This window comes from Canis lupus, chromosome 1 (genome assembly GCF_003254725.2).
Source record: "Canis lupus dingo isolate Sandy chromosome 1, ASM325472v2, whole genome shotgun sequence".
Classification (NCBI taxonomy): Eukaryota; Metazoa; Chordata; class Mammalia; order Carnivora; family Canidae; genus Canis; species Canis lupus.
In genome coordinates, this window is record NC_064243.1 from 90,780,789 (window position 1) to 91,069,146 (window position 288,358).

Genomic DNA, 288,358 nt, shown 5'->3' on the forward strand with positions numbered 1-288,358 from the left:
TCATTTTGCTGGAACACCAGATCTCGATTGTTCTGGCTGCACCACTTCTAACCCAGTGCTGTTAAAACAACCCTTGCTACTGAGAATTTGTGATCTATCAGTGACTTAAAGCATCACATTTGCTCCCTTAGCAACGCTAACACCATCCTCATACTTTGTGGCGATTCCCATCCTCAAAACTGTGCCTGTTTAAACGTATTGTAGCCAGAGACCCTGTTTGGAACAGAATTCAGGTCCCTCCCTTGTGTTTTAGTAACTTTGCATACCCACTGGGATTGTGTGTGATGTTTTCCAAGTTCTTTCATGTGACTGGTTTGACACCAAATGAGCTTCTAAGACACACTGCTGAATCATCTTCATTGGGAAGTTTTAAGAATAAAATATGTAACTGCCTATGCTAGATGAGATGTCACAGCACTTAGAAGCTGGGGAAAGAAACCCATTCACCCCTTGAGATTTGCTCCTGCAAGGTGATTTTTCTACCTTTGGATAATAATTAATCCTCTAAAACTGTCAAGTTTTTGCTCTTAACAAACAAAACTATCTTGAGGAGAGAAAAAAACACTTTATTAATCAATATTGGGGAAAGTATACATATTTTTTACACTTACATATTTTATATATTTTACATTCACATACTATATGCCTATCTGTTAAATATTTTTTTACATTTATATATATTTTATATTTATATATATTCCTTCCCCCTACCCCAGTTAGGATTACAGCAGAGTATTGAAGGGATGTTTAAGACCCAAAAAGACTAGTGACTTTTGGGGATATTTCCTGATGTGTTTGGCACTTTTAAATTTTTTTTGTTGTTTTTCTTTTTTCATGTAAATCATCCCCTAGTAACTAGCATAGGGTATTTCTGAAATTCATTTACTGCCATTTTGCTGTATTGTCCAACAGATTGTTTCTAGTACCTTCTGATGTGTGGCAGCTGTGTTTTAACAATTCCAAGTGTACCATATGAAAGTAATCAAAGACATTAACACACTAGTGTCTGCAGCTCTGGAGGTATTTCCTGAACGTGGTACTGCTGGGCCAAGCAAAGTTGTACGTAAATTACTTTTTCTTTTTTTCTTTCTTTTTTTTTTTTTTTTTTTGGCATGCTGAAGTGTTCTCTAAATATATGTAGGATCATCACATGTTTGTGTTTGTGAATTCCTGCTTTCATGGACATAGCTCTCTACAAAGGGCAAGGGTACTAAAATCTGCAGTCAAGTGCCAGTTTTACAGAGCATAGAATACATAACACATTAATCTGTGCAAAGTGATCTCTCAGATTCCCAAAGGAGGAAATAGTTAAAGTTTAGTGTTTTCTCTGATATAGTGTACCCTGGGTAGAGTAGTAATCGCTCACGGCGTAACATCCTAATGTAAGCGGTTATTGGGAAATGTTTCACAAACAGTATTTTATTATAGTAAGATTGCAGTGTACTTAAAGTAAACATCCCTGGATCCCCTCCAAAGCCAAAAGAATGGAGTTAGGTTACAGAATCTGCTCATTCAGCAGTTATGTCATGATAAATTAGGAATTTGAAAAAAAAGAGCCCTTTGTTCATCCTAAAAGGTGCGGAGATGTAGAGTAACCTGAAGAAAGTACACTTTGAGAGTACTGTTGGTCAACAAAATGACACATTGTGCAATCTTGAAAGAAGGTATCACAATATGCATGTCGTGTTACATCACAGATGTCAAGTCACGTATGTCATGCAAGCTGGGTACCCAAGGATAAAGCTTCAAAGAGGGAGGGTCCACACGTGGCAGATGCTGTCATAAGTCACATTTCAAGATTGAAGTTTAGCTTTCCACACACCCAATTTTACAACACTTTTATGATCTTCAGCAAAAAAACGTAAACTTTTTCACTAGTTGACTATGGATTCCGCATTTCAGTGGACATACGTGTTACAGACAGAGGTACAGATCTGGATAGAGATTTAGGGAGAATGCCTAGTGTCGCACTTTATTGTACCAGCTTCACTTTCCTCGCTAGAGGAAATACGCTTTCCAAACATGCTTTAAATAAGGGGTTCTAGGACTGTGGTAGAAGCCAAGAGCCTGCGTTTATTTGACATTCCACTTCTCCCCTATGACCACTACTGACAGAGCCTCGGCATGTCTGGCCCTTGTAGAACTTTCACTCTTAATTAAAATAGTGACACCAAACGCTTTTAATGATTCCCCAAATGCTATTATAAGGTACAGGGTAAATGTTAGAGCTGGGGCCCATCTTTGGGGAATAAAACTGTTTGGAAGTAACATTTTCCGTACTGCTTTGTCCATTGCCTTCCTTTGGCCTTCCCACAGGACTTCACTAGGCACCGGGCCACATCTAACCTTAACTCCTTGCTGAAGGAAACTTTTTGCAAACATCAAACACCAGAATAGGACATTTTTCCAATCAGAAAGAAAAATATTAAAATGTTGAACTCTGTCTTTTCAGTTCCTTGCTTTCTTCTGGATTCTATTGTCTTACTTCTTTACCAGGATAAATATGGAGGAACCATGAAAGAAATTGTTCCCTTCCCAACAGCACCTTGAAAAACTTACACGTTATCAATCCCTCGTGGAATTTGTATTTCTGGAGTACTTACTACTGGCAAACAGTGATAACGAAGATTTCTCTTTAATTTCTTTTTCATCCCTGTGCTTATAGTTGTGCATGAATGTAACCTATTAGATCGCCGTGGATCTATTGACAGATAGACAAATAGACGTTGCTTTGGAAAGGAAGAGTTAAGGATTATCCTGCAGTACAGAACTCTTGCTGTCTACCTCTCTCACTTCTCAACCTCAACTTTGCCTGTTTTTCTCAAGCAAAGAAAATGAGAAACAGTTTCTGAAAAACTGCCATTTGGATCAGCTACTTTAATTTACTACACAAATTCTTTTGATGATACTTAGAATGTGCAAGGTACTGTGCTATGCAAGAGAGGTGCTCAAAATGTGAAATCAAGCACCCTTTCCTACCATAGCCTACTACCCAGTGGGAAGCTGGGTATTTTAAGGAAGGGACTTCCAGCTGGCAGAGGAGCAGAGTGAAGGTCCTGTGGAGGCCACATACAAGGGAGATCTTGTATGGCATGCTTGGAAATGAAGAAATTGATTTGGCTGAAGATTAATCTGCATGGAAAAATAAAGAGAGGAGAGGGGCTAAGAATAGGAGTGAGGCTGAGGAGAAAGCCTGTATCCAGATTATAGGACTTGGAACATCAATCTTAAGGTTTGGGTGTCGTGTCCTAAGCAACAGAGGATCACTAGAGGCTTTGCAGTGACAATGACCATTGTGATAAAATATCTTTCATAAGATCTTCAGTATAGAAAACTCGGAAATTATTCAGGAGACCCTTAACAGCATCCCCAGGACCACCTAAATTTTGTGAGAGCACAGAGGTTTTAAAACTAATAAAATCACAACAGAAAAGGCAGGAATTACATTGAAAACCTGTATTTTCCACTTCAAGAAGCTGTGTGCCTAGTCATGGTTCTTCTGAGCACAATCAGTGTAGAATAGGTTTGTCTTGGGACACACCCCCTGTAACACCCTTCCCTCTCTCCCCTGCATCCTCTGTATTCATTTTCCAACCCAGACACACCAAGAAGAAGAAAACTAGCTCTCCACACTCACCTGGCCGTTAGTTAACGTAACTAATGCTTTCATGGTGTTGAGGGGCAGGGTATTATGTAAAATGAATGTCAGAATAAGTGGAGGACTCCTTTGTTGTGATTCATGAGGAGCAGATTTTCATCTTCTTGCCCTTTCCTCCCCCAACCAGTGCAAACTCCCCCTGACTGTTTATCCATGAAATTCCTGGGAACCAAAAATCTTTTAGTGCCATGATTGGACTTAAAATCACAAAGAGCCAAAGAAGGAAAAAAAAAAAAAACCCTTGAACTACATTTGTATTAAGATGTAATGACCAATAGTGTAGAATAGTGTATCCATCAGGTTCTAGCAGGAAATAGATGGCATGCTGAAATTAGGATCATTCCAGGCAAATTTAATAAATTTAATAAAAAGACTATTTACAGAGTTGTAGGGAAGCCATAAGGGTTACTGCAGCACCCTGAGCTAATAAAAGCACAGCTGTTAACATTTCTAGGCCCAAGAGAGGATGGGAGGGAGTGGTTACCAGACCCAAATGAGAGTCCTGCAGAGAGGGGTGTCATGAGAGGAGCTCAGACCTTCAGGCAAGAGACACCACTGGTTCAAGGTGAGTGAGGGAGAGAGCCAAAGAAATAAATATGGTGATCTCACTTTTATCTCTCCCTTCACTCTTTTCTCTGGGGTTCCCCATTGGCTGAACTCAACCAGAACGGGGGGGGGGGGGGGGGGGGGGGCACTGATGAGGTTATTGTAAGTCAGTTTTCCTGTGCAGAGCCAGGGAGAAGTAAGTGCAGAGCAGATTTGGGGAGGGGGGGCGGGGAGTAGTATACCCAGCACTAGAGGGAGGGAGGAAGAGAGAGTAGAAGAAACAAGCTTGGGGGAGGGGTGGGAGATGTTAGTGAAGGAAGGGCTAATACCTACTGTTTCAGAGAATTGACCTTGTTGAACACACACACTCCTTTCAAAACTACAGAAACACAATGTTGGGTCTTCCTTGATCTCAAGCTGAAGGGAGACATTTTCAGGCACTCTTTACTCCACAAGATGATAACCCTTCTCTCAGTGAGGAAAACAAGCTCGTTGAAATCCAGATGCTGGGATCTCTGGGTGGCGCAGCGGTCTGGCGCCTGCCTTTGGCCCAGGGCGCGATCCTGGAGACCCAGGATCGAATCCCACATCGGGCTCCCGGTGCATGGAGCCTGCTTCTCCCTCTGCCTATGTCTCTGCCTCTCTCTCTCTCTCTCTCTCTGTGACTATCATAAATAAATAAATAAATAAATAAATAAATAAATAAATAAAATTAAAAAAAAAAAGAAATCCAGATGCTAATGAGATCTCAAAACATGGAAACAATTCACTGCGAGGTGTGTAGACAGTTTTATTTTATTAGCCAGCTGAGAGTACCCATGAGGAGCCACAGTTAGAGCAAAGCATTGATTCCCTCTTCCTATAGGATTACCTTTCAGGGATACAAAGTCAGCCTTGGGTGGAAACCCAGGTGTTCCTGAAGTGTCTCCAACATTGTTCTTCCCTCTTTTATGCCTTTGTCCTTCCTCCAACCAGGTTTCCCCTTCTCTAAGTCAAAGCTTTGGAAATCTTCATTCCTGGATCTGTCCTGGGAAGGTACTGAGAAACTTCTGTTCTGTACCTCATTACTTTTCACCAGGTGTAAGATTCTTCTGCCTGCAGCATCTATAGGGGAAACTTTTCTCTTGCTAACAATGAACAACTTTGAGACATGATTATGCTGTGGAAACCTCTTTCACCTGCACGCATCTCACCCCAACCTCTTCTTCAAAAGACATAAGAGTAAAAGAAATCTGAAACCTTGTTTTGTCACACTAACTTTAGGGGATTATTTTTTCTGCCTTTAGTTGGACAATGAGCTTCTTTATTGGTTTAACTGGTTTCACAAAACATGTTCATCTTGTATGTAATTAAATTGCCTTTTTGTTTTCAAATTTTTATTTGGTTATGTGTAATTACATAAAACTATGCCAAAATGTGGTGACTTGAAACAATAATGTATTAACTTTCACACACTTACAGGTTGTCTGGGTGCTTGCTTTTTGCTTAGGATTTCTCATGCAGTATCTTGAAGGTTCCATTGGGTTAGCCATCCACCATGGCACTCTCACATGGCTCTTGGCTGAGATGAGCTGAGGTCTTTGAGAGAACACCTCTCTATGTGGCTCTCATTTCTCATAGAATGGCAGTGAGGTTCTGAGAGGGTGAGCCTTCCAAGAGCCCCAGGTAGAGGTTGACGAATTGTTATAACCCAATGTTAGAAGTCCTACCTCAGGGATCCCTGGGTGGCGCAGCGGTTTAGCGCCTGCCTTTGGCCCAGGGCGCTATCCTGGGGACCCGGGATCGAGTCCCACGTCCGGCTCCCGGTGCATGGAGCCTGCTTCTCCCTCTGCCTGTGTCTCTGCCTCTCTCTCTCTCTGTGACTATCATAAAAAAAAAAAAAGTCCTACCTCAAATCTTCCCCCAAGATCACACAGATTCAAGGGGAAAGGGATTAGACTCAACATCCACCAGAGGTGAGGAGTAATTTCCACCTACAAAGAAGTAAGGAATTAATGATGGCCACATTTGGAATCCAACACAAAATTTCATTTCTTCTTTTGTGTTTTCCTAATGAAATCATGATCATTCATTTGTGCTATCATTATTCAACAGTCTGCTTATTATAGTGGACAGAGCACTGAATTCAGAGTGAGAAGACCAAGCCAACAGCCCCCAATGAAGGGCAAAATGTGGCCAAAGCAGCAGCTGGGCTCTGAGGCACCTATGCATCATTAGTAGCTCTTGGACTCTGGGGCATTTCCATGTCTTTTAATCCCACTCCAGGGAGTGCAGAGTTCATAAGAACTAATCTGCAGTTGTTTCTTCTCCATTTTAGCATCTCCTACCCCATGACACATTCAGGGAAGGGAATGAGCAAGCAGATTTACCTCAAAAATTCAGAGTAAATGGAATAGGGTATCATCTGGAGTGTGCCAACACATCAGTTTGTACTAATCCCAAAGCTGTCAGGTACTACTTCTTGGTTAGTCGCTTTCTAATTTTCCTTCTTTTTCTCTTTCTTTCTTTCTTTTTTTTTTTTGAACTGGAAATTCCTATTGGGCTTTAATTGTCTGAATTAAGAGATTGGGGAGAAACTTAATATCAATATCAATTGATATATCAATATATCAACATACTTCCATTATTGGAAGCATATCAGTATACTTCCATTATTTCCATCTTGACTCCATCCTATCTTTAACTCTATCCCTGTACACTTTGGATTTTATTCTTATTTGTTTTGTTTTATTTTTAATTGAAGTATCATTCACATTCGATGTTATATTAGATTCAGGTGTACAGCACAGCAACTTGACCTTTCTATACATTATGCTATGCTCACCACAATAAGTGTCGTCACCATATGTTATTACAATATTATTGACTATATTCTGTTTTTGTTCATTCGTTTTGTTTTCTGTTTTCACATATTAGTGAAATCATATGGTATTTGTCTTTCTCTAATTTTTTTCCTGTAAAATGGGGAGAATAGATATTTCAGAGGTGCTAGGGGACCAAGATAAATAAGATATGTAACAATGTTGTCAACAGTAAACTCTAGGTACAGGTAAAATATTTTCAAGAATGTTGCCTAAATCAGGACAAAATTTCTCAATAAGGGGCCAGTTTGTTAATCTTTTCAGCTTAGGAGACCATATGGTCTCTGTCACAACTGCTCAGCTCAACTGTTGTGGAGTATGAGTGTGAAACCAAACAGACAAAAAATGGTAACAAACAGATGTGGCCAGATTTGGCCATCATGCCTTCGTTGCCAACCTCTGGTCCAATTTATGGTTTTACCCCGGAAAAGAATGGGGAGGAAAGTCCGGATGAGTGAACTTGTAATAATGTCTTTTATTCATGCTTACTATGGTTTAGACACTGAACAAGGTGAATTAGAAATGCACAGAAGCAGGAAAATACTATTTGATACTACCAGTTGACACCAGATTTCCTCCTAGAAAGAGAATAGTAAGAGAAAATATCCTGACAATGGAGAACATAGGACCTTGGGGAGAGGAAAGCTGGTATAGTTGAGAGAGGAAGAGTAATACTCCATTTATTCCAGATAGGAATTGAAATGACAGAGCAAGTCTAAATGATTCTCATTGTAGCCCTACCCCATAAACCTCCATTTATTTCCCTACGAGGGTGGTTTAATTCATGAAATGATTAGTGAGTGATTTATCTGTTTTAAAAACCAGTGAAGAGATTGGGTCCTCATACCTGTTTCATTTAGAGCAGATCCTTGGTCTCCCACCAGGATCTTGGAGTGCAAATGCAAAGAAAAACATAAAAGAGAAAGTCCCAGAAACACCTAGAAATCACAGAGAGCCATAGAAATAGGGTGTAAAGGGAGTTAACCGGATGTCCAGAGGGCGGGGGCCCCAGCTGGAGTCTCTGACAGAAACTTTGAGCATACCATGATGCAAATAACAATGATTATAACACTCTTATAAAACCTGTCAAACACTTCCTATTAAAATGATAATTAAAGTTTTTTGAAGGTCACTAACTGTCCCATTCCATTGAATATGACAATTTTTTGAAAAAGAAAAAACATAAATAACTGGCCAATTCACATGGTTTTTAATGGAGATTTATTCAATTTTGCCTTTCTGAGGTGAAACATTTTTAAAATGAACAATTCTTTTTGTGAAGAGGTTTCTCATATAGGATATTCTCTGCAATCACATTTCCAAATGGCTCATTGCCAGTTCTGGTTTAAAAAAAAATAGAAGTTAGCAATTAACACTGGGCACTTAAAGAAAGAATGTTCACAATAATGAAAGACTCCAGATACCCCTTCCATAGTATAGTGACTCTAAATGTGCATGTTCACTTCTCTGGGAATGAATGGTGCTAAGAATGTCATGATTGGCTCTGTGCTCACATATCCTGGCATATACTTGGCACGTTATATTTGATTCTCGGCTGTAAGATTAAAGTGAGCCACTGCTAATGATGGCTAAAGAAAGCATTTCAGAATGTCTTTATTTTATGGGCAAGCCACTATGATTGAGAAGAAAAACTTCTGACTAAGGAATGAGTGATCTGAATTTGAGTTTGAAATCTGCTACTTCTTAACTCTGTATCCAAAGTTACTACTAGAGATCTAAGCATGACGGTATCATCTGTGAATGGTAATAATACCCTTTGTATATCACCTGATTGTTATGAGAGTTAAGGGAGAAAAGTAGGGAGAAAAACCTTTGCAAATTGATATAGAAATATAAGTTCTTCTAAACTGATGTTTGACATGGTATCATAACTAATTGATATTTTAACTATATTTTCAGATTTCACTTAGGATTCAAGCATGAATCTATTTAGAATATGTGATTAGCAACTTATGGCCAATACATTTGACTCTTGAACAACTTAGGTTTGAACTTTGGGGGTCCTCTGATATACTGATTTTTTTATAAATAAATACAGTTCTGTCCATGTATTTTTCTCTTCTTTATGATTTTCTTACTAACATTCCCTTTTCTCTAACTTACTGTATTATAAAATACAATATATAATACATATAACACACAGAATATGTGTTAACCAACTGTTTATGTTATCAGTAAGGCTTATGGATGACAGCAGGTTATTAGTAGTTTTTGGGGGAGTCAGAAGTTACACGTGGATTTTTGACTAGGGGTGAGGGGCAGAGTCAGTGCCCTGGACCTCCACCTTGTTTGAGTGTCAGCTGTTTATGTTAAACGTAATATTGTCTTTGCCTCCAGTCTCTTCTCCCAACATCACTACTGTCAGCAAACCGATAATGAATAGAATGAAAGTAACTGGCAAGTTGTGGGTTGTGCGGTCAACACTGTTGGTTGCCTCACCAAGAGTTGTCTATTCCTTCTCCCCTTCCCTGTTAGCAGAATCCAGGTTTTATTCATATATCCATATATAAATCCACATTTTTGGCTCCCATTTCAAGGAAAAATATTGAGTTTTCAAAGCCACTCACAGTAACCCCATTCCCTTTGCCAGTGACTGATTATGAGCTGGATGTGAAGCTCAATTAGTTTGTTGGATGCATGATAATGGACACTTATGGAGCACTTACTATATGCCAGGCACTTTTCCCAGTACCTTATGTATATTCATGCTAATCCTTACTCCCACCCCATGAAGTAGGTTGTATGACTATCTAAGTTTTGAAGAAATTCAGAGCTTGGAAAAACTAAAAATACTTGTCCAAGGAAGTGTGTAAGTAGAACTAGAATACAAACCCAGGTAGTATAGTTTATTGTCCACACTCATTGTCACTGTGCAACTCTAAGGTGGAAGTCTCCTGAAGGCTTTTGGAAAGAGTCTTCTCACTCATAAAAAAAAAGGAGTCAAAAAATTTTAAAAAATAAAGAGTCAAGCAGGATACAGTCTATTCCTTCAGCTGGATGTCTGATGATTGCATGTGATGCTCAGAAGAATGGCAGCCATCTTGTGACAATGAGGAGCACTAAGCCAATACACGGAGAATAGCCCAGTGAAAAGAGAAAAATCTTGGGTCTTTGACATTGTGTTGAAACACTGATTTTTTGCAAACTGTGAAACTTGCCCACCTCAGCACTTCCCATTAGATGAAATACTCTATTTTCATCTTTGTATAAACAATTTCAAATTGGAGTCACCTAAGACTTGCAGCTAAACCCATCCCAGCTGAACTAACATGGACATGCTCTTGAGTATAGTATGTCCAACCTAAGAGATTGGCTTCCTTCTGAAGTAGCAATTTACTATCACTAGAAATATGTCCAGGATGCTAAAAGGGGATTAAAATTTTGGGAGAATGGGTTAGACAAAATGACCCAAGGTGCCTTCCATTTCTAGTTGCTGATTTCAGTGAAATTATGTTTTTCTGTATCAAATAGGATTATGAAGATGGAAAGTGTTAAAATACAATTGAATAGTCTTCTGGAGAAAAAAACACAAATATTTGGAAGATAAAGGAAGAAAAGATAAATTAGGAGAAATGCAGGCAGATCCTGTACTTCGGTCAAGGAACTGAAACCAAGAATAACTTGGAGACCCAGGATAAGCCAAATTTAATTTGGAGACTTGATTCCTCAGTTCCACTCTTAAACAATAAATCAACAAAATTCTTAGTGCCCAGAGCATTCTCCCAACCTCCAGACCCTTGTTTACAGCTCTTTCCTGGATGGCTTCTGTATACCCTGGGAAAACAGCAGTCATCTTGGCTCCTCTATCTCTCTCTGCCTCTACCTCCCTTATGTCTCTGGTCAGTTCAAACCCTAAAACATGTCCTTCATTTGTCCCTGATCCATTTCCATTTCCAATTCCTGATCTGTATCTCTCCTCTAGGCTCCCGGGGGCCCACTCACAAATTCCATGCTGACTACCAGTATAGTAAGTCTGAACATGAATAAGATGATACTTTTTTCACTTTTTTACTTTGGATGATTAGTCATTGGTTTAAATGGTGATTGCCTTCAGAATAACACCCATTTTTCTTTGGGTATTGTTACAATTGGCCCCATCCTACCTACTAGCCTCAGCTCCATTCCCTTCATGCACCCTGTGGTTTTCCTGTGTGAAATTGCCTGTTTTTCTATCTCTGTGCTATGGATGCATGCTGGTTCTTTGATTGAATTGTTCCCATCTACCATTGCATGGCCTGGCAAACTCATCATATCTCAAGGCACAGCTCAGATTGTGTCTTTTCCTTTTATCTTGCCCACCACCAGGCAGACTTTTAGCTCCCCATCTGTTTCTATAAACATGCCTCCATTCAAGCATGCATTGGAAAAGCAGGAGCTGCCTGGATAATGCAATGTATCACCACCCCCAGCTCCATAGAAGTACCCAAGGCCTGAGGAGCTAACCACAGCTGAGCCAATGTGTCCCTTTCTGGACATCTTTTGAGACCAGAGAGAACTGGCAATAAATCTCTCTGACATTCAATCAGGGAAGAAAATGATTATGCTACAGAAGAACTGAACTCAGCCTTAACCTAAAACTTCTGTAAAGAGCAAATGTTTAAAGATTTTTAATAAGAGGAAATTGTAACCCAATAGTTTTAACCTAAACCATTTTTTACATGAGTATAAAAATCTCAGCAATCTGAGGGCTAAAATTAAAATACCACCCATATGTTTGTCTTGAAAACTTCATGAGAGGAAGCAAAACTAGCACTCAATACTAGAAAGGTTGAGTCATTAAGGACTAATGGTAATCTGGGATTATTATTTTTAATAATATCAAATTATTAAATTAAACATAAATATCAAATTAGCTTTGATAAAGAAGATGAAATAATGATTCAGCAATATTGATCTGGGTATAAAATCACAAAAGACAAAAGAGAAAACAAAGGTATTCACATAATTAAACATTACGATTAAGCATTTTTTGAAGTTCTGGCCTATGCAGTAAGGTAAGAAAAATAAATGGAATACAAATAAGAAAATTATTATCATGATCTTGAGATGTTATTATTTATGTGAAAAACTCAAAAGACTCATTTGAAAATAATAAAATTAGCTTATTATATGTGAAAAGAATGATCATGTTATGTTTGCAAACTTCAGGAGTTTTTCCTATATATCTGCAATAACTGATTAGAAAATATAATAGGGAAATAAACTGTAGTATTATGATGTGTTGGGGTACAAACTGAAGAATAGATAGTTCTTAACTAAAGAGAATGTTTTCCAAAACAAGAGTTACTAAAAAATCATTAACAAGAGTAACCAAAAAATACACACAATACTTAAGGAAAAAAAAAATCTACCTTAAAAAAGATACTATTCCCAGAAGACCGTAAATTTTTTTGAGGAGCATAATGACTGTAATAAATGGAGAAACATAGCAACAGGAAGCCAACATTAAAGAAACGTCAACGCCTTGTCAAATAGTCCTTAAACTCGATAAATCCAATCAATCTCAATATATTTTTCTTGAAATGCAACTTAATGATAATTTATAGTTCCATGAAATCAAAACAAAACAACAAACGAAAAAGTTTGAGAGATTAATGAGAGGACCTTTGCATTAAGATGTCAAAATGTGTTATGAATCTACAATAAAATAATAAAACACTGATGTCATTTTGCAACCTCAATTTTTTTCTCTCTTTCTTTTACAAATATAATCCTGATCCACTCAAAAGCATCCACTTCTATGAAACTTCCTTGGACCACCCAATCTGGAAGTCTTTCCCCGTAATATGCCCTTCTCTTTGGTCATTGATTCATACTCTTGACTAATAACAAAATTGGTACATGCCTTTTTTTCCCACAGCTTAATTTCCTCTTTTTATCATCTTTGTCTTAATAGCTTCATACCTCCAAGATAAAGACAGTCGTTTTCAGTACCATCATTGGCAGAGGGCAGTGTGAGATATAATAACATCATGATGCCAAGACTTCAGAGTTAGCTCTGAGGACCACCAGTGTCAGCAGTATCTGGGAGCTTAGAAATGCACAATTGCAGGCTTCATCCCAGATATACAAAATCAGAAGCTGCATTTTAACATGATCCTCAGGTGATTTGTATGCACATTAAATTTTGAGAAGCAGTGCCCTAAAGAATTTCATGGAATAAAAATATTTCATAGCACTCCTGAAGCAATCAGACATAGTCGGATATCTTCCTGTGCTGCAAATGAATAGAATTATTCAAATCTTGTTTCTTTGATAGGCAAAAATTTAGTGACACCAAAAGAGCACTAAAGAAATGTGGGTTCAGGGCATGCTGTAGATCGGATGATAAAAGCAGACTGAGGAGGTGTGTACACAGGGGAATGAATGTATAGGCAGTACTTTGTAATGTGGAAATGATTTGGTTACTTCTGTAGTATAGGGCTTGCTAATTACTCCTTCTATTGTTGGTTTCCCTACTAAGACATTCTTTACCATTGCTCTACATTTTAACATGCACTGCCCTAATCTCACCTCCAACTCACTATCTTCTAGCAAAAGCAGTCCTCCCTCATGAGTTCCCCAACCTCCCCACTGTTGCTATCAGCCTAAGCCACACACCCCCAGAGCATCCATTAGGATGGAACTTCCCTAGCAGCCAGAGTGAGGCTGCCTGGTTTACCTGCTCTATCTGCAGGGGACGGAGTAGTAGCACCAAGTACGTAGTAGGCATTCAACAATTGAATAGTCAACAGATGAATCTAAACAAAACAATTTAGACAAACTTTATTATACCACGTCCTGCTAGGGAATAATATTTGGACTGATTAGCAATCAATCCACATCTCCTTAGAATAGTGTTTATTTTACCCTGTAAATTCCTTTATGTCTCTTTTCATTGTATCACTACCGTCACCCCCTCACGGCTGGACTGTCATAATAAAATCTGAAATACTCTCCTTTCTCAGATTCCCTAATCTATAGAACCCTTATTCAATGGATTACACCCAAGCCCTTGACCCTGACACTGAATTTTTAGAGTTCAAACCTCAGCGTCCTTTCTAGCTTTGTTTCTTGACTTCCCAAAGGGAACCTTCCTTTCTAGCCAAGACGATCTATTCACGTTTCTTTACTATGTTTTCTCTCCTAGAATTACTTTCCCCAAAGTAAAAATGTTTTCCTTATCATATTTGCCTGTCGAAAGCTACCTATTCCTCAAGACATGGCTCATCCACCTTCTCAATGAAAGGTGGTAGCCAAGTACTCTAACCTGGCAGGATTCATCACTCATTCATTCCAGGAATATCCAGTGATTTCTTCTCTGAATTCTCCTATTACTTATTATGTATAATGCCCATCACTATACATGGTCTTTGGAACATATATCATTCTGCATATGTGTTGTGCATACGGGTAAACAAAGAGGTCAAGATAGGGTGGCCAGCATCTCTCTACCACATAGTAATGATGTAATATTAGGCAATGTTCTTCCCCACCTGGGGTCTCAGTGTCTTTATGTGTTAAAAAAAAAAAAAAGTACCTACTTTACATGATTGTTATAATTAAAACAAATCACATACTTTTTAAAGCTCTTAGCAGGTGTCTGGAACATAAAGAATACTCAACATGGTATTCCTTCCCTAGAGCACCTCACTTACAGTTGGTGCTATTTTATATTCTTATGTATTTTGGTATGTCAAAATATTTATTTATTCATTGGTGAATTAGTAAAGATTAGTGTTGGCTATATCAATACCAACTTTCCATTGAAAGATCTTAAAGAGCAAAATTTCCTACTCCTTTTGGATCAAAGAGTAGGCATTCTTCTCTAAAAGAAAGGTCTTTAGGGAGTGTGTGGAAGAGATACCAGCAGACAGATAATGTAATTAGAGATTTAGATTATTTATTCTATCTTTGGTAACCTATCTTGTAAGGGAGTCTGGTTTTGTCATTAAAACAATACTGGGAAATGGAATATGTTGTAAAGAAACTTCACTGTTGTAGCCTTGAACAAGGGGCTTAACCTCTCTAAGCCTATCTGCCCATTTAACAGTGAGATTAGACCAGGTGCCCCCTACTGTCCCTTGGATTGCTAGAAAAGTATAGTTACTTTGCTGTGGAATACCGAGACTACATTATCCCCTCCATCTTTCATCTATGTAGCAGCTCTAAGAAATTCCCTTCATCTAAGTAACAAATAATTACAAGATTGATTTCAGATTATAGAACAAGTCTACCAATTGTTAGGATATTAGGTTGTCACTTCATTATTACTAAACCCCCAAATCTTCATACTCACTTTGAAAAAGTATGATGGTCTTATATTATTTAACAGTAAATAATAACAATGCTTAGTCTTACTTATTTCTGGAAAGAGACAGATTATTATATATATGTTGCTGAGCTTCTTCAAAATTAACTGATAGCTACCGGCCAAAGTAAAGATGGCCAATAGGTTCCTTTTTTCTACTTGATTGTATTAAATATGACACATGGTCTTTGAGTCTGAATTAGAATTATGTTTAAGTATGGCAAAGTTCAAGTAGGATACTATCACTTTTTATTCAGTAATACAAAAGAATATCTGCTATTGGGTCTCATGCATGCCCTGACTTGACAGGTGATGTTGTGTTTAAGACTCACACACACATATTCCCAGCAAATCAACATCCATGCTCTGGGTGACATGGGATGGGAGGGCATGTCTACACTTGCCTTTGACATAGATTTGTTGATATGGGAGATCCCAGGTGGCTCAGCGGTTTAGCGCCTGCCTTCGGCCCAGGGCATGATCCTGGAGACCCAGGATCGAGTCCCACATCGGGCTCCCTGCATGGAGCCTGCTTCTCCCTCTGCCTGTGTCTCTGCCTCTCCTTCTCTCTATGTCTCTCATGAATAAATAAATAAAATCTTAAAAAAAGAGAGAGAGATCAGAGTAATACATTGGTATTTATTTCCCATCAGCCTTAATTTAGGGTTCTCTTTAAGAGTCTGTGGAAGGCCAGCTTGAAGCCATACCATGGCTGTCTGTGGCTACCCATTCAGTGGCCCATGGTGTGGGAGCCACAGACAGTCTCCTGCCTGAGTCCCCAGGCTTCAGTAGGGAACTGTTGAAGGAGGAGCATGTGTTACATGGGCTTTCTAAGAGACTGCAGCCCTGAGGTCAGTAGCACTGGATTCAGGAGCTGGGCATCCCATTTACGCAAGAATTTTGGTCGCTATCTTTCCAGCAGAGGCTGGGTCTTCCTTTCCTATTTCATCTGTCTCTCTATACAAGAAAAGTTCAGGTATGACTTTCCATGGAAGCTCATGGGGGATATGCTGTACTTACTGAGGACTTCCTAGGCCAGTTTTCCCCACATCAGACCGCTGGTGGCTCCCTTATGGTTGCACAAAGTGACAGTGTCCATATGACATGGGAACACAGTGGGGCAGCTGTGCTGCAGAGCCAGGGGAGAGGCTGGTGGTCTGTCCTGAGGTTGCTACCTGCCAAGATTGAGGCTTCTGGCACACTGCTCAGAGCTGGGTGGACAGGGCTCCACGTGTTGATCATTCAGCAGCTGGCAGACCTCCTGAGGCAATAAGCAAACCTCAGAACAGCATGCTGGCTGGTGTTCCTGGGGAACAAGGCATGACATCAGTTGGGTTTTCAATGGTAATTAGGGCCCCAAACTGCCATCAGAAGCATCTCCCAAGTGTCCTATCTCTGCATAGGTATGAGGTTGCCACTTATAGGTACACTGTTCCATTTGAAAATCAAGCCTGGTACGACCCAAATGGGTTCTTCAGCAAGGAACTTGAGGATATTCTTGTCCTTGATCTGTAGGATGCAAAGGCTCTGGGTATTGTGAAGGTTTTCCTTTAAGTTCCTTAGGGAATAAAGGACCACACTGTATGAACCCTTCTGGACAGCATGAAAAGGCTTTAATTTTGTTCTGACTAACTTGACTCATATGATACTCCCAAGAGGTCAGAGTGAAATCTGAGCTCTTACTAAGGTAAAGGACAAGCCAATTCAACATGACTTGGACCATGTACCGTCAGCCTCAATGATAGACACTTTTCAGTTATGGAGGCTAGAAGCACACCCACATTCATGAGACCCTTGACTACCAATGTATATCTTAGAACCAACCAGGATCATTTTGAACAGATAAAAACACTGTCTCTGTCCCTAGAGAGTCCTGGATCAGAATGCAGGAAGTGGGGGTGATGTCCTTCTGTGATTTCCCTGTGCAAATTAATAATCAGATCATCATTTTACCTGGGGAAACAGTAACTTAGCCAACCTCTCTCTCCTTTCCTAGCAGGCTCTGGGCAGGGAGGCCAGTGATGAGAGAAGCATGGACAGAGATGGGGGGTGGGTAATTCAGTACCGCCAAAATGTTGGTCCATCCCTGGTCAGCCTTCTCTCCTGCCTCATAACCCCATTTCTTCTGCCAAAATGGGTGTGCTGGATCAGTGTGCGACCCTTCCTTGAGCTGGACGCTGTCATCTGGCCAGATAAACTAACAGGCTAGGAAATCCAGCTGGGGCTGGTTGTACTTTGCCCACGTCTGTTACAGCATATGGTACACTCACTTGAAGTGACTGACAGAGCTATTTAATTTTACAGTTTGTCTGATGCCCCCACCCAAATACCACGCATACTGTCATGTGCCGATGCAAAATGGTATTTGTGAGCAGTGTCAGCTTGGTTACGGTCCTGAGTTTCATGAGACGAGGACTTCAGAACTGAATTTGAGCTTCACAGTCCCCAGGATGGCAGAGCTGAATGGAAATATTGTGAGACCTGTTACTAGGCCCCTTCACATTCTTCGAAGAAAACTGAGACAGAAAGATTGAGTGAGCCCCCCATCCCCAAGGTCTCACCCAACCAGTTAGTACAAGCATTAGAACTCTTGGCCCCTGACTTCCCATCAAGGCTTTCTCCAGCCCAGGCTGTCATCGCATGGCCACTTTCACTTCGTCTTCCAGATCTGGCCCCTAGAACCTTCCCAGAACTGGACCTCTGGCCCTAAAATGGCTTAATGCGCACTTTTGGGAAGGGAGAGCCACAAGGCCTCTAAGTGGTTTTGATCAAGTTTGCCAATATTTACACCGTAGGGTAATCTGCATAAACTTCATAAATAATGTAAAATTCCTCCAAAGTGAGTTAACCGTGAGCTACAGCGGTCTTTTGAAAAATCCATGTTACGCAATCATCCCGACAAAGTTAACAACTCGATGGAGCACTGAAGGTAACCACTGATTGCAGTGACTGCTATTGACCATTTTAAGTGTGACTATTTTTAAAATACTGTATGCCTCATTAAGCTGTGCTCTGAAAATGAGAAATTTGCTTTAACTGCATTGTTTTGAATTGCTGAGAGAAGAATCTATCAACCACAAGGTGCCCTGCTGCTGAACTCAGCCAAAAAGCTGTTAATAACCCCAGCAGATGTTTCAGCTTTTTAGGCCAATAGACTCCCTCTCTCCCTGCCCTCCCCTTTCTAGAATCTGATGCCAAGATGACTGAACTCCAGTTTCTGTGGCTGCTGCCGTGGCCGCCACCACCAGGGCTGGTGGTACTAGTGCTGCTGAGGAATTGATTCTTCAAACCACCAGTGGCTACCAGGCCTCAGCCCTGTAAGGTCAGAACATTATTGCTTTTACCGTCAGAAGCTTAAATCTTCGGGGGGACATGAAGGTAGGGCCACCGAATCGGTGTGTCTCTGTTTCGGTGTCTGCCTTCATTGCCAGTCATTTGCCCCACTTGTCATGATTTCTCCTTGCACTCCAAGTCCACTTCTCAGATTCCCCAGAGGGTTGGGCTTACTGGGTGGCCGTCATTAATACCCTGGTATCCCCACTGGCCGCTGAGAGATGTGGGGTTAACAGCTTCACAGAAGGGTCCTCTGTGTGATGAACAGTTTGGGGTGGCTGTCTTCCTGGCACCACGAGGCTCAGGATGCCCTGACCTTAGCAGGTCTGCAATATTAGAAGTGTGTGTTATAAACACAGCGACAGCTCTGTGAGGTGGGTACGATTGGAGGGCATCCGGGGCCACCGCAGCCGCATGTGGGGATTTGTCAACATCTCTGCACCAAGATAAACCTTGCACCTTAACCTGAAATTAAATCTACGTTCCAAGGCTTTGCAAATGAGAAGAAATAAAACAGAGAGAGAGAGAGCTCCTCTTCCTTCTCCCAGACTCCTGCCCTCCCCTTCCACACTCACTTCTTTTGGAGAGAGCACTCGAAGGCACCCCAGTGGCAGCAGGGTGACCAAGAAAACACAGGTGCACCACATTTCTGGAATATCACGGTTGGCTAGGAACGCATCCCAACTGCACTTCTATCTGTACTATCGTGCAGAGAATTGCCATTGCAAAGGGGGGGAAAATTGAAAAGCAGAATTAAGTTCATAAATACTTCGCTTCCTTATTTTGATGCAACGCAAAGGCTGAATATCCAAGACTCTGTGGACCTCTATTGTCGGCTGCAACATTTGCCAACCATCGTAATTCAACCCCCAAACCTCTGCTCTCCATCACAGTGGCCATAAAATGTAAGTGCCCTTTCCCTGGTGCCACTGTCACCATATTGTTCGCATCCGCTCCACACCGTGTGTTTCTCTCAATCAGGAAGAGCTCAGGAGTGTGGTGCAAGTCCTTTTCTTTCTCTTCTCTTCTCTTCTCTTCTCTTCTCTTCTCTTCTCTTCTCTTCTCTTCTCTTCTCTTCTTCTCTTCTCTTCTCTTCTTTTTCCTTTTTTCTTCTTTAACTGGATAAGGTAACAGAGTCCATTGTGACTTTAGGACCCCGTCCTTCTCAGTACCCACGCAGAGGCACCTTAACGCTACCGGAATTTGAGCATGTGCATTGAAGGGAAAACACCAGCATTGCCCGCACCAGTGTGTCCTCTACTCTCTTGTCAGGCCAAGCACAACACCGTACACTTGGGAGTTCAGTGGCATCTACATCTTCTAGTTCTCAAATTTCAGTAACTTGAATTAGAAATGATCCCAAGCATTCTGAAATGGGGTGTTCCCCTTAGCAAATGGGATGGACATTTCTGCTTAAATTACTATGATTCCAAGAAGCCAGTACCAGATGATGAGTCTTTAGTAAAATAAATAACCAATGTCATAATAATAAAATAGGCTAACAAACCCCCAGAACCTCCCTACCGAATCAGTAGAGACTAGATCCTCATTATTAAAAAATTCCATCTTAAATTACCCATACACATCTCCAGAGGAGTGAAAACACAAGATGAGGGAAAGAGAATTGAAAATAATCATTATTTAGTTGAGATTCCACACCTGCTGGCAGTGAATATTGGTACGAGGCATTAATAAACTATGTGGAGGTGTCTGGGGCCCATGGAAATCCAGACCAGGCACTTCATTAGGTCCTGAACTTTACCTGGAATCTTCTACTGCAGGTGATGGCTTCCAAGCTATTTTGTTCTTGATTATTTCCAGTCCAAGTGAAATGGACAACAAAGAAAAGATACTTCTATACTATTTCCATGATGGATGTTCACGACCAAAATAACTCCACCATCTGATGTATTTCACAGTTTTAAGTTAAAACAGACCTAGTATAATATGCTTGTACATCTGGCTCAGGTGCTTCGTTTGCCATATGTTTGTGAAATAATCCAAGGAGATGTTACAATTGTACCGCTCCCCTTGGGACCTGAATAAAATGTGCCCGCAAAGAGTTACCTAATTATTCATTCCTGCCAACAACATCCTCGCCTAATAATAAGGGGGTGCTTACAATGAGACAATAGTGCTTTCAATCTTGAGAGATGTCAATGCCACTTATTGTTTCAAAAACAGAAAGTCTTTTGCATTTTTTTAAATAAGAAAAAGATCCGTGGCCTTTAAAGCAAATAAAGTACTCTGCAGGTGGTATATTTGGTATTCTGGTGGGGACAAATGCTGTGCTAGTGAGCAAGGCCAGTGCTCCCTGGCACTCAATGGACGAAAGCCCACGTAGCCACTGTGGAAATTACTGACCCCCCGAAGTTGATGGTCCCTAAAAAGTGGCAGCTCTGATAACATTACACGTGACTGGAGAACTTTACAGTTGGCAAATTGCTTTCATATATGTCTACCACATTTAATTCTTATACCCACTTTGTACAGCAGGCAAAAGAGGCACATCTCATTTAGTCTTGCCAGTTGTGCTGATTCTTTATAGCACTGATTAGCCAGAAATGTGAGCATCTTTTTTTTAAATGTAAAAAAAGTGTTTTAGTCTTGACCCATAAGGCCCAGTTGCCACAAGTGGTTCTCACTTTGAGTCATTGGCAATCTGCTTTCTCCTTGTTCCTGAACTTGCATCTTCTCTCTTCTCTCTCTCTTTCTCTCTCTCTCTCCCTCCCTCCCTCCCTGTCTTTCTTGATTCTCTTTTGATTCAAAAGACATAATTTGATTTTGATTTTCTATCAAGGATTTAAAAAAGGAACAGGGATGCCTGGGTGGCTCAGTGGTTTAGTATCTGCCTTCAGCTCAGGGTGTGATCCCCGGGGATCCTGGGATCCAGTCCCCCATCCGGCTCCCTGCAAGGAGCCTGCTTCTCCCTGTGTCTCTGTCTCTGCCTCTCTCTGTCTTTCATGAATAAATAAATAAAATCTTTTAAAAAATAAAAAATTTAAAAAGAAACAGCGAGGAAATTAACTTAATGATTAAAATACAGGCCTGCCACAAAAATGCCGATTTTAATGAGGCTCCAGGCCAGGTCATAGGTCCAGCAGATAAATTTTGCTCTTGGCCTAGCTTTGTCTACCACTAAATCAATCTAAAAGAAATGTAGCAAAGATGAAGATATCAGCCAATAAATCTCTAGACGTGTGTTAATTGTGTATTTATGGAAGTGCCAAATGCCAGGAGAGCTGTGTCTCCATAAGGATTAGGTTGACATGACCCCAAAGAGCTAGATTAGTGTACAGGTTGTTTTTCCCTGGAATTCAAATCTGAGGGTCAAACAGGACCCAGAGGATGAGAGAAGGAGGATAGGACGTTTATCTCGGGTTACCCAATTTGTAAATGGATACCTAGGTCCATTTGCCTCTGTCTCAAAACAACTGGGAGTTACAAAGCATCCCTTGGTTCTGCTTTGCTAGTTAACCTTAATGGTTTTGGATTGCTCAATAGATAATATTTTCTGGACATACCTTCCCCATAAAAGGAAGAGTGAGATATTATAAGGAAGTAATTGAATATTGGCCTCTTGTTAGGGTAAGAGATTCCTCAGGCAAAATTTTTCCACTCATTGCAATTATATACTTTCTGATAATGTATACATTTCTTTCATTTACTTAATGTTTACTGAGTGCCTACTAGTGACCACATGCTATAGATACAAAGTGGAGAAAGCAAGGTCCTACTATGAGGGCATTTAAGCAAGTGAAGACTCAGACTTGAGGACAAGTAAATACAATAAGATTTACAAAATTGGATGATCCACAAAGTTGATTGACACATTAGGATAATACACTTCAATCTGTCCCGGAAAACTTCCCAGAGGAGGGAAAAATATGAATAGGTGTTTCCAGGCAGACAAAAGATTTCAAATTGTATGCTCTGAGTCATGAGATGCTAATGATCGATTGTAAGCATGGCAGTAACGTAATCAAATTTTTACATTTGAACTCTGGCCCAACAATGGAAGGAGGGGTTGGAAATGAAAATTCCTGGGGAGAAAGGGAGTTGATGGACCTAATCAAGTAGAATGGTGGCCCCCTTAGACATAAGAGATAAACAAGAGGAGAATAAATAGTGTACATTGCTTAGAATGTGAGGAAGTGGTCCAAGGCTCCAAGAATGTTGGCTTGGGAAACTGGGGGAAGGGTCTAAGAATAACTAATATAAAGAATACAGGAGGGAGAGCTGTTTTTGCGTGGTAGAGAGAGATGGACACAAAAAACAGAGATGAGCATGCTCGATTCTGGACATACTGGGTTTGCAGTGCCTGTGGGATACCCAGGTGGAACTAATTAGAAAATAGTTGGAGATCCGGGCTCAGAAAAGAGATATAGATGTAAAAACTTGGTAGGGAGAAGATCCCCCAAAAGTGAATAAATTTGGAAAGAAAACACATTTAAGGAGGAGAGGAGAGAAATAAAACCCAGTCAAGGCACAGAAAAGGAGTAAGCAGTGCAGATGTAAAGAGAGAGAGAGAGATGTCGTGAAAAGCAAAGCCAGAACTGCAAGAATAGCAGAAGAGTCAGCAGGACAAGTGGTATAAGATGAGAATCAAAAATGCTTATTCTGTCGAGTCAGGAAGTGAAGCAGGGCAATCTCAGTGTAGTGACATGCCTGGAGCCAGGTTAGACTGGATCAAAGAGCAAATGGGTGATGTAGACTCAGAGTGAGTAGAACTAGCTTACACTTTGTTAAAGAATAGCTGTTCAAGGAGGAAACATGAGGGTGCTAAAAAAAAAAAAAAGTTGGTTATTTAAATAGTTTTTGTTTTTGAAGGAGGGGAATGAACATATTGGAATGTTGAGGGAAATAGCCAATGGAGCATCAAAACTAAGAAAAGGATTATTATTGATAAAACACATTTTCAAAGGAGGCAAAGTAGAATAATGTCCACAGCCCCAGTGGATGGAGTTGCCTTTGACAGGAAAACCATCTTTTGCAAGAGTTAAGGACAGGGAGAGAATGGGTGCAGATGCAGATGGGCTTGCCGGTGAATGGGAAGGAAAATGAAAGCAGCCATTTTGATGGTGACTGGTCCCTAACTTAGAAACAAGGTCATCCCAAAGAGAAAAGATTGAAATCCTTGAAGAGTGGTCAAGGTTTGGAATAGCAGCTCAGGGAAGTGGGAGAAGCACATGCAATAGGACTTCTGAGTAGCACTGAAGGCACAACTGAAATTAGTTTCACTCCAGATTTATGGTCTCCGTTCTCTATGGTTGTGATTTTTCTTTTTCCTCCAGCAGAGCAGTGCTCAAGGAATGTTTACAGCTAAAGAGGCTCCATGGAGGATTGCTTGAAGGACATGAAGTCCATCCATCTCTCTAGATAGTTTACATTATATCTCAAGATCAAGGTAAACCACCCAAACTAAATACTTGAACCATATTGTTTTGGCTCCTATTACTCACTTTTACTGAATTGTGTTTTGGCATTGGGCCTCGGCTTGCACTGAGGGACCCAACAGGAAACAGCCATTGGCCCGTCAGCCTTGCTAGTGTCATGGAGGATGTTGACCAAGTCACTGGCCTCTGAACCATGCATGTTCCACTCATGAGGCCATTTCCCTGAGACCCAAACACCAGGAAACAATTGGTTTTTCGTTAGCTTTACCTGGTGTAAAGCCGGTGGCCTTGAACCCACAATACTTGGGTTCAAATCCAACATCCATTACCTAGTAACTGGCTGACCTTGAGCTTCTCAATTTCTCTAGGACTCAGTTTTCTCTTCTGTAAAATAACAAAAATAATCCTACCTACTTCGTAAGGCTGCAGTAAGAATTAAATGACACAGTCAATGTCAAAGTGTTTCGCCCTGCTGTCTGGCAAATCATAAGCCCACCATACACATTTGCCAGTATTGTTCTTGTTATAAATATTATCATACAACTGCTCTTCTTTGGTTTTTGTGTTTACATACTGCCCTCATCCTCATTGTGGCACACATTTGCATGTATTAATTTATTTCTGGTCGCCAGTTAATATTTTTTTCCTTTTATTCTTTTCCTATGTCTCACTTCTTGGTTACCTGCTCTCTACCTAGCATCATTTCTGAATGAGGCAGATTACAAAAAAGTAAACTAAAAGAGCCTTATACCAATCGATAGGTGTAAAGACATGTCTATTTTTGCTCTTGCTGTAGGAAAAGTTTCAAAGATGGTAAAAAAGACTTGGAACTTTCTTATCACACATTTGTATCAAGAAATGCAAGTTTCCTTGAAGTCTGAGTCACCTGATATTTACTTTTCTTACAATTATTCTTGATTGGCCCCTGCAGAGACTTAGTCCTAACTCAATATTTGCCTACACACTTCTCGTTGTGAATAAACCACATGTTAATTTAATTGCGGAGAGGGATGGATTATTGTAGTTGGAGAAGCAGCTAGAGTTTCATGGTGGGATGAGGACCAGATTCGGTAGTCAGAGGGCCTGGGTTTTGCAGCCAGCTCTGCCACTAGTAGCTCTTTGTCATTGAAGCCCTCTGGCTTCAGTTCTGCTGTTGGCTAAGTAGGATTAACAACAGTGATCTCACAGTGTGGTTTCGAGAAATAAAGAAGGTGCTCAGCAAAAATTAGCTAATCTGCATCTAGTGTGAGAGGTGGCATTCAAGTTGCCATTCAAACTTGCACTTGAAAAATTGGACCAAATAATTGAGGCTTCTTTTCAACATATTTAAAGGTAACTTGAACATACTTATCCAACTTCATTATTTGAAATATATATACTAGCCATTTAAGAGTATTTAGTCAAAAGTCAAAACAGAAAGCCCTAATTCCCTTCTAAGAATATTCAAGAAACTTTGTTTAATATCAGAATATCAACGTGGCCTGTAATGTCATCAGAGAAACATGAAAAATATCCCAGATTGTATTCTTTGCTTTCAACTAAACAAATAATCTGCAAAACCCCCAATATACAAATACATCTGCTTTGCCTCCTGGCAGGTAATAGCTTTTTGGTTTAGTTTGGTTTTTCTTACTGTTATTGCTGCGGGGGGTAGGGGAGTGGGATTTGCTTCATAGACCAATACGTACACGCAGATGAAAGGCAGTTTTTGTTTTGTTTCAAATCAAGGTATGTGGCATGGGATGGTTGATCCTACATGTTGTTGGTATCAAAAGGAGAGCAAAAGATTAGGGACATTTCTTTAAGGAAATCAGAGGACCGACTTCTCTATCCTCTGTCCCCCGTCCAGGCCCAATGAGGAGAACCAGAGGGCGGGTGTTAGTGGGCCACTCCCACTGCCACAGAACATCCCTGAAAAATCAGTGTCGGATGGCACAAAAAGAGCCCAACTACAATGGTTGGTCTTCAAAGGGGCTCATTTATTATATTGCTCAGTGCCCCACAGAGTTGCTCCAAGCTCATAACTGCCACTGATTTCAAAGAAAGCTCTGAACTTGCATACGCTTCACAAGGCACGGCGCAGGATGAGAAATAGGCTGAGTGGCTTGAAGCCATGTTCAGACATTTTTTAATGTTCGTAAATGTCTTTGGCACCATCACTTTCACATAGAAACCCACTTACCTCCTGCCGCAAAGTGTGAAATAAAGCCATTTTCAAGCCTGGGTAGGGGATGGTCTGGAAATTGGGCTAAATCTTAAAACTGCATGAAGACAGAAAATAGGATTCACAAGCTGGGGCTCAGCTCTCACTAAATCACTTTTAAAGTCAGGTCACCCCAACCCCCGGCTCTGCTAGGTACTATCAGTGCCACCTTTAAAGGGTTAAGACAGTAAATGTGGTTGCCATAATAGCTCCCAAACTGAAGGCTTCTAGCTCCAAGGCATCCCCGAATAAGTGGTCTATAGGAAGGAAGCACTGTTTCAATTGGGGTTTGATGGGGACTCAAAATGGCACAGCTCTAGGGAACCTCCAGGTAGGCATTGGCATTTCCTACCACCCTCCTGTCTCCAGGGATGCTGTGGGTCCCCACTTGATCCAGGAGGTTTGTGGGAGTCAGATTGAGATCCATCAAAAGCTTTCTTATTGGCCATCCACAAAAAGATCAGACACCTGCCCCATTTCTGTTTCTGCAGCTCTCCAGCCACTGACACAAGGAGAGTTTCCCTGGGGACTCAGAAGTGATTTCTATACTCCAGGAAGCTTTGGGGTAGGTAATTCTGGAACTCTCTGGACAGCTGTCTGAGTGCCTTTCTTTTAGAAGGATGCAGGAGAAAGAGGCATTCTGTCCCCATCCACTGTTCAAGAAACATTCCCTAAATCTTGGGCAATGTGTTATCCTGGGTAGCATCTTTAGTTGAAAACAGAAAGGGAGAAAAAGAACTAAATAATGAGACATTAAGGGTGCTTTTCAGAAATCCAGAAATGCCCTCCACAAGTCTGAAAGCATACAGCCTCTTCTCTCAAGTTCCTCAAGAAAATACTGCTAAGCATTTATCTACTACGAATCCTCACTCTGTCTTTATCCTGGTAACCAATGCTTGCTGAGCACCTGCTGTGTGCCGATGTCATTGCACTTGCTGGGATTCAGCAGCGGACAAAGCAGACAAAAGGCCCCACCCTTGGTGAGATTGTGTCTTAGTGGTGAAGGCACAAGATAACAAAGTCAGTGGGAAAGCTCTCGAGAATCGGAGACATGGTTAGTGTCGCGGAGAAAAAGAGCAGGAGAGATCCGGGAATGGCAGGGCGAGAAGAGGGTACAATTTGTGACGGAGTGGTGGTGTCAGGCATTGTTTGAGTAAAGAATGTTTAGGGAGCTTTATTTCTAAATGCTTGCCTTTTTTTCCCTGTTAGTTGGAATGTTAGTAGAAAGTAACTCTGAATTACCTGTGACATCTTTTTAAAGCTTAAGAAGTAAAGGCATCTTGCCTAAAACAATGAGAAGGCAAAGCAGCCCTGCTCTCAGGCAGCCCCAGTTTGGCCAGGCCGTGGAGCACAGTCCGTGGAAACAGGCCTACCACCTGGAATCATGTTCTGCACACAGCAAGTGCTCAGCAAATGTGTTCCATGGTCTTAGATCAGCTCTAAAAGTAATGTTTTTTGACAAAGAGAATGTCTCCATGTTTTTCTCCCTCTTTTAGGGGCCTATGGGTAGATATAGCCATGGAGACAGATGAGGCATCACAAGTAGCTTCTGGATGTTTATCAGGCCATGTTTATTCACAGTAGCATCCCGGAATTTACCAATCATCCATACATGTACCTTTGACTAATCTGTCTTCACTTCCTGCCACCCTTAAATATCCAAGGCAAAATCCCAACGGGTTGCCTCCCTTCTTTCTGGAACACCTCCTTATCTCCAAGATAAGACAGCCACCCCTACCCCTAACACACGACGTATTTCTCTATTTTCTCCTTTCTTTCCCCTTTCCTTGATCTTGCCTTTTCTTTTGTCGGCATCCATATCATGCCAGGCATGTTGAACTCCCACAGGCTCCATCCTAACCACAATAAAAAAATTAATTCTTCATATAGGTATTGTTAGAAATACCCAAAGAGCAGTGTAGAACAGAAAGACATGAAAGTCGGTAATATTTTTTGTTGGAGAGCATTTCTCAGTGGAATATATGAATATTGGCACTGTTCATGTCACTCACTTGTACTCTCACTGTCCCCTGCAGTTTACAAGTCCTTTGACATGTATATCTCATACGGTCCTCTAAATTTTGGCTTCTCAAAGTGTGGTCCATGACTAGCAGCATCAGCATCTCCTGGAATTTGCTAGAAATGCAGAATCCCAGGCTCCACCCCAAACCTACTGAACCAGACTACAGCTTGACAAGATCTTCAGGTGCTTGGTAGTTTGAGGAGCTCTACTCCCAATAGTCCTGTGGAGAAATAAAAAATTCGCTTGCCTATCTGACAAGTAAGAAATAAAACTTGGGTTCAGAGCTACGCATTTCACTAATAGGTAACAAGACAAGACTTGGAGTCAAAGACCAATACTCTTTCCACAAAACTATGTCCCCTCTTTGGATGCTCTTGGAAGAAACTATTGCATACCTCTTTTTGGATCTGACATCGCCCAGCCCAGTATTTTATAAGGAGCATCTGTACAGTAATTATAGCCTGATATTGTCCCCTGGTGGTAAGTCGGCAAATGTTAATCTCCACTTGATTATATATTCCTTATGTAGGCTAGTCTTGCTGCCTCTTGTCTAAAAGGTCTAAGGTTAATTACATGAAAGAAATGTCAGATTTAGCAATATCTCCAATTTCCTCCTGGTTCCTTATCAAAGAAGATCATGTTCCCTGGTTAACATAATTTTTGAAGAATCTATTGCAATTTTGTTTTCCTAAAGCGGGTTCTTAAAGGTTTCATCTGATCATTTTGTGGGGGGAAAGGGAACAGCAACTAACACATAGCAAGCACTTACTTGTGTACCGCGCTCCATGCTCTGTGTGCATTACCTCATGGTTCTCAGAGAGACCTGGGGCGTTGGCTCCATTACCCTCTTTTTATAGTTGAGCTGAGAGGCAAAGGTGACACATGTGGCAGTGCTGGGAACCAAGTCTGATTCTCTCCTACCATGCTGGCCTCTTCCGAAAAGAAACTCTTGCCTGAATTAGCATGGAAAGCAACCCAAGGCAGGAGAGGGGATTACCGTCGCCTCCTGCCTTTTGTCACCATTGATGTGACAGGTAATACCCACCATATTTTCTAAAAGAGAAAAATGACTACCCGACTCCTCCTGGTTTTAAGAATGAAGTAACAGGAGTGAAATCAAATGAAAGAGGTATCAACTGGAAGGACACAAGTTAAATATTATGCAGGACCCCCCACCCAAAAAAAATGGATCAAAAAATCAGCAGAGTGGCTGTTGCTGGGCATTATACTTGAGAATAACCACCTCTACACCAGACAAATTGGCTAAAATCCAGACACATGATCAAAACAAGGCCCTCTAAACTGGTTAGCTTTAAATTCTTCATGCTCAGCAGAGAGGCAGAGAAATGTCACCTTACTCTTTGAGAAAGGAGAAGGATGAATAGATTTCTCCCTGAGAAAGGTATCTCGCAGACTCTCTCATATCCGTGTTCTCAAAACTCTAGCTCTGTCAGCTTGTCCCAGCTGAGACACTGGACTGAAATGTCCTCCTATGTGACTCTCTGGGAGTCTGTAGATAGTTTGTGTGGCAGTCGCTCTGCTAGTCTTAAAATTTAAATAGAGTTATAACTACTCAGATTTTAATATATGCTACAACTGTTTTGCTGGCTTGGCATTTAAGGATGCAAACTTTCCAATCTCTTCTAGAAGCATGACACCATAAAAGGGACTACCGTAATTAGGAATAAAGCTGTACAGTCCTCATTAACCAGAAAAGCACTTTCTAAACCCAGGGAGGCTCTACTTTTATTCCAAGAGAAGTCAAGAAAATGGTGCCTCAAGAACCCAGTGAAGATTTTGGGTCAACCTGTCCTTGCTGGAATTGACTGGGGTTGATACGAAATGCCTTTCAAAGGCACAGAACAGCAAGTAGTCTAGCAGAGGAGATGTAAGCAAAGGCTGAAGAATCATGGTAAGCTCAATCTTGCTTCAAGTTGTGTTATTATTTAAGTCCTGATTGTCCAAGTTCATTCAGTTTTAATATGTTGCAATAGAGTCTACCCTTATTAGCCATGAATGTTCTGGTAACCGGTCTACTGCTCTCATGGTTACAACATGTGACCAGAAGAATGCTTTCTGAATTGAGGCTGGGAATGATAAGTCCCCAGTGACTCAAAATAGCTAAAGAGTGTATATAAAACCAGGCACAAGCTAGTCTCTAAGATAATTGCAGGCTTTACTTTAGTTCTTTAATCTCCACATCCATTTCTGTCCTGCCAGAACTGTCTACACAGGGGCCTCACTATGGCATTAGTCACAGTAAGAACCAAACATTTTGTAAGCCGGTGCCTTCTTATACCTGTCTAAGGGGATTTGGTCACTCAAATCACAAATGAACCACGTTAGAAAGGGTTCGACTGTAAGGCAGTCCCACACGTAGGAGGAAGACAACATTCTGAAGGAATTTGATTTATTTGTGTTTTCTGCATCAATACTTGTGATGTGTCTGCTTCCTGGAAAAGCTACATTGATAGATTGCAGATAGCAGGATAGCTAGCTCTTATTCTCTCTTTCAACTGAAGTTCTTATCACCCACATTTTAAAACCTAATTAAGCTATGGTTCATTTATAACAAAAGGACACCGGACAGGATCCGGGCTCCAATCTCTGCTTCGTCACTAACCAGCTCTGTGGCTCTAGGCAAATTAGCTCTCCACCGGGACCCTGTTGCTCTGTCTTATAATCATAACAGCTCTATTTATTAGACACTTTCTCCAAAGCAGGAGTTCCGCCAAGCACTTCTACTAGATTATCTCATTTAAACCTCACATAGCTCCCCATGGGTAGGTTCTGTTATTACCTCCATTTTTCAGATGAGGAAGCTGAGGCATAGAACAGGCCTAGAAGCTAATCAGCTTGTGCAGGGTGACACAATTTGCATGCCAAAGAGCCTGAAATTCATCACGTTTCCTTAGCCTGTGCTCTAAGCCCCTGGGTTGCTTGTTTCTGATCACCCCACTCGCCCAGCCCAAGGAGGTAGGTATTCCTGCTCTAGAAATCCCGAATTGTACTTAGAGATGATATGGTTTAACTTGCATGGCTCATCTAAGCCGCTCTGTGTTGTTTCATTTTTTAAGTCTTAAAATTATTTCGGTTTTTAAAATCTTGTTTCAACTAAGTAAAATATCTGAATGAATCCATGGGAAGACCACCTCCTTGAGGATGATATTTCCTGTCCTTTATAGATTCCTCCCTTTATAAATGGGAATAATAATGCCTGGCCTAAGGGTTGTTTTGAGGCTCAAAGCAAAATGGCTATAGGGTGAAAAGTACTGTATGAATAGAATTTGTCACTAGTATTTTAAAATATCAGCCATGTGCAAGGAAGAGTTTCTTATATGTTATATGGAACACTGTGCCCTCAGAGTTGTGAGATGCCGAAGTGGATGTGTGGATCATTTCTTTGATTGTGGTTTTCAATTAAAAAGAGAATTCTTAAATGCATTCTTATTTACCTTCGCACCATAAATTGATATAGCAGGAAGAACAGTTTAATGGAGATGCTGAAGCAAAAGAAGAGAACTAACATTGGCTGAGGACCTAAATTTGTCCTAGGCGTTACTTCACTGAATTCCCACCATCTGTCTATGAGAAAGATAAGTGAAAACCAAGTACAGAGATGTTAGGTAGCTTCCACAGAATACACAGCTTTTCACTAAGAGCTAGGATTGAAACAGCGACCCGGGTCTTGCCACAACATACTGAGGACGAGTTTTCTCTAAGATTTCTGAGCTTATAAAAGTCTATGTGCATATTGTTCATGTGTCATGGTATTAAAATATCCAACTTAATAGCCAACATTTTCATAATAAATATGATGATCAACCATTAAAGAGTAAAGCTAAGAATCCTGTAAGTGTACATTGGAAGTGTCCTTGAAATCAGCAAGTTCAGCAACCAGTCCATGGCTTTTCCAAATTTTACTTGAACCCTTCCTGCAATGTGGAACTCACTGTCTCCAGTGGCCAATAATTTCATCTTGGACACTTAGAAAGCATTACCATTAGGCACTCCCTCAGGCATTTCAAACTTCAGATGCTTAAAACTTAGTTCATAAAGTAGTTTCATAATTTTGTTTATAGTTAATGGGGGAGTTAGGCTTACCAGAAGAGAGTGAATGCTACAGAAGGGAACATTATCCCATCAATAATTAACCACAGATTACTTTCTAAACAACCATTCACTTTTTCATTACTGAGGCCAAAGGAAAAAGTCAGTAAAAATTGTTACCCTATCTCCTTGGGATTTTCCAAGATTGTCTTGTCAGAGTTTCAGTGCTCTATTTGCCTTAGAAGACAATTGTATCCATCAGGCCTCCCAGCAAGAAGCTGATGGTGCATTCAAATGGAACTTGAGGCAGGTTAATGAAGGGACATTTACAAAAGTATAGGCAGGGTTCAGGGAAATCAGGAGAGAATGGTGAAGCATCCCCAGACTGGCAACAGTGGAGAATTTCATACCTGTGGACCTTACAGGGTAAGGGGAAGGAGATCCCAGAACCCAAGAAAGTCACCGTGGAAGATACCACCCCACCTCTCAACACACACACATGTAGAAGAACTATGGCCTGAGGTGGAGGTTTGTTGATGATCAGAAGTTCAGCAGAACAGGCACCCTGACCACACTATCCCCAGCCCCAGAGTTCCTACCCATGGCTCAGGTTTTACACTGGCACCAGTTGGAAGACAGAAGACAAGGGAGATTACTAATACAGTTTAACAACTCAGCTGCCTTCAGGACACTGAGCAAGACACAGGTAAGCAGAGAATTCTGGTGCCACTATGTTCCATGTGACCCCAAATATTCCCCAAGCCTTGTTTTTCCTTCTTACTCCTCTCTTGACACTGACCTACACCATTTTCTCCCACATCCACCTACTAAATTGGTAATAAGAAGGACAGCTAGTTTGAAAGTAGTGATAGGTCAGGGCACCTGGGTGACTCAGTTGAGTGAGCATCCAATTCTTGATTCCCGATCAGATCATAATCTCAGGACCCTGAATCGAGCCCAGCATCAGGTTCTGTGCTCAGGCGGGGAGTCTGCTTAAGGTTCTCTCTCTCCCCTTCCCTCTGCCATCCCTCTGCTCGCTCACTCTCTCTCACTCTCAAATCTTTCTTTCTTTCTTTCTTTCTTTCTTTCTTTCTTTCTTTCTTTCTTTCTTTCTTTCTTTCTTTTTTTTTTTAAAGAAAGTAGCCTTGGGTCATGGATAGAAATAATAATCCTAGAACTTTACCAGATTTTGCCATTCAAAGAGGTTAGAATTTGTCTCTTAGGTTGCACAAATTAATTCTAAAAGAAGTTGTATGACCCTATTTCCACATTTTTGTGTCATAATCAGAAGACCAAACCTGCAAAGAAATACATAGAAATACACACACACACACACACACACACATTTAGAGGCCGTTTAGTGTTCACACATCAAATAAACTCTTTTCTTTTTCTCTGACTCCTTTCTGAGACTTTGTCTAATTATTCTTTGTTAAAGCCTTTATTAAGCTTTAAATACTGCCAATGTAAGTTCTAAGCTCTGAATTACTAGTCTAATTGCTTTCTCCCTATCCCCAATATGTTCAAAGTCTTGCCTATTGGGAATTATGTCTTAACTAAAGTTTCCTGAGACCAAAGTTTTCTGAATAAGGGGTCTGCTATATGCTTAAAGATAGAGCTGATAAACAGCATTCATTTCAGACAAGCCAGGTCCATTGGGAGGACCATTTGTTGCAGAATCCCTGAGATGGAGTTGATACAATTTGATCAAGTTCAAGGAAATTTTTGCATCCATATTACTTGGATCCTGGTGTGATGGTCTGTTCATAGGCATTTTGAGCCTGGGAGTTTTTTCCAGACTCCGATAAATCACATACTAGTCTACTCCACCATGCTGTGGAACACCAATCACAGGCAATACACTTTGGTGATAAAAATGACAGATTCTTAGGCAGCATGAGCAGAATAAGGGCAACATTTTGTCTTAGAAGGTAGCTGAGACATTAGTAAGCTCACTAGTGAGGGCTTCAGAGTTCCATAATTATTTAAGGTGTGTGTGTATTTCCCCCCCATAATATTAGTAATATGGCAGGGACACCGAGAAATAAGCCTTTTAATTCACATACTCATTCAAGTACTTATTAGGCCCCTACTTTGAGGCAATTATGATAGTAGGAGTGGGTCGTGACAGAGGGAGTAAGATATGATCCCTCTCCTTAAAGAACTTGTAGTTCAGATGAGTTACATTACATCAAAATGGGGGCAAACTCTAAAAGCAAAATATTATCAGAGACTCTGTTTTACTGGAACCTTTTCATTTGTTTCTTGCCACAGCCCTTAAACTGACAAGGATCCATGAGGCCATATCATGACACTCTTGTGACACTCTTGTGTTTGTATACGTGCCATGGGCTCAACAAATCATGACTACTGTGGTTATCAATTGATCGTTATAGCCATCCCTGGCCCCAACCTGATGACACTGTGTGGCCCAGACACTTGCTCTCGTATTAAGCAGTTGCAACAACCTCCTCATTGATTTCCTTGTTTATACTTGAATGTCTTTGCTTTATCCCCCCTAAATCCATTCTCTAGCACCCCTGTAATGATCATGGTAAAACATGCATCTGGTAGTCCTATTTCCCTCCTTTAAGGCTTCACAGTTTCCCACATCCTCCAAGGTAAGGTCCAGATTCACCAGTGAGCACCACTGCAATCTGATCTCTGCAGACTTCTCCAACACTTTCCCATGGCTCGTGCATCTACACCTCCCCATGGACTCTGCCATAGTGACCTAGTCTGGTAAGCCACCCGCAGCTTCTGCTTCATACTTTAACACATCCATGTATTTGTGTAGGGCATAAGACTACCTGGGCCAGTCTTCCCCTTCCCTTCCTAACTCTACCCCTGCTTTATTGGTCTAGCTCCATGTCTGTCCATCTCTACTTCCACCTCACAAGCACCATAATCTATTCCCTGGACAACTGCAGTGGTTTCCTAACTGATTTCCTCTCTCTATCTACTCTTGCCCCCTTCCAGCCCATTCTTGACTGGGGATGGCGGTAACCATCACGCGAGCCCCTTTACTTTCCTAACATGTTTAAGATAAAGAACAATGTCTCTCCTAGGGCCAATGCAGAAGGGCCCTTCCGGGCCCTGCTTTTATCTCCAGCCTCATGCTCCTTATGCAGCTTACTCCAACCACTGCCATCTTCCTTTATGCCTACAAATGCCTTTGAATGTCAGGTTTCATCCTCCTGTAGCTTTTGCACATGCTGGTCCTTCTTAGCTTGTTCTCCTTTCCTATGCATTTCATGGATCTCAGCTCAAGAATTCCTGTCCGAAAAAAAAAAAAACAAAAAAACAAAAACACACCTGTCCAAAGGAAGCCTTCCTTGATTTCTCATCAAGGTTTGATTCTGCACTCTCATGAGGAGTATTCCTTTTCTTCATTGCACCTACTTCAGTCTGCAGGTGGTTGTAATCATTGTCTGGCTCTGGCCCCAAAGCAAGCTTCATGAGATATGGATAACATCTGATTTTGCTCATCATTGAATTCCTAGCCTAGCACAGTACCAGGCACAAAAAGGATACTCAAAAGCATTATAATCAGTCAATCAATCAACCAACCAACCAACCAACCAACAAATCCTTCAGGACTCTTCATTTGGAAAGTGCTACCATCATTACCAGTATAATCCCAGGTGGGATTGACCTTCCAGCAGCCTATGTATGTGTTGGAGCACAGACTTTTATTCTGTATTATTTTACTTGCCAGTCCTGTAAGGACCTCAGAGTCCAGGGAGAGAAGCAGTATCTTAATTAACTCTATACCCACTATGTCTGACATGTAGATGGTGAACAATACATTCATCAGTAAGTTCTTTTTTTTAAAATTATGGTAAAATTTGCATCACAAAAAATTTTAACCATTTTAAAGTACCTAATTCAGTGGCATTTATTGCATCCACAATGTTGTACAAATATCACTACCTAGTTTCAGAACATTTGCATCCCCCCAAAAGGAAGCCCCTTATCTGCTGAGCACTAATTCCCCCAACCTTCCCTCCCCTCATCCAACTCCTGGCAACCATGAATCTAATTTCTGCCTCTTTAGACTTTTCCATAATGAGACATTTTGTATCAAGGGAATATAAATATGTGGCCTTTTGCATTTGGGTCCTTTCACTTCATGTAATATTCTCCATTTGGTAATATGTATCAGTATCTCATTTTTATGGCTGGATAATGCTCCATTGTAGAGATACATCACATTTTGCATATTCATTCATCTGACAGACATTTGGGTTGCTTCCACCTTTTGGCCCTTGTGAATAGTGCTATGGACTTTGGTACACATTTTTGTTTGAATACCTGCTTTCATTCCTTCTGCTCTATACCTAAGAATAGAATTGTTGTGTCACATAACTGTATGGTTAGCTGATTGAACAACTACCAAACCATTTTGTACAGAAGCTGCACCATATTACTTTGCCACCAGCAGTATATGAAGGCTCCAATTACTTCTTTTTTTTTAATTTTTTCTTTTTTTTCCAATTACTTCTCAACATCTTCCCCATAACATGTTATTTTCTAGAGTTGGCATTTTTTGAAGCAATCAGTATTATAGCCATCCTGGTTGGTCTGATGTGGTATCTCATTGTGGCAATGCCACTCCATATCCATTAAGATTATTATGATTTAAAAATTTAAAAACAAAACAAAACAAAAAACAAATCAGAAAGGAACAAGTGCTGGCGGGGATGTGGAGAAATTAGAATCCTTGAACATGGTTATTGGGAATGTAAACTGGTGTTTACAAAGGAAAATCTGTTATGGGAGATAGTATAAAAGTTCTATTCTCAAAAAACTAAAAATACAATAAGCTATAGCATCCAAGCAATTCCACTTCTGAGTATATACCCCGAAGAATTGATGGCAAAGACTAGAACAGGTATTTGCACATCCACATTCATATCAGAATTACTTGCAATAACCAAAAAGTGAAAGCTACCCAAGCACCCTTCAGCAGATGAATGGACAAACAAAATGTGGTAGGTACATACAATGGAATATTACTCAGCCTTGAAAAGGAAGGAAATCCTGTTAAATGCCGTGAGATGGACAAAGCTTTGAGGACATTATGCTAAGGGAAGTAAGTCATTCACAAAAAGACTTCGGTCACCCCCAAAAGGAAGCCCCTTACCTGCTGAGTGGTCATTCCCCTGCCTTCCCTCTCTCTCCCAACTCACCCACCCAATATTGTCTGATTCTACTTATGTGAGTAGTTATATTCATGGAGGCAGAAAGTAGAAGGGTGGTTGCCAGGGGGGCTCCAGGAGAGGGGGAGAAACTGGGCAAAATGTTGAGAAAGGCTTCTATTCTCTCCAAAGAGGCAAAATGTAAGCAGCCACTCATGTGGGATTGTGGTCTGGATGTTTCACTGTCCTCTGTGTTCCTCCAACAGCAAAAGGAGGCTCTTCTTAATCTAAAGACTCCCTAACAGCTGGAGATGACTTTAAGCCTGGCACTCAGAAAAGAAGTACCAAATTCATAGCAATAGGATGGAAGGAACCCCAGAGAAAATGACCAAGAAGGAACTAGACTTTGCTAAAGCACCATAAGAAACCATTTTGTTACTGGGTGTTATACTATATATTTGCAAGTTGAATTTAAATTTTAAAAATTAAAAAAAATCATGAATGGAAAATGCAAATAAAGAGTTCAGAATTTGTGACAAAACAGCTAATCAAGAAAGAGAAGACATTCTAGAGAAAAATGCTGAGGCCTGGGGTTCTGGCTGATGAGCAGAATTGTTGGCTGGTCAACTTCCGGTTTAAAGAGAGAAAACCACCCTGTTTTCTATAGGTAGCAATTAGTTATTGCTTGAGTGTTAAGTTAGTTCTGATGAAACAGCCAGCATATTATGATATTTGTAAGCAGGTAGTTTAGAAATGGAAGTCATAGAAGTACCCACTGAAATCAAAAAGTAGAAAGCTCTCTTGTTCAGAGTTCCATGTTTTGGGATTCTTTTTAATGAAAATTCCTATTTATTTTATGTCAGGAAGAACACCATGGAATAAAATTACTTTGAAAAGAGGCTAGATGAAGTACAATTCATATCTCCCCTGCAAAATGGGCAATAAGTAATTGTATCCGAATAAACTTTCACATCTAGCTGTTTGAGTAAGTACTTAGGCTTTTCTTAAAATGATTATTCAGGAAAAAATTTTCAGTTGGGATTATCCTTACTTTTTATAACCCCTTTTCTTTCCTGGTACGTGGCTTTTAGCCAGTCCTCTGATTCTTAGAATGCTTCTGAAAAAGATGAATTAAGGAAAAGGAAAGGAAATTCAAATAAGTCAATGGGGGCTGCTTGGCAATAGTGAACATAAAACATGTGGTTAGGAAGAGGTTGAAATGAACTAAAATCAAGGCAACTGCTTTTTTTCAATAGTACTTGCTATTTCTATCCTCCATTTCCATAGAGGAAGGGAAACTAAAATGTTATAATAAAAACAGCTAATATTTATCCCACGAAGCATATGATGTGCCAGGGCCAGTTCTAAACGCTTCACACGTATTAACTCACTTAATCTTTCCATCAACCCTGTATGGACAGTACCGTGGAAGAGTCCATTGCTAAATTTTCAGGAATTTTGTGAGCCTGTCAGGAGCTTGAAATCAGTGATTGTGGGAGTATTTATTTATACCATGGGAATCGACATATGTTACAAATCGGGGCTTTTGAAGGGGGAGAGCCATTTGTTAAACGTTTTCTAGAATACCACTGCTGTTGTCCTTCTTTCACAGATGGGGAAACTGGGACACAGAGAAGTTAGGTAAATTTTCCATGATCATGCAACTAGTAGTTAAAATTGGTAGCATTAAATTGGTAGCTGCCTGTATGCCAGGCAGCACGACTTAAGAGCCCAAGCTTTTCACCATCATACCATACAGCTTCTGATATGACTAACTTGCATTGGCTGGATTTAGAAAGCCTAGGACTCTAATTTGGACGCTTCTACTATCCACTATTTAAGCTTTCTGGGTCTCAAGACATTTTTATAATAGAGATGTTACAATCTAAGAATGTTTCACATTGATCTCTGCTATATCACAAATGAAATAGACTGTGTGAAAATGCAAAATAGTCCTTGATTTTCTCCATCCTTCCTTCCTTCCTTCGTTCCTTCCTTCCTTCGTTCCTTCCTTCCTTCCTTCCTTCCTTCCTTCCTTCCTTCCTTCTTTCCTTCCTTCCTTCCTTTCTTCCTTCCTTCCTTCCTTCCTTCCTTCCTTCCTTCTTTTCTTCCTTCCAATTTTGATTATCACTTTGCTATAAAAGTAGAATATATGTAAATCTCTTCAGACTTTTGGCAGCATTTAAGGAGGACTATAGTGAATTTTCTCCCTAATGCTCCCATACTGCTTTCCTCATTATCGTAGAAAACAGAACAGCTGTGCTGACAGTGGGTATCATCATCATCATTAATAAATATTTATTGAGCATGCCCTTTGTGCAGAGCTCTGAGGACATGGAGAGAGGTAGAAGGAATTGTCCTAGAAGCTTGCCCAACAAGTGGCCCAGGTAACATGCAGAAGTTGTGAAAAAGAGGAGAGTAACCGGGGTATGTGAGGAAGCCTTTCTCGGGGAGGAAGTAGCATCTAAGCTAAAGGAAGCATGAGACAGCAAGTGGGCACCATAGGTAGGCAGAATGGTTAGAAGGAAGGCACTGGGTAATTTTCATGTGTAGAATAATAAGTGATGTGATTTGGCCCAAGGAGAAGTTCAGTAATAGGGGATGACCCTGGCAAAGCTAGACTGCTGTTTGAAGAGGGCCTTTGAGCTTGACTCAGGAGCCTGGGCTTCATTTTTTTTTTTTTAAATAGTAAGGAATCACCCATGGTTCTGAGCACACCAAAGATGCATAAAGCTGTGCTACGAATAAGATGAAATTTAGCCAGGTGTGTCGAATGAACTGAAGGAGAGAGTTGCTGGAAACAGAGATAACAGTAAAACAATAATCTATTATGAAAGCTTCTCCAACATGAAAAATCCTTATGGAATAATTAGAATTGTAAGCAAGATACAATTAGAATTGCAGACTTGCGGTTACAACAGTATAAATGCCTACGCAATGGCAAAGACTGGGAAGACCCATAACTGTATTAGCACAGTGATTGGGGCTGAAGAATTATGGGAGATTTTTTTTCCTTTGATCAAATTTTTTATTTTGTGGTCATAGTTTATCATTGTGAAAATGCATGTAAATAATAAAAAAATTTGATAGAAAAAGAGGTGCTCAAAGGAGACATATATTTTAGGAAGTTTTTCCTGTGTCAGCACCATGATAGGTGCACTACATCTATTGTCTTTTCTAAGTCTCCTAATGGTGCTTAGTGTTGGGAGCCATTATAATATGATCCTCATTTTACAGATGGAAAACCAAGACAGAAAATATAAGGTGGCAGAGATCCTTCCATTTGTAAGTGAAGTTAAAAGGTCTCACAAGTCAAGGTCCCTTGACTTCTCCAGAGTCAAACCTCATTTGAAGAGGGAGCTTTTGTGGGAGGGAGGTTATGCACACAAATTCCCCTCCATGGTGGCCAGCCTACTCTCGAGTTGCTGAGCCTTGCCATAATTTGTTATGTGTTTTCACTATTGATATTGAAAGGACTTTGGTGGTATTTCCTCATACTTACTTTCCACATTTTCTCGATACATAAATTGTCTAAATGTACAAATTTTGATACCTATGTCGCTCAGTGTTATCTGAGTGTTCCAAGTAGCTTTCCTAGTTCATTATTAGCACTGTATCCAATGTCATATATGGCAAAGCTTTTAAAGCCTGGTAATGGGACACCTGGGTGGCTCAGTTGGTTAAGCATCTGCCTTTGGCTCAGGTCATGATCCTGGAGGCCCACTTCTCCCTCTGCCCCCTCCCCCATCTCTCTCTTGCTCATGCTCTCTCTCTCTCAAACAAAAACAAAAACTTAAAAAAAAAAAAAAGCCTGGTAATGAATCCATCACTAAAGTGAGAACTTTTTCTTAGAGCTGGGGCAGGGTAGATGTTGTTCAGAAGACAGGAGGAATTGTGATCAGTTAGCAGAACACTGATTACAAGTTTAAATAAAGTTATATACATTGGTGATTGAATCCTGCAAAACAAGGTATTTAGGTTATTAGATACCTAAATGATGTTCTCCTTCAATGTTTATGTTAATAGATAGTGTCTTTGATGCACAGAGCTACTCATAGTTTTGCTCAGTTTTCAAAAAGACGCTGAATACGCAAATCAGCAGAGGCCAGTATTACGCCCTTCATAATGACTAGCGACCAACAAATGCATCATGAATCTATTAAAACCCGGGGCCCTGGAAACATGACTAGCAAATTTCACACTCTAAATTCTTACCAAGGTGGAAAATTTTATAGATTTTGCTGTTAACATAATATGCAACCTGATACTCATGTGAAAATGTAATCATAAATGACAGTTTTCTCATTATTAATTCAAATTAGGATATTGTATCTATTTTACTAGCTTTCCCCAAATCTAAAACTGTTGCATATACAGCTTTAGATGTATTTATCTGTTATTAATTGGCTTAAAATACTGGTTAAATTTTACAGTTAATATCTTACTACAGTCATGTCTGTATGACTACAGTCATCTACTACAGTCATATATACATATACTATATATGTATAATATGCATAGTATACTCATGCATACTAACCCTCATTTGTGTACCACCAGGATCTTCGTAAAAACGACTTACAAGGAATGATTCTATTATAAAAGTTTAACTATTATTGCTATACTTGGAAGTCTCTACAGAAAAAGAAAAAGGAATTGATAAATCTCTATTATATCTAGCTATTTGCTGATTTTGTGGAAAAAATAAGGCCTTGGAACTGACATGTTTCATTGTCATCCATTATCATTTACTTGGTATCCACACACCACCACAAAAGATGGCCTGAGTGTAGGAGCCTGGTGGAAAATTTTATTTTGCTAAGTTTCATATGATATAATCCATAAAGTCTTGATCACCAGACTCACATTTAATAGCCTGAACTGAAAGAATATTTAGGTGAGGGCAAAGATTTGCTGACATGTGTATCCCCTTTTTGGTCCAAGGAGTGGTTTTTAACTCACTGTGAATTCTGAGTCATGGTGGGGTGTGTGCAGCACTGACCAAAAAAAAAAGAATAATTAACTTCAGAGGGCATTGCTGTCGGAGGAGACTCTGTTGTCCTTACTGTGTCCATGCTTCACTCTCCTGCTGGGATTTCTGAAGCAAGTGGGAGCTGACTCTTTGGGGTGCACTTCCCAGGTTCCTGTATCTGCTGCAGTCAGCCCCTGGGAGGCTCTGGTAAGCGACAGGACAGCTGGAGGACAGGAAGGAAGGAGAAGACAGGGTGTTCTTCCCCTCTTCTCCTTCTGCCTCTCGCCACATCTCTAGCAACAGCTGTACCTCCATGGCGGCTTGGAGAACCATCATGGTTTCACATCTCTCTAGGAGACCATGGTTCCAGGGCTCTCGGTTCGGCCTCTTCCCTTGGTTCCCTCAGCTCCAGGATGATGGTGATGTCTTTCTGTTGCTGTTCCCGGTTCCATATTTGACTTCCCAGCGCTTCCCCTCACCTGTGTAACTGATTTCTTGAATTAAATTCCTCTGTCTTCCTGGTTGGACCCTGACTGGCAAAATCCACTATATACCTAAGTATGTGTATATTGGGTCATGATATAGAACACATTTTGTACTGAGAGTAGTTGTTAAAACAGTTTGAAAGCCATGGTCTATGAAAATAAATTCGACAGCATGCGGTGGGCTGTGCTCGGCCTACTTCTTCACTTGGGCATCAATGGCTATTACTCAGCTGAAGATCACGAACTTGGAGACTTTTTTTTTTTCTCTTTTAAAAAGGGAAACAGAGTGGTATTGGAGAAGGTGTGCTGACTGGGAGTGAGGAGACCAAGATTCTGACCTTGGTGAGTGGCCATGGGCAATCCATGCCACCATGTGTTCTAGTAGATTATGCTGCCTTTGTGCATGGAACCAAAGGTTCTCAGGTGGGTATGTCTTTTTTTCGAGGGACTCCTATAAGAAGTTAGAGTGTTACCATTTGAAATAAGACACTGATAGATAGCCTGTGACAGCTCACAGACCAGGAGGACTAGCATTTGTAGGCTGTTTATTTTTTTTAAGATGTTATTTATTTTTTTCATTAGAGATACAGGCAGAGGGAGAAGCAGGCTCTCCCTACCAGGACCCTGATGCAGGACTCAATCCCAGGACCCCGGGATCACAACCTGAGCCAAAGGCAGGTACTCAACTACCGAGCCATCCCGGTGCCCCCGATAGGCTGTTTAAAAGAATAGTCACTTACCTAGATCATTCCATTATACTTGCATTAATGATTTTCCTCAATTGATAAGTATCTATTTATTATGCTAGCATTATAAATAATAGCTCAACATTCTGGTCGTATGTTCTTAGGGAATAAATATTGATATGGGCCATGGGGTCTTCAGAATATCAGGTAACGGTGGTTACTATCATTAAGGTGAGTAAATAAATCACCCCATAAAACTGAGGTGTCACATCAAGACAAATGCCCCCATAGGTACGTATATTTTTTAAATAGGTTGATAAAATATAGATAAAGTTTAAGCTGTCGATCTCCTGAAGTTGCAAACCTATCCTAAGTCCTATTCCACAAACAAAAAATGTTGCATGCTATGATGTTCTTTTACCTTATCAGCAATTCCCTTGCTTTTCTCCATATTTAAGAAAAGTCTGTTACCAAAAGGCCCCAAATTGTCTTCAAAATAGTAGAATTCCAACAGATATCACAATGTTTCTGGAAAGATAAGCAATTGAATATGCACAATTCCAGACCAGATGTGAGCTTTTCCTTTATGCACTCAGTGAAGTCAGGTCCTGTTCAGGGACTTTTATCAGGAGATAGAAGATAAAAGCTTCCTGTCTAATATTAAACCTTGCCCCCATGTAGAATCCAGACGCTTGCAACCCTTTCCTCAAACTTCATATACTTGGGGTTTTTTGTTTTGTTTTGTTTTATATGTTTGTAGGTTTTTATTTATTTTTTTATATTCATCACTTTCTGGCTGGTAACACCATTGGAAACTAAAATAAAGCCATATTGTTGTGGAATGTATTTTATCCCCACCTGTGGAGAGACTGATTTTTTTTTTTTTGATCCCCAAAGCAGATTATTTATCTCAATTTCTTTAAAGAGTCATCTAAGGTAATTTTCATGGTTATTTCTGTTTTTATATGTTCCCGGTTTATTTTCTACTCCTCTCTTGAATTTGCATAGAACGGCTTCAAGCGCAGAAAAATGGCTGGAATAAAACGACAGCAGATTGCGCTTTTGTGTGCTCAACTAGAAGGGAGAATCTGGTGGGTGATGTGTTGGAAGTCCAGCTGGAAAAGGGTCGCAGACAAATAAAATGCAATGAACGGCAACTGAAAAGATAAGTCCAGTGACAGCTGAAGGGGGTCTAACAGTAAAACACTGCCATAAAAATCTAATAAAACAGGGACACCTGGGTGGCTCAGTGGTTGAGCATCTGCCTTTGGCTCAGGTCGTGATCCTGGGGTCCTGGGATCAAGTCCTATGTCGGGCTCCCTACAGGGAGACTGCTTCTCCCTCTGCCTATGTCTCTGCCTCTCTCTCTCTCTCTGTGTGTGTCTCTCATGAATAAATAAGTAAATAAAATCTTTAAGGAAACATCTAATAAAACATCAAGGTAAAAGGATATGGCATAGTCTACCACTGTGGTATTTGGTTGAGGGGCCTTGGAGATGAGCTATAGTCAGTCTCTCACTGGTGCAATAGCATGTTATCATTCAGAGGAACACAGTATAAGTCAAAGGGCAGTCGGGACAATGGCCTCCCAAAGAAATATTAAAATATTTGAACAATTTATAACAATAAAAAAATTTTTGGCTTTGAGTTCATGTTCTGGCTCCTAACACACAACTGCCCCAAGATGTGTCAAAGCCTCAAAGAAACGTTGATGACAACATTCATAGAAATCCTTTCTTGTGTAGTCAACAGTATATAAAGAGTATTATTGAGAAAATCCTTTGGAATGAAATTATCCTCAGAAAGCCTATCTCCGGAGACAGATGAAGCCTTCCTTTGGGCAGTTAGAATGCATTTGAACTATCTAGAGAAATATTGAGTTCTAAATGGTTTTTCTAAGGACAGACCTGATTGGATGCATAAAGTGCACAGGCTTCACTTTATGAAAGTTAAAGGAAAGATTAATTTCTTATCAGAAAAGTATCCTAGATCGTTAATGCTGCTGATACCTCTATATCAGTAATTCTTACCCTCTGTGATGAAGATCCCCTTGAGAATCTGATTGAATGTATGGATTCCCTTTGCAGAAAGTGCACTTTAACGTGATCATGGAATTTCAGACCCAGTTTCAATGGATTGCCAAATGCGCCCAAGCTCATTTATATTCCACCTTCCCTCTGTCCCATAATGGGTTAAGAACCCTGTATTGATGACAAATGATTGAACAGTTTCTACATGAGCAACATAGATCATGCTGACTCTGGAGTTTTACCGAGCTGGGTTAAAAATTCTGACTTCATCATTTAGTTCTCTCCAAGTTATTTGATCACATTCCCCTTGCAGTTAAAAAAGAAAAAAATAATAAAATAAAAAGGATAGTGTATGACTTATGCATATTTATTCGTAATACATGTATTCAGCATTAATATATCAAGTGCACCATAAACATACACAAAATAGAAGTTAGAGTGAGATGAAGATGAGAGAATAAAATATCTTGCTAATCATGATGATATCATACTCTATCAATAGCTAATATCTCACGGCAAAATATATGCTCAGATCAGAATTCATCATTAGTGATAGTGCATATAAATCCAAACTGCAAAGAGTCTTGAATAATTGTGAATGTTTTTGACCTATTTCTCGTCAGATCCAATTAGACTGTCATTGTTTTTGCTTCTCAGTGTGGCTGACAAAAAACTCTTAGAACTTAAAGGGGCAGATTTGATCTTTATTTTCACCTGTGAGTGCATTATTGGATTTATCTCAACCTTTGATTTTTTTCGAAGGAATCTTTTAAGCCATTTGTTTTCCAAATAAGAGAGTTAATTGGTGAAAACCAGAGGAGACACTTTGTGGAAGGTGTAAGCTTCAGGCAGCGTAGACACCCTGAAAGTGAAAGAACCAGAGGGGTGCCACAGTCATCCTGCCATCTGTGGCTCTTCCCTAAGTACTCCTCAGATACAATACTTTGCAGTGACCACTTTACTTGGCACCATGTAAAGGTGCTAGGGTAAATGAATATCATAAACATTTGTACAGCTCTTCTCTTTCGGGTCATTACATATTTTTTTAATCATTAAAGGAGAAAGAAATAGAATTTCTAATGTTCTTCCCAAGTCACAGCGAATTCCCTTACTCATTCCACTTTGGAGACCCCTGTCTTAGGCAAATTATTTACTGCCTCTCAGTTTCTTCATCTGTAAAATGGGGATAATGTCACATAACTAATAGGGTCACGTGGATACATGGCATAAGTAATGGTCTGTGTACAAACAGTGGCATGTGATTTGAAGGAGGAATACAAGGAGATGCTATTATAATGATTATTGCTGATCACACAGTTGCCAAGTGTACACTCATGTTATTCCTAGCCTAATTTAAAAACCAAACAAAACCTCCTCTCAGTGCTCTTTATATGACTGCAAGAGATGAAGCTTCTCACCTCCCACTTTACACCCCCCAAAACAAAACAAAACAAACAAAACAAAAACATATTAGCCTTTTCAGCTTGGAAAACAACAGATTCTGAACACTTAGTAATCTTGTTCATTGACATGAGAATTATGAATTGGGAAGTCTGGTTAAATCCTATCGGATAATTTTAATATATATATCTCATCCTGTCATTCAACAAAGTTGTGGGTTTTTTTTTTTTTTTTTTTTTTTTTTTTTTTTTTTGTTAAACAACATACAATGTACTGTACTAGACATCCGGCTAAGTGCTGAGGTTTCAAAGATGAATTGAACTTGCTCTACCCCCTCCAGGCACTAACCATCTAGTGGAGGATACCAAACAAATAATCGCATCAAAGTGATAAGTGCTGTAATGGAGGTACACACTGGTTGCTATGGGAGCAGAGTAGGATAAGCAGCTTCCTTTGCCTGGGGAGGGCAAGGAGGGCCACTGGAAGGATGCTGCGCCACAGCTGAGTCTTGGAGGACGTGGACTGGGAACGTGCATTTTGGTCAGAGGGAAGTATTTCCAATATGGCCCCCTAGGAACCAGTAGGTAGGCCAGGTCTCTGGAGCTAAGTGATGTGAGGAAGTCAACAAGGCTGGCAGAAATCTGTCCTTGCCTAGCCTTGGAAGACATGCTACTGCTGAAATTCATCATGGAATGGATTGGAAGTAGACAAAGGCTCTCAAGCTAGAAGGTGATACCATCACAAAGAGAACTGGGTGGTATTTTGGAGGAATGACTGGTGAAACAAAATCTCTTGAGACTATTGGGTGGGAAGAAGAGCAAGGAGTGTTTACCTCCATAGTAAATTTACTTACTAATTCTAAACTCTTCGCTAAAGTCAATTGTCGGCTGATTCACTTTGTCCACGTTTGGGTTCCGTTACTGTAGATGAATGTACTCATTCCCCAAGGGTCTGACTTGCTCCCGTTTGAGCCAGGCAACATTTCAGCCAGCAGTACCAGTTTGCCTGGTGGGATCACAAGCTTCCTAACTTTGTGCACGGCATCTTTCTTTATGAGGGTGTTATAACTAGATATCAATTTTCAAACCCAATATCTACTCTAAACAGAACATCAACCAGAGCCGACTTACATAACAAGTGAATGTGGCCAGACAGACATGAAAAAGCGACTTCTATCTCTTGATGCCAAACTAGAAAGAGAAAAGCAAGTTCAGAGAACACATTATGACTCATCAAAGTCCAAAAGGAAAAGCTTCATGTGAATATAGCATCCTGTGCAGCCTCTTGGGGTCCTTTTAGCCTCCAACCATATTGGCTTTTGTGTGGATCTTCTGCGAAACAAAAGAACCCCATCATTTTCCTCCTTAACATCAATTGTTAAATGTTGCTTTACCTCAGAGATGAAGCTTCTGCTATACGTTCTACAATCTCTCTCTCTTTTTTTCCCTGACTGCCTTTTCATTTCTCCTGAGTGTAGGCCTTATTTTTCTAACATTTCTACTTGCTGCAGTGCAAGCTACAAACAAGACGACGAAGGCTGAAAAGACCTGAAGGGAGAAGGTGGTGCTTTCTTAAACCAATACGAAGGGGAAAGGAGATGCAATATCTATATTTAAGCTCTGCTCCAGAGATAGAGATAGATTTTATTTTTCAATTCCCATAGTCGAGCATATAATGCATTGAAACCAATCCCTCCAAGTACTGCATCAAAATTTTATATGGGCCGAAGAATATACACATGTAGCAAGGTGAGTATTTTCTTTTTAACTCTCCCCCCTGACAAAATGCTGCAAGGAATGTCCAGCTTCTTCCTCCAGCGTCTTACCAAGACGATTGTTCTCTCTTTGAAATTTGGCATGGCAGGTAAAGGTGGAATCTTAAAGGGAACACAGGTACTTACACACACACACGGGAATAAAGGTATGGGGTTGGCATGCCAGAGAAACCAACTGGGCCTGAAAAAAAATTAAAACCTAGCTATTAGCTAATGTAATAAGCATTGCCATTAGGTTAAAGCCCTTTTACAGACAACTAGGTTATCTGGCTATATTATTAGTTGCAATTTATGAGGCAGTTAGAAGTTATACTTTCACTACATCGCTAATTTTAAGGTTTCTCACTGTTTATTTCCCGGGGAAAAGTTATACAGGCATATCCTCAGGCAGAAAAACAAGTTCTTACAGTGGACTGTCTCTTCGGGGCATACTATATTGTTTCTCTTAGATGCATTTTCTTTTGTTATCCTGAGGTTCATCCTAGGATAGACAGGAAATTTTAACACCAAAGTCATGGAGCAAGTAACAAAGCCTTTGAAACTACAGGGTGGCTGACATTGGCACTCCCAGAGGCCTGAACTTGGTGCCCTTGCAAACTCTACTTCCCCCCAGCAGCAGCGGGACCAGCCCCGTAAGCAATTTTTTGCCACTTACAGACCATGTGCAGCATTGGGTGCACTTTCCATTGCTTCTTGACGGAAACTTCTCCAGTGCCTAATTTCAAGCATCCGAGAAGTGCATTTCAGACCTGGTTGCTCCAAGACTCAATTTTGCAACTGCAAAATGGTCTTAAAATAGGATTTTACTCTAGGGGGAAAATCCTCCACTAGAGAGTCACGGTGCACTTTGAATGACTAATTGAAGCCATTACATTACAAAATAAAGGATACATCATTCTTTTCATAACACTACCATATAGGAACAGTTTTAATTTTAAGAGTCAAGCACTTACATTAATCTGAGTCTGAAATAATAGGCCCCTGATTTAAAATCTCCTAACATTCTTTCACACTTCATAAAACTAAAAATAAAATTGTCTCAGCAAACACTGACCTATTCCGCCAGCCAAAGAACTGTATTTCAAGGAGAATTGGAACAAGAGGTCTCCAAACTGCCAAGTGCCAGCAGTTTACTGTTTGCAGCCTTAATCGGTCTGCAACGTGAGGTGGGAGAGGACAGACTGTGGGCTGCCCAGGATAAGAGATTTAGTCCCTTTCTTAAATCAAAAGCAGATTCCACGCTTCAGCTGTCCCCTCACCCGCTCGCCCCGCCCCCACGGGGTTGTTTTTCCCTATCTATGTCTTCCTTGTATGCATTTTATTCGAAGATGACAGGTGAGGGAAGCTTCACGTGCCGCATCTGGTCCGCAAAGTAAACAGAGGGGTTAGGGTGGGCTTATTTATTTACAAGGCATTCAGCCTCTCAGCTGTTTTTCCCTCGTTGGCATTTGGAAGCTTGCCGTCCTTTAGAAAAGAGACAGATTTGGCAGGAATGTTCTTTGTGCCCGCCTCCCTTTTTTACGGGGGAGAAAGGGGACAGATTTATAATTACAACCTTGGGTGGGGGGGGAGGTAACGGGGAGGGGGGTGGCGTAGAAAAAGTTTCAGCCGGCACGACAATGCCTGCTTTTTTTTTTTTTTTTTTTCTCTTCTTCTTCTTTTTCTTTCACGGTCCACACTGTGCAGTGCACTAACAGCTCCGGTGCCACTCGGAGCCCTCCCCCGGTCCCCTCCCCTCTTCCCTCTGCAGGCGCGCTCCGGCAGGCGGAGGCACAGTTAAATTCCAGCACCTTCTCCACCTACCCCCAAACTACTACGCGCTATTACTACGGCCGCCCTCCCCACCCCCCACCGCGCGTCGGGGTGGCGGGGCGGGGGTGGGGGGCGCCCGGCGACGTCCCTTCCAAAGCTCCCCCCTCCCGCCCCGAGGTCGACCGCCGGGAGAGGGATGTCGGACGCCCAAGTCCTGCGGGGCTCGCGGCGAGCTCTGCGTCCTGCGCAGTTTCTCCGCTCCAGGCACCAGCACGGCCCGGGAGCCGGCGCCGCGCAGACACACACACACACACACACACACACACACACACACACGGATCCACGCATACAGTAGAGCCGTCTCGGTGCACATTCTTGCACACCGCCCCCTCCTCCGCCCCCCCCGCCCCGAGCTCCCGGAGTCGCTGAGCGGGCCGAGTGACAGGCGCGTCCCGCCAACCCGCGCCCGGGCGGGCAGGGAGGAGCGGCGCGCGGGGCCAACTGCGGCGCGTCTTCCGGCGCCCGTGGAGGCGGCGAGGGTGGGACGCGGGGCGGAGCCCGACTTTAGGAAGAGGAGGGGATGGCTGTCATCAATGAAGTCATATTCATAATCTAGTCCTCTCTCCCTCTGTTTCTGTACTCTGGGTGACTCAGAGAGGGAAGAGATTCAGCCAGCATACTCCTCGCGAGCAAGGTAAATATAACTTACAACTCCTTTCTCCTCTCCCCCCCCCCCCCCCCCCGCCCATCCCTCCCTCCCTCCGGCCTCCGGGGCTGCAGCCGCCGCGCAAACCCCTCCGGCACCGCGCCGCCTTCGCCGGGGAGTCTTCATTATTATCCTAATTATTATTTATTGTGCATGCACGGAGACCAAAACAAACAGGCGGGCCAACCGCCGCCACCGCCACCACCACCACCACAACAAAAAAGCCCGCCTCCTCCCCGCGGGCCTCAGGTGGAATGCTCTAACGACAGCTCCCGGGCGGCCGTGGAAGAAACGGGAAAGTTTCAACCGAACCTTGCTGTTCTAATAATAACAGTAATAATTACTACTTCGGGGAGGCGAGGGGCGGGTGGGGGGGATCCCCACACAGCACAGCCTTGACCCCAGGTAGGCAGTCAGCGATGCGCTCGCTGCCAACTCAAGGTTGCAACACACACACACACACACACACACACACACACACACACTCCGCAAGGTTGCAATCCCCCCCCCCCCCCATCCCCTCGAGGCTGGGGGAGGGCGCCGGCTGGAGGACCCGGGAGGAGGATGGAAAGGCGACAGTTCACCCCGAGCCGTCCTCCCCGGAAGAGTTGGAAGGGGCGCGGGAGAGGAGGGCGAGGAGCCCGGGCTGGCGGCGGGGCGCCAACGATCGCGGCTGCCACCCGCCTCCCGGGGACTTGTTTAAAGGGCTCCGGTTGCCGAGACGCGAGCCGATCGCGGCGGGAGGAGCCGAGGCTGGCGCGCCCGGGAGGCGGCAGCCACCGCCGCGGGGCCGGTGCGTGCAGGATCGGAGGTGTCACCTCCACTTTGCGCGTTCCCTCGGGCGGGGAGGAGGACGCTGACCGGTAGGCAGGCCCTTTTTAGGCAGAGGGGTTCCCGGGGCGCTGCGCCCGGGGCTCTGCGGACGTGCCCGCCTCTGGTACCTGGTACCTGGCGGCCGCGCGGGCTCGGCTGTTGAAGTTCGGGGTGTCCGGCCCGGGCCGCGCCGCCGGCGGGGAGGGAGGAGGCCCCAGGGAAGGAGGTCGGAGGTGCCCGCCGGGCTCGGTTGCGCTGCCCTCCCCCTTCCCCGGGTTTGTTTTCGTTGGCTCGGCGTCTTTCCCCCCAGCCTGAGCCGCGGGAACCTCGGGCGTGGGTCGCCCGCGATCGTCGGGGTGCTAGGGGCTCGCCGGGGCCCGGGAGAGCCACGGCGGCCGCGGGCCGGGAGGCCATGATCCGGATAATCCTCTCTGCCTGACTGTCACAAACAGGACCCGCGCGCACCCGGCCAGCAGTGGTGGCGTTCGCCGGAGAAGGGGAAGGGCTGCGAGGGGGTGGGGGGTGGGGGGTGGGGGGAGGAGGAGGGCGGGGGTGGGGAGGGCGGGAGGCGGGGAGACCGGGTGGGAGCCTCCTCCCCACGATGACACGCACCCCTTCCTTCTCGCTCCCTGCTTTCGAGTTTGCTTTATTCCCATCCCAACCTGATTTACCCCTTCCTCTGCTCTCCCCCTCCATCCGGCCGTCTTCCCTCCTCCCGTTTGCGTTGCAAAACAGGGCCATGCCATCTGCAAAGGTGTCGCGATGCACTTCCCCAAATAACCGGTCCGGCGTGCCCGTCCCCAGGCGCCCTCCGGCTGCGGGCGCACCCCGAGCCCGGTGCTCCGGGTGCCCCGCACCAGGCCTCGCAGCCTGGGCGCAGTTGCAGCGCGCGGGGCGGGGCGCAGCAGTGCGGGCTCCCGGGGACACCCGTGCCCTGGCCCCGGCGCCCGGCCGGTTTCCGGTACACGCGGGGAAATCGCCTCCTGCCAGCGTCTTCGCGCGCGCCCCTGCCTCCGCCGCCTGGATTGCATTATTATTTTTATCCGGGTTGCAGCTTTGCGGCGGATCCTGGTGAGCGCAGGGCAGGCCGGCCTGCTGGGGGTGGGGGCTGGGGTGGGGAGGGAGGGAAGTTGGACGTGGATCAGGCAGGAAAAAAAAAAAAAAAAAAAAAAGTTTGGCAGGGCGGCTAAGTAGGGAGGGGGTGGGAGGGGGCGGCGAGCTCCCGCGGCTCGCGCCTCCGCGCCCTCGGGGCCGGCCGAGTGTGTCTGCGCGTGAGTGTGCGTGTGTGCTGCGCGCGGGGCCGGGCCGGTGCCCCCGTCGCGGGTAGGGGCGCGGGCGGCCGCGGGGAGCCCGGGGAGCGCCAGGCGAGGTTCGGCGGCGGGGGCGGGCGGGGGTGGCGTGCGCGTGTGCCTGCGAGTGTGAGTGTGAGTGTGCGCGCGCGAGCGGCAGAGAATCAGGAAGTCACAGCGGCGAAGCGCACACAGACATGTTTGATCGCCGTGACATGACGCGCGCGAGGGAGGAAGCGGCGGCGGCGGCGGCGGCGGCGGCGGCGGCGGCGGGGGCCGGGCCGCGGGCTCGGGCGCGGGCCTAGGGCTCGGGCCGGGAGCCCCCTCGGGCCGTGCGGCGGCCGCCGCAGGCTCGGCGAGCCCCGCGCCTCTTTTTGTTCCGCGTCCCCCAGGTAAGGAGCCTGCGCCGGCGCCGCCCGCCGAGCGCGGAGCTTGCCAGCGCTCTCCCTGCCGGCCCCCGCCGGGCTCCCGGCTCGCCTTTCCTGCAAAGTCAGGCCGGCGGGGGCAGCGGGCTCCTCGCCCTGCGATCGATCGCGTGGAAACTTTGCAGCGGGCAGCCCCGCGACGGGGAAGCAGGAGGCCTCGCCCGCCGCCGCCGCCGCCGCCGCCGCCCGTAGCTCTGGCTCCTCCGGGTCCGGGGAGCGGAGCGGAGCGGAGCGGCTGCGCCCTGGGGCTGTTGCACATCCAAACTTCGGGCCTAACTCTCGCACGGTTTACCCCAGCAATAAAATGCATATATTCCGAGTCGTCCTTTTGGGATTGCCAGGCGTTTGGGGGGAAAAAAAAAATTTTTTTTTTTTTTTTTAAAGAAGGAGACGGGCTTGGGGAGTCGAGCAAAGTGGGGGTGTTGTGCAGAATCCGTTCCTTCTCTAATGCCTGCGCCGGGTGTTATGTAATTTTAGTGGCACATGGGTGCAAAGCCCACACTGGGCTTCTCCCCTCCTTTGTTTATATAACTTTTGGGAGAGTTTTGCAAGGTTTCGCCTTTTTTCCTTCCTCCCCAGTCCGATGGACGTGGGTGCTTTTGAAACAACAAAGCGACCGGGGTTACTGGCTTATGGAGAGGTGTCATCATCGTCTCCTGGTCATTGGGCAGACTGGATTCCTAAGGACGTGTAATGGTAGAGCATGAGGGAGGCATGAAGGATACACGTTTGTCTGCTGCATGGAGTGGTTATTTTTAACGTCTGTGCGTCATGAAGAGCAGAGTTAAATTTTAAACTTCCATTTCAGAGGACTTTTTTTTTTTTAATTTATTTACACCTGGTTGTGCCATGCCTGTAGGAGCAGAATGCTAGTATGAACCGAAAGATTGTTTGTGCTGCAGGGTGTGGAGTGGAAGAGAATTTCTGTCTTAACCAAATTAAGACTCCAGAAGGCCTTGAGAGCTGTGCTAAGATAAAAGGCATGCCCAGTGGTGTGTGTGTGTGTGTGTGTGTGTGTGTATACACTTAGATATGCACATTCAAATATTTCCGTAATATTTTCCATCAGTTTCTTGGAGGGCCACTGCCCCAGGCTTGTTTGCCAACACCAGACTTGGTAGGCTTCCAGCCCACTTTGAGCACACTGGTTAAGTGTTAAGAGGTGTGGCAGGTTTGAATCCAAGTTGGTGCATTGTTATGCAAATCCAGACACACTTTCTCTTTTAGGGATCTAATTGCGCTTTTATTCTCCTGGACTTTTTTTTTTTTCTTTCTTTCTTTCTTTCTTTTTTTTTTTTTTTTCTTTTTTTTAAAGCTCCCTGACGACTCAAATGTTTGCTACTGAAAGAAGGGATTTGCAGATACCTGTTAGGTACCAAAGATATTTATTGCAGTGGACTAAGGAAAAAAATCCAAGCCTGGAGACCCAGGTCCATTAACCTGGTTGGAGGCCTTAAGAAGAGGCGCCTTGTAGGTAAAGAGCATTGTAAAAATAAATTAGGAGTTTGGGGTATCAGAAGCCTTGAAGGATGGTCAGAGGTGAGGGAGCGCTACCTTCCATGCAGCCTCTCTCTTATGAGTGACAGCAGTGACATCCTAGCTCCGGGACTGAGGACTGGCTGCACTGTGGCGTCTTAAGAAAATATTCACCACAAGAGTATGTTCAAAGCAGCTTTAGATCTTTTCTTTTGTTCCGTTTTAAAGTGGTTTTTGAGCATTTCACGTCAACTTTCTTGAAAAGTGCTTTGACCAACACCTGAGGCTTGGAATTGACAAAAAAAAAAAAAAAAAAAAAAAAAAATGCCCCTGCTTGTATTTTATCGCCAATGCTTGAATTCTGTTTAAGATATTTCTGACAGTATAGCTAGCTGGAAAGTAACACTTTGGCATATAATTTTTTTGAACTTTTTGACTTTGATTAAGAAGACATTTACAGACTGATATAAAAGCATATTCTGTTCTCTCTAGGAGACCATTGTGATACCCCTGATATTACCATAATATTTTGACATTTCATTTTAAAGGCTTATTATGTATTGGAGCAAGACCATAAAAGAGAAAACTTTCATAAATTTTAAAAGTGGTGGTGTCCTTCAGTATTTTCATGGCTTTTTTCTCCCCCCCCCCCCTTTAGAAGTCTTGCTTTGTAAACAAGGCCTTTGTTTGTCAAACTCCCCTAGGTCAGCAGCTTTTTGATACTCTAGAGAAATAATAAATCACGATTTGTGACATCTTGACATGCTGCCATGAGGACAACTGAATTATCACAAATATAATGCTAGGCAGTGTTTGCCAGCACTAGCGTATTGAGGGAGTGTTGATAGGACCTGATTTCAACCAGCACAAGTTTTGATTCCCATTATTTGTGGTCAAGATGATTTTAAGGGGAGCCATGGACAATTTGTTGCTTAACATGAGTGGACTTGGAGAACTCCCTATAAATGAGTCACTTTTCTCCCCAGCAGTATTTCTGGTGAACAGATGAGAAAATTTCCCTAATGTGAAAGCCATATTTGGGAGCTACTTTTCTGATTTTTTTCTCTTGTCACTTTTTTATGTGAAAGAATTATCTTCTGAATCACTCCTTGTCCCTAAATGTGTTCTGGTGGATTGTTTTCGACCAACAGAGGATGCTGAATTCTCTGTCATCTTTGGAAGACTTTGCATTATGGAACTTTAATCTTTAGCCAGTTGAAAAAGTCCTGGGTCATTCCGTAAGTGGTTGGGAGCAGAAGATATGGAAGGTGGTGAAGCTATTTAGTAGAGTGTTTAGGAAGGCCTGAGACGTTTCTTTTTTGTACATAGAAAGTCATGACTTTCTCTTTCTTTGCCAGAGAATACAGAAGTCTAAAACTTAGTTCTGCCAGAATCGTTGTGGAAGACAGCATGTTTATTTTGAGGTTATTTACCAGCAAGTTAAATGGGATCTTGCAACGTCGGTTTGGAAAACTTTTATGACCTTATTACGGTTTATTATCCCTTCTTTTTCTCTCATGTTAATATGGTACTTTTCATTGACAGTATTGAGGGTACATTAAAGATTTTAAGTAATACAGGCATTAAAGATACACTCAAAGATGCTAGAATAATTATACCTTAGCAAAATATAGAATGGAGCTGATGAAATTCAGGAGCCAGATAGCTGGGTCTTTTCGGATGTTGGGTATAAGCACCGTTTAGTCTTAATTATGAGTGAATAACTCATTAATTCACTCTTTTGGAGTGATGGTTTAGATATGGACTACGGAATTTGTTTTTGAGATTTTATTTATTTCTTTGAAACAGAGAGGACGAGCAGGGGGAGGGGCGGAGGGAGACAGAGAAACAGACTTTGTGTTGAGCACTGAACAGGACATAAGGCTCGATTCCAGGATCCTGAGATCATGACCTGAGCTGAAGGTGGACACTTCACCGACTGAGCCACCCAGGCGCCCAGTCGACAGAATTTTTGACATAAATGGTGCCCTTCTGGACTTCCAGATTTATAACATTATTATATAACTATAACTATGAATTGTGATGGTTTCTTCATTATGTAAGACTTGCAGAACATTCAGACAGTTGTAATGAGGCTTTATGCCTGTATCATGTAAAACCTTTAAAAATCGCAGTATTCCGTCGTATTTTTGGGTGCGTAAGCATCAACTTAAGCGTCGCTTTTTACACCAGGACATTATCTATCTATGGCTCTGCGAGCACTAATGTTCTTGAAACTGTTTAGAAACATCGAATTTAAATGTGGGGTGACCCTTTTGTGAATTGTCCAGTAGAACCTATAGAAGGCTGAAATAAGTTTGAAAAAGCCACTAAATATAAATATAATTCTAACTCCGCCCTCCTCCCCTTCTTTCGAAACCAAATTCAGTATTTGGAAATTTAAATCACTTAATAATAGAAAACAAATCTCTGACCACATATATTGTTTTATAGGTTGACAGTGGTCCAAGGGAAATTGTCTTATCAGTTTTTGTTTGTGTTTTCCTTGTTTAGGGTGATTATGTATTTCTTCACCTACTTGATTTGTGTGTTCCAGTTGTCACCATCCCACTGGGAGATGAGTCATTGATGTGGAAATTGCATGTATAGGAGGAAAGCCCTCTCCCACCTTCCCCCAGTGCTTTTGAAGTGGGCGTATGTTTACCTTTGCAGTATCTGCACCTCTTCTGTACTTTACTGCTGTGCTGTATTCATGTGTGTGCTAAAATTCTGTAACTCTAAAAAATAAACAATCTACAGGGCACCTGAGTAACTCATTAGGTTAAATGTCTGCCTTTGGCTCAGGTCATGATCCCAGGGTCCTGGAATCGAATCCCATATTGGACTCCCTGCTCAGCTGGGAGTCTGCTTCTTCTCCTTCTGCTCCTCCCCCTATCTCTGCTAGTGCTTTCTCTCTCTCTCTCTCTTTCTCTCTCTCTCTCAAATAAATAAATAAAATCTAAAAAAAATAAGATAAATAAACAATCTACAATTGAGAATTTGTGTTTTAAAGAACGTACCTAAGCATCTGTGGTAAACTGCACAGGCCTTGTAATGCAGGAAGAGGTCAGGGTGAGCTGTCACGGGCCCATGGGGTGGCCTTGCAGCCAGAGGAGGGCAGGGGTGTGAGTGTTGGGGTGCAGATCATCAGAAGAAATTCCAGAGATCACAGAGACTGATCGGAAAAATCCACGAGAAGGCACTTGACCTGACTATTCAGGGAGGTTCCAGTTGGGGAGAATTGGTGGAAGATGACATTGGAGATGATAGAAAGACTTGATGTCCAGGCTAATGCATGAATATTTTATCTAGTGTGTATTGGAGGCTTGTGTCAGAAGTTTTGATCAAGGGAATCCATGAGCAAAAACATTCTAGATTAATCCGTGGTCTCAAGTCCAGGGTAGGTATTGAAGCTGTTGAAAGGATCCTGGAGATAATGTACATTTTTACACCATAACTCATAAGGTGTCTTCAGAGGTAATATTTTACTTGATTCGTATCAGAATTGCAGTTGTAGCCTGAGACTATTTTGCCTGTTTTGTAGATGAAGATCTCGAAACTTGAAGAACTCCAATGAACTATGGTGGTGGTTTTTTTTAAATGGCACGCTCATCTGTAAATGGCCATGATCCGTTTTAATTGCAGTGAAGGTGAAGGGTTCCTTCTTGAACTTTTGTTGCTACTGTGAAAGTCAGGGCAAGTGGGGGCATGTCAAAACCCGGCTGTCATATACCTGGGGCTCATTTGGCAAGTAAGGGTTGCATTCTGCTGCTGGGTCATTGCATCTCAGCCAGAAGAGTTTTAAAAATATATATTTCAGACTCTTATATGTTTAGTATATAAATACCATTATCTTAGCAGATAGAGAAGAAAGTGGCTATCATCGTTCTTATCAGCATCCCAAATGAGGTTGTTCTGCAAAGGGGCCTAATAGAACCTAGGAGAGATGGTTGTGTGTGTAAACGTACGCAAGACGTTACAGGTCAGGGTGGCATGCCCTGAAACTAGCTTTTGTTGGTTTCGTTGCTGTGGTTTGGTTTTGACCAATTACCTAGCAATTTAGGTTCAACTAAATGTTGGAAAAGGTAGTAATCCATGATAACCTTTATAACTACCAATGGACGTGGGTCCTGCGTTAGAAGGATGCTCCATCGTAGTACTCTTTTGTTGAGGGCCTTCTTCTGATACTTGGGGTTTTCTCGTAACCACCCTCCTCCAGGGACTTTTTCCTTGGTGCAAACCTCGGGTGTCCTCCTGGAGGAGGTCCTGGGATTGTATGATAGGCAGGCTTTTTGTGAGAAAGCAATCCACCGCCCCTGCAGGGTGATGATGTTAAGTGCCAAGTTTCTGTCGAGCATCGCCTGGGGATGGTGGGGGCAAGAATTAGCTGCTGCAGTGTTTGTGTTCCCTCTCATCCCACACAGAGCTGCCCCCCCCCCCCCCACGCCCTGAGCCTTGGCCAGGTCTTCACTCTGGGCAAGGACAGTCCCAGGGCAGGTTATTTAAAGGAAGGGCAGCCACGAACGTTGTAATTTGCTTCCTTGACTGTACAACCGAAGGGCCCACAGAAGCCTGACAAATAGAGCACCGTGTTTTAATCCAGCCCCTGTTTTTGTTTTAAGATTTTATTTACTTATTCATGGGAGACATACAGAGAGAGGCAGAGGGAGAAGCAGGCTCCCTGTAGGGAGCATGCTGCGGGACTTGATCCCAGGACCCCAGGATCACAACCTGAGCCAAACTCAGACACTCAACCACTGAGCCATGCAGGTGCCCAATCCAGCCGCTTTTTAAGATCTAGTTGACTTCGAGTGGGGAAGCTAAAAGTGAACAGTTTAGCACACGAAGGAAAGAAGAATGTATTCCATCAGTAAGGCCACTGAATCAGTGACAGGTCATTTTTGTCATGACACAATGCACCTTATTTATGATGGGGAAAAAGTCACAGGAATTTCCATGTCTGTCAAGCTTTGAAAGAGCACTAGGAGGAAAATGCTTTCCAGGTTTTTCTCGAGTCTTGGGTCCAGGATCATGTAATGTTTCACACTAGGCCCAGCGTGGTTTTTCACGGTGCGGAGTGTTTAAAGTTGTATGTCTCAGATGGAGAGGCAGGAGGACTTTGGTCATGTCTCACCGTCTATCCAGGCAACCTTGGTCTCTAAAAAAGAAACTTCTGGTAGATTTATGTCCTTTATCTCCACTGCCGTTCTTACCCACTGCCCGCTCCCCCGTTAAGAATAGCAGCGCTTCTGTTCTACTTGGAGAGATGTTGCTACTTCTTGTAGGGGAATTATCAATTCCTTTATAGAGAAAGCTACATAGAAAAGCGAGAAGCCCTTCAGGTCAGGAGATGTTCTGAATCAGCAAACAGACATAAAAAGAACTCTTATCTTAACTATCTCCTGAGCCTTGCAGTTCTCCCGAAACAGCCAGAAAGACTTGAAAAAGACTGAGCTATTCTCAGGGCTGTGAGCGGGGCCTAATTTTTATTTCTAATGTTTCACCTTTGACCCGTACCCCAGTCTTTCTGTAAGTCCAGCAGCATGATAAAGATGCGCTGCAAGGCCAGGATCTGGCCATGCTTGGTGAAGACTTATTTAAGAGGTGCTGTCTGGTTGGGGTGGTTGTATCTCCCCGAAACTCTCCGTGACTCGAAAGCAAACGTGTCTGGGAGACATCCAGTTATTTATCTGTCTGTTTGTTTATTTATTGATTTATTTCTATGTATTTTTTTCCCAAGGCCTAGCTGAAATGGCACCTTCTCCAGGAAGCCTTCCCTCATCCTCTCTTCCTTCCTCCACCCAGGCTGCAAGCAGTCTCTCCTGTCCACCCTTAGCTGTGTATGCCTTCTTGTCCTGCAGGAGTTTCCATTTGCTTTCATTTTTGTTTTAAACATTTATCTGCTTATTCATGGGAGACACACAGAGAGAGGCAGAGACACAGCAGAGGGAGAGGCAGGCTCCCCCTGCAAGGATCCCGATGCGGGACTCAATCCCAGGACCCTGGAATCACACCCTGAGCCGAAGGCAGATGCTCAACCACTGAGCCAGCAGGTGCCCCAAAGAGTTTCCAGTTGTTTCCCACCCCACCCCCCATGCTATTTATGGATAAGTCCCCTTTTCCTATCTGACTTGCAGAGCCTTGGGGGAAGCCCTTGGGGCCTCTTTGTACATCCTACACTCCTTGTGCCTGGTGGAAATTCGGGACAGTTGGCAATAGATAAGTAAACGGGGCCTCTGGATATTTGGTTGGACATTACCAACCTTTGCTCATGAGCTGTGTCCACCTCACATTCTCTCCAGGGCTTCTCTGAACTTCACCGATTGGTCTGTCATCACAGCCAAACCCTGTCTGGCACAGTATCCCTCCCATTGCTTCCATCTTGGCTTCTAGGCCATTCTCTCTGCGTCCCTATGCACGGTGGCACTCCAGCCACAGTGGAAACCCTCCACCCTGGTGGATGGCCTTGCCCTGGGCTGGGATGAGAGATCAGAAGTTCCCGCTTACAGACGTGACTTTGGGCCAGCGGCATGGTCCCTTGCTGACTTCCCACCCTCATCTCTCGAAGGAGGATGTGACAAAATGTGTCCTCAACTCAGCGTTGTTCAGATTGCTGTGAAGGCCACGCGAGTGTGTTTAAATATTACCACGAGAGGGCGGGGTGGTCAGTATTCCAGCTGATTGCCGAGGGACAGCAAGGTGTATGTTTGGTCGCGGTTGTCATGGTTGGACTGGCGACCCTTAAAATTCCAGGAAGTTGAACTCCTATTAAATATGCTGATGGGTGTGCTGGGGCTCCGAGCTAAGGAGGGAGGGAAGGAGGTTTGGGCTGAGGGAAGGTGTCTGCGGTGGTTGCAGCTGTGGGAAGCTCCGCTCCGACTTTTATTTTTAAAAACACACACTCCCCGGTTGTAAAGGCAGGGTCAGGACACAGAGAAAGATAGGGTGTCCTGCTGAAAATGTCTTGGCCAAGAACACAGTGACCAGTCCTCGGGGAGCACATGAGCAGGAGGATGGGGACTTGCGGTGCCAGGGCATGGGGAGGCTGGGGTTGCCAGGCTTTACCGGCCCCCCACCCTGGACACCTTTCCTTCATTATTTCAACCACTTAACTGTGGAACAGGCTGTGCTCTTCTACATTGTGACAGTGTATAACTGTCCCCACCTTACCACCCAACATGAAAGAGAAGCAGATTTTGAGCAGATTTTGAGCGTGAGCTTGTGCACAGACACACGGCTCCTACCCTGTCCAGGTGGTCTGGGCCGTCCCTCCGCTGGCCGTCCCCGCTGTGCCCACCGCCTTCGCTGCCTGTCTGTGCCCGTCATCAGTGCATTGAAGGAGGAGGAAAAGGGTTCGATTCCTAGGGACGCCGGCGGCATGGTTGGTGAAGGAGCAGCCGAGTTGGCCAACACTGGACTTTAAACCATAACCCCAAGACCTTGGTCACAACCCGCGCCTCCCCCTGCCTGAGAGCTGTGGGAACGTCTAGCAGCCTGCAGAAATGAGGAGCGGGGAGAAGAGGCCAGGGCAATGACCTCCTCTTTGAGAGTCGCTCCTCTTCAGGATACCGGGGTGCTAGTGCAAGGCAGGAATCCAGGGGCGGCCCAGGTCCTGCCATGGAGGTACCCCGACGTATGCCACCGCTCACCAGGTTGGAGCACGGGGGCAAGAGGCTCCGAGTCCCTAGTGGGCAGGTGCAGGAAGCGTGGAGATACCCTTCTCTGAAGCCCAGAAGGACCACAGAGACTGTCGAGGAAGAGCACTCTGCCCCAGGCCCCAGGGTCGGTGACAGCCCTGGGACACGAGAGGACCAAGTGGAACCCCGCGTCTCGGGACACCCAGTCAGGACAGCCAGAGTGTCCCATTCGAGGTGTACGATCGTCCCGGATTCCTGCCTCAGCTGTTAGCAGGGGGCAAGGCGCCTCAGCTGTTAAAACTTCACTGTTTCTCTGGGCTACTACTTTCTCTCTTTTGTTTTTTTTGTCTTGTTTTTGTTTTTGTTTTTGTTTTTGTTTTAATCTGTGCTGCTTCTCGGACACATGCAGGAGGCCCATGCATTGGGCCGTTCTCTGCTTATTAAGAAGTTTCTTCTACAACACGTTCCTGTGTTCACATTCCACTTAAGTGTCCAGTATTTTTCCACTCTTCTTCTCATCTGTTTTCCTCTTTTAGGAGTTTCCCTTAACAAAAAACGAGGAGCATTTAAAATTTTTTTTTTCTTTTTTTTTCTTATGGGACCGTATACAAGGCATCACAGCACTCGGCCAGATTCCCCGCCGAAAGCGGTCGCAGAGGCACGAGGTAGTGCTGCGGGGTAACGTACACTAAAACATACATAAAATGTGGAACCTGGGACTGCCAGGCGGTGTGTTTGTCTCTTCATTGTTCAAACTGGTGGTAGGTTACCGGAATAGCTATTGAAGCCCATTTCAAGGTAAACCATAACAGGAAGTAAGCAATTTCCTTTTATTCACTAAAAAATAAAGGGGTGTATTAGTTTGCTGATACACATGAAAGAACATTCTAACTCGTAGTACCTCTGGATTGATGTCAGCTTCCTAAATTTAAGATGCTGACTGAAGGAGCCTGTATGTGAGGGGGTGGCACGCCAAAAAAAAAAAAAGAAGTTACTTCCGCCTGCTTTGTTAATCATAAAGAATAAATAATAACATTTGGCTCTCTAGTGAATTCAAGGCTATAATTCACCCTTGAAGCTTCCCTGTTGTTTTAGAAACCACTTCAACTGGGTTCTCTGAGTCCCATCTTGTATCAGCAAAACACGGTGTCACAGTCGCTGCAACGCATAGCCTTTCATTGCTTCCTGTTTTTAGCCCAAATTCATTTATCAGAATGGCCCAAATTCTTGCCGACACTTCTTAGATTTCCTTACGCGAACATAGCTCGGGCACGGATTACTCTCTAATTTTTTATTTATAAGATAACTTGATTCTTAATAGTTTGCCCTTAGCATTCGCGGGCAGTTCATTGAGATCTTTTTCCGAGCACTTGCGACGTGCGGGTCGGAGGTGCGGGGGGCCCCGGGGGAGTGAGGAAGAGCCTGCAACACCCTGTCCTCCTGCCGTCACCCGCGAGGGACTCCGCCGGGGGCACAGCAGCTTGCGGGGAATGGTGCTTCCCCTGGGACCTCATTTCACTGGAAAGGCCCGGCTGTGAGTGGCCGGGAACCCTGTGGTTCATTCCACTCCCGTCACTGGGCAGTGGCTGGGCGAGCAGATCACGGAGGGGGTCTCATCCTGCGTGTCCTGAGGTTGACAGCAGCGAAGTTTCTGTGCGTACAGGCATGTGGCCCCAGATAACAGAAGGTCCTGTGTGACACTTAACTCTCACTAGGGTCACTAGGGCTGTTCAGCGATCGTTGATGGGAATCTGAGAAATAGCTTATTTGTGTAGTTGGGCTCATATCCAAGATGCAGGTGTACCCGCACCCTGAGGTGTTCCCCCCAGGATGGTGGGCCGGGGGGTGGGGGGGGATGCCAAGAAGTCCTGGAGTGTGGATGATGGAATATGGCTTTCCCGAAATCGGGAACTGGGATTTTCTCACCTCGCCTGTGCGGCCCCATCTGGTAGTCGTGGGTGACTTCCCTTGGGAATCCTGGAGCCCGGAGCAGCCTCGGGTGATCCGGGGTCTCGGCTCTCCCACTGGTCTTCAGTTCATCAGCCGGCAGGAGGACCACGGGTGAAACCGTTTCTTCTGGTCGCTTGGGGTCCAGCGGAGATGGTGGGCGACGTGGCCCTGCGCGGGGGGCTGCTGGCTGTGCGGGGCCCAGAGCTCGGACCCGGCCGACACTGCCTTTTGGGCTTGGCCAGTGGCTGTTCTGCGTGGGTATTTGGACCCGTATTTTGTTTGACTCCCACAGTCCCTGCGTTTGTCACGATGGACAAATTCTCTTTAATCCTCAATTTCTGAAATTGTACTTCTTTCCCCTTTTAACCATCTAGAATTCTCTGTAAAGTTTCCAACGCTCATTTACTTATGAAAACGTGTCTTGGTTGGATATTCTTTCAGAGGTTTTATGGTTTAATGGCTTTGGGGGGTTAATGACTTGTAAGGTGCCCAAGCCAGTAAGTAATGGAGAGCATCTGTTGACTCCAGTAATAAATTTCAAACTTGTTTAGAATTCTGCTTATGTGTTAAATTTGAGTTTCTCTAGTGAGTCTTTTGTATCTTAGATGATTTATATCTTTCTGGGGAATCATTTAGAGTGTTTTTTTTTTTTCTTTTAAACAAGTGGTCTTCATAAAGACTGGGGCAGATGGATATATATCACACTCACTCAAACATCTGGACAAGACAGGGCAGTTCTGTTTGATGTTTGTTACAGAAATGGCACCATGAAATACTAACAAGTTTCATTCTGATCTTAACATCATGTTTAAGACATTGCCTTTCTCTTTTCTTCTTTCCAACTCAGCATCACTCTACTGACTGGCAAAGACAGGAGAAGTAGATGTCCACACCCACAGACCCTGGCGCCATGCCCCATCCAGGGCCTTCACCGGGACCGGGACCCTCTCCTGGACCAATTCTTGGACCCAGTCCAGGACCTGGACCATCCCCAGGGTCTGTCCACAGTATGATGGGGCCAAGTCCTGGGCCTCCGAGTGTCTCGCACCCCATGCCAACGATGGGCTCTGCTGACTTCCCACAGGAAGGCATGCATCAAATGCATAAGGTAAGAGTTTCTTTTCTTTTAAAGATTTTATTTATTTATTCATGAGAGATACAGAGAGGGGCAGAGGGAGAAGCAGGCTCCCTGTGGGGAGCCCGATGCGGGACTTGATCCCAGGACCCCAGAATCATGTCCTGAGCCAAAGGCAGATGCTCAACCACTGAGCCACCCAGGCATCCCAAGAGTTTATTTTCTTGTTCACTCTTGTCTTCTGAGTCATGGATGGCTAATATCCCTAATAACTCCCCCCACTTCCCCCCCACCCGTCACACACATACTTTTTTTTTCTACTATTGTTAACAAGAGAATCAAGTGAGGTCTTTGTCTTATCTTGTCTGTTATTAAAAACATACGTTCCAAGGCTCTATTATTGTTACAGATGTTATACAGGAAGATCAGATCTTGGCTTTTTGAAAAATACTAGATAGAATTTGCAGCTCTGACGACAAGATTCTGTGATTTGTGGGCTGCGGGTTGTGGGCCTGGTGAATAAGTGTATTCACGAATAAGTCTTGATTTTTTCCCCCGACTGTATATGTAAAATAACATATCATCCACGGATGGATTGTATTGAAATTTATTCTTATTCCCTAAGAATGTTGATATTTATTTTTCAAAAAAACAGATCCCACAGAGAAAGAAAGAAAACGAGTCATTTTCTAAGGCATAGTTTTAAAAGGCTTTATTGTAATGAAATAGTTTTCCAGGGAATTCCTAAAATGCACTTTGCTATCTCCTCTGTCGAGTGGCTTTATTCTGATTTCGGAAGAGGGCTGGGACTCTGCAGAGCACAGGCCCATTTGTTTGTCTCTGGACTACGGTTATAATTTCTATTTATGAGGCTTGGATTGTGGCTGTAGGAATGATTTTATCAGTGCAACTTGGCGGTAGGCCTTTTGCAGGAGATGCAGAGAAGAGCATGTAGCCTCTTGAGAAAGCCAGCCAGGTCCGGCAACAGTTTGCTCTGAAAGTGAGTAAGTAGCCAGTGAAAATCAGTGAGGCCACACTGCACGGGACCTAAAGGTCATGCCTGACTTCTGGATGGTGGGGCTGCCTCCTGGGATTAAGTAGGCAAGCGGTGGAAGATGACGTCAAAAGAGCATGTCTTTCCTCTAATTGTGTAAGACTGTAGGTCAATTTTTCAGGTATAGCATCAGAGCCCAGAAGGGAAGACCCTTTTTCTTTCTTTCTTTCTTTCTTTTTTTTTTTCCTCAAATTTTGTTTGTTGATGATTTCCCAATCAGGAGAGCAATATATCCTTATTTTGAAGAGTAAAACCATACTGAGATAAAGAAATGGTTAATCCTGGCTTCACCCCAGGTAACAGCTTTGTGCTTGCTTTTTATAAGTTACCACCCATCTGCTTGTTCCGCGAAAGTACTGTGGAAAACCCAGGTACATACATCAAAGAGGTCTGATTTTTTTTTTTTTTATTGTTGTTTTGCTTTGACCTTAACAGAATCCTATCATCACTGTTTAATGACTCTGAAACTTTCTCTTTTTCTTTGATAACATATCCTGGCCAACCCTCTCCTATCCCCAGGTTCACTCTTCGCTTTTTAAGGCTTTTTTTTTCCCCAACACATTTTTTAGCTTGTCAGGTATCTAAAGAAATAAAGCCACTTATTTTCCATATCATATTCTTTAAGAGATGTATTGAACATATAGCCATACTGAAATCATTACACTGTCTTGTGTTCATATTAAATTAATTTGGGAGCTATTATAAGGTCTGATCTGTCACTTGTGGGCCTTCGTCCAAGTGGGTTGAGGAACTTCAGGATGGTTGGAGGCTGTCTCACCTCCTGAAGGAGAGATTGAGCTGACCTTTAGTATTATTCAGGCCTTGGGAAGGTAAAGGTGTGACATGGTATAGGGTCACCCGGAGGATTTTGCACTGGGTCGTTTCTCTGGGTGATTATCTCTGCCGATCCCTTCCGTTTTGTGGCCTAGCGTCTTTGTCACATTTTCTCATATTCTCTCCCCACACCACCCCATTTCTCTTTTTTGTTTCAGTTTCTTTTGTTTTGCCAAGAGTTTGCTTTTTTTTTTTTTTTTTTCCCATCCTGCTTTTCCTTAATCCCAGCCACTCAGATAATTCCCTGCGAGGGGACACGGTTAAGTGCCTGGAGTTCACACCTGCTGACCAGATGCCTTTTCCTAGAGTCTTTACAGGCAGCTCTATGCCTTGTCTTTTTCCTCCTTCTCCCTCTGAGAGTCAGCTTTTTGCTTTTCAACATCACTGGAAATAAATAAACAAGTGGCCTAAATACATCTGCTTGTGTTGCTTTGATTCCCTCCCCATTATTACTATTTAACAGACTCAGAGACACTCTTTATACCAAATTCTTCCCATTTTTCTTCTGAACATCCTCTTTATGGTAAATTTTTCCTCTTTTCAAGTGCATGCTTTTGACTCTGCAGAAATTAACTTTCCTTTCTGTAAAACTGCAAACACTCATACTTTCTTGCTTGAAGTCATTTGGTTTCTATAAACTCCTGGAAATATTTCTTTCAGGCGGTTCTGAAAATTGCTCTTCCAGTTTGGGGAGGAATAGACTTTTTTCTTTCTTTTTTTTTTTTTTTCAAACACATGGTCCACTGCCCAATTCTGGATTGGATTAATGTCAACTCGATGGCTCTTTATCGTGTGCCTGTTATGTACGAGGCCTCATGTCCTGTTTCCAGTCTCTGTGTTTTTAACTCCCCCCCCCCAATTCTGCCTTTAAAACATTTTCAAGTCTTCCTCTCCCTGTGGTACAGATTCATCCATCGTACCTTCTTTCTCCTCTGGCAGTACTCTGCTCCTCCCTGGCTGTTCCTCTTTTCCCAACTGCATGGAAGTTTCTGGTTTCGACTTTTAAACTTTCCATAGAGTTCTTTCCTCTCCAATGGGGGGAAAAAATTACCAAAAACATGGATCATCACCTACATTTCAAAAAGTCTCCCTTTGGTCTTTGAACTAAACTTCAACCTACAACAGGTCTCGGGACTTAATTAAAAGGGTAGTGAAGAATAGCTTACACCTGTCTACCTTGTGAGCCGACTTCATTTTTAGTTGTAAGCTTTTGACATTGTTAAAGAAAAAAATCCAATTGTTTAAAGCCTTAACTTTTGACTAATGGATGGTTTTGCTAATCCTGTTGGTGTCATCTTATTTTTTTTGCACTCACCTATAAAACATGTGCAATATATGATGATGCAGGTAGGATAGTTGTGGAAATATATAACTGTCGTATGAGCAACAGATGATTATGCCACTGTTTTGAAGACTTTAAAGGTGAGCGATCTCAATGGTCCAGAGGGAAGTTTTGTACCTTAAAGAGGCATCTAACTGATGTTCTTTAACTATTTCAGCCCATCGATGGTATGCATGACAAGGGGATTGTAGAAGATATTCATTGTGGATCCATGAAAGGCACCGGTATGCGGCCACCTCACCCAGGGATGGGTCCTCCCCAGAGTCCAATGGATCAACACAGCCAAGGTTTGTGTCCACCATACACCTGATACTGGCTCCGTACCAGAGTCTTTCATCTTCCTTATTGGTTGTTTTACTTGTGACTTCCAAAGAACGTGTCTAAGAAAGATTGAATCCCACAGTCTTCTTTTCCCCTTACCCGGACCAATGCAGCTATGATTTGTGTGGGCAGTTTAATTTTCAAAATACTAGTAAATTCTACATAAGCCACCCTGGGTCCAAGAAATTTGCAAAGGGGCTTTGTGTACTTTGTGCAGATTCTTTATTATGATCTTCTAAGATAAATTAGGTCCCCTCCATTTTGTAGTTGGGGAAGGCAAAGCTTGGAGAATTTACTGTGTTTTTCCTAAGTTAAGGGCCAGAAGAATCCAGGTCTGTCTCCAAATGACAGCATAGATATGAAAGTAAGATGAGCCACCTGTGTCCCTTGAAATGCATGCTCATACACTGTAAGGTGGCTTTTTCTGGCAGTGGAATTAGCTGTCATTGCTGGTGGGTGGTTGTATTAGTCTCTTTGGGCCGCTGTAACAAATTCCTACAACCCAGAGAGCATAAAACAACAGAAATTCATTTTCTCCCAGTTCTGGAGGTTGGAAGCCTGAAATCAAGGTATCAGTAGGGCTGTGCTCTCTCTGAAGGCTTTCGGGAAGAATCTTTTGTTTCCTCTTCCTGGCTTCTGGTGGTTGAGAGCAATCCTTGACATTCCTTGGCTTGTAGACCTCTCATTCCAATCTGTCTTGGTCTCCATGTGATGTTTTCCTGAGTGTCTGTGGCCGTGTCCACATATCCCTCTTCTCATAGAGGCACCAGTCATTGGGTTAGGGTCTCCCCTAATCCAGTATGGTTTCATCTTAACTTGATGACATCTGCAAAGCTCCTATTTCCAAATAAGGCCCCATGCCCAGGTACTGGGGTTTAGAGCTTTGGCATATCTCTGTAGAGGACATAACTCACCCTGCAGTAATGGCCAATCAGTATATGGTATATTTCTCTTCTCCTTGGTGCTTTCTTCCCTCACTGTTGAAGTATCATAGCAAAGATACCTTAGTCTTTGAGTACAGTGTAACCTGTTTTCAGGATCATGAAACGGTGGTTTCAGCATTCAGGGGCATGCATTAATCGGGGACCAGTTAACACTAACATGTTGATCTTCTTATTCAAAGTTTGTGGTTTATGTGTTATTGTATATACTCCCTTGTAGTTTAATATATGCAAAGGTTTTTTTTCCCCTTTATTCATGATCAGCCATCCATCCATCTGAGGAGAGATTTTTGACCTAGGATTTAGAGAAATGTATTCATAATTTAAATATATATATATTTATATATAACTTAATTTATAGGAAAAATTAATACTTTATATATTTCTGTATATGTATTTGTGTGTGTGTGTGTATATATATATATATATATATATGCAAATCATGGAGGCATAGTAATGTATCTTCACTAATAGTCAAGCAGGTTTTGAATATGCCAGCCTCTGATCTGATTTTTTTTTTTTGATCTGATTTTCGATGTCAGACAGATGTAAGGGTTGCAGATGACTCCTCAAACATTGACCACATTGGCAGAGCAGCCTGATTCGTGGGGACCCTTTGCAATATTGGAAGAAATTATTTGACCCATTCAGTGTTAAGAATGGATTTAAGCAACACTCCCAGGTTTCACAATTAAATTCTAAGGAGCCAGGTGTGTTCACAGAACTAATGTAAATTTCATTTTTACTACCTGGGAGGTGTAGATGAGTGACATTCAGTGATTCTCAAAGCCAGGTGCCTGTTCTCACTGCTCCTGGCTCTACAGTACCTCTAGTTGTAGGGCTTGAGGAGAAAAGTTCGACTCAAACACTTTAAATGCATGAGTGTTAGCTGAGTGTTTTTACTTTTATGTATCTTAAAATTTCTCTCATTGCTTGTTCCCTTTTATTCTTCTTGGAGTCCCCAACACTTGGTACAATATCTAGCACATAAGTGGATAGATACCTAGTTAATTGTGTTCAGTTAGGTAGAGAAGTGAACCGATGCATTCACAAGTCAACAATTTTAAATAGATACTAACTTTTATAAAATTTCAGCACATTATAATTACTTAGGGATGTAGGGGGTCCGCATTAAATGGGATCAGTATTAGCATATAATATTTTTCTCCAAACTAGCAAACTGCATTGTAGGCTGGGCAATGAGTTATTTAAAAGCATATTTTGAATAAAGTAGCATTGATATAATACAGTCTTATTCTTTATAATGATCTAAAAAGAAATTTAGACTCTGTAATAGCATGTATCTTTAAAAACCCCATTGTAAAAAACCATTTATAAACACACAGGTATAGAGAGGTGTGGTATTGATTGGAGAGCTGCCAGCTTTAACTACCTAGCAACGTATTAGGTTATTTTGAGGTATTGGTTGAGAAGCAAAACCATTTCCTTCAATAAATACTGAATTGTGTACCTTATGGTCCCAATGATAACACTGTTTATTTTTAGTCTATTGGATAGGAAAAGCCTTGAAAGGCAAGTATATAATATTTAATGTATATGTGTGTGTGTGTGTGTGTGAAAATTCATATAAAATTGGCACTTTTAAGTTCAAGATTATTAAAAGGAGAGACATGACTGCTTCTCTTGAGGCAAGGTGAAACCAGGGAGATAATGGCCCTCGAAGACTAGGCAAGGAAAACTGCCACTTTTGGACTACTTTTGAATGAGTAAGTCAAGCCAGAGTTCAAAAAGACCAGATTCTATATCGACACTGGCATCCTGTAGACAAATGTATATTCGCTCTCAGGCAATTTCTTCACCTTGTTTTCCTAACTAAAGATAATTACTAAAATATGTTATGTTGTTTCATCATTTAGATTCATGTTTTTTCCTGAAGTTTTATGGAATGCTAGTCATGTGGGAGAAAAAAACAAAAGGAACCTCTCTCTTTATCTGAAACACTGTTGCATATTTAATGTCATACTGTGATAGAATGATTCTATTAACATCCCCTAGATTTTCTAGGGAAAAAAGAATTTTCCATCCCTAATTTCTTCTCGTCACGTTGGAGGTAAAATTTTGTTGCATGGATTAATTCCAGAAAATGATTTCTATTCCACTCTCAGCTTCTTCCTTAGCGAATTTGAGATAAACGTAATCATTGTGGCTGATAAAACTGTCTCACCTTCCAAGCTTCATTTGCCCATACTTCATAGTTTAAAAGAGCCACTTAGTAAACAGTTGAGTTTAGACTGGATTGTCTGATGCTTGGGGCCATTGTATTAACCATCCAACAATTTATCTTGGGTAAGCTATAACTGATAACCTTGGAAATAGGAGAGACCAGAAGGCAGGAGACGCGTGACCCATTTCAACACCTTCTACTATGAAAATGCCAGTAGGAGATTTTTGGCAGGAGGTGGGAATGTAAGCCTCATTAAGAAGGAAGAGCGTTAATGACAAAGTTATATGCATGTTGTGGATCCTTTCTAAATATTTTCTGTTACAGGTAACAACATACTGGACTTTAAATTTCTGCCGGTCTTGCAGGCTGCTTTCGGGGTCATTTTCTTGGCCAACATCTATGACTGACTAGAACCCTGATGGCTGAGTGGTTTGCCCCCTGTTACGAAGTAGGGATTTGGGAAATGATTGTTAGTAGATCTTCCAGTTCTGTTCGGGGCAGGTTTCTTCTGAATGGAGCTCTGCTTCTCACCAGCTGATAGCACAGAACCGACCCTTGTCTTAGAGCATCTGAATAAATTTGTTTCCCTTTCCAAATGGCAATTTGAGATCAAAGTAATTATAGCCTTTCTTTTTAAAAAGATTTTATTATTTATTTGAGAGAGAGAGAGAGAGAGCAAGGGAGACCGAGCAGAGGGATGAGCCAGATGAGCGGCAGAGGGAGAAGCAGGCTCCCTGCTGAGTGGGGAGGACTCTGGTATGGTGACGAGAACCGAAGGTAGACACCCATCTGACCGAGCCACCCAGGCACCCCCATTACAGCCTCTTTTCTCTAGTCTTTTGAATGCTGGTGGTGAGTCCCCAGTCAGTGTCGGTCTGATATTCTTGGACCTTCATCCCACAGAGATGCACAGAGCTCTTTCAGCTCAGACCCAACATGGGTTCAAACACACAGCAGATGTCTAATAAACACCTGTGTGATGACCTTTACAATAATTGTGACTCATGTATGTTTGTTAAAGGGCAAAGACCTTGAATCTGATATTTTCTATTGTGTCTTAGGACACCTGTGACTTGATTAATTAGTACTTGGTTTGAACTCAGGGCAACTTTTAGGATTGCAGGAGGCCACTTTGTTCCCTCCTGCACCTTGGCTCTCCCTGAAACAATGCTCAGTCATATATTTTTCTAGGAATTTTTTGGCCAGGATATATAGTTCATCTCCTGAAATGAATTCCTTGAAATACTCCATGTATTTTTCTTTTTTTTTACTATTCTTTCCCAAGGAATGGATTCTTAAATTCCCCACATAGGTCTCTTAAAACCCAAAGATTATTCTTATGTTTTTGTTATATTGTAAATGGTTCTAGAAGATTATTGAGACTTTCAAGTCTCTAGCTTATTTTTATAAAACCAAGCAAATATTAGATCTCAGAAAGAACATAGACACATCGGAGTCAGACGGACTTGGGTTTGAACCTTAAAGCTGCCAAGACCCAATTGTGTGACAATTTTAAAACAATGAGTGACAACACTTAACTTCTGGTGCTGTTGCAAGGATTGAGGAAGTAAGGTGTGCTCTGCTCACATCCCTTTAATGGTCTTCACCGTGTCTGTGCTCCCAACAGCCTGATGTCCACTTGGCCAGACCTCCGTCTTTCTCCAGTGGATGTCAGCCCCTCTTACCTGCACCTGGAAGAGTCCCTGGGGACTGATGATGCCCAGAGTCATAACCAGAGACCTAAGTAGTGACTGGTGATCCTAACAGTGTTAATACCCCAGCTCCCCCCTCCCCTTTCCCACCTCCTGGACCTTCCTACCTTGTTCCCTGGATAATTTGGAGGCAAGTTACTGACCTCATACCCCAGGGGTTCTGCATAGCATTAGTTGGCAGGCACCCACTGGGGCACCTGCTGTCTTTTTCTTGTATCACCTTACTAGACCCCTGCCATCGGGCCCCCACCTTCCAGATAAATCCCCTGCACTCAATCCTTCAATCAGGCTCTGTTTCGAGGGAGAACTCAACTATGCACCTTGGGTAGTGCCTATTACAGTGGAGGCCCTCCATAATTGTTCAAAATAATAAACCAAATAATAATTTGCTGTCCCCATGAGAGACTGCTCATTCCCCCTTGCGATATAGCACACACCTCCAGGTTTCGTTCTGGAGCTCGGAGCTACTTGTAACATATAATCCTGTCACCTGGTGCCTTTGCTCTAGGTGTTCAACAGCCACTAACAGTTTACCTTCTAGGACACATGTGGCCATTGATCATATCGCTTGAAATGTGGCCTGACCTATTTGAGATGTGCTGTAACTGAGTATGAAAGAAAAAAAAAGAAGGTAAAATTGCTCTTTAATAATTTTCATTTTTTGAAATGATAATATTTGGGGTATGTTGATTTCAGTGAAACACACTATTAAAATTGGCTTCGTTTCTTTCACTTCTTAATGTGACTACTAGAAAATTTTCATTATGTGTATTTGGCACGTAGGAACTCGATAATTACACCTAGTTATATAATTATTAAATGATGATATATACTTTACATTTCTAGCAGGCAGCGCCGTCGTAGAAAATCATCAAAATAGCCTGGAGTGCCGGGCTTTCAGGGTCACTGGGGGCAGCGGTGTGATCTCCTTTCCTGTTTTATTCTAGGTTACATGTCGCCACACCCGTCTCCGCTGGGAGCCCCAGAGCACGTCTCCAGCCCTATGTCGGGAGGCGGCCCGACCCCACCCCAGATGCCGCCGAGCCAGCCGGGGCCCCTCATCTCGGGCGATCCGCAGGCGATGAGCCAGCCCAACAGAGGTCCCTCGCCTTTCAGCCCTGTCCAGCTGCATCAGCTGCGAGCGCAGATTCTCGCTTACAAAATGCTGGCCCGGGGCCAGCCCCTCCCCGAAACACTGCAGCTCGCAGTCCAGGGGAAGAGGACGTTGCCCGGCATGCAGCAGCAACAGCCACAGCATCAGCAGCCCCCGCAGCCCCAGCCACAGGCCCAGCAGCCCCAGCAGCAGGCCCTTGTTAACTACAACAGACCATCTGGTAGGTTCATGTGCAACCAAATGAATAATGCGATGGTCCAACTCGGCTAAGAAGGACTGCTAAGGGCGCAGAAGCGCTGGGTTGCTCTACGCCCAGGGCTGACTTAGCCTTTGTTGTACCTCGTTGGCTTCCCTTGTCTTGCTCTGCTTAGTTGGCCGGCATCCCTGGGCTCCTGGGCCGGGGGGGCCTTCCTAGGAAGCAGCTTCCCCCTGCCCCCCTGCCCCACGATTCTGCATTCTCTTTCAAGAGGCTCAGGGTTTGTTGGGGGCCCATCCATGCGCCCCAGGTGGAGAACCCCGCCGCCAGCGCCTTCCACTCGCCCACATGCGCCCCTAGAATCAGCTGTCCCCGAGCCACCTTAGGATTGTTGATTTATTTATTTCCACCCCTTTGTGTGGTGGAAAGCGTTTAGAGGGAGAGTTCCAAGAAGCATTCCTGCAGTAAAATAATTATCAAGTAGGGAATCAGGAACAAAGGGAAATAGAAATCGAGGTCAGAGAGGTCATGAGTGAGGAGCCCCCCCCCCCCCAAGAGCTCATGCTGCCTCTGAGCTTCTGCGGCGACTCCACCTTCCTGGCAGCCGGGAAAGGAGACGGGGTCTGGTACGGCATCCTCGCCATGCAGATGCAAGGGGCTCACTGGTTTCTCTGAGGAACGCAGCGCCTTTTCTAGCATGAGACTAGAAAGCAGATTTTCCAGGGGGGATTGTTTTTGTTTTTAAATTATCAGTATTATTATCATTGTAAGAGATGCTGCATGATAGAGGCATCAATATTTGTAATCGAGTAACAGAATCCACACAGCCCATTTCTCATGTGCACCCTGGCATCAGATCTGAAGCTTATGATATTATGTAACAGGTGGAGATGAGCTGGTCCTTTGTCTGGCCTTCTGGTGGTCTGGCTTGATCCCACCCCTGGAATTCCCAGGTGCCAGGGGGCTCTGTGATGATCTTCCATGAAGGTTGTTTTCTCTGGCAGGGTTTTTGTTAACCACTAGAGAAGCAAAGAGGTGATGGTTCTGTTGTAACAAGAGCACTGAATCCCAGGGAGTTTTGAATTCCGGGGTCTTCCTCGACATTGACAACACTCTCAGCACATACCCCCGCTCCTTGGGGCAGGCCACGACATGCCAATTATGGCCACCAATTAGTTTGGGAAATTGGTACTTTTTTTCGGTTTCGGGACTTTGGCAGTAGGGAGGAGTTCAGGTTATTATTATTATTTTTATTAGAACCTGCCTTCTGAGTTTGTAAATGTTTCTCCACTGGTCAGAGAGGCTCCAAGGGTCAGTCGCCCTACCTGCAAGATTAATGCACCTTGTTAATTCCAGATGTAGCCTTAGGAATGGGTTTTTAAAGAGCAAGAAGGGATCGTGTCAGCCCCGGTCTTTGTGTAGCGACCATGGCGCTTTGGTAGGTGGAGGGTCGTATGGGACTGGGCATCAGGAACCAAAACAGTTATAGAGAAAAACCATGCAGAAGATGGTAGTTTGAACAGTTGATGTGCTGAGAGGGTTTTTATTTTTAAGGTTTTATTTATTTTTTCATGAGAGACACAGAGAGAGAGCAGACACAGAGGCAGAGGGAGAAAACAGGCTCTCTGCGGGAACCCGATGCAGGACTCAATCTCAGGATCCGGGGATCACGCCCTAAGCCAAAGGCAGACACTCAACCAATGAGCCACCCAGGTGCCCCTGCTTAGAGGTATTAAAACAGCGTAACTCCAGCTCTTGGGAAGGCAGCCAGATGAAAGAAAAAAAATACATGCTTGTCTCTGGTTGTATAACCTACACTTATTGAGCACCTCCTGGCGGGCATGCCTCAGTGCGTCATGCTCAGCAATGAGTACATTGCATGTGGGACACATCCTAGAATATGGAGAGTCAGGACCCACATGCTAGCAGTCTGACCCCAGAGCCCATGTCCTTACCGAGAACCTTTTTATATGTTCTTGAGGCACAGTGTCAATGAAATTCGTAATCTTGATACCCTACATCATGTAGTTTCCAGTAGAGGCCGAATGGCAACAACCAGCTAGTTGGTAGTTTGAGAAGGAGAAAGCAAAACCTGTACCTCCCAAGAGCTAGTGGTGTGGGACCCTGCCACATAGGTGTACTTCACTGTATATCAAAGTATGTCCCGGGGTGTCAGCACAGACCTTTGTGAGCATTGATAGTTCCTTTTTAAAAATTTTTTATTTATTTGTTTGAGAGAGAGAGAGCAAGAGAGAGCAAGACAGGCAGAGGCAGAGGGAGAAGCAGGCTCCCTGCTGAGCAGAGCATGATGCAGGACTTGATCCCTGGACCCTGGGATCCTGACCAGAGCTAAAGGCAGATGCTTGACTAACTGAGCCACTCAGGCGCCCCAAACATTGGTGCTTTTCAAAGTAACCTACGCTCTGTAGGAAAAGATCCCAAAGCATCCTTTAAGAAGGCAGGAAGCCGAATGATTCATTTCAGAAACTTTTCACCCAAATTCAATTAAGGAGACCGAATGAACTCGTGAAAACCCAGGGGACGAGGTTTCGGTTGTCTGCACGCTTGTACATAACAGCCACTTCACGTCCCACTAAACACAATCCCCAGTGCGTTTTCTGGACCACTTCCAGAAGACAGGGCTCCATGACGTTGCCCATCTCTGAGGCTCCCCCTTCCCTCACCAGGCCCCTGTCATCAGGAGGAAACCGTTTTGTTCCTCACCACCCATGTCTTCTGTATTTCCAGCAGTCACACTTCCTTAGAAATGAAAATATTTGGGCAGATCGTGTTTTATTCCAGAGTGGAGGCCGTGGATACAGTTGGGAGGAGCTACCTCCTGCCAACAGAGCAACCCATTCCTGCTGCTGGGAAGGAGGTTACACCTGAGAGTGTCACATCATTTGTCCCCAAACCTCAGCCTTCAGAGGGAGATGACAAACTTCACTTAATAAAGACGTTTTTTTGGGGGGCGGGGCGGGGTTAGTGTTTAGGGCAAGTCAAAATAAGGCAAAGAATATTTTATATATTTAGAGTTAATTTTTTAAAAATTATTATTACGTATCTCCATCTCTCCTTAATAAGAAAAAAAAAGTATTATGTATAAATACCTCTACTAAAATTTCAGCAAAAAGTAAGTCTAAGTATGTCCACTTATCTGCAGGTAGCTCCAATTCCATTTTTCTTTTGGTCCCGCTTTGTAGTGTTTATTCATGTGTGAAGAGAATCTCTTTGGCTGGGGTGGTCTGCCTCCAACCTACCCCAGACTTGTAACTCACTCTAAGTGACACCCCGAGAGCATGGTAGGTTACCTGCAGGAGTTGCACACTGAACAAGTCATTCTTCAATCCTTGCCTCCAATGGCTCCATGCAAATCTAACCCATCCTCTTCCTTTTCATTTTGATTCATATTTTTTTCTTTTATAGAGACTAGAGCAAAATGAAAAATAGGAAGTGTAAAAGTTTGGGGTTTTTGGTTTGTGTGTGTGTGTGTGTGTGTGTGTGTGTGTGTATGTGGTAGGGAAGGAGGGAAGGACCTTATGGTAGAAAGTAAAAGTTTTGTTGCTGCCCCCTTTTTTTTTTTTTTTTTTTTTTTTTTTTTTTTAGTGCTTGTCTCTCTCCTGCTCTGCCCCCCTCCCACTCTTTTCAGGTATCTAAAATATCTAGGTATGTTCAGTTTAAATACACTTCATTGCATTTGGTTTTTTTTCAAACCCGTGGAAACCACTGAAATCCTCATGTAAGGCACAGACTATTGAATAAGTATCCTAGTATGCTGTGCTGGGAAGCCAGTGTGAGCTCTGAATGCGCAGAAATGCTGTACACACGAGACTCAGATATTTTAATAAGTTCGTTTCCCTGTTTCTTAAAATCAGGCCTTAGGGATGCATCTGAGAAAGACCCCCTCCCCACCTTAGCTGCACTGGGACGCTCTCAGGGCTGTCAGGGCATACATCTGGCCTGATTTCCAAGGTGAGGACTGAGGGAAAAACAGACATATTTGGAACCTCTGACAATTAAGCCTAAATTGTTTATGCTGGCGGGTGGTGGGGGGCGGTTGGGAGATAAGCTAAGGAATGTAATTTGTCTTGCGTTTGAAGATATCAAGGAGCAATCTTATCATTCAGCAGACCACGAGTGTCTGTAGCAGAGATGACTTCTGTCGATAGAGAGCCAGTCCAGCCAGGCACCTTAAGTCCGTAAGCCACCTGAGGGACAAGCAAAAAACCTGATGAACAGGTAGTTACATTCTGGGCATGTCCGATTGCGGCAAGCTGCACTCGCTTCCCGGCCTCTGTAAATAGAAGTTTTTATGTAATCGGTTGGAAGGAGGAAAAAAATAGACCCAGGCAGTAAATGAACTTGCGGTGTTTAGTTAGGAAAGGAATGTGCTTGGAAGTGGCTCTGATAGCAGATTAGCAGGAAGCACATGGCAAGCTGACTTATCTGAGTATTTGTGCTGAGTTGTCGTGAACTGTAGATGCATTTTGAAGTTTGCTGCAGAAGGGCGTGCTCCCAAAGTTGCCAGCTAATACACTACCAAACTTCCTATAAAAAGCCTTTCTTTTGCCATGGGGTTTTTCTATAAAGCTGTCATTCAACTAGACTTCTCACGTTTGTGGCCTTGCTAGTAGCAAAAATGACAAGAGCGGAGGAGGGAGCGTGTGGTGACATGGTCTCATTGATTCCTCACTCCCACCCTATGAGGTTATGTCATTATCCCCATTCTACAGATGGGGAAACAGAGCCACCTGGGGTTCAGGGACTTGCTCAGGCTCACACAACCAGCAAGTGGTAGAGCCGAGGCGGCACCTTGTCCAGTTCTGGAAAGATACAGGATGCTTTACGTGTGCCTGTTTCGTTTACAACCAGTTGCAATACTTTTTAAATTGGCGATTTGAATATGTAAGTTTGTGTCTGGGTCTCTCTCTCTGTCTCTGCTTCTCAATTTTAAGGGTCAATCAACCGGATAAGAATGTTTTTGTATTTAATGGATTAAAGAAGTCTAGCCATGTGTATGGGTATTAGATCTAGTTTTGAGTCATAGGCTAAAAATGACGAGAAGTGGAACCAGGGGTATCAGACATGCTCTGGATACCTTCCTTTGATGAAATGTGGCTTTAAAAATAGTGACTTGAATATACCTCAAGGAATCATCAGAGGCTTCTGCATAGGTATTTACAGGCCAGAAGGCTAAAGAAGAAAGCTGCTGGAACAGGAGGAATGTGTAACACCAGTGCCCTGTTCTGGCTTTTGTTGATGAATTATTTAAAGTTTGGAAGGAGAAAAACACTTGCAGAACTGAATATAGAGTAATTATTATGATATTCCCGTATCAGTAAGACCTGAATTTTCTTTTTGTTAAAGATGGTGCTGTTTTTAGATTAGAGGGCTTCGGTGTGTTAGGTTTATCATTTAGTATGCTTATACCAAGTCTTTAAATATATTTAATTCTACGAGTTTCTCAAGCTTATTAAGATTAATAGAATCGCAGAGAATCAACCTGTCAGAAATCCCTGTTTCTTCTCTTTTGGCTGGATCACTCCCAAAACAACCCAAATGAAAAATCTACCCTGTTCTAAAGACCTCTGGGGAGAAAATATTCTAAAATATCCCTCGGTAACTCATCCCGACGCTGAGATTTTAATGGTCAGGAATTGGTTTCTTATATACAGATGAAAGAAACTCTAAATATAAGATATTATGAAACGCAATGCATTATGTAAAAGGCTTCTCATTCAGAAAAAAAATCAGCAAGTACTTAGCTGAGAAGAATCTCTTTATTACAATAGTGTATCTACAATGCCTAAAATAGAAAATTTTTAAAAATGAGTTTTTCCCTCAAGAGTTTTCCATCCCCTGATGGACCCAGGGCTACAGATCACCTCAGGATTATGTAGTGGCATGTGTTTTGGAAAGTTTACAGAATTTCACAAGGAAGGTGAAAAAAAAGCACAGCACTAATACCATGCACGCACACACACACACACACTCGTGTACAGTTCCCTCAGCAGTTTGTCCTAATTCTTCACGTTCCTCCTGTCAAAATGTTTTCTTATACTCTCCTTGCATTGTCATTTAAGCCCATTTCTAAACGGTGTTTGCTGGAAATTGAATAAATGTGTCTAATTTTTCATAATGTATGTCTTTGTATGGTTAATTATTAAGGCGCTCAGAAGTATATAGACTATTGTTTTATTACCGTTTAATAGTTTTACCTTTTCTTAGAAAAGATAGAGAAAATGCTCGGGAGAATGCCTATCAGAGGTTTTAACAGCTTATGGAGATTTTTTTTTTTTTCCATTTACTAATTCATCTGGTAGCATCACTAATCTTTTTTTTTTTTTTTTTTGCATCACTAATCTTATTTATAATTTTGAAGTAAGTAAAAATGTAACTCTGAGGAGAGACAGAACACTTTTTATTTTAGGTCCATACCTAGCAATCAATTTAAACTCCTGAAGTTTAATGTGGAAAATTGCATTAAATTAACTTATTAAGTGCATTTTGATAAGCTCGACGATTGCATACCCCTTTATTCTGTTAGCATGAGAAAAACCGCTCTCTTGAATCTTCATATTTGCTAGTTTTTATTAGGCGGAATGAGCGGATTCCCCCTACCCCACCCCAGCCCTTACACTGAATGTTTTTAGAAACATTTTCGAATATGTAGTAAAAAAAAAGAACTTCGGTTCCTGAGATACACTGATTAAGCCCTGAATGTGCCTTCTAGGTCATTAAGGGAAAATACGTGCCCCCTTTCAGTTCACGTGGGAGGACTGGCCATGCTGCTGGCTGTATTTGGAAAGCCCGGGCTAGGACAGGCCCAGGGTCTCCTAAAGCCCTGCTCGGTGCAGTTTGCAAAAATGTGATTTTTTAGGACCAACCAAATTGCATCTGACTGTTCTGAACTCGTGAATGCACCTGCAGTTCTTTAAACAACCAACCAACCAACAACCAACCAAACACCCCCCACCCCACCCCCCCGGAGCTACATTAAATGCTAGCCATCCATTCCTTTAATCGAGATACTACTACTTGGGTCTCTTTTGGACGATCTCACCGGTGTTGATCAGTGAGTGCCGATGCCCTGTGGGGATGGATGCCAGGTTCTGCTTTACTCTCCTCCTCCTCCCCGCGCCCCAGGCCTTCCGCCTGCCTCCCCTCTGCCCTCCCCTCCTCCTCCCTTCTCGGGAGGGGTTTCGTTGTCCCGTGGCGGGGCCGGGTGGCCGCAGGGCAGCGGGGCACCGGCCCGCGCAGCTGCCCATGTCGCTCTTGTCCCGCAGGCCCGGGGCCGGAGCTGAGCGGCCCGAGCACCCCGCAGAAGCTGCCGGTGCCCGCGCCCAGCGGCCGGCCCTCGCCCGCGCCCCCTGCTGCCGCGCAGCCGCCCGCGGCCGCCGTGCCCGGGCCGTCCGTGCCGCAGCCGGCCCCGGGGCAGCCCTCGCCCATCCTGCAGCTGCAGCAGAAGCAGAGCCGCATCAGCCCCATCCAGAAGCCGCAAGGCCTGGACCCGGTGGAGATCCTGCAGGAGCGTGAGTACAGGTAACGCACCTCGGGCCCCGGGGGGTGGGAGCGGCCGCCGAGCCCAGGGGAGGGGGCCAGGGGTCCCCAGTGGGGTGGTCACCCTTCCCTGCAGGACAGGGCACAGGCCCAAACTCCTGCTTCATGCTACCAGACGGATGGACCCTAGCCCCTGAGCTTGTTTGCCCTTGGGGTGGCGGGAGGGGGGCTCTGATGGCCCTGCGTTGGCAGGACCGTGATCCTCATTCACTGAGTCAGGGAACTGTCATCACCCGCTGTGACATGCCAGGCAGTGTGCTAGGCTCCAGGGAGACCACGGTCAGAGGCCAAGCCCACAGGCTTGTGGTTTCAAAAAATTGGCCCTCTCACACTTAGCCTCCACAGTGTGTTGTTGTGGTTTGTCGTTTTATCCTCCAACGATGACTGTGAGCTGGCCAGATGTTGCGGCCACACCTTCAGGTTAATGGCACATCTCCTGATACTAAAGCAGCCTTAGTGGCTCAGGATAATATATTTTTTGTTTTTAATTCATGAATTTGTGAGTCAACCGCTTGGTCCAACCTGAGGGTTAAGCATGATGTAAGTGTCTTCTTACGGGGTCCGTGTTTAAACTCTTACTCCGGAAACTTAATTTTCACCTGATTTGGCACATTCATCTACTCCGGTGGTTGGCAAACCTTTTTCTGTAAAAGGCCAGGTGGTAAACATTTTACCCTTTGCGGGACTATCGCAAAGGTCCCTCAGCTCTGCCCTTATAATGTCAAGAGCATCCACAGACAACAGTGGACCGGCCGTGTCCCAATAAAACTTTATTTACAAAAACAGGCTGCAGACTGGCGAGAGTTAGCAGACCCTTCATGTAAATGATTAATGTTTACCAAAAATAGACTATAAGTATGGACTAAGGTCGTGGTTTCTGGAGCTGGCCACTAATGCATTCTCTGTCACCTGGGTCAAGTTACATCTCCCTCGTTTTTTTGTTTGCTTGTTTTGTTTTTTAAGATTTTACTTATTTATTTACTTTAGAGTGAGCGTGTGTTTGTGGGGAGGGGCAGAGGGAGAGAGAATCCCCAGCAGACTGAGTGTGGAGCCTGATGCAGGGCTCTCACCACCCTGAGATCATGAGCTGAGCTGAAATCAAGAGTTGGACCCTTGACCAACTGAGCCACCCAGGTGCCCCCAAGATACATTTCTTTTCTGTGATTCAGTCTCCTCATATGGTAAAAGAGAGGGTGTGATAGTACCTCTTGCAGGAGGAAGATAAAATAATACGAAGACTTTCAGTACATATCAGCTATTATTATTTCCCAATTATTATTTTATTCAAAAGAATATTAAAGCTTAGAAATTATAGGGAATGTTAGTCAATAACATCTAGGCTCCCTTTATTTGTTTCTTTTTTTAAGATTTTATATATCCATTCATGAGAGACATGGAGAGAGAGGCAGAGGAATGGGTGGAGGGAGAAGCAGGTTCCCTGCAGGGAGCCCGATGCGGGACTCGATCCCAGGACCCTGGGATCATGACCTGAGCCGAAGCCAGACGCTCAACCACTGAGCCACTCGGCCATGTGTAGGCTCGCTTTAAAGATGTTACCTTAATCTTTAATGAAAAACGCATGACTTATTTGTTATTAGCTTAAAGTACTAAGCTGCCAGCTTTGAGAGTGACTCTACAAGAAATCACAGCAACCTGCATTAAAGGTGTGTAGCTTTTTGGATGAAGAGTAGAGCTTTACTCTCATTACTGTTACTGATCCTCAATGAAGAGCTTTTATATATCAGCTTCCTGAATTTTATGTACCCCCTAGAGAGCTAGATAACGCATCAGTCAGTTGGTATTGCAGCGTTGATAGGCAGATCACTGTGTGATACGAAGTCACGTATTCCTACTACTTTCTCATTTGGGGCAGAAGAACTTTATTTATACCAAGTACTTTCTTTATGTTGCTACTGAATTTAAAAAAAAAGTCAAAAGTATTTTTTTAAATATTTATTTATTTGAGAGAGAGAGAGAGAGAGAGAGAGAGAGAGAGAAAGAGAGAAGGAGGGGCTGAGGGAGATGAGAAACAGAGCCGCGTGTGATGCGGGGCCTGATTCATGACCCTGAGACCACGACCTGAGCCAATATCAAGAATCAGCTGCTAAACTGCTGAGCCATCCAGGTGCCCCCAAAAGTACCTTTTAAAAAAGAGAGAAAACACGATAGAAGGGTATCGTTTAGTTACTCTAAAACTCTGACTTCCTAAGAGCTAACATTTTTCCCCTTCCTTGAATGTGCAAAACTGCCAGTACCATTGTTACATCACGCAAACTACATTCGTAATGTAGACACTCTCTATACCTAGAGACTCATCTGGACTTTTTTTCCTTACTCAGCCTGTGCTGTGTGTGTGTGTGTGTGTGTGTGTGTGTATTTTAATGACTCCTACATTTCTTTTATCATTTTCACCAGAATTTTATTTGCAGCCCTTTCATGGCATGAGCCCATTTTAGCACCATCTCTAGAAGTGTTCGTAATGGGTGGCCTCTGAGAGTATACAGCCCTGAGTAGTACTGTTTAGCCTGTTTCAGGGTGTGAAACACTTTGGTCCTCCAATCCCATATCAATAAGAAAATTGTGCATGTGCCAGTATCTTTTAAAATTACAAGCCCTACACCATGTGGTGTAATGGCTATTTTTCATATTATTATCATTGTTTGATGCATGTCTCCTCTTTCTGAAAGCCACATGACTTCCGAAACCATCACTCCAGCAACTCTAGGTCGGGAGAGCTGCTGGGGCATTTGGGCTGAACTTGCCTGTGGCCATCTGGAGAAGGAGCGTGGGTTTCCACTGGCAGCATTGCAGGGCATCTTTTATCTTCCTTAGTTAGAGAGTGATGGCTGGCTACTCTATATGGAAATAAATTGTTGAGCTGCACAGATTGGTTACATTTATCCTTTAGAAAGGGTTAGATGGAGGGGCGCCTGTGTGTGTGGCTCAAGGGTTGAGCATCTGCCTTTGGCTCAGGTCATGGTCCAGGGTCCTGGGATTGAGTCCCCAGGGGGAGCCTGCTTCTCCCTCTGTGTCTCTGCCTCTTTCTGTGTGTCTCTCATGAATAAATAAATAAAATATATATTTAAAAAAGGGTTGGATCGAGTGCCTTAGGCTCTTGACAGCAGAGGAACCCCATCCTTTTGGCCTTGGAGAGAATGGCTTACTAGTCTTTTAGCATGGATAACTCGAAAGATCCAGTGTATCTTCTGACTGAGTATTTGAACAAGGTCTTAAAAAAAAAAAACCCTCTTATAATTTTACAAACTTGGAGAAAAAAATCATCTGTCAGAAACTCTTTTAACAGATGTTCATGTCTTTGACCGTTGTAATATCACTTACCTCATCTATGAAAATTGAAAGGAAGTTGTCAGGATCTCAGATTTCTTTTTAACTTTTAAGCTACTTTGGCTGTTTCTCTTGTTCATCATAAAATCAGAATTTTGACAAATTGACCTTCTTTATCTGGTGAGAGCATAAATAAGTTTCTGCCAGTGAACACTTTGCCTCAGATCTGTACGAGCCCTGCAGTTAAAACATTTTGTTCCCATTTAAATTGGATCCTTTCTTTCTGACCAGCTTTCTCCTAATGACGGAGCTTACTGCATTTTTCTGTAGTAGGTGTTGGAGAGATATTTCCAGTGCTTTTTTTTTTTTTTTTTTGGTCTTTCTGGCACACTTTCCTTGCCCTGTCAGTATACTTAACTTTGATTCTTCCATTACGAGTTAGATATCAGGGCAGAAGGGCTGCAGGTTGTCACATTAGCATATAAACAAATTGCACAAATGTTTGCATGGAAGATGCACTTGGATTACATACATTCCAAGGAATGTATTTGATATGAGCAGCTTTGCATCTTGCCAGCCCCCTTGGGTATCAGTTCTGGACTCAGTATGAACACAACAGTTCACCTTGATTCAGAAGCAAGCATAATCTGTTTTTTTAATAAAGATTTTATTTATTTATTCATGAGAGACACAGAGAGAGAGGCAGAGACATAGGCAGAGGGAGAAGCAGGCTCCATGCAGGGAGCCTGATGTGGGACTCTATCCCAGGGTCCTGGGATCACATCGTGAGCCAAAGGCGGATGCTCAATCGCTGAGCCACCCAGGTGCCCAAGCATAGTCTGTTTAGTTTATTTTTTGTCCTGCCATACTCCCAATTGCAACCCTGACATTCCTTCTTGAAAATTACCAAGGTCCGTTTTATCAGCAGAAGTTACAAAAAGTCAGTCTCTCTCTCTCTCTTTTCTTAAGTGTCACTCAGCTTCTTGAAGGAACAAAATGTACCAGTGTCATTTTCTGTTCAAATAACTCTCCTACAGGAATCATAAACTTCTCCTCTGGACCTGAACAAATATTCTGTTACCTTTAATGGAACTCTTTTTCTTGCCGGAACAGTAACCCCTCTTGATTTACTGTTCAATCTGTATGAAAAACCTGAGTGACCTAATTCTGCTTCAATTTTCTGTGCTCGTGAGGACACTAAATGAGTCTCCTGCAGTTATGCAGTATTACATGTGTTGTTGTTTCAGGAAGTTTAGAATCCTGAATCTCCTTATCAGGCTACCTGCTGAATCCCATTGATGGGGAGATGAAATTGTCTGGAGAGGAGCACTATTTAAAATGAAGATTTCTATTAACAACAACAGCCACCACAAGGAGATAAAATTTTCTGCATTAAAGGAGCCCCTCCCAGACCCTCGCTGCCCACCCACCATGGGCTGCACTGAATGCATATAATTTTACTCTGGAATCTACTTTTCCCATTCTATAGTTTAAATGCTTGCACTTTGCACTTCTTGCCTCCCTTCCGTGAAAGAAAGATTCTTTTGTGCTGGGGAATCTGAGATTCACTGGCAAATTACTAGGCCCTTTGGAGAAGCAGATATTTTGGGGAGAGGTCCCCCCCGCTAGCTCCCCAACTACTCTGAGGCTCCATCTGCCCCCCTGTTCCTGCCTCCCTGACTCTGTCTGCAACCATCCTAAGATTATTTGGTTAGTCCTATTTCCACAGACCTTTAGAAGATTAAGGAAAAGCAGCTATACCTCTATACCTCTAATTTTGCACCTGACCCACTTTATCAAAGAGAGTAAACCAGAATGCCAAGGGATGGTTGGGGTTCTGGGATATTCAAATGAGAAAGGTCTGCTGCAAATCTAGAACCAAGGAAGCAGCATAACCAAATCACCAGCCCTTACTTTCCCCACTGTGATACCTAATTTTCCTGTAGTACAGCCTTCTTTCTACATGGGTAAAGCTGTTCAGTTTAAGGCTTTTTTTTTGTTCCACTTAAATCACATATTTGAAAAAAAAAAAACTACAATAGGTTTTTAACATGCATCGTCTTTGGCTTAGTTTTGGAAATTTTTGGTTATGTCAATATTTTAAAAATTGAATTAGACAAATGAAATGCACCTTTTGTTCCTACAGTTAAAAAAAAAAATCCAAAATAAGAATCCCATGAGTATCAATAATAATAAGAATGTGAAAGAATGTTGGAAAATTCTGAACAATTTGATCAAAAGAGTAAAATAGTGGAAGTTTATTATTTTTATTTTATTTATTTTATTTTAATTTTAATTTATTTCTTTACTTCAAAAATGATGGAAGTTTATTAGTGTTGTTTGAACTCACAAATGTTTAGTCTGTTGCAAAGTTAAGCCATTTAAAGGTGTGATTGCTTGTGTTGGTACCTATAACTGAAATAACAGCGTGATAACAATGACAGCACTACTAATAGCACATTATGATGATAAATCATTCAGTAAATCAGAATTAATAACATGTGTGTACCAAATAAAATAGGAATCTGTCATAATATTACTTCTAGTGAAGTCAGTGAAAAAAATGATGTTTCCCTTACTATCATTTTTGAAGTTTTGAAAAAAAAATGACATTTCTTTCTCTACCAAAGCAAACAGCTCTAAGTTATTTTGTTTTTGTTTTTGTTTTTTAAAGCTCTCATTTTGATATTTGGGCTAAATGAAGTATTAAGATACTTTGTGACATCTAGGTCAGACAAGATTTCACTTTTTCATGTTAACACACAGCATGCTAAAGGATGATAAAACCATAAAACAGATCTGTATTTATGTGTTTATTTTAGTTTTTTAAGATTTTATTTTTTAAGTAATATCTACACCCAACGTGGGGCTTGAACTCCTAACCCTGAGATCAAGAGTTGCATGCTCCACCAACGGAGCCAGCCAGGAGCCTTGCATGTTAGGGAGTTTTAAAAACACCTTAAATAATCAGCTTTTATAGTTGAGGCCTAGGAAAGCTACAGTTAGAAAGTGTATATTAATTGTGTGTGGTGACTGCAGGTGCCAGGCAAATAAGGGCTCTTGTCTGGGTTCCCTTCTTTAGTAGCTCTGTGAAATCTGCCAGCTTCTTACTGTCTCCAAACCTGAATTTTGTCATTAGTAAGATGGGACCATTATAGCACTAACCTTGTAGGGAAGCATGTGTGCATGTGTGTGTGCATTCATGGATGTGTGCTGGTGTGTGTGTGTGTGTGTGTTTGTATGTTTGTGTGTGTGTGTGAGACAGAGAGAGAAGGAGGAAGGGAAAAAGAATTAAAGAAAATTGTTCATTAGATACATGTTAGTATAGTTAATGCTAACTTACTTTAACTTACTACCTTCTACTATTCTTCATGAAGTCTCTTCCAAGACACTTCTGCCCCAAATTTGGAGGGAGGTGATCCTGGAAATAGATTTAAATGGTGTGTAATTATTTGTAAGACTAGGATGCAGGCGAACCCTGAAGCCAGTTTATACAGGCAAACAGTAAAAGTATCCCAACTGAATGAAGAAAGGGCGATGTCTTGTCTTTTCTGCTCCGCCTATATTATAACGAAGAAGGGCCTGCAGCTCTATTTTAGAGGATGTCCTAGGTGAAAATCCCCAGCAATCCTTTTCTAGAAATTCATAGTTTTTAAACACTGCTGCTTTATCATCTACTGCTACCCCAAGCCTGATTTTTAAAAATGCCTAATTTGCCTTTTCTTTACTCAGACAGGCACTGCTCACAGAGGAAGTGGTTGTGGTTGGCAGGGCTCTCTCTGAATGTTTTGGGGTTGGCTGATTTCTGTGGCCTCAGCACCTAAAACTGCTCTTGTTCACTCAGCTTTAACCGCTGTTGTCACCAGCATCTTGGCAAGAAGGGCAAATGGCCCGGTTGCCTAGGACAGAACTAGAACTTGGGAAGAAAACTCTTGTTGTCTCAGCAATGCACGCTGGCTGGCTGGGCATTTGGGAGCAAATCACACTGTTCTGTCTCTCCGTTTTCTCCCTGTTCAAAGCGAGCTCTGGCCCCTGATTTCCCTCTGGGATGTATCACGAGCCCTTCTTTTCTGGGTGCTAGAGAGAGGTTAATGAAGAAGGCCAGAGTGTTGGGTAACATACAGCACCTGTCTGCATTCATGCAAAGGTAGCTCTTCTCTGTTTAAAATCAGAAAATCTAGTAGGGCGTCGGAAATTGGCCAACAAGCAACATCTGGAATGTGTCTTGCCCGGAACTTAGACCTGAGGGTTATTGTTTATCATTAAGGTTAAATTGTAATGTACATTTCCACCTCACCCTTCCCTCATTTCATTTGTCTCCTCAAGGCTTCAGGCTCGCATAGCTCATAGGATACAAGAACTGGAAAACCTGCCTGGCTCTTTGCCACCAGATTTACGAACTAAAGCAACTGTGGAACTGAAAGCACTTCGGTTACTCAATTTCCAACGTCAGGTAATACCTTTTCCCCAGCGAATCTAAGATGTAGGAAATAAATGTAAGTCTGTTCAATATTGTTATAAAGATATAAACTTAGTAAAATAGTGTATCTTTTAGACCAGCAGCATAGAGCTATGAGTAACGAAGATGAATTGCTTATTATTCTTTTTTTTTTCTTCTGTGTATCAGAGACATTTTTTTTCTCCTCTATTACGGTTTCCAAAGTCAGAGTAATGGCATTTTGTTTCCGTGGATGCAACCTCGAGAACAAATGGGATAGCTTTGCCTTTATGACTCCAAAGAAAATTCAAGAAGGTGGGAGAGTAGGAACTTGTAAACACAGATGCAAAATTCTAGCCATGTCTTTGAAAATAATTTGAACAAATATGATTTGTTAGGCACCCTACTGAATTAATAGCTAATTACTTATAAAAATACATAAAACTGTTTGACCCCATCAGACCCCCATGTGTTGGCTGGTCAGTAGACTGTTATCTATTGTTCTTGCTCTGGTTCTTCGTAGTCACTGATGAGTGAAGGCTGGCATGATGATCTATTTTTATCATTGCTAAGTCAGTGGGACACTAGCGAAATGACGTAGAGCTAATTTTTATATTGGTGAGTTTTGTTTTGTGGAGCCCAAAAGGTGCAGGTCTGCTGGCCTGCACACTGCCTCATTTAGCCAAAGAGGAAGAGGAACGTGTGCTCGTCAAGCAGGTGGGTTTTACTTGGTGAGAGTCTCAGGGCATGCAAAACGAATTATTAATGAATGAAAGTAGTTTGGAAGTATTGAATTGCATGACACGGTCTATTGCAGGATGTGACTAAAATCACAAGGCCACCCCAGGGCTACCATCCTATGAACTTGGGAGCACATTTGCCCTATTAATTATAATGTCACAAGAGGGCATCCATGGTGGCAGGGGGCTAGTTGGCCGTAGCTTTGTGGGGAGTAGGTTTCAGCTGAAATTGGAAAAGAAAGAAAATAAAAGACTCTGAGTTCCATTTACTTCCTTTCTTATAGGTGACGTCATGCAATGCCTTGGTGAAATGCTTGATAAAGTAGTGTGAAGTGATTAATAATATAGTATATTTTCACAAATAAGATTATATTCGGATTCACTTCACTATGCTGGACTCACTGGTCTCTGCTTTTTTGCTTGACATTGTAGAGAAATCCATTATCTATGAAGTTTCCCAGTGAATTAACTGTAATTAATGCTGATTTGAAATTCAACTGAATTATTATTTTAATGTATATTCCCAACCCTGCCCCCCGCTACCACCACATAACGTACAACATGAGTAAGATACCGCATTGTTGATAATCTAAAAGAAGTCCATGATGTAGTGTGAAATTTAAATGTCTTGAAGAATATCATCACTGGGAGTGGGTGGAAGCCAAAGCCAGTATTTCCCATCTTTTATATGAGAATTAACATTGAATTAATATTGTTTGAATACCTGCTGTTACTGTACGTGAACAGGAAGTGATCTTTCCACTCTTTTTTGCAGAGCCTCATTAAAGCTAATCTTTAGACACAAAGAGAATGTTAGTATGGCACTTAAAATGAAGTGAAATATTTCAAAAGCTCATTAACTAATTAATATCATTAGAATAATTAAACAGAATAAATTAATTTATTTAAAAACCAATACAGCATCTGCTTTTTTTTTTTTATAGTGCTGTAGTGCAGGATACATTGGTGTGTTTTATCCCCCTTTATCTGAATTGCGTAGAAAGGAAACTTATACCATTTTTGAAAATACCACGTAAATTTGGCGTGATTCAGGCCCCCAGTGTACCAAAAGTCTAGCTGTGGTTGGAACCTCGTGGAGCCCCTGCAGTCGGCCCCGCTAACTGGGAGCTGGAGCAGGGCAGGGCCCAGGAGCCAGGCCTCTGTGTCCGCAGCCTCTCCAACTGCTCCCTTCCCTTGACAGCTGAGACAGGAGGTGGTGGCCTGCATGCGACGGGACACAACCCTGGAGACGGCCCTCAACTCCAAAGCCTACAAGCGGAGCAAGCGCCAGACCCTGCGGGAGGCCCGCATGACAGAGAAGCTGGAGAAGCAGCAAAAGATCGAGCAGGAGAGGAAGCGCCGCCAGAAGCACCAGGTACGGAGGCGTGGATGGTGGGGCACCCCCCCCCCCGCTCCATGTGGGCAGAGGTGCCCCCCACCCTGACCAAGAGCTCCGATTGAGCCAGAAGGACTGAAGGACATCCCATGGTGGGCAGTGGGCACATCCCAGAGCAGAAAGGTCCCCTGGAGCTCCCACGGTCCAGCCGCCCCATGTAAGGTGCAGGGAGGCCCTGCCGGGCTGCTGGAGGACCCTGCTTTCTGCATTCCAGGCAGGTGTCTCCCTCCTCATCCCCCTGGCTGGTGCCCCGCTGGATGGGCAAGGGTGGGCTGCCTGGGGCAAAATCCCGAGGAGCGGGCACTTGGAAGAGGCAAGAGGAGAGCAAAACCAGTAGTTCTTATAGCAAATATAAATACAGTCTCCTGGGCTTTTCAAGGGCCCACTTGGAGGTTTCATAGGGACAGATATTTTAAAACATCCTTTTCTAGGGGTTTGGAAATAGTTTGATGTAGGATTTGATTTTTGCATTGCAGTCCTACAAATTTTGTTTGTTTTCCTGGGCTTAATTTAGTGCCCCGGCTTCAGTTTTATTTTGAAAAATGTCAGGTTTTCGTTGGTTCGCATTTCCTCGCCTTTATTTAAAAAGTCAGTCCAAACTCTGTGCAGTGATTTTAGCTGCCCCTCCCGCACCTGATTTCAAATTTCGGGGCTAAGGCATTTAAGTCAGAGCAGAAGAGGCATTACTTTTATAACCTGGCTCTCACTAGAAATATCTGCTTCCCTCGGGTTGATTCAAGGGTGATTTGCTTTAAATTTGTCCTCACCATTTTGCGGGCTTCTGTTAATCCTTGGTTTTGCTTTTTTTCATGAGGCCATATCCATGGTCCTAGACGCTTCTCTTCCACAAGCTGGCGCCTCTTCCCACCAGCCCCAGAGCCCACAGCTCAGCTACCAGGAGACATAGCAGGGCACCTGCCTCACAGAAGATTCTAGTCTTCCACTGTTGTGAAGTGCTCACTGAGCGTTTTCCTGGGCTGCACTGAAATCTCAGATGACATTGGGAAATAGACTTTAAGCGTCCTTTTCCTTCTCCCTTTGGGTCCTGTAGGAATACCTGAACAGCATTTTGCAACATGCAAAGGATTTCAAGGAGTACCATCGGTCTGTGGCTGGGAAGATCCAGAAGCTGTCCAAAGCGGTGGCAACTTGGCACGCCAACACTGAGAGAGAGCAGAAAAAAGAGACGGAGCGAATCGAGAAGGAGAGAATGCGCAGACTGATGGTAAGGGGCTTGCCTGCGGGGACCCAGGCCCATGGGGTCCTTGCATACACCCGTATTGTGGGTGTTAAATACACCATAGCAAGAGTGGGTAAAAGCAGCTTATCAGATACATGAACACACCCCTTTGAACTAAATGTGAATAGAGTGAAAGCACCTTCTCCTTCCTCGACAACGCATGCCGCAAATCCATGGCCACAGCTGATGAGTGTATAATATCTCTGTATCCTGGGTAGCCTTGCCATGCAGGGGATAGCTTCTCACATCAAGGCAGGTACAGTTTGTAGGAGGCTTACCAAACAAATCTAGAAGGATGGATATGGTCGTTCTTTTTAAAATATTGCCTCTTTGAGACTAATGACACAGGTTGTTTTGAGTGAGTGTGTCATGAAGTTGTGTGTCTTAGACTCAAAGAAGGTCTGTTTTTTGAAGCCTCTGGTGCTTATCTTTTTTTTTTTTTTTTTAGTGGTAGAAAATTCTTCCTAACAGAGTAAAAAGTGATTTTTAAGTTAATTTTGAAATGTTACTTTTTCGGTTATGGCTGTTTTATTGTCAAAGGCTATTCGTGGATCATTACATTTGTGCTGTTATTTTCTTAATGGACGGTTAAATACAGAAGGGATTGGTTTACATCGTTGGCCTGGGTATCCAGCTTTATTGACCATTCATTTTTGGAACTGGACCCCAGAGCACACCGTGGATTTCAGAAAAGTGTGTGTGATCTATAATGAGGGGATACTGCACATTCTATCGGACATAATGCCGGAGTATGGGATGGAGATGAAATCGTTAGCTTTGGCCCCTAATTACATCCCTGGAAAATTTCAAGTGACTCTGTCTTCCTTGATGGGATTATGGTTGGCATTTTGTGTTCATTATCTTTTTTGGATTCTGGAGAGTAAACACTGTGTTTTAAAAGTCTCTGCGTCCAGGTGCTACTAAATCTCACCACCCACCCCCATGTCCCCCTCCTTTTTTTTTGGTGGAGTGGGGGAAAGGAGAGGACTGTCCGCTAGATTTCTAACTAGCTAGGGAGGCCATTTCATAGTGATCTGAGCAGCAAGCAGTCAAATTTGTCTGATTCAACTGGAGTGAAACTATATTAGAACTTCAGTAACAGATTGGCTTGACACTAATGATTAGGCATTTGCAAATCATTAATTTTTGCAATTAAATGATGGAATATACAGATAACAGAGAAACTGAAGTTTTTTTATCACTCTTTCTTCAAGTGAGATCAACCATAACCAAATGCAATTAGAGTTATAATAGCATTTGAGGTTCAGGCTCATGCACGGGGCAGACAGCAGCCAGACTGGGTGATGAAACTGCTGTCACTCGGGCATATGCCGAAGTGACACCCCAGGACTGAAGATCCTCAGCATTTCTGCAGTGCACTTGTCTCTTGAGGATTTTGTGACATGTCCCTTTTATCCTGCTTCACACAAGGAAAATATTTTGAGATGTCCTTTTATTGGGATGTGTAAAACAGATTTCTCTTGAAATGGCTCAGAGTACGTCAGTTTTTATTGCATTTAACCTCATAATGTTGCTTAATGGGAGGTAGAGGTGGAAATTACTGGATCTGTTTTATTGCTTAGCAGCATCAGACTCCAGGTGCTAAATGCCTTGTCTGCAGTCACCTAGGCCCTCTGTGCTGTGCTGGTCTGTGACAAAAATCCCCCCGAATTTGACATTTTCCATCAACTGCAATGTTTGTAATGCTTCTATGTATCAGAAGTTGCACTTATTACAGTCAAAGTCCATTTGAGTCTTTGCCTTTAGAAATGATTATTGAAGTGCGCCTGGATGGCTCAGTGGGTTGAGTGTCTGCCTCCAAAGGTCATGATCCTGGAGTCCTGGGATTGAGCCCCACATCGGGCTCCCTGCTCAGTGAAGATTCTGCTTCTGCCTCTCCTCCCCCCTCCTGCTCTCTTGCTCTGTCTCAAATAAATAAAATCTTTTTTAAAAAGTGCTTACTGAAATGTTACTGAATGAAACAACATTATATCTGGAATTTGCTGCAGGATAGTCCAGTTTGGGATTAGGAAGAGAAGTTGTGGGAAAGGTAGCCATGAGATGGGAGTCATCATGAATTAGTTGCAGTAGCCTCGTGTTGGTTATATGAGAGACTATACTCTTCTCCCTGCTATGGGTTGTTCTTAAAAATTTGCATGCCACAAAGTCGAGGATACACTTTGGATGGTGAATTGTCAAATTTTAACAATTTTTTGGTGCAAAGAAATCTAGGAGAACAAAGAGCTGACTCAAAGTGCTTGCCCATACCAGGAAAATAAGTGTGGTCTTGTGTCCTGGGACTCAGGCATCATGCCCCCGGGCACATCCACATCCCCGATGGTGCATGGTAATTCGTGCAGCCTGGATCATTTGGTTTGCTGCATTCACCACCAGTCAAAGTTCAGACCGTGATGGAGAGTGATGAGTGGAAAGTGGAGTTACCAGCCGATCTTCACTGTGCTCCAATCATGTCCTTTCCTTACTAGGCTGAAGATGAAGAGGGCTACAGGAAACTGATCGATCAAAAGAAAGACAGGCGTTTGGCTTACCTTCTGCAGCAGACTGACGAGTATGTGGCCAACCTGACCAACCTGGTTTGGGAGCACAAGCAAGCCCAAGCAGCCAAAGAGAAGAAGAAGAGGAGGAGGAGGAAGAAGGTGAGCGCCCTGGTGGCAGCGGCCAAGTCAGTGGGGGGTGGGTTGCATGTGATCAGGGGCCAGTTGAAGGTTTTTTAGTACACGCTCCTCACTGCCCTGGTGGAAGGTTCAGACAACTGAGTTGCAAAAACTGCTTGTGCACCTGGGCACGGCGTGAGGGAGGTGACCAGGCACACCAGGCAGGATGTTGGAGGTGGGCGTGCAATGGGTGCCAAGTACCGAACTGCAACAGTTCAGTCTGTATTCTTATTTCACACCGTGTTTCAAAATTAAGTGTACATGGTCAATAGAAGGAGGAAAAATGTGGGCCTACAGAAGTGTTTGCTTAAGTAGAGTATCGCCTCATTAGCATGCAAAGGAAAAGGTGATATTTAGATGCTGTGCTCTCTGGCCATCATGTGGCCATGCAAGGGTGAACTGCCTGTGTAGACAGACCTGTGAAGGCGGAGCCTCTTTGAAGCTCGAGTGGTCTAGAGGTTTTGTTCTTGGTTCGTATTGGGTCTTCCTGGCAGAGCCTGACTGGCCCCGGGCAGCACATGCCCGCAGGAAACAGGAAGTCTTCGTCAAGGTGGTGGGGATGGAAGATGGGTGGCATTTAATCGTGTATTCTCTGCACTGAATAACTGAACAAAATGTTTTTTGCAAAAAATAATTAATTTCATGGCTCCTGAATTCTCATACCTGCTTCGTAATTAAGGAGGAGGAATAAATGATGGAGAAGGCGCCTTCCTTGCACCTGACTCCTCTGGTATAAGATAGGTTCCCGCATGGTGAAGCTGAGCAAGGGATGATGACTCAGGGCTTGGATTTAGATGTTTCGTCGGTGAGAAATACCTCATTTTCTTGTCAAGGTAGCATGACAGACTGCAGAATTCCAGCTCCCCATTTCTGACTTTTAAGAGGACGTGTTCAGAGTCAGGGAAGAGCACACGGGGAAACAGAATTCTGTAACATTCCGTGAGGTGACCCCAAGAAGTGACGGTTTTTGCTTTTCCTAATCAGAAGGGGGATTTTGCAGAGGTAACCCCAAAAACGTCACTGTTGGTGTTTTTTTTGTACTGAAGTTCACTTTCTACATTTTTTTTGTGTGCGTATTAAAAGCTAATGGCCCAGATTTGTGCTTCTGGCTTATAATTAATAGATTCCTGTCATGATACTAGATTGTTCTATCATTGTAGGCAAAGAAAAGATAGATATATAATATATATAATTGAGTGATCGTGATCATGCCTGTATTTTTGTGTTCATCTGTACAAAGCCGGAACCTGCCATAATATTTTTCCTGGTGCTGCCAACGGCATGTGATCTCTAGGTTGGCTCTCTCCTTCCAAACTCTTGCCTTCACGTGTGCTGGTAGCACGTATTCTTTCTCTTTTTTCTGTTTGCCCGACAAATAGGAACTGATCACTTTCTGTGAGCTAAGCAGCTTGCTGAATGCTGGGGGAGAGAGAAGGAGATGTTGGGGGAAAAGCATACTTACCCTGTCTCTCAATTCCATCAGAGAGCGAGAGACAGACCGACGTTGGTCAGATACGCACCTAAATATATAATCATAAACTCTGTGAAGGAAAGACGGGGAGCCAAATTGGGGAGGGGGCCTGATTTCCTACCAAATGAATGATTCAGACCAAAGCCGCCCCTATCTGCCCCGTGGGAACCTCTGGGTGGCTCCTGCAGGACATCCCACGTGATCGAAGGTGCAGAATCGTCACTTTCTCATCAGCCCTCTGCCCCTTCTTTCCGGGGACCATCTCACTGGGACATGTGGGGTTATAAAGAAAGGACACAAAAGAAACCAGGCCCCCTTCCCAGGCCTTCCTGAAAACCGTCTCTTTCACAGGGCACCGAGACTTGGTTTCAGAGCGAGTTACCTAATTCCAGATGCACCTTTATTCATGTGCAAAGGAAACGGATGCTTTCAAAAGCTGATTATTTGGCAGTCTGGATTATCTGTGGCTCTTCCCTCCATTAGAGTGAATGATTGAGAGTGGCTGCTTCCAGCTTCTCTGCTGGGGAGGAAGGCTGTGTCCAGAAGCCTCAAGATTCTGTGCTGACCCTTTCAGCTCTCCCCATGGAACTGAATATTAAGCTGTGCCTATTAGCAGTCCGGTTTCGTTTTTTGTTTGTGTTTTTTTTTAATTAAGTAAGGCATCAAGAAGCCTTTGTTTTTCTTGACCCAGTGAACTAACAGCATCGTGCTATAGCAACAGGGCAGCTAGGATCCGGGGGGGCTCTGTCTACGCTGTTAGAGACGAGTGTGGTTGAGCTTGTGATTGAATTGGAAAAGGATTAATTTTTTTTTCTTTTTTAAATATTGCCCCGGTGTAACAGAGAAGGCCTCTTTCTTTCTGCCAGAATGTATTGTGTTTCCTTGTTGTTGGTAACCAGGAGAGTGGGTTTCCTTTAACCTACCATGACCGTGTTTGTGCCTCTGTTCTCACCATTAGAGCCACTGCTATGAAGTATACATTTATAAATCATTCCAGAACTTCTCATTCTCAGCTTGGCCTTCCACTCATGCCCTTGAAGTGAAAGAAAAGGAAGCGAGCTATACGTATCTACCTAGGTGTTAGAGGAGGAATAATTTGTAAAGTATTGAAATATCTAATTATGTGAAACCGGTCTTTGCAGTGTGATGGGATTAACATACTCCGATGCGCACTCAGCATGACCTTGAGGTCTCTATCCCCTGCCATGATTGTTCTCTAACATCTGCTGGGTGACTACAGGATAAAAAGAGGGCATGAGGCGACATAAAGCCACCAGGGTGTGTACAAATAGGATTGAACATGCTAACGTAGAAAATTGGGCCATTGCCCAATAAGTCATGCTAGTCTGCCAACTTGTAAGCTAATAACTGCGTAAGAAAACATATCATACTAATCTGCTTTTATTCCCTTATAGAATATTTCCTTAAAAGATCTATTACCTAGTGCTTTAGTCACTGGATCCCTAAGAAGGTGATGGGGTTACATGGAAAAGTGTATCTAAAGCATGTAGCCTTTGGCTCAGTGTTTGAGCATCTGCCTTCGGCCTAGGACGTGATCCCAGGGTCCTGGGATTGAGTCCCACATCGGGCTCCCCGCATGGAGCCTGCTTCTCCCTCTGCCTGTGTCTCTACCTCTCTGTGTGTCTCTCATGAATAAGTAAATAAGAGCTTTTTTTTTAAAAAAAAAAAAGCATGTAGAAGGTGCCCTGGCACACAGGAAGTGCTCAGTAAATAGTAGTTATTTTATCAAACCACTCTGTGGTATAAATGTAGGAGAGCAATTGTTGAAATGTGGTTATAAGGGTTTTTTTTTTTCTTTTGAAAATAAGGTATTTTCTCCCATGTTGTATGTTCTCTGTGATATCGAGAGAATAAATGGCTATCCCCCCAACCCCACCCCCAGTTAGGATCAGTTAAGTATTGGGTGGAATGTCATTCAGGACAGTGACAAGTTCTTTGACCACTGAGACATGCAGTTGGAAAAAAGGATTTATAATTTTTGGTAGACTCTGCTTACACCTACCTCCCTTGCTAGTTCCCACAAAGAACATTTCATAATTGTGGGGCTTCTAATTTGCATTGGGTTCTGGTAGTAATAAGGTAGTCCTTGCAGGGCTCTAGGGTGACTTTCCTTAAGCTCTAGTGAGGAGCCCAGGCCAGCCACCCTCACCCCCTCCCCCACGCCCCAACCTCCCACATCCAGCCAACTAAGAAGTGTAGTCCCTTCACAGGTCCCTCCTCCTGAGTTGTTGACTTCAGGCCGAAAATAAGTGTTTCATTCCCTCTTCCAGATCTTTCAATGCAGGGTATACCAACAGAACTACACCCTTGTTACGAATGTGTGACATTTCTTGGAAACTCACGACACTAACAGGAACCATCGAGGATCCGAGGATCCGTGGAGGACTGCTGTGCCAAGTATCTTTTGCATCGTGGTGTTTGCTCTTCCTTCTGAAAGTTCTTTCATTCTCTTTCTCAGCAAACACTGTTAAAAGCAAATCTCTGGACTGTGACGTTTTGGAGGGGAAATCTTTCTGGCACAGCATACTGTACTGGTCAGTATAGTAGTAGGATGTGTGGGGGTTTTTTATCATTTTTGGATACCAACAAGTCAGAAAAACCTCCTGGTACAATTTTTGGTGAAAAAAAGCATGAGATACAAAGTAGAAATGTGGTAGAGACATTTCTTTTAAATTCAGGTTACTCTCCAATTCTTCTCTTTTCTCTCTCCTATTTTCCCCCCAAGATGAGGATTTTCCCCTATAAGGAGAATTTCACAGGTGAAAGAAAGGTTCTTTGTTTGCTTTTTTTTTTTCCAAAAGATTTATTTATTTATTTTAGAGAGAGAGAGAGCAAGAGAGCGAGTACACAAGTAGAGGTAGGGAAAGAGAGAGAGGGAGAGAATCCGAAACAGACTGCATGCTGAGAGCAGAGCCTGATGCAAGATTTGATCTCATGACCCTGAGATCATGACCTGAGCCAAAACCAAGAGTCAGACACTCAACAGACTGAGCCACCCAGGCATCCCTGGAAGGAAGGCTCCAAGGTAATTCTGGGCATTTTGAGTGTAGGGACTGTGGTAAAGGTAGGTGAACACAATGCCACCGAGATAAGATTCATTTGATTAGTTCAGCATCAAAATGGGTGAAAACAGAAGTTTGGATCAAAGTCCTGCTTAACTGGATCGACCAGTTACTTGAGTCAAAAATGTTGGAATTGGCTTTCTCTGCAGGGTGCGACCATAGTCATGTGCAACTGCCTGTTAATTTGATATTCTTGGGTATTTTTTACTGCCTGATCACCAGTCCTCATACTCAAAGGTCCACTTAAGTGACAGACAGTAAAAAGAACCTGGGTGGTTTCTGGAAGTTGGATCTCCACTGAAACAGAAGGAGCCATTAAGAAGCCAGCACTTTAGAATGTTGTTTCAGCATAGAGTCAGCCCTGCTGGGGGAAAAATGGATTCACTTTATAATATGAATGGTAAAATCGTAAAATATTTGGTATGACACTGTTTCTTTACAGACTGAGGCTGTTTGTGTCCTGTGTTCTGGTCATCTGAGTGGCGCTGCACTGGGGTTCATTCCCCTGGGTTCGGCTGACCCGGGGTTTGCTCGTCTAGGGTTCGTCTGCCTTCTCTCCCCTATCAGGCTGATTGTCTTAGCTTCTGCCGGGAAGATAGGTAGCTGTGCCCACGGCTTGGTGAACGTTCCTGAGTGAGATTTCTAAATTGCCCTTGGCCTTGGAAGTTGGGAAGTCACGTTGTTTGCAGTTATGAGTAATGTGTTCCTTCTCCCCTTCCATCAGCAGGCAAATTTTCCTCCTCCCTCCCTCCCTCCCTCCCTCCCTCCTTCCCTCCCTCCCTCCCTCCCTCCTTCCCTCCAGCAGCATAATTAGTTGCCAACTTTTTGCAGGTAGGAAGAAGCCAGGACAGGGTCCCTTTAGTTCCTGATTCATGGATGAACTGCAGTGGGTTGTTTTGTTTTGTTTTGTTTTGTCTTTTCTGGGGAGGAGTGGGCAGCGAGGATAAAGCAGGAGTGTGATGGGAGATCCAGAGAGGGTCACCACACTGCAAGAATCCAAGGCATGATGGGAGAACGTGTCGTCTCTTGCCACAGAGTAGACTGCCACCTGGCTTCCACCTCTTGTAGTAACAGCAAGTTTGGGTGTAAGTTCAGGGCTCCTGAGAGACCTGTCCCAGAGTGTCAGCTGGCTCAGTGAGGAATTGTGTGTGTGTTTCTTAACTATTTTATGGCTTGCAGATACATTGGCTTCTAATTACAATCCTGATGGCTCATTGTGTGTGTGCTAAGTGAAAAGCATTGTTCTTGATGCTTTCTTTATTTCCTTCATTCACCAAATATTTACTTATGTGCTGGGACTCATGTAGGTGCTGGGGTGGGGAGATGGGGGACACCAATGACAAAACAGAAATCCCTGACTCCTGCCAGTGCTAGAGCCAGCCTCACAGACAGAAAGGAATAGGCCTCGGACTACCATTGAATCTTTTACGTTGTGGAGATTGCTGCTAGCTGTATATATGTCATGGAACCTTGGATGGTGCACACAGAACTGGATCGTGATCCTCCCTTGTAGGGAGCGACAGTTCCTGTCCCTTTTTTTTACAAAAGGAGGAACCAAGATACAGAGATTTGCTCAAGATGACACTGCTGAGGTCTCTCGTACTTAGCCACAGAGCTGGGGGTCAAATACTGGTGGTCTAATTCTAGAACCAAGTTTCTCAAATCTCATGTTACATTGCCTCTCGAATTTGATACTGAATGGAATTTTTGAAATGAGTTTAGAGGATTTTTAAGTAAAGGAAGGGCCTGATTGTGGGGCAGTTTTTAGATGCCACTCTAGCGAGTCAGTAGCATAGTCATAGACGAGTATCCCTTAGAATGGTTTCGAATCTATTATTTATGGTCCTTCAAGCTTTTAAACGTACTATTCATTGAGACAGTGATCCAGTTCCACTAGCTAGATATTGGAAATTGGCTTATTCATTGTCTCATTTGCTTCTCTTTGTTGGCCAAATTTGTAGCTTATTTCTGATGTGTATGGAAAGAATGGCGGGATTAATTGACTTTCTCCCATTAATTAAAACAGTCGCCTGAGAATTCCAAAAGTGGAACTGTTAGGGGCTGCTGGTTTCTTTTCTGAGCTTTTCTGCCATTGTTCTCTGTATCCATAGCCTAGACCTAGGGCCTGGGGCTTTTCAATGCTGATCATTCCTTTTGAGCTTGTAAACGTTTTCACTTTGGGGTGGCACAAATAGAAAATTAAATTTGAGGGGGAAAACATAACCAAAGGGAGCATTTTATTTCCTACTCTTTGCTAGAAACACTACATTTTTTTCATGCCTTGTGCTTTGGCAAAATATATATATACATGTATTTCTTGTAAGAAAAATTTGAAAGAACTTCAAAAATTTCAAACATTTGTGGGAACTGCTCTTCCTTCAGCATAGACCAAAGGGTGGACTTTGAACATTTTCTATAAAAGCTGTTTTGTCAAGAGACAATTGAGTTATTTCCATGGAAAGCAAAAATGTATTATATAATCGATGCCTTAAGTAAACAAAGTAGAGTTAATATCGATTCTGTATCATTATATATATTTTTAATTAACTAAAGAGCCCAGGGGAGGAAAGCTCATTTTCTTAAATGTCTTGATAAAGGACATGACTAAAGTTGTGTTTTCTTTTTTTTTCTCTCCTCACACAGAGGAATATGTAGTTTTCCAGCAATAACTTTAAAATGAGAATTCTGTAAAGGTGATGGTAAAGATTTCACTTGTCAGGAGGGTTGTTACAAATGTAAGAAATTTGAGAATCTTTTGTGTTTATTGCAGATGAGACTCTCTCGGGTATGTACAAAACGTGACATAATCTTAGCTTTTCATTTAGGCTGTCTTTGAGGCACATAGAGGTTAATGGACTAAGATATTGAAATATTTAGGAAATGGGAGATGATAGAATTTTTCATGAGATCACAGTATCTGCATCAAATCTCCTCATCTTACCCACTGTGGAAATACCATGTCATATGAAAAGCCAATTAGGTAGAATGGAAAACATTCAGAGAACTCACAGAATGTTGTATGATTCTGTATTTTCATGACCTGAGAGCGGTTCCAAGTTTACTGGCGATAGACATTTTTAGAAAACTTGCTAAGGGGAATTAGAAGGTTGTGAGCTGGTGACGTCAGGATTTGTCTTCCTGGTGCCAAACACGAGAAAGACATCTCACGTGCTGACCTCAAGCCTTGATACTCTCACGTCTTCAGCCCTTTGGTCCTGGAAGGCGTGATCCACAAATCATTTGGTGTGTGCCAGCCTTGAAACACAGCTGGCTTTCAGTAGCTCCCTGCAAGTTGCCAGTAAAAAGACACACCTTGTCTCAGACAGAGAAGAGAAATAGAAATAAAAGGCAACAATACTTAAGCTCTGTTAGATGACAGTGGCGGGTAGTGTTCAAGTGCTCTTTGTGCCACTGAGTTGGCCACAAAATTCTTCCTGTAGCCATCTTCTTGATTGACATGTAACATCTGATATTGTTTTGCAGAAGGCTGAAGAGATTGCCGAGGGAGGAGAGTCTGCCCTGGGACCAGATGGAGAGGTGAGAGGTTTTGCACCCATTCCTGCTGTGTTCTGCCTCATGAGTCCCCGCCATGCCCTACAGCACCATTTTCTGTGAATACCAACTTCATTTTTACTCAGCTATTCACTTCTAAGTAAAAATAGTAGTACATTAGCATAGTAGGAAATTAGATGAGTGTAAAAGGGGTATACTGGAAAGTAATCTCCTTCCATCTCAGACTGCCAATCAACCGATATTAAGTTTCTTGTGTATGATTCCGGAATCTTCCGTGCGCATATATGTTTATGAATACATAGAATGTACAAAAATCTTAAGTGATTCTGTAATTGCATTTTCCCCATCAATGATACAGATATGACCCAGTTTCCTTAATCTATTACTAATTTGAAATTATAAAACTCCATAAACACAGTTTACATATTTACATTTTTGTATAGGCTGACGATAGAGCTCCTCTTTGTAGATTCATCAGCACATTCCTAAATGTGATTTCCAAGAATTTTGAACCTTCTCCTGAGTCATGAGAACACAATTACTTACTTATTGGATTTATTTCCTCCAGAAACTCAAAAGTTCTCTGCTCAGGGATTCACATGAGGAAGCATACCCCTCTGAGCAGGGTGGAAAGGCGTTTGTTTCAAACAGCCTTCTCCTCTCACAGATTCTGATAAATCTGCTTGGGGGACTCTTCTAGAATCTGTGCATGTGAGGCATACGGAGAATGTGAACAACCTAGACCCAGTAAAAAAAAGGTCGAAACCACTATTCAGTGCAGAAACTTCTTGAACAGTAAATGTTGCTTAACCACTGTAATCCATCACAAGGAAAGAAAGGATCAGGAGAAGTGTCTAATGTGTACAGCAGTCTCAGTGGGCCGTTCTGGGGGAAGAATACTATATATTGGAGCACTCAGGAACAACACTAATTCGTAAAAGCCCCCAGCCTTACCTAAGCGTGCCTCTCATCGGTCTGTAATTAACAGGCACACGGGAGAGATTTAACTTGTTAGTGTCACAGCGCTTCTACCTCTTATTATCTTTTGGGAAAATTAGCCACCGATCTTGGTGTGACATGCACCTTTTTTTTTTTTCTTTTTCTTTTCTTCTTCTTTTTTTTAATCTTAACACATGTGCATTCTGTTTGCTGAAGTTGGCAAAGTGGACATCTTGCTCAGTTTGTTTTGAAATAATGTTCTTACACCCTGCCATGCTGGTTCAGTGCTTTTGCCAAAGTTCTAATTCCAGCTACAGTGATTCCCGATTTTCTCTGAGGCATGACATAAGCAATAAAACAGACTGTGTTATAATAGTTCAAGATAATGGAATATGACTTTTCCAAGGGAGGTGATAGCTACTGGTAGATTTCCTTCTTTATCGCGTGGGTGTATAGACGCCCTTTCACCTGAACGACGAAGGCCTCCCGCATGCAGAGTAATGGTGTTTGCATCTGTTGCTTTAGCACGCATCAAAGAAAAAAGAAAAGACAGTCTGGAGTAGGCCTTTTCTTTTTTTAAAGCCTTTTTGGGCGGATAATCACTAATATATTGTTGTCGTTGTTGTTTTATTCTGACAGTGTTGTGTTGAAGGAGAAGGGAGAAAGAACTTTCTTTTTTTCTTGGTCGCTTCCTATTATAAAATACGGAAGATAAGCTACAGTAGTATCCTGTGTTTCTTATCATGTTTATTTAAGTCCAATTAATAATTACTTTTAAGGAGATAGATAACTTGGATTGCTCACAAATCAAGCATTTCCAAGCCAGCGTCTTGCTTGGGGGTCTGTCCTACAGGTGTAGGCACCCTATAATCAGTAGCGTTCATTTGCATAGGATTACTCCATTTTTTTAGGCCTTTTAAAACAATCCGTTCTCTGAAGTAGGTTAAACACAGCCTCTGCAGTTGCATTTATTCTCTTAATTTTCTGAGCGAGCTATTTTTCATGGAGCATCTAATAATGAACTTCAGCTCAGTCTCAGTCCATCCGCCTGGTTTCAGATGAGCAGAGCTTCTGGCTTTATCACGCGCCCAGGTACCAGTGGCCGAGCTAGATAGCAGGCCCTGTGGTTCCACAGAAGCTCATACTGGCCGCTCACGAGGTGTCACAAATTACATTACCTTTTTCTTTTCCCATTTTCTCAGAAACCACGACTTTGCAATAGGTGTTGGGGAGTGGTGTGTATTATTTGGGGCTTGACAAATGAAACTCTGCTAGATTTAAGTCAGGAGGGAGAATATTAATAGGATCCTGGGTAATCCATTGAATCTCCAGGGAGCCTGGAGAGCATGCTTTGAGGCCCCAGCCAGTGTTCTGCTGTGCTGCTGGTCAGCGAGGCCGTGGCTGACCCTGGGAATTAGCAGGAGCTTGGCACACCCCAGCCGTGTGCTCTGTCCTCCCTCCAGCACGCCTGTTGCTCCCGGCTTCCCTGACCTTCTAGCTCCTAGTTCAGAGCCTTGGTAAGTGTGTCCAGTTGATGGAACTGAGGTCTCGGTGCTGGCACCCTCGCTGCAAGGGAGGCTGGGGCTTTCAGTTCCTTTAGTAGGAGGCTGTGGCCTCCCACCTCCTTCCAGGACTCATTAGGTGATGAACTTTCCAATCATGGAAAAAGGTTTCAGATGCTGGGCAGCCAAAAGCCTGAGAAACAGAATCGAGAGGCTGTCTTTAACACTAAGCAGTGATATGTGTTTTGTTATTTTTTTTCCTCCTTTCTAGCCCATAGATGAAAGCAGTCAGATGAGTGACCTGCCTGTCAAAGTGACTCACACGGAAACTGGCAAGGTCCTGTTTGGACCAGAAGCACCCAAAGCAAGTCAGTTGGATGCCTGGTTGGAAATGAACCCTGGGTATGGCATTAATGCAGAAATATTGATGTCTTTTGGCTTCTTCGATTTTTTGTGGTCCCCGTAAAATCTTGGCACTGAAACAGCATGACCTTCATGGAAATAGTTGAAAGTTATTACCTACATTGATCATTTGTACCTAGAATATGCTAGTTGGGTCATGTGTGTGTATATTGTCTTATAATTTCAAAAATTAAGTCCCTTCTCCTTCCCACTTCTTTTCCCTAAGTTACGAAGTTGCACCTCGATCCGACAGTGAGGAGAGCGATTCTGATTACGAGGAGGAGGTATGTAGGCATCTGCATGTGGAGTGTATGTGGGAAGCACCTGTGTCTGGCTATCACTGGTCCTCCAGGGTTGGCCTTTGGGGGACATCTGGAGCTCAGCATGGATCACAGCTGTGACAGTGGGTGCCCAGCGAGGCAGTGACCCCACCTGGGGCTCCTGGCCAGTGGTGGAACTTGACAAATTCTACAGTTAGGTGAAACCAAGAAAACAGAAGCTGGCATTATACTGGAAGTGGTGGAAAGGTCTTCTGGGGAGAACTGGAGATAGGTTCCTTTGGGAAGGTGATACCCTGCCTTACCTGGTTCATGCTGACGCTGATCCCCCAAAAAGTTTCTGGGGTCCTTTAGTCCTAGGAATCTATTCAGAATTATAAGTCTGGAAGCTTAGATGAAAGGGCAACCCACACTTGGTTTGATGAGGTTATCAATCCTCTCAGTTTCTCTTTAAATGTGATTCTTGTTTAAATTCCTTGGATACACCCGTTCCCCAAAGAGAAGCACATCTCTCGGTGTCTTAGAAGGGAAAGGGAACAGTCCCTAAATGTATCTAGAACCTAAAATGGTAATCTTGGCTGCCTTTAACAGAACTTAAGAAATAGCAGTGAAGGTTTTTTTTAGGATCAACTACGAAATGTGTAATAATTACAAACAGAGGGATTAAAAGAAGATTTTATCTCCTTTATAAGAGCATTGTTAGTGGGTACTCATTAATTCTGTTTACCAGTGTAGAGGGATCTTGGTTCAAAGAGAGTAGCCCTGCCACTCATATAGCTCACCAGAATTTTAGACAATTTTGCTTTTCTTCTATTCCTTTTTTTTTTTTCTAAGTTAATCTACCATAAACACTGGTTTAACTTTTACAAAGAAAAGGAATAATAAAAGTTATGTTCAAAAAGAAAGCATACCAGTAAAAGGCAACTGCTTCAGGTTGCATGCTATTTATTTCTTACAGGCCATGTTTGCCCTGAGGTATTTGAAGCTGACAAAAATCAATGTTTAAAATGTTTCTTATTTACATGAATGAATGGGTCCGTTGGAAGATTCTTGTCATTGAGTCCAAGAGGCCAGGAGGGACAGAGGGGCTGCTGAACCCACCGATGCCAGCCCAGGATTGACAATAGGAGACAGCTCGAGGTGGCTGGGAATAGAAGGAACTCTGACCTGGGAGTCTACAAACCCAAGTCCCTATCTCGAGTCTACCACTCTTGGCGAGTCATGTCCCTGCTCAGAGCTGCTTCATTCCTCAGGGCTGTACTGATTCCTCACCTAACACCCCGCTCCCCACCAGGCATCTCAGTGATCTGTTGTCATAGGTTTGATTGTTAGCATTAATATCATGTCACATCATAGTTTCTCATTCAAGAGTTATGGGGAAGCATAATTCTCTTGAAATCTACTTTTAAAGAAACTCTGCTGGATTATCTGGAAGGATTTAGCTTTCAACACCAGTTGGTTGTGGACATAATGGCTGTAGCGAAGCTTTTAAACAGATCAGCAGAATGTAGTATGCAGTGAGAGGAGGAGGTAATGAATCCTTTGCCAAGTTATCGACAGTTTTAATCTAAATATTCAGAGATATGTGATGTGAAGTTGTCACAAAGCAGTGGGTTTTTTAAGCTCCAGCCCCTCTACCTTGAATGCACGGGAGACATCCCAGTCCCACTGCCATTATCAGAGAGCATTTTTATGAGAAGGGCAGTAGTTAGCCTCTAAAGTCTGGCATTGGAGAGAAGGCTGTAGAATGTTTCTGGGTGAGAGCAGATATGGTCTGCAGGACTACTTTGATAACCAAACTGATAAATATCCATCTGCCATGACGTTTACATAATTATTCTTGGGAGCAAGGGTCCTAACAGATCCTCAGAGGGTTTCTTCTCTTCTCTTGTTAAGTGATTTAAATAGAAATGGAATGGCATATCACCTGAGTTAGATAGGTGTTAAATTTATTTCCTCCCTCAATCATATGTACTCTATGAAGTTGAATACCATTCATCCTCTTTTCAGAAGATGCCAGTCATAGAGATTCCCTTGTTGAAATGGAATCCTTCCCGTGTCTTTTATTCCCTCCCTAGGACGAGGAAGAAGAGTCCAGTCGGCAGGACACAGAAGAGAAAATTCTTCTGGATCCAAACAGTGAAGAGGTTTCTGAGAAGGATGCCAAGCAGATCATTGAGTGTGTATTGCTCAGTTTTCTTTCTCCTTGTGAAAATGTGTGTCATGAGTATCTGGAAGGATTATCTGAGCACCCATGAGAAATGCCCTTCCCCCCAGATCCGCTTTGCCAGCCAGCACCCACCCCACCATGTGATCTCCACAGTACCCCAGAACCCCTCAGCACCCCATCCTCCTCCCAGATCCGAGTGCCAGCTCCATTCTTCACCCCGGCCATCTTCCATGTCAGCTCTTTGCTCATGTAGCTCTAATATGACAACTTGGGGGAAATGATTGCAAAAGAGAACATTTTATTTTTATTTTTTAAATTGTTTTATTTATTTTGTTTAAAGATTTTCTATTTATTTATTCATGAGAGACACAGAGAAAGAGAGGCAGAGACATAGGCAGAGGGTGAAGCAGGCTCCATGCAGGGAGCCCAATGTGGGACTCAATCCCGGAACCCCAGGATCACCCCCTGAGCCAAAGGCAAAAGCTCAACTGCTGAGCCACCCAGGTGTCCCAAGATAACATTTTAAAGTGACGAGATTTAAAAAAAGATAAAAAGCAGAAATAGGCATTGTAATATTTTCTTCTTTTATTTTGGGGCTGCAGGCCCAACACAAGGAAATTTGGTTTTCTTGGTCCTCCTTCACTGAAGGCTTAGAACCTTCCAGTGGCTTCTTCCTGCCTGTGCAGTAGAACACCAGCTCCTTAGAAAGGCTTAGGAAGGGGAAGCTGGCCTGCTCTTTCCCATCTTTCTGGTCATCTTTCTCCTTCCCTCATGTGTCAGGCAAGTTTTGGACAGTGTTCTGTGGATAGGATTTGTCTTTGCATCTGGGGACCCTAGGACAGCCTCACTGGCAGCGAGTTCATCTGCAGGGATGCGGCTCATGCTAATATTGGTCATTTGAGGTCAGGCGGGCCTGTATGCAGGTCCTGACTCTGCCACCTTTTACGTGGCCCAGGCAAATTAATTGACCCCTGTGAGCCTGAAGTTCTCCCACATGCATACAATGGGGTGATGCTCATGTCTACCTTGCTCCCGTCTTGTGAGGGCTACCGATAACGTGTTTTAACTGGAAGACATGAAGGAGGTAATAAATAAACCATACTTACCGCAGCTGTGTGAGGCTCGCCATTCATGCACCATGTGATCTATGGATGATTCTCCACTTTCTCTGTCTCAGGACAGCTAAGCAGGACGTGGACGATGAGTACAGCATGCAGTACAGTGCCAGAGGCTCTCAATCCTACTACACGGTGGCCCATGCCATCTCTGAGCGGGTGGAGAAGCAGTCTGCCCTCCTCATTAACGGGACCCTGAAGCATTATCAGGTAATTGTTGGGGTTTGTGCCTTGTTGGCAGGTCATGGCCCCTTACCTAACTTGATGTGTGTCTTGCACATGTGTAAGTGTGTCTTGCACATGTGTAAGTGGATTGCTTAAGGAGGTTGATGATGGTGAGGCATTTAGGGTCACATTGCTTATAATATGATGATTCTCTCTGTCGCACCTATAATTCTTGCTTTGGAACACTTCTATTTTACCATCGTACCAGGGCAATACCCATTTTCTCTTTCATGAATTTAGGATGAGTTGTGTTTTAAGAAATATGGGCTTAACATTTGGAATGGTTTTTGGGGGGGATCTCTTTGCAATGGAAAACCCAGCCGCACTCTGAGTATAGGGAACATCTGTGCCTCGTCTTGAGGTGAATGAAGTATTTCTCTAAAAACCTCGGTGCTGGCTCTAGTTTAATTCCATGGATTTTCAGCTTCTAGGACCCACTGTCTACATTTATGCTTTTTTTTTTTTTAAGACACAGTGAAACAGTGAGCTTTGATGAAAAGTGTCCTGTAAACAGAATAGACATTTCACTTGATTTGTTGGAATAAGGTCAGCTCCTATCTTCTACCTCCCACCACTTTGGTGTTTCCCAAAGTATGTTCCTGGGAACGTCTGCTTCATGATATACCTTAAAAAGAAAAAGAAAGATAGTTCTGTGGTCAAATAAATATGAGAAATAGTATCACCTGGAGGTAGAATTGCCATATAATTTACTATTGCAAATTCGGATGCTTATGAGAGTAAATAGGGGCCCTTCATATTCATACGAGGCATAGCCAGGACTGTCCTGAGCCAACCAGACCTATGTGGGCACCTTGGCAGTGACCCCTCCTGGTAATCCCTGGTGTGCATGAGCACATTCACCACTCTGCAAAAATAAACGTGTAATCGATGATTGTATAGCAGCATCCTGCAGTGAAATAACTTTTGTTCATATGTCCCCTATTAACCACCTGTAAAATTAGTGTCTTTCGGAATATACTTTAGGAAGTATATGCTTAAAGTTCTCCAAATTTTTGGAACCCGGCTCCCCTAAACTCTTAACACTTGGCACTGAGCTCACTGCCACTGTGTGGGGGTGCAGGGTCCAGTGACTATTGCCACAGCCCCATCTCGATTAATGTTAATGTGCCAGCAGTTTGTACCCGCTGCTGCTCTTGCATCATCAGTGAACATGTCAACATGATGTGAACGGCACATAATGCCATTAGTGATATTACAGGACTGCTTTTGACCTCGGGGATGTCCTGAAAATGGATATCCCTGGAGCCCACCATGCCGGCTGTAGTAAGGTCACGTTTTCTCCAACGACCATGTTGCTTTCATGGGGTGTTGTTTTCATTGTACTTGGCCTACCTGACATAGATGCTAACTCCTAATCAGTTCTAATAAACTGTTGTGGGTCTGTGCAGGCAAGATGCATTCTTTGGATTATTCATAGATTGCTTTTCATGCCAATTTAATTTTTCCTGCAATCCAACACCTTCCTCATCACTTGTCCTCAGTCTTTCCAAACCCAATTACCCCCATTTCCATCTGTGCGTTTCATGCTTCTGTCCCTCTGCTGGGCTGCTGTAGACTTTCCGAGCATGCCTCCGTGTCTGTCCCCTGCCGTGCTTTTGCTACACGGTCTCCCTTCTTCCTGGACTCTGACCTCCCGCCTCTGACGGATGAGATCCTTTCCATTTCTCACAAACCCATTCAGACTATGGCTCAGTGCCCCACCTGAATCACTCTGCTCAGGAGTAAGCTTTCTGTCCCTTTGCTCCTGGAAAAGTTTTTGTATCATTAATGGTTACATAACCCTGACATAGAGGGGGTCTTCCTGCTGCCTCCTGGGCAAGTTGCACAAGTTTGGTTCGCTACCCAAACCCTCCATCCAATTCTAGGGTCTACGGACATCCAAGTCACCTCCCACAATTTTTGTGAATTTCTAGTCTCCTCTGCTGCCAGTTTATGCTTCTGTTTTATCTGGGTTTAACACAGATGCAAAATTCAGCCCCTTGCCAGTTTTCATTAAAAAAAAAAAAAAATCCTACTACCACTGTCCAAATGTTTCTGGGATTTAGTTGACTTTCCCTAAAGGTTTGGTGGTCTCAGGGTCCTGTCGCAGGCATGCGGCCCATCCTGCCTGCCCCTGTGATTTCCAATCACTTCCCCTGTACCCTTCTCTGTCTTTGCCCAGTCCCTCAGAGCTCTTCCTGGTTCTCTCATGTCTTAGTGTGCTGTCGTTCTTCAAAATCCTGTAGGGTGCTTTAGAGTCTTGCATGGTACAAGGTACCCCACGTGGCTTATGAAAGTATTTCTGCAGACTGTTACAGCACTCTCCCTAAGAAAACCTCTGCTCAGTGGGATTGTATAATGTGTGCCAGAACAATTTTAAATAATATTACATGTATTTATACGTATGCCACGTACTTTCAGCCACTTCCTGGTACATGTTTGTATGTGAACGCCATTTGTCTCCTCTTTGACTGCAAGCTTCTGAATGGAGCCATGCATCTTAAATAGCCAGGCATCCATCCATCTACTGTACCTGCTTGCATGGTCCTTTGCCCAGAACAATCATTTAATAAATATTGAAAATAATTGAATTACTCACTTTGTTCTTACAGAAAACAAATTAAAATGAACATTTCCCTAAGTATAACTTAATTAGCAAGCTAAATTGACTTGAGCAGATATGCGTATTTATATATTTGCATATTTACATATACTCAACTTTATGTAATACATAATATATAATATGTATACATAACTATATATAATATGTAAATATGTATATTGTAAAAATAAAGAAGTATATTGAATTGTTCCTTCCATTTAAACCCAACGTCTGTGCTATGGTGGTGGTATTGGCGTTGATGGTTGGGAGACGGAAGTGGAACAGATTTGTATCTTCACCCAACCTTTCTTGTATTTACGTCCAAAGTGGCATCTCTGGTGCAGGGCTTTTGTACTTTAAAAATGTGTTGGACATGTTTCCAGGCAGTCAGCTTCCAGTGGGCTGCCCTTGGGGAGCCCCCTGACTGCCGAGTTTCCCTGTGATGCCCGGGAACTCTCTCTCCATCAGGAAGTGTACTCCTCTGGGCCCAGCGCACCCCTGGCTCCCTGGTCACTCGGCTTCCTCACTGAAGGGATCCCACCCTCTGGGGGAGGTGCTTCATTGCCAAGAAGGCTGTTTCTAATGATCTCTGATCTGTGTGCCAAACCTGCCTTCTGGTTTGTTTGTCTCTAATCCTCACATTGGCTTTTTGTTCTTGGAGTGGTTGGAATGGATTTTAGTTTGGGTTTTCTTCATTTATAATAACTCTGGAATGTCATATACTGTGAAATGCTAAGTAGGGATGAGCAGCAAAGCTGCTTAAAATCCCACCAGTATGCTACAGCCCGTCATTTCTAAATCTGATTAACACTTAGCACCTGCCAAGCAGCAGGGATGATTACAGGCTCATATTTTAAATTCTTTCTGTGTTGGTGCTTCCCCCACTTTCCTACTGTGGGAAATCCGACGTATAGCACCGAGGAGTTAAGAAGTCACAGCCTCACTTGAGTTGTATTAGTATTAATTACCTGTGCAGATCTTGGATAATTGAAGCAATTACTCTTCATTTCAGCTCCAGGGCCTGGAATGGATGGTTTCCCTGTATAATAACAATTTGAACGGGATCTTAGCCGATGAAATGGGGCTAGGGAAGACCATACAGACCATTGCACTCATCACTTATCTGATGGAGCACAAAAGACTCAATGGCCCCTATCTCATCATTGTTCCCCTTTCGTAAGTAAAGTCATTTATTCTGTACTTACCGTTCTGTAGGTTGTAGATTGCCCTATCAGTAGCTTGTCCTTGTTTTTCATTTAAGGCAGAATTTTAGCACATAGTAAGATCACCAAGAGCGTCTAATCTGGACTAAGGTTGTCACTTCCCACCCCCGGTCTCTTTTAAACATGGGATAGAGTGATTTGTATCAGCCCTTAGCACCACACCGTAGTCTACACAGCCTGCATGCTGCACAGCTGGCTCTTATTTGTCATCACCCCTTAAGCGGTTCACGGAGCAGAAAGGTTTCGATATCTATATTTTTTAAAGATTTCCTTTGCCTTGTCCTGTTTCCAAAAGGCTACCTTATTCAAAAAGGATGTCTTCTCAAAATCTACCCTTACTGTACAATTTTTTAAAGATATTTATTTACTTTTTTAAAAGATTTTATTTATTTATTCATGAAAGACACACACACAGAGAGAGAGAGAGAGAGAGAGAGAGAGAGAGAGAGAGAGAGAGGCAGACACACAGGCAAAGAGAGAAGCAGGCTCCATGCAGGGAGCCCGACATGGGACTCGATCCTGGGTCCCCAGGATCACACCCTGGTCTGAAGGCAGTGCTAAACCACTGAGCCACCCGGGCTGCCCAACTGTACAAACTTTTAAAGCAGAATCTAGATCACAGTCATAACTGTGAGTTTTGAATTAAACTGCCTTCAGTACGACCAGCTCAATGCCAGCGATTTTACTGCTCGAGGAGAACAGGTCTTGCTGGTCTCCATTCAATGCCCAGAGCCAGGGCGCTCCCTCCAAGGTCTTTCCCAGACTCTCCTCAGAGGAGGACTACCTGTTCAGAACCGCCCTCCTCCGATGGTAGTGTCTCTGGCTGTGGCTGTTAGGTTGCACTTCTGTTCACTGAGATCTTTGTAGATCTCGGTGCCAATACAGAGTTGGTCCTTGCAAAACAAAAACAAACAAACAAACAAAAAAACCAGGATTCTGGCTTAGCATTTGCAGATTCTGTCTACATGAGGTGAGGAGTGTCTGCAGGCTTCTGAATCTATAGTATGCAAATCCATAGTATTTAGATGTCCTTCGAATTGTATCTCCGATTCAAGTATATATTTTGCTCTTTGTGTTTTGTGTGTTCTGACTCCTATATTATGGTGATGCTTTCAGGGATTAAAAAAAAAAAAAGGCATTCTGTATTTCTTCCCCTGCTTCTTCTTGACAGATTCATTTAATATTTTCATGTGCTTCTGTCATTTCTTTTTCCTGACTCAACTTTTCTGAGGACTTACGTGGTTGTTCTTAACGAATCACCAAATCACTCGGGCAATTGCTGTTTTCAATATTGAAATTAAGGGTTTCCACCCCCATGTTTATTCATTTTTTAATTTTCTTTTTTCTTTTTTTCCTTTTTTTTTTTTAAGATTTTATTTATTTATTCATGAGAGACACAGAGAGACAGAGAGAGAGGCAGAGACACAGGCAGAGGGAGAAGCAGGCTCCATGCAGAGAGCCCGACATGGGACTCGATTCCGGGTCTCCAGGATCAGGCCCTCGGCTGAAGGCGGCGCTAAACCGCTGAGCCACCCAGGCTGCCCAATTTTATTTTTTTCTTATGAGATTTCTTATGAACTCACAAACACAACTTGTCATGCTTTGGGGGCAGCTTATTCCCCACTTATCTCTTATTTCCACACCTTTCAAAGAAGTATGTAGTTGAAATACTTAATATTCTCTTGCCCCTTTCCAGGTGAGGCCTGAGCATAAATAAGAACATCTTTTTAACCACTGATTTTTATGCCAATGTCTTTTTCTCTGTATGTTTTCTTTTTTGTTCTATAGGACTCTATCTAACTGGACATATGAATTTGACAAATGGGCTCCTTCTGTGGTGAAGATTTCTTACAAGGTTTGGAATGCTTTATTTATATATAAATGTGGAAAAGCAAAAAATAGACCCAATTTTTTTTCTTCCTCCCATATGCACATCTGTGAACTGTATTTGGTTGTAAAGTTTTGTCATGTACATCATGTACCAAACACTGTGAGTTAATCATCCCAAGAAGATTACTGTAATAAACCATAATTACTTTCAGATAGTGAAATGCAGAAGAAAATTGTTAATTATCATATTGCGAGGTTTCTGATGAGAGTAATACAAATGACAAATATCGCACATCCCTCGCGCCGCGCCATGCCCGCTGTTCCTGCAAAGTTCGGCAATTACCCGGGCACCCGGGCTGCCTGCTGCACGCTCCCGTAGAAACGGAGCCTTTCAGCCGAGCAGCGGGTTCTCTGCTACCTCGAGGTTGCTGTAATTTCCTTCTCCGGCTGTCCCCTCACCCTCAGTTTTCAGTGGGAAAGCCTGCCTGTAAAGGGCCTGAAAAGCATCCAGATGTGTGCGATTTTGCCAAGCACTTTGTCGTGGATAATGGATCTGTGTATGATAATGCGTAGATGTGCAATCCTCAGTCGTGTGTCTGGGCTCCATTAAGCCATGAATAGTGAAGCAAAATGTACACATTACTTCCTTTGGGTAATGTATATGCCTACATATATATATATATACACTTTTTTGCATTCAGGGCACCCCTGCAATGCGTCGCTCCCTTGTACCCCAGCTGCGGAGTGGGAAATTCAACGTCCTCTTGACTACTTATGAGTACATTATCAAAGACAAGCACATTCTTGCAAAGGTAGGTTTAAAAAAAAAATCTTTTACCTCTAATTATGGGACCATTGCACTGGAGTATAAAGTATTCCCCAAATTATACTCACTGGTATAATTTGATCATTAGATGGCCTCTCTCTCTCTCTCTCTCTATTTTCTATCTCTTGCAGAGTCAGATATATATATATATTTTTTTGGTTTTTCTTTGTGTGTGTGTGTGTGTGTGGTTTTTTTGTTTTTGTTTTTATTATTTTTTTTTTGCATATGTCATTGATTCTGGTTCTCTAACCTAGCCTCTCACAGTTACTGAGTTTATGTCTCTTAAAAAAATTCACCTGGGCTCCTTCTGCAGCTCTTTTTCTCTCCAACGGCCCTGAACGTGCTTGTGGAAGAAATAATTGTTTTTGTAGCCCTGGGTTATTGTCAGCAGCATGACTTCATTCCTCTTGTGCCTTTGTCTCTCCAACGATGAGTAGGCACCTCTCCATATGGTCTTCTCCATGTGAACATTTGTCCAGGCTGCAGCTTTGGTGCTATTCCTGTCTTAGGTTTTTTCCCTGGTAAAATAATGGGCCATTGTTTGGATTACTCCAGGCTGTTTCTGTGACTATTCACTTGAAGCTGAGAAAAAGTTGTTTTCTACCTGCAACATACATGTCTCCTAATTTGTACGTTCTTAAGTTGTCCTTTGGCCAGCAAATAGAAAATTTTTTTTTTCATGTTTATCACCTTGCCCCCTAATGCATTCATTCAGAATACCTTCTTTGGTGGGGCTAGACACGGATACTTCATTTTTCTTCCTCCAGTAATTTCTTTTGCCCCGTGGTGTTCTGGAAGTGCCATAATCTGAAACGAAGTGATGGCCAGAACTGAACAGAATAGCTGTTTCGGGGATCTGTTCTCTCTCTGCATTAAACCTTTGCTCAGGGAACTGAGAGTTCCCTTCATGGCATCACAGGAGATAACATATAGGAAGTGTGCTCCCAGGAGAGGTTTAATAATTGAGATGGCACTGGCAACAATGCTGTGTTCCTGCTCCTCATACTCAGAGATGAATCTGGCAGTGTTGAAAATGACATGTTTTTCGATATTACTACGGGAATGTGTTTGTACATTCGAGATCCTTTAAAAAAATCCTATCACATCTTCTGCATATGTATTTCAGAATTCATCGGAGATGCCTGGTAGTGAGATGAATTGCTTTTATGTGTTGCTAGAGAAATGAATCTATAGAAAGGGGTAGTGATATTTTGTCCAAGCGGAAGACCCAATTGGCAAAAGAGTAAATTAGCAGAATCGAAGTCCTCTCTGATTCCTTCTTTATTAGATCGTAAGCTGAATTAGGAAAGTAGATGTAGACTGTTTGCTTAAATACATTTTTATCTGCTGGCCCCTTCTATGCTATTGGTAAGCTTGGGATAATTGTCCATACAACTTCATGCTTATGAACACTTTTCTTAGAAATGGTGGAGGAAGAGTAAAACAAAACAAAACCCAACAACAAAGCTATGGTAGTTTCTTTTGCCCAAACATCTCAGCCCAACTGAAGATTTTATATTTCTTTTCCCCCGATTTCACTGTCACTTGTAGTGAGAAAGGCAGGGACCATCTAGAATACTCTGCTAGTCTCTCTCTCTTTCTCTCTGGGAGCTTTGGAGCAGGATCCGGGGACATCTGAGCACCAGATGCTTTTCTTGGCCATTGCCACTGTTTTGTAGGGAATGAATAGGCTTAGTGGGACATTCCTCATTGTTCTCACTTAAAGAATCTGAGACCAGTGACCTTGAAGAGGGCTGAAGGGTGAGTTATGAGAGAGGAAGGGGCCTGCATGTAGACTTAGGAGGGAAGATTATGTCATATGGCCATTCTTTATTTTTCAAGTGGTAGTCATGCTAGGAAATGAGATTGTGTTTAATTCCAAAGTTCTGGCAAAAACAGAGGAATGATATTTTAGCGTGGTCTTCACTGCCAGTGAGTATATGCTTTCATTTTAGACATCTTAAAACAGTGATCCTAGACCTGGCAGGTAAGGACCTGGCAGGTAAGGCATATGTCTGAACTGAGAGACTCCAGGTTGCCAGGCCTTATTTTTTTTTAAGAGAAGCTGAATGTTCAGATTGTTATGTGAAGTATTCCAACTTTTAAATGTTAGCAACTCATTCAAATTAAGAAGAAAAAAAAGAACACTGAGCTGAGCCAAGCCCTAACCGTATAACAATAGAAGCAAAGGCATGAAGCCAGAGCATCTCAGCTATGAGTACCGACTGTCGCCATCTTGGAAGATCAGTCATTAACTTCTGCTTCAAGTGGAGAAGCAGAAAATCTGCTCTTCTATTCTTGCTATGAGCAGAGGCAGCACGAGCTCTACATCCGGTAGAGCCATCATGGTATGCCATCAATAGAAGGAGTATTGGTTGCGGAGACACGGGAGCTAGTTAGTCCTGGCCCAACTATTTCATTCTGGATCCAAGTTCCCTTCTTTGGGAAGGGCAATTTGGAATCACATGGTCCCTAAGCAACATCATTACTTTGACATCCCATTATCACATGGTATATCACATGATCTATCAGGTATGGGAAACAGACTGTTGAGATTTTTTTTGTTATCCCAAGAAGAATCACACCATATTATGTACCAAGTATGACTACTTTGGTTTTCCATGCTACCACTTGCCTGTTGGAAGTGGTTTTATTTTCCCTCACTCACTGTGTGTTGGTCCTTCCTCTTGTGTTACAGATTCGGTGGAAATACATGATAGTGGACGAAGGCCACCGAATGAAGAATCACCACTGCAAGCTGACTCAGGTCTTGAACACTCACTATGTGGCCCCCAGAAGGATCCTCCTGACTGGGACCCCACTGCAGAACAAGCTCCCAGAACTCTGGGCCCTCCTTAACTTCCTCCTCCCTACCATTTTTAAGAGCTGCAGCACATTTGAACAGTGGTTTAATGCCCCGTTTGCCATGACTGGAGAAAGGGTACTGGTCTAACTTTTGTATTTTCCACTGTATGACAATGAAATGAATGTAAAGAACCCAAAGCTGAGAATGTTAGAGCTGCAGAAAACCCACAGGGTGATTGACAACTAAACACTCATCGTTGGGTGCATGTGTTCACTTTCCAGGGTTATTTTCTGTCCTAAGAAAATGGATCTAGTGATGAGTCTAGGATCCTTAGTCTTTTGCCGACGTGTTAATCAGGCCACTAGAGAACCGTCCTGAATGATGGGATGCTTATCTAAATGGGCCACAGGGAGGATGAATAGAAAGATATTTGCTAAATCAATTTAACTAGAGCAACCGAACCAACTGAACACAAACCTTGAAGCAAATATTTCCTTGTAGTAAACTTGGGCTTCTCTTTATAAATGGTTTCCCTGTGAAGAGTTCGTGTGTGAAACTGCACTAGCTCACACTAACTTTCAGTACTCATTTTTTTCCGGTTTTAGTGTGAACCTCAGTTCTGTGTCCACAGCAATACTCCTCACATCCCGGAGTACCCGTTGCCATGCTTCTTATTCTCATTCCTCTGATCATCTATCTCCTCTTGGAGCTCATTTATGAAAGGAAGACACAGGCCATTTTGCAAGAAAAGAAATGGGCACCTGTCCTTTTGATTAGTGGTTTCTCAACTGTGGGAACGAAAAGCCACTTAGAAAGCCTTCGGGACATTTATGTTGGAATGTTCAGCACTTTAATTCTCAAGTGCATTGTAAGGACCTCTGCCTTTTGTCAGTAATTCATTGGCTGGCCCATTTGTAGAAAGTAACGTCAATCAAGTCTGCCCCCTAGAGGCTCATAGGGAAAGGTGGCATAAGAGGTTCTAGAGAAGGTTCTGTGTGAGGAGGACTGAACAAGATGGGGCAGAGGGAAGAAGAGTGAGGAAGAGCGGTATGCACCACCAGCATACACTCGGTCTACTCTCTTCTTTTTATGTCCTTGTTGCTTTGGTGTGTTTCTGCATCGAGATGATCTAAGTTAGGAGCCTAACTTAATGCTCCAACATTGAGTAAGAGCACATGAACTTATGGCCTCTTTATTTGGGTTCTGTTTCAGTCTTCAGTAAGGCCTTGTTGCAGTCATATCCAAGACATTCTCAGCTGGGGGACACCTGGGTGACTCAGTGGTTGAGCATCAGCCTTCGGCTCAGGGCATGATCCTGGGGTCCCAGGATCAAGTCCTGTAGCGGGCTCCCTGCAGGGAGCCTGCTTCTCCCTCTGCTTGTGTCTCTGCCTCTCTCTGTGTGTCTCTCATGAATAGATAAATAAAATCTTAAAAAAAAAAAAAGAATTCTCAGCTGGGAGACTGGTGGCTCTGGTCCATTTTCCATGGAACTCCACATTATGACAAAGACCCCCATTAAGAGGCCATTTTATTACCAGCTGGCATGTGGGAAGAGGATTCTGGGGTGTGCATACCAGGTAGAGAGAGACCTGGCCTTAATGTACATAAAATTTCAATCACATATCTCAACAAAATAATAAACATAACCCTAAAGCTTTATTTCATGAAACAGCATTAAAAAAAAAAAAACCAATAGCAACATGTCCAACTCATCTGAGGTTCTCTTGTAGGTGGACTTAAATGAAGAAGAAACCATATTGATCATCAGGCGTCTACATAAGGTGTTGAGACCATTTTTACTGAGGAGGCTGAAGAAAGAAGTTGAGTCCCAGCTGCCAGAAAAAGTATGTTGCAAATTCAAAAGCTGTGTGGTTTTTTTCCCCCTGCCGATCTCCCAAGTACGTGTGTCTGAAATTGTGTTTCTGAAACAGCAGGCTTGAATTTTAGTCACAGGTACCTTGGAAATAGCATAAAGGACTTTTTTTCTTCCTTAGAAGCTAGAGGTCTGGGGTACCTGGGTTGCTCAGCAGTTGAGCGTCTGCCTTCGGCTCAGGTTGTGATCCTGGGGTCCTGGGATCGAGTCCCACTTCGGGCTCTCTGTAGGGAACCTGCTTCTCTCTCTGCCTATGTCTCTGCCTCTCTCTCTGTGTGTATCTCATGAATGAATGAATGAATGAATGAATGAATAAATAAATAAACAAATAAATAATCTTTAAAAAAAAGAAGAAGAAGAAGGAGCTAGAGGTCTTAGTGGAGAGAGAGAGAGAAGTGACATTTCAGTATTTTCAGCCTGGTTTCCCAAAACTTTAGGGCCAGATTTTATAAAATTACCAAATTCATCGAGCATCCCGACATTTTATCTTTAACTGACATCAACTCAATGTTATATTAGTTTGACATTATATTTTAACTTTAGATTTTCTTTTTTTCAGTGATAATCTTGTTAAGTTTACTCTGGCAGGCGCCACAGAATTGATCTGCTAGTGAGTCAAGCAGGGTTATGGGTTTGGGGCTTGCATCATCCTCAAAAGGCCTCATAAACATTGAGCAGTTTTCCTAGAAATGTATTTAATGCATGTGAGATGCTTATGATGTCACTCTTCTGATAGTTAAGTGAAAAACAGAGTTCCTGCAAATGGCAGGCACATCATCTAATTATTCTTGGTCATGGTTTTTTTCCTGCACCATTTAAATCAAGTCCCTGTGAATATTTTAAGCAGGTATTTTTTTCATATCACATTTTGCACACTGACTTCTCAGTGCTTTAGAATGTCTTTTGACCCCTTTACTCTACATTTTTTAGTTTGGTTTGGGTATTAGTTTAATGTTTCTGATCATATTTTTGGAACCATACACTTCTGAGTTCTCAATTTTATCCTCATAGAGATAGGTTGTTTGGCTTCGCCTACTATTTGTTGCATGAGAGATATTTGGATCTGAGTTTTCTCTGTAGAGAAGTCAATTCTGAAAAGTGTATTTCTGCATTGTTGTGTTTTTCTGTGTAATGACTGGGGGTGGGGTGGTGGGTTGGTACAGATTGGTTCCTCCTATTCATTTCCTAAGTGGGAGTTGACAAGATAGGGTACAAAGTTGATCACTTTATTGAGAATTCTGTTCCCAATTCCCCTCTTCATTAACAGTCAGGGGAAAATAATTAAAAATAAGCACAGTTCTTATACCATGCTTACCCCAGCAGAAGCCTAAATATTTAAGTTTTTTATTTTGCCACTGAATGCATCTTGGGGGTTGAATGCTGTTGATATTTTTTTGACTTCCTATGGTCTTGGCATGTTTGGGTAACTCTCTTACTGTTCACCATAGACCTAGTTACTGAATAAACTGGGGAATGGGTCCAGGGGTCATGTGGCCTCCTTGAACTATATTCCTGGCAAGGGGTCCTGCAAGGTATAGAGATGGATGTCAACTATTTTGTGTCCTAGAGTTCTTTTGTTTCTTTAGCAGAGATATAGAATAAAAGGTGGTTAACTAAAGGTCTTCATTTATTCATTCTACAAAACTTCATCTTATTTACTTAATTTCTAAGACTGGCTAATATAGATTTTTAAAAGCATATCACAACTTGGGAGTTTGCCCTGTTTTAAGAAAATCCATTCTATAAAACTCCAAACCTGCCCATCATAAAGGTTATGGGGTGATCGGTTATATCACAAAGGAATTCTTTGCTTTACTAAAATATTTATTTCACCGTTCCTTCCACAAGACAGCTTCATGGGTTTTGATAAACTTTAAAAAAAAATTAGGGTTAGATTTTAGAGAGCGTGTCTCCTGAATAAAGTACACTTATATTCTTTAAGACCCAAAGTATTATTTGGGGTATGTTAACTGCCCCATATGTGGTATATCATCTACGGATAAGCCACCTTTTATAGAGACAGCTCAGTGGAGTGGAAATCATGGCTCTGCCTGTCGGAGCGGACACAGGTCCCTATCCCATGCCCTGTCTCTTACTAACTGTGTGACATTGGTCAGTAACACAGTGGGCCTCTGTGTTCTCATCAATAACTGGCAAAGAAATAATACCTGCCTCACAGAATAGTTGAGCGGATTAAATGGCTGTAAGACCCATGAGTCTAACCCTGGCATGCGGTAGGCTCTCAACTCCTGACCATTGCCCCTGCCATACTCCTTACTCTCAACTCCTATTGCTCTGTCCAGTATGTAGAACTAGAATAGTTCATTGCTGTTGGCCTCAAGTTCCTTCTCACCCTCCACTCCTCCTCGCACATCCTGTGGTCCTCCCTTGCCTCTGCTCATCAACCTTTCTAGGGGGGTCAGGGGAACCAATCACTTAGTGCACGTACGTAGCTGTGGATGTGGCCTGTCCTGTGCTCCATCTCCACTTTCTCTATCTTGTTAGGTTTTTTGTTTTTTATCCTGAGGAAAATTGGCCATTGAAGCATCATCTCAAGGGGTAAGGAGCTTCCCTCTGCCACCATCTGCTTACAGCCACAAACAGCGTGTCTGTCTTTCTCAGCCTCCCTAAAGACCCTGGGAAGGAATCCTGGCTGATGGCAGGAAAAAGGCTAGCTCTTCCATAGCAGTCATTCTCCAATGCTCTCCTGAAAAGCAACCAGTCAGGGAAGTGGTTTTTAATTTTCTTTCTAAATTTCTGTATAATAAAATTCAGTCTTTCGGGTATGCAGTTCTGTGGGCTTTGACAAATGTTAACCATACCCACAGTTAAGGGGAAGAACATTTCTCCCTCCCAGCAGCCCCCAGACGCCCCTGGTGCTGCTTGGTTTTAGTCAGATCCTGTCCATAACCTGAGCCTCATGCGACCCCTAATCTGTTTTCCATCCCTAGAGCCCTGCCTTTTCCAAACGTCACATGGCTGGAATCAGACATCATGTCTCCTCAGACCTTTTGCATCTGGGTTTTCTTCACTTAGCCCAACATGTTTGAGCTCCATCCAAGTGGTTGCCCATATCAATGTCTGTCTCATTTTTATTGTTGAGTTAGTATTCTCATCTATGGATGCGCCATAGTGAATCTGTCCACTCAGTTGGGATGGTGGGGTTGTCTCTGATTTTTGACAATCATGGATGCCTCTGCTGTATGCATGGTGTTATATGGGTTCCTGCATGAACATAAGTTTTTATTTCACTGGAGTGAAGACCCATGGGTGGGGTCGCCGGGTCCTATGCTAAGGGCATGCATAGCTCTATAGGAAACTTCCAGAACCATCGTGCAGTTGCACCAGCAATGTCTGAGCCTTGCATTGCTTCCACGTTCTCGTCAGTTCTCATCGGGTACCGTCAGTGTTCTTGACCTTTTTAGCCATTTCAACAGGTGTGCACTGGTATCTTTTTTTTTTTATAGGTATATAGTAAGTGCCTTTATTTTTTTTTAATTTATTTTTTATTGGTGTTCAATTTACTAACATACAGAATAACCCCCAGTGCCCGTCACCCATTCACTCCCACCCCCCTCCCTTCTCCCCTTCCACCAACCCTAGTTCGTTTCCCAGAGTTAGCAGTCTTTACGTTCTGTCTCCCTTTCTGATATTTCCCACACATTTCTTCTCCCTTCCCTTATATTCCCTTTCACTATTATTTATATTCCCCAAATGAATGAGAACATACACTGTTTGTCCTTCTCCGATTGACTTACTTCACTCAGCATAATACCCTCCAGTTCCATCCACGTTGAAGCAAATGGTGGGTATTTGTCATTTCTAATAGCTGAGTAATATTCCATTGTATACATAGACCACATCTTCTTTATCCATTCATCTTTCGTTGGACTGGTATCTTGTAATAAATTTGCATTTCTCTAACATCCACTGATGTTGGGCCTCTTTTCATTGCTCATTTGGCATCCATATCTCTTCTTTGATGAAGTGATTGGTTCCCCTGACTCCCCTGGTACTCAAATCTTTTGCCCATTTGTTTGTTTTTAAAGATTTTATTTATTTATTCATGAGACACAGAGAGAGAGAGGCAGAGACATAGGCTGAGGGAGAAACAGGCTCCCTGCGGGGAGCCTGATGTGGGACTTGATCGCAGGACCCCGGGATCAAGCCCTCAGCCGAAGGCAGACACTCAACCACTGAGCCACCCAGGCGTCCCTATTTGTTTGTTTTTTAATTGGGTCATTTCTTTTCTTATTGCTGAGTTTTAAGACAGAAAAACTCTTAAAATACAAAATATATTTTGTATGTCCTAAACAGTAGTTCTGTCTTGTACAGGTAGACTGAGCTCAGATATAACTGAAGCAGGCATAGAAGGGCCAAAAGCTTGATAAGTACAGCTCTGTTTCATAGAAAGATTAGTTTTTAATGGATAAGCATTTAATAAAAATTAGTTTTAATCAATGAGTATTTAATATAGTAATGAGTCCAGTGACGTACCTAATGAGCAAGGGACTGTACCGTCCCCCCAGTGCTCCCAGCACCACCAGCAAGCTGTAGCATAAAATCCATTCCTTACCCTCAGGAAGGAATGGCAGCTCATACAAGAGGCCATATGTAAAACCTCACATAAACTGAATAAAAATTGATTTTGCGATTTAGCTCCCGTTTGGGGTTGTTTGTGCTGACTGTCCCCTTTGTTAATTCCTGTATAATCAAGAGCCAACTGTACTTGCAAACACCTGTATATGTATTGATGTCTAAACATGCTAAAATATGTATACAATGTCTGAGGTTAACTAAAGGCTGACCTACCTAAAATTGATCCTGACTGTGATTTAATCTGTGTAAAAGAACAAATAAGCTTCGCTCAGATGGGCAGCTTGCATATTTATATTCATCATATAAACATCTGGAAGGCTTGATGTAATCAATCATTACTTTGTTCCTCTCTCAACATCATAGATTCCAGAACCTGGGCCTTTGAAACATATGGTCTTATTGTTTGGAAATCTCAGTTCAGAAGGTGGTAACCTATCACACACAGTTGTCTGGGTTCATTGTTGTTCCAATAATACATCCTTTTGGAAGGGAACTTGTAAGTGAAGTACAGTACTCAGGCAGAAACTATGAATGAAGCCTGGATACTTCTACAGGGGTATGTGGGGGAGACTCCAGACCCCTACAGTCACCTGATGTGGCTCCTTATAGGGACCTGTTGATCACTTACTAACATAAGAATCCTTGGGAGGTAATCATCCTGTATGTGAGGTCAGCACCTCAGTTTTACATCTCTCTAGAGCAAAAATAGCCCCAGTGGCCCTCGCCAGCCTCACTCGTGGAGGGGACTCCTCCCTGTTAACAAGGCCCAGGTTGCATTTCCTGCAGTGCCAGCTTAGTTCGAGGAACTTCTGCATCCCTGCCGTCATCCGATGCCATCACATCTCTGGGGGTGCACTCAGGCCCAACAGAGTTTAGGGGGCATGATTATCATAGAAATTTCTCTACTTGGTCCCTGCCATTCCGTCTGTATGTCTACTTTATAATTCTTCCAGTGTAGGAGCCACACTGGAAACAAGTGTGGTGTGACAGGTCAGCAGACGTGGTGTGGAGACAAGGTCTGTCACCTTGAGCAAGGGCATGACGATGAAAGGCAGCCTCGTGTACCCCATCCGGATGAACAATGCAGGCATTCACGTACTTCAGGGCAGGGTGTGCTTATAACACACCTGTGGGGGAGGGGCCGTGTTTGGGCAGGAGCATCTACTAGGATTCCATTGGGATGTGGAAAAAGATTTTAGAACTTCCCTGTAGGTTAACTTTTAAAAATAAAAAATGAAGCTTTGTTGGCATTTAACCTACAGACTCACCCTGGTACCCATGTGGTGCGGGGGTCAGAAAGTTGCTCATGTGTCTGGGCTGGGTTGGAGAGGTCATCCCAGGGGGAGCATGATGGGGAGCACCATACCTCAGGGGCATCTGACATTCCACCCACCCTCCCCCCACCCCACCTCCTGCTCTTCCTGCCCACTGTGAGGCAGTATGGGATTCCCTGTACCCAGACCAGAGGATGGAGGATCTGATTTTAACTCAAACCAATACTTCTGGCCCCAGCATGCACAAAGGGGTTAAAATGATTCTGCAAAGGATTGCAGGTTGAACAGAAGAAGAAGCACATAAGCCTAGGTAAACTGAGCAAAAGGAGGTCCTGTCTCTTCTCCGGTTCCTCATGTGGGTTTCATCAGCTTCATCATAGGGTAACTGGGCAGGAATTGGCTGAAAAAAAAATTAGGTGTCATCACGTTGGCCCCTGGAAATAAATCGGTTGCTTTTCACATTGATGACCATACCCTAAAATTCACATGTGTCTTTAGACATTGACATTAGTGCATACATATAATTCATAAACAAAGGCATGGGCATATATTGGGAAGATGTGCTCTCGCATGTCTGATGAGGGGATGCCAGCAAAAAAGCTTCATAACCACTTCCTTGAGGGAAATGAAAGGAGAAATTGACTTCAGCCGAGAACTGTGGTGATGGAGGAGGACGTTTTAAGCCCTTAAGGTTGAGTAGGAGGTCACCCCCCAGCCCAGCCCCAGGCCTGGAGAGAAGAATAAAGTCAAACAAAGCTTGGAGTCATCGGAGAAGGCTCAGGGAGCAACTTTCAAACACTGTTGTGAAGCTTACTATGGTGGTGATTTCCATCCTGTGTATCAGACCCACATCTGGGTCCTCTGAGGGTGCAGGGAGGAGGGTTAGGGAGGCTTCCCCATCGTGGGGCAGCTGTTGGGTCCTCCGGATGGGCTCGCCTGTCTGCTGACTTGAGCACTGAGGGCGTGTTTGGCCAGCAGGACTCATCTCTTCTGGCAGAGAAGCCCTGGTGGTAGTGAACGTGGGAAAGCCGTTCATAACCAACGGGCTCCTTGGTTATTCATCCTTAGCAGAGAGCTTAGAAGAGTGCACTCAGTTTCCAGTCCTAACTGCATCATTGAAAACCCCCATCATTTTGAGCCAGCTTCTTAACTTTTCTGATGCTCAGGTCCTGTATAAAATGCAGATGCAACATGTAACCCTCTCCCAGAGCTCTTGAGGGGTCAGATGAGAGAAGGCACGTACAGCTTTCCGAAAGAGCTCAGTGATATTAGTCCTTGGTGCCATTATTTTTTAAATATTTTAAAAAAAATTTTAGAGAGTGGGGCAGGGACAGAATCTGCAGTAGACTCCGTGTTGAGCACAGAGCCTAACGCAGGCCTTGGTCTCAGGACCCTGAGATCATGACCCGAGCTGAAGTCAAGAGTCAGGTCTTCAGCTGAGCCACCCAGGCCCCCCCCCTCCCCAGGTGCCGTTTTTACGCTCCTGCTTGTCACAGTGTGAAGTTGCCTAACGCTTATCTTCACCATGATTGAATTTCACTGAGGGTGAACAGCTCTTGGGAAATGTCAAAGTGCGTTAAAAATAGGACACGATCAGGAATCCAAAACAGAAAGGCTGTAGTAAGTATGTTATTCTTATTTATCAAACGTGGGGATTTGTTTTTCCCCCCTGGCCAAGAAGGTCATTAAAAAAAAAAAAAAGAGAGAGAAAAGAAAAAACAAGCAAACAAACAAACAAAACAAGTATATGGAAGGTCACCTGCTTCCCTTAACTTTTCTGTAAAGGAGCCAGCCTTTCTCCAGTCTTACTTGGTGCATCCAAACAAGTGGCAAAAGGCTATTAATTGCAGTTTCATGTGGCCTGACAGGTTCCTTCTGAAGCAACAATTGAATGAATATTCAACTTCCCTTCATCTGTGACCTCCTCGCCCTGGCCCTCGGAGCTGAAAATAACCTGATCATTTTTAATCAGTTTGTTAAACATTAGGCAGCTTGCTGATTTACTTTTAATCACATTCTGCAGATTTCTAGGCATTTATCTGGCGTTTATTATGAAAATTGCACATTTGTATTCTGGGGATTTTTTTTAATAAAGAAAATAATACTAGGAAATAATGAAGGCAGATTTTTATGCATTAAGAACATGCTAGAAGTATTGCAGGTGTGTGCTAAGCCAAGGGCACGTGAATTCCCTTTAACTGTTTTAAATAGGATTTTTCACAGACATCCGACTGGAGGCACATGAGGCTTTGCCTTCTTTAGATGGTCATAAAGTTGTGTCCAGAGGCACCTGGGTGGCTCTGTCGGCTAAGCGTCTGCCTTCAGCTCAGGTCAAGATCTCGGTTGAGATCCTGGGATGAAGCCCCAAGTCAGGCTCCCTGCTCAGTGGGGAGTCTGCTTCTTCCTCTCCATCTACCCCTCCCTGCCTCCTGGGTTCATTGTGCTCTCTCTCTCTCTCTCTCTCTCTCAAATAAGTAAATAAAATCCTTTCAGATTAGTACTGGGAATCTCTACATATGACCATTTAGAAAAATGTCTTATGGAGAAAATCTTGAGATACTGGTTAGTCACTAATTTTCTGTTCATACGAAAGGGGGGTAGAGCTGGGAAATGGTAAGAAATACTAGGAAATACTCTATATTGGGCTTCTTCGAACAATTCATAAGCTTCTCTCTCTTTCTCTCTCTCAAATATGGAGCAAGTCAGGAAATTTCAGAAAACATGCCCCTAGCCTCAATCACACACAACCTTTGGCAGGTCCCTGCATCGTCCTGGTACCATTAGCAGTGATGACCGTGGTCTCCACCACTGCTCCCATCTCACCCTCCACCCCATGAATCCAAGGAGGATTCCAAGGAGGGGAAACGGAGGCAACCGTTTCTGGAGAATTCCAGGAGTGCCACCTGCTTCTGCATCTCCACAGTCTTCTGAGGACGGGCCCCTTCTCTGTCCTGCTCCTACCTGTCCTCCTCACTGTTCTGTCTCCCCCAGGTGGAATACGTGATCAAGTGTGACATGTCAGCGCTGCAGAAGATCCTCTATCGCCACATGCAAGCCAAAGGGATCCTCCTCACGGATGGCTCTGAGAAAGATAAGAAGGTCCGTTTCAGGAGATGATGCAACTCAGCGTGTTGTCTGTCTTCTCCTGGCCGCGACGCCAGATACCCCCCAGGAAGCAGTCCTGCTAACGCTGGCCTGTTCAAGCAAATTTCTGGGCCTTTCCTATAGCTGCCGTAGCTGCCAAAGGAAATCTCGCAACCTCTTTGTTGCAAACTACATTGGGGCAGGAAGAATGGAGCATGTTCGCATCACCAAAATAGCTTTTAGCTCTGCTCATGTCAGTTCTGCAGGGAATGTATTCCACCCAAATGTGGGGTGGCACCTTAGAAGGTTTTAAAATCCTGTGTCACTCCCTGGGCATCTGTTCCATGCTTCTGTCTTCCCAGAATCCTGGGGAACAGACAGTCGTGTCACAAAGCCATCAACTCGGTATGATTCCCTCTGGTAGGATAAGTCAGTCGAGAAAGATGCTGTATCTGTAACTCAGAAACTGCTATAGAACAGGAGCTCCGGACCCCGATAGGTGTAGGTTACAGGAAGACCTATGGCCCTCTCTGTGAAAGTCTACTTTTTAAAAACAAGGGGTATTTGGTCAATTAACAATTTGTTCTGTGTTTGCTCTCTCCACTCGTTCCCAGGGGAAGGGAGGTGCTAAGACACTCATGAACACTATCATGCAGTTGAGAAAAATCTGCAACCACCCATACATGTTTCAGCACATTGAGGTAAGTCTGCTTCGATTCTAATCCTGATTGCATTATTCCTACTAATACTACTTTTAAAAGAAAAAGAAAAAAAAAAGGAAGGAAAGAGGGTTGAAATATGTGTGGACGTTGAAATGACATGTTCTGATAGCTCGGCGAGCAGAATTAACAAACGTGAGTTTTCTGGTTATGGATTTTCATTGGCACCAAGCACTTGAGCATCTGGAATTTTATAACCAAGGGTTTGAAGCGGTGAGAAAATACTGCAAGCTCGTGCTCATTATGTGGGTTTGGGTAAGTGCTGTGAATTGCCTTGTTATGGTAGGAGCTATGAAATTGAAGGTAATGATGAATACATCCGGCTTCCTCCGGAGGATGCTGTGAAAAATATTAAAGTATCGTATTTGTACCCGCTCAAGAGGAAGATGCTCTCGAAATATTTTCTTTGTAAAAGACACTGACTTCGGTACTGTTATTACTTAGATCTGCATTTTTCCTTTGCTGGCTTCTATCCTGACAGTGTAAATCCTGGCTTTTATCCTGACACTCTGGTCTCACAAAGCTAGTTTTAGGGGTGTCTCACCAAGCTAGTTTTAGGGGCGAGGACATTTTCTGCCCTGTTCACCACGTGCAAGTTTCCAAAATTGACAGAATTTCACCCTCATGGGAGCAATTGACCAGAGCAGGAAGGAAAAGGAGTGTCACCGCTGATGCATGTGGTCGTGGCACAGCCTACTTCCCATGGCACATGGGGCTCCAGGAAACCGGGCACTGCGGGCCCCCAGTGCCCACACTGGTTCATTAAAAAGAAAATAGAAGGTTCTGGAAGTCAGAATTTAAATGATTACAGTGTGAAAATCAAGCTCAAATACTCTTGACTTTGAGTATTTCTTGGCTTTTGATGATTCTTCCCCCCCCCCCTCTTATTTTTGGCAATCACACTTGTCAGATACAAGTATTTATTGCACACCCTCTACCTGTTCTGGAGACCTCTCCCAGCCTGACACTGCTGCTGCCTGCACAGCCAGAGGGCAGAGTGTCTATAGGCTAACAAGCTCCAGATCCAAGGAAAGTGACAACAGCCACCATACTAGCCACAGAAGTCAAGTCCTACCCACAAGTCACAGATATTTAAGACACAGAGTGAAGGAGAATCCAGCGTGCAGCAATGAGGCCGTGTCCCGGGCCACTCTGTAACCCTGACCTGGTGAAAATCTCTCCTCATGTCCAAGCTTCAGGGCCCTGGACTTGTCATCACGTGGTGCTAGATTATGGGATTGGCAGCGGCTAAACTTTAAAAATAATAATAATGATAATGATAATAATAATAATAAGTGAGAAAGCATCTTGGAAACCGCTAACATATATTAAACAGATGGAAGGTATCCATGAATTAGTGGTGGATCCTTATTGGTTTGTGACCGGTGTGGTGGCGGGGGGGGGGGGGGGGGGGGGCAAAAAAATGTCAAGTGATGAAAAAAGACCAGGGTCTTGTCAGGTGAACCCATCACCCTTCCCCTTTCCCGAAAACAATTTTGAGATATTTATTCTCATTCATAGAAGGGTACAGGACTTAGAAGTTATGAAAATTAAGTGTCAGTCTTACTTCATTTTGGCTGTCATGCAAAAATTAGCCTTTGAAACATGCTAGATGGTGTCAGGAAGGGGGCTTCTGTCTGGAGAACCTGGGGAGGGGAGAATCATAAAAGGAGCTGCGTTTTAAGTAACTTGCCTTCCATTCCCTGCATATTTACATTTTAAATAGGCGTCAATAGAAAGACAGACTCTGATTTGCAAAAAAAATTTTAACATTAAAACTTTCAGAAGCGTTATCACCAGGAAGGAGACCCTCAGCCACTGGCACGCGGAGCCACAGCTATGGCTCAGAGTTGGCGTGTGTGCATTTTGCCTGTGTCTTCGTACCCTTTGGCACACCACGTTCAGTCATAGGAAGTCACCCCAGAAGCCCCTGTCTCTCTGCTGGGCTCATGGTTTCCCCCAAGGACTTCCAAACCAGGCAAAATGAAGACATTTTTAAAACTATGCTAATCTCTCAATTTATCACTGTGCACTGGCATGTGCCATCTCTTTGGTTTTCACAGCCCTGCTTAGGTGATAGGGATGGATCCCAAAAGATCTAGCGAGGAGTGGCTGCTGGTGGAGAGAGAAGGCATGGCTCTTGGGGTCAGAGTGGGCTTGAGGCTGTTGTCCATCACCTTTGATTTTGCCAGCGGGGCAGCGTTGTGAGGGGCCAGAACCCACCGTGGGTGATGAGTGTATGTGAGAGGAGAGTCGTAGGCAGAGATGTGCCCCCCTGGGAGGCAAAGCTTTGCCAGTGGGGGAAGAAAGGAAGCAGGGGAGGGAGTCAGCGGGCGGCTGATGTGAAGGTGTGATCCGCTCTCCTTCTCCACAGATGGTCCCCCGTTCCATCCAGCAAGCCTGGAAACACCACACAGAGGACCGGAATTTATTTCTTGTACAGGATCAGTGCGGGGAGGGGATGATGGGATCAAGTAGTTTAAGTTCAATTTGAAATCCTAGAAATTCTCGCTTTAAATTTAAAATTCTGTATTTTTTAAAAATGGAAGGCCAGGCACCAAAGGGAGGGGTCGGTGTCCACTGAGGGCCTTCTTTGTAACAGGAAAAAAGCACAGTATGGAGGGATTTCAGGTTTTCTCTAAACACAGATTTAGAACATGGTGCACGATCACTGCTACCTTTACTGTTGAATTTTTTTTGCAGTATGTTTTCAGTGCACATCTGAATCCTGATCAGCTTGCATTAGGCTCTTCCTCGAGTCTAGACTCTATAAACTCCTTGGGGTTAGATCCTTGAGTTGTTTCTGGATCCCCTGTACCTACATGGCTCACCCCTGGCTCAGTAGATGCTTAGTCACTGTTTGATGAGAATTTCAGTACAAGATTCTGGAGACAAAACTCCTGGGACACATTCGTGGCAGAACAAAAAGTGTGAATTCAAAAAAAAATAAAAAAAAAAAATAAAAAAAAATAAAAAAAGCAAAAAAAAAAAAAAACAAAAAGTGTGAATTCAATGACATTGAGTTTCTGGTTGATCAGCTAACGAATATTTTTTTTTACTTATTATTTTGTTTAACTATATTCTAGAAATACACGGAATGACGTCACTCAGAGTAATTATTAAGTTAATAATTTACATATCCGGGTGGGTTTTTTTTTTTAATCATTTTTTTTTTCTCCTCTCCATTTTAAAGGAATCTTTTGCTGAACACCTGGGCTATTCAAATGGAGTCATCAATGGGTAAATCTTAAAATTTATCTTTCTTCCAAAAAGTAGTTTGTTGGTCATACTTAAGCTTTTCCCTCCATAGTGTTTCCTATCACACACGTACCTACCGCCAGGCTCCTGTGCCCTCCCCTCACCTCAGCAGAGCATATAGGGGTTGTGAACCAAAATGATACCTGTTTTCTCTTTTATGTTACTGGCATAAATTACCGCATGCCCTGAGCAGGTGGCTATTCAAAGGACGTAGATCTCATTTAATGAACTTAAGAGTATCCTAGTGTCCTAAAAATGTCATGGAAACTTCAGAGAGTTGTTACTTATCACCAATAGCATAGCTTGGGCCAAAAGAGAATTTATCGTATTAAATTTCAAGTTGATACTTAACACTGACGTGCGTGAGAGGAAATATCTCATCTGCCAAAATTATGTGTGACTTTACAGTAATTCATCAAAGTACGGTCCATCTAAGAAACTTTTTTTTTAATTAGTGCGCATTAAAAGAGTGTCATGCCTTGCAACAACAACAGAAAAGAAACTTGCATCAACAGAAGGTCTCTCTGTTTCGCACCAGGGAAAATTGATTATTAGGATGTAGGGGCCATTCTTGGATCCCAAAGGCAGACAGATGGTGTCACTGGGCTAAAGCAATAGAAACTGGGACCTGTCTAGATAGAACCAGTGCCACTAGGCCCTCCTAGTCCTGCTTGCTTCCCTGTGCTCTGGGTCCCGTGGTCACTCCTGGTGCCATCACATGGCTGGGGTTGCAAGCTGAAACCACGGCTACAGGAGACATTTGGAGGACAGAGGTTGGAGCGGGGGACTGGTGGTGGGAAGACACACACTTGAAAATGTGTCTGTTAGGGACAATGCGCACTGTGTCACAAAATCAGCTACCAGATGACACATTTCAGTGTCGTAGACCTGATGGGTTTCCCCAGCCATATCATCCATACAATTAAGTTTTAATGATTTAACATGCCCCAGTTTGCAAAAGAGAGAAGTTGTTTATTATGTAAGGGAAAAGGCCTTGCTTTGGCTCACGGACCCTCTGGCAGCAGCACTCACCACCATCCCTTTTTGATCTGAACTTCTGTGTCAGCCAGGCCTCTTGTCCCCTGCCCAGCCGGTTCCTATAGTGTACATGGCGATCTTCTGGAAAGATGTGGGAGGTCTCGCCACAGCCCTGTTGCAGATCCGTTGGTGGCTTTCCATGGCACTTAGAGCTAACACACTCATTGTGGCTAAAAGAGCATCTGTCCCCTCCTCCCACCAGCTACCTCCCTGTGCGCCTCTCCAGAATGCCCCTGTCGCTCAGGCTCAGCAGCTCAGACCCACTGGGCTTCTTTACTCCACAGGGCCTTTGCACATACTCGGCCCACTTCCTGGAGTCTCCACCCCTCTCCTGCTCTTCCTTCAAGCCCCCTGTTCTTCAGCCAGCTGCCTTTCTGCTCATTATTTGAGGTTTTGGCTAAACTCTTCTTTCTTCAGCAAGGCCACCTGCATCAAGGTCCTGCAGAGTTTCTTCTAGAAAGGGCCAGATCTTGAATATTTTTGCTTTGGTGGGTCGCAAAGTCTCTGTCCCAACTTTGCCATCGTGTGGTGTGAAAAGCAGCTGTAGACAAAAACGGAAACACGCTAACCTGGCTGCGTTCCATTCCCTCTATTTACAAGAGAAGGCAGCAGGCCAGGGCCTATATTTGCCAAGCCCTGCTCTAATTTAAAGATGTCACATGTGGGCACACGTTGTCCCACAGCCACTTGTTACTTTTCCTCTGCCTGTGCCTAATGCCTCTGGCTTATCACAACTTGCAATTGGCCGCACTGAAGGCGGGGATCCTATTTTTCTCATCGCCATCCACATGCCTGGAATTGTGCCGGGCAGGTAGTAGGTGCTCAATAAATATTTGGACGCATCCTGAGGGCCCCTAACTTAATAATCTTATGGGCTTACCAGGTAGCATGTTAAGGAAACACAACACATTCATGGCTATGTGTGGACGAGAGAGAGAGAGAGGGCGCAGAGGGGGAGAGAGAGAGGGAGAGAGCATGCAGGAGTATTAGGAACACGCAAGGATGTTCTCCCTCCAAAATCTGTCGCCGTCCTTGGCATGTACAACGTACTCCTTGTCGGTTGTGTATAGCAGTATTTCCTTTTTGCCATGGCGTGGCCCCATCGCCCTGGAGGGGATACCCACTCATTCCTTCATCCCACCGTTATTCCGCTGAATGTTCCCGACACACCAGGCAGTGCCTGAAAAGCCAGGCCACCCGGGATCCTTCAAGAAGACTGCAGCAATACCGTCTTCTTGTTTTGCCTTTCTGGGTTCAGGGCTGAGCTGTATCGGGCCTCGGGGAAGTTTGAGCTGCTTGATCGTATTCTGCCAAAACTGAGAGCCACTAATCACCGCGTGCTGCTTTTCTGCCAGATGACGTCCCTCATGACCATCATGGAGGATTACTTTGCTTTTCGGAACTTCCTGTATCTCCGCCTTGACGGTGAGTCCCATCGGGGTCGGGCTTGGGCCCGGGAGCCCCCGCCAGGGAGGGTGCTGGCCATGGGGGTCGGGGTGGCCCGGGTGCGCCCGAGCCCCAGGAGGGGGGAGCTGTTGGAGAGCTAACTAGCGGGTGAGCGCAGCCTCCCCAGATAGCAATTTTTACATCATCTGGCTTAAAAATCAGCCAAAACCACTTGCACAGCTGTTTAGCCCCCCCAGGCAAGCCAGCACAAGTGGACTTGGAGGCAGTTCTAAGAGATTAAACAGTGAAACTGAATTAAAACCTAAAAGCCGCCTCCGCTCCCGATGGCCTGTTACCTGCGCGCCCCCCAGTACTCCCGATACGCGCTCAGCTTTGGGGCCGAGGCCCATTTGAAGGGGATGAGGGCTGTGCCTCCTCTCTTCGCTGACACCCTATTTACTCGTTTAAGATGACTCTGCATTATCATTAAAGCTTCTTTCTTTTTCCAAATAGAACATATCTCCCTGCCACGTTGAGAGATAGGGCCCCACTGTGTCCTGGGTTTTCCCGACTCTGTAAAAGATTTGGCTGATCTGCCTGGCATTTCAACTTTTTAGAAAATTAGTAAATAATGCGAACGGAAGGAAACATGAATTTAGAGGCATTTCTGAAACTCCCGTATGATTTGGATGCCAGCCCTCGTATTTTCAAGGTGAAGGATACCAAATTTCCTCTACGGTGGCAGGGGGTCGTGCTTCCAAAGGGCGGCACGTAGGAGTAGGAGCGTGTTTTCAGCCAGCATGGTTGGAATCTGTGCGCACAGAGTAGGGCAGCGTTGCTGATATCAATTTGTATCTGATGCGATCTTCAAGTTATTGTTAAATTTTTAAAGTTTATGTTCCATTAAAAGGTTTTTGTTTGGGGGCATGTGGCTGGTCCAGTCGGTTAAAGGTCTGACTCTCGATCGCAGCTCAGGTCTGGATCTCAGGGTCATGAGTTCGAGCCTCGTGTTAGGCTCTGCACTGGGCATGGAGCCCTAGCTAAAAAAATAAATAAGTAAAAAAAAAAAAAATAGATAAAAAAATAAAAGGTTTTGTTTTATTTTCAGCCTAACATTTTGTCCCCCTGTTGCCATTAATTCGATAGAAGTGGATATACACCAACCTCAGACCTTCTTTCTGTTGCTCTTATTTTTTAAATGAATTCTCTCTGTGGTCTACCTCTTAGGATATTATTAATTTTTAAATTAATTGTACCTCAGACATGTGAATTTTTAAAACTTTTTTTTAAAGGTTTTATTTATTTGAGAGAGAGCATGAGCAGGGGGTGGAGCAGAGGGAGAAGCAGGCTCCCTGCTGAGCAGGGAGCCCGATGTGGGGCTTGATCCCAGGACCCTGAGACCATGACCTGAGATGAAGGCAGACACTTAACTGATTGAGCCACCCAAGCACCCTAAAAATCTTTTTTACCTCTCCCCTCCAAAGTCACCACAAACAGATGCATGGTTAAGTCAGCGTTCCTTCTGAGTTCCTGACACAGTTCTGTCATCCAGTCTGTCTCTTTTGGCGCATCTCCTGCACTGTGTCTCGTCCTCTGTCCTTTGACCTGATTCTCCTGTCTCTCTCTGGGAGGGACGAGGTCAGCACTCGTTTGAAGGGCAGGCCCACCTTCCCTGCAGCTCAGATGAGGGGCAGCCCTGCCCTGGTGTCCTGCACAACCGCTGGTATTACTTTGTGGCTTTTGGCTTGGCATCTCCCCCTTTTGAGGACTGTGCCCTTGGAATATTCCATTCTGTGAAACTGGCGAGAAGCACTTTCCTTGAAACGAATCTCTCTAATGTTTTCTTACCCACTCGAGAGAGCATCTTTCAAGCTGTTGTTGGTTGCTGACCTTTATTATCCGTTTGTTATTAATAATAATCATCATAAAAGGTAGCGTTTCTGGAATGCCTAACTGCCAGTGGGATACCAGGCGAGGCGCTTCATGCACATTATTAATCTAATATTCTCTGCAAACAAGCTACTTTGATTCCCCTTTCCACGGTACAAATAGGATCCCCGTTTGACAGATGGAAAAACAAAGGTTTAGAGAAATGAGGTAACCTGTGAAACCGGTTCCTAACTTAGATCTCTCTGATTCCAGCTTCGTTCAGAATCAGTTTTAGCAGAGCCAGGGAGATACATCCCATCTCTGAAAACGCAGGCTGCTTTCCTGGCGACAGCATTTTAAGAATGATTTTGAACTTACTCAGAAATTTAAAGCGATGAATTGGAACGAGATATGAGATGAATGGAGCCACTCAGTGTTCCTGCCATCAGAGAGAGCCCTTAACCATTAGGTTGGAGGAGACAATAAGTAAACAAGCTTCGTAATAAAATGTTACAGATGGAGTAGAGAAAACTGCACAGGCTTCTACCCTTGAGAAACAGCAGGCATTTGTTTTGGGGCTGGAGAGGATCGATGGGCAATCAATGTACTCACTTGCAAGTAATCCACCCTCCAACCACCTGCCCCTTCACCCGTTAGTTAAAATGACTTCGGATTTTCATTGCCGAATTTGATGTCTCAGATTTTTGACCTCAGTGGGGGAAAAAAATCACTCAATGACAGCTAAACAGACTTTTTTTTTCTGCAAAGATTATGGTTGCATGAACAGATTTGGCTACTGTCCCGTTAGAGTCTTTGTTTTCTCTGGAAATGATTTTTGAGTGAGAGCAAGTGGTGAAGCTGCATCCCAGAAGACAAAATTTTCCCAAAGCAGCTGAAACTAAGTTAAAATTAGTAATCATGAAAGCCTGGCAGTGTGTTCCTTCTGGCACATTCTGCAACTTGCAACACAATTGGGCTTGCTATTAATTGTGTTCTTGGTTATGTTCTACTTCAAAGTCTAACAGAACATGGGGCTGATGCTTATACTGAGGGTGTGAAATCCTGTGCCACCTGCAAAGAGCATTTACTTGCCTTGTGGATAAACCCTGACACGGTGGTTTGAAGCTCCCTGAGCACATAGCCCAAGGATTGCTGATGATCAGCAAAGATCTTGACTTGGGGAACCTGTGGCTAATGGGAATGGTAATCCAGCAAATTCTGAACCTTGTTAACTAGAAACGACATAGCTTTGCATGAAAGGTAATTTAATCATGGATTTTTCTGGCTTTGAAAATTCATCAAGTTCCCAGCTAGTTATACAGTTCGAATTCACACCAGATATATGGTCAGTCTATTTACTTGAGGTATCTGGTGTAGGGCTTATTGACCAGATAATTTGGGTGTTTCTTTTGTTTTCCAGTGCTTTATTTTGTACTTCGGGGTATTTTATCCTAAGGAGTCATAGCCACCAACTAGTTTAATTTATATCTTAATGCATGTGGTCATTAGCCGATTGATTTTCAGTGGATTTAAAACTGAGTTTACATGCCCAGAGTATATAGATACTGTACCCTGCTGTCAGAAAACAGACATCATTGCCTCTGGAAACTCCTTCTTTCCCTTACTTTAGAAACTTTTGTTTGTTTGTTTGTTTGTTTCTGTGGCTTTCCATTTGGTTCAAGGCAGAGGGTATATATGTGAACAGTGATTCCATGTGAGTAATTATTGCAACTGGAAAGACGATATAGTGAACAGGTTTCATGATAGCGTAGAACTCGTCTTTCATTAGCATCGTGAACAAATAGGTCACCTTGGTCTTGGAAAGCCAACTCTAAAAAGAAAAGAAAAAAAAAAGAGCCTCACATATTTGAAACCTTATTCAGCAGAGCACATTTAGTGCGCCTCCCCCAAGTCTAAACTCTTTACCATTTCTCATTGCAGGATTTGGCCAGGTGGCTAAACTTGAAATCTAATTTAGAAAGCAAAATGATCCCTTAAAGAACATTGCTTCATTTAATGAGGAGAACCCCCAAAACCCCTTGGTCCTAATCTCCGTTGGATATATGGGGCGAATTGGAGATTTTTCCCTCCTTCCTCAGGAGGGTACTGACTATTTTTATTAATATGAAGAATTAATAATACCCCTCATGTTTGGGTATTATTACCCATGTTACCCTCATGGTAACATGATTTGGTAAACTCGTCACTTAAATGTTTTAATCCTCTGAAATAAGCTGCTGGTGTATTTTCATCCTTAAAAAAAGAACACTATGTAGAAATAATATTTGTATAGCAGGCGTTTAGGGGCTATCGTGTGACATGCATATGTGTTTCCCAAAAGCCTAAAGCCTTTTCCAGAACTCTGCGCCAATGCTTCCCAGGTAAATACATTACAGACGCATAGTGTGTGATGGAGTAGCTGATTTGGGAGGCAGGTTGGGGGGACTTCCTGCCCTAAACGTGAGCACTCTGCTCTGGGGTTTGGCGCTGTCTGCTTATTCCCCGTTGTGGAATGTGTCCAGGCACCATGAGGCCAGCCATCGGCAAGTGTGTCACATGCTGCTTTGTTGGGTTTTAGGTCACCACCCTTTTTAACTCAACAGAGCAGAATGCCAACATGAGGAACAGACTAAAGACTTTGCACACATGTATACACACACGCATATGTGTGTGGGGTTATCGTGGCTTCAAGTCTTGCTAACCAGCCTAAGAATAATTCCTTTCACGTTTTATGTTTTTCCCAGCCAGATCATGCTCAGGAGCAATCCAAACGGTAAAACAAGGTGGAAACCGATTTCCCTTCTGTTTCCACCCTCTTGGCATAAAACGAGTGCTCGCTCTAATGCCCGTCGGCAAAATTGCTTTAAACCATGACCATAATCTTTGTAGACATGTGTAGGTGGGTTTTAAAGAGTTATTTGGTGTTTTAAAGCACAGAAATAAATCCCGAAAATGTTTTCATTAAGTTTTAGGGTAACGTGAGAATGTTCTGGAATTTGTAAAGGTGCAAAGGCGCCCAGGCCTAAGGGTTTAAACCCAGCACTTTGAAGCAATGGGTAGTAGGCAGCGTTCTTTCTTGATTTGAGAAAAGTCTCTCTCTCTTTTTTTTTTTTAGACGTTCTGAAAGAAACGCTCAGAGTTTCTTTCAAAAGAAAAAGTACAAAAACCTCAGAGAATTACCTCACCCATGCCACGGAGGAGTCTGTTTCTCCAGGAGGCCGGCCGTTCTCTCTAGCTCCGTGCCATTTGCAGACAGCACTTAATTGGCAGATTTTACTTTCCTCTACCCATAGGCACCACCAAGTCTGAGGACCGTGCTGCTTTGCTGAAGAAATTCAACGAGCCCGGGTCCCAGTATTTCATCTTCCTGCTGAGCACCCGAGCGGGCGGCCTGGGCTTGAACCTCCAGGCAGCTGATACCGTGGTCATCTTTGACAGCGACTGGAATCCTCACCAGGTCTGTCTGTCTCTGGCGTGGGTGGCCAAGCGTCCCTGCCGGACCTGGAGGGACGACTTGTCAGTGTCCTCATTCACATTTGCGGGAAAAAGCAGATTTCCCAAAGAGCGGGCCGTTTCTCTGGGCGGCCCTGCACGCTCTCTGGCGCGTCCCCCACCTCCCTCGGAGCCCAGCTGGTGAGACGTCCCCCAGCTTTCCCTGCGCCTTGGCAAGGCTCCACCCTGGGGCACAGGAACTCAGTCTCGGCTTGGCTTTAACCCCATCTCCCGGGGTTGACCCCAAAGCAAAGGAGGTTTGGTTATAGGATAAATCACAAATGCTCCAGAATAGGGTACGCCTGGGTGGCTCAGTGGTTGAACGTCTGCCTTCAGCTCAGGGTGTGATCCCGGGGTCCTGGGTCCTGGGTCCTGGGACTGCCCCCGCGGGGAGCCTGCTTCTCCGTCTGCCTGTGTCTCTGCCTCTCTCTCTGCGTCTCTCCTGAATAAAGAAAATCTTTAAAGACAAAAAAGCTCCAGAATAAAAAACAACAAACTAAACATTGATTGCACCCTGACTCTGCGCCATCCTCCTGAGGTGCGTTGCTTCATTGCGTTTCCACAACCCTGTGAGGTTGCTAACATCACCAGCTGCCTCCTTCCAGTCACCGACAATGAGTAGTCCCCAGAAGCTGTAAGTAAGAAGTTCCCGCAGGTCGAACAATTAGCATAGCATCGTTTGTCTTTTAGTCTGTGTGTTTTGATTAACACTGCCATCAGAGAATATTCCACGGAGCATCTACTAGTAAGTTCTTGGAGACGGGTAACTTTACAGTTATCATTTTTCTAGGAACACTTTGGTGATTGAGAAAGCCCAGGAGAAGGGGCCCCTCGTGGCACACCTGGGGTTGCCTACATCACTTGGGGAGATCGTGCACCTGCTCCTACGAAATTGGGTGGAATGATGTTCATCGGGATCGGATTCATTTTAGAACACATGTGAATTCAAAATAGCAGAAAAGGAAAACGGCAGGTCTCCCGTGTGACTATGAATCGCACGTCAGTCTAACCCCGGGCAGCTCACTGTGCCTCGGTTTCCTCAACTGCAGGCACGCCGAGTGGTACTCCCTTGGTGGGCCGTGGTGGAGCAGAGGACAAGGCTCAGAGCACGCACTGGGGGCAGGACACGGAGCCCGAGCTGCACAGTTATGAGAGGGCTTTTTAACACCATGCACACCTGCTTCCCATTCCCTGCCACCCAGTTTTGTAGGTGCTTCCCAGACTTCTCTAGACCTTTTCAAAAGCTCCCCAGAGATTCTGGTGGCGTTTCTCTCATAGCCGAGGAGCGCTAATGTCAGGAACCAACCAGTGGTTCCACGCCTTGGGTTTTGCAGTGGAGCTGGACTCCTGCAGGGCTCGCCACTCATTGTATCTGGGCCAGTACATTAAAGAAAGTTTCTCTGGAAACATCTGGCCCTTGGAAAGGGTTTGGGAGCCACCGGCACGGTATATCAGCTCCAAGTCTTTGGGAAATATTTTCTTTTTTCCAAAAGATTTTATTTATTTATTCATGAGAGATATGCACAGAGAATGGCAGAGACACAGGCAGAGGGAGAAGCAGGCTCCATGCAGGGAGCCTGACGTGGGACTCGATCCAGGGACTCCAGGATCATGTGTGGAGCTGAAGGCAGACGCTTACTGCTGAGCCACCCAGGCATCCCTTTGGGAAATATTTTCATATATTTTATATATGTTTAAATCCCACGTTGAGTTCCCAGGCACAGGTGCAATTCTTTTTTTTTTTTTTTTAAGATTTTATTTATTTATTCATCAGAGACACAGAGAGAGGCAGAGACACAGGCAGAGGGAGAAGCAGGCTCTTCCTCACAGGGAGCCCAATGTGGAACTCGATTCCAGGACCCCGGGATCACGCCCTGAGCCTAAGGCAGATGCTCAACCACTGAGCCACCCAGGTGCCCCTCACAGGTGCAATTCTTATTCACGTGAAAGACCAGCAGTTTTCCCTTTGACTGTTGTGAATTCAGCATTCATTCCATATTTCACTAGTGGCTGCCAGGCCACAGGCACTGTGCTCGGCCGGGCATCTAGGGGAGGAGTAGGAGATTCATCTCCTCCTGGGGTGCTCAGTGTGATTTAGATCAGCTTACCTCTGCTGCCTGAATCTTTACTGAGAAAAAAAATAGCTTGTCTATAGGCGAATGGAAGGTTCTCTAGATTTTATCTTCGGAGGTTAGCACATCTGTGGCATCTCTGCTGACCACCTGCTTTGGCACAGTGCAAATTCCAAGTGCCAGAGGCATTCACTGTCTCTGGAAATGCTGATTTACCAGGGAAGGGATGCTGGGACATCCATGCCCCGCAACACCCCCCCCCCTCTCTCTCACACACACACACGCACACACACACACACACACACACACAAACTTACAACCATTAACTAAAGGTAGAACTCCAGAACTAAGTAAATTGCACAAGCATTGAACAACTCGTTCATCTTTCACTGTATTTGAACTAAAATTTAGGCAACAAAACACTCGGGACCTCAGATTTCCCCTGGCCTAATTTACCATAGATTCCTCACACTGGGGCATGTATTTATCCAAATGTTTTTATCTGCCATAGTAGATTTCACTGCCACTTGATTTGGGCAGCAGGGCTGACCAGATACTTCATGCCTGTCACTTAAACATGGCCATTAGTTTGTGCAGAATTTTTTTTTCCTTTTCAAAAGTCAGTGATCTTAGGGTGATAGAGCGAGTATTGATTTTTCCTGTAAAAGGTTAAGAGAACTAACTTTCCCTGAGCAACGACCCTGCTAGATACTACAAGGCAGTTTGCGAACCTAACTTCATACTTAGTCCTTGAAATAATTTCCACATCAGGAAACCAGTCACTATTAAGTTGTCTGTGTCTGTCTGGGCGTGAATCCTGGCTTTGGGCTCTGTCCACCCTGTACCCCTGCATAAATGCTGCATGGTCCCCAAAACAAAAGGTGTGGAGCTCTTTTTACTGTGTTAGCTTCAGCATGCATTGAAAAAAAACAAAGAGTCTGTAATAATTCTTTGTCATGTTGAATCAAAATTAAGGCACATTGACCAAATAGTGGTTCTGTTTGATAGAAGTCGACAGGTTGAAGATAGAGACTTAAAAGTCGGTAATTTTAGGCCTTCACTAGATGTAGAGATAGAACATATACATGTGGAATCAGCAATAAAATCCCTTGGGATTACTGAGGCTCTCATGGCCAAACTGTGGATTGGAAACGTGGGTTGGTACTCTTCTCATTAGCCCGTGGAGCTGGAGTTGTGTTGTTTAGACAGAAGGGCCAACCACAGAGGCCTTGGGAGGCCCTCTCCTCAGGCTACGTTCTTGTCTTCAGATATAATCACACCTAATTAGTGTGACAGAGTGTCAGACCACCAAGATCTCAGAAGTATCGAAGAATTCATCCAGTAGTGACAGCACGTATTTCTTTGTCACCCTATGCCCTCCCTCCCCATTTTGGCGTAGAGGCTCACAGGCTTACATTCCATAGACTTCTTCAGCCTAGAAACGCTCATTTTTGCTATTTTCCAAATAGATGGTTTTACACAGGCAGAAACCACTGTTGCCACCACAAAACAGAACAAAACAGAACACCTAATTGCAGCCAGCTTCCGAGGCTTCAGACTCGTGACTGTGTGTGTAGATGACCCGTGCCCTCTGCCTCCTTGCCTATCATATTGTGCTGCCACCAGATCTTAGTATTTTTGTGATTTATCAGCCTCTTCCAGGGCAGAGGTCAGCAAACTCACACCTGTGGGCAGAATCTGGCCTGCCACCTGCTTTTCTAAGACCTGCCAGCTAAGAATGGTGTTTTTCCCATTTTTAAGTAGAAAAATGTAAAATGGAGAAAAATAGATGATGTTGGTGATCATCCTTTTGGTGAGAACAGTTGCGTGCTGTTTGCCCTCGGCCCAGACAACCTGGAATATTTGACTATTACCAGATACTTGCTCTTGAGCACATTACAGAAACAGCTCGCTGACCCCTGTTTTAGAAGAGAATCCAGAGGTTGACAGCACACGACTTGCCATCTCGGCCGCTGCTTCACCATGCTGGTGAGCATGTGTTGAGAGAGATGATTGAACCAAGATCTTGTGAATGAAGTTTAGGGTTCTGCCCCCCAACTTTGGATTCTACTTATCTGCCTCACTTTCTCCTCTTTGGAAAACCCTCTAATTTGGAGAGGTGCCTGCTACGTTCATGATTCAGCTGTCTGTTATTTAATATTATTCAGACATCGTTCTGAGGAACAATTTTTGCCTCATTAGTCATCTCATCATAAAAGTCCCTGCAGCAAAGATAGGTCTCCTAGGCAGACTTTGGCCTGTTGTCACCTTATGCCACGTGTATGACCAGGAAACTCGTCTGGTCAAGAGGATGGGCTTACAGCTATAGAGCATCAGCTCTGTGCAAAACCAGCTGCTAGGGGTGTGGGATACAGGGAACAGACTTTTGCCCTAAAAATGTAAACAGGTCTAATGGGAGACACATGGAAACCACTACTTAGCATTGGCGCAGAGACCATCACCTGGACCAGAGTGACTGAAAGTGACAGACCAAGAGGTTTTTAGTGTGTAGCATCAAGAACAGATAACTCGGCCTTACAGGTTTACGAAGGTTTTTTTTATTAAAAGATTTCATCAAAACTGTTTTCTTCTTATAAGAGTAAAATATGTATAAAGCAGAAAAAAGATGGTAAACCACTTGAAAGTAAAATGAGGAAAATTCAATAGTGACTGTACTCTCGTTACTTGGGAATGTCGATAACGTTGGCATGGCCTTCCTGCCTTTTCTTGGTATAGGTAAATATGAGCATATAAGATCTTGATGTACATACTTCTGTGTAACTTGTAGTTTTTACTTATCAGAGCTCCGTGTCATTAAATCTATAATTGATTGTACAGTAGTGTACATATAGCATAGGGTACACACATACAAAGACTAATTTTTTTAACCAATGTGTTATTGGTTGAATGTTGATTGAATTCTGCTTCTTAAAAAAATTGTAAATACACCCTTATCTATAAATCTTTGTGCACATCCATGATTATTTCCATACATAAAATTTCGGGAGTTAGGGGCCATACCCAGTCTTCACTCTTGATAAACAGTGCCAGATTTTGGTCCCCCAAAATGTGACAAATTTAGTATTCCACTAGCTAGCAATCCTTTTCATTCCCCAAACTAACGGTTGCATCTTTGGTGGAATTAGATCCCAGGAGATCTGCCACCAGAGCAATCCCTGTACTTACAGTGTGTATGCATAACATTTGTATGTATTAGTTCATAGATACTTAAAAATTCTTCTTTAACACTATACCAGTGTCTGTGGTCTCTTGCAATTTAAGGTTATAGGTAATGTCAAAGTCCTAATTCTGACATCGAATGTATTGGGTTTTTTGTTTGTTTGTTTTGCTTTTTTAGCTAAGGCCTCCTTCTGGTGGCCAAACGAGCCAACCTGAGCCCAGCTTCCGTCAGTTAGGGCTGAACTAACTTGCCCATGTTAAAAATGAAAGCAAAGTCTTTGATGAGCACGGGTGGGTTAAATAACCCTCCTCACTTCCCTCTGGGGCCGGCGACTTGTTTTCTCGGCCAGTGTGCACTGGCCCTCACAGCGTGTTGTCCTCCGTCACAGGATCTGCAAGCACAAGACCGAGCTCACCGCATCGGCCAGCAGAACGAGGTCCGGGTGCTGAGGCTGTGCACGGTGAACAGCGTGGAGGAAAAGATCCTCGCGGCCGCAAAGTACAAGCTGAACGTGGATCAGAAAGTGATCCAGGCGGGCATGTTTGATCAGAAGTCTTCGAGCCACGAGCGGAGGGCATTCCTGCAGGCCATACTGGAGCACGAGGAGGAGAACGAGGTATTCCAGAAAGCCAAGTTCATGAAATCCAACGGTGACCTTTTGTCTCCGAAGGATTAAGAATGACCCCTTTGTTCTTTGAAGAATTTCCCGGGCTGACTTTAATTAAAATGAATAAATTAGCTGCTATCTTCCATCCCAAATGCAGAAAGCCTCTGAAAGTTATCCAAGCCAGTGTCTTAAAAGCATTTGCAAGAGGGAGCGCAGGGCGCAGCCAGTGCAGATGTCAGAGGTGCCCCCCTCCGGCACCTGATTGGATTGTAAATACTGCCTTCTGTAGGGAAGGCACAGAACTGCAGACGGGCCTCCTGGTGGGTTGGGGGTGGGGGACCAAAATCTGGAAGGAGCCAGGAGGAAGGGCCCCTCTTTGCCTCTCTCTCTGCCATCCCCCAGGGCCCTCTGTTGTCTTTTGCCTTTTGATTAAGCGCTTCAGTGTGCTTGCAGGACAAGCCGTCACAGCCATCTTAACTTACTTACTTGTACTCGGAGAGCAGGACTCTCACCTCCAGTTCAAATTTTTCTGTAAAAACTGACCAGAAGCTGAGAAAATGACTGGGGGCAGCGGGGGGGCGGTGAGGGGTACGGAATCTCTCTTTTCTTGGGAAGATTGTCCAAAGAACGCATTGCTTATGTTTCTCAAGGAGGGGTGGGGATGGTCTTCAGGTTGTCACTTGTATTTTTTTTTTAAGATTTTATTTATTTATTCATGAGAGGCACAGAGAGAGGCAGAGACATAGGCAGAGGAAGAAGCAGGCTCCCTGCAAGGAGTCGGATATGGGACTCGATCCCTGGACCCAGGATCAACCGCTGAGCCACCCAGGTGCCTTGTATTTTTTTTTTTTTTTGATTGCCAGTTTTGATAATTCTGCAGTAAATTTTCAACCCAAGTGGATTTGAAAGAGATCAAAGACATCATTCTAATGTAGTCCAGAAAACGGTGCAAAATATCAGTACCAACTCCTATCATAAAATTGTCTTAGAATGGACACATTTGGTTCGATGTCCCTGTATTTGTAAACTAAAGAGTGAACTATTTAAGGCATTAGAGATAGCTTGACTTTGCCTTCAGTGGGATATATGTTTTGAAATCTTCTATAAATTATAAGCCAAATTCTTTTAAAAGCCTCACATACTTTTTTTCGCCCAAAACGAGTCTAAATGTAAAGTAGATCTTGATATTTAAATGAATCCTGAAAGGAATCTTTCTGCAAACTGAAGAGTACTTTTTTATCGTGCATCTTCCTAACTTGTCGGTCTTATATATTTGGTTAGTTATATATTAGATTTCATTAAAATAATGAAAAATAGATGTACACAGACATCCATATATTGACACACATTTAAAAAATATTTATCTTGAGAGCCTGGGTGACTCAGTCAGTTAAGCCTCTGTCTTCAGCTTAGGTTGTGACCCCAGTATACTGGGACCGAGACCGAGTTGGGCTCCCTGCTCAGCAAAGAGTCTGCTTCTCCCTCTGCCCCTCCCCCTGCTCCTGTGCTCTCTCTGTCTCTGTCTCAAATAAATAAAGTCTTTAAAAATAATAAAAATAAATAAATAAAAATTTTGATCAAGAATAGTTCACCACTCTGATTCTTAAAATTGAATAGTTGATACAGTCTTGATTCTTGAAGCTGAGTATTTGGTACAAATTTAGAATCAGGTTTTTGGGTGATTTTTTTTGTTACTGTGTATACACCCAGAAATTTAAAAAATAAAAGAGGGGAGTGCCTGATACATATCATCAGGACGCAGGTGTGGGCAGAGCGGACACTCAGCCCAAGGTCTCCGCTGTGTTTTTGCTTTATGTGTTTTACGTAGGCCTTATGGAAACAGAAGCTGGCCTGGGTTCGATGGGGTGTGTGGTAGCCTGGAGCTTTCCAGCCTTCCTAGATTGTGGGGAGATGCCAGTGTCTCCCCGCCCTGGGGGCCAGCAGGGCTGGACTGGAGCAGAGTCCAGGTCCACTTGCTTCTCACTGCCAGCAGCCTTGCTGGGGCTTCTCGCGCCTTCCAGACTCTCAATATGTCAGACATGGTACGGTTTTCTGGGCGTCCTGTGTGATGTGAAGATGTTTGGGGACATTGATAGACTGCAGTCAAGGGCTCTGGCACAAATATTGAGGCCCCTGTCTGCAGGGCTGACAGGCCATGAAGTAGTGAGGCACAGAGAACCCGGGAAGAGACTGCCCACCTCCCAACCACTCCAGTCTCTGGAAGGTCAGGCCACTGCAGGCAGGCTTCTTGCCAGTTTACAAGAGAATCTTTTCATATCCTCAGCACAGGGAGGTCCAAGGGCCCCGTTGTGTAGGCAATGAGTGGATCCCATGCGGTTCTGGGTATAGATAGAGTGGGCAAAGCAGCCACCTTTTCACCAAAGGATCTGTTAACCAGATTCTTTGTATGGTGAAGTATCAGCCCACTGTCAGCTAGTCTTTGTCAGATGAAATATAGTATCAAGACAAATCGACTGTAATCAGTCTAGAGATGGACTAGAATAGAAAGCTTTTTACAAGTAATTATTAGCTTGAATCATTAGATTTTTGCTTTATGGAAATGCATTCATTTCTAACACAGTCCGAAAGACATTATCTTGGGAAGCGCCAGAGTTATCTCATTTAAGCTGCTCACACACTCCTACTGTTTCTAGAACAAGGTGCCTCGTTTTGAATGTATAATCTGGGAAATTGGATGTTTGAAGTTCTGGGTTTTGCTAATACCCTGAAATTCTCCATTTGATTTTCAACACGCTTAGCCAGCATATGATAAAAATAATTTTGGAAGGTAAGTTCTGTAGCCTCTGCCCAACTTTTAAAATCATGTTTTTCTTCAAGGATGGAAGTCATCACATGTCTAGAGAACTTGAGAACTTGGTTTCTGAGAAATTTGCAGAGAAATTTTTTTTTTAAATTAAGCATAGTTGATGGGAGGTTTGTTAGGGATACATTCAGAGGTGTCCCATCTGCAGCTTTAACCATTAGAATAATAATTCCCACTGAAAGACACTGATTAAACCTATCTTAAAAGCTCTACATTTGACCTATCTATATGATTTTTAAGGTCTTGTGGCATGCCTCATCACAAACTTCCACATATGTGTGGTTTTTGTAAGGCTTTGAAAATAAGCACTTACATGTGGATTTAAACTGATAGAAGGATTTACACTTCCTCCTGTTCATTTCCTTACTTAACTCTTAGGACTTCTCTTCAAAGTGAATGTCACACCCATCTTACAGATGAGGTCATTGAGGCGGGAAGACATTAAGTATCTTTGTTTTAAAAATCATGGAATCAAGATCCACACCCCAAAAAACCAGGATTGTTCAGAGTGTATGTACCACGTTTCTTTTCTAAACAGATTTTTCTCTGGCAAGACTGTCGGAATAGCTTGCAAAATAATGATAGTGACCTTTCTCTTTTCTTTCTGGCTTGAGAAAGGGATCCCTGTGATCTGCAGGACAGATGCACTTTACCCCTTTGTACCTCGCCTCACTTGCCCGAGGCCCCCGCACCCACCCCCCCACCTTGAAGCCTGTTAAGTCATTCTGTTCTTAACCCCAGGAAGAAGATGAAGTGCCAGATGACGAGACTCTGAACCAGATGATTGCCCGGCGAGAAGAAGAATTTGATCTCTTTATGGTAATATCATAGAAACTCACGCACCTTTTTCTGTTAACATGAGATGTCTGGAGCCTGCGTGCCCTGGCGGGATTTTGCTTGCAAAGCCTGTGTCTTTCCGTTGGTCCAGAGGCTGCAAACTGGCTGGATTTAGCCTGCAGACATATTTGGTTTGGCCCACGCAGTGTTTTTTTGAAATTTCAGATTTGTTGCCAACGTAAAAAGAATCCTGATTTCCGGCTTCTCTTGGAAAATGAGAATGGGCAATACCAGGCCCGTGTCCCTATATGGAAGCCACTGGCTGGGGCTCAGTAGCAGCTGTGCCCTCTGGGCAGGCCATGTGGTCCACAGCTTCGCCCCAGATCCTCCCTCTCCCCCCGCCCCTCACCACCCCCATCCCTGCCCAGCTCATCTGGGATTCCAGGCCAGCGTCACTCAGGAAACCTGCCCTGCTCCTCCTGTAGGTTAGTTTACTACCATTCCCTCCCAGTCTCCTTACTGGATCAAAACACATATTATGCTGTCTGTGGGGTGAGTGGATACCAACCAGACAACAGGGTTGGGCCTCTCCTTCATGTTGAGGAGAGCTTACCGAAGGGAACAGGAACTTTCCAGATGCACATCAAGGTGTCGCCTTCACTGAAAGATTGACAGTGGTTGGATTTCCCTGGTCCGGACAGATAGAAAAGAACCTTGACCTTTGAGGATTTAACACCCGTGGTTTCAGCCTTGATGTCGTGTGCTATGTGGTCATGTGTAATCTGCTGAAATCCGCATTTGATTTATGTGTGTGGACTGTCACAAGGTCCGGCTGTGCAGGAGCAAGCCCCTTGGTGAACGAGGGAGGCCCTCAGGAGTGAAATTTTGCTGCATCCTTAAGGCATATGCATAACTATTTATCTCTGCATCCCCGATGCTCAGAACAGTTCCTGGCACATAGTACTTGCTTAACAAATACTGATTGGATGGATGGCGGTACTTGTAAAATTTTAGGCCTTGCAAAGATGTCAGCGTGAGGCAGGACATAGAAAGTTGCGAGGCTCCCTCCGGTGCCATCAGTTATTTTGATTTTGGTGACATTTCATGTGATTGCGGGATGAGTGACTAAATGTGGACTGTAACTGCTCTGCGGCTTGAATGCCTCACACCCCCAAATCAGACACCCGCCCCCTGTTTGAATGCCCTCAGGCATCAGACAAGCAGTTTGCAGGAGTGAAACAAGTGGAGGAGTGGATGGGTGGGTGGCTGTGATGAACTGGAGCTACATTGCCTGAGGGGGATGGAGCCCTAAGCCCCATGTAGCCAGGAATTCTAAATTTCCAAGAGAAGCTGGGAATCTCGGTTTTTCATGTGCAGTTTCTGCATTTCAAAATGTTTGCAGCTAAAATTCAATTTTTTATTATGATCTAATACTGCAGGCCAAACTAAATAGGACTCTGGGCCAGATACGACCCACAGGATTTTTGCATCCTCTGGCTTTTTAGTGCAGACAGTCTGAGAAGGGAGCTCCAGCTGTGTGGTGGCTTACATTATTTTTGTGACTTTGTGATTTTTGTCTAGGGAACAGTGGTTGTGTCCACACATAACAATTCCAGTATAAAAGACACTTAATTCTTTCTCAGGGCTTAGGTAGCCGTGGGAATAATTCCTAACCTGAGATGTGCACTCCCCCCCTTCCTAAGTGAACCCTCCTCAGGGTGGTCCATTTTGGATAGAAATGATGCAACAGGGTCATGTAACAGCATGGCCAATGCAGGGTGTTCCTGGAACCTAAATTTCTTAACTCTTAATTTCTGTTGGTCACCACCTTTATAGATTGATCTCCACTGAGGGACATTAGAGATACACATAGGAAGCAGATATGTTTTCTCTCCTTGAGGAACTTATTACATTGTGGAGTTCTTATTACAATGTAGATTACTGTAGATTCCTGACACAGGGGCAATGGGCCCACAGCTTCGCTGGCTGCTCACTGATTGGCAGTAATTCAGCATGGCCACAGCCTCAGATACTCTTGAGTCCCCGAGAACGAATAAGCTGCCTGTCATTATACAAATTAGATTAGGCCCCGAGATGGAGATTTCCATCAGCAGCCCCAAAGTGGGGAGAAAAAAAAGAGTACTTCTCTTTTTCTGACTTTTGGGCTGGGGATTTGTAGAAATTGAAAGCCTCAGGGGAAAAAAAATTTGAATGTCTGGCTGAGGCTCAGCTTTCTTTTAATTTGGGACTACTTTATCATGCAAAGAACAGGCTTAGAACAAGTGAAACTGGCTAGGGAGCACTTTTTTATAGGCATCTTGATTTCGGGCATGTTCTGCTTGTTTCCTAATGGTTCACTTCCCATTTTTGGATTATACAAATTTGGGGTTTGGTTGTTTTGTTGTTGTTGTTTTGTTGTTGTTGTTGTTTTAAATCTAAGCAGCCTGCTGCCTTTGGCCAATTCACTGTGCATTAGCACCTCCACCAGGGGTCAGGAAATCAAATTTGAATCTTTGCCAACTACTCTGATGAAAAGGTTCAGTGAGACACAAGCAAGCTAGATTGGATTTCATATATTTAACCTTTTTATCCCTTATTATTAAAAAAAGTTCTCTATGAAAAATTTAATATAAGTTTATGATTTATCTTAGATACTGTAGTTAAATAACACACATCAAGCAAGCAATCTCTTTAAAATAAGACCTTTCTTTTGAATATTTTTCTGATTTTCTTCTAAACATGGGACCTCAGAAACCGTTATCATTCACTCTGATCCCCTATAAATTTTACCTAAAAAGATCTTTGACACATCAGGGTATGAATGTGAAACATTCTGATACCGTACAAGCATGAAACTTTAAACTGCTATGTTCCCTACAAAGGCAAGAAGTACTTTTTAAAAATAACTGTCCTTGTTAGCACAACGTTTATTATCAGGTCTTAAGCCAAATATATTCACGTCGTACCTGAATTGTAAATTAGACTTACTTGAATATCAACTTCGGATTTTGTGCTGGTCTTCTGCAAGTAGAAATCTCTGGGAAGAGATGCAACCATCAGAACTTTAAGCTTATTAAGAAGTACATCAACCTTTTCGAAAAGAAAAAAAAAAAGCAAGTGCAATTTGTTTTGTTATATCAGATTTTTTATGTCACTTTGCTTTTTATTTTTGATACCGATTTTTTATTTTTATGTCAGAAAAGATTTCTGTTCCCAACTGTAGACAAATACACGGCTTAAGTCATTTTAGGAGTTCTTGGTATAAATAATGGCGGTGGTCAAACCAAAAACTAAAGTGGCAGTATCTTGTCATCTCAGTGGAATACGTTAACCAAAAAAAATGTTTTTTTTCTTTCTTATTAGCAATCTAAAGTACTGTTAGGAGGTCACTCTGAGAAGCCCCTCTGCAGATTGCATTGTCAGCAAGGCATTCTGTGTGCTACCAGTGCAAGTTTGGTGGATCCCATTTCTGATACCAGAGCATTAGGAGTCAGGATTAAGAACAGCCTCTCCAGCTAACTATAGCACATGACAGAACAGGATGGCCACATTTATCTACCAATGAGGCTCCCCCAAGCTGCAGGCCTGGCCCATCTTGGGAATATAATGATTTCCAAAAATGTTGAAGCCTAGTTTAAGGGACTTTGAACTCGAATATCTATGTTGATCTTAGAGGTCAAGTTTGGATTTGAAGAGAAAGTTCATTTATATTTTGTTGCCGGTTTTAGTTCTTAAGAAACGGTTATGTTGAATCCCTGTTTCATTACGGTAGAACCGAACGAAGAAAGGGGAAAGGTAAATCATTTAATGGTTAATGGTCTATTCGGTTGTAGCAAGCGATATATGTATATATAACATATATGTAACTAACATATGCAGCGATTCAGTGCAGGTTTGATTTGTTTTAGGCCATCAGATTGTTTGATAACGAGTTAGAGCCAAGTGTGTGGCACTTAATTTACTTACAAGTGCACTGGATTTTTAAAAAAATAAAGCAAGAGGTGGGGACGTCAGCATTTTGAAGTCTATGAAAATGTATGAAAGGGAGACACGTCCCTTATAACCTGATGAGTTGCAATGAGATTGCATCTGAGCTTCTTTTCAGGTGCTATACCATTTTTGTAGGGGCCAAACTTTTTTTTTAAAAGAAAGCTGGAGAGTTGAAGGACATTCCTTTCACAGAGCCCACGGTGCACCGAAAATTCAATACACCCATGGCCGAATGACTAATCAAGCCATTAATGGGCCTGCATGTCCAAGTCTGAGGGTGGCCGCTCTACAGTGACAACTTGGGCCCCTGACATTTTTTCCTGGTTGTCTAATTAAAAGCATGAGCCCTATTGAGTAAAAGGAAGTTTTCTTAATGAAGTTTCTCTTTTACATGCTCGAAGAGTACTTTTATGCCAGGGCAGCAGTGAATTCTATCTCCAGGGCTCATATTTTTTGAAATACATCCCCAATTGGACATTTCTCACCACTACTTAAGGGGGAGCATTGCGTGCACACAAACCAAGCACAGGACTCTTTAAAGAGTGTATTTTAAATGCATGCATTTCAAAGATGGGGTATGGGGTGGGGGAAGGGAGGGAAGAGATTTTACCTTACAGAATCTCTGCGGGGACCGCCTGCTTGAGGAATGAGCCAGAACTAGTCAGCCAGGATAGAGAGACTTTATGGGAAAAGCAGAAAGGGACCCTGAAACCATAAGGAGGTGACTCGTGCAAGTTTTGTGTGCTGTGAAATCGATGCTGTGCAGAATCCCCTTTTCCCACTGGTGAAAAACTTTTGTTAATGCCTCCAGCGTATGGACATGGACCGGCGGCGGGAAGACGCCCGGAACCCGAAGCGGAAGCCTCGCTTGATGGAGGAAGATGAGCTGCCCTCCTGGATTATTAAGGATGATGCCGAAGTGGAGCGGCTCACGTGTGAAGAAGAGGAGGAGAAAATATTTGGCAGGGGGTCTCGCCAGCGCCGGGACGTGGACTACAGCGACGCCCTCACGGAGAAGCAGTGGCTGAGGGTAGGTAGTGGCTTTCTTACCTGTCCTGGCCAGGTGGATGCACCTGCCGGCTTGAGCAATCTGGGGCCCAGGGGCAAGCTGCGAGTGAAAGCAGAAGGGGCTCTTGAGCCCAGGGAAGGTCATCTCGCTGTTGCAGTGGACTCTTTCCGTTCCAAGGCAGGGCCTTGAGTTATGACGAAGACTGTCTTGCGAGGGCAGCGTTGGCCGTTGGAAGCAATGAGACCGCTCACGTCTTATGACCAGTTGCCTGGTCTTGCATCACATCATAGTTAGAATCAAAATGTGGAAGGGGGCCTTAGAGATCTTTCTGATTGTTCCCCCTTCAATTTTGTGGTCTTTAATCGGAGTTTTACATTTTCAAGGCAAGCAGAGATAGTTTGGAGACAGAGGTGTTTTCTAGCGGCATTGTTATTTCCTAGACCCAAAGAAATTAGAGCTGGAAGGTGTCTTTGTACTCTTGGTTTGAAGGAGTTGTGGCCCAAGGAAATTAGAGCTGGAAGGTATCTTTGTATTCTCCTGGTTTTACAGACGGAGCAGTTGTGGCCCAGAGAGGTTCAGTGACTACGCCAGGTCACACAGCTGGCTAGAAATAAGAACTTGTGAGAGCTGAAGTATTTGTGTGCTCAATTTTGGCTCTTTGGATCTGTCTGTCGCAGGCCTAGGCTGGGGTCGCTGATGCTTGGAAATGTTATTCTGTAGTTTGGGGGCTCCGCCACCCTTTTTGGAAGATGGTGATTTATCATTTTGCCCTAGGGATGAAATCTCAGAATGTCGCCCAGGGAGCAGAGAAGTATCCCAGTGCTCCCAAGGAGTGACAGGTGTGAACGCCGCCGAGAAGCTTCCCTTTGGAGGTTTCGCCCCACTTGGCCTGACGGGGCGCAGACCTAGTACCGGTGGTTGACGGCACTCTGGGACCCTGGGTAAAGCAGGACCAGAGGATGTGCGCCGGAAACAGCTCGTTCGGGGTGAAAACCAAACAAAACAGAAGCTGTGGTTGTGAGTTGTTCGCTTTATCGAAAGGGGATGCGGCCCCCGAGCTTTGTGAACCACGGCTTCTAGGACCTAGGACAGAAGAGGGTGGGTGGGTGGGTGGAAAGGCACTGGGAAGTATTTCTGAGATTGGTTATCAAAGACGGACAGGTCTTGGCTCCACTTGAAATGTGATTTACTCAGGATGCTATATGATGAGAGAGACATGACCTGAATTTTGAAAAGGCTGGAAAAAGAAAGAGACAAAGAGAGCTTTGCTCATGTTTATGGCCAAACGATGGCATGTGAAATCTGACTTCCGTGTGACCGTCCTACCATTGTATCCAAATATTCCCATGGTCCCAGAGCATGGTTTTATGGATTTCTTTTGTTTCCCTGTTGTAAGGATGTTGCTGCATAATTACGACTCATTCTATAACGTGACGGGTTTTGTGTTTGTCTAATAATCATTTCTGAGCTCAAGAAAATCCCCTTTCCCTTTCTCTTTTATTTAAGCAATAAATTAAGTACCTGGAGTCCTATTACAGGAGAGGATACAACGATCCAGGCCAAAACGTGTAAAGTCAATCTTTATAGGTAGACTCTCCAGATACTACAGGCAAAATAACCTTGTTTATCAGGCAAGAAAGTAGCTGAACCCACCATTTTAAAAATAATTGTTGGGAAATGCCCTTAAGAAAAATAACATGATCTTAGAAAGTTTCCAAGTTAGAATATCTCATGTGTTCCCTTTTTCTTTCAGCATAGGTCACTAATGAATAGCGCAGTGCCTAGCGCATAGTAGGGACCTGAGGAATGTTTGTGAAATACAGTGATAACTTTTAAGAGGAACGTGAAAATTGCCTCATTTACCATAATGTTAGGATAGCATCTCTCTTTCTCATGATCCACCAGACTTCCTTTCACCTCTAGCATACACATCGAAAACTGGAAAACTAGGTACCTGGGTGGCATAGTGGTTAGTGGTTGAGCATCTGCCTTCAGCTCAGGTCGTGATCCTGGGGTCCTGGAATCGAGTCCCACTTTGGGCTCCCTGCAGGAAACCTGCTTCTCTCTCTGTCTACATCTCTGCCTCTCTCTGGTCTCTCATGAATAAATGCATAAAATCATAAAAAAATAAATAAATAAATAAAAATGGAAAACTAGTTTGTTTTTCAAAATGACACCATGAAATTCATGTTCACGCTGTGGTGTATCGCGAAATACGAAGCCACCCAGGAAGGACAAAACTGTTCTCAGTGCAGCTCTGTTGTAACACGTCTTTTTGTGATCCATTCTTTGGAAAATCGTCTGTCCGTATTTGGTAGGAGCCAGTAACTTGTTGTCAACCGGGACCCGCCATCAATGCAGTAGGCCCCACGGCCAAGGCGTTCAAAATAGATACTTCCTGTCATTTGTTTTTTTGTTCACCAGCAGCAATCCTGTTCAATATCAGCCTAGTAAGCTTTTTCTTGGTAATAACATTATATTCAAGGGGTTTTCGCGAGCCTGGATGGGAAAAGATGTTCTCTACTGGCTTATGATTGAATGCGTCGAGTGGACCCAGCCAACACAGCCTTGAAAGGGAATATGGCAAAGATGGTCGTGAAAGAAATGCGGAAACAGGGCTAAAATAATTCTTCTCTCTCCTGGCAATGATGCACAAAGCCTGCTTGGCAGAGGCTTGGGAGTTACAGAGCATCCCAGAGCTGGAAGGCAGCTGAATGGAGCAGCTACCCATCCCCTGCTTGAAACCGCATCCTCCGCAGCCCCAGTGCCAAGAGGCTGGTCACCCCTCAGGGAAACGCTCTGCCTTTTTTGTCTGCATAGGGCCTCCAATCTGGGGTCAGCCCTGACCGTTCCTTCCTCTCCGCTTTGAACCGAATCCTCTTTCCTCATCTGCTGTTCCTCACTGGCCTGGATTCTGCTTCCTGGGGTGAACAGAGCCCTGTTTTTTCTGTCGTTAGCATCACATCCCACTGGATCAAACATGAGGACTCATGTTCAGCCTGGAATGAACTTCCCCACCCTCCTCCTCCTCCTCCTTCTCCTCCTGAACTTCTCTCATCCTCCCAGGCCCAGCTCCATCACCGCCACATCCATGGCACCTTCACAAATAAATAGTAATTGAACTTTTCTCTGTGCTCTCACATGGCCGTGCTCACTCTTTGGTCACAGCTCAAAATCCAGTTTCCTAGCATTCCTGGTAGTTTCCTAGTAGCAGGTAAGGTGGATCTTGTTAGAACTTAGGAATTCCATGTACAAATAGTAAGTGCCCATTGATTGCCACATTGAATTAGCACCAGATTGATGTGCAAGAGGATAGCCTAGGGGAACATTCACGGCTGCCACGGCTGGACTGAAACATGCCCAACTCATGGGCCTCTACGAAAAAATGAGTAGACTTTTACTCCTCCCATAAAAGCCCAAGGTGGATGTTTCTGGTTCGTGGGGGCAGCTACTCTCCATGTCCAGACTCTCAAGAGTCCAGGCTGACAGAGCCTCTGCCAACTTCTTCATCTGCATCCTGGTGAGGCTGGAAGTGGGGGAGGCAGCACAGAGTGGTGGGTGTGGGGTTTGGATGGGCCAGGCCTGCACGGTCCCCTGTCATTTCCGCTCATGTCCCATTGGCTGGAACTCAGTCGTGTGGCCACACTTGGCTGTAAGGGAGACCAGGAAATGTGGTCTGGCCATCAGCCCAGGAAAATAAGATTCTGGTGACTAGCTAGCAGTCTCTGCCTCAGAACACTTAGGTTAAATTTAAGTGAAATGGCCACTTTCCTTGAAAATTTTATTATGGTTTTATCACAAACAGGTTTTATTTTATAATCCTATTATGCTAAAAATTCCCACAGTGACCTTTAGACAATCTGTTTAGTTGGAAGATCTTAAAATTTTTCCGTATTCATAATGTTGTTTTAAATGAGAAGGATCACAATTTCAAACATAGCTCAATTAAAAAAAAAAAAAAAGTTTTTTAAAAGTTCTTCTGAAATCCCTGTTTTCCATTGAGGGAAACTTAGATTTCTTTGGTGTTAGCCAGTCTCAAGTTAACTTATCTTTTGGGGGTTGTCAGGTCAGCACTCGTGTATCCCATGGGCTGTTTCTCTTCCTCTCCTGGGGGCTGCAGTTCCATCTTCCTTCCCAACTGGCATCTGGAAAATGGTAGAAGCTGGTGTTCTGTCATGGCCCTGGGGACTGGTGCCCTGGTTTCCCGCTGTCCTGTGGGTCTCTGCTAGGTTCGGTGCAGGGCTACTGGCCTGTCCTGTCCCTGGAGGTCTCGACGTGCATCTGATCCGGTCCCATCTCATTCCCTGGGAGATTTCTATGATTTGTGCTACTGCAGTCTTGGGTCCCGGCTCCATCTCCAGGTGGCAGCTCTCCTGCGCTCTGAGATCTCGTGAGGACCCCCAGCCCTTCTGGTGCTGCCACAGCACTCCCAGCTCTTTCTGTGCCCTGCTTGAGAATCTGCAGAAAGTCTTGGCTGCTTCCTTCACACCGTGCTAGAACAGGCAAGAGAGCCTAGCCCCATTTCTCAACAACGGCAGAGTCACCACCAGGGGGTTGTCAAGACTGAAGTTCCTAGAATCTGTGGCTGGGTGGGTGAGGGAGCTTTTTAAAACAAGCGAGACAAAAATGTCTTACTTTTTGCATATTGTGTCTGGCTATGTGAACACATCATGAAGGACCCTCCCAGAGCCTTAAGAGGAGCATGTCAGGTGAGAGTCTTGAAATTTGCACTTTATTAGCCTCACAGAAAATCTACTTCTGGGCATTTTTAGGATCTCATTCCTCTTGCTCTGCACCTCCCCACTAACATACCACTTAGGGGCCCTCACAGGCGAGTATTCATTTCAACCCAAACCAGGTTCACTTCTGGCACTAACTACCCAGAGTTGGCACAGACCACACAAGTTAAAGGGGCTCAGGCCCCAGCAAGACGGTGCTTATTTCACCCCCCAGCCACACTCTGGAGGTCCCCTGGCCACCGGCTCTTCTGACTGACTGGCTATAAATTCAGGGGTTCTCATGACTCCCTCAGGTTCAGTTAATTGGCTATGATGATAAATAGAACTCAGAAAAGCACTACTTGTGGTTACAGTTTTATTACTGAAGACACAAGTCAGGAGGACCAACAAATGAAGAGGTGCATAGCACGAGGTCTAAGAAGCAGACAGAGATCCCCCTCCTGTTTGAATCAGGGTGCGTCACCCTCCTGACACTGCAGTATGTGCACCAACGAGGAAGCTCCCTCTACTGAGCTTCAGCATCCAGAGTTTTTATCCAGGGCTCATTACTATGTAGGCACAAATGATTAAAATCACTGGCTGGGGATCCCTGGGTGGCGCAGCGGTTTGGCGCCTGCCTTTGGCCCGGGGCACGATCCTGGAGACCCGGGATCGAGTCCCACGTCGGGCTCCCGGTGCATGGAGCCTGCTTCTCCCTCTGCCTGTGTCTCTGCCTCTCTGTCTCTCTCTGTGTGACTATCATGAATAAATAAATAAAATCTTTAAAAAAAAATAATAAAATAAAATCACTGGCTGGAAAAAGAAAAGAAAGTAAAGTAAAAAGTAAAGTAAAATAAAATAAAGTAAAATAAATAAAATAAAATAAAATAATATAAAATATAAAATAAAATAAACTAATGATGTAAAAAAATAAAATAAAATAAAATAAAATAAAATAAAATAAAATAAAATAAAATAAAATAAAATAAAATAAAATAAAAAAATAATCAGCTGGATGATCAGACTCCTTCCCCAGTCCCCAGCTCCTCCCAGGCCCGCCTGGCTCAACAGCCCAACCACCTACTCAAGTGGTTGGTCCTTCTGGTGACTGCCCCCATCCTGAAGCCCTCTAGGGGCCCTCCTTGGTCACCTCATTAGCATAACAAAGACACCGCTTACCACTCAGGAAATTCCGAGGGCTTTAGAAGCTCCATGCCAGCAACCCAGGACAAAGACCAGACAAATTCTTGATTATACAACAGGTGGCAATATCCTCAGGCCTGACCTCTTACCTCTCTACCTCTTTACTCCCGCTGAGAAAGAAGGCTCTCTGCCCTGCCTTCCTGTCACATACAGATAGCAACTTCCCGTACACATGTGGCCCCGCCATAGGGTGCAGCACGGTGGCATCTAGCGGCTCTTAGGAGTCCTGTGCCTCAGACATAGCTCTAGATTACAAAGAGCCTTTGGAAGTGAGGAAACCCCTCTCCCTCACCAAATCCTGATTGAGACTACTCTCTGATGGTGGGCTCATAAATCTGCCGTTGGGGAGGCACTGGTGGCCTTTGGTTTCTTTCCTTTGCATACCAACTTTATCCTAATCCTTCTGAAGGCAGTGGGTGGCTCCCCTGAACAGGGAATAGCACCTCTAGAAAGTTTAAAAGAGAAATGTGAATGTGGTTTTAAAAATATGATATCCCTTAGCATGTTGTAGCTTTTCCCATGGTGAACCCAAGGTGATAACAGTGCTACACCACGTACTATGGGATGTGCATGCACACGCATGTGTGTTTGCACATACACAATAATTGGTTCATGTTGTTAATTTCTTGAAAAAAATATGTTTGTGTCTTTATATGTGAGAGCAGGCGTTCCATCGGCCTAAATTGGCAGATGTCTGATGAGCCCAGTGGGACAGGTTTTCCGGTTGAACTCCAGCCATGTGTGCACTGCGATGTCTCCAATATTGCATTCTTTATCAGGGCAGGGGCTCTGTAAGATTGGGGTGATTGCAAAGCTAAAAGCTGGGCTGAGGGTGAGTGCTGGAGTACTTAGTTGTTTTTCTATTCTTCCTCTTGCATGGGTCCTTCTGCCAACTTCAGAATCCCTTCCTTTCCTTAAAACATTTAGTGACACCTCAGAATTTATTTAATTGCCGAGTGAGTGATTTGTACCCTACAGCACTGGAAGATAATTGGAATGCAAACTAAATTATGTGCTCCGTGTAATATTTAATTGCTAGCCAGATAGAAGGAATGAACTTTGAAGACGACACTTTTCTTTCATTGTGGATGTGATGTCTCGAAACTATAATTCGGAAAGGTCCTTCTTATTTGCTGGTGTCTCTCCGTGCAGTCCTCATACATGAGAACAAGGATGCTCTTTTTGGTATTCTGTATAAGCTCCTGGTGATGAAGGAACTTACCCCTGTGTTTGCAGTGCCCTGGACAGTTGGGCCCTCAACCAAGTTATGTAAGTGATGGTGATAAGCTCTGCTTCCTCACATCTTTAAATCTAGGGATGGATGCAACTGGTTTTAGAAGGTTTAGGATTTCAAGACGGACCTCAGTGAAGGGAAACATAGGGAATACTCTCATTTTCCTCAACTAGTCTGTCAAGTAAGAGCCCAAGCTCCCCATGAAGACTGTGTCTGAGTGGCGACTTCCTGGTCCTGTCTCCTGACCCCTAAAAAGATTTGGGGGTTAATCTCCTTCTAACAGCTCAAAGTGGAGGAAACAGTAAGAGAGTCTTAAACCGTACAGGAGTAGGGGTAATCAGTAAGTAAAATGCAACACTTCTCAAGGGAATTTACCTAGGTGTCTTAAAAAGCTACATAACCCCAGGATGCAAATACAGAATAAGATCCCCTCGTTGGCTTTCCATCCCAAGCAGCCTGTGCCAAAACCTACATGGGAAAGAGACAGAGAAATTCATGAAGAGGTAGTCACAAAGAGCTGGGAACCAAGAAAGTTTAAAGAAATTGGTATTTCAAACAATACATTTGAAATTCTGTTGAAAACACAATGAGAAATAGCAAAATGTCTTGTCACCCATCCGAAGAGGATTTTTCTCCCTAGAAATCCTTGAAACAGGACAGTGTCTCCTGCGTTGGGGCTGTATTAAATACAATCCAGCCTGAAATCAGAGACAGGGGCTGGAAATTTCTCTCTGTAATCACAGCTAAGAGCATCTGTGATGCTGTGAAATGTCCTTTTCTCCTATAATATCTTATACTGACAAGATTTTCTTGTCTGTTTTTGTTTTTCAGGATTCTTTAGCAAAAGTGTAACGTACAGAATGCCTTTAATATTTTGCTGCTTTTGTTTTGTCACTTTAAGTAATCTTTCTTTGCTTTTTGCTATAAGACATAAAAATTGATTTTTTTTCCCCCTTTTATCAAATAGCATTTTTAAGCTTTTAAAATTGGGTCATTAGATCTACGGGGGCAAAATTTCTAGTAAGCTGCATTTCCGTTTTTATACACAAGGGAGAGCTAAGGACCTAGAAAATAGATTTGGGTTTTGCCAAATTCCTAGTTCTTCAGCACTTCAGGAAGGAGGTACTGAACCTATTAGTGGCAAGAGGTTGAACTGTTTGGGGAAATATTTGACACTAAATGAATTTTGGTAACTTTTCTACAATTTTTATTTTATCTTTAAATCCAATGGATAGATTGTTTTCACAGCGATTGGACCTTAATATGTTGCTTTTTGTCAAAATCCAGCAGGCTAAGTCCAGTAGAAGAAAGAACCCTCTGAGGGCCAACTAAAATAAATATTAAAAGTTGAGAAGCAGGAGAGACTTGTTTTGCTCAATTTTTAAAACTGTGATACATGGAATTTCTGGTTTCGAGTCCTATCCTTTGAAATAGGGATTCAGCACTGAAATGTAACTCAGGCATGGAAAGCAACCATGGGAAATTGGATGGGGCTTACCAATATTTACAAGCCCCAGTAAGTTTGCCTTATCTTTATGTGGAGCCAACTCCTGCAGAGAAATAGATGATTTTAGAAATATGTCTGCTTTTTTGAATCAAGATTTGGTTTCTGTCCCATACTTTTTTTTTTCTTTGATCAATAAAGCCGCATGAAGAACATCTTTCTAAAAGAATTTTTGTTTATCTTTGACAAGTAAAAAGTATATATATTAAAGGTGTACCATGTGACGTTTTGATACTGATATACGTTTTGAAATGATATCATTCATGGGGTAGAAGTGGGGTGGGTACCTGTCAGGAAGTTAGAGGCAGGGCAGGGTGACTTTACCATCACTGTGTCCACGTCCAGGTGGGTGTCAGAACTGTGACTTTGGTGGCTGTGTACCTGAGTAGCTCAGGATAATGGCCAAAAATGTAAGCCTTGGGATGCCTGGGTGGCTCAGTGGTTGAGCATCTGCCTTCAGCTCGGGCTGTGATCCCAGGGTTCTGGGATCAAGTCCCAAATTGGGCTCTGCACGGGGTGCCTGCTTCTCCCTCTGCCTGTGTCTCTGCCTCTCTGTATCTCTCATGAGTAAATAAATAAAATCTTAAAAAATGAAAAAACGTAAGCTTTGCAGTCCGATGAATCCGGGTTCAAATCCCAACTCTGTCTAATTATAATTAGCTTGTGACCCTTGGTGCCTCATGTAACCATTTTCCTACAAAATGGGGGGAATAACAGCATATACTTCATAGACTTCTCTGAGGTTTCAGTGTGTAATATTTAACCTGGTTCATATAAGAAGAATTCCAAGCACAAATTGGCTCTTACAAAAAAAGTATTAAGTTATCTCAGAATAAACCTGGTAAGTAATAGTAAAAGAGGAAAAAAAACTTTCCATTGTGTGTCTTGAATACAGAGTTTGGGGTGACAGGAGAAGGGAAAGAGGGGTGGATAAGGAGGCACCCATCCCCCACTCATGAATGGGAATTAAGGAGGAGATGTTCCCTTGCTCAATATGCTGTGTGAGGGGTCTATAGGCTTATTCGCCTCAATCCCACCAGCCTACACACACTCAGCTATCAGCTCTCTCTGTACGACAGTTTCTACTTAATCCTTCCCTGTAGGAAGAGCATAGGGACCCAGCTGTCAGGAACCACGCCTGTGGGGTCCTGGCCCAGCTGCCAGTGAAGGATGTGATTCTGGGCCTCCTGGGTCGAGTTAGTTGCCTTATCTTTGATTTGCAGGGTCCCTTCCACAACCTCCTAAATCACAGGAAGCTGCTTTGACTTTTACTTTGTACTCTGGTTTTAATAATGATCATCTTCGGCTTTCCCATTAGTGGGCCCATACATGGAGGCTCTTTAAAAAAAAAAAACAAAAACAAAACAGATTCCGTTCCACACCCATTTTATCGAATGCCCACTAGGTTGAGCCACGCTGTGCTCGGACTGGGGAAAGCAGTGTTAATTGTCAAGTTTCTGTTCTTTTCCATCGGAACGGTGCCCGCCTTATTAGTGCAATTAAGAGCCAGATTTGAGAGATGCTATTAGAGATAATAGTGCACACTTAGCCACCTTAAAGAGCTTGTCAAGAGCAGGTCTCCAAGTGTACACAGATGGGAATTAATAGAGATTAAAATAGACTGTGAGAGGCTCTAACTTGTAGGGCTTTAACTGTTCAAGAAATGAGCAGAGTTTAAGCAATGTGGATCCTACTTGATGCTAGAGTTTTAGTGTCCTGCCTCTGGGGACGTTACTTAGGATTTTCCGTCCCCCAGGTTCCAGACAACCACAGGAGGGAAGGGCAGCTTCTTCTCTATGCCCTGCACAGGGGGAAGGCCATAGAGTTCAACTCCTAGCTGTCGCTGGGAGGCCCTTGCCTCTCTGACAGCCACACCTGTGCTCCTGAGGTTTCTACTGAGCCTGCTTGACCCCCAGTGGAAGCAAAATAGAGCACAGCACACCCTCTCCCTTTAGATGCTGGAGCATGTGATGTTTGCAGATTCCTGGCATTCCTCTTTGTTCACAACAGTTCAGGTGGTTACCCAGAGAAGTCAGAGGGTACTTTCCAAGCCAAATACCAACTCCTGTCACCCCCTACCCACTATTTCCACTTGTACTTCCCAACACACATCCACCCCCATCTGCCACATAAAACCCTCTCTGATTGCAAGTTTGATTAAACCCAGACCCTTCAACGTGGTCTATGAGGTGGGGCCATCTGGTCTCCACCAGCCCTTGAACCTCAACTTCTCTGCTTGCTGTCTAGGTGGCTGTCACACATGGGGCTTCTACAGAAGTTCAGAGCCTCTGCACCTCTAGGAAGCCTCTTTCCTAGACCATCACGTGGCTGTCTCCTTGCCCTGGTGGTCTCTTTCCAGAGAGATCCCTCCTGACCACACTAGCTGAAACAGTGAGGCCTGACCAGTATCTGTCACATGACCTGTATCAATTTTCTTCATGGCCCTTGCTATCACGCAAAGGTCAGCTTGTTGCCTCCTTCCACTAGTATTAAACTCCAAGAAAGCCAGAGCCCTAGCCCATCTGGTGCATTGCCGTATGCCAGCATCGGAGCACCTCACGCATGGTAAGCACTCCGTAAATACTTGTGATGAAGTGAGCACACCAGCCAGAGATGGGGGCTCGGGGGAGATTTGGTTGCAGTCTGTGTTCTTTGGGCAGAGTCTGCAAATCCTGTGTTTTTTGGCTAATGTGGGTCAAGGTAGACATTGTCGGCATTCTTTCCCATTAGATTCCAATGATCTGTGTCTTCATGGAAAGATTTCTTACTTAAAGGAATTCTAAAGGCATGCAGTTCTAACATAAGTGCTCTTGAGCTTCTCAAGAATTTGAAGGCGCTGTTCTAATTTCAGGGCACAGGGATGAAGATCACTTAAATATGCACACAAAAGTACAACCACTGCTTCAATGCTTCAGCCTTGCTATTCCTTGGAAGTTACCACAGATTTCACAACCGCCTTCCAGCTCAACCCTTTTCTTTCTTTTTGGGCAAAAACCAGATTGAGACATACAATCTAACTCCAAGTTAAAAGACAAAAAGAAAGCACTAAATTAATTGGGTTTTCACTTTGAGTTTTGAGTAAGAAAGTGCCCAGTAGAGAAGGTCATCTTAGGCACTAGGCCATATGCTTTTTATAGAGCTTCTTTCTTATTTTCTATTAGAGAATGTTAGATAGTCAGAATCATGAAAAAATGTAGATGGGGCCATAAAACTGTGCTCTAGGCAAAGCTTACTCTGCCACTCCTAGTGAAATACAATATTGAAGGTCACTGTACCCATAGTCCTTTGTAGAAAGCATATTCCTAATGCACAATGCTGGGTTATTTTTTTTAAGATTTTATTTATTTATTCATGAGAGACACAGAGAGAGAGAGGCAGAGACATAGGTAGAGGGAGAAGCAGGCGCCATGCAGGGAGCCTGATGTGGGACTCGATCCCAGGACCTCAGGATCACGCCCTGGGCTGAAGGCAGATGCTCAACTGCTGAGCCACACAGGTGTCCCAGGATGCTGTTTTGTAAAATGTCCTTCCCTTGTACCATGTGTATTTTCTAAAGATTTCCTAAAGATTAGTTAAAATGATGGCCTCACACCTTTCTCAAGGTTGCGAGTGGATCTATTCCTGTCTTCCAAATTGCCTCTGATAATTTAGTGGAAAGAAGAGGGTGGGGGCTGAGGCATCAGGAGGATATCAGGGTTCTAGTTCCAGATCTGTCATCATTTTGCTATGTGACATCTTGGATGAGTCACTTCACCTCCCTGGGAGGGAGGAGGGTAAAGAAGAGTACATGGCCCTGTCCTTCCTGCCCTGTCCTTCTTTGACTTTGCTTTTGGTGACCTTGGAGAGAACTATAGATTCACCCTGGTCTGGCTCCAGCTCTGAGACTCAACTCTCAGGGACTGAAAGCCATGGGCAAGAGATTCCCTCCTTGTTCTTAGGAAGGCTTTCTCTTGAAAATGCAGGTTTGACACAGGGTCCTATAGCATGTTGGTGGACTCAGTATGTGGTACAGTGTTTGCGACAATCCAGTTGTTTGCAGCATTTAGAGAGTGGAACTGAGTCTGTGTGCTGACAGGACATGATACATGGGAAGCCTGGAGTCCTGGGATTGAGTCCTACATCGGGCTCCCTGCGTGGGATTCCTTCTGCCTGTGTCTCTGCCTCTCTTTCTCTGTGTCTCATGAATGAATAAATAAAATCTTAAAAAAAAAAATAAAAGAAGGTACCCATGCCTTCATTTTTTGAATCCCCTGCACACTACCAAGCAGTGTGCATAACAGGTGCCAAATGGATCCATTTTGCTCATTGACATGAATATCAAGTCCTCCCATCCAGCCCAAATTATCAAGACCAAATCCATTTGCCTTCATTTTAACTTAAAAGGAAATCAGTACACTAATGCCATGGGGTGTTACTGGAAGCCATAGGCAGATACTGTGGAGTCCAGCAGACCACAGTGTCAACATTGCAGGGGAATCCTGGACATAAATATGCATTCTGCAAGAGAAGTAATAAATCCAGTTTAGGGGTTTTACTTGCCACCATTTTATCTTGTTACATGAATCTTTAAAAAAAAAAAAAGATTTCTTGTTTATTCACAAGAGACACAGAGAGAGAGAGAGACAGGCAGAGACATAGGCAGAGGGAGAAGCAGGCTCCCTGCAGGGAGCCGGATGCGGGACTCGATCCCAGGACCCCGGGATCATGCCCTGAGCCAAGGGCAGACACTCAACAGCTGAGCCACCCAGGTGCCCCTTGTTACATATATGACTCTGATGATTGTTGTATTAGTTGTAGCTTTCTGCATTTTTATAATCAGCACCTGAAAACCCTTGGAGCTCCCTTGGAGCTTTGCTTGTTCTTTTGTGTTTTTTTTTTTTTGTTTTTCTTTTTTTTAATGTAAAGCTGAAAATAGTGTTTTTGGGAGGCGTTTTTCCCGTCTGAAAAAAAAAAAAGTTACAGAAGAGTGAGGAAAAGAAAACAGAATCACCTGTGATCTCCCTGACCTTCACGTACCCAGGTTGGAGAAGTAGCCAAGTAAAACACGGCCAGGGGTTATTTCAGTGCCATTACGTTCAGAATTATTTTTAACCTGTTACAAGGCTGAGCTCTTTTGTAGCCGTTTCAATAAATCCCAGCCCTTGATATCCATCAAGCCCCAGCCTGCTGTTAGTAATATTTGCATGTCCTTCCACTTGATTGAAGAACACCCTACTTTACAGGGAGCCCTGTGCCAAAGGACTGACCTTTTTTTTTTGGAAGGCTGTTAAGGGGTACATGGGGGCATGCCTTCCCACACTGGAATAGTGGGTTTTGGCTTCTCCATAAACACGGCTTTTATGTTACCACTTCAGATTTCACAGGCTGTTCCCCCCTCTTTTCAAAATTGCTTTTACCTCACCGCATCATGTCGTTGGCCCATTTTTACTACCACAAAGTGGGCTCCCATCTCCCCACTCCCCTCCCCAGGACTGATGGGTTTTGTTTACCTTGAGATAATAATTGACGTGAAAATATCATATTCTTTTTAGTTGCCAGATAATCAGAATTAAATTCTTAATCCAAACTCCTTCCCATAGAATTTTCAGGACTTTGGAGTCCCTCCACTTCTGCCTTCTCTGTTCCAGACAGTGCTAGGCTGGGAGCTATAAATATGTATCACGTTTTAATCCCATTACAGACTTGGAACAGATACTACTTCTCCCATTTTACAGATGAGACACTAAGTCTCACAGACAAGGAGCATGGTTTTTGGATTTAGCATGTGGTCCACGGCAGGTAGATTTGTCGGATGAATGCTGAATGTTCAGTTTATTATTAAATGCACAGGGATCCCTGGGTGGCGCAGCGGTTTGGCGCCTGCCTTTGGCCCAGGGCGCGATCCTGGAGACCCGGGATCGAATCCCACGTCGGGCTCCCGGTGCATGGAGCCTGCTTCTCTCTCTGCCTGTGTCTCTGCCCCTCTCTTTTCTCTCTCTGTGACTATCATAAATAAATAAAAATTAAAAAAAATTTTTAAAAAATGCACATCAGGCCAAGTCTGCAGGGACTGGGCAGGGGAGCGGGAGGATGTTATGGCCCCTTTGCCCACTGAGCCCACCTCCTCCTGGCTTATGAATTCCAGCTGTTTGTTGAAAAGGTTACAGGAGCTGAGGGTGGATGAACATCAGGTGAGTCTCTTGACGTTGGGAGGAGTAGCATCTAGAGAAATTCAAGACAGCGCTTTAGATGGAAGGAATACAAGATACACCTCGTGAAGGTGTCTAGCCCTGCCACTCCTCAAGAAGGGGTTTTTGGTGGACCCCCATCTGCTGAACAGTGGGACTCCGCAGGCTTTTGAGGACTCAGGTCAGCTTCTCTCCCCTTCTTATTTGCCTTGCTTGTGGGGAGGCCAGTGCCACTCTCCGTCCTCCTCCTCCCCTTGTTCACAATGCTGTTCCCCTTGTTCACTGCTCTTTTAGCCAGGTGAGGGGTGGTCTTTGTTGTACCTTCCAGGTTAGCGGGATCTTTTTGGCCAACAAGGCTGAATGTCTTATATAGGCCATTTTATTCCCAAAGCTAGAGCAAGACACAGGATTGTATCGTCACCAGTTAAAATAAAGGCAGTTTGGAGGCTCCTGGCTGGCCCGGTCTGAAGAGCACGCCACTTTCAATCTCGGAGTCATGAGTTTGAGCCCCACGTCGGGTGCAGAGAAGACTTAAAATAACTAAGTAAACTTTAAAAATAGAATAAAGGCAGTTTATAGAGGTGGTTTGGAGCAGGGCAAACCAAAACCAAAATCTTTGCCCCATGTATCTGGCTTAAATTCACTGTATAGTTGTGTAGCTTCTCAAGCAGTCTTACAATATGGTTCCTTGATCAGCCCTGCCATTTTGAGAAAGCAGAGGAATAAAGAGTGAAGATTTAATTTTATTGCAACAAGATTTCTGGGTCCCACTGGTGGGTAAGGCATCAGTCTAAATGCCTTTACATTTTGATTAAGGGGACCTTTTTTTTTTTTTTAAATTCCCAAAGAGATTTCAGGCTGATAGGAGATTCAGGCATATTTTAAGAGAAGAACAAAACTCCTACAAAGCAGAATTGAATCAACAGTGAACAAAAGTGCATGTGATATATTGTAAAAAGTAGGAGAAAAGGAGGAAATCATGTAGGATTTTGTGAAGGAAGTGACATTTTAGCCTGTTTCTTAAAAAAGGAGCATGATTTGTGTAGGACAGGGGGATGAGGAAGAGAATTTGAGGTTCTGCACCCCACCGAGGCATGGGAATGAGTGGCTCCTCCCTCTGTGACCTTGTGTATTAGGAGCACGGTGTTTTTATGCAGGTTTTCATTGGGATAGGAGTGGAGGGGAAAGATTAGGGTAGGGCACTCCCTGGAGGCGGTGCCAGGCCTGAGAACCTGGGCTTTATTCCATCGAAAGACCATCAAGTCTGAAGTGGGAGAACAAATGTGCCTTCCTCCTTCTAAGTAGAAAGAAGATAACCGTTCGCTTTGTAAAGGATGAATTAGAGCCCAGGAGAGAGGGCAAGAAAAACCCATAGGGAGGCCATTATATCTGACCCTGCCTGTGAAAGAGGAGAATGAGCAGAGGGGAATGAACTATTTCAGAGGTAAAGCACACAGTGACTGGCAGGCCTGCCAGACTGTAAGGAAGGAAACTCATGATTTTAAAGATTGTTGTTTTTTTTTTTTTTTTTTAAGCCTGGATAATTGGGGGGAAATGATGCTGCCCTTTGATGAGACAGAAAGATCCAGAGAGAAATATTTACTCTGCTGGGGAAAGAGCGATGACTTTGAGCTGGGACATTTAACAGGATATTGGAAATCACAACTGGTAACTCCAAAACAAGTCCAGGCTGGAGAGAGAATGTTTGAAGCCATGTGCGTTGAAGTCACAGTGAAGCCAGGGGCAATTTGGATCTCCAGAGAAGGTTTCGCATCCAGAATAGGGGACCAGATGACTTGCAGGTACCTCTCGCCAGTGGCAGGGCTGCTCAGAAGGCACCCAATACCCTGAGGGTTGAGAGTCTATGTCCAGGTTGCTCAGCAGAAGGAAGCGTGCCAGGGACCCCACTCTAGAAGCAGGGAGGCCAATGCCTTCATGAGATATCATCTTATATTCTGTCCCCTGCCCCCCAGGAGAGTGGTTTTGAAGTTCTTCAGCAGTCCCCCAAGAGCCATTAAGAGACATCTCAGCTGCTGCTGTTCTGGGCATCGGAGGTATTAGTGATGTCTGCTGTGGGCTCAGAGCAGTTGGCCACATTTTACTGCATGTTTAACTATCGGGAGCATAAGAAAAGAGGTGGGAGGGGGGCAAAGAAAAACCTGGGGAATCTGCATGAAGGGGAGAAAAAGGTAGTGAGAAAATATGGGGGAAAAGACTAGCATTATATAGGAAGAAGAGCTTTTAAATAAGGAGCAGCAGAGGATAATAAAATAGGATTTAGACAAGACTAATAGGGGGATTTGGAAGCTCTGTGCAACTTTTGAAAAATCTCAGTATCCTGACCTGTGGTCAGGAGTAAATTTATCAGTTCAGGTGACTCCAGAGATTGAGCAATGAGAAGATGTAGCAGAGATATAACAAGTTCAATGCTAGAGTTTATGATTTTGTCCTTGAAGATGAACAACAGAAATATGTAGAACAGCTACACTTGAATTCACGACTAGTGGCCAGTGAACAGGTGTATTGCCAAGAGCAGTTTTCCCAGGGGACCCTGCCTAAAAGTTCAATTTGTATTCGACTATATTTATACTGCCTAACTTTTCTTGCCCAAGTGCTGCGCTAGAGACTGTAGGGCAGTGGGAAAAAATGAGGCATGGTCTCAGTAAGAAAAAGATCAGGGTGATGTGTTACAGCTGGGGAAGATCTTGAGTGGGGAATGAGTTGATGACTGAAGGATGGCACACCATGCACAGGTACAAGGTTATTGGGAAGGGCGTTCCAGGTGAGAAGGGTGAGAGAAATCATGACGGTTGGGGATAAATATGGCCTGCTATGGCGAGGCACTAGATTTCTGCTCTTGTTCCGGGTGGGATGTTCACAGGCCGGGAAGTATGGCAAGTCGGATTAGGTAAAATCAGATTATGGAGACCTGTGGAGTCCAGGCAGAGAAACTTGGAATTGGCAACCTGAGGATCATTTTGCAATTTGAGTAGGGCAGTAACCTGAGGAAAGGAAGTATTTAAGATCTGGCCAGTAGGACGTAGCTCATGACTACTTAGAAAAATTCAGTATCCAGTTATTCAGATCTTACTGCAGGGGAGAAAAGGCTGGATGGCAAGAAAGAACAAGCAAGGTAGTGTGACTTTCCTTTTGACTCCCCTTCTGAAAAGAAAGACCAGCAGAAGCCTTCTTAACTAAAATAATCATAATCCATAGTGGGTCTGCCAATGAAAATATCAAGCTGAGAAAATGTCACTTAAAGTAGTGGATACCTTTAATGGGAAACAATGGGTATCCATATGCCACATTTTTATGTAAGGCTAAAGTTGCCTCTTCAGGTCGGCTGACTACTCTTTTTTGCATAAGTAACCATATTATATTTCACTTAGGATTTCCAGTTTTGGCATTCTTAGAATTTTTTTTTTTAAGTTCAGCTTTCCTGAGATATGAGTAACAAAGTTAGAAGACCTTTCAAGTATCCACTCTGAAAGGACCCCCCCCACTCCAGTTAATGGACGTCTCCATCACCTGAGAATCCTGATACTAGCAGATAGAGTGCAGACCCTTCCCCACATTATAAGAGTCTAGCCCTTGCCAAATTCAGCAGTGTTTTGTGTTTTAAGCCTTTCCCCTTTATGGAGTCTTTCACTATATTCACTGTTGGTAGAAAATAAGAGCCTTGTTTGTTTGTGTTTTTTTAAGATTTTATTTATTCATGAAAGACAGAGAGGCAGAGACACAGGCAGAGGGAGAAGCAGGCTCCCTGCAGAGAGCCCAATGTGGGACTCGATCCCAGGACCCTAGTATCACGCCCTGAGCTGAAGGCAGACACTTAACTGCTGAGACACCCAGGCGTCCCAAGAGTCCTGTTTCTTTTCACAATTGTATTTCATTTTACATAATCTCCAAGTGAGTTATGTAGTTCCAATAACAAGTGTAACTGGCATCCAGACCTTTGGGAACACAACTGATTGTTGGCATACGTGCTAGGTGGAGAGAGCAGAGGGTCCTCACAGTGGGCAGGGCCTTAAGTGGAGGTGGATTGAAGGAGCCTTCTCACTTCCTTCAGATTTACTGACTGACAGGCATGCATCTTAAATTTTTTCTAGGTGCTCTGTTCCTGGGATGCGTTTAAGGGAGATTTCTCTGCATATGAATATCCTGGCTAGGTAGAGCGGTATCTTTGTATGTTTACACTATGCACATCACTGACCATGTTTCAGGTTATCCAGTGTCCTGGTGTTGCCTCTTCTGCTACCTAGCACTGCCCATACTAATTTTACCCACTAATTCCCAGAAAAATTCTAGTCCTGGCTTAGTGTACCAGGAGGCCATGGGAGGTGTGCAAAGCCAGAGTAGTACTGAGCATGTTTGTTAGTAAAACCTGGTTAGATTTACCATTATCTTGATCCTTTGTGCTTTAGAATTACAGGCTTGTTTTAAGGTTTATTGCATAACAAATTGTGTTACAACACTTAGAGCTTATAGTTAATTAGGGCTCAAAATACTGTTTTGAATTTTTAGCTTTATTGACCTGGCATTAAATAAAGTAGGATAGTCCTACTTGAGAAATGACTTTATGTATATTTAGAAGTGCCACATAGACCTAACTTGAGCAAATCTAAATCTGAATCTATTATACATGTCCAAGTTGGCTTCTCAAATCTAACTGGGGCCAGGTTCTCCTCTGCTGACACTAGTAGTATCTACGCATGCATACGTGTGCATATGTGTGTGTGTGTGTGCATGTATCTGCATCAGTCTAACCAGTTAGGAGTATGTGTCTATATATATGGAGTTGCAGCCTCCCTGGGACCAGCGATGCTCTTGCTCCTTCCATTCAGCTTCAGTTCCCATACCACCAGACATACTCTCTCATGCTTGCAGTCCAAATTCCTAAAAGAAGTGAACTAATTTGGTGTTTGATGCTGAGACCCTCTTGCCAGGCCCTGCACAGGCCTGGAGACAAGCCACCCTGAGAACAGGGCACTGTTCCCAGTTCAACCAGGTGAGACCAGGCCAGGGAGAGGTTGCCCAATACAGAACATGGCAGCCAGGCAGCCAGCACTAAGGGCAGGGCAGTTTCCCTTAGATTATAGGGCAGTATGAAAGACAAACGCTGCCATCACTTACTCAAAGGGATGTTTATGCTCATACAGGGGGTCCTCACTTGGCATCATTCCAGTATACACAAATTGCCATTACTGTGATAGAGTTAAACATCAGTCCCCGATCACAAATTTGTTACTTTATGAATTAGTTTGCTAGGGCTGCAAGAACAAAATAATAAACTGGGTGGCTTCAAGAATAGAAATTGACTTTCTCACAGATCTGCAGAGTCCAAAATCCGGGTCTCCACAGGGTCGGTTTCTTCTGTGGCCTCCTTCATCTTATAGATCCCATCTGCTTCTCCCTATGTTTTCACATGGTCTTCCCTCTGTGTTCCAGTCTCCTCTTCTTATAGGGAGGGATACGAGTTGTGTGGAATTCAGGCTCACCCTCATGACCTCTTTCTACCTTAATTACCCTTTAAATTTAGGCTCTGTCTCCAAATACAGTCACATTCTGAGACACACTGGGGGTTAGGACCTTGCCGTATGACTTTGGGAGGGGACGCACCACAGTATATCATAGTATTATTGTACTTCATTGTATAAAGCACAGACTTTGCTGCTAGTTCTTTAGTCCATACTATGTAAGTAACCCATGTACATCATGTTGCAAGACCATTCCCATCACTTCTTTCAAAGTGTGTTGGTGACTTGTCACTTAGTACCTGTTACTCAGTCAAGGTATAGACAGTGAAGCATGGGATTATTGTGCCTCCTTGTACCCTGGTGATACACCCACACAACGTTCCAGCCAAAGTAGATCATTAAGAGCAGGGATTGGCCAACAGAGGCAAAAGTGCAGCAAAAAACAGAACAGCACAGAAAGTGAAATTGGACAGGACTAGAAGGCTTGAAAATGTGGCACCAACTGTGAAGACAAGAGAGTCTTGCAGGAAACTCCACTGTAAACCATATGGGGGGTGGGGAGCATCTGAGCAACTCAGTTGGTTAAGCATCCAACTCTTGATTTCAGCTCAGGTCATGAGCTGGAGTCTGATGCCACGCTCCACACTGAGTGTACAGCCTGCTTGGGATTCCCTCTCTCTCCCTCTACCTCTCTATCCCTCCCATTTCACCCACTGCTTGCACTCTTTAAAAAAAAGAAAACATGGAAAAAGTCTGATGAATTAAAAAAAAAAAAAAAAAAGCTCAAGTCATCCAGTGTATTTTAGTTTAAATTGAATTGAAGCATTTACTTTGAATTGAGGACTTTTGTGTGTGTGTGTGTGTGTGTGTGTGTGTATATATATATATATATCCCAATCCATTTGGCTAGTGTTCAGGCCGAAGTGTCGAAGTTAACTTTGAAAGAGAATAGTGATTATGAGGAGACAGAAAAAGAGCCTTTTCTGCCAGGAAAGGTTGGTTTCATGTTTCAGAAGCCGAAGTTGGCGTGAACTGAGTGGGTTGGTGGTGCCTCCAGGGCAGACAGGGCTCTGCTGTGAAGTGTGTACCCAGGTTGCAAGGGTGAGTTCAGGCCACCAGTTCCAAGGATCATCCAGTATTGACTGCTGAGGAAACAGGTCTTTTCTGAAAGACCCCTCTGTGGAGAACTTAAGAAAGCTGTAAGGTCGTAGAGTGACCATAAAGGAGGATCTGGATACTCAGCCAGAGGAACTTCGTTGAAGGTGAACTTAGCAAGGTGAATGAGGAAAAGTGTTTAAAGAAACGGATGAAGAGACAAACCAAGCCCTCTGCATCCAAGGGTTCATCTGAAATATTTCACAACATTGAGAGGGCAAAGGGTAAAATGTTGGAAGCTGGGGATCCCTGGGTGGCGCAGCGGTTTGGCGCCTGCCTTTGGCCCAGGGCGCGATCCTGGAGACCAGGGATCGAATCCCACGTCGGGCTTCCGGTGCATGGAGCCTGCTTCTCCCTCTGCCTGTGTCTCTGCCTCTCTCTCTCTCTGTGTGACTATCATAAATCAAAAAAAAAAAAAAAAAAAATGTTGGAAGCTGATCCTTGGCAATTTGCCAAGGCCTGGAACAAAGCTTATTCTATATCCTAGGTTATTTGATGAGAAGAGGAAGGCAAATGCTTTAAAACAAAACAAAACCTCTTAACGCTTGTTTCTAGTGTGTTAAAGTTCATGTACTAAATAGATATTCATGTTACTATGTTTCACATTTTCTTGTGCACATATTATGGACATAAGAGTTTTTAGTTTTTCAACATACATTTGTAAGGGGCATGGAACAATCACAATTTCCTGATTATTAGACTGGCTTTTGGCAGTTTCAACTTGAATGGTCATTTTTTTTAATGGTCCCGTACTTCATGCAAAGCAAGATTGCACATGTGTGTGCACATGTGGATCTTTTTTGCTGAGAGTCAAGATGTTATGTATGGTGTTAAGGCTTTAGATGTATTATTCACCTAAGTTTACACACATAATTAGCCTTTTCCTGGTGGTTCAGTCTTCATTTGTGGTGTAAAGTAGAAAATACTATGGTTCAGGGTGTGGCTTATGCAGCCAAACTTCCAGAGCTGAAATCCTGGCTCTGCTTGCTTACCTTTGTCTGACCTGGAGGAAGATGCTCCGTCTCTCAGACCCTCCAGTTTCTTACCCATAACCTGAGCAGATAACAGTACCTGGCTCATAGTGTTGTTGCAAGGATTAAATGAGCAAATGTGTGTGAAGCACCGTGTGCCTGGCAACCGTGGAAACAATACGTGGTAGGGGCTGGTGGTGGTGGTAGTAAAAGCAGTGGAAGTATTCACGATGCCATGTATCTTCAGATGGATTGAAACTGGGGCTTTTTCCTCCATCAGACAGCCTCAGGCTGCAATGCTTTTAATTTCTTCTTGTGTTGTGTTACTTATGTGTTCTCTGTTAATTTGGCTTTTGCTGGTCTTTTTTTGCCTCTGTCTCAAGCAGAACAAGCGCCCTACTCTGAGCCGCCCTCTTGTTGGGATTTGATGCTTTTCACCCACAGAGGGGCTATAGCTCAGAGAATTTGTCTTGTGGCAGTGTGGAAGCCCTGAAGAGGGCTCGGTTGCTCGTGGATGGCCTGTCACCGGCAAGCCCAGAAGAGAACCATTTCTTTGGCTCAAGGGCCTCCAAATGAAGTTATACTCAGTCACTGTACACATTACTTGTCTGTCTCAAAAACATCATGTTAGTCTCTGTAAGCATTGAAATTTTACCACAATCTGTTACCTTCTCTTGGCATTTCAGTTTTTATTTTAATATACTGAGAACCTGAACTACGAAGTGACCTAGGCCTCCCTGAGAAGGCTCGCGTGGGGGATAAGTGGGTTATGAGTTATAGTAACTGATAAATGGTCTCCGGATTAAAAAAAAAAAAAAAGGCAGAATTGTATTTCTTTTAATTTCCCGTCATTTCTCTATGCCTCCTGCTGGCTCACAAATTCAGCTGGAGCATCGTGCTTGCCTAGCTTCTGAGAACAAAGGTGTTGGTGCATCATGTTGGTAATGTGGTAGGGTCTACAGGACCGAATGTTTCTGGGGCCACCCTCTACTAAATCTAAAAGTCATGCTCTGAACAGAGTACTGGGGCTTCATATTCCCCAAAAGGTACCCTATAGGCTTAGTTGATCCTGTGGCTTAAATAATTTTAATACTTCCTATACTTTTTTCCCCCCTCTTTCCACCCCAAAATTGCTTATACCTGAAATAGGGTTTGCTTTGCCTCATCTGGATTGTGGAAGCTTACCTTTCCCCCTTACTTCCCCTACATTTCCTCAGGGAGCTTGCTGATGCCATTAGCGGGAAAGAGAACACCTTGGTTCATTTTTGCAAAAGTAATCTGAAGTCGTTGAACAAGAAACTGAGAAACTCGCTGTACTGAGAATTTGGTAAAGAGCAGCTGCAGTCACTTACCTTAAAAGCCAGCACTGCCCATTTCAGTGGCCACCACCCAGGTGCCTATCAAATGAGTAAAGAAACCAGAGTCCACTAAATTAACAGGTCATCAGTTAATTACACCACAATGAAAAAGAAAAAAGAAAAACTATGCTGCTAAAAAAAAACTTTTAGATCAACTCCTTTCTTTCCTTGAATATCTTAGGCATTTGTTAAAAAATGTAAAGTTTGTGAATAGATGGACCACTGTTTACAGGTATTTTCTTATATCCTGGGTATTTCCTTTAACAACATTTGAATGGATAAGGATTTTTGGAAAAGGCTTCCCGTCCCTGGCAAGGGGCAAGAGAGAACGTGCTACCTGTCGAAATGCTATAAGGTCTGAGGTCAGAAGGAAAGCTAGCAAGATTTCAGTGGTATCCTGTGCTGTGTGTTGAGGTGGTAGGAACACGTAGGAACCTGCCATTGGGTCTGTTTGTTTTTTAAGTATATACAGTTTGATTCCCCCCCACCCCGCGCCCCACCCCAGCCCCATGACATTTTTTTTTCAATTGTGGTTAAAAAGCACATAATGCAAAAAACTATCTTAACTGTTCTAAGTGTACATTTTAGCAGATGTCTGTGCAGCCATCACTACTATACAGTGCATAACTTGTTCATTATCCCAACCCGAAATTCTACACTTCCTGAACAATAACTCCCCACTCTCCCCTCCACTCCATGCCTGGCAACCTCTGTTCTTCTTTCTCATGTAAGTGAAATCATACAGTATTTGTCCTTTGGTGTCTGGCTGATTCTACCTTGGGAACTGGGTTTTATGCTTATTTCTCTAACAGGTTGCTTTCGGGGATGGTATTGATAAAAATTTTTAAATTGTCCAAAGCCCCGAGTCTGAAATTCTGTATGCAGAAGTGCTAGTCTTTATTAAACCAAGTGACTAAAATGAGGTGGCATTTTAAGAACTCCATATTTGATTGTTGCTGTCATTTAAAAAAAAAAAAATCACTATAGTAAGAAAATTTCCCATACCTGAAATCCTAAAGTTTCTTTAAAAATCCACTTTTTTGTCACTGCTACTGCTGGTAGTCTGGTTATGTTGGGAATCGCTGCATGTCTTACTGGCATCTGGGGGTCTCAGCAGGGCTTGAGGGAGGTTTAGCCTCTCCTAATATTAGAATCAAGTTTAGCAGTGTGTGAGTGGGCTTCAGGAGGCAGTAGTATTGACATGTAATTGTCCTAACCCACATGCTTTAATGCTTAGCCCTCAGTCTGTAGCCCTACCCCCACCCCAGCAGCATTTGGGGTCCTCTTCTGGAATCTAATGCAAGTTACAAAGGGAGAAAGACCCCCAGAGAGAGCAAGAGACCCTGTCAGTGGGCAGAAACATGATATTTAAACATCACAGTTAGGTATTAGAATACTGAATCTCCCCCCTTCCCTATCCAAGAAATTCCCCATGCATTGTCTAGATGTCTTTAGAATTGCTCCTTTTGATTTTTCTTAAGATGGTCTGTTCCGGCGTTGGGGCTGTGCCACTCTGCGCGGTGGGCTTGGAGATCCTGAGTGGAAAAGGCAACCACAGTGAAAACAATGCCCCGGAGTTACGTGTGGCTTTTGTTCGCTTGTCCCTGTTTACCTATTCACAGCCATGGATCCAGTCCGCTGTGCCGTGTGGTACCGTGAAGTCAGGTACACCAGCGCCCCGTTACAGCGAGGGTTAAAAACAAGGATAATACCGACTCCCTGCACTGTCCGTCTTTCCCTAAAAGACACCGCGTGTGTCAGGATGACAGAGAGGGGCACGACCAGACCCACGTGTGGCCGATTCCCGGGTCGGGTCTGCCATGTGCTTTTGCAAGCTGCAAAAGTGTTTGCTCTAAAGCCGCTTTCCCTGCACGGCCGGCTCCTGCGTTTTGTTATCAGAACCTGGTGCTGCTTTCTTAGGAGCGAATTGAAGAAGGAGCCAGGCTGGATCTCATTTTTGTACATCCTGTGTTGTGAAAATGTATTCTTTAAAAAAAAAAAAAAAAGAAAGAAAGAAAGAAACGAAAGAAAGAAAGCGAAAGAAGGGGGGGAAGAAAAGGTTGCCATCCAGTGGAGGAAGGAGTAATTCCCAGCTTCATTCAGGAAAAACGCAGGCTGGAATATGCTTAACTATTTTAACTTGGCTGGGGATTTTTATCACCAGAAGGGTTTTTTTAGTGACATCCGGAGCCAAATGGGTGCCGTGTGCCTTTAAGGAAAGAAGTGCCTCACCAAACTTCCCTGTAGTTGTATCTCACCGTTTGGATAGGGAAGGAAAGTGTTAATTTCTTATTTGTACACTTTTTTTCCCCCGACTTCCTTCCTATTCACTTCATTAAATCTAGAGGCAGTTCAGCATGGGAGCCGTCTGTATGTTGAATTAGGGCTCGCACTCTTGCGCAACACGTCACCAGTCGGAAACTGGGGGTTTGCTTCTGTGATTTATTTCATTATTGTGCTGGTAAAAGGTTTGGAAGGGCATTCTTTTCGGGGTAGTACTTTAGCATTGTGTAGCAAGTTTTTTTTTTTTTTTTTTTTTTGGTGGCCCCCCCCACCTAGCACTGAGTTGAGTCAGTTGAGCCAGTTTAATAAATAATTTTTTAAATAAAAGAACAGTTTTAAATTTCCATGAATAATTTTTACTTCCATGCAGGAGTAAGCTTACTCTACTTCTTTAAGTGCGAAAAGCACTGGGAAATATTTAGTGAATTGATTTCCATTAGAAAAAGACCCTTAGAAATCCCTGAACATAAAGTACTGCATATGGATGTGTTTGGGGTCTTTGGGGAGGAGGGAAGATGTTTTGTAGCTGACTGCATTCCTGCATAAAACCTTAATTTAAGGGGAATAATGGTCAGTACTTTGTGTGTTTCCTTGTGATTTCCAGAACCTAAATTTAATATGAATCTGCACGTATTAGCAATTGTCATAAACATTGTTTCCACTAGTTCTTTTTGCAATTTGTTTTCGCTTCTTAGCTACTCCCAGATTCAGAGATTGATAAATCCAAATATCACGAGCTTGTGCTTTGTTCCGTTTTTGTTTTGTTTTTTTTCAAAATTAAGGGGAGGGGGGTGAGCTTAGAGCTATCCTTTTCACAACTTCCCCCTCTTCATGTATCCCACTGAAAAGAAAAACAATGAAAAATTTTACAGCAGGAAAGTGAAAGGGAAGTGTCACAGTTGTTCGGGATTTTCTTTAAGGAGAAAGAATGACATTGTATTAAAATGTTTGAAATTGAGAACATGCACATTGCTTTTACTGACATGTATTTAATGAAAAAAAATTATTTTATTAAAAAAAAATCCTCTTAGATTGCTCCAAAAACATGCAGTCTATTTTTTTAAGCACTAAAATGAGGTTTAAAATACCAAAGAAAAAAAGCATAAATTGTTTTTAATTTTTTAAAATAAATTTGAATATTAATTTGTTTTTTTTTTATTGGCTTAATTGTTAAAATGAGAGTAAGAATCAGAAACCATCTGAGCTAAAAATCTCTAATTCTGCTGCCTGGAATAATAAGGGGGAAAAATATGATAAGTAGTTGTCAATATTAAAACAGGCTGAAGGAGGAAGGCTTCGGGCCTTGTAGTAGGTAGAATGAAACAGCAGATTTGAGTATCCACAATCCTTTCAGTATTAAATTTTCAGTAAAATAAAATTACTTGTATATGAAAACATAGCCTTTCCCCAGCTCTCTTTTTTTTCCTGATCAGCTGATGAAGAGACTAGCAGCTCGCTGCTTTGCTGGCTTGTTAATTTTATCCCCACTAACTGTGATTTCCGATAGCCGGCCTGCTGATAGTGGTAAGGTAAATATCCTTTTTCGTTGCCGTCTTGAAGATTCAGTAGAACTACATCCCAGGCATGTGTAGGTGTGTAACACATCAAAAGCCGGTGTTCTCCGTATTTCTGTGTGCAACTGGGTGCTTGAGGAGAGCAGTACCATTAACTGTTGACAGCCTTGCATGCTGTATTTATTATTAGCATGTTCAGTCTCCAAGATTTGCGGGACAATTTCCTTTTCTTAATCTTCGCTTAGCTGCAGTGTGTTTAGCTGTATAGTGGGTGTCCTGCTTTTAGGCAAATGAATATTAATGAAATAATGTGGAGCTTTTTTTTTTCCTTTTCTTTTTTCTTTTTTCCTCATAACTCATCAGATCTCGCCTCCTTCATAGTGGTTATCTGAACACTGTAGGATCGTGATGGAAATTGTCTTTTGATTATTAAGGCCTAGCCTCAGACTGTCCCTTAGGATTCTGTCTCTGTGCATGTTGCTTCTATGGGTTTGCACATTGGAGGATGCATAGAAAACATTCTTTTAATCCCACTAGCATTTTTAACATGCCAGGTTGTTTTGTGTTCTGCACCAGGTTTTCTTCATAAAACCTTTCTTTTTCAGGAGGCATTGTACACAAGTGAAAGAAATTATGTCTGAGCTGTAATCACTCTTTATATTGATTGTTATACTCACATGATCATAAATATTAGCCATGTTTGGTGCTGTGGAGAAATGAAGGTAATTGCTTTATGATTAGGGCTCTTTCAGCTACGAGAAAGGATTGATTAGCATTTGCATACTGGAAGCAATATTGAGAGGCAGGAGGAACAAATAACAACATCAGTTATTCTGTGTGAGAAAGCAATCTTGAAATGTAATTTAAAGGTTTTTTTTTTTTAATTTTCTTTTTCATGGTCAAATTTTCTTTTATCTATTTTTTTATTGCAGTTTTTCTTTTATTTTTCTTAAGTTTTGAGATTTATCAGGGTGGGGGGAAGAAAAGTTTAAACTTCTGGGTCTGTCACATGGATCTTTTAGCCATTTACGAACAGGTTTCTTTTATACCTGGTTGTTTTTATAGCTATTTTATTATCTCTCTGCATTAGTGCTGCTGGCTCTGGTTTAAAGCAAGCGTTTGCAGGTAATTGGAAAAAAGTGTTTGTTGTTTGTGAGTGTGTGTGTTCTTTATCAGATGATTTAAGTGCGTTTACCAAGGAATGTGGCTTTGTACTTCCTGTTTCCTTGTTTACTAATTGCTACGTTAGAACAAAAATCTGGATGGAATTCTGATTTATGTTGTGAATCATGAGTAAATTGATGTAAAACCTCAAAAAAGGGTCAGAGCTTATATGATTGTAAGGATGTTTTCTTAGAGGGATTTTTTCTTCACCCATCCCTTGTTTTGTTTTGTTTTACTGTTCTCCCCCCCCCCCCCTTTACAGTAATGAGACAATTAAGGTCTTTTTCTTACATTGAGCTAAAATTTCATTTGGATTCAGTTATCTTTCAGACACTTAAATGTATAGCTCTTTTTGTACTCGTCATTTCTTCTCACGATTAGTGTTTCCGGCTTTCAACATATTTTGTTCACGGATTAGACTTGGTTTTAAGATGCATTGATTCAATATGGCGGTCTTTGCTCTTTCTTCTTACTTGACTGATTACTGTTAACTTCTATTTTTTTTTATTATTTGATTTTTGTTAGTTTAATTTTATTCTTACTACTCAGGTTGGCTTTTTAAAATTTTCTTGGTGATTCTCTTGTCTTGAATTTTCTTCCTTCGTTCCCTGCTACACCAGGCCATTGAAGACGGCAATTTGGAAGAAATGGAAGAGGAAGTACGGCTCAAGAAGCGAAAAAGACGAAGAAATGTGGATAAAGATCCGGCAAAAGAAGATGTGGAAAAAGCCAAGAAGAGGAGAGGCCGCCCTCCAGCTGAGAAACTATCCCCAAATCCCCCCAAACTGACGAAGCAGATGAACGCCATCATCGATACTGTGATAAACTACAAGGACAGGTGAGTGTTTCACTCTTAAACCTTGATCATCTTCCCCAAGAGTACGATTGATAATTCACCACAGAGCAAGATTTAGGAAGGTGTGTACTGGGACGTTAAGGTTCTTTCTACTTTCATGTTTCACAGCTTTTGCCCCAAAGGTGTCAGAAACTTTGTACCATGTTCACAATGGCTGCTCTTGCTATTTGGGATGCTATTTTACCAGCTATTATTTGAGATATTTGGAAATAGTTTAGATTACAAAATTAAAGTCTAAGCTGGAGGAGGATTCTTAAGGATCTCTAAAATACCATCCTTTATGGGGAAGGATTTGGAATGGTAGCGTGAAATTCTACTTTTGGGCTGAGTTGTTAGGGAGAGAAGAATCCTAGCATACTTAAGGTAAATATTTCATGTCAAGACTCTGTTGAAAACCAAACAGATGCTTCGTCAAAAATACCATTCCTTCTTTCCTTCCAACACACTTGAATATCTGAGTGCTTGTTTGAACCATCTCCTTCTTCATAATGATACTACTTAGCATGGCATTTCAGCAGATGTAACTCGTTTTCATGGAACTTTTCAGTGTGATCGTTAAGAAATCTGTGCTGGACACTATTATCCCCAGACCTGTGTCTGTCAGCCCAATACAGTAGATAAACTAGTTAGGCTACATTTTGGGTAGTTGTTTTGGTTTCTGCTTGATAATCATGTGATGCAGTTTTCATAGGAAGATCACCTCTCCTTCCAATTGAAGAATTAGGAAACAAAAGAATTAAACATTGTATTTCTCTTGATGGCAGAGTGGCATTGATCAGTTTTTGGTTACCATTTTTTTTTTTTTTTACATTAACTAGTGTTGCTCTGTACACCTGGGAGTATTTAACATGAATAACTAAGTTGTGATTTTAGTTTCTCATTGTGACTTTAGTGCATGTGTATTACCAGGAAGAAAACCTCGTAATAAAGATGAAGTAGTATAAAAAGGAAGAAACTTCCACCTAGAGGTTTTTTTGTTAGGTCTAAGTTATATTTTCTGTAAGAAGTCTCCAGAAATGGTGAAAAGTGGTAGGAGGAGGTGTGTGTGAAAGAGTCAGAATTTCATGCCCCTCTTTGTGTCCCAGATTTTTTAGGTTCTCTGCTTACTCTTTTTTTGTTGTTCTTTTTTTCTTTCAAGTGTATCCCCTTGCATATTTCAGAAGTGGCAATAAAGAGCAGCCCTATTATATTGGGTTTGGGTAAGCTGCTCATTGACATGGGTATGACAGCCGTCCAGGAAAGAAAATTTGGCCACAGGTCGTTTCTTTGACCAAAGCGAACATGCAGACTTGTTTGTATACTAAGAGTTAGTAACACTGTCAAGTTTCTCTTCGTCCCCAGCCCTACCAATAGATGTGCCACAGGCAGGAACAGTTTCTAGGAAACCAGCTTGAACAGTGATGATGCCTTATTTTATCAGCCTCTTGTGTAAGGAAAAAACGTAGAAAGAATCACTCTTGCATATACCACCAACTCTTTTGCCTTTGTCTCACGGGAGCACAACATCTGTTACTTTGACCAAGTATGCCTTATTCATAAACTGTTGAGTGAGAAGGGCCATAGAAACGCTGAGAAGAGCCAAGAAGAGGTTTAGAACCTAGACCTTCTATTCCAGGTGATGGCTAGCTCCTCCTTTAATGGCATAAAAGAGGTCACCAGCTGCTGGTCCACATACTGCCAACAGATTGATTTGTTTCATGGTTCATGTTGTGTAGGGCCTGGGTAGGAAAAAAGCAAACAGATAAAACTGGAGAGAATTTCTTATAAACCTCAAGTGTTTTCCGTTATGTTTGCAAAACCCAAAAATCATGCTACATTCTACCCAAGTTTCCCTAAGGTCACATTTGGTGGGACTGAAGAAGTGGCTCCCCCTTCTCCATGGGCTCTCCTGATCTGGGGTGTCCCACTCCCCATCACCTGCTCTCATCCTTCCAGTGTGGAGTGCTTGCTGCCATCTGTCATCATGCTTTTCACACCTGGCCTGCCTGACTCCTTTATATTACCTGCAGGCTCCACAGCTTTTTGGGTTTATGACTTCCTAAAACACAAAGCTAGGGGCTGACCACTTTCCTCGAAACCACCACAAAATTTGAGGTTCCATCCCTTACCCCTCAGCTGAGCACAGCTCTGTAGGTGACAGCACAAGCTGTAGTCTGGGTTTAGCTACCCTTGGTTGAGTCTAACTCCAGGGTTTACTACCTATGGGGCACTTGGGCAACTTCCTCAATCTCTGTGAGCCTGTTTTCCTCATCCACAAAATGGGATGATAACCATAACTGCCTCTAGAGGTGTTAGGTGAATTTGGTGAGTTAATATAGACCAAGCTCATGGAGTCATCTCATTATTAATAATCAGCCTTTCAGACTACTTTTAGCTCATCAGGTGGGTAAATGGAGCTCTGAGTGCTTTAAAAGAAGCATCCTTCCTAATAGGATTTCCGTCCTATTTTTTCCCCTGAAAATAGAAAATAGTTTCAGTGGGACTGATTACTGAGCATGTCTTTGGTTGTATTGTAGGGGAAGAATATTTAAATATTTTAGCATGCAGACATTAAGTACTTTTTTCCTCCCCTTTCTCTGGTTTTAATTACTTATTTAACCCTTTCTTGAAAAGTACCCTCCTAAGGCTCATTCTGTGAGCTTCCACATTTGGGTACATTCTGGGGTGTATGTACTCAGTTACTGCTGTGTGTTTCATGGATTTTTTTTTGTGTGTGTTAGTAATCTAGAAAAAGCACTTATTCTGAATATTTCTGTGTTTTATTTCTCTTACCAAACTTGGTGCTCAAGTAGGAGGCACTCAAATTAGTAGGGCCTTAATTGGATACATTGTTATATTTTTGTTGGTTTTAGAAAATACTGCTGGGAAATTCACCTACCCTTCCATGTGTTGAGATTTCTGTACCATTAAAGTCAGCTACTAATATAGCAATTCAACCTACCTGTGCAAGAAATACCACCTGTACTAATCTCCCTCCTATCACCTCAGCCAAATGTTAGGGCTCTGACAGTCATACAGATTAGCAGTGTATTAAATAAGAACTGCCATCTATATTTAACTGATATATAAGAATTAATTAGCTCTCATGAGACAGTTTTTTCAAAGTTCTTGCATGATTCTGGGACAGATGTATCTTTCTTTTTTATAAAGAACTAGGATAATTTAAGCATCTATTTATTGCCTTTGTTTTCAGTGCCAGGCCTTTTTTTTTTTTTTTTTTTTTTTTTAAAGAAGGATACTTTTTCAGATGTGACCCCAAAGAGCCAATAATTTTGTGTGATTCACAAATGTAAGATCCTCTGTATAGATTGCTGTCTAAAGGTAGTACTGGTCAGCTACTCTCTTGTTTCTACCATTTTCTTTCAAGTCAAGGGTTTGTTAGAAGGTTTTGTTTTGACTCAACTATATCATGCATTGTTTTCTGCCTCTATACAAGGCTTTTAAAAATCCTGTTCTAAGATTATGTCATATTTAACCTAAGACTCAATTTCTTTAAAAAGGATTAATCCTAATCTGCATCTGTAACTCTTTAAAAATTGCTCCAGGGATGAGATCAAGAATAAGGTGTTGAGGGATAGGGTCTCAGAGAGAGAACTGTCCCAAATCTAGAGACATGGCTTTGAGTTACTTGGATAAGGGAAAGATTCTAGATTGTTTCAGGGTTGTAGCTGTCTCCGGTTCAACTTCCCACAACCCAGATGCTTCACCCTCATCACCTTTGACAGATCGCTATCCAACCTCTGTGAGGGTGCTCCCAAGAGTTAGTTCACTATGTTAGGGGGCATGCCGTTCATGACACTGAAGCACACCTCTAAACACAGTCCTTTCCTTTATTTTTTTTTATTTTTATTTTTTAGTCCTTTCCTTTATTAAAATGGATTCAGCCTTCTGATTTCTAGCGATTCTACTTGGACCTTCCGAGAGTAAATCTGTCCTCATTCCAAGAAATGTCCTTTGTGAACGTGTCCACCTAAGGACACACTCCTTGAGGCTGAAACACCTCCCTTTGCTCTCTGAGTGATATCTAGATTTGTACCACCTAGTCCTGTTCCTTAGGCACATCCTACCTTCTTAGTGTCCCATTTTAAATATGACGCCCAGAGCTCTGAAGGTATTCTGATGGCTAACTGCAGGGTGGCCAGCTTCCTTGATCTGTACACCAAAATTCTGTTACCGTAACTCAGGAGTGTATTAACATTTTCCAGCAGCTCTGACACAGACTTAACCTTTATGGAACATGGGACTTGTTGAAAAGCTCCCTCAAAACATGCAGAAAGTTCTTTTGTCACTTGAATGCTGCCAAGGTTAGCGTTCAACTGAGGATTTTTCTTTTTTTTTAACCTGTATTTACTGACTTCATTCTTTTCCCTGTGCAGTTCCATTTATCTGATTCATGTCCAATCCTTATAGTCTACTTTTACAACTTAATTTTTAGGGTTTAAAAAAAAATCATGTTTCCTTGTCTAAGTCTTTTGGTCATCAGAAGATTTGTTATAAGCTGTTGCTGAGAACCTTCTAAAGGGCAAAGGACAGGTCTCAATTATGTGCCCCCTGAAAATCACTTCAGGTTGACAAGAAAAGTAACTAGTAATCCTAAAGTCGATTAGCCATCTGCGAACTCACATGACCGTGCCATCATGTCACGCACATTCATCTATACTTTGTCAAGGCTATCAAAAAAGGCTGAAACCAAGAGACACCACATTTGTGGCCTTTCCAATCTATCCACCTGGAAACCCTGCTGAAAGAATGAAATGAGGTTAGCCTGCCATGGTTTTTTCTAGGAGACCCCCTGCTGGTACTTAAATGATGTTATTTATCTTCTCTAAATAGCCCTGTGGCATCTGAATAATTTCTTCTAAATTTTTTACTGAGGGTCTACATCAAGCATAGCAGCCTTGAGTTTCCTTTTTCATTTTGACATGAGGACCCTGGCACTCTTCTCATCTTCTGACTCCATTTCTATTCTTTGTGATTTCTTAAACATTATTAGAAGCAATCCACACACTCCTTCAGGATTTAATTAGTTTGCAACTGAAACTTGGATTCATTTGAAGTGCCTTCATATGCTCTGTTGACTCTCCCATTGGTAGCTTTTGTTCATTTATTGTGCCTTACTTTTCAAATCTGAGCATTGTTCTCATCCCTAAAGAATCTGGAAACAGATGAGGTCATGTCATCTCCTTGCTCCCTGATAACTGCTTGAGGACTGTAGCAGGAACATTCCAGGAGGACTGGCCCTGCTCTCTGCAAACAGTTGGGATTTCAGGTTGAGCGCTGAGGATGGACACAGGGAAGCAGTGGGGGAGGCAGAAGATACCTGTCTGGCTGGTCTGAAACCAGGTGGATGAAACCCTGGCCCCCAATGGGGTTGGGGGGGTGGGGTAGGGCTGGTGACCCCTGGGCTGGGCTCCTTCCTCCCTGACACTCTTGAAGATCTGCTGTCCTCCCTGAACAAAGACTGTTATCTTCTTGCCCCAAATTTTAAGAAGCCTGTCAATATGTCTAAGAATGGTGGAAAGTCTTGGCTTGTTCAGAATTTTAGCTCCTCACATTGTAAGAAATCATTCATTCATCTTGGAAATATTTATGGCCTTCCTCCCTTATTTTCAGCCCTATACTGCAGAACAGGGACAGAGGGTTCAAAAAACAACAACAACAACAAAAACACCTCAAAGTGCTTATCCCACTCATTCACTGTATGGGCATTGGAAGAGATAGTCTTCCTACCAGATGGGGTCTTCCTTCAAACAGGTGGCTGACCAGGGGAATTTGGGGAGGGAAGAGGTCATTTGAGCCCATGATACGAAGGTACAATGACATTTCCCTGTGTTTAGAGTCACTTTTAGAAAACAGAACTATCGCTGTAAAGACATTTACCTTGGGAAAGGAGAGGCAACATTTCTTTCCTTTACCTTTTAGAACCCTTCCAAGGAAGGACTCCATAGACTTCAAACCTTAGGACTAAGTGTACTTGTTTACCTCCTGTACACACCAAAATCACTTGTAGCATTTCCCTCGGTTTCAGGAAGGCCAAGCTGCTGTTTTTGAAGGTCCACATCTCATCAACCCATTCTCCAGAAGGGATGGGCTCCTGTTAAAAATGTTGCCTTGTTCCAAGGTTTTCTCTCAAGTGCTTGACCTGAAGTGTATTGTTTACCGAGTGGAGGCTTTCCCTCATGGATCACCATCCAGAGGTTTCGATCTACAGTGGACTGTTCATACCTCTCCAAAATAGATTTGTAGTAACAGATTTTTAAAGCCAAATCCATGTTATTGTATTCTTTTTCTGGTTTTTGTTTTGGTATTTTGTACCTTTTTTCTTTGCTCAAAGTGATCAGATCACTGACCTGTGTAGGTCTGTCCCCATGCACTCCTTATGGTGATCATTTGATATTATTTGCTGGGATCTCTTTTGTTCTGAGGCTTGCATCCCCCACCCCTCTTCATTAATTTCAGCTCACAGAACCTTGCCCGTCTTCTCTGTATTATTTACATCCTGTTCTATAAAATGTGTAAGATAATATTTTCTGTTGCCAAGTTTCTCTTTCTTCATGACTACATGTTCTGAGACAATGTGATCTGTTTTTGGCCTCTGTAGCCCCATGGCTAACATTATCATCAACCTAGTGTCCCAAAGGCGCAGCAGAAAAAGCATTCCCAGTCCTGTGCCTTATTCCTGATACTCACTCTGATACCAAGTTCCCTCAACACATGCATGAGCATCTGTCCTGGACACCCCAGCTTCTGAGGCCTCACACACTTCTCCAAGTAGGCCATCCTCATGGCAGGCCTTGCCTGGGGCAGCCATGTGCTGCCTGTGCCCCCCACCTCCAGGCTGCTCTTCATCCTGCTTGTCTGGGGTGTGTATCTGAGCCTGCCTCACTGGTAACTTGCATGGCTTCCCATCATCTAGTGGATGATAATCGAACTTCTTAGCACAGTTGGAAAGGTAGTCAGTCATCCATGGTCTGGCCTTGATGACCTTCCCAATTTCCTTTTCTGTCATGTCCCTGCCTGTTCCTCCTTTTATTTCAGACATTCCAGCTCAGTCTCTTTTTTTCCACCTTTTGGCTCCTGGGTTTATGCTTTTCCCCCTCTGCTGTGCCCCCAAGCCCTTCTAAGAGCCAGCAGTGGCTTCCAGAAGGTATTTTGTAAGCGGCCACACCTGTCACACCTGCGTAGGCTGTGTATGCCAGAGGGCGTTGTCCTCCCCTAGAGTTAAGGTCTGGATGGGAGGGAGGTTTCTCCTGCGATTTCTCCTGTTTTATTTGCCACCACACCAAGGGACACCAGTATAGCAGGTTCAGAATGGCTCAGTGGAAGGTGCTTCCCTAGAGGCCTGTGGAAGGGCCAGAGGTGTCAGGTGGTGGTTGTCCTTTCCAGTGGAAGCAATTTACTCGAAAAGCGCAGAGGTCTGGGACGCAGTGCCAGCTACCGGGTGGTGTCATCTGGAGGGCCCTCCTTAGGCTGGCGGCTGTCGCAACGTGCACTCCAGCTACCTGAGGTGAGTAGGAGGAGGAGCCAGCCTCTCCGCAGCAGATGCTGCCTGACTTGCCATTGCTTCTGGAGTCGTGGATGGAACCTGTGCGCAGAGAAAGGGAACTGGATTAACAGGCATTTACATGTTTCAGACAAGGAGAAGTCTCAGAGACGTTAGGAAATCATTTGGGGGGGTGGGGTCCTCCCCCCTTTTCTGTAGAACTGCGTTTTTTCAGAGTGTGGTTCCACACATGACCTCGTGTGGTCTGCCCCCAAGTCCCATGAGGAGGCGGGGCAGGCAGGTGAGCGGTCCGAGGCCTGGAAAAGGGAAATGACTCCCCCCACAACGCCCCACCCCAAGGTCACCCAACATAGAAGGAAGAGCTGGGCTGGGGCTCGAACCCAGGTCTTCTGACTCCGGTGTTCTTTCTACTCTACCGCAGGTGTAACGTGGAGAAGGTGCCCGGTAATTCTCAGTTGGAAATAGAAGGAAACAGGTCAGGATCTGTCTTGCATCCCCTTGTCTCTGAATACAGGTGTCCCTTGGCACAGCGGACAGACCGACTCCGAAGGAGCCGGGAGCACACTTCTCCACGTGCCTCCCGACCCCCCACCCGCACCCGCACCCCCCGCCGCCTTGGGCTGGGAGACGGGGGCGCACGGATACTCGAAAACACCTGTCAGGGCTTTCCAGCGTGTCTGTGCCGTGCGGCGCTTTGGCGGTGCCCGGTCTGTAAACGCCCTTCTCACACAGGCGGCGTCCGGAGCCCCCGGCAGGCCTGCCTCGCTGCCTCGCCCGCGGGAGGGGGCTTCTGTGGCTTCTCCCCGCCCCGCCGTCCCGACCCCCGCTCCCAGCGCAGCTTCGGGCTGACTTCCGCCGCCTCCTAACTTCCGGCCGCCTCGGGGTAGACGCTTCCTGAGCCGCGCCCGTGGCGCGTGGCTGTCCAGGAGGGCGCGAGGAGCCGTGTGCGCATGCGCCCGCGCCCGTTTCTGCCGTCATGGCGGCGGGCCTGCGGAGGGTTTGCGCCCTGGGCGTGGCTTCCGGGGCCCCGCCCCTGCCACGTGGCCTCCCCATCGGCCTCAGCCCGTTGGTTGGCCCTCCGGGTGCTGCTTCCGCTGCGGGTGCGAAACGGAAATGCTCCCCTAGGGGCTTTGTGAGGATGAGGCGATGTTGGTCGAGCGGCCCAGGAGGATGCGCACGATTTCCCGGGGTTAGGAGCCACTAGAACTACATGGAAGGTTTTTGTTTTTATTCTTTATTTTTTTTTTTGTTTGCTTTCAGTCAGCCTGAACTTAAAAAGGGTATGATCCTTGACTGTCCATATTCCACTCTTTTGGGTTGACCCAGTAACATCCTTGACAGCATTTTCTCCCCACACTAGTGTAGGGTGAGCCAGCCTAGGGCCAGGAGGAAGAAGTCTTGAAGCTGCTGCTCTTCTGCGTTCCAGAAGGAATACCCATCCCCAGTTGTGTCAATAGGATGGTTAAAGGTGGGGGAGACCTGCGCCTGCCCCATGTCTGTGTGGGCGTGGGACTGTTGGAGGGCATGGTGGATTTGTTTGACGATTCTTGTTGGTGTTCAGGAAACAGCGTTGGGTCCTGGAACCCAGACACCCTAATAAATGTAGGGTGTACTGTGGGACATCAAGAATTGGGTTCCACTTTTGCCATCACGGAACTCAGTCTGGATTTGCATTTGGGATTGAATCAACAAATAACTGGACTTTATTAGTGGGGCCACTTTAAAATAAGGAAGCAGCTTGGATAACAGCTTCCGCCACCCCAACAGGGAAAGGAGGAGGCTTTATGGTCCAAATGGCATGATGTGGCTCAATGGCCAACCCAGCCAACAAGGACAGACATAAGCTCATTTTACCCCTCTTCCATCAAAACGGTCTTGTGACCATGAAAAATGGAGTGATCACAACTTAAAAGGGAATTGGAAGCCTCCGATGTCATGCCTGGGCTTTTTGGCGGGGATGATACGGCTGTGTGTAGTTGACACCTAGATAGATTCATTTTTACGGAAGGCACATTTAAACTACAATTTCGAGAGCCATAGCAAGGGCCTTGACGTTTCCTCCCTCCGGGCTCTGGAGTCTTTCTCGTCCCTTACTGTCAGGTATGCTGCTTTTTTCCACGCCCATGTGCCGGAGTTTATGATGTGTGTTGTTCAGAACTTGCATTAGGATGAACAGAATTTGAAAGTTCTTTTCATGTGTTGAGAAGCACTGAGCATTTTCTGTATCAGTCTGTGCGAGTATTGAGAAAGGGGGGTAGAGAAATGAATAAAACGGAATGCCTGAAAGCATAGTGGGAAAGAGCTATAAAGGAAGAACACGTACCCAGTTATGAGTACAGTGTGGTGTACGGGGGGCACGGTGCAGGAGAAGTAAAGGCCTCACTCAAGTCTTCTTGTGGGCAGGGTGAGGATTCCCATGTAGACCGCAGGGGTGGTGGACGAGGCAGAAGCACTTGGTGTCGTGTGGCGGGCAGCCATGGTGATAAGGAAAAGCAGGACCCTCTAGAGACCATGTGAATCCGAGAAGGACGGGTCCCTGCAGTGCAAGGAATGGGGGGAAAGCATGGGACAAGGCAGTGGGTATGAGGACGGATGTGACTTCTCAGAGGTGTGACTGATGAGACTCCAGAGCAGACCCGATGTGAGAGAGGAGGATCTACAGATCACCCTTGGGTCCCTGGTAAGTGAATGTGGTGCCACTCACAGGAACTCGGATGAAAGGACAGGTGGCATGTGTGGGTGCCACGTGCACGTGTGCACAGCTACCCCGCCCAGCCTACTCCCTCCCTGGAAGTCCGATTTCTCTCTATGGCTATAAACTGCCCTTGATGTTGTGATTATGTTGCTAGTATTGACTATCCCTTCAGGACTAGCCAAGAAGCTCTTTTAGATGAAATTTATTTTTAGCAGTGTTGTCACCAGACATGGTGTCTTTCTCTAATAGGGGAGAGAGGCTATGATCTGCTATGGATCTCGGTCTCAAGCACTTTTGTGTATAGTAGCCCTAATTAGACTAGAGAGAAACTGTTGTGAAATAGTAGTGTGACCACGTAGACACACTTGTAGAAAATCTTCCTTCCAGGTGAGGAGCCTTTCTTCCTATATTGGATATTTGGCGCTTAGCCTCAGGGCTGACAGTTTATCTTATGTAGCTACAGCCTGGTGAGGTCATAACTTCATGCGTTGTCTGGGATGGTGCTCCCCAGACTGGAGTCCTCAAACTCCAGCCCTATAGCTTCTGCAGTGAGAGACGCTGAGAAATCTGACCAAAAATAACCTGTTGAACCTCGTTCCACCTGGTGTATCCCCAAAACTCCTTGGACGAACAGACCCCTTTTTCCAGGGAAAACAGTTAAAAATCCATGAAGCATGTGTTCCATGGAGCACACTTTGGGAAATGCTGAGGAGTTGCATTTCATCCAGGGAGAGTTTGCTCAGGGAAATGTGGGTTTCGGTACTTTATTTTTCCCTCATAACAAATACTGATACTTTTCATCTGTTCAATCAAATAGGCTATTTTGACTCCTGGCGACTTGACACTTATTTATGATGCTCGGCCAATTATACCCACATAAAGCAAGTGGGCAGCCTGCAAATAAACTTAGCCTGTTCTCTTTCCAAGGCGCAGAAGGCCTCCGGAGGCTTCCAGGGTCAGTCTGGCCCGGAAATCCAGGGTCTCTGCCTCTCAGAGCTGCAGACCAATACCAGCATAAATGACCTCTCTCTGAGGGAGGAGGAGGAGTCCCAGCTGGAATAACAAACCAGATTTTCTTACAGGCTGATAAAACTGTCTTTAAAGCCACTCTACAAGCATTTTAATAAAAAATGGATTGCTCCATAAGATGGCAGTTATTGGACATATATGTTCTTTCATATTTGTGGGGGAAAAAAAATCTGCCTCTTTCCTTAGAATCACATGTCCTATGTCTTCCTTAGGAGTTTGCTGAAACAGCAATTTAAGACAAGGCAGTGCTCTGGTGCCCCCTTAAACCCACCCTTTTAACACAGTGACGCTTGGGACCTGTGGCTCAGATGGGGAAGCGTTTGATTTTGTTTCCCTGTGAACGTTTTGTGCTTTTGAGTTTGGTCACCTTTCAGCTGAAACCTTGGAAGAGTTTTTACTATTACAAAGTAGAGGCACAGGGTTGGATCAAAGGATAAAATACCCAGGGGAAGGGAAGGTGGATCCTTGCCTTTTGAAAGGACAGCATTCTTCGAGTCCTGTCCAGGTCTACAGGAAGACATGACATAAACTGGTGAAATAGTTGACCAAGGTCACAAGTGAACAGGTGGGCAGTAAAGACTCTATACTTTTACCTGCTCCTGGGAAACGTCAAGTGAGAAAAAGGGGAGAAACAACCAGACATCCTGGCTCTTTATTTCTAAAAGAGTCACGTGATAGATGATAGATCTCAAAGTTTCCTCAAAATGATTGTCTAAGCAAGTAAGTAATATTCTTGGAATCCCATGTCCTGGTGAGCACCTTTGATTCAAAGTAATAAGTTCAAGGAGAGAAACCTGAAGAAAGAAATAGGAACTTAATAGTATATTAGATTTTGATGGTTGTGATACATTAAAGATTTTATGGAATTATTCTTTTCTACTATTTATTTGGCCTTATTATGGTAGAATTAAAAGATGCCAGTTGGTGAAATGTGCTATTTATGGTGATATAAATAAAAGTTGATCATATACCCCTTAGATATCATTTCCCCGGAAAAAATTAGATTAGATTTTTGACTTACAGCATGTTTTTAAAGAAGGTAGCCCAGTAAAAGTGTTTGAGACCTACTTTATTTATGGATAATGATATGGTTCCAAATTACATTAGAGTGTAAATTCTCATTCTGTTGAATCCTAGTATGTTGTTGTGAATATTTATTTATGCTCTGGCATATCTCCTTGTGGTCCTTAGTTTATGACTTTTTAAAAACCTACTTGCGGTTGTACTGCATTTACAATTTGATGCTCTGTGTTTGTGTTTTTGTTTATTTTTATTGAAGGTCACAACAAGGATTTTTCCCTTCTTTAAGGTATACTCTTCAGATTCAGAATTTCAGACTCTAGCATTCCTTTGCCCTTTTCCCAATAAATATTCTGGATGGTTTAAATTAGTTATTTTAAATAATGCTGTGATGAACATCGTTCATGTATGTGTCTGTAATATGGACAAACTTATGTTACATATGTGTGTTATTAGCCTAGAATAGATCACCAAAAATAGAACCATGCAGCAGGGTAAACTGTACTTAAGACTCTTGATAAAGCCTTGATGCTTTTTCTTACTGAGCTGAGTGAGCCCTTAATCAACTGCTAACATCTGGGCATTTACCTTACATTAACCCAATGTAATCGTATTTTTGTTGATAACTTGGGCACGTCCTGTTATCTATAGTCCTAACTCAACCCTGGGTGACTTTTAACAGCTACCACTTCACTGTGAAAAGCAAATCTACCCGCATCGCATTCTGTTTTGCCATAACCTCCTGTATCCTTTAGGTTTCCAAGCTTGTTAGGAATTATCAATCAATACTCAGTAAGACTCAGGTGAGAGATCGCAATAGTGAACACAGCACATGTGCTTGTCACACCTGTTTTGTGCCTGGCTCGGGTCTTTGGGGGCTCTCTGGGAAGTGGGTGCCTATTGTGTTTCAGGTGCATTTTTAAGTGGTTTGTATTTAACCCTATAGGAATCTGACACTGAAAAGCAACAGCATACTTTGACCTACTACCCTCCAATATTGAGGGCATTTTTTTTTTTAAGTTTTCTTCCCAAAAGGGTTCCTGTGTTTGATTCCTTTAGGATTATAATAACTTTTTCTTTTGTAAAATCCTTCCAAGTGGGTATTCTAAATCATGACATTTTTTTTTTTTTTAATGGAGGCAGGATAGGTTTTGTTTAGTTAATGTGGTTATTTCCATGTTAGATAAATTCTCTTTTTTCAGAAGTATCTATTATTCATGATTGTCAACGGATTAGCCTGGGCAGATAAAAAGAAAATCATGAAACAAAAACCAAAAAACCTCTCACCCAATACCTTATCTTCTTGGTTTAGGTTTGCAGGGAAGGCACAACAGCTGGCATTTTAGAGGAGTAGGTTCCTTAGCTTGCATTTCAGGCTTCTGCCCTCTTCCAGATTTGTCCTACCTAACATGCAATCAGAAGTAAAGCTGATGTTTATATAATGTTCATCACGTATGCTGTCACTATTTAGAGTCCCAGGAGTACAGATGTGAAAGTAGCGTCATTTGGTTTATTGAAGTAATGGGAAAGAAGTTGGTTCCCAGATGAAGCACAGCAAAGTTCACCTCACTTGTGTGTCTGCGTATCCGTGCGCATAGAGGCCGTACATGCAGGGTTTGCAAACCACCATTCCCATGGTGGCACAGCACGCCACGACACCATGGCCGTGTGTCCCTGTGCCCATTCACCTCTGTGGAGGGGAACCTCGGGGCAGCTTGCCCCCCAGCACCTGTAAACTCCATGAGGTACACACTGTTGTTTTATATTTTAGGTTATACTCCTCCCACCCAGGTTCTTCCTTATCCAGGTCATGGTTGCTCTTCTGTGATAGGTCACTATACGAAATAGAGGTGAAGTCATGGACCATCAGTGCATTCCTTTTTCAGAGGAGGGGAGCGGGTATCGCTTCTGTCATGGAGAGCAGTGTACTTCCAGCCAACAATTTATACTTCAGCCTTAAATTGTATAAAATGACATAATGGAAAATACCTGGGAAGGGGGGTGGTAAGTTAAGCATTTCAACAGAAACAGAACACCTTCGGCAAACCATTATACAATTAGTCCATTGTCCTGGACTTAAAAAAACTTTCCAGCACTGAAAAAAAAAAAAAGGGCATTTAAAAAGGTATATTGAAAAAGCCTTTGCTCAGCTTAAGTTTGAGAGAGAAATGCCAAGAATTCAAAACTCTGGCAGGCTGTTTCACTTCCTTTTTAATTTATTTTTTTAACCTTTAATTTAGGAAAGAAGTTCTTGTAGTGATCTGTCAGCAAGTGGTTCTCCTACCTCGATGCATTCTTTAAGATTTTTTTTAATTTATTTTTTCTTTTAGAGAGTCCATATACAGTGTGGTGTGTGTGGAGGGGAGAGGGAGAAGCAGACTCCCCACTGAGCAGGGAGCTGGACTCTGGAATTGATACCATGACCCTAGGATCCTGACCCTTAACTAACTGAGCCACGTGGGTGCCCCAAACTCACTACATTCTATAGGTCATGTAAAGCTGGATGCCTTCCTGACATTCCTGCCTGAGCTGGCCCTATAGGTCATGTAGAGCTGGATGCCTTCCTGACATTCCTGCCTGAGCTGGCCCTGCCTCTGACAGGGATGGGGAAGGTTTTTAGCTATATGTTCAGATGTTCCCACCCTCTTCGGAAAAGAGAGAAGAAAAAAAACCCACGTATATAAAATAATTAAGTTCTGGGCAGTGAAGTACGAAGGGTTAGTGTGAGAGTAAGAATTTCTTCCCTTTGTTATGGAGGATGGGTTCTTGAAGTATGGTTGGAAGTATGGAGACTGGGAATTAGTAACTAAGTAGGCATTGGCCATGGTCTTCACAGGCACACAGGAAAGAAGCTGTCCTGACCAGAAGAGTCAGGTCATCAGTACAGACAGGGTTTGCAGAGAATGAGCTGAGGAGGGCTTTGAAAGCCAGACTGAGATGTCTGTATGATGATCGAACCAACATCCACAAGAGGTATTTTCCCTGTAGCTTCCAAGTATTCCAGTTGCTCCTGTCCTCTGTCTTTAGGGAGACAGGAGAAAGGAAGTAGGATGGGAATATTGAGTCATATGAGCACTAACTTTTGAAACCATCTGAACCAAATAAATTTGGTATTATTTTCTAAGTGAGAATGTTCGGCTGTCTCCTCGATGAGCACAGGTCAATTCTGGTACGCGTCTCATCACAGGATCTAGAATCCTCACAACCTGACTAAGGGTAGAGACATCAGACCAAGGTTGCTTTGGCCATTTTGCCCCTGTTCGAAAGCACTTTATCACATTCTTGGTGTAAACAGCTGATTTCTTATTTCACCAGTCTTACAGTTGAAATCAAGAGTCTGTCCGTCACAGGTGTACAAAGATGTCCTTGTAACCCATCAATAGAAAAATGACACCATCTGTTGGCAATGTACAAAATGACAGCATGAAGATGTCATTGAGGGTCAGGTGTTCAATCTTGAGTTTACAAAGGGGTCTGACTTTTGATTGTTGAGAAGACAAGGATGGAAATAGGAAAACTGATACCGATAAATTGCCTTTCAGATACTCTTGTTTCAAACAGGTAAAATGTTTGTGTATATAAATCTCAGAATGGTAGGAAAAGAAACAACCCAGAAGTTGTGGCCCCGTGTTGAAGGTGATAGTAAATAAACTGGTTTTTGTCATATACCTTGTGGTATGATTTATGGAGGTACAAACACATTTATCAGCCAGGGGTGGGGGGAGGGCGGGTAGGGGTGGCTGTGGGGTGGGAGACGCTTGTTGGTTCTTCCCACGATAACCTAAAAATCCAATTGCCTGGTAAACTGCTGTGCTCTTAAACCTCTTGTGTGTGCCCCTGATTTTCATATTCATGAAGCTCATATATGTATCTTTAAAAAAAAAATAAAGCAGAGACCCAGCTTAACAGAAAAACTCGCCCATTCCTTTGACAGAGGATTTTCGGTTAATTTATGCAGGCCCCTATGCTCTTCAGCATTTTCCCCACTGGTTGCTAAGCAACCATTTGAGTTACTGCGCATGCCTTTTTTATGATAACTGTCATTATGAATATTTTTTAATTATACAGCTGGGACTATGGATTAAAACAGCATATTGTCACTCATTCTTAGCCACAGCTTCTAGCATCCTTGCACACTCCTGGGCTCACCTTCTAGAATTTACATGGCCGTGATTGATGTTTATTTTTTGGTATGTCTGCCTTCACAAAGGACGTAGAGACGGCATTGTAAGGGAAGCAAGATTTTTGTGAAAAATGACTCCACCATACCTCACAAGCTGCCATTGATCTGGATAGGCCAAGTCTGATGTTAGAATCTTGAACTAAATTGGATCTTTGTTCCTTTGACCGTGCCTGCTTCTAATATTCTAAGTGATGTTAAAAGCTTATAATGCTTTATAGACTGTTTTTCAGAGTTATAAATCACTAAGCATTTGTTGCTATTAGTATTTGCTTTCAAATAAAGCTACCATGGATTTGAGGGAGGGTACCACATTAATCCCAGACACACAGGGCATCCATACTTACTAAATGTGTTCTTTTCTGCCCAAATGGCTCCATATGCACAGGAGTACAGTTAGGCAATCTGAAGGGGTTCCTCTGGCAAATAATAATAAAGGTATGCCTGGGTCACAGTGTGTAAAATATTCTCAAGGAATAAGACAGAAAAGAAGGACACACAAAAGCTTTTCATTTGAGTTTCCAGAGTACATTCTAACATACCATTTCCTAAGTACACAGGGAGTTTGAAGACAAAGGAGCGTGGAAATAAAGCTATTGTATTTTTTTTTTTACCAACTCAATTATTATTCATTTAAAAATGGAATTGTTGGTTGAATAGGACATTTTAAATATTTCTATCAAAAAGCAGAGATGGGTTCACTCGGAAAGGAACTCACAGTGGACTTCCCATATCCGATGTGTGACAGAAGAAGGATCTAATGGCATTTTAATGTGATTTCAGAGTTAGCACAAGGAGCATTAATCTTGAGGACAGTTGTGGGATTTCTCTTGATTTAAAGGGCCCTGTGTCTATAAGCATGGGACACAGTTTGCTTTTTTGACACTTTCTGAAATCTCTTTTTGGTAGCGTATGATCGGATATGTTTTTGTTTGTTTCTCCCACCCTACAGTTCAGGGCGGCAGCTCAGTGAAGTCTTCATTCAGTTACCTTCGAGGAAGGAATTACCAGAATATTATGAATTAATTAGGAAGCCGGTGGATTTCAAAAAAATAAAGGTAGATATTTTGTTTTACAAGCTTTATAAAAAAAGAAGGATAAATTCATTGAAATGATGACAGGACTTGGCAGTGTCATCCTGTCTGACCCCTATGGACACCGCCCTCCCCCCCCACACATGCCATCTAGGGCTTGTCACTAGAATGACTCAGATATCCTTGGGCCTTTATATGTATCTTATTATGTCGAGAGCACATATTGTATGATACTGCGTTTTATTGAAGAAGTTTCAAACTCTTCCCCCCCCACCGCCCCCATCCTTTTGCTGTTCTGGTTTCCCATCCCCTGCTCCTCCTTCCCCCTTACAAGAAGGGACACCCAAGTGTGGTATCTCTGAATGTCACCCCCTGGAGTTGTGCAGACCTGCATCCCCTGCAGGGCGGTTGGCTGTGAAGACAAAGGGAAAAATTAGGCTTTTTTTTTTAACCAAATAATGATTTTTTGCATTTTTTCCCCTCTCCTTTTCTTTCCTCTATTTTATTCAAAATTTGCATTAGGAAAGAATTCGTAATCACAAGTACCGGAGCCTGGGTGACCTGGAGAAAGATGTCATGCTTCTCTGTCACAATGCTCAGACGTTCAACTTGGAGGGATCCCAGGTGTGTCTGGAGTTGTCTGAAAAATGTTTAACCTTATAGGTGCTTCTGTGCTTTTAAGTGATACATTTCGTTTTCTACGGTTTGAATCATTGCTACTCCCTTGGGCAGAATCAAAAATAAGAAATAAAAGCCTACAGTTGCTAGCTAGAATGTAAGTAAATTGTGGCTTTGGCACTTCCAAATTAAGGCCAGCCCCTTTGTACCATAGCTGTGCTAGCTCCTACTGGGTGTTTCCTTCAAGGCTTGGCTTCTAATTGGAGGAATTCCAGGAAATCACTTAGTGTAATGCTTAAAAGGCTAGAAGTACAGTTTTTGCTTTTGTAGAGACTGTGAATTTGATGATACTCACCTTCGTTTCTCTGACCATAACCTTGCATCAGGAAGTGAAACTACTGTAATTTAAAACAAAACAAAACAAAAATATATCTAGAGAAAAACCACTGCCTCTGATTGCTTACAGAAAATGCTTGTCAAGCCAGCTGCAATAAAGAACTGCCCTTGCCTACTACTGTGTAGAAATGAATGACACTCAGTTGATTAGAATAACTAGGGGGAGGATTCTCTCACTTTAATTATACCCTGGTCCCACTCTCCTTTTGTAGGCGCCCCCTTTTTCTTGTCTGTATTTTTGGCCCAATGCTCTTGTATCTTGAAAAAGAAAGGAGAGGTCAGTGTGTCTGCCACCCATTACAGTGTCAAGCCACTGTTAAGTTCTTGGAGTTTCTTTCCAGATCTTGTTTTTCACCTTCATGTCAATTCTAGCCATTAAAATGGAGAGAACACCAGATTCCTTGCATAAGCTTTCTCTAAAAAGACTGTACATTTCCAGACTCATGGTGGTGTGTGACCAAAACACTAGTTCTTGAGAGCATGTCTTCTGTGTTCAAGGCATTATTCAAAGAATGCAAGAATGAACACGAGGACACAGAGGGTATGTAAGAGTCAGCAAGGATGTGTTCTGTGAATGCCCACTTGCAGTCCCTGCATAGGTTTTTGGGATCTTCATATTCTGCTGGGGCAGCATGGTACCATACATCCAGTCCCCTTCAGTGCTGCAGTCTCCCTGCCCACCCACAGCCTGTCTTGCATAAGAAGTAGAGTCACACATGGCCTCTCGATTGGCTTCCTTCTTACTGCCTCCTGGATACTAGTTGCTCTCTCTCTTACCACCTTTTTCTGCCTGTCTACTACCCACCATCACCATGTGGTATTGGGTTCTAGACCGAATTCCATCTCCATAGGCTCCTTTGCAAAAATTGTATCTCTACCCTCATGCTGTAGCCACCTTCTCCACTGCTTCTCAACCTAAACAGTTTGTGGTCCAATCACAAGGGCCCCATGAACACCTGCATCCCTGGATACACATGCTGTTGCAAGAAATAGGACAGAGAGAGCCTGTGTACCCTTAATATGGTCACAAGACCACAACATCTTGCATAATGCAGTCCATGGTCATCACCAGGAAATGGACCTTAGTGCAATGCCAGCGGCATGCCCCTCCTTCTCACTTGGTTTCCTTCCCTAAAATCCCCCCCCCACCTTTCTCAGCCCTGATGGAATCCTCCTCACCTGTGAATATGCAGCTGAATTCTGATTTTTGGCAAATTCTGTCCCAGAAACCCCACCCCAGAGCCCCTCCCCATCCTCTGTTCCCTTGTACTAAGTCCTTTGGTACTTTCTCCAGGGTGCCTCATCACCTTCAAGTGTGTGGCTCCTCTTTACAATGAAGGATTCTGTTCTAGAGCCAGAGCCATTGTTTACTATGGTTTTGTATTTGTTGAAACACCTGAAATGTATCATTGTCACCATTTTTAAGGGTACAGTTCAGTAGTACTAAGTATGTTGTCTTGATTGTGCAACAGATTTCCAGAACTCTTTCATCTGGTAAAGCTGAAACTCTATACCCATGAAACACCTCCCCAGAGACAGCTCCCCCCATCCTTGGGAACCACTATTCTATTTTGTATTTCTATGAATTTGACTACTTTAGTTGCTTCATATACATGACTCAGTCAGTATGTGTGTGTCTGTGTGTGTATACATAGTATATATAAATTCATTTTCCATATATACTGCCTTTTAACCATCCATCCATTGATCAATGGACATGGACACTGGGTCGGCTTTGACTCTTGGCTGTTTTTTTTTTAAGATAATATTTATTTATTCATGAGAGACCCAGAGAGAGAGAGAGAGAGAGAGAGAGAGGCAGAGACACAGGCAGAGGGAGAAGCAGGCTTCAGGCAGGGACCAGATGTGGGACTCGATCCCAGGTCTCCAGGATCACACCCCTGGGCTGAAGGCAGGAGCTAAAACGCTGAGCCACCCGGGTTGCCCCGACTCTTGGCTATTAAGAAAATAATGTGCTGTAAACATGGCTGTGCAGCTCTCCCTTTAAGATCTTGCTCTCAGTTCTTTTGGACATATACCCAGAGGTGGGGTAGCGGAATCAAATGGTACTTCTGTTTTCAGTTTTTTGAGAAACGAGACCACTTTTGAACTTTAGGTCTTAGCAAATGCACAGGGCTGTGCTCAGGTATGTGCATACACTAAAAGTGAAGTATTGATTGGAATAGTAATGGCTGATACCGATTAATAATAAAGAACAGCTTCCATTTGTTAGGGGATTTGCATTTTATTTTTTTAATTTTTTTTAAATTTTTATTTATTTATGATAGTTACAGAGAGAGAGAGAGGCAGAGACACAGGCAGAGGGAGAAGCAGGCTCCATGCACCGGGAGCCCGATGTGGGATTCGATCCCGGGTCTCCAGGATCGCGCCCTGGGCCAAAGGCAGGCGCCAAACCGCTGCACCACCCAGGGATCCCGGGATTTGCATTTTAAAGAAGGTTGCTTTACCACAGTATCTGATAGAACAATTCAAATTTAGTTTTTTAAAATACTCCTTTTGTTGGCAAAATGAGAGGCTATTTTATGGAAGCTCACCATTCCCTAAGTATCTGTGCCCTTACACACACACACACACACACACACACACATTATTTCACCTGCAAATGGACTTTTTCCCCTAAGAATAAGTGTGTCTATATTTGAGTTCAGTGTTTTCCTATTGGGTTTTCTGCTGCCATAAAAGCTATTACTAATGGAAGATAACAGGATTCACGTGTAACAAAGCAGGTGTGTTCCTCGAAGAGAAGAGCACACTGTAGATGAGAATCTAGGGGGCTTCGGTTTGCAGTTTTTAACCAATGCCACTCTGACCCGCTAGATCTATGAAGACTCGATCGTCTTACAGTCTGTGTTTAAGAGTGCTCGGCAGAAAATTGCCAAAGAGGAAGAGAGTGAGGACGAAAGCAACGAAGAGGAGGAGGAGGAAGATGAGGAGGAGTCTGAGTCAGAAGGTAAGTCCAAGCCTGTGCTTCTTCCACTTCTTTGCCCTTTGCTGCCTGCATAGACGGTTCTACTGATGCTAACGAAAAACTAGAGTCCAGCAGATCTGGATTCCACTTCTTCGTCTCCTGTGTCCTCACTGGGCAACCTCAGGCAGTGTGCTTAACCCTGCTCAAGGTTGCTTTCCTTCTCTATAAAACCCAGGTACTAAAAACACCCCCATGCATGCATGGAGCTTAGCATAGGGCCAGCTGCCATGCACTCACTCACTGAATGTTGTCTCTGAAAACTCAGTGTAAAATACAATTTCTACCAACATTGCTGTTCATACCACCTATGTTATGTAACACAGTGGCCTTCTCACCTGGAGGGACTGATGGGCATTGATTCCTGGGCACCACCCCCAGAGTGTCGGTTCTATAACCCGTGTTGGGGCTTGCGAGCATTTCTAACCCATTCCCAGGGAATCCTGAGGCTGCTGGGCCCAGGACCACACTGTGAAAATCCCTGTCTTAGAAAATGATAATGGTCAAAAAGAGTTGGAAACGTGGTCCATCTTATCCATCATGGATCAGACACTGATCCCACCTTTATTTAAAATTTTGGTATTCAGGGCAGCCCTGGTGGCCCAGTGGTTTAGGGCCACCTTCGGACCGGGGTGTGATCCTGGAGACCCGGGATCGAGTCCCACATCAGGCTCCCTGCACAGAGCCTGCTTCTCCCTCTGCCTGTCTCTCTCTCTGTCATGAATAAATAAATAAAATCTTAATAAAATGGAAGAATTACTTAAAAAATAAAAAATAAAAAATTTTGGTATTCATTATGGATTTTTTTTTTTTTTTGCTGCATTAATTTTGAGTTTTTCAAATACTGTGTTAGTGTCTTTACTTTGATTACTGAGTTTTGGTGCCTTCAGAAATTTTTTTAAATTAAGTTTTTAATTTTAATGGCAGAATAGTTCCATACAGTGTTCTGTTAGTTTCAGGAGTACAATAATAGAGTGATTCAGCAACTCTACACTCCTCAGTGCTCTGCAGATGGGTGCTATCCTTAATCCCTATCACAGAAGTCCCCATCCCTCCATCCCCCTCTGGTAACCATCAGTTCTTTATAGTTAAGAGTTTGTTTCTTGGTTTGTCTCCTTTCCTTTGCTCGGTTGGTCTGTGTGTGTGTCTTAAATCCCAAATATGAGTGAAATCATGGTATTTGTCTTTCTCTGACTTATTTCATTTAGCAGAATACTCTAGCTCCATCCATGTCATTGCAAATGGCAAAACATCATTCTTTTTATGGCTGCATAATATTCCCGTGTGTGTGTGTGGACGTGTGCACAACACATCTTTGTCTGTTCAGAAATTTTGCACCCAAGGCAAATAACCTCTTGTGTCTTAGCTTCACCCCAGCTCTGGTTGATAACCCTTATATTGACAAGATCAAGGCTGTCCTCAAAAGTCTCAACTTTTTTTTTTTTTTTTAAGAGATTTTATTCATGAGAGACAGAGGCAGAGGGAGAAGCAGGCTCCATGCAGGGAGCCCAATGTGGGACTCGATCCTGGGTCTCCAGGATCACATCCTGGGCTGAAGGCAGGTGCTAAACCGCTGAGATACCCGGGGATCCCAAGTCTCAACTTTCTTACCGAATTATGTCCTCACCCGTACCTCCTCCCCAAGTAATAAATCCCAATGGTTTAGGGTCTACTATGTCAAACACTATAGGTAGACTTCAAATTTATTAGATTTGTTCCTGAGGACACAGTGCAGACGACTCGGAAAGTATTTTCTTAACAAAGGACAGTAGTGTAATTCCATGATGTGGTATACACGTAACATTTTGAGAATTTGCCTTCCAGTTTTTTTCTCTCCCTATTTTCTTTATAAAAAGCCCAGCACACTGGTTCGCAGCCTAATTTTTCTATATTATGAACATTTTCCTATGGCAGTAAGTGCCTTCATATAGCAATATAAACGTTCATTAATGGAGTCTAACACAATGTATCAATCTCACTCTTAAATAATGTCCTGAAAATGTTTACCCATATATCACTGCAGACATTTTCCAAACATCTGATGTGTGCACACTGCCCCATGGCCTGGAGTTTCTATCTTTGTCAGCAGTGTGCTTGAGTGTCTCACTCCCCACACCCACACCTGTCCTCAGTGTCATTCTTCTCAATGATTCTGCCTTTTATTAATTTAACCTTTCCCAACTTTGTACAGTTATTCCCCAGTTCTGATATCCCAGCATGTGAGGTCTTTGGTCTACATAACAGACCTTAGCTAGAAAGTTCCTGATTTCAGAGCCACATCTCTAATCTGTTTTCAGAGAGCTGCCCTTTTACTCCAAGCAGTTTAGTTTGAGCTCTCTTGAGACGCAGTGTGTTAACTTGCTGTGGTCGCCGTAACAAATCACCACAAACATAGTGGCTTAACACAACATTCATTTATTAGCTCACAGTTCTGTAGGGCACAGTGTGCTGTGGGTGTCTCTGGACCAAAATCAGGGTGCCCGTGTCCTGCACTCCTCGATGGAGGCTGAAGGCGAGAACCCAGGTCCCATGCATCTTTCTCACGCTGTTTCCCTTCGACCCTCTCTTCTTCTACATCCTTTTAAAATTGAGTATATAACAGATATGTTAATTTCAGGTGTACAATCTAAGGATTCAATAGTTGTCTATATTGTAAAACGTTCACCACAGTAAATCTGGTTCAGATCCATCACCACAAATACTTAGAAATGCTTTCTTTTGCTGGGAATGTAAAAGATGTACTTGTTAGCAACTGTCACGTATACAGTATTATTAACTACAGTTAACGTGCTCTACCTTAAACCACTGGACTATTTTATACCTATAAGTTATACCTTTTGACCCCCTTTACTCATCCTCCAATCCCCACCTCTGGTAACTAGCCTCAGGGATTTTTTTTGGTTTTATTCTTAAGAATTCACATTTAAGGGGGATCCCTGGGTGGCGCAGCGGTTTAGCGCCTGCCTTTGGCCCAGGGCCCGATCCTGGAGACCCGGGATCGAGTCCCACGTCAGGCTCCCGGTGCATGGGGCCTGCTTCTCCCTCTGCCTGTGTCTCTGCCTCTCTCTCTCTCTCTCTCTGTGACTATCATAAATAAATTAAAAAAAAAAAAAATTCACATTTAAGCAAGATCATACAGTTATTTATCTTGCTCATTTCACTTAATCTAAGGCCCTCTGGGCCCATCTTGTTGCCACAAATGGCAAGATTTCATCTTCTTTATGGCTGAACAGTATTCCACTACACATGCGCGTGTGCGCGCACACACATTTTTTTTATTTACCCATCAGTGGGCACTTAGTTGTTTCAAATCTTCAGTATAAGTAATGCCACAATAAACATGGGGGTTCATCTTTTTGATTTAGTATTTTCTCTATGTAAACACCCACCCATGTAAATTGCTGGATTATGATTATTTTTAATTTTTGAGGACCCTCTATACGGTCTTCCATGGTGGCTGCACAAATTCACATCCCCATGAACAGTGTACAACGGTCCCCTTTTCTCCATATCCTCACTCAGATAATAATCTTACTTATTACAGTCTTTTTGATACTAGCTATTTTAACAGATGTGAGGGGATACCCCATTGTGGTTGTGAGCTCCCATTTCCCTGATGACGAGACATGATAAGCACCTTTTTATGTACTTGTTGCCCATCTGTGTATATCTTTGGGAAAATGTTCAATTTCTTGGCCCATTTTTGAATCAGGGTGGTTTGCTATTGAGTTACAGAAGATCTTTACAGATTTTGAATATTAACTCTGTAACAGAGAGGATATGCAGCGTTTTTTTTTTTTTTCGCCCATTTGGTAGGTTGCATTTTCATTTTGTGGATGGTTTCCATTGCTGTGCAGAAACTTTTTCGCCTAATAGAGTCACACTTGTTTATTTTTGCTTTTGTTGGCAATGATTTTTCAGATTGGACACCATAAACAAAGTCAAGACCAGTGTCAAGGATCTTACTGCCTGTTTTCTTCCGGGACTTTTATGGTTTCAGGTCTTAGGCTCAAGTCTTTAATCCATGTTGAAATAATTCTTGTTATATAATTTTTGTATGGTGTAAGATAGTGATCCAGTTTCATTTTTTTTCCTGTTTTCCCAGTGCCATTTACTGAAGAGACTGTCCCTTTGCCATTATACATTCTTGGCTCCTTTGTTGTTAACTGAGTGTGCTTTATTTCTGGGCTCTCTGTTCTGTTCCAGTGATGTATGTGTCTGTTTTTAATGCCAGTACTATACAGTTTTGATTGCTATAGCTTTGTAATATAGTTTGAAATCAATGAGTGTGGTACCTCTGGCTTTGTTCTTTCTCAGGATTGCTTTGGCTACACTGGATCTTTTGTGGTTTCATACAGCTTTAAGGGATTGTTCTCTTTCTGTAAAAAAAAAAAAAATCCATTGGAATACTGATAGACTGCATTGAATCTACCAGTTGCTTTGGGTAATATGGACATGTTAACAATGTTTCTTCCAGTTGCTAGCACTAATATTTTTGCCATTTCTCTGTGTATGCTTCAGTTTGTTTCATTAATGTCTGATAGCTTTCAGTTTATAGGTCTTTAACCTCCGTGGTTAAATTTATTCCTAGGTATTTTATTCTTTGTGAGGCATCTGTAAATGGAATACTTTCTTAATTTCTTTCTGATAGCTTGTTAGTAATGTATAGAGATACAAAAGATTTTGGCATTCTGATTTTGTATCCTTCCACTGAATTCTTCAATTAGCTCTAACACATTTAATTTGAAGACTCTAAGAGAATCTTAGAGTTTTTCTATGTGTAATATTATTTGCACATAGTGATTATTTTTTTTCTTCCTTTCCAAATTTTTTTTCTTCTTCTTGCCTAACTGCTCCAGGTAGGACTTCCAATACTGTGTTGAATAAAAGTGGGAAGAGTGAACATCCTTGTTTTTGATCCTGATCTTAGAGGAATTCAGCTTTTCTCCATCAAGTATAGTATTCATTGTAGGCTTGTCATATAGGGCCTTTACTATGTTGATGTATGGTTCCTCTATATGTACTTTGTTGAGAGTTTCTTTCACAAATGGCTGTTGAATTTTTTCATGCTTTTTCTACATCTATTGAGATATCATGATTTTTATCCATTGTTTTGTTAATATGGTGCATCACATTGATTGAGTTATGGATTTGAACCATTCTTGCATCACTGAAATAAATCTCCTTTAAGATTTTATTTTTAACTAATCTTTATAAATCTTTATACCCAACATGGGGCTCAAATTTACACAAGAGTTGTGTGCTCTATCAACTGAGCCAGCCAGGCACCTTAGAATAAATTGCTCTTGATTGTGGTATATGATCCTTTTAGTATTGTTCAATTTGTATTGCTAATATTTTGTTGACAAGTTTTCCACCTGTACTCATCAGGGATAAGGGATACTGGCCTGTAATATTCTTTCCCTGTAGCATCCTTGTGTGGTTTTGGTACCAGCATAATACTGGCCTTGGAAAATGAGTTTGGAAGTATTTCTTCCTCTTCTTTGAGTTTGAGAGAATTGGTATTCATTTTTTTTTTTTCAATGTTTAGTAGAATTCACCAGTGAAGCTGTCTGGTCCCAGACTTCTGTCAATTGGGAAGTGTTTGATTACTAATTTGATCTCTTTACACAGTAATTGATCTGTTTATATTTTCTATCTTTTTACAATTCAGTCTTGGTAGGTTGTATATTCCTAGGAATTTATTTCTTTTAAGCTGTCAGATTTGTTGGCATATGAACAATTGTTCATAGTAGTCACTTAAGATCCTTTGTATTTCAGTAGTAGCAGTTGTAACTTCTCTTTCATTTTTGATTCTGAGACCTTTTTTTCTTGGTGAGCATAGCTAAAAATTCATCAATTTTGCTTGTTTTCAAAGAAACAGCTTTTTAGTTTCATTGATCTTTTCTATTATCTTTTTACTCTCCAGTTAGTTCTGCTCTGATCTAAATTATCTCCTCCTTTCCACTAAGCTTTGGACTTGTTCTATTCTTGTTCTAGTTGCTTGAGATATAAAGGTAGGTTGTTTAAGGTTTTTCTTCTTTCTTAGAAGTGCTTTTGCTGCCTAAGTTTTGGTTTACTGTGTTTTCATTTTCATTTGTCTTAAGGTATTTTATTTCTCCTTTGATTTTTGTTGTTGATCCTTGGTTGTTCAGTAACATTGTTTAATCTCCACGTGTGTGAATTTTCTAGTTTTCTTCTCATAATTGATATCTATTTTCATAGCATTTGATCAGTAAACGGTGCTTTATATTAAAGTCTTCTTAAGATTTGCTTTGTGGCCTTACATATGTATGACTTATCCTGGAGATTAAGAAGAATGTGTATTCTATTGCTTTTGGATGAAATGTCCTGTAGGTGTCTTTGAAATCCCTCTGATCCAACATGTCACTTAGGACCGATGTTTCCTCATTTCTTTTCTGTATGGTTGATCTCTCCATTGATGTAATTGGAGTCCTAAAGTCATGTGCTATTATTGTATTGCTATCTATATCTTTCTTTAGGTCTGTTAATATTTGCTTTATGTTTTTGGGTGTGCCTATGATGGGTGCATAAACATTCACAAATGCTATATCCCCTTGGTGGATTGACCCGTTCATCATTATGTAATGATCTTTTTCTTATTGGAATTGTCTTTAAAGGTTTATTTTGTCTGATATAACTATAGCTTTCCCAGCTGTGCTTTGGCTTTGATTTGCATGGAATATCTTTTTCCATCCCTTGATTTTTGTCTGTGTTTCTTTAGATCTGAATTCTTTTGTAGGCAGCAGAGTGGTGGATCTTTTTTATTGAAGTATCATTGACATACGATATCCTCTTAGTTTCAGGTGTACATCATAGTGACTTGATATTTTTATATATTACAAACCGGTCCCCACAGTAAGTCTAGTTATCCTCTGAATCCATAAAAAGTTATTACCTTATTATTGGCTGTATTCCCTATGCTGTCCATTATATCTCCAAGACTTTATTTATAAATGGAAGTTTGTACCTCTTAATATCCTTCACAACTCCTCCTCAACCTGGTAACCATTTTTTTTCCTGTAAGTGTAGTCTGTTTTATTCATTTTATTTTTTAGATTCTATATGCAAGTGAAATCAACATGGTATTTGTCTTTCTCTGCCTGACTTATTTCACTTAGCATAATAGCCTCTTGATCTATCCAATTTGCAGTAAATGGCAGGATTTCACTTTTTTACGGCTGAGGACTTTTATTGTGTACCCATATGTCACATCTTATTTATCCACGTATCTATTGATGGATACTTAGGTATTCTTCCATATCTTGCCTGTTGCAAATGATACGGAAATGAACATAGGGCTACATCTCTCTTTGAATTCATATTTTCCTTTTTCAGATAAATACCCAGAAGTGGAATTGCTGGATCATGTGGTAATACTATTTTTAATTTTTTAAGGCATCTCCGTTCTCTGTAGTGGCTGCACAAACTTACATTCCCCCCAGCAGTGCATGAGGATTCCTTTTTCTTCCACATCCTCACCAACACTTACACTTCTTTTTGATAATAGCCAATCTGACAGGTGTGAGGCACTATCTCATTGTGGTTTTGATTTATATTCCCCTGACGATGAGTGATGTTGAGCCTCTTTTCATGTGCCTGTTGGCTGGCATCTTTGGGAAAATAACCATTCAAGTCCTCTGCCCATTTTTTAACTGTGTTGTATTCGATACTAAGTTTTGTAAATTCTTTATATATTTTGGATATGAATCCCTCATTGGATGTATGATTTGCAAATATCTTTAACATTCAGTAGGTTGTCTTTTCATTTTGTTGGTGGTGTTTCCTTCACTATACAAAAGCTTTTTAGTTTGATGTAGCCCCTTTGGTTTATTTTAGCTTTTGTTGCCCTTCCCTGAAGAAACTAGCACCAAAAAGAATATTAAAACGGATGTTGAAGAGCTTACTGTGTGTTTTCTTGTAGGAGTTTGATGGTTTCAGGTCTCACATTTAACCTTTTATTGCATTTTGAATTTATTTTGTCTTTGGTATAAGATAGTGGTCCAGTTTCACCTTTTTGCATGTAGCTATCCAGTTTTCCTGTCATCATTTATTGAAGACATTGTCTTTCCCCCATTATATAGTCTTGTCCTTGTCATAGATTGACCATATAAATATGGGTTTATTTCTGAGCTCTCTATCCTATTCTATTGATCTATGTGTCTCTCTTTGTGCCAGTACTATGATGTTTTCATTATTATAGTTTGAAATCAGGGATCTTGATACCTCTGCCTTTGTTCTCAAGACTGCTTTGGCTATATGACATCCTTTGTGGTTCTATACAAATTTTAGGATTTATTTGTTCCAGTTCTATAAAAGGTGCCATTGATACTTTCATGGAGATTGTATTGAATGTTTAGATTACTGTGGATGGTATGGACATTTTAATAATACTAATTTTTCTGACCCATGAGCATGGAATATCATTCATTGTTATCTTCAATTTCTTTCATCTCTTTGGTTAAATTCATCCATAGGTATTTTCTTTTTTTGATGTAATCCTAAGTAGGATTGTTTCCTAAATATCTCTGATAGCTCATTAGCAGTACATGGAAACATAAATGATTTCCGTATGTTGATGTTTGTATTGTAACTACTTTGCCAAATCATTTATTCATTCTAAATAGTGTTTTGGTGGCGTATTGAGGCTTTTCTATATATAGTGTCAACGTCCTCTGTAAATAGTGACACTTTCACTTTTTCCTTTCCAATGTGGATGCATTTTATTTCTTCGTCTTCAGTAACTGCTCTGGTTAGGACTTCCAATACCACGTTGAATAAAAGTAGCAAGAATAGGCATCTTTGGCTTATTCTTGTTCTTAGAGAAAGAGATCTGTTTTTCACCATTTGAATAGGTTATTAGCTGTGGGGTTTTTGTATATGGTCTTCATTATGTTGAGGTATGTTCCCTGTATACCTACTTTGTTAAGAATCTTTATCCTAAATGACTGTTGCATTTTATCAGATGTGTTTTTGGCATCTATTGAGATAGAATTTTTATACTTTGTTTTGTTAATGTAGTATATTATATTCTTTTGTGGATTTGAACCATCCTGCATCCCTGAAATAAATCTCACTTGACTGGTATGTGATCTTTTAATGCATTGTTGGATTCAATTTGCTAATATTGAGAGATATTTGCTAATATTGAGAGATAGTAACAATTTGCTAATATAGAGAATCTTTGCATCTGTGTCCTTCATGTATATTAGCCTGTGTTTTCTTTTCTTGTAGTGTCTTTGCGTGGTATCAGGGTAATGCTGGCCTTAAAGAAGGAATTCTTTCAAATTCATTGTACAAGTTTTGGAATAATTGAGAAGGATAGGTTATAACTGTTGCTAGAAGTCACCTGTAAAGCTTTCTGGTCCTGGACTTAGTAATTTAAAAACCCATGAAACAGATTCAATTTCATTACTTGGATTTGCTCTATTCAGATTTTCTATTTCTTCATAATTGGGGCTTAGAAGATAGTTTCTGGGAATTGATGATTTTTTTTTTCTGTTTTCCAACTCATTGGCATATAACTGTTTATAGCAGTTGCTTATGTGCCTTTGCATTTCTGATTTTATTTAAGCCTTTTTCTCTTAATGAGTCTGGCTAGAGGTTTATCAATTTTTTATATCATTTCAAACAATGTTTAGTTACATTGATGCATTCTATTTTTTTAGTCTCAGTTTCACTTCTTTCCTCTCTGATTTATCTTCTTTGACTAACTTTGGGCTTTCCCTTGTTTCTTGAGGTGTGCTTGTATTGCCATGAACTTCCATCTGAGAACTGCTTGTGTTGCATGCACAGATTTTGAAACCTTGTATTTCTGTTTTCAGTTGTGCAAGAGATTTTTTAAATTTCCTTTTTCATTTCTTTGTTGACTCAGTGGTTGTTGAGAATGTTTAGTAGCCACATCTTTGTGGATCTTTTATCCAGTTTCCTTCTTGTGATTTCTAGTTTCATACTGTTGTAGTTTAAAAAAAAAAAAAAAAGGACTTTCCATGATTTCATTCTTCTTAGATTTATTGAGAACTGTTCTGTGACACAACATGTTATCAGTCCTGGACAATGGTGTCTGCAGCCCTGAAAAGAATATCTTCTCCAGTGTTTGGATGGAATGTTCTCTATACATATGTTAACTTCATGTGATCTCATGTGTCATTTAAGGCCATCAACTGATGTGTAAGCAAAGTAATATACATGAAAGGTGGGGGGCTTTTACTGTCCTTTTCTTCCTTTATAGTCTTTAATATTTGCTTCATGTATTTAGGTGTTCCTATATTCAGTGCATAAATATATATGAATGTTATATCTTCTTGGATTGACCTTTTCATCATCATGCAATGCCTTTCTTTTTTCCTTTTTAAAGACTTCCCTTAGTCTAACTATTGTTGCTCTAGGTTTTCATTGGCATGGAGTTTTGTTTTGCTCCATTCCTTCCCTCTAAGTCTGTGTATCTGTAGGCCTGGAGGAAGTTTCTTACAGGCAGCCAAGAACTGGGTCTTTTTTTTTTTTTTTAATCCATTCAGTCAACCTGTCTTTTGGCCTCTTTAGTTCATTTATATTATTGATAGCTATGTGCTTATTGCCATTTAGTTGTTTTCTGGAATGTTTATGGTTCTTCTCTGAACCTTTCTTTTGCATTTCTTCACATCTGTGGTTTCATGACTCGGTTTAGTGGTATCCTTAGTTCTTTTGATCTTTTGTGTATTTACTGTAGGTCTTCGCTTTGTATTGCCAGGAGACTTTTATAGCAGTGTATTTTAACCTGATAACAACTTAAATTTTAACATATTCTAAAGCTCAACATCTTTACTGTCCCCTCTCTACCTTTTTAGGTTTCTTTTTTTCTTTGAGAGAGAGAGCACCAGTAGAGGGAGAGGCCAAGGGAGAGGGAAAAGCAGGCTCCTCCCTCAGCAGTTAGCCTGTTGTGGGGCTCAGTCCCAGGACCCTGAGATCATGACCCGAGCTGAAGGCAGACACTTAACCGACTGAGGCGCCCCCTCCTTGTTTTACTATGACTTTTGTCTTTTAACCTTCATACTAACTTTACAAGTGATCAGTTCACTACCTTTACTATATATTTACAGTGAGATTTATTTTTTCCATACAATTTGCTACTAATTTGCACCCTTCATTTTTAGCTGAAAAAGTCATCACTCTTCTTATAAGGCTTGTTTGGTGTTGATGAACTTTAGCTGTTGCTTATCTGGAAAACCTCTTTCTCTCTCCAATTCTGAATGATAAACTTGCCAGGTAGAATATTCCTAGTTGGCCTTTTTTTTTTTTTTTTTTCTTTGAGCACTTTTACTGTGCCTGTAGCAGCTGCTACTTTCCGGCATAGAAAGTTTCTGCTGAAAAATCTGCTGCTACTCTTAGGGGATTTTCTTAGTACTTTTCAAGGCACTCCAGGCCCAGTTTCCTTCGGGCTTCTGTGGAACTCCCCTCTGGAGCTTTAAGTTCAGTCCTTGCATTCTCCTCTTCTGCTTTTACTGGGTACTCGTTTGCATTCTCTGCCTCTTTGTGGAAGTTCTCACTGTGTTCCCTGTCCAGTGAGCACTTTTGTGGCCATTATTTTCAACTCCTCATCTGAAACAGTCCCTAAGAAAATGGAGGTAAGGGGTCGGGGGCACCTGGGTGGCTCAGTGGTTGAGCATCTGCCTTTGGCTCAGGTCGTGATCCCAAGATCCTGGGATTGAGTCCCTCATCAGGCTCCCCACAGGGAGCCTGCTTCTCCCTCTCTCTGTGTGTCTCATGAATAAATAAAATCTTTTTTTTAAAAATGGAGGTAAGGGCAGGGGTACACCTAAGTTTTTATCTTCCTCTTTTGTTTTGAACACATTCCTGTGTCTCTTCATTTTCCTTGACTCTGTGTTGGTTTCAATGCATGAGTTAAACCACCATTTTTCTCACTCTTGATAGAGATGTAACTTCCTTAGCCCTATCCCTGTTCTTTGTTAGCAGCCTCTTTTATTTTTAGTGGCAACCATGTTAAGGTTGTGCCAAAGACCAGTCATCCTCTCAAAGGGGAGGATCTCCGTGAGCTTAGATGCCAGACCCTCGGGCAGCAACTTGTCAAGTAGGTGATCATACACAGTGCTGCTGGATCCTCAGCATGAGCCAGCTGGCCACCAGAGCCAGGTGACCTCGAGATGTCCCCTGGCTGGCCATCCTCTAGGCAGCCTTTTGAGGGATACTGGCTTGCCAGAGTGTGGCAGAAGAGGAGCTCAAGGATCATGCCCACCCTGTAAGATCCTGTGCAAGGATTACTGTTTGTCCTTAGATAGATGTGGGTTTCATTAGAAACTTGCCCCACACACCACATCTGTGCCTCTTGCCCCAAAAGACTGCGATAATTGGACTCTTGTCCTTTGGCTGTGCCCTGAGGGGGTCCTAACTGCTAAACCTGGGGTACCAGAGGAGTACACAAGCTCCTGTCCAAGATGTAAACTGGTAAGCCAGAGGGAAAGTGCAAAGAAGTCTCCATCCTGAGAGGGCTCCCCAGCAGACCTTGAAGTGGGCATCAAATTAGGTGCCTGCCCCTTTTAACAAAACCAAGAAGCCTCTTTCACCTAAAGTCTGAGTGGGGCTCAGTCATTGCCTGGGTACTCAGGCAGGAGACCCACCTCTCAGCTCATTAGAGCCTCGAGACATTTTCTTACATGCAAGACCCACTGGTTTTCAAAGTTAGATGTTTTAGGGACTCCTCCTTCAGGTGCAGGTCTTAAAGGTTGGTATACCCAATGTGGGGTTCAAGCCTTTAACGCCTCTGGGAGAGTCTCCAAGTTTGGAGTTCCCTCCTGATTTTGGGTCACCCACCCCAGGGGTGGGGTTTGGGGTGAGTGTGTAGCTTAGCCTCTCCAGCCTTTTTGATGTGTTTTCCTTAGTTACCTACTATATAGGGGTCACTCAGCTCATATGGGGGGCTTTGTTTCCTGTGGATTGGGTATGTTCTTGAGTTCAGAATGTTCCTTCATTGCCATCATGAACCAGTCCTTTCTGAAGGACTCGGGAGCTCACCTGGTTCATCCAGGATGTCTCCGCTTCTCAAGGTCAGCTGCTCTTGCCATGTAATGTCACATTTTGGGATTAGGACTGTTATTCTGCGTGCCACCCTTGATAATTAGTAGTTTCAGTGAGTCCATAAAGGCAATATCCTAAAGGTGGAGGATGCTATTTATAGTGCTCAGCTGCTGGTCCAGGCTTTCAGCCTGGTTCTGCCAGGCAGCCTGTCAAGTGGGTTTCCTGGAGGTTCGTGTCCACCAACACCTGAGCCTGATAGTTTTAGAGTATCCCACACACCAGGATGTACTTAAATTATGTACTTGAAAAGACATTTTCTTAAATTTTCTGTCTTGTGCCCTTTTACACTTCGCAGGGATTTTTCTGCACTACAAATGTCAGGAAGGCCTCCACCTGTATAGATAGAGATTTCACTCTTTCTTTTCACTGAGACATTTTTTTGAGGCCTTTATATCTTTAAGCATTTCTATTACTTGGTCGACCTTTTCATCTCCCATCTTTTCTTCTTTTCCTACACCACGCCAACCACCAGCCCCTACACCTTATAGTCCATTCTGAGCGGACATTTGGGTACAAGGGTTGGAAGCCTTGACTAGGAGAGAACCACTGTGCAGACTCGGGATGGGCAGAGGGCCTATGCTGGCACTACCCTTCAGAACAGCTTAGATCTCAACTGTGTTGTCAATTTTTTGTAAATGTAGTGATGGGTTCCTCCACAAAAGAAGTGTGAAAATCTCTCCTCTCTAAGCTTCCCTCTGGAGCTCTAATTCCCTCCAGGATAGTAGTATCTCTTTCTAGGTGCCTTGAGAGAGTCCCACACCTTCAGTGAGTTCATCAAGTATTCTATAGATACCCATCCCAGAACAGTGCCGTGGAACAGATGTTCCCTGTATGTTGGACTACAACACTTACCTCCGTGGCATTGCGTGTTGAACTCTCCCACGAGTTTTTCTTTATTCCGATCCTTAGAATAGCCCTGTACAGGTGAAGAGTGCTGTCATCCTGAAGGTTAATTTAACAGGACACTTAGAAGTTTCCCATATGGATATATTCACCATACCTCCCCCAAATTCTGCTAGATCTGTCAAGAAAGAGGTTTACAGCCGCTTTGCTTTACACTGGCAAATAAAACAAAAACTGGGAACTTCAGCACCCATCACTGCCTTCCTTTATCCTGCTTAAATCATTTATAGCAAGTTAAGGTAGAACATTTTCAGGCGTTGGAAAGAATGAGGCAGGTATATATCAATGGATAGAAATGTCCCACATTATGTGAGAATAAAGGCGAGGCCTCAAATTTGGGCATGCATAAAGCAAGTGGATATATGGGAACACGCACCTGAATTCTCTATATTGTCTCGCTGTACGATTTATAAACTATAAATTGGTTTTTTTTCTAGAAATAATCACCAGGAAGAATAAGGAGATCCTAGAGATGGGGAAAGAAAGTGTTAATAATCATTTAACTTTCCATTTTGTACTTTTCTGTGCTGTTATTATTCAACTTTGAATTTTCCTTTTAAGTCAACTACTTACACAGTAACATTGGCCTTAAAAAAAAAAAAAAGATTTATACTTAACTTTGTAAGGAAAAAGTACAATTCTGTTGAATAAACACCCACAACCCTCCCCAAGTAGGAAAGACAGCTCTGCTTATCCTGCTGAGGAAGATCCCTGTCTGACCATTAGGAAGCTGCAAAAGGACCCCCCCCCACTGCCTTCCAGGGGATCTCATCCCCTAGTGTTGCCGGTTTTGGGTAACAGTGTAATTCTACTCACCAACACATCTTGGTTAGGAGGATGAAGAGGGTGCTACCAGGACGATGGACAACAGGCATAAGACGAGAACTTTTCGGGTGCTCTGGGACCTTTGGTTTGTCCTCTGCAGCATGATGATCTTCTTACTACAGGGAAGTCGAAGAACTTCCCTGCGATTCCTCACTACTGTTTTGTTTTTGTTCTAGCAAAGTCCGTTAAGGTGAAAATCAAGCTCAATAAGAAAGACGAGAAAGGCCGGGACAAAGGCAAAGGCAAGAAAAGGCCGAATCGGGGAAAAGCCAAGCCTGTAGTGAGCGATTTCGACAGTGATGAGGAGCAGGATGAAAATGTAAGTGGAACTGGCTGTGGCTGAAGCCCAGAAGCCCTCTCCACTCCTTTCCTCTCATGTAACTGCTTTATTATCCAGAAATGGAAATGTAAAGACGTAGGGAGATTTCATTACTGAGGGTTGTGAACTGAGCTTCATGATCTATAACAAAGGATTTTCGGGCTTTTGGTTAGTGCCTGTTTAACTCCTCATGTGAGCTTTCTTATCTTCCTCCCACTTAGGAATACAGTCTTCTCTCTGGCCGGGTATTTTAATATTTGAAAAATTCAGGAGCAGGTATAGAACCAACCCCTGAAAGACTCACCTTGCCCACTGGTGTCATCGTTAATGCTTGCATGAGCCTCCTCAGAGAGCTCTGTCCCTTGCAGCCTAGCTGAGAAACCAGTGCCTAGACTCTGTGGGTCACAGAAGCAAACAGGGTAACTGGGTCTAGTGCACTGGCCCCAGATGCAGGCGACACGTGGCAGCACTGGAGAGACTTTTGCTACTTTGCCTTGGGAAGTGCCTTCATGGTACTCATTTTCCAGGAGACCTCAGGTTCTGTATCACCAACCCCCCTACCTTTCCCCACCCCCCCCCCCACCTCTGGATTTAGTCTGCAGGCTAATTTGGTTTTCCTGCAGGAAATGTACTGCCCTTTGAGTCTGATGAAAAACATGTGAGAATTCTTAAGCCACCCCACCCAGCCTTCACCCTTGGCCCAGACTTTTTCAAATATACTTAACAATGCTGTGTTTTCTTTAAGAGACTTACCCATGAAGTAGGCAGCAAACGCATGGTCCTTTTTATCTCTGGTGGATTTTCTAAGCCCATCGTGCTAAAAATAAGAGTTATTAGCCTTGAAACTTTTCATGCCAAAGAGAAAGAGAGCAAGACAGTGGTACAGATGGCAGGTTGTGCTCTGGAATTCCCCAGCAGGAGCTCCTACCACAGAATGAGGAAACGGGTGAACTCTTTCCAAAATGTCATTTCTTTTCTACTCTGCCTCTGGAGGGTCTACTATATCTTTTTCTTATGTGTGATTTCATTTTTATCATATTTTTATTTTTAGGAACAGTCAGAAGCAAGTGGGACTGATGATGAGTGATCAGTATGGACCTTCCCCGCCCCCTCGGTAGAACTGAACTCCTTCCTCCCCTCTCTCATTTCTACCCAGTGAGTTCACTTGTCCTATGGGCACTGGGTTATTTCTGTATCATCATCATCTATAAACTAGCTTTAGGATAGTGCCAGACAAACATATGATATCATGGTGTAAAAACACACACACACACAGACACACACACAAATATTTGTAACATATTGTGACCAAATGGGCCTCAAAGATTCAAAGATTAAAAACAGACAAAGCTTTTGATGGAATATATGTGGGTGGATAGTATATTTCTATGGGTGGGTCTAATTTGGTAACGGTTTGATTGTGCCTGGTTTTACCACCTGTTCAGATGAGAAGATTTTTTTGTCTTTTTGTAGCACTGATAACCAGGAGAAGCCATTAAAAGCCACTGGTTATTTTATTTTTCATCAGGCAATTTTCAAGGTTTTAATTTGTTTGGTATCTTTTTTTTTTTTTTTTTTACACTGTGGTACATATAAGCAACTTTAATAGGTGATAAATGTACAGTAGTTAGACTTCACCTGCATAGACATTTTTCCATTTTATGCTCTATGATCTGAAAAAATGCTTTTTGAACTGTATAAGATTTATGTCTACTGTAAACATTGCTTAATTTTTTTTTGCTCTTGATTTAAACAAAAAAAAGTTTTGTTGAAAACGCTATTGAATATTGCAATCTATATAGTGTATTGGATGGCTTCTTTTGTCAACCTGATCTCCTATGTTACCAATGTGTATCGTCTCCTTCTCCCTAAAGTGTACTTAATCTTTGCTTTCTTTGCACAATGTCTTTGGTTGCAAGTCATAAGCCTGAGGCAAATAAAATTCCAGTAATTTCCAAGAATGTGGTGTTGGTGCTTTCCTAATAAAGAGATAATTTAGCTCAACAAACACTGCCTCTTGTTTTTTGAGTTCTAAGGGATTGAAACCCTGGTGCCTGAGTCTCCTGCAGAGGGCTGGGCAGTCTCTGGCTACAGAACACTTGTAGGGGGGGGAGCGGGGAAAGGATCAAGAGAGCCAGTCTCTTGGAATGAGGCAGGTTTATCACAAAGAGAAGAGGCTAATCTCAAGCAATAGGAAGCATGTTGCCATGGGCCAAACCACACTAAGTCCCTGCTCAATCTTTTCCAGTGCTTTAAATTGTTTACTAGCCCAATAAGCTATATGGCAATACAGATTTATAGTGTATTATAATATGGATGTAATAAATCTGTATTAGTTTAATTTTTAAATATTTCACAAGTGCTCAAGTGAAAAACAGGTTCCATGTACCCATATACTCTACCAAGATGCAACAATGATTAATATTTTGTCCCACTCTCCATTAAACTATTTTGAAACTAAGTCACAGCCATCATGACACTTCACCCCTCAATACTTGAGCACAAAACTACGATTAAAGCCATCTCCTGCCTCCCCCAATCCTTCTTTCATACTAAAGAAATACTTTCATACTTCTCATACTTTCCTAGTATCTCCTGTGGAATCATAGTCCTGTTTCCCCAACTGTCCCAAAACTGTCATGCACTTACTTGTTTTTAAAAGTTTTCAAAGAACTCATTACTGCAGGGACCAAGATAGAAGCGTTTTCTCTGCTCTCGAGGAGGTTGATGACAACTACCTTCCTTAGAATCGCCCAAGGAGAATGCCACTACTCTTGCTTTCCTAACATGAAGAATCACCAAGGCATCCTACTTGGAATCTTGAAGGAAATCTGACCCACACAAGATGCATCCTCCTGAGAAACTCCTTTGTCCCTCTAAGTGTCCATGCTTGTGTCTGAATTTCCAGTTAGTCTGAGCATCACAGAGTGTGCTGAGTTTCTTTCACTCCTTGTAGAGTTTGCAGAGCACAACAGGATTGGAGACTCCCATAGAAGAGTGAACTGGATTAGAGTTTGTTATTGAATGGTTTGGTTTCAGTTCAAAGAGGAGAGTCTTTTCACTGCCACCCTTTCAGGTTCCTCTACTCCATGTACAAATTGGACTCTCAGCCTTGGAGGCACTGCTATTCTAAAAACCATCCAAACCACTGCCTTTTATGGTTCAGGATTTCTACTCTGGAAGAATGCTCTCTAATTCTTATTCTGCGGTCTGTGGTATGTTGTTCTCCCTGGGTCTACAGTCATGAGAGGAAGCAGAGAAGGTGGTTCACACTGCACTTGTCGGTGGCAGGGAGAGGAGTATGCATAAGCAAGAGGCAGGCCATCCTGCACTTGGATACAACCTATTTTTATCCTGATCAGGACAGCCATTTTGGTTCAGCCCCGAGTAGCCAAGCCCATGAGGTAGGCTGGGTTCTTTCCAACGTCTGTGGTTTACTAGGAATGTAGGAAGGAAGCTAAGAGTATAGGGCAATCTACTGGATCTCTTAATGCGTTTATTTAATTCTAGGAACCCTGTGAAGAAGGCACAGTTCTTGTTCCCTTTAACAAGTAAGAATTATGCAAACAAGAGACTGAATAGCTGTGGCCAGTGCACCAAAGTTGAATTTGGAAGTTAGACTGTTTGGCTCCCAGTCCGGTGTTCCCTGCAGCAAGGGAAGTGTGGCACTGGTTTTGGTCTTGTTGATAAACCCCAGGCATGCATTTGCTCTGCACTTGCTGACATGATGGGGCTTACAAATCAGTCCTGGCTCAGTTCTCTGGATGTCCCTGGCTTAAATGGAACTTTCCCCTGAGACCCAATTTCCTGGGCAGGGCTCCTCTGCTGCCCTGACAAGCCACTCCCCAAGGAACAGACCCTTCCTTGTCTGTTAGACCCCAGCAGCAGTGGGAGATCTAGTGGGTGCAGATAGTCCTACCGCCCTCCAGGTGGCTCTGATCCATGCTCCAGTTGAAAAAAAGCGTTGCTAGCTCCATCACATTCTTTATTACTTCACTCCTGGGGAATGGCAGGAGGCCACATGGAATGTGGTCATGATTTCTGTCATTGGCACAGGTAGATACATCCCACATGCAACTGTTATCATAGTAAAATCAACCTAAACCAGAGTAAATGGAAAGGCTGGATAGTTTCACCCTCCCTCTAGGACACAGCTTTTCTGTCATCTATGTTACCAGGAAGCAACCTTCATTTGTGCTTAATTTAAATCTCATTCAGATTGAAAAGGTGTAATACTTGGGGAAATATATCTGGTCTGCTTAGCAAAAGGACGGAAACATAGTCTCCCCTTATAAATAAAAGTGATCCCGGTGAGAACTTTATATGAACAAACATTACTATATGGATATCCTAGAAGAATAGCCAGTTCTATCCCTCTCCTTAAAATTTACTAAATAGAAGCTACGAAAGCCAGATAAAACACAATTGCTGTCCTTGCTCTTGTCTGCCGTAGCATATGAATCACAGGGTTTCGATTTCTGCTGTACTTAGGGAGAGATGATCAAAGATGATGGGACTCACCGTGAGAGACCATGACGGATAGGTCTGGAACTGCTAAAGGTATGTCCAGGTGAGTGGTATCCATCATTGGTGTGGTTTGGGGTGGGGGACTTAAGGGAAAGTGGAACATGTCCATGTTCTGAATGACTGAGCCTTTTAGGTAAGAAGGCATCTGTAATCTGCGTCACTTTCCATAGAGATTTTCCAAATTGAATAAGGCTAAAACAACTAAGTATGGGGAAACCAGTTTCCTGTTTATAAACACTGGAGTTTAGTGTATACAAGAAAGAGGCCTTTGTGAACCCAAGTACTACTATGAAGCAAGACTCACTGTGGGATTATAAACTTCAAAGAGAACAGATGCACAGTCCCTCCAGCAAATATATGTGTTTTTTTAAATTCTCTTGCAAAAGCCTTAATTAAAGCCCATTATAAAATGGACATGGGTCTACCACAACTAGTGAAATAACACAAAAAGAAATTTGGAATTACCCCCATCACGCAATCAGCTCTAATAGCCTGATGTGGTTACTTCTGTCTCTTCTTGTTCACATGAACACATAGAATCACATACATTGTCAAAGGCCAGCTCCCCAGCTATCACCAACGTCATCTGCTAATAAGATAAGCTGAACATACTGCTTGCTGCAGTAAGGGACGTGCCACCTTGACGGAGCTTTGGTCATTTGAGAGGGAAGGTCAAGGTTGGAATTTATTGAGATTTGATTTAAAGTATGCCCTTCAATGTGGGAATTTGGTTAGCACTGCATAAAGATCATGACAATAATTTAGGATTGAGTGAAGTAGTAAAACAAGGATTTGGGGGACTCTACCTCTAAAGGTAGAGTCAAAAGGTCTTAGAGCAAAAATACCAGTTTTGGTGCTTTATTGAAGTGAATGTGTCTTTCATGCAAGTTCATGTAATGAACAATAGTAATTTGCTTGGGCAAGAGTCTCCTTGAATACTAAAATTGTGCTAATGACATAATGGAATTGTAAAGTCATTTTTATGTAGATAATAAGCTGGGGAGTAGGGGTGATACATGTTCCTGTTTTTCACTAGTTTTTTATAAGTACCTTGCTACTTACTTCTCTGCACCCTGCCTTACTTTCTTCCAAGTCAATAGAGATTAAACTCATTTTTATTTTTTCCTTATTTACAAAAACATCTGCTTTCCTGTTCAGTTTTAAAGGAATATATGCATATTGTAGAAAATGTGGAAAGTAAGCGATGTACAAAGGAAGAAGTCACTGATACCCTATCATCTGGAGAGAAGCATTTGAACTTTTGTGTTTCTTGGCTGGCATTTCAGGAGCAGGGAAGTCCTCTCTCCCATTCACACAAGAAAGAAGCTGAACACACAAAAAATCAACAACTCTTCTTAGATGCACCAGAGAACTGAAATCATAGGGCAAACCACTGCCTCACAAAGTGAGGACACAGGCAGATAGAGTCACCCCTGGGTTCTCTGGAACAGAAGGCCAGAAGCTGCCTAGGAAAACCTCAACTATAATGAATTGCTGGGGCTCAGTGTGGACATGTTCGAGAGTTAAAAACACCAGGGGATCCAGAGTTAGGAGGGGCCCTACACTTACAGGACTTCTGCCTCCAGAAGACTATCAGGTTCTCACTGTGAAGACAGAAGAAAAATCCCCTCAGTCTTTGAGCAGAAAGAAAGGGGAAAGTAGCTATTTTAAAATAAGTCGAAAATATTCTGTTCTTTTTAACAAGGCCTGGCCCTCAACAGAAACTCTTTTACCAGAGCCTAATTAATGTAGAAGAAGGGTAATACCCAACTCTAGCCTTCCCATCTCTCCTAAGGGGGGAAAACAATCTGAGAAGCACTTGTGGCAGTCATAGCCCCAGGGGAACAGGCTCTCTAAAAGACTGGGACCTGGAACGCCATTGGCTCAGGGCATGATCCCAGGGTTCTGGGATCGAGTCCCACATGAGGCTCCCTGCAGGGATCCTGCTTCTCCCTCTGCCTGTGTCTCAGTTTCTGTGTGTCTCTCATGAATAAATAAATAAAATCTTAAAAAATACAAAAAAGCAAAAAAAGATTGGGACCTGACCACAGAGCTGGCAAATAGGGCTCCTCCTCCAGCACCTCACCACACCATTAGGGCTGCTGTAAAGTAACAGGATATAGCACAACTGAAAACACTATGTGTCCAGGTGATATTTTTAAAGTCTCTAGGGAAACCCAAAGCTAGTGGAGGAAACAAAAAACAAGGACACAGAGGGAAGGTTAGCCCCTGACACCTATAGCTACAGGAAAACAGTGAACACAGCCTAACTCCTGGCCAGACAAACTAGAACATCACACTGAGAACATCTCCCTGGCATATGGTTATTTAAAATCTCACACCAATACCTATTTATCTAGTACATTAATTTTGTTTTCACTTAGTACATTATATCCTACTCACAACAACAAATTACAAGGCACACTAAAGGACAAAAAAAAAAAAAAAAAAAAAAAAAAGCATTTTGAAAGACCGCATCAGAAGGAGACTAGATATGGCTAAGATGTTAGAATTATCAGACAGGGATTTTAAAACAACTAATTAATATGGTTAAGGGCGCTATTGGAAACCATGAAAAACATGAAAGACTATGTATTAATACAAGCAGAGAGAAAGAAATTCAAAGAATCAAAAGGAAACACTAGAAATTAAAAACATAACAAAACAATGAAGAATGACTTAGGAAGGCTCATGCATAAACTGGTCACAGCCATGGAAATAATCACTGAACTTGAAGGAGTGTCAATTGCAACTTTCAAAACTGAAATCCAAAGAGGGGGCCAAAAAAAAAAAAGGCGGGGGGGAAGAAGAAAATAGCATCTAAGAACTATGGGACAAAAGACGTACCATATGCATGATGGGACTATCAGAAGGAAAAGAGAAAAAGGAACAGAAGAAATATTTGAAGCTATAATGACAGAATTTCCTAAAACTAGTGACAGACACCAAATGACAGATCCAGGAAGCTTAAAGAAAATGGTGGGAATGCAAACTGGTACAGTCACTCCAGAAAACAGTATGGAGGTTCCTCAGAAAGTTAAAAATAGAGCTACCCTGTGATCCAGCAATTACCCTACTGGATGGTCACCCTAAAGATACAAGTGTAGTGATATGAAGGGGCAACTGCACCCCAGTGTTTATAGAAGCAATGTCCACAATACCCAGACTATGGAAAGAGCCCAGATGTCCATTGACAGATGAATGGATAAAGAAGAATTGGTATATACAAACAATGGAATATTAGCCATCCAAAAGAATGAAATCTTGCCATTTATAACAATGTACATGGAACTAGAGGGTGTTATGCTGAGTGAAGGAAATTAGTCAAAGACAAATACTGTATGATTTTACTCATGTGGAATTTAAGAAACAAAACATAAACATAGGGAAGGAAAAATAAGATGAAAACAGAGAGGGAGACAAATCATAAGAGTCTCCTAACTCTAGGAAACAACTCAGGGTTGCTATAGGGGAGGTGGATGGGGGAATGGGGTACCTGGGTGATGGGCATTAAGGAAGGCACGTGATATAATGAACACTGTGTGTTATATACAATTGATGGATCACTAAATTCTACCCCTGAAATTAATAACACACTATATGTTAACTAAATTGAATTTAAATTTTTTATTTAAAAAAAAAAACACTAAGCAGGTTAAATACAACAGCACTACACTTGAGCATATCATTTTCAAACTGCAGAAAATTAAAGAGACAGGGGAAAAAAAAAACCTTGAAAAAGCCAGCATGTGTGTGGGTAGGAGGGGACACCTTACCTACACAGGAGCAAAAATAGGAATTACTTTGGAATTCCCTCAGAAACCATGCAAGAGAGTGAAAAGAGATATTTTAAATGTTAAAGGAATCACCAACTTATTATTCTGTACCTAGCTAAATTACCCTTCAAAGGGAAGGAAATATATATTGTCAGACACACAAAAATCAAGGGAGGGGACCTGCTTTGCAAGTAATGTTAAAGTTTTTTAGAGAAAAGGAAAACCATATAGATCAGACACTTGGATCTACATTATGAAAGAACCCTGGAAAAAGGAATAAATACTTCATGTTTCTTATTCTCAATTGATGAAATGGATGAGAGTTTGAAATAATAATACTAACAATGTATTCCATGACCATAGTTTATGAATAAATGAATGACGTTATTAAGGGATGGGAGGGGGCAACCAGAAATACTTTGTTATAAAATACTTACACTGCCCATGTAGTAGTCTTACAGTGTTATCTGAAAGGGAACTTGCCTCAGTTGTAATGTATATCGTAAACTGCAAGGGCAACCAAATGAAAAAAAGTTAAAAATATGAATTATATGGTGAGAAGGGTAAATATAGAAACATATAAAATACTCAAATCAAATCAAGAGTAGGTAAAGAAAGACAAAAAACAAAAATAAAACAAAGGCAAAAATAACAGTAACAAATATAATAGCTATTAATCCAAATGTCATTAATCATTTAAAATGTCAATGGTTTAAATAGACCAATTAAAAGACAGATATTGTCACAGTGAGCCACAGAACAAGACTCAATGTCATCTACAAGAAACTCCTTTTAAATGCCAAAACATATATAGACTAAAAGCAAAGAGAGAAAGATACTCCATGCTAACACTAATCAAAAGAAAGATGGAGTAACTATAATATTAGACAAAGCGGAATTCAGAGCAAGGAAAATTATCAGAGATAGAGGTTCATTACATGATAACTTGATAAAAGTGTTCCCCAGAGAGAATCACTTTTTTTGGTTGAGAGAAAGCACATGAGCAGGGTGGAGGGGTGGAAGGTAAGGGGGAGAGAGAATCTTAAGCAAGTTCCAGGCTCAGCATAGATTCAGATGCAGGGCTCAATCTCATGACCCTGAGATCACGACCTGAGCTGAAATCAAGAGTTGGATGCTTAATCGACTGCAATATCCAGGCATCATCCCCAGAGAGAAACACTTAAAATTTTTATTTATTTCCTTTACATGATCATTTACATCATCCAGATCTATTAAGATATAATTTACACTCAATAAAAATTGCCCATTTTAAAAGTAGAGTTTTGGGGCCACCTGGGTGGTTCAGTGGTTGAGCATCTGCCTTTGGCTCAGGTCATGATCCTGGGGTCCTGGGATCAAGTCCTACATCGGGCTCCCTTCAGGAAGCTTGCATTTCCCTCTTGCCTATGTCTCTGCCTCTCTGTGTCTCTCATGAATTAATTAATTTTTAAAATGTAGAGTTTTGCCAATTATATGCAGTAATGTAGACACATCCACAATAAAGATAAATATTTTTATTATCCTAAAAACTTTTCTCATACCTTTTTGTGGTCAATTTCTTCCCCTGACTCTCAGACTCAGGAAACCACTGACCTGCTGCCACTATAGGATTGTCTTTTCTAGAATCTTATATAAATGGAATGTACATTATGTGATCTTTTGTGTTTGATTTCTTTCATTTTCCATAAATATTTTTGAGATTCATTTATGTTAAATATGTTTTATGCCTTTTTATTACTGAGTAGTATTCCATTATATGAGTATCTCATGACATTTTGGGTTGTTTCCAGTTTTTGGCTTAAATAAGGCTGCTGTAAATACTGAAGTACAAATATTTGTATTGGTATATATGGGGTACACGGGGGGCTCTTTGGCTTGGGTCATGATCCCAGGGTCCTGGGATTGAGCCCCATGTCAGGCTTCCTGCTCAGTGGGGAGCCTGCTTCTCCTTCTACCACCTGCGTGTGCCCTCTTTCTCAAATAAATAAATAAAATCTTTAAGAAATCAAAACAAAAATATTTGTATCATTAGGTTTTCATGCCTCTTAAGTAAATACTGAGGAATAAGATTATTACATTCTATGGTAAGGATTTAACTTCATAAGATAATAGCAAATGGCTACCTGTATAAGGGGAAAAAACCTTATAAACTCTTATACCTCATACCATACACAAAAATTAACTCAAAATGAAAACGTGGATAAATTTCAGAGCTAAAAAATTATACTTATAATAGAAAACACAGGAGAAAATCTTCCTGATTTTGGTTTAGACAAAGCTTTCTTAAATGGGACACACAAAAAAAGCATGAACTACAAAAGAAAATGTTGATAAAACAGACTTCTTCAAAATTAAAAAAAAAATTTCTCTTTGACAAACAGTTAAGAAAATGGCAAGGTGAGGCATCTGGGTAGCTCAGTCATTTGAGTATCCAACTCTTGATTTTGGCTCAGGTCATGATCTCAGGGTTGTGAGATCAAGCCCTGCATCAGGCTCTGCACTGACTTAGGAGCCTGGTTGAGATTCTCTCTCTCTTTCTCTCCCTCTGCCCTGCCCCACCCTCTTTATACTCTCATGCTCTAACAAAAACAAACAAACAAACAAAAAAAAAAAAAAACAAGGTAAGCCACAAAGTAGGGGGAAATATTTGCAAACAGGTATCTGAAAAAGAATTTGTTCAAGGCATTACATCTCTTATCATTCACTAAAAAGACAAACTATCCGATAGAAAAGTGGGCAACGTATTTGAACAGACCCTTCACAAGAGAAGATACACGAATGCTCAGTAAGAACATGAAGGAATAAAAAAAGATGCTCAATCTCTCTCATCATTAAAGAAAAGCAAAAAATTAGTAAATAAACTACAATGAAATATCACTGCACATCCACTAGAATGGCTACAGTTAAAAAGATTGACAATGGAAAGTGCCGACACAGCACAGTGGTAGTAGGGTGCAGGGAAGGGACAGAGGGAGAGGGAGAAGCCAATCCAAGCAGGATCTGTGCTGAGCATGGAGTTGAACTCGGGGCTGGATCTCACCATCCTGAGATCATGACTTGAGCTGAAACTAAGAGTGGAGCACTCAATTGAACTGTCCCTCTCAGGTACCCCAATACTCATTCTTCTTAACAGCTGTATGATCTCCTAATGAATGTGTCATAATTTAGATAGCATTTACTCTTCTAACAGATGTTTGAGTTGCTACCAGTTGGAGGAATTTTTTTGGCCATTATAAATAATTCTAGAAAATCATTAAACTCACTCTGACTATAATTTTTCTCTCTCTTTTTAAAAACAAATTAGCAGAATTACATTTAAGTCATTGCTGAAAAGATTTCCCCTCCAATTACACAGGACTTTAATAACAGACAAACAAAAACTAAAGTTGATTGGTTTCTTTCTCAGTCATGTTTATGCTTGAGCAGTTAAACCAAACCTGCCAGGCACTTATTTTCATAATAAGTGAAATACTTATTTCACTTATTACAATACTTCCACCTTCTTTTTTAAAGGCCTTGCAAAATTACTTGCCCCCCCCCCTTTTCTTCCCCCTCCTCAAGCCCTTAAATTTTTAGAGCAGATTCTGAGTTTAAAAGAGATGCTTAGGGCAGCTCAGCGGTTTAGCGCCGCCTTCAGCCCGGGGCATGATCCTGGAGACCCGGGATCGAGTCCCATGTCAGGCTCCCTGCATGGAGCCTGCTTCTCCCTCTGCATGTGTCTCTGCCCGCCCCCCGTGTCTCTCATGAATAAATAATAAACAAACACATAAATAAATAAAATTAATTTAAAAAAATAAAAGAGATGCTTATGCTCCATAATTTAGTTGCACGTAGAAAGGACTGCTTCTCCTTTTTTCTGTTCTTTTCCTTTTTTTTTTTTTTGAAAGGTCCCCAAAAATCAAAGTGCCCATATTCACCCCTGTCATTAAATTTTGTAAAATATTCAGGGCTTTTCTGGATGCTCCAAGGCAAAGTTTGGGAACTATAGGGGCATAAGCTCTAGTTCTTTGACAGACCCCTGTGCTGACAGGAATCTCAACACAAGATCATTCTTCACCCTTGGGCTACTAAAGAAATATTCCCAGCCTGGTAAGCCCTTGGGGAAGCAGGTTCATGAGGGTGGTAACTAGCTATAAATCGCCTCTCTGCAGTGAGACTATGAGTTTAATGTTTGCTGAGGTTTAATAAAAATACCATGGTTTTTCTCTTTTTAAGTAGGTTTGGCAAGTGGAATACTCGGAGTATGATGCAAGGGTAAAATCCACCAAAAAGGGGCAGCCTGATAGTCACAATTCACATTTGAATAATTCCAGAGAATTCATATTTATTCTAGCATATTTTAGGCTGGTTGATTTGGAAAAATGATGTAACTTCATTTAAGAGCCTTTCAATATCAAAATGTGTATGGAACCACAAATGACCCTGAATAGTCAACACAATCCTGATGAAGAACAAAGCTGAAAGCATCACAATAGTAGATTTGAGGTTATACTACAAAGCTATTACACTCACTACAGTATGGGATCTTCACCAAAAAAAGGCACACAGATCAACAGAACAGAACAGAGAGCTCAGAAATAAACCCATGTTTATATGGTCAATTAATCCACTACAAAGGAGGCAAGAGTGTACAATAGGGAAAAGATAGTCTCTTCAATAAATGGTGCTGGGAAAACTGGACAGCTATATGTCAAGAATGAAACTGGACCACTTTCTCACACCGTACACAAAAATAAACTCAAAATCGATTCAAGGCCTAAATATGAGACCTGACACCATAAAACTCCTGGAAGAAAACATAGGCAGAAACCTCTGACATTGGCCTTAGCAACACTTTTCTAGATATGTCTGCTCAGGCAAGGGAAACAAAAGCAAACCTAAATAATTGGTACTACACCAAAATAAAAACCTTTTGCAGTGGCAAAGGAAACCATCAAGAAGACAAAAGGCAACCTACTGAATGAGAGAAGACATTTGCAAATGACATATACAATAAAGGGTTAATATAAAAAATATATGAAGAACTCATACCCCTCAATACTGAAAAACAGATTAAAAAGTGGGCAAAAGACATGAACAGACATTTCTTCAAAGAAGATATACAGATGGCCAACAGACACATGAAAGGATGCTAAACATTATCAGTATCAGGGAAATGCAGATCAAAACCACCACGAGATACCATCTCACACATGTCAGAGTGGCTATAATCAAAAAGACAAGAAATAACAAGTGTTGGAGAGGATGTGGAGAAAAAGGAACCTTTGTGCACTATTGGTGGGAATGTAAACTGGGACAGCCACTGTGAAAAACAGTATGGAGGTTCCTCAAAACATTGACACAAGTCTCATCAATTTAGCAATTCCACTACTGCATATTTACCTAAAGAAATAGAAAACACTTATTCAAAAAGATATATGCACCTTTTGTTTATTGCAGCATTATTTCCAATAGCTGAGATACGGAAGCAACCCAAGTGTCCATCAGTAGAAGATGTTGTGTGTGTATAAAATATAATATATATGCATATATATAATGGAATATTACTCAGCCATATAAAAAATGAGACCTTGCCATCTGCGACAACATAGATGGATCTAGAGAATCCTGTGCTAAGGGAAATAAGTTAGAAAGACAAATACCATATGATTTTACTTATATGTAGACTCTAAAAAATAAAACAAATGAACAAACAAACAAAAGCAGAAACAGACCTATAAAAATATGAATTAAGGGTAGCCAGAGAGGAGGGCAGTACTGGCTTCTAGTTATGAAGACATGAGAACAAAAGGTATAGCATAGAGAACAGAGTCATTGGTATTGTGACAGGAGCATTGTGTGGTGACAAGTGGCAGCTACACTGCGTGAGCACAGCCTCATGGAGAGTTGTCATATCGCTATGTCGTACAGCTTAAACTAATGTACTGTGTATCAACTATACTTCAGTAAAAATACATTTTAAAAGAGCTTTCAGTATTACACTGACTTAAGCATCGGCCCCATATTTAAATACTACTTCTAGGGGTGCCTGGGTGGCTCAGTGGTTAAGTGTCTGCCTTCAGCTCAAGTCATGATCTCCGGATCCTGGGATTGAGCCCTGTGTCTGGCTCCCTGCTCCCACAGAGAGCCTACTTCTCCCTCTGCCTCTGCTCGTGCTCTCTCTCAAATAGATAAATTTATCAAATAGATAAATGATAAATAAAATCTTTTAAAAAATACATACATACCACTTCTAGAAAAGAACCAGCCAAACAATATCAAAAGTCATCATGTAAAGTTTCTTTGTCCTACAGCAGTGTTAGGAAGGGATGATACTGTATTTACAGGGCATGACATACTTGAGGTGTCTAATATGACCTTGTAGAATTTCTATGGACTCACTAGGAACATTTTTGAGAGTCTGAGTCCTCCATAAACAGCCTAAATAGGGACAATTTCCCTAGAGTTGAATACGGTTTCCATTATTTTCAAAGTGTATTTCCCCTTTTCAGCCTGTAACTTTGCTTTGATGACCTTCCCTTATAAAACACAAGAGGGTATCCCCTCCCAGGTCCTATGCTCAGTGCTGGGAAAATATCAGAAGAGTAAACCCTCGTGACTGTTTGCATTTCCCCTTCAACCAGGACCCCTCCCTGGCCAATGATCTTTACTAGAAGACTACCCAGCTGAACAGCTGTGCAGTGGTGCCTCATCACCTACTGGGTGCCAAACTGTGGCCTGCTTTATAGGGCTGAGCAAGAGCAACCTGCATCTCTTCTGTCCCAGGATGGAGAGGAATCATGACTCAGACCTGGCTCTAAGTTGATTCACTGTTCATTCCCAAACCAGCAAGCAAACAGTGCAAAGGATGTACACCAGCTAGATACCAACACGTGAACACACCACTCTTTGGCCTCCTTCAGTGGCTCATGGAGGGGTATCCAAGGTTCTGTGTGCAGGATGAGGAGCACGCTGAGCAGAGCAGCTCCTCTCCCCACCGGTCCTAGAGGATTTTGTATAAACTAGACTATCCCACGTGCTTAACAAGCAAATACCAGTATGTTTTGTCAATGCTAAAACTTCTGTTTTTACATCTGTTAAAGACATCAATATTTTTTTAATCTATGATGTCATAATTTTGTTTGGCAGCAATTTTCCCTTCTTAGAGATAAAATCATGATGCATCTACAATTGATGTTGTCTTAGCAGCAATAAAATATTTCTGTATTTTTTCCTTCCCTTAACACATATCGTATGTAGCAAAGTTATGTACACTCTTCATTTTTTCACTTAATTTATTTTGGAGAGCATTTGTATCAGTGCATAAAGAACTGCCTCATCCTTTCTAACTACTGCATACATATATTCCATTATGTTGTTATTATAACTTACCGAAACAGTTCCATACTGATGGGACGTTCTGGTTGTTTCTAGTCTGTGTTTATTTATTGTTGCCAAAAAGTGATGAATGCTATGAGAACAGTGGGAGCCAGATGCTACGGAGGGAACTTGAAGGTTTTGTAGAGGATGTGAAATTAGATGTGAAGACCCAAGGGAGATAGAAATGAGACAAGTCAAACCGCTCTTGGAATTTTAATCTGGGTAGGCCATGAGCAAGCCACCCACCATCTTCCATTGGTAAGGTGTGCTTAGCATGTGAAAATTTCAAATAATTCATAAGAAATATCTTCCCTTAAGCTACTTTTACTTGGCTTCTCGTACCCCCCACCCAACTTAGTGATCCTGAAAGACTAACATCCATATCACTGTCCTGAAAGGGTCTTGGAAATAGTCATTAGAGTTGACATGGGCCATGGGTTTGAACTGCCTGGGTCCACTTATACATGGATTTTTCTTTTCAATAAATACAGTCCTATAAATGTATTTTCTCTTCCTTATGATTTTCTTAACGTTTTATTTTTTCTAGTTTACCTTACTACCAAGAATACAGTGTATAATACGTGTAACATACAAAATACATGTTCGTTGACTTTAGGTTAACAGTAAGGCTTCTGGTCAACAGTAGGCTATTAGTTAAGTTTTGGGGGAGTCCATAGTTATGAATGGATTTCCGACTGTGCAATGTGTCGGTGCCCCTAACCCCTCACATTGTTCAAGGGTCAACTGCACTCCCTTCTTCAGGCTCACATATGGTACATGAGAATAGATATACAAGAGGAGATATTGAAGGTCCTTAACTATTTGATGATGATAATTTAGGTAAGACTGAGAAATTTGCAATAGGTTCCTGGTGAGAAGGGAAGGCATGAATGCCGAAGATGCAGACCAGGATAAAAAGAACTAACAAAATGGAGAAAGTGAAGTCAAGATGGTCCTGAGCTTAAGAAACTTCATCCATCCTATTTTCCTGTATTTGGTCTTGGGAATATCAGGATTTTTAAACAGTACATTATACCAGCATTTCAGTTCAGAATAGAGGCTAATTCCTTAACTCATCTCCTTTTTCTCCTCTGTAGTTCCCCCTTCGGTTGTAAGAATAATTGCAATATTGCTCCACCATGTGTACTGCTCTAAGCTCTTAGAAAGATATACAGATTAAAAGATAAGGGCATAGGCTCACTTAAAATCTTTGCACTGACTTTGAGGTAGGCACTATTATTCCTATTTCACAAAGGTTCAGAGAGGTGACCTGACCAAGGTCACCCACCTGCTGGGTAGTAGAGCTAGGATCCAATCTTCAGGCAGACCAGCTCCAAAGTCCCCTCTCTTAACTAGTACTCCAACTACAACTGAATCCTGCTTCTCAGTGTCCATTTTCTATACTTAGAGGAAACAGATTATATTATTCATCTTTGGGTGAGCCCTTTCCCTCCACCCAGCTGAGTAATACACAAGAAGTATATTAAATAGAACACACTTAATGTCAATGCCAGTCCAGTGTTCTCACACTGGATTACTCCTTGTGGTCTCTGTGTGTAAAGTCTGGCACCCCTCCACTGCATGAACCACCCTCTGGTCAGTGCTTGTCTAAAATGCCAATCTGATCACACTTCCCATCAGCTCAGATCATTTCTGAGTCTCCTAGGAGCAAAGCATAGGTCTTTAAGCACAGCTTACAAATTCCTATAAGGCTCGTTTCTGCTTACCTGCTTCAGCTTCACTAACCCACACTCCCTGCCCCACAAACTACACCCTAGACTTGCACTGAGCAATGGAAATCCAACATGTAATTTTAAATTTCCCACTAGCCACATTTTAAAACATGAAAAGAAACAGGAAAAGTTAATTTTATTTTTTTTTCAAATTTATTTATGATAGTCACACAGAGAGAGAGAGAGAGAGGCAGAGACATAGGCAGAGGGAGAAGCAGGCTCCATGCACCGGGAGCCCGACGTGGGATTCGATCCCGGGTCTCCAGGATCGCGCCCTGGTCTAAAGGCAGGCGCCAAATCGCTGCGCCACCCAGGGATCCTGAAAAGTTAATTTTAAATGATGTTTTATTTAACCCCCTATATTCCTAAAATGTTATTTCAACATGTAATCAATATACAAAGTTATTTTACTTTTTTTATAAAAAAATTTCTGAAAGCCGGTGTGTATCTTACATGTGGAATATGTCCTAGTGTGGACTGACCACATGTGGTCACTGTATTGAACAGCATGGCTCCAAACCGAAGGTTCTCAAACTTGAACTGTGTCAGAATCACCTGGAGGATTTATTAAATAACAGATCGCTGGCTTTTCCCCTGGGGGTTCTGATTCATTAAGTAAAGGTATTTCTGCATTTTTGCATTTCTGACAAGTTCACACGTGGCACTGATGGTGGTCTTTGGACCATACTTTCTGAAGCACTGTTCTAGATCAGAAATTGTAAGCTGGTGCCCTCAGGATGGAACCAGCAGGTAGACCATTTTATTTGGACTATATAGTGTTTTAAAACTTTTTTGGAGTAATTACTAACGTTTACCAATAGCTAGATTTCACCTAAGAGTTTAGACTCCAAGCTTCTGTTGAAAATTTATAAGTCTAATTTTATAGGGTTATATTTCTGCCTGGCAGTAAGTACCAAGTGCCAAATCACAAGCGCCCTTTCTAAAAAGGTCATGAAGGCCCACTGCACCTTTTACAATATTGAGGCCCCTGCCTTGACTGAGTTGTCATCTTCAAACCTAGATCTTTGGGACTTCTACCAGTACCTAAATACACTGAGCTCTCTCCTGTCTCTGTGACTTCATATATGTGGTTCTCTCTGTCTGGAACATTCTTACCAACACCACCATGTCAAGCTGGCTAACTCCCACTTGCCCTTCAAGGCTTAGCTGAGAGGTCATTTTCTCTACAAAGTCTGCTCTGTCTCTACATGACTGAGTATATTGGTTTCTTCTGTGGCTTCATAGAAGCCTGTGCTTCTCCTATCAGAGCTCTCACACGTAACTGTAACTTCCCACCAGCTTACTTGTCTTGCTCGTCATTGTATGAGCTTCCTGAGGGAATCTTCTTTCTTATTCACCACTTGATCCATACTGCCTGGTCTACTATCAGAATGGCACATGTTTGGTATTCAATAAATATTTATTGACTGTATGAATGGATGAAGACATAAAAAGGCTAGAGCAGGTCTTTAAAATAATATTGCCCAATTTTTTACTTTCCTGTAAGTGGCTACAGTGGTACCTTAGTTTTATTCCTAATGCTAGAGGTGACAACAAAGAAAGCAAATTGTAAATTTAAATTTCTCTTAAAACTACAGTGCAAAAATAAATGCATTTAAACTTAATTATTTAAAATATTCCACCAGCTTGAGCTTTACTCCACCCTACTCAATCTACTGAAAGCCAAAAGTAATGAAATTAAGTACAATACTGTTATACCATCAAGTTAGGGACTCCTGCTCAATTTCCTGCATACTCTGCATGTCATCTGCACTGTATCATAATTTTATTGGTTTATCACAAGCAAAAATCTTTCCTTAAAAGAATCAACGTTATTTTAAGGCTCTTGGAATATGGCACTGTGAGTTTACAGGAGGGAGATGAGAGAGAAGACAGAAAGAGAGAGATTGATATTCCATATCTATACCAGGCAGTGTTTGGGGTATTTAGGAAATCACAAAGACATAAAGGTAGAAATTCTATTCTTTTTTTAAAAATATTTTATTTATTTATTCATGAGAAACACAGAGGGCAGGGGGGCGGGCAGAGGCAGAAGCAGGCTCAATGCGGGGAGCCTGACATGGGACTCGATACCAGGTCTCCAGGATCAGACCCTGGACTGAAGGCGGCGCTAAACCGCTGAGCCACCCAGGCTGCCCAGAAATTCTATTCTTAAGCTGTTCATCATACAGAAGAGAAGTCAAGTCATAGGACTTAGGTAAATGTAACCTAAGATAGGAAGAGGCAAGCATCCTATGACAGGTGAAGAATTCAGACAGAAAAAAGCTCTCCCAGCTTGAGGTGAGATCTGCAAATCCTACATGGTATAGGTAGGATTGATTGGACCTGATCTTGTACTGAGATTGACAAGATCAATGTCTTTCAGCAAATTACGTTTCTTCTCAAGCATATTTAAAAATGCACTGCGATCTCTCAAAATGTATAACATATGAGAAAGTAGGTTAGTTTAAGGGAAGAAAAAAAAGCTTAAGATCCTGGAAAGAAAGATTTTAGACCCAACGTTGCCAGGAGCTAGTTTGTGACCTTCAGAAGTTTCTGAATCTTTCTGGACAGAGTTTTCTCATCTGTAAGCTGCACAGATAATAAATGATCTCTGAAGTCCTTTCTGGCACTAGCATTCACTGACTGTCTATATTATAATTTTTTATGTTGATTAGGTTTTTGTGGTTAAATGCAATTAGTTTTGCTATGTGCTTCACAATAAATTCAGACTTTGCAATTCTTCATTATGCACAGAGGCAGTCATGTCTTATTGCTTAGGAGACAAATGAATTGTCAACTTTATATGAGGAAAATGATTAGAGATTATATGTCTGAAGGGGAAGAGTAACTCTTACATTCAAAAGTAGAATAATAACTTAAGAAGGTCTTGAAAAGACTATTGAAATGTTCTTTCGAGTCAGATAATTAAAGAAGAAAAACTGCATGACTAGGTTCTCAAATGCGATGCAAATAGGCAATGTGTGTCATTACATAAGTGGTATTTCATTAGTCCTGACTGGGTAAAGGGAGAAGAGGAAGGAAGACCATGCTGATACATTTTGTCCAATTGATTAAATCCTTAGAAATAGCATTCAATCTATTTTAAGGAAAGCCTTTGCTAATGAGCATGGCCAGAATTTGCATTCTTCCTTGTTTACTTAATACCTATCCGTTCCTGGTAAGGATTCCTGCTTCAAAGCAATGCTCAACCAAATGAAACTGAATAGCCCAGGAGCAGACAGATGGAGTCAATTGGAAAAGCGTCCACATAATCTTACTCACCAGTGATATTTCACTAACCCTGGCTACATACCACATGGTAATTGGTGACACTTTATGGACAAAGATGGAGCTACTCCCAAATCTATCAAAACGACTCTCCTAGAAGCAAGCTTGTGGATACAAGAAACTTCAAATTGATCTGTTATTTTTAAAAGCCAGTTGCTTTGCTGAAATTTGAGAACACAGCAACAGTTCCCAAACAGTGGGATGCCTAAAGCAGCACTGATATTTCGGTGTCATTCCTTCAGAACTACAATAAAAAATACAGTGTTCTGATCCATGGAATGAAAACCAATCAAAAGCAAGAGGAAGGGATCCCTGGGTGGTGCAGCGGTTTGGCGCCTGCCTTTGGCCCAGGGCGCGATCCTGGAGACCCGGGATCGAATCCCATATCAGGCTCCCGGTGCATGGAGCCTGCTTCTCCCTCTGCCTGTGTCTCTGCCTCTCTCTCTCTCTCTCTCTGTGACTATCATAAATAAATTAAAAAAAAAAAAAAAGGCAAGAGGAATTGTACAGCTCAGGGGAACACCCAGGGGCTTGGCCCCTTGCTCATCCAAGTTCAGGCGCTGGTTTGGCTGCCTCACAACAGGTCTGGAAGTTGAAGCAGCCATGACCAAGAGGGGAGAGTCCTAGCAGCAAACATGGTCTGGGGATCTGGAGAAACAGGATCAGGACACTAAAGGGTGTGAGTCATGTAGAGCTGATGTTAGGTGCATCTGGCTGAAAAGAATGTCAAGAAAGCTGAAGTGAAAAGCTGGCAGAGAGAGAGCCTCACGGAGGTCACCCAAGGTCATAGAACTAGGGAGTGACTGAAGGTGAATTAAAACCCACAGTCCTGCCTTCTTAGTTCACTGGATAAAGATGGGCAGAGATCTTGTTTTACTTGGAAGGGAGAGTAGCATGGCGAGATCTGTAGCCACATGGATCTGGACTCAATCCCAAGGAACCATATGAGAAAATGAGGTCATACACATCAAATGCCTGACACATACTTGATACCCAGTGAGCGTTGGTGTTCCTCTTTGTCATCACCTCCACACCCCAGAATCTAATGATAAACACCACTCGTAACTGCTCTCCATTTTCACCACAAGGTTCAACAATCTCTTTCTTGACAATAGGCAAACATATGGAAAAGACGATCTCTGTTTACTAAACAGCAAAATGTTGGTTTTTAAGCTTTTTACCCACTTCTTTACTTTACTTTACTAACTTCATTGTGGCTTAATATGCACTAAGGTTGGGTCCAAGTGCTGTTCTAGAAATAATCCTCAAAATGAGTCTCCACGGTAGAGAGTATTGTATTTCTATTTTACACACGAGGATAGTGAGCACGGAGCATTAAACAACTCGTCCAAGGTCACACAGGAACTGGCAGAGTGGGGAGTCAAGCAGACTGCGTGGTGCCAGAGCCCTACCCTGTTTTTAATCCCTCTGCAAGGCTGCCTCTCAACCTTGCTCAAGTTATTCTTTATTAAGTGCATGGCATGTAGATCTAAGATATTATTAATCAGGCTAGGATCAACAGAAACACAAAAACATTTAAGCTCATTTGTTATTAACTTTAGAGACAAATTAAAATATGTCCCGGGAAAAGACTATTTCAGGGTTGATTACAAATCCTCAACAATACAATAAGTTAATTGATCTGTCCCTGTCTCCCCCCTTGTCCCCGGAAGCTTGTTTCCACAAATGAAACTCAAAAGAAGACACAATTCAGCAAATTACATGTTAGCCTACGTAGTCTCATTCGTTCACCACAAGTGGTTTAGCTCCTAATGTGACAGAGGATTGTGTAAGGCATGCTAGCACAGGTAGGGAACGAAAACAAATTGGAAATAGGACTTGGCCCAAAATACTCAGCAACCTCGGAAAGTTATTACAGCCAACATGATAAATGAACTAAAATTAAATACCACTAACCCACTATTATTTTTGGTTCAGTTCAGCATAGCAAACATTCACCAAGGAAGAAATTGAAAGGAAAGTTTACTCTGTTTGAGAAAACAACCTTCAAGCAGCCTTAAGCACTTCAGAAATATCATTTAATTATAACAATAGATATTCTGGTTATTAACAGGTATATAATATTAATACTGTAGTTGTTGTATTTTGGGATGACTTGGTGGCCCATCCCTCTTTCTTTAGAGCTTCCCTTTCACCTAACAACCTCCTCCACCCCTCCACCCCGAGATAGAAGGGTGAGCCCAGGATGCTGCCCCTCTAGCTACAGCCATTTGGATCAATGCCATAGGTTCACCATGGCCAAATGAGTTTTTTCTCTTGGGAAGTTTAAGTAAAGACACAGAGACCACATTTAGGTGTTGGAATCGTGACAATAACAAAACCACAAAACTGAGCAAACACAGAATCTAAAGTCAAAGAAAGGAGGAGATGCTCACAGAGGTTCAGGGACAAGTCTCCAGACAAGACTCTGGAGAGACCCAAGAAATCCAAACTTTCAGTACCTATGGAACCCATCTGAGGAGACAAAGACCCCAGACTAATAATTTGAAAAATACCACCTGGTTAAGCATATGAATTGCATTGCCCAAAGAAAGCAAGGAACTATTCTCAGATCATCATATGGTCAGCAGGAACAAAGGCCCTCCAGATGCTGGGGTAGAGGAGAGTTCTCCTATTACTCTGCCCTGATGGGAAAGGCCCTGCCTTCAGTTCACATGGCAGCCCATTTTAAAGGGGCTATTTAGAAAAGATTGCAATGTTTGTCATCAAACTATTACAGAGCTACATTGTGTGGAAAATTTTAGTTTCCTTCTCTACTGACATGAGTGCAGACCTAGTATGGATAGGTTGATTTATCTACGTGGCTCTCCTTGATTACTAGTCCTTGTCTGTTCAATAAGGTCATCTCTTGTAGCCTATCATTGCCTTCGCTGCTGTCTTAGGTTAGGTTCTTCCACCAGTAGATCTGAGACGAAGATCTAAGTGCAAGCAGTTTGGGAGGTGATCCCAGGTAGCATGGGCAGGGACATGGGGAGTGAAAACGAGGAGGAGAAGAGGGTCAAGGCGACGTTTGTTAATGAATTTACTGCTATGGGGCACTAGGGTGCAATCCCACCAGGGACTTCAAAGAGAACTTGGAGAACAAGCTGCCGAGTTGTCCTCCCACAACAATGAGGAGCTAAAATATTTACTAACCAACCCCTGCTGAGCATTGTTTGAGGCTCCTCTGCAAGGATGGTCAACTTCCCAACATGCCCGGCATGGACCTAGCATGCTTCTGCAACAGAGATCACTCTCGGTGGACTAGCAGTAAGATTCTATCAGGAAATGAAGAGGGGTGAGTGCTGATGAATGGTGGGGGAGGGAGGAGAATCAAGAGCACATGTTCTACTCACCCATGTCTCTTATTTAAGCTAGAGGGAGTCCTTCTTTGCAACCAAGCTGTCTCTTACTACAACAGTTTCACCAGAAAAGCCTCTGGTAGCAAACCTTAATTCATGATGTTTCTTAAAAAAAAAAAAAAAAATCTATAATTCAAAAAACCTGTATCTTTCATTAATTCTAACTGGCCTCCCTTCCCACAAGCCCCTCCCCGCCAGCTGAATTAGTGTCATTTTATTGCATTACTAAAAGTTGATTCTACATTGTAAAAATTTCAATAAAAGTTAACAGGAAGGGAGCTGAAATTGGACTTAAATCTAATGGGCCTGACAGTTTCCTTCACTAGCAAAGTCTCCTTTCATTAATTATTTATAGGCTGGTGGCAGTCCTGTGTCATGAATTAGGATTGCTACACAGGCCATCCATCTCCTGTCCTAGGAATTAATGACCACACAAGACCAGACAGAGATGACTAGATGCATGATTCGCAAAGTCTCCCAATGTTTACCATAAAAAATGGCAAGAGGGATCAAAGTCAATGAGAAAATAAGTTCATTTTCCTCTGTGGAAAAATGGAACTGACTCAAAAGGCCAGGACTCAAACATTGGTAATTTATAGTCCTACTTCAGTGGGAATCCTCCCTAACACCACTATGGATTATTAAAGAAGCATGTTAACTCAACTATTGTATCAAAGGATAGATTTTATGAGTTACAATGACATGATTCAAGGACCATAAAGGAGGAGAGCTCGGAATCACAAGGGTGTGGCCCACCGTTTGGAACTGAGGGCTGATGATGTGTTTATTATTTGAACAAATGAAAAACATATGCTAGCCTTCCAGTTCGGGAACTTTCAATCATAGCTAAGATAAACAATGCTAAGGAGTGACTCCTCTATAACATCTTCCAGAAAACAATTATGCTTACAGTATGTCAATTCATGTATCTAGAATCCTCAAGAATCTGAGGATTGAGAAAATGGCTTGGGAGCGCAGTGGGAGCACAGTGAGTAAAAGTGCTACAGAGAAATTTAGGGCCTAGAGCAAACTCTGGCTTGCGTAATCTTGGATATGTGGCTTCTTCTCTCTATTGTACTAAGTGAACTCTATTGTGTGTCATCAATCCAATGCTTCACATTTGGGTTCTAGGTAGGAAGATTTAGGCATCATGTCTTACAGTGATGATCCAGATAGAAGGCTCTAGCACTCAAAAGGTTAGCACTAACTACTAGGCTACGGAGGGAAAGGAGACAGCCTCTGTTTCTTCCTTTGTCTGTGATGGGCAGTGATCAGTACTGAGGCCCTCAGGCCAATGGGGACAGAAGAGTCATCTAGATGGTTCTGTCTTTCTGCAACAAAGGTTCTTGGAGGGAGAGATTTCTACTGGGTTAGGCCTCACTTGCTCTAGTCATCTCGAGGCTACCAGCCACTGCTCCCAAACTGGGATGCTCCAGCCAGGTCAGCACATCGGTCATTTTTTAATAGCTTGATAACCAGAAGTGGGTGAGAAAACACTATTTTCAAACTTTAAGCAGGCTCTTTTTTCTAGAAGCCAAGTCTTGAATTCATCTCAGGGACAGGGACTATCGTGATTTTGGTAGGGAGCAGAGAGAATGGGGAAGATCACATTTTGAGCCTTTCAGTCTTGCAAAACTAAAAATCAGCGTGATGACACTGTTTAAGACCAGGGGTTACTGTTCCCTATGCATCACAATGGAAAATTTTGTTTATGGGCAGAACTAAGCTCTGAAATACACTTCCTTTAAAGAAAATAGACTCTTTTAGAGCAGTTTTGGGATCACAGCAAAATTGAGCAGGGGATACAAAGATTTCCCACCTACTCTCTGCCCCACCTCCACACAGCCTCCGTCATTATCTACTTCAGCAACTAGAGTGCCACATTTGCTATAACTGATGAACCTACACTGGTACATCATCATCACCCTGAGTCCATAGTTACCATAGAGTTCACTCTTGGTGTTGTACATTCTATGCATTTTGACACACGTATGATGACTTATATCCACCATTACAGCATCATACAGAAGAGTTTCACTGCCCTAGAAATCCTCCATGCTTTATCTACTTGTCCCTTCCTCCCCTATATCTCTAGGCAACCATCCATCTTTTTACTCTCCATAGTTTTTCTAGGCAGATTAATCAGTTTAATCAACTGAGCCACCCAGGTACCCCAATAGTACTTTGTTTTTAATTTCAAATTCTATTGTTTATTGATGCTGCATGGAAAAGGGATTGACTTGCATATATTAATTTTATATACTATAACCTTGCTATACCAGCCTACTAAATTTTTTAATCAATTCTTCTGGGTTTTTTATATAAACAATCACGTCCCCTGTGAACAAATACAGTTTTATTTCTTCCTTCTCAGCCTTTTCTTTTCTTTCTTATTGCATTATTTAGGACTTCCCATGTGATGGTGAAAAGGAATGGTGAGACGTGACTCCCTGGGCTTGTTCCTGAACTTAGTGGGAAAGCTCTGAGTTTATCACCATTAAATATGATGCTAGCTGTTGGTTTTGTGTAGATGTTCATTATTAAGTCAAGGAAATTCCCCTCTATTTCTAGTTTGCTGAAAAATTTTATCAAGAATGTGTGTTGGATTCTGTCAAATACTTTTTTCTGTATCAAAATTATCATGTGATTTTTCTTCATTAATCAGTTGATGGATGGATTACATGAATTAACATTTGAATATTGAGGCAGCCTTACACACCCACTTGATTGCAAGGCCTGTTGGATTCAGTTTGCTAATATTTTATTGAGCATTTCTGTATTTATATTCATGAGAGATATTGATCTCTACTTTTCTTGTCATATCTGGTTTTTTTTTTAATTTTTTATTTATTTATGATAGTCACAGAGAGAGAGAGAGAGGCAGAGACACAGGCAGAGGGGGAAGCAGGCTCCATGCACCGGGAGCCCAACGTGGGATTCGATCCCGGGTCTCCAGGATCACGCCCTGGGCCAAAGGCAGGCGCCAAACCGCTGCGCCACCCAGGGATCCCATATCTTTGGTTTTGATAGTAGGATAATGCTGGCTTCAAGAGTACATTAGCAAGTATTTTTCCTCTGTCTTCTGAAAAAGATTGCAGAAATTGGTATAATTACTTCCTGAAATGTTTGGGAGAATTCACCAGTGAATCCATCTGGGCCTGATGCTTTATTTTGGAAGGTTTTTAATTATTAATTCCATTTCTTCAACAGATAAAGGCCCATTCTCATTGTCCAATTGTCTATTTCTTCTTATATGAGTTTCAGCAAATTGTATTCTATAAGGGATTAATCCATTTTGTCTAGGTTGTCACATTTGTGCATAAGTTTTTCATAGTATCTCTTTATTATCCTTTTAATAACCATGGGATCTATAGTGATGCCTCTACTTCCATTTCTAATATTAGTAATTTGTGTCCTTTTGCTTTTCTTAGACTGGCTAGAGGCTAATCAATTTTATTTGTCTTTTCAAAGAACCAGTTTTTGGTTTTATTGATTTTCTCTATTGATTTCTTGTTTTCAAGTTAATTGATTTATTCTCTCATGTATTTGTTTTCTTCTTAGTTTGATTTTCATTTGCTCTGTTTTTTCTACTTAAGGTGGAATTTAGATGATTGATTTCAGATATATTTTTTCTTTTCTAATATGTGCATTCAATGGTATATATTTCCTTCTAGGTATTGTTTTGCCTTATGTTACAAATTTTGATAAGTTGTGTTTTTATTTTCATTTAGCTCAAAATGTTTTTAAATTTCTCTTGAGATTTCTTCTTTGACTCGCGTGTTATTTAGAACTTTGTTGTTTAATCTTCAAGTATCTGGGGATTTTCCAGTTACCTTTGTGCTACTGATTTTTAGTTTCATACCACTATAGTCTTAGTGGAGATGCTGAACGATTTCTGCTATTTTCAATTTGTTAAGATGTATGATCCAGAATGTGATCAATCTTAGTGAATGTTCCATGTGAACTTGAGAAAAATGTATTTTCTGATAATGCTGGATGAAGCAGGTGACGGAGGCCAATTACATCCAGGTCACTGATGGTGCTGTTGAGTTCAACCACATCCTTACTGATTTGCTGCTTGCTAGATCTGTCCATTTTTTATACAGGAGTGTTGAAATCTTCAACTATAATAATGAATTCATATATTTCTCTCTATGGTTCTATCAGCTTTTGCCCCACATAGCTTAATGCTCTGTTGTTAGGTGTATACATATTACGGTTTGTTCTGCCTTGGAGAATTGACCCCTTTATCATTATATAATGCCCTTCTTTGATCCCTGATAACTTTCCTTGCCCTGAAGTCTATTCTAAAATTAATATAGCTACCCCTACTTCAATTAGAATCAGCATGATAGAGCTTTATTCCTCCATTTACTTTTAACCAATGAGTGTATATTTCAAGTGGGTTTCTTAGACAACATATAGTTGGATCTGGATCCTGTCTGGCAATCTGTTTCAATCAGCGTATTTAGACTACTGACCTTTAAATTAATTACTGATATAGTTGGGTTAACATCTTCCATATTTGCTACTGTTTTGTTATTTGTTGTCCTTGTTCTTTGTTTCTACCTTTGTCTTCCACTCTTTTTCTGTCTTCTGTGTGTTTTTTGAAGATTTATTTATGAAAGGGCAAGTGAGCCGAGGGGAGGAACGGAGGGAGAGAGAATCTCAAGCCAACTTGGAGCTGAGTGTGGAGACTGATGCGGGGCTTGATCTCAGGACCCTGAGATCATGACCTAAGCTGAAATCAAGAGCTGGGTGCTTAACCAACTTCACTGACAAGGCACTCCTATCTTTTGTGTTTTTAATTGAGCATTTAAATGTTTCTATTGTCTCTCCTTTCTTAGCAATTTTTTATTATTCTTTACTTTTTAAAATTAGTTGCCTTAGAGTTTACAGTATGTATTTCCAACTAATCCAAGTCCACATTCAAATAATACTATACTGGTTCATGATTGGTGTGAGCACCTTATACTAATAATCCAAATTCCTACTTCCTGTCCCTCATATCATCACTATCATTCATGTCATATAAGCATATGTACATATAAGCTATATAAGCACATATATATTTGCATATTTAAGTGATACATATTACAACACACACGTATGAACAGTTTAATACAGTATTATTTTGAACAGTTACCCATTAAATCAACTCAGACTGAGAAAAATAAAAGTTCTTATTTTACCTTCTTTTACTTATGTAGATCCAAGTTTCTGATCTATATCATTTTCTTTTTCTCTAAAGAACTTCTGTGAACATTTCTTGCAAGGCAATCCTACTCCTTCAATTATCTCTTTGTCTGAGAAAGTTTTAATTTCTCTTCACTTCTGAGGATAATTTCACAGGGTATAGAATTCTAGGTTGGTGGTTTTTTCCTCAATTTTTCAGTTTCACTTCACTGTCTTCAGGGCTACGTGGTTTCTGAGAAGTCAGATGTAATTCTTATCCTTGTTCCTTTATAGGTAAGGTGGCTGCTGTTTTTTCATCTGGCTTTTTTCAAGATATTTTCATTGCCTTTCTTTTTATTTTTGCATTCTGAGTGTAATATATTTAGGTGTTTGTTGTTTTCATTTATCCTGCTTGGTGTTCTCTGAGTTTCCTGTATCAGTGGTTTGGTGTCTGACATTAATTTGGGCAAATTCTTAGTCATTATTCCTTCAAATATTGCCTCTTTTCCTTTCTCCTTTCTGGTATTCCCATTACATGTATGTTACAACTTTTGTAATTGTCCAAAAGTTATTAGATATTCTGTGTGTGTGTGTATGTGTGTGTGTGTGTGTGTGTGTATGTGTGTATTTCAGGCTTTTCTCTCTTCGCTTTTCAGTTTGGGAAATTTCTGTTGAGAAACTGACACTCAATGATTCTTCCTTTGTCCATGTCCAGTCTACTATTGAACTCACTCCTATTGAACTCACTCATTTAATTTAGTGCATTTTTTATTATTAGCACTTTTCCATTTTTTTCTTAGGATTTCCATCTCTCTGCTATATTATCCATTAGAGCCCTCAGCATATTTAAAAAAAATATTTTACTTATTTATTCATGAGAGACACAGAGAAAGGCAGAGACACAGGCAAAGGGAGAAGCAGTCCTGATGTGGGACTTGATCTCAGTATCATGCCCTGAGCTGAAGGCAGACACTCAACCACTGAGTCACCCAGGCATCCCAGCCCTCAGCATACTATTCATAGTTTTAAATTCCTAGTCTGAGAACCTCCTGCTGTATCTGAGCCTGTTTCTGATGTTGTTCTTCCTTCAAACTATATTTTTGCCTTTAGTAGCTTGACAGCCAGACATGATGCACTAGATAAAAGGAACTGCTATAAATAGAGTTTTAGTAATGTGGTAGAGTAAGATGTAGAGTAAGGTATAGATGGAGGTATAGAGGGAGAAAAAGCATTTGATTAAACCTCTTTTACTGAGCCTGTCCCTCTGGACCATGAACTTCATGACAGCATCTCAGTATCCCCCTTCCAACTCTTAGATAGGACAGGATGGCTACAGTGGAACATGGAATTGGGTATTTCCCTTCCCCCAAGTAAGTTAGTCTTTGATAAAACCCCAGCATGTTAGGATCTGGTTAGTTTCTCCTGAGGCTGGCCTTATTACAAACAGAATGCTATGATGTATTTAAAGGATGGCTCCTTTTCCCTTCCCCTGTCAGAAGTGCAAGCAAGGTGGTTTTTCTCTGATCCTCACTGTGAGAGTCTGTTCAAAGTCCTGGAGGTTAAACTCACCAAAGTGTGGAAATCAGCCTGTGACTGGGTCTCCACTGAAGTCTGTGACTCTCAGACTTGTCTACCCTGAGCCTCCAGCAATTTTTCCATTATACTTCAGGTTTCCCTACACCAAGGAATGGTCCTATGCCCCAACTTTTATATGCGGTGATTCTCTGTGCTGGCCTGTCTCTCCAGTTTGGGGTAGCAATCTTCCCTGTAACCACACTTCTCTTCCAGATCTAAGAAGAGTTGTTGATTTTTCAACCTTTCACTTGTTAGGATAGAGTTGTGATTTCCAAGCTCCTTACATGCTGAACTGGAAACCAAAAGTTTCCTTCCTTTACTTTTTATTTCTCTATCTGAAGAGCTCAAAGATTTGGACTCTGGGTAGGAGAGGCATAGTTAAGTCACTCCTACTGGAGGAAGATAAAGATGAGTTGGCCTCTGCAACATAGTAGCTTGTCCGACTCTAAGGAGAGAGAGAGAGAGAGAGAGAGAGAGAGCACTGACAGACAGTCCTGGGGCAAAGACCCCATACTTATCACATCCCACATCTCATTTGAAGATTTCCTTTCCATGTGTGATTCCTCCAGTTATTCCTTAACATTCAGATTTTTCTAAACATTACAGCCTACTGTTTTCTATGCTTTGGAGATGAAAAGTGTTAAGGAGGATTATGACGTAGGCTTGGGGAAAAGGCATTGCATATGGCCAAGTAGCTGAGCATTGCTTGAGTTCAGTAGGGGGTGCAGTTCCCACCCACCACAACGTGGATGGCAGTCCTTGAACTTGCACAATGTGAACCTGCAGCAGCAGTACCAGAAGCAGCCACTGGCTCTGGCAAGAGGCAAATGGACAGGTGTGTGACATTGGGATTCATTATCACAGAGTCCCAGAAATACTTTGGGTAGGGAATTTAGGGGAGAAAACTGGACTTTCAGAGGTCAGGTGAGAAGAGGCATCAGATTCATGCCACATGGGGATTACAGGGGAGGAAGTGTGACCTCAAGGGCTAGAGAAGTTGGGGATATCTAGCTTACACCTGTCTACTCTCTTCAACCACTCCCCCTGCCTCCATTTCTTCTCACCACAGCTACTGTCACACTCCCTGTAGGCTGATGGCCCCAATCTAGGCCAACTCTCTGGGACTCTGAGCTTTCCACGAGATCCTGGAAATATTCTCACCCAGCTTCTCTTTCACATTCTGAGAATCCCATCAGCCACAGGCTGCTTGGCTTCTAATCTGATGTCAGAGTGGAGCTGAGAGTGCCAACATGAAAAGAAATAAACTAAGAGGTGTGGTCTCATTCTGCAGCTTTGTATTCTAATTTAGTGTGGGCTTAGTCTCTCACAAAAGTTCTATTAACCTACATGGGAGAACATTCCAGAATGAAAGCAATGCCAGATTTCCCAAAGGAGGTTTTTTGAGCGAAGTGGAAGCTGACAAATACATTCAAACACTGCCCAGGCTCCAAAGCATCATGTGGAACTGAAACATAGGCCAGGAGCACCAACTAGTTCCAACAACACGTGGTGCATATTTAATGCATGCCAGCTCTGTGCCAGCATTTTTATGAGTTACTAGGAATCATCCTTGATGCTTCATCATTAAGTCCTAGTGATATTACTGTTGAATGCCTTTTGAATTTCTTCACTTGAATTTGCTTTGCCTTCTCATCCATCACCAACACCTCAGTCTACCTACCACACACTAGCCTCTTAGAAGCTCTCCCCCGTCACACCTGCCCACTCTGATCCATCCTCCAGACAGAAGCCAGAAAGATCATTTTGAAATACATACCTCATCATGGCACCTTCTACTCAATACACTTCAGTGGCTGACCAGGGTACTCAAGAGCAACATCAAAATTCTTAACACACAGGTCTAACGGGACACTGCACGATCCGGCCCTACCTATTTCTCTAGCCTCTTCTCATCTATCATCTCTCTTACTTTCAATGCTCCTGTCTAACCCACATTGATCCCTAATTTCCATCAGGTTCCCTCCTGCCCCAGTGCATTTGTACATGCTGCTGCTCCTGTTTATAATCCTAACCCTCTCCTCTTCATACAAAACCTCCCAGTCGTCCTTGAGATCTCAGTTCAAAACTCATCCTCAGAAGGCTTTCCTTGATTCCCCTATCCCCTATGTGCTTGTATATACTGGACATTCATTTCACACTGTGGGAATTAAAAAATTTTTATATTAACATCAAAAGACATGAATGCACCTTGGGAAAACCTTTTATGGAAGTGTAACACAAACAGTAAAGTCATACTTGAAATTCAGCTTCATGATTTTTCATGTGTGTTCAAGGTCAATAAACAGATCATTCCAGCATCCCAGAAGCCTCCCTTTCCAAAGACTACACCTCCTTTCAAGGGTAATGACCACTATTTTGATTTCCATACCATGAGAACATTTTTGTTTTTAAAAATTCCTGTAATTCATCTTAAGCATAAGGTCCCCAAACTCCTTCCCACTGTAAATATGTATTCTCCTTTCCCTTTTTTGATACAAGTACATACACATAAATGTTCGTGTGTAAATGCGTAGTTTTATCACCACAAAATTTTACATTTATTTGTATGACAATTTATTTTCTGTCTCTGCCACTAAACTACAATCTCCACAAGGATTAAGCCAATGGCAATAATGCTCTTCATTTACTCCCTAGCACCTAGTGCAAGCCCGGCACAAAGTGTACTCCATAAATGTCATGAATGACTGACTATACCAGGTGCTGGGGCCACAGGAGTGGACCAAATAGGTTCACTATCCTTATTCTCTTCTGGCTTCCACAGTCATTGATCTGAAGTTTGTCTTAAAGCCTCCCAGAAGTGGTATTTTGAAGCTACAGTGTCCCTCCTTCTGGGCTCTCTATGAGCCCATAGGTACCTTGAAAAGCCCTTCTGGGATGATTGACACCCTTCCCTGGTCAGGGCCTGGTAAAGGGCCTCTCTTGACTTCCCTGTGCTACCCACCAACCTCCACTGGCTACCTCCTCTCCCCCAACTCTAGCTCCTCTATGTAGATACCCCTGGCTGGGATCCTTCTTCTGCCTTCATCCTACAAAGCCCAACACATCACCTAGAATTAGCTACTAAGACAAATGTGACAGAAAGGGCTTCATGCATGGGAGTCAGAAAACATGGGTTCATATGTGGTTTCACTCACATGTGGAATATAAGAAATAGTAAGGAGGACCTATAAGGAAAGGGAAGGAAAACTGAATGGGAAAAAAATCAGGGAAACAAACCATGAGAGACTTGTAACTCTGGGAAACAAACTGAGGGTTGCCAGAGGAGAGGTGGGTGGGGAGATGGGGTGACTAGGTGATGTGCATTAAGAAAGGCATATGATGTGATGAGCACTTGGTGTTACATGAAATTGATGAATTATTGAAAACTACATCTGAAACTAATGGTGTACAATATGTTGGCTAATTGAATTTAAATTTTAAAAAAAGAAAAAATATGGGTTCAAGTTTTGGCTCTTTCATTTTCTGGCTGACTCTGGGCCAATCACTCTACCTGCCTGGGGCTAAGTTTCCACATCTGTAAATGAAGGAGCTGTATGGACAAAAGCCCCTGAGTTTCTTTTAGCTCTAATATTTTACAATTTTTATGATGGAAAGTATCTATGCCTAAGAGAAGACAGCTTAGCTCCCTACAGATGGCCCTAAGTCTCAGCAATGATTTAATTCCCCCAAGGGAGGCTTCATGCTTCTGAAGTCCCCTTGGTTTCTTCATTACATAGGTCATTGTCACCCCAGCCCTTCACTTTGATAAGAAGTACTGCAAATAGCAATAGCAGACGGTAGACAAGGAGTTCTTTAAGAGGGTTGACATGGGTGATCAATAATATCCTTGTGAAAATGCCAGCAAGTTTGGGCTTTTTCTTTTAAAAACCTCTTTCTTTAGAAAATTGTCTTTTGAAACACCGTGACCTGATTTTCAGGGAGGGACTGATTACAATGCTTCGGGTTTCTTTCTTGCCAAGGCAGTGAGTTTTTGACTTCCACTTGATGATTAAAGACTGAGAGAAAAACAAAACAATAAGAGCATTACATCCTTATTTGATTGTATCAGGCTGGGTTGAGATCCATGGGAACTGAACCCACTGTCTGGAGAGTAGGCTGGCCAATCAGCATGCTTTAGTGATCAGCAGACCATGGGGACCCCAGATTTCATACTTGAACTGCTTGATACCCGGCAACCCAAGCACCCCCCTGTGCTGAGTCACTCTGGTCTGTCCGGGCTGCTCCAGTTCTCAGGATGAGGACAGGCTCCCTAGAAGTGGGGTGGCTTGTTCTCAACTCTCTTCACTCCCTGAAACTCTAAGGACTCTCCAGACTTTGGGGGCTGAGAACATGGGTCTCTAGGAGTTCTGTGGATCATTTGGAAATGCATCTTTAAGTCCTTGCCTAATTTCATTCTAACAAAAGCATTTCAATGAAGATATTATTGGCCCCACTGATGAGGAACTATAAAGTCACTTGTCCAATGTCACAGGACTAGGGCAGAGCAGAATCAGGTCAGCTGCCCAAGGAGAGCTTTCAGGGGCTGCAGCCTCCCCTTCCCCAGAACCCTTTATATGAGAAAAGTCCAGAGCACATGATAAAGTCTGTCATTAAGCCTGAACATTTTAACTGCTGGCCTCACTCTGCCCCTGAGGACCCCTTATTCATCACTGAGCAGGAATGGGGCTGAATGGGTACCCCTGGGGGGCGCCAAATCACCAGGCTCTTGCGGGCTTTGCCGGAGGCAGAAAACATTGCAAAATCAGTTCCTCTGACCTTTCCATAAAACAGTCAGTGATGGAGCTAGAAAAACTTGGCTTTGAGTGAAAATGACCATAAGGCAGAAAGACACCTCTAAGTAGTTTAAGGGTAAGGTATTCAGAGAGGATATGAGAGTGGATTTTTTTTTTTTTTTTTTGCATTATCTAGTTCCAGAGCCTAGCACTGAGCCTAGTATATAGTAAGGCGTATGGGATCAATCAATAAATCAGTATGTGAATGCACGAACAAATCTCATGGGGAGACCATCCATATTATTTTATCTTAAATTTGGCTCTTTCATCCACTAACATATTCAGGCATCCTTTGTTCTCATACACACATTGGAAATTAATCCTTCCCGCAAACACTGCGATCACCTGGAGCTAGCCTTGTCTTTGCCATCGAACTTTTGGAAAAGAGTAGTTTACAATCATCACCTGTGACTCCTCTTCTTCATCTTTAATCTTGAACCTCCAAAAGTAGGATTTACTCTGTTAGAGCAGGACTGAATCTTATTCTTATATTCCCAGCAACTGGCACATATTTCATGACCTGGAGGGTCCCTGCCTTTTTTTTTTTTTTTTTTTAATTTATTTATGATAGTCACACACACACACACAGAGAGAGAGAGAGAGAGAGAGAGAGAGAGAGAGGCAGAGACACAGGTAGAGGGAGAAGCAGGTTCCATGCACCGGGAGCCCGACGTGGGATTCGATCCCGGGTCTCCAGGATCGCGCCCTGGGCCAAAGGCAGGCGCTAAACCGCTGCGCCACCCAGGGATCCCGGGTCCCTGCTTTGAGCAGAGTTTCTACGTTCTCTAAATGGGTTCCTCCCACCCCCACATAAATACTAGCCACCCTCCTTTGAGTCCCTGCCCAGTTCTTCCCTTTTCTATCATTTACCTGGGAAAGCTCACTGTTTCAGAGATGAATCCAAGAAGTCCTAATACCTGTGCCAGCAAGATTTGCAGGGTTTGCTAGGGACTGACATCATAACCAAAGAGTGATTTTGAGCCACTAGAGTATAAGGAAGATGGTGGTTTCTGCAGGTATTCAAACAACTTGCCTCAAGGCAAAAAGCATTTAGTGACTGTTGTGTTTGCATATCCTATGGTTTGTGAACATTATTAATACCAAACAAAGCAGAGCTTAAGACCACCGGTGCTCTGCTAGACCACCACTACCTTGCATTGGCCACCAAATTTGAAAAACCACACATGGTTTTACTTTCTTGTACCCTCTGAAGTTCATGTAGAAGGTGCTCTGTCTAGTGAGTCAAATCCAGAGCAATAGTTGATCAATTGACTTAAAAAAAATTATTTTTAAAGACACACACACACGGAGAGAGAGAGTGAGCAGAGGAACGGGGCGGGCGGGGGGTGGGGGGGTGGAGAGAGTCTTAATCAGACTCCCAGCTGAGCATGGAGCCGACACGGAATTCGATTTCATCCACCCTGAAATCATGACCTGAGCCAAAAACAAGAGTCAGAAGCTTACCTGACTGTGCCACCCAGACACCCTCCAATCAATTGTTACCTTAAGTGACTGCTTTTCTCAAAGAATTCTATTTTCTCTCCCAAGACCTGGTAAGGGAAAGGTAGCAGGACCTTCACAAGAGAGAGAGCTAAGATTGCGCTTAAAGGAAAAATCTACTGATTAAAATAAAGTCTAAAATCTTATTACAAATAGAAAAATCCCTTTAGCTAAATGATTTAGGTCCTGAGCTGACACACGGGTCCTTCCTTTGTTAGTTATAAACTCACTGTCGCTATCTTTGTGGGCTTATCTGGAGGATGAGCTGACTTCTGAAATTTAAGGAGAGCAAAATCCCTCAGTATCAGAACAAATCCAAAGAAGGTTTTCCAAGAGCAGGAATCTCTTTCCTTCCCGCATCCTCTAAACAATGGGTGTTATCCCAGCCGTATCTGGAGACACCACGGGTAGCTTCTGGGAGAGGGCATTATAATAATTTCTGTTAACTTCCAGCCTCTAAATCCATGTTGAATAAGCATATAATCCAAGTAAACATAGCATGCTGGCCATGTAATTAGAGTTTCAAGTTTCCTAATTTCATCTTCCAACCAGGTTGCCACTTCTGAAACCCTCTTACTTAGGAACCCCAGAGGTCCCACTGCTTGGGAGGCAGTGAAAAAAAGCACATTAAAAAAAATGCATATTCTTTCTATTGACAATAGAGCCCAAAGAAACTTTGGAGATGATGGATGTAAGCCCCCATTTTACTGCTGAGGATTCTAACCCAGAAAGTATGGAGTTCCCTAGCCTGGAGAGGGTACCAAAAGGAGGTTGATCATTTGCCTCATGTCCTGCCAGTTTTGTTCACCTACACTAGCACCTTGTAGGTACTGAGTGATCTCTGTGCTAGATCGCCAGGGTTTGATGACACGAGGCTAGAGAGCTAGCTAATGTAGGTCTAGCATACAAAACAGTGTCTGGCACATAGCAGGGGCTCACAGGATGCTGGCTCACATAGCTAGTGTCTCATAGGGTTCCTTGTAGGATCATGAGATGCTAATTGCCAAAGGTTGAGCACAGTACCTGGCACACCTTGCTCAATATATGTTATTCTCACAGTGTTACAGGATGGCAGGGAGAACATCTCTCTTGTGTTCAGACCATTTACTCATCAGGGATGAGCAGTACGGAAGAGCTAGCTTTTCAATTTCAAAGTGAGGGTATTTTGACATTTTGAATCCCTTTTGTAATTCATACAATATTGGATACAGAATGATTAAACAGAAAAGCTTTGAACTATTGCTTCCTTTCTAGGAATGTTTAAGGGAATTCCACAGCAATATCTATCAATCACACTTCCACTTAGTGGGGGAGCCCAGACCAGAACTGTCACCTTGGCCATGCTGGTTAAGAATGATGACTACTTCCTTGCTAAGGATTGAAAGATTCCCATCTGAGTCTGCATTTGGACTTCTGGCACTCAAGGACCATTATCACATTTAGTAAATTCCCTGTAATTCTCAAGCCAGAGTGAGGGGTCATCACATCATCAGCAAGCCTGCCATCACAGAATACTCATTAACAATCTTCTCTGAGAGCTGTGTAAGCAGGTACCTGAACTAACTGGAGTCTATCTGGTGGTTCAAACCGAGGTTCTGGAGGCCAGAGTAGTACAAATGAGGCCAGAGGTACCTTCCTGATGAGACTTCTATTCGGGTGAGCTTCATGGTACACAGGTCATTCATCTCTCATCCTGATTGCTATCAATCTAGAGAAAGATTCTCTGTCCTGAGATTCCAGTAAAATTCCCACAAGCCAGTCTCGTTGGCTTGAGTCCTATGCCCATCCTTGAACCAAGCCCCTGTCACCAAGGTAATGGTACTCAGTTTGACCAGATTGGGTCATGCACTCACTTTGAAGTCTGGGAGCATGGAGACCGCTCTATCCAAAGCACATGAATAGAAAAAGGATGAGCCAGGGCACCCCAAGGAAATCTAGGTTACTGTTACCAAAAGATAGGACTATGGAAGTTGGGCTGGTAAAACCAAGGCATCTACTCCACTTGGCTTGACTAATATTTGTAGGAACTTAGTACCTCACTTCAACTCTCTACTCTAGGACACGGTTTTATCATCTCTAAAATGAGAGGCTTGGACTAGTGTATATATAAGAATCTTCTGCAGGATTTGTTAAAATAGTTTCTTGGGTCACATGCTCAGAGATTCCGACTCGTTAGGTCTGAAGTGGGGTCCAAGTGGGGTCCACCCAGAAGATGCCGATGCTGCCAATCAGGGAACCACACTTATGATACCAGGGAGTTGTTAGATATTGGCTCAGGTCCTGGCAACAGTAATGCTGTGAGTGATCAGAGGTCTTCCTTCTGAGGCTCACAGCTGGGAATGCTGCTTCTGCCCCAACTGGAGGAAGGGCAGCATCAACTCATGATGGAAACACAAGGATGACAGGTCTGATTTCTCAGCCTGGCCCCCATCCTTGGAGATACTGGCCAAGTCAAATCTGTCCCACCAGTAGACATTCAATTCCATAGCATCCTAGGGAGCACTTCCATCTCACTGACCCACACTCATCCTCCCTCAGATCTCTGCCAAGGCAGTCCAAGTATACAGGAATATCCTGTATTCCTGATACCTGTATTCCTGAAACTTCTCACAGGGACGCGGTAGAGCTTTCAAGGGAAGGACACAGATCTCGGTGACAGGCAGACCTAGCCTCCGGTACGGTATTATTTGTCCCTCCACTCATTAAAGACGTGTGACCTTGGGATGATTACTGAATCCCTCTGTTCCTTAGTTATAAAATTCAGTGTGGGGGCACCTGGGTGGCTCAATGGTTGAGCATCTGCCTTTGGCTCAGGGCGTGATCCTGAGGTCCTGGGATTGGGCTCCTGCAGGGAGCCTGCTTCTCCCCCTGCCTGTGTCTCTGCCTCTCTGTGTGTCTCTCATGAATAAATAAAATCTTTAAAAAAAGAAATAAAGTTGGGTGTGTGCAGGACCTACCTGTGTAGTTGTTGTAAGGATTAAAATTAAGGAGGCTCTGCTCAAGTAAAGGATTAAGCGTAGTGCCTGACACAGAGCCAATAAATGCTCACCCTTTAAGGGCAGGTCCAGGACACCCTTGCCCACTCCAGAGGTGAGCTCCAATTAGCAAGGTTTACTTACCTCTATTGTCTTGGGTAGAATGTCCTATTCCTCCACCCTACCATGCTGCTTTCTCAGGGTAAAAGGTATTTTGGGATCAAACGTGTTTGGGTTCCCTTACTTGGGAAGTTTTACTTTGCTCTGGGGTTTCTCAGGTCTTTAGTAATTTACACTGAGAACCTCCAAGCAGGACAATCGGTATTGGTTGGCTCCCAAGCCTACTGGACCATGGAACACTTTGTTTCATGAAACCCCTATTAACGAGTATTACAATATTCTGACAGTCTGACACATGCAGGGTGGAAACCGCTCTGGAGCTACCCTCTACCCAAAGGCTTCATACTCTGATGCACAGTTGTGTTCGGACATGTCTCATAGGAACTGTGAACCACGACCGTGAACGTCAGGATGAGACCTGTGTCATGATTCACAGGGTAGCTTCCGTACATTCTCATGTGTTCAGAAGTGGGAATCAAGGTTACATTTTGGCAGCAACCTAGAAAATCAGATTTCAACCACAGGAAGTAAACATTTCAGAACTGAGGGGCTAATACTGCAGACTCCATTGTTATCTGATACAAGGGGTAGGAGCTGGGGAAGTGGTAGGACTGTCCCTGTCCTCAGCGGGAGGAGAAGCCAGAAGCCCAGTCCTGAGGACATGGAGGGAGGTTAGCGGGAGCCCTAGCCTTACGTGTTAAGAGCAAGGAGAGGGTGGCAAGGCCTCAAGTTGAGGGGGGGGGGTTGCTGGTTAGCAGCCATCCTGTATTCCTGATACCTGTCTGTAGGCACTTGCAACATTGCCAGGAGGTTTTTATCTCCTAAAAAAAAAAATAATAATTTATGAGAGTGTTTTAGGTCAATAGCCAACGTTAAGTGCAGTAAAGATTGTACCAGATTTATCTAAGTTATAAAAATGTGATAGTGATGATTAAATCAGGAAAGCAGCTGCCCTCTTCAGACTGCTACCGACTGCACTGGGATCTCTGCAAAGCGAAACGCAGAGGACGCTTGGGCCAGCTACTCTCATCAGAAGACTCTCTGAGCTCGGTGAAGCTGCCATGTCAGCATCCTCTCTGTGGGATTGTGTCGGATTTGCTCCACTCTCCCAAGAACATAAAATAAGTTAAATTAAAACAACTGTGACAACCGCACCACAAGCTTCTAGTTCCGTGCCACATGGATCTGGCGCTCTTGCCCAATTAAGACAAGCTGAGCTTTAATGAGGCCTTGCGAGTAGAAGACAGGCTGCTGGTGTGGAAGTGTTGAGTCTTAAAAAAATAAATGCCCCGGTCCTCCTGCCAGCAGCAAGGCTGAGATTCCCGGCCTCTCCCCCATGACTCAAGGCTCCACCTCTAACCAGCTGGCCTGTGTCATCTCTTCACTAGGACAGGGCTTGAAGAGCCCCCACAGATGGACTGGAGACTGGGAGACCTGCCACACACATTTACTGAAATGCACTGCTTGTATTTTGGGCATGGGACACCGGGATGTCGCTTTTTAATTGCAACGAGTACAACGTGTCTCTAAGGCAGTGGGTGGGCCTCATAGGAGGCCCTGCCAGGGGAGGCTCAGAAACAAGCTCCATTTACCCTGGGGCTCGGTGACTTATGTGGCTCCCAGATGCACCCTGAAGCCTACGTGCTGAGCCCAGGCTGGGCCCGAGGGGCTTTGTCTTCTCTGCAGCAGGAGCCGGTAACTGCTGTCCCCACAGCTGGGACATCTTCAGCAGTCTTGGGCTGGTGTGTCCTGACAGTAGGTTCAGCTTAATGCCCCATCATTTAATTTCTATGTGTCACTAAATTGGAGTCCTCGAGGCCACTGGCTCAGGGCTTCTGGAAAAGAAGGAGTGAGAGTAGAAGAACAACGACACACCGCAGATGTGAGAAACAGAAATGCCAGACCTGCTCTTCTGGATTATGGCCAGATCGACTGAAGACAGACCAGAGGAACAGTGGGAACTGGTCCTTTCAGATGAGGGTTCGAGATGATATCGTTGTTAAGGAATGACACTGGCAGTAAGATGACAGCAGGTCTGCTGATCCCTGCCTCACTATGTGTTCGATACCCATCACACAGCATCTCTCCCCGCCAGCAGCAGGTGGTTGAGAGCAGCGATCTAGGGACTCGGGGGCCCACTAAGGAACCTACAGGTGCCTGCCCTCAATGGGCTTGCACTTTCCGCAAGGACCAGCCCTGCTCAACATGGTGCCTCCATCCAACTGGGACAAAACAGAGCTACGTGATGGGACTCCAGCCTGCTGCCACGCTGCAGCCCTGAGAGTGAGCCGGTCATTGAGAAACCAGAAAGGCAGTTCTCCCCAGCAAGCCCTGTTATACACAGTACCCAGCACACCCAAATGTTGAACTCACTTCCCATCAGGTGGCTTGCCACCTGGCCTTTTTCGGGGGGAGGAACAAGAATCCACATGCCAGGAAAACAGGAAGGCAGGAAGGCAGGAAGGCAGGAAGGCTGTGAGCTCACCGAGGGCAGAGTCACTGTCTCATTCATCATTGGGCTCAGAAGAACATGAGAGACTCCTAACTTTGGGAAACGAACAAGGGGTGGTGGAAAGGGAGGAGGGCAGGGGTTGGGGTGACTGGGTGACAGGCACTGAGGGGAGCACTTGATGGGATGAGCACTGGGTGTTATGTTATATGTTGGCAAATTGAACTCCAATAAAAAGAAAAAAAAAAAAAAAGAAGAAGTTAAGGTTAGGGACCACAACCTAGGTGACTAAGGAATACTCGCTAAATAGCACCCGGATCACCACTTTCGCTAACTGGGGTAGCGCCTTTCAACTTTCGTGAAGCAGCTTTTACATATTTATTCTTACTGGAAGCCTGTGTGGTTTTTTTTTCTTTTTCTTTTTTTTCTTTTCTTTTCTTTTCTTTTCTTTTCTTTCTTTTTTTTTTTTTTTTTTTTTTTGATTCTTTAGAAGGGAGATGACACCAGGGCAGAGAGGGATTACATGACTTGGCCAAGGTGTCAGAGCAAGCGTCAGGGTGGCACAAGAGGCAGCTGCCCGGTGGGGGAGGGCAGAGGGCACTTAAGGAAATGGGAGAGAGTAAGGTAGCTGCCCCGGCCTCAATCTGTGTCCCTTCGCTGACTTATGTTTTTCAATTTGTGTGTTTATCAGGAGCATCTGAAAAAACACTAACTTTTATTTCAGTTGTAAAGGTGAAAATGCATAATACTGAAGACACACTGTAGGTTATGGATGAATAAATGCCCCTACGTTAAAACTCCCATGCTAAGACTTTTATTAAGCCGGTGAATAATAGTAAGACAATCAGACAGCACTATGAGGCACATAACTCCATCCAAAGAAACAATATCAATTTTGGTAATAATGTAAAATGGAAATGATCACTGTGTTATTGGCATTTATTTACTCTAGAAGCAGTTTCTTGTGCTAGAGAAGTAAATATTCCCACTTCTCAGTACTTATCTAGCAGCAGGGAATCATCACATCTGATAGCACCCTGCTCAATTAACATTATCGCTTAATTATTTCTGAAAACTATTAGCAACATAACCAAGTGGATCAGTGGCCTCAGTGTGTAAGTTTGGTACCTCTGCTACTCTGCTTACAGTGAGTGGCATTTTTGCTTGCACAGAGTAAATGAACACCCCTGAATCTCAAATGGTACCGGAGTCATATTTTTGTCTTTACAAACAATTCTCAAAAAGCAAAATCTTATTCTCAAGATCATGCATTCTCAACAGAGCTGATACTGCTGTCAAGGGAGCAAAACTTGGTTCTTGGGGTGGAAGGGGTAACAAAACCTTACCCTTTTATGTATAAAGCACAGATACACAAACAAAAATCATATTAATATATTACTATATATTATGTAATAGTACTATAGTACACAAAAATATCTCTTGTATTAACATTCCTAGGAAGGGAGGGCAATTAGGGAAAAAAGTTATCTTAAAAAAATAATTGCCACCTTCTGTTTGGGGTGATAAAATAGGAGAGGGGACACTCGGGTGGCTCAGTAGTTGAGCATCTCCCTTCAGCTCAGGGCGTGATCCTTGGGTCCTAAGCTTGAGTCCTACATCAGGCTCCCCCAGGGAGCCTGCTTCTCCCTCTGCCTGTGTCTCTGCCTCTCTATCACTCATGAACAAATAAAATAGTTTTTGTTTTTTTTTTTAAAGACTAAGAACAATGCTCCAGGATCCACCATTCTCAAATGTGGCTGTACACTGAAATCTCTCTGGGAATTTAAAGATGCCTAGGTCACTTCCAGAATTTCCAATGTAATTGGTCTTGACAGGACCTGGGCTGGTTCATAAAAAAGCTCCCCCAGAGGAGTCCAAAGGATAGTCAAGTTTGGGAACCCCTGTTCTATACTGCAGATGATATAAGTCTTGCCTCTTTCTACTCCAAGCTATAGCAGATAGGACATTCTTCCCCACTGAGCCCAGGTGTGGCTTGGCCTTTCTTCCATCCATTAGTGTAGTCCATTTGAGTCGATGTGTGAAATGAAACCTGTTTGCTGTCCCTCTTCTAGATGCTCCCTGTGGCTAGAACAGAATCCCAAACCACAGCCTAATGTTTCAGCACCCAGAAGTTTCTTATTACCCTTTGGTCTTACATTCCCTCCTTTTCCTTTTATCTATCAAGGAGATGGAGAAGAGAGAACCAACACTGGTGGTGAGGAAAGAGAAAGAAGTTTGTTGAATATCTAAATGTAGTTGTGCAAAGGCTATCTTTGGCTGTACCTGGGAAGGGCATGAGTGATACTCCATTTTTGTTATAAAATAACAAAGGCAAACTACCCCTTTTGGAGGTGGACAGACAAATCCACCAGGTCAAGGAATAATTCCGTAGGTCCCACTTCATTGCAGGCCTCTTTTGAAGGGCAGTGGTGCAGTTTTATATAAGCATCTATGGTTAGAATGCGGACTATTTAGTAGACATAAAGTTAATAGTCATTACCAAGAGCAGGGATTAATATCAGGTTTTAATAAAGTTAGATCTTCAAATGAAAACTCATAGGAAATCAATTTCAAGAGTAAGACTTTCTGACTAGCCCCTCGAATTTATTTTTTTTTTTAAGATTTTATGTATTTATTCATGAGAGACACAGACACAGACAGAGAGAGAGAGAGAGAGGCAGAGACACAGGCAGAGGGAGAAGCAGGCTCCATGCAGGGAGCCCGACATGGGACTTGATCCTGGGTCTCCAGGATCACGCCCTGGGCTGAAGGCGGCACTAACCCGCTGAGCCACCTGGGCTGCCCGCCCCTCAAATTTAAAAAAATGAGGTCTCTTGAAGTAAATATAAACAAATGCATTCTATAAGAAAAGGTGGACGCCAGAAAAATGACAATATTCCTTGAATTTGATGGTTGAATAGAAACCTAAAGCTTGATACTATTTTGATCACTTGAAGGAATGTGAACTGTTCACACACACATATGTACATACGTGTGTGCACGTATATGTGGATAGTATGTGAAATAGTAAAATTAGCTTTTGGAAGTGGCCAATGAAGATTTGGAAAGATGCCTATGTCATCAGAGAATTGTAATAAAAATCAAGCCACACTGGATGGACAAATTTTACAAAGCTGAATATACCAAGCTTGGAGAGATACAGGATGACAGGGTCTCTCATCGAGTGCCGGTAGGAATGCAAAACCAGTTCAAAGACTTTGGAAAGACAGCATTATCTAGTAAAGATGAAGATACATATACCCTATGACCTAGCCATTCCACTCCTAGGGATTTCCTCCTGAGAAACAGGTTCACATGTTGTTGGAAGACACGATGATGCTCACAGCAGCACTGTCTGTAATAGCCCCCATGGAGAGAATGCAAATGTTCATTAGAGATCAAATGGATAAGTAATTGTGATGTGTTCACAAATGTACTGCCATATGGTAATAAAACCGATAAATTATTTCTGTGCATGATACCATGGAATACTCTCACCCAACATCATGGTAAGCAAAGATAAACGCCTCCGTTCACATAAATTTCAAAAGCAGACAGAATTAAATAATGTGCAGGAATGCACATGTAGGTAATAAAACAATAAAATGAAGCAAAGAAATGATTACCACAACTGTCAGCACAGTGGTTAGAGAAGAGCAAGGTGGTTGTCATCAAGGAGGGGCAAGCAGTGGGAGACGTGAGGGCTTCCGGCATACCATTAATATTCTATTTCTTGACCTAGGTGGCAATCACATACATAGGTGCTCACTTTATAATTAGTGATAATTCATCTTTATGTGCTTTTCTGGATGTGTATTTCATGGGAAAAAATAGCTGGTTTCTAAACTTGCTGTTTTCCTTATGATTTGTGTATCAATACATTTAAACAAGTAAAAGAATTTTTGAAGGGGAAGTGTAGCAGTCCCAGAATGGAGAAGAGTGAATAATAGACTTTGGAAGATACCAAGGGGCTCTAGGGATCATGCCCTGAGGGACACTTTCCATAGGATGTGCTCATCAGACACCATGCTCAATTTCTTCTGTTCTGGATCTCCCCCAAAAGATCCCAGTTCTCAGAAGACAGGATAGAACTGGTCTGGCCAGGTGCCCAAATGGTCATGTGACTTGCCCCAGCAGAGCCACATGGAGTCAGGGAGACAGAGGGGAAGGAGAAATGTGCAGATGAAAACTACCCATGCCCACCACAACTGGACATTGCAAAAGCCAATAGCTAGAAATCACCAAGATCCATGAAAGTATGCAGCTAAGAATCCCAAATAAAGATTGATTAGATTCTTTGACAATAATGAAATTGTTCCTCGAATTCCTCCCACAAAAGGAAAGCAGTTAATTTGGAGACTGTCGGACTCCAGGACTGGAGAGCATAAGTGATGTGAAAATGGTGAGCAGTGCATAAAGGAAAGATTTTTCCCACTGACAGTGCCCTAACTCATCTCTCTCTCTTCTGAGAAATGGTCACTCTGACCAGCCCTCTTCCTCTTCACAAAACCCAAGTGCCAACCATCCTTTATGATTTCCTCTCTTGTGTACTCCATGGCAGTCCAAGTAAAGAAGAAAGGTCAAAGTTGGTTAAGAAAAGCTAAGAATCAGTGTTCTTGTTTGCTGGGACCTCAAGGCAGAGAACTTTTTATCTACAGGTCTTCACCTGCTACAGGGGCCTTCATTTCATTGAGTGAGGGCAGATCTGTAACCTGGGGGACTGGGGAGGCAGGCAGGAAATGTTGCCAAGCCAGGAAGAATCCTGACCACTTCCATTCTTCGTTTTGTACCAAGCAATCAAGATAATTGAACAACAACAACAAAACACACACCAAAACACCAAATGCATTAACATACCCTTCCTACAGCCCTACCTGAACAGAGAGGCTCTTAACCCAATGGTGAGAAATTACACAGGTCGACCGTGCATTAATGAAGCAGAAGGAGTTGCCTCAGCTGTAAGAGACCAGTTTGGAAGCTGCATCATAACAGCGTTTAAATTAAGCACGAATATCTTTATTCATGAGTCTGGATTCCTAAGAGTGAGGGCGTGAGTGAGCGCCTGTGTTCTTAGTTCATTCAGCAGCCACGTTAATCACAAAACCCTCAAGATACATATCTGGTCTGCAGTCAGCACCTATTTCCCTGGAGCCTAGAGTACTTTATAAATGTAAGTCATTAGCATTAATAAAAGAGCATCGTGTCACACCACAGTTACCACCGACCCGGCTCTAAAAACCAAAGATCTGCCTTGCTTTGAGCAAGGGCTCCTTTGCTGGACGGCTCCTGTGGATGGAGTTGACATCTGCCCTCCCCCGTCTGATCTCATTATTTCAGATCCATATATCCTGGCTGGCTTTGCCCCCTCTCCTCCTCTTGTCCTATAAATGCCATTGTTTCATAGCTTCCTCTCTGGAAGCCTGGTTTTGTCCCGCCTAGGCTGGCCTGTGTGTTTAAGGACAAATACCTAGGCCCCCCCGTGAGGATCTAAAGCTCGGGGGAGCCGGTCATCCGTTGACCTCCTCCTGTCGGGGCCATTTCTCTCAAGGGCTTCTCTTGGGGCCCCGAACAGGACTCTCGGAGTTGGGCCCCCGAGCGCTTGGCAGGCACTTGGCAGACAAGCCGGGCGATTGTTGCTGGAGACCCCAGGTCGCTTTGGGGCGGGGCGAGCCTTTCAGCAACCCGGGAGGCTGGGACCCGCATTCCGATGAGAAGGGAAACGTGCTGGGGAGAAGGCAAGCCTTGATGTATGCCCCGGTGGACAAAAGCTGCTAGTGTCAGCCTGATTTGCAAGATCAACATTCATGAGTTCGGCTGCTTAGAAAGGGGGATTATCTGCAAACCCGGGCCTGAAAGGAAGCCATAAATAAGTGATTTCACACTACCAAGCAGGAATAATATTCCCCCTTCTAAATTATTCCAAACAGCATGTTCGGCCCCTCCTAGGTTCCCACCACTGGCAAGCCCTCGGGGTGCTGTGCTCAGATGGTGGGCCTCTGGGGCCCTGCGCCGCGAGGAGTTTCTGTTAAGGGACAGGGCGCCGGCGCCCAGGCATCGCCGCTTCGCTTCCCCAGATCCACTCCGGGCTTTGCTTGGTGCTGCTCCGTTCCAGGCCCGGCGACTCCAGGCAGGGTTTTGCCGCTCGCGCCCCCTCCCCCGCGTTCCCCGGGGCTGAAACCACCGCGCGGGAGCAGCAGCGGGAGAAACGTGCTCCCGGGAGCACCCGTGCATCAAAGGCGTCGGGAGGGGCTTTCATCAGCTCCTAAGGAGGGACACGCTCCCAGCTACCCCCATTGGTAGCTCGGTGTGCTCTGAAATGTAAATGTACCCCCCGATGCCAAAAGAAAGGGTGGAAGGGGTTTCCCCCCACTGGCCCCATCCCTCGGCCCGGCCCCCTCCGTCCTTTGTGTGCGCCCGGCTGGGTTAACCCTGTGAGGAGCTCGGCGCTCCTGCCCGCCTTCCTCCCATGCCTGGCAGGCCGGGTTCCCGGGGGGAGCTGTGCTGCAGCACAGACACGCATGCAAGCCCCACGTGCTGGAGGGCCCCGGGGCTCTGAGGTTGGGGTGCGCTGCCAAGGCCGCCTGGCTCCCTGCACCCCACCACCTTGCGGTGCTCCGTGGAGTCTCCTGGAACCTGAGCTAAGCAGGCCTGACCCCAGCAGCTGAGCCGCAGGTGGGGGGGGGGGGGGGGCGGGGGGTAAGCTGTCCCCCGACCTCCCCGCACTAGGGGCTGAGGGCAGGAAGCTGGAGAGGAAATGGCCCCAGAGCCACCCGTTCCAGAAGGACGCCCGGAGGAGGTTTGATGCTCACAGTTACCCAGCCCCAACTGAGCAGGACGGCTTAGAAATGACTCCATTTTAAACATCTTCTCCCTTTCCCTCGGGAGCCCTCGCTGGTGGGGGGAGAGTCCAGCCTTTCAGAGAAAGTGCGGGGGGGGGGGGGGGGGGTCTGGGCAGAGTGGGGTGAGGTATGCAGAGCGGGCGGGAGAGGGAGGGGCGAAGGCCGAGCATACTTAGTGACATATTTGGGAGGAAGCTTTGTTCCTGGAGAACTGATTTTGCAGGGAGGGCAGAACCAGACTCCAGGGAAGTGAGGCAAGGTGTCTGCACTGGGCACAGGTAAGGGCCTGTGAGGCCCTCCGAGGCCTTGTGGACAGGGGTCTGCGCCCTCCGACCATGGGGTTCAGGATAGAAGGTGATGCTAGGAACCTGCCAATCCTGCGCTTAGGCTCGGTGCAGAGCACACCCCAGGAGGGTCTACACTGTGAGCCCGCTCACTGTAGACACCGGACTGACTCACTGATCAGTGTGGGCACTCTGTGCAAAGACACAAGATGTTTGCTGAATGAACGTGAGACTCTGCAGAGAAGCCTGCTAAGTCCCCCACATTCAAGGAAACTGGTCCTTCTTGACAATAATACACTCTGGACAGCTGGGAGATCCCAAGATTGGAAGGCATCCTGGTCCCGGGGTGAGGTCCTACCAGAACCTCTTTGGGGAATGCTGATCACTGGTTACCTGAAGAGGCAGCTGCCAGCTTATACTCAGCACCACTGTGCAGACCTCTCCAAATGGCCCCCAGACCCTGTTTGATAAAGCTTTCGCCTTAAAAGTGTTGGGCTTTCTGTAAATTCAAACATTTGCACAAGTTTACTCGCTGCAGCATTGCAAACTACCTAAATGTCCAAATAGAAGAGAACGGTCAGGTAAACTATGGTAGACTCACAAAATGGAGTAGTATGTAGCTGTATAAAACGAACAAACAAAAAAAGGTACAAAGCCGACCTACATGAAATGACAATATTTTCCAAAATATATTAAGTAAAGCAAAGTGCAAATAAGCATATATATGTGTGTGTGTGTGTATATATATATATATACACACACACACACACACAATGTGTGTTAGCTTTTGTGAAGGAAAAAATTAGAAAAAAAATTAGAAAATTATACATACTGCATATCTGGCAAAAAATATATAGGATGAATGAAAAATTCAGCAAAACGAAGAAATGCGATGAAAGGAGTCACCTACAAGAGGGAGGTGAGGAACAAGGCAGAAGAGGTATGAGAGGGAATAATAACACTGATATGCATACTCTAAGATTTTGACTTTGGAAGAGTGTTAATGTAGTATATACTTAAAAATGAAATTAAACTGAGTATGGAAAAGGAAGAAAACAGTAAAATTCAAAGTAAACTGGAAAAAAATTAGATCAAACTATATTTTAAGTGAATAACACTGAAAAGGAAAAAAAGAAAAAAACCCAAACTAATCCAAGTAGTTCATGAACAACCATTAGACTACTGTCTGTCCCACTTTGGTAGGATGAGGGTTGGAGAGAGCAGTCAACAAATGCTCAACTCTTTTTACTAGGTTTGTTTTTGTAATGCAACAGGCAAAGTGATGCTGAAATTATTTTAGATGTTTTATAGCACTGAGCAAACAAGGATGTCGATGTTGGGAGCCAGGGTTCTCACTGTGGAGAAGAGAGTTATAAACACAGCAAGGGCAAAGATAGAGACGTAGGAGGGATGGATTGTGATTGAGCTATAGAGAGAGACTCAGGATTTCTGAGATACACGTGTATGCATGTTTATGTGCATATTGATGTGATATGTGTAGGGTACATATATCCTGGCTCAGTCCCTTTAAACAAAGATACCCCAGAAGCAATAGCACACCTACCACCACTTTGCTCTTTACCTTCCACTGCAGTTTTCTGACTAAAAGGAACCAGGGCTTCTCAGAGAAATGACTGTTTCCAGGGCTGAGCAGGAAAGGTACAAGATGACGCTGGAATATATTTTTTTTTAGGTGAAATTTACATCACATAAAAGTAACCATTTAAGTTACTTTTGAGACAAAAGTATATCCTTTTGGGACATCTAGTACATTCACAAGGTTGCGCAGCCACCACCTCTCATTAGTGAGGGCTGGATCATTTTATGTAGGATGTAACGAAGTGCTCAAAATGTAATGGGGCCATGTCCTAAAGAGGCACTAACCCAGAGTGGCTCCACTGCCTAAGTCTGTGACAATTTGAACACTAAAATAAGAATAGTAACAAATTATAAACCTTTGAAAGAGAAAGGGGAGATTCAAGAATCCATACATTAATAAGCAGAGAAATAAATGCCTAAGAAGGACTGGCTCTTTTCATAATAGAATATTGTTATGAACTGAACTGTGTCCTCTCCAGATTCATAGAAGTCCTAATTCCCAGTATGACTGTATACAGAGATAAGGCCTTTAAGGAAGTAAGTAGAAGAGGTCATAAGGGTGGGGACCTAACATGAGAGGACTGATATTCTTACAAGAAGAGAAAGAGACACCAAGGGCATGTGCATACAGTAAAAAAGCCAAATGAAGACAGCAAAAAGGTGGCCACCTGCAGGCCAGAGAGGCCTCAGAAGAAATCTCCCCTGCCAGCACCTTGATCTTAGACTTCCAAGCCTCCAGAACTGTGAGGAACGAATGTACATTGTTTCTGAGCCACCCAGTGTATAGTATTCTGTTACTGAAGTCTGAATTAAGACAATACTCCAAAGGGGAGACAACAACTACTTACATAATATTTGGCTGATAATGCATAACATGAATCAAATAATGAGGAAACGTCACACTAACCCCAAACGAGGAACATTTAGATTTAAAAAGGTAACCATATTTTCAAAAATTAAAAAAAAAGGAGAAATATTGCAGAGCTATGTCAACTAATGCAATATGCGATGCTAGACTGGATCCTGTTCTAGAAATGTTACTGGTGTGGTAGGCAGCCTCCAGGACTATCCCTTATAACCTTACCTCCTGGGATGCACATCTTGCACAATCACCTCCTATGTTTGTGGGCTGGACTTACTGACTTGCTTCTAATGAACAGAAAATGGCAGAAGTAACAGAATGCCACTTGGAAAATTAAATTACAAAAGAAAAATAGGGGCATCTGGGTGGCTCCGTGGTTAAGCTTCTGCCCTGTGCTCAGGTCATGATCCCAAGGTCCTGAGATTGAGTCCTGCATCAGGTTCCCTGTAGGGAGCCTGCTTCTCCCTCTGCCTATGTCTCTGCCTCTCTCTGTGTCTCTCATGAATAAATAAATAAAATCTTTAAAAACAAAAGCAAAAAACAGACTGAGGCTTCCATTTGGGGGGCTGGCTCTCTCTTTCATTCTAAGGTAGGCAGCTGCAATGTTGGGAATTGCTCTATGGAGAGGCCTGAGTGGCAAAATTTGGTGAAAGCCTCCCTGGCTGCTAGCTTTAAATCCTGCTGACAACCATGTGAGTAAACATGAAAGTGGATCCTACCTGAGTTTAGCCTTCGAATGATACCACATCCCTAGCTTCCTCTTGATTGTGACCTGGTGACAGACACTGAGCCAGAGGACCCAGCTAAGCCACATCTAGACACATCTAACCAACAGAGAACATGAAATCATAAATGTTGGTTATTTTAAATGACTTAGGTTTGGAGTCATTTGTTATGCAGCAATATATCACTAACCCACAGTGTCAGTTAACAAAATTGGCATATGGATTATACATTATATCTGGGAAAAGGATAGTCTTCTCAATAAATGGTGCTAGGAAAACTGGACAGCCAAACACAAAAGAATGAAACTGGGACACTATATTATACCATGCACACACACAAAAAATCAACTCAAAATGGATTAAAGATTTCAGCACAAGGCCTGAAACCATGAAACTCCTAGAAGAGGGCACAAGGATAAGCACCTTGGCATTGGTCTTGGTGATGGTTTTTTGGCTTTGACATCAAAAGCTAAAGGAACAAAAACAAAAACAAATAAGTAGAACCACATCAAACTAAAGAGTTCAACAGAGCAAAGAAAACCATCAACAAAATGAAAAGGCAACTTATGGAATGGGAGAAAATATTTGCAAATCACACATGCGATAGGTGGCTAATATCCAAATTCTATAAAGAACTCCTACGACTCAACAAGAAAAAAAAATTCTGATTAAAAATGGCCTGAAGATTTAAATAAATGTTTTTCCAGAGAAGACATCCAGCTGGCCAACAGTCATATGAAAAGGTGAAACATCACTCATCATCAGGGAAGTGCAAATCAAACCACAGTGAAATATCTCTCCATACCCGTTACAATGGCTAGTATCAAAAACATAAGAAATAACAAGGGTTAGCACAGATGTGGAGAAAAGGGGACCCTTGTGCACTGTTGGTAGGGATGTAAATTGGCATAGCTACTCTAGGAAACAGTATGGAGTTTCCTCAAAAAATAGAGTTACCCTATCATCTAGCAGTTCCACTTCTGGGGATTTATCTGAAGAAAATGAAATCATGATTTGAAAAGATATCTGTATCCCCATGTTCACTGCATTATTTAAAATAGTCAGCACATGAAAAACTCAAGGTCCACTGATGAACAGTTTTAAAAATGTGGTGTATACACACACACACAGATTATTATTGTCATAAAAAAGAAGGAAATCTTGTCAATTGTGACAACATGGATGGACAATGAGGGCATTATGTTAAGTGAAATAAGTCAGAAATGTTATATGATCCCATGTATATGTACATAGAATATGTATTTTTAAAAACCAAACTCATAGATATAGGAACAGACCAGTGGTTGCCAGAGGCAGAGGTGGGCAATAGGTAAAATGGCTAAAGGTGGTCAAAAGGTATAAACTTCCAGAAGATGGCTGCACTTTGGGTTTTGTTTTTCCATTTTTAATTGATTTTTATGCAATACTTCTTATCACAAATCTCGCAGAGCCAATTGATTCTCACAGAATGCTTTTGTTGAGTTTCACCAAACTCTTTTTTATCCGTAGTCAACTTATGGTTATAATTCAAACACAATATGGCCAAATCAGGCCATGAATATATGCTTACCATCTAATATAGCAAAAAGCTGCTTGTCACTGATGAACACAGGTAGTTCTGATATGAATGCTATTTCCTTTTACATTTAAGACCAAAGTCAAACAACAAAGACATGTTCAAACATGTTTGTCCATGACACGATTGGATTCTTTGCTCAACCCGATAGTTTTCAAATACTAGAATATGCCTTCCCTCCATTATTTGGGCACTACTTACAATGTAGAACAACAGGTATGATACACTTTTATCTCTGTTAACATTTTCTCTATCACTGAAGTCTAGAAAATCAACAAAATGACAAGCAAGCCCTGATTTGTAGTGTTTTTTTTTTGCATCATGGACAGTTCTGAGCTACCTACAGGATGTCACTGAACAGAGGGTTGGGAAGAGACGTGGACCATTATACAGCATTTTTCTACCATATAGACATAACAGACATAAACTTCAGGAAACAGCTGTATCAATGTTAACTTTACTCGAGTTGATCACCTTATTCTGGGTAAGATAGTTATCTTTGTTCTTAAAAAATATACACTGACTGCTGTTATATTAGGTATAGGGCCATGAGATTTACAAATATATATATATATATATATGTATATATATATACACACACACACACACACAAATATATACAAAAACACATATGAGAGAAAAGAAAGAAGAGTGTGCAAGCATAAGTGATAAAGCAAGTGGGGACAACATGATAACACAAAGTGCAAACACATTCGTGTTTTTTATATATATATATATATATATATATATATATATGTGTGTGTGTGTGTGTGTGTGTGTTCTTACTATTTTTTGTACATCCTTCCTGTACATTTGAAATTATTTTGAAATACGTTTTTTTTTTTTTAATCAGATCACACTAACCTATCTTTAACAAAATATATACCAGTTAGGATCTCATGACTGTAAGTTGCCAATGGGAAATGACCCATAACACCCTACTTTTTCTTTTTCTCATTTTAGATACACCTTAGGGGGGTTTGTTCTAAAGGAGAACCAAAGCTCTGGGTAGAATCTATCTATGAATCTCCTATGGTTCATTTATGTCTTAAGACGTCGGTTTTATAATTTCCCTCTTTAGAGGTAGCATTCTTTTTTTTTTTTTTTAAGATTTTATTTATTTATTCATGAGAGGCAGAGATACAGGCAGAGGGAGAAGCAAGCTCCATGCAGGGAGCCCAATGTGGGACTCGATCCTGGATCCCGGGGTCAGGCCCTGAATAAAGGCAGACTTTCAACCGCTGAGCCACCCAGGCATCCCTAGAGGTAGCATTCTTACCAACTTTGGGAGAGTTATCCCTCTCAGGTTTTTCTTTTTAAATTTTTACGGCAGCTTTATTAAAATACAATTCACATAACATAAATTTGTCCTTTTAAAGTGAACAATTCAGTGATTTTTGATTTACTAAGTTGTGCAACTGTCACTATTACCAGAATACTGATAGCAACCCCAAAGCAACCCCATCTGCACTGACTAAACAGCCATTCCCCTCTCTCTGCTTCCCCCAGCCCCCAGAGGACTTCTCATCTGCTTCCTGTCTCTATGGATTTGCCTATTCTGTATATTTTATGTAAATAGCATCCTACAATAAGTCACATCCTACAATACGTCTCCTTTAATTTAGCATAAGGTTTTCAGGGTTCACCCATGTTACAGCATGTATCCATAACTAATTCCTTTTTATTGAATAATATTTCATTATATGGATATAACACTATTTATCCATTCATCTGTTGATGGACATGTGGATTGGTTCTACTTTTTGGCTTTGATAAATAATGTTTCTGTGAACACTTGTGTGAACGCTTATTGCACGGAAACATTCTTTCAATCCCTTTGGGGATCTACCTAGGAATGGAATTTCTGGGTCATATGGCAAATGTATGTTCAACGTTTTGAATTCTTCCCAAGTTTTAATGTGCTTTTAGGTGAGTTATCTTCTCCAGAAGTGTCTTAGCCCATCTTACAGCATTGCTGTCCTATATATGTTTGCCTGATTTTCTCTTTGTAGCTTTAGGATAGGCATACGTCCTCATGAATTAAAATAGTTGATGAGCCAAGACCCCAAGAGTACAAACTCAGTCTTTCCCCATCAATAGATCCCAGTGGAGAGGCCTCAGTGCTAAGTGGTTGAGCATGTGCCTTCGGCTCAGTCAGGGTATGATTCTGGGGTCCTGGGATTGAGTCCTTCATTGGGCTTCCTGCAAGGAGCCTGCCTTCTCCCTCTGCCTATGTCTCTGCCTCTTTCTGTGTCTCCCATGAATAAATAAATAAATAAAATCTTTAAAAAAATGGATCCCAGTGAAGAACATCTTTGTCTTTCCCTTCCAAAGAAGGGCTAATTAGACTCAGTATAAGCCATTCTGGCCCATGCCATTTCCTGCGTAGGACCATATTTTAAATATCTCAAGTATATACTTTGCTTTTCCCACAGACCCACGAGCTCCTGGAAAATAAGGTTCACTCATTATCTTCCTTCCATGTCTTTTACCATGCTTAGCCAACTATGTAAATTAGTGAAATGCTAAATGCTAAGCAGGGACTGTAATATATATATTTCTTTGAAATCCTCCATAGCACTTAGCTAAGTGGTGGGTAGAAGGTGTTTAATGTGAAATAGATTGATTTTAAGTTCCTAAGGCTTTGTCCGAAAATTCGAATTTGGGGCTTCTTGACTCCCACTTGACAAATATACTTATGGCAATCAGCACATTCATTCCCCCTGGGGCCCCAGAGAGATTTCCATTTCTCTATGAAGATGATGCCAACACATTCAATACCAGTCTTGTAGTGGCAGGGGATGGGGAAGAGAGAGAAATGGGCAAGGCATTTCTCTTTTCTCCTGCTCCATACCAACTTCTCTTGACAAAAATCTGCCTCTTCTTGTTTCAACCTTTCCTCATGGTACCACTTTTCATCATTATTTTTACTAATTCAGTCCTCAAGGCACCAAAACCTAGTACAGAACATAAAGTATATAGGATCAAGAGCAAAGCAGAAAACCATAGTCTAAGTCACATAAGAGAGTTACAGAGGAGCTTTTAGTTCTTCCCTTGTGGAGTAAGGAAACTGTTCTTGCCCTGGCATTGACGTGTGACAATGTACACCAAGTGTTAACAACCAAGGAAGCTCAGTGGAGGCTTGGTACCCAGTCTTTATCAGAGGCTCCATCACACAGGCATGGTTGACTGCCCACTGGGCTGATCTCAGTTTTCAGCCCCTCAAGAGGTCAAGCTGACACTGTGTGACCCAGAGTCCCTACTCTATGTCACACTGTTGGTGTGGCTCAAAGCCCCAACCCAAAAATCATATTGTTACTCTCCAGCTGATCCAAAGGCTGAGAGAATCCCTCCCATAAGCTGAAGGCAAAGGCTAGGCCTCTCTTTGGGCAGGGTTAAATTCTTTACTACAGAGAAGGGGAGAATTTGATGAGCCTCTGATCAGAACAACAATGAATTACCCAAGAATGTATGATCAACAAGCCTGTGACTCTACTGCTTCCCCTTGCCCTCACAAGGGAGAAATTTGTCAGTTTTGTAGTTAATTTTTACAAAAATACTTGCTTCAGAAAAAATACAGGTTGATAATCAGGGTGAGCATATGTGGGGAGTCAGATTGGCATGAATAATCCAGATTGTTTATATTTTCTGCATGGCTTTCTTAGTGCCTTAATATTGCCCATAAGACTTAGCGTGAATACTCCATTCACTGAATAGTTTCTGTAGCTGGACGGAATTTTCTTTATTTCTCAAATGAATCGAGCATTAATCTCGTGACTGTTATGTACCGTGTGACCCACCACTCCAACATTTTTTGGCTTAAAAGAACTAGTCATGTTATTTGTTCATGATTCTACAGGTCAGCCATTTGGACTGGACTGCCATGGGTGGGTCTTCTGCTGCTTTGGCTTGAGGTCACTTGTGCAGTGGCAGCGACCTGGTGGTTGACAGGGCCAGGTGGTTAAAGATGGCCTGACTCATATGCTAAGTGATTGGCAGGTTATGGGTTAGGGTGTTTCAGTTCTCTTCCATGTGGTCTCTCCAGCAGACCAGCTAGGACTGGTTCACATAAAGGTAACATCCCTGAGCAAGAATAGAAGCTACTGGCCTCTGAAGGCCAAGACAAAAGTCTTACAACTCCCTTTTCCCTGCATTCTGTTAGCCAAAGCAACCCTCTAGAACAGCCCAGATTCAAGAAGTGGGAAAAGACCACAGCTCTTGATAAACGTGGCTGTTAAAAAAAAAAAAAAAAAAAAAATCACAAATCCTAATCAATTTTTTTCCCCACTCACGTCTCTAATTTAGCTTTGTAAATAGATGGCTAAGTCCCAGCTTCCCTAGAGAAGGAAGTGTTCTATGCTGCCTAAGTAGGAAATAACATTGGTTTGACTTTTCTAGGTTGCCATTTAAATGCATTATCAAGAGCATTGGAGTGTCTGGTCAATGTGATACTTCCTGATTTTTATTTTATTTTTATTTTTTTGGAGCTCAGTAAGATATAATATTTATTCATTTTAAAACATACACCTACACAGCAAGCCAATTTCTCCCCACCAGTACACATATATATTTCCTATTAGATTTATTTTTTTAATAAATTTTTTTATTGGTGTTCAATTTGCCAACGTACAGAATAACACCCAGTGCTCATCCCATCAAGTGCCCACCTCAATGCCCACCACCCAGTCACCCCCACCCCCACTCTCCTCCCCTTCCACCACCCCTAGTTTGTTTCCTAGAGTTTGGAGTCTTCCATGTTCTGTCTCCCTTTCTGATATTTCCCACTCATTTTTCTCCTTTCCCCTTTATTCCCTTTCACTATTTTTTATATTCCCCAAATGAATGAGATCATATAATGTTTGTCCTTCTCCAACTGACTTATTTACTCAGCATAATACCCTCCAGTTCCATCCACATCGAAGCAAATGGTGGGTATTTGTCGTTTCTAATGGCTTTTCAAGAGGATTTGAGCATCTGGTCAATGTGGTACTTCCTGTTTTTTAATAATTGGTAGAGAAGTATGTGTGTTGGGGGAAAGGGGAAAGATTGTGTATTTGACTCAGGCAGAGTCCTGGTACAGTGAAGAAACTTGCATCTTTTTAGATTATGTGTGCAATGATTCCCTGGCCTGCCCCTTACAAACACATCTGCTCTCAGTGCCCGGCTAAAGGGGTTGCCCTGGAATGCCCAGCACTGTGGGGGAGGCCTAGAGAACAGGATCTGAAAGTAATCCCCTGCCTTGTGGGAGAGGCTTCCAGAAACAACTGGAACCACTCTATAAAGGAAAATGTGTAATCGATATTGCAGGTGGGCTGCCAGATGAGCTTAATTCCTAAGGATGGAACATTGATTTGAGGCTGGAACACACATAGGGCCTGGAGGCAGGCAGCCAGTTCAGTTGGGTCATGAGTGGTACTGGGGAAGGTAGGGGGGCACTTTTACCAAAGCTTTGTGCACTGTAATTTCTCTGGTGCCCTAGGACTTGAATTTCCAGGGACGTAAAAAGCAGAAGTAAAATTTCAAATAATATGGGTTGTCCTCAGTGATCTTTATCAATGCAGCCCTGAGTCTTATAATAAAATGCTCTCTTCCCCATGTGGTTATTAAAATTTCATTTCTCAGAGTGACACTTCCCTTTTCTAGCTCTACTGGGGAATCAGCTGTATTTGCCTTCATGGTCAGTGGCCAGTCCGCGGGATCACTGTGTTTTTTTTTTATTTCTACTTATTCACATTTCTGTCTCCCACTGCCCAGTGGTAAAGCAGGGCTCGGTTTTGGAGCAATCTGCCCTGGTGCAGAGGAAATGATGAGGAGCAGACACGAATGGTTCTGCTCATATCAGCAAGGAAATATCTGCAAGGAATGACCTTGGAGTTTGTGTCCGCTGGAAACCACGGCAACCACTGGTTGCCCCTGGAAAATTATTTCTCCTTACAGCATCCCTGTCAATCACAGCACGCTTTCTCTACCTTCCCAAACTGCCATCTTTGGCCAACGTCTACCGTCCTGATTATGGGCATGACTTCGTGTTTGGAGACCCAGGGAGACATCAACCTTTCACATGCCAACCCAGATAGCATTAGCTAGTGTCTACATGGACTTGGTACCTACCGGGAGCTTTTTCTAGCATTTTATATGTACTATATTAGATCACTCTCATGCTTGCGACAACCCCGTAAGGGTGGCATGATTATCTCATTTTACACATGAGGAAACAAGGCACACAGAGATCAGGAAACATGCATGGAATCATCAAGACAGCTTCTGCCCAGGCAGCCTGCTCCAGAATGCCTGTAGGAAAGCCACACTGTTCTGCTCCTCATTAAAGGGGGCAACAGCTTTCTGGTTGGAAGGGAGATGGCAGCCCTTGGCTGGCAAGCTTTCCCCCCTTAGAATATGCCACTACTTGCCACCTCACAGTCTTGGCCTATGAAGACACTTGTATTCTCCTAGGTGTAACCAGAAAAACAAATGTTTCACATACTTACAAAAAAAAGGGAATTAACTGGAGTGCACTGGTTGTTGGGGGTGATCGAGAAGTTAAGAGCCAAATATGGGATAGTGAGGTGACCCCAAACTAGAAACAGCAAGCTGGAAAGCTAGAGAAAAAGGGGTCATGTTCCAGGACCCCACAGGCTGAAGTCATCTAACAAAATGTGGAAGTACAGCGATGTGGGCGTGAGACAGTGGATGCCACAGCGAGGGCAGGTACGGGTTGGGGGTAGAGGTCACAGACACCCCCACCAGTCTCTTAAGTCTCTCTTCTTTCCACGTCATTCTCGATGCCATGACCAGGCTGCTCTTTGTAAACTTAGACTGAATCTCATTGCGTGCTATTGTCCTTCTTGACCAACCCTGGGTGACTCGCAGCCCCCACCGCGCCCCGCAGAGGGCCCTTCTACTGGCATCACTGAACTCTGTTGTCGCTTCCAAGGATTCTACGCTTTTCCACCCTTTGTCTTTGCTCAGGTGGTCCACCTAGCCCCAAAGGTGGTACAGTCAGGGTCCCAGCTGGAAAGAGAGACTGCCTACTCGAACTGGTGTGCAAAGGGACCAATGTGCAAGGGGACACCACAGAAGGGGAAGTGGAGGGAAGTGAACTCCAATGGCCAAGGAGGTAATGTAGGGTTCGCACCAGTGGGAATGTGCCACCTGTGTGCTGGGCTCTTCAGCATACCGTGCTTACTGGGATGTGACAGGAGAGGCTCTCACAGAGGCCACCTAAGAGGAGCAGGGACCTTTGGTTTAACTTTAGACTGAGCACCGCCTAGCCCGGAGCACCTGCTCAGGAATGAGACCAGGGGAATAAAACACTCTGACCTCCCCTCTCCTCTTCTTCCAAACTCGTGCTGGAGCCACACATGGACTGGTCACAAATGAAAGCCAGTGGGCACAATGGCTGTCAGTGTAGGTCTTCCTGGTCAGCGGGTCCTGTCACCTCAGCAGACGGCAGAGGTGAGAAGGGGGGCACAGATCTGGAGGTGCCCACTAAAGATGCCCATCACCCATGCACTCTCCTGCCACCACCCATTCTTGAAAATAAAACTCACATGTTCCCGCTCAGTGATATCCCGGCTCTCCCAAACTGGGACAGTCACTCTGGATCACTGTGCCCCCCACCCCGCTCCCTCCACCCCTGGTGCCTGCGCTGTAGATGGTACACACCCAGGGCACATCAGTCTCCCTACCAGGCAACGAATCCTCAAGCACATGAACTATCTATTTTAATTTACAATCTCTGCACCTGATGCTAGAGTATTTTCTGCACTCCAGAAATCTGACGGGTGAATGAATAGACTAAGCTCATGCTTTGTTCTGCACAGATGATGCTTTCTGTTAGCTCAGAGATGGCTCTTTCACACAGAACTGTTGTCTCTTTATTCAGACTTTCGCACCCTCAGTTTTTAAAAAAAATATTTTCCAGAATCAGCTGGCTGTCTCCTGCATAAAAACAACCAGACTTGATTAACCGTGAACATTATCCACCACAACTGGTTGTCAGAGCTCCAAGGGAAAGGCTCCAATAAAAACTCCAATGGATAGCCTTTGTCTTCCTGAGATGTCGGGGTTTCCGATTAAGACATGATTTCCGGTCACATCCCTTCCTGGAGCCTTAGGAACTGGGGTATGTAGAGGACTCTAACAGGATTCTCTCTCACAAACAGTCAAGGATGTTTGTACACAGCTGTGGATTCAGTTCTGGTGTGTGGATCTATCCAGAACCAGGCTCACTTATTTTTCATTTGATTTAAAATGAAGTATCAGTAGGCCAGCCAGTTAGGAGCAAGGGTATTTGTGGCTGCATAGCAAAATGACCACCTTTATTAGGGAAGGGAATTTGAATCACGAAAACAGTCTGGTTTTACTGCTGCCTACGTCTCAAATAAAAGCTCTGTTCTGTCCTCCTCGCTGGGCTGATTAGAACAGATTGATAATAAGGCACAATTAGAAGTTTAATCCTGATCCCAGGCAGGTGGCTTTGTGTTTATAGATTTGAAATGTCTGAGCTGGAAGGGTCTTAGAGGTCATCTAATTCAATCCCTTCATTTTGTAAATTGGAAAAAGAAAAAAAAAGAAGTGAGTCAGAGAGGTTAAGTGACTAGCTCTGTGTCATAATTATGTCTACGGACTGCTTTTAACCCCGGATCATTGCACACCCCATTACTTGGGGAGAAAAAGAAATTTCAAAGCACATTCTCTAACGTGTGCATCCAGGGTTTGATCGGTCAGTAGGAAGAACAGCGCGTTGCTCTGGGTAAGATTTTAAGGAGCCGCATAGGATAGGAAGACGGCGGACGTCCTGGCCACATCAATGTCCTTTGACATCTTGTTTCCTTAGTATGTTTGCTAATAAAGTGGCTCAGAGACCACACGCGTTTTCCTTCAATGCTTTGACGGCACGTTTATGAATACGACAAAGAAACCTGTGACACTGTGGCTGTTTTCTCTGAGAACACACTGGACTGAGAAATGATCTGACGTCAGCAAGCCTCTTCCGTCTCTAGACTCACTGATAATCCCCCAGGAGCACCTGCCTGTCAGTAGATACTAAGATTCACAAATAATACTCTAACTTTGTTTGAGCCCTGTGACAGGACTCCTTTATGTATCCCTTATTCCATCCATGGTCAGGTCCTTCAGATGACCTTAACGACAGAGAGGGGACAGCAGAGGACCCGCACAGTCCACCAGGACAAGGAGAACGGGCTATTTCACTGCCCTGGTTTTTGTCACCTCTAGTTTGGGGAGTTCGCATAAGCCATTTGGGTCATTGTTCCCCTAACTACAAAATGGGACAGGCTAGACTAAGCAAACTTGAAATTCTTCCTCAATTTTAACATTCTGTAGTCTTAAAACAGGACATAGCAGCAACAAGTCGATCTCGGGAAGGAAAACAAACCCGAGTCTACTTCCTGTTCTAAGGACATGAACTACAGCCACCCTGCAATCCTTCCTCATCTCTTAAAACCAAACACTATGTGTACACATTTACATATTTCTGTTATTTTCTTCCACTGCTATTCCGGGTTCACACTGGAGCAGTGACTTCACTACCAACAGAGGTTTACC

General features: G+C 42.9%; 1 protein-coding gene and 1 long non-coding RNA gene across 7 annotated transcripts; one reads left to right on the forward strand and one right to left on the reverse strand.

The window, feature by feature from the left end:
* Positions 1-46,378: 46,378 nt before the first annotated feature.
* On the reverse strand, positions 46,379-50,443 carry LOC112644775 (uncharacterized). 2 transcript variants are annotated; one of them, XR_004812145.2, is made up of 3 exons: positions 49,925-50,443; positions 49,526-49,585; positions 46,379-49,351 (listed from the first exon to the last, which is right to left on the reverse strand). It is a non-coding gene; the product is annotated as an uncharacterized LOC112644775 (long non-coding RNA). The 2 variants fall into 2 exon arrangements; XR_004812143.2 differs by having other exon boundaries at positions 49,526-50,443.
* Positions 50,444-51,157: 714 nt separating this feature from the next.
* SMARCA2 (SWI/SNF related, matrix associated, actin dependent regulator of chromatin, subfamily a, member 2) lies at positions 51,158-226,276 on the forward strand. Of its 5 annotated transcripts, none has more exons than XM_025423415.3 (34): positions 51,158-51,316; positions 65,766-66,026; positions 69,381-69,510; positions 75,330-75,716; positions 82,979-83,234; positions 90,864-90,990; positions 92,917-93,090; positions 94,163-94,336; positions 96,838-97,008; positions 105,064-105,117; positions 107,806-107,936; positions 108,163-108,220; positions 110,293-110,393; positions 111,562-111,709; positions 115,339-115,502; positions 117,338-117,404; positions 118,081-118,191; positions 120,904-121,146; positions 122,742-122,855; positions 131,749-131,856; positions 132,456-132,542; positions 135,754-135,800; positions 138,115-138,281; positions 143,405-143,568; positions 149,245-149,472; positions 153,029-153,106; positions 157,866-158,084; positions 187,432-187,649; positions 195,593-195,646; positions 205,048-205,153; positions 205,652-205,753; positions 208,982-209,114; positions 224,126-224,268; positions 225,320-226,276. In XM_025423415.3, exons 2-34 carry the CDS (start codon positions 65,802-65,804, stop codon positions 225,353-225,355), a joined length of 4,725 nt encoding a protein of 1,574 aa, XP_025279200.1. In that variant the 5' UTR covers positions 51,158-51,316; positions 65,766-65,801; the 3' UTR covers positions 225,356-226,276. The 5 variants fall into 5 exon arrangements, with proteins under 5 accessions (XP_025279200.1, XP_048948416.1, XP_025279203.1 ...); XM_025423418.3 differs by lacking the exon at positions 51,158-51,316 and adding an exon at positions 52,053-52,191; XM_025423416.3 differs by lacking the exon at positions 51,158-51,316 and adding an exon at positions 53,075-53,212.
* The last annotated feature ends 62,082 nt before the right edge of the window (positions 226,277-288,358 follow it).

Bases quoted from the DNA above. Each gene is read 5' to 3' on its own strand.
- SMARCA2 (XM_025423415.3), top strand. From the start codon at position 65,802: ATGTCCACACCCACAGACCCTGGCGCCATGCCCCATCCAGGGCCTTCA. The intron at 93,091-94,162 runs GTACGGAGGCGT...TGGGTCCTGTAG, and splicing joins AGCGCCGCCAGAAGCACCAG to GAATACCTGAACAGCATTTT. The intron at 110,394-111,561 runs GTGTGTATTGCT...TCTCTGTCTCAG, and splicing joins GATGCCAAGCAGATCATTGA to GACAGCTAAGCAGGACGTGG.